The sequence below is a fragment of the Lithobates pipiens genome, unplaced genomic scaffold, assembly GCF_037356315.1.
Source record: "Lithobates pipiens isolate NorthernLeopardFrog02 unplaced genomic scaffold, aLitPip1_a1.2 Scaffold_3, whole genome shotgun sequence".
Classification (NCBI taxonomy): domain Eukaryota; kingdom Metazoa; phylum Chordata; class Amphibia; order Anura; family Ranidae; genus Lithobates; species Lithobates pipiens.
In genome coordinates, this window is record NW_027507790.1 from 147335076 (window position 1) to 147623433 (window position 288358).

Consider the following 288358-nt stretch of genomic DNA (forward strand, 5'->3'; position numbering starts at 1 on the left):
CCAGAGACTTCGGATCTATTATAGGAGATGACCAGAGACTGCGGATCTAATACAGGAGATGGCCAGAGACTGCGGATCTATTACAGGAGATGACCAGAGACTGCGGATCTAATACAGGAGATGACCAGAGACTGCGGATCTATTACAGGAGATGACCAGAGACTGCGGATATAAGACAGGAGATGACCAGAGACTGCGGATATAATACAGGAGATTACCAGAGACTGCAGATAGAATACAGGAGATGACCAGAGACTGCGGATATAATACAGGAGATGACCAGAGACTGCGGATATAATACAGGAGATGACCAGAGACTGCGGATATAATACAGGAGATGACCAGAGACTGCGGATATAATACAGGAGATGACCAGAGACTGCGGATCTAATACAGGAGATGACCAGAGACTGCGGATCTAATACAGGAGATGACCAGAGACTGCGGATCTAATACAGGAGATGACCAGAGACTGCGGATATCATACAGGAGATGACCAGAGACTGCGGATCTAATACAGGAGATGACCAGAGACTGCAAATCTAATAAAGGAGATGACCAGAGACTGCGGATCTAATACAGGAGATGACCAGAGACTGCGGATCTATTACAGGAGATGACCAGAGACTGCGGATCTATTACAGGAGATGACCAGAGACTGCAAATCTAATACAGGAGATGACCAGAGACTGCGGATATAATACAGGAGATGACCAGAGACTGTGGATCTAATACAGGAGAAGACCAGAGACTGCAAATCTAATACAGGAGATGACCAGAGACTGCGGATATAATACAGGAGATGACCAGAGACTGCGGATATAATACAGGAGATGACCAGAGACTGCGGATATAATACAGGCGATGACCAGAGACTGCGGATCTAATACAGGAGATGACCAGAGACTGCAAATCTAATAGGGGAGATGACCAGAGACTGCAAATCTAATAGGGGAGATGACCAGAGACTGCAAATCTAATACAGGAGATGACCAGAGACTGTGGATATAATACAGGAGATGACCAGAGACTGCAGATATAATATAGGAGATGACCAGAGACTGCGGATCTATTACAGGAGATGACCAGAGACTGTGGATCTAATACAAGAGATGACCAGAGACTGCGGATCTAATACAGGAGATGACCAGAGACTGCGGATATAATACAGGAGATGACCAGAGACTGCGGATATAATACAGGAGATGACCAGAGACTGCGGATATAATACAGGAGATGACCAGAGACTGCAAATCTAATACAGGAGATGACCAGAGACCAGGAGGTGATAAACTAAGTAACCATTTTTAAAATTTTCATAGCAGTGTACAGCTATACTGTTTATAAAATACAGGTTAGGGTTAATATAACAGTCATCAAGCAGTCTATGGGGAGAATGACCTACCTAGCCAGTCAGGCTCACCACCCACTCTCATTGATTCAGGGATAGGGCCTTCAGGGGTCCAGGTGCAGGGCCAGGGCCGTATTTAATATTGATTGGGCCCTGGGCAAAAATATTCTTAGGGCCCCCCTCCCCCCATGCAATTTCACTCTCCACCTTCTCTGAGACATACAATAAATAGCAGCTAGACTTAAAATCAGTTTACTGTATCAGATCAGGCAGCGATTGAGATTAGTTGCCAGAGGTTACAGCATATCATTACTGCTTACTGACTGGTTGCTAGAGGTTACAGCACTCCTTAAGGCTCACTGATTATTTGCTAGAGGTTACAGCACATGATTTCTGCTTGTTGATTGGCTGCTAGAGATTACTGTACAGTAATACTGTTCACTGGTTGCTACAGGATACAGCACATCATCTCCTCACTGCAGGGGGCATGATATACATATGAATACTGCCTTATTTACATATCAATGCCATTGGCTTCAGCTAATTACATATGCATGTCACTGCTATTTACATATGAATGTCGGTTATTTACATGTAAACACAGATCTGCAGGTGAGTCATCTGTACACAACAATAGGTCAGAGCTGGGCAGCAGCTATCAGGACACAGCACAGGACTAAAACCTCAAGGGACAAAGGAATGTAAACTGGCATAGTTGGCAAGTATGAGGCAGCTGCTTTGGGCCCCACAACAATGAGTGGGCCCAGGGCAGCTGCCCCTTTTGCCCTGCCTTAAAGACGGCCTTTTGCGGGGCCCTCAGGGGTCTGGAGGCAGAGCTTGGAAAGTTCCGGGGGCTGGACTCGCAAAGGTCCGGGGGCGGGACTCGCAAAGGTCCGGGGGCGGGACTCGCAAAGGTCCGGGGGCGGGACTCAAAGTCTGGAGGCGGGGCACAAAGGTCCGGAGGCGAGGCTCAAAGAGGTCCGAAGGCAGGGCTCAAAGAGGTTTAGAGGCGGGGCTCTCATCTCTCCTACTCCGATGTCAGCTCCAAGCCTCCGACCATACAGGCTGCATGGGCGGGGTCAGAGTGGCAGTGGAGCTCCCGGCCCTGCCCCCATCCCTGGCCGGGGAATACAGCAATTTATTTCTGCATTACCATGGCATGGTTGGGGCCCCAATTTGCAGTTAGCGCGGGCACAAGGGACAGCTGCTTTGGTGGGCCCGCCACAATGACAGTGCCCAGGGCAGTTGCCCCTTTTGCCCTGCGTTAAAGACGGCCCTGGATACATGTTCCAGCAAGCATGTTCTGGGACAATATATTTTGTTCACAGACCACTGGGTAACTCTGCTTGCAACTCATGAGAATGCAGGACAAGGCTCAGTACTGCAGCTTGTTTTGCTGCCACTTCTCCATACAGCTGGTGGTGACGAGAGATTTGTCAGCTCCACCCCCTCCTGCTTCTTCTCCTCCATGCCCTCCTCTGCTGAATTGTCCTAGAAACCACCAGTACCACCTAAGTGTTCAAGGGGCTATTAATGAGTCAGGCTAAAAGATGTTGATGTTATCTGGAAGAATTTTTTTGGTATAGGTTTCATGGGCACAATTAACACCTAAGGGTCAATCTTTCCGCACCTGTTTGACAGGTGCATATCATTTAAATTTTTGACAGCAAGGCCAATTCTTGCTTCCATCAAGAGTACCTCTATAAGGTTATGGTGTGAAGGCACCACAGACACCCAAAGCCCAATTTTTCTGCACCTGTTACTTCTATCCAAAGTCTTCGAAACAGACACCATCATTTATCCCAAAAATCTTGAATCTTGTTCTGAGTGCACTAAATTGTGGCCTCATCATACAGACTGGTTCCCCATGCCGTTGTTTATAAAAAAAAGAAAGCTTGCAGGGAAAATGTCATTTTTTTCCCCTTTATAAATGTCATTTTTGCTGCAGCAGGTTCTATACACAGTACAGATGTGCCACTTTAAAGGCAGACAGAGGGAACCCCCCAGGCACTATATTTAAAGCGGGAGTCCGCCGGGACTCCGCGTTTTTTTTTTTTTAAAAGCCAGCAGCTACAAATACTGCAGCTGCTGACTTTTAAAATAGTGACACTTACCTGTCCAGCGCGCCCGCGATGTCGGCACCCGAAGCCGATCTCTAGATCGTCTGTCGGGTGCTGCCGCCGCCATCTTGGGTATGGGAATCAGGAAATGGAGCCTTTCGGCTTCATTTCCCGGTTCCCTACTGCGCATGCGCGAGTCGTGCTGCACAATAAGGACGGTCCCCGCTGCCTCTGGGATCTGTGTGTTTCCCAGCAGGCAGCGGGGCACTTGTGGAAAGGGGCGGGCACTTGCGGAAAGGGGCGTAATCTACGCCCCTTTCCGCAGAGAGCTATCCCGGAAGTGGGTGCAGAATACCTGTACTGTACAGGTATCTGTACCCCCTCCCCCCTGAAAGGTGCCAATTGTGGCGCCGGAGGGGGGGAGGGTTCCGATGAGCGGAAGGTCCACTTTAGGGTGGACCTCCGCTTTAAAGGAAGTTTTCATATTTATTGTTTCACTTTAAGCATCAGTAAATCACTGTTCATTTAAAAATGTTTTTTACAAACTTTTTTCCATTGATACATGCCCCCCCAGGGCAGTACCCAGTCCCTTATACCCTTTGTATGCTCAATTACTTGCATCCAAGTTTTAAAGATGGGCACTTTTGTTTTTTGAAGTTCGGGTCCCATAGACTTCAATGGGTTTTCGTTATTCCCCTTCGAACTTTCAAGACGTTCGAGAGTTCTGCCGTGTACTGAACCGAGGGGGGGGGGGGGGGGGGTGTTCAGCCCCTCTTTAGCAGCAACATGCAAGGAAAAAGGCAGCAAGATTATATTGGTTTGGATAATATAAAATATGCAAAACACACTAGAAGCTAGAAGGCGATTTTAGTCGTGTATACGCATAGGCACCTTCGTTGCAAACAGTTTTTTTTTTTTTACCCAGGATGCTCATGGCAACAAGATCCTGAGTATAAACATCAGTAAATGATGATGTCCATCTGCAAGGGGCTTTATATTAAAGGTCAGTTGGAAGAAGAATGTCTCCTTTACATTGGTGGGCACAAAATTACACAGACAGCTGAAAAAAGATTGGTGCTATGCAGCTGGCTCTGCCAATTTTTTTTTTTGGACCCAGAACTATGCAGACACCTTTAAATGGGAGAGCAATTGGTCACACCTCAAGAAACCCATAGCAGCCTGTACAGGAGCCCTGGTTGACAATGACTGATGTAAATCTATAGGTATCACCTCCAACACCCCATGCTGGGAGGTGTAGTCCCACAACACAGCAAGTTATCTAAGAAGAGTTCCGAGCAGAGTGACTCAGCACTTCCATGTCAGCTCTTCTGCTCTTTGACTGTTGGAACACAAAGTGTTAAGGGAAGTGAGAACCCCTCCCCCAGCCAGTCACCCCGAGCACATCTCCTCTCCTCTCCTCATTTCTATCTGTAGCCCCGGAGCCTCCTTACCGCATTAATGGCGAAGAGCTTTGTAGACTCCAAACTGAGAGCCGGCAAAGTCACCGTGTTCGAGAAGGTGTCATGTCCGTTCTGTGTCCGGGCCAAGAGCATCATCAACAAGTACAAAATCAGAGGAGAGTGCCTGGAGTTCATCAATATCGCCGACATGGACAACGTGGGCAGCATACAGGACTACCTGTGCCAGCTGAGCGGAGAGAGGACGGTGAGAAGTACACCTACCTTCTGCCTACCTCACCACCACTGTCTACTATACACCTACCTTCTCCCTACATCGCCACCACTGTCTACTATACACCTACCTTCTCCCTACATCGCCACCACTGTCTACTATACACCTACCTTCTCCCTACATCGCCACCACTGTCTACTATACACCTACCTTCTCCCTACATCGCCACCACTGTCTACTATACACCTACCTTCTCCCTACATCGCCACCACTGTCTACTATACACCTACCTTCTCCCTACCTCGCCACCACTGTCTACTATACACCTACCTTCTCCCTACCTCGCCACCACTGTCTACTATACACCTACCTTCTCCCTACCTCGCCACCACTGTCTACTATACACCTACCTTCTCCCTACCTCACCACCACTGTCTACTATACACCTACCTTCTCCCTACATCACCACCACTGTCTACTATACACCTACCTTCTCCCTACATCACCACCACTGTCTACTATACACCTACCTTCTCCCTACATCACCACCTATACACCTACTTTCTCCCTACCTCCCCACCACTGTCACCTATACACCTACCTTCTCCCTACATCCCCACCACTGTCACCTATACACCTACCTTCTCCCTACATCCCCACCACTGTCACCTATACACCTACCTTCTCCCTACATCCCCGCCACTGTCACCTATACACCTACCTTCTCCCTACATCCCCGCCACTGTCACCACCTATACACCTACCTTCTCCCTACATCCCCACCACTGTCACCTATACACCTACCTTCTCCCTACATCCCCGCCACTGTCACCACCTATACACCTACCTTCTCCCTACATCCCCGCCACTGTCACCACCTATACACCTACCTTCTCCCTACATCCCCGCCACTGTCACCACCTATACACCTACCTTCTCCCTACATCCCCGCCACTGTCACCACCTATACACCTACCTTCTCCCTACATCCCCGCCACTGTCACCTATACACCTACCTTCTCCCTACATCCCCACCACTGTCACCTATACACCTACCTTCTCCCTACATCACCACCCATATACCTACCTTCTCCCTACCTCCCCACCACTGTCACCTATACACCTACCTTCTCCCTACATCACCACCTATACACCTACCTTCTCCCTACATCCCCACCACTGTCACCTATACACCTACCTTCTCCCTACATCCCCACCACTGTCACCTATACACCTACCTTCTCCCTACATCACCACCCATATACCTACCTTCTCCCTACATCCCCACCACTGTCACCTATACACCTAACTTCTCCCTACATCACCACCTATACACCTACCTTCTCCCTACATCCCCGCCACTGTCACCACCTATACACCTACCTTCTCCCTACATTCCCGCCACTGTCACCACCTATACACCTACCTTCTCCCTACATCCCCGCCACTGTCACCACCTATACACCTACCTTCTCCCTACCTCACCACCTATACACCTACCTTCTCCCTACCTCCCCGCCACTGTCACCACCTATACACCTACCTTCTCCCTACCTCCCCGCCACTGTCACCACCTATACACCTACCTTCTCCCTACCTCCCAGCCACTGTCACCACCTATACACCTACCTCCCCGCCACTGTCACCACCTATACACCAACCTTCTGCCTACGTCTCCGCCACTGTCACCTTGGGCTTGGTGATTGGGGGGGATTTAAATTGTATCAGGGCTGAAACAACTAATCGATTATGAAATTAACCGATTACTATTTTCATAATCTATTTATCAGCCAGTAACATAATGAGCCCAATTAAGCAAATAATCGCTACTGTAAATATTACTTTCACAGTTCTACAGTAAAAAATGAACCCCTTACAGTAGTGATTATCTGCTTTTTTTTTTTTGTACTATAACGGGCTAATTTTTATTTATTTATTTTTTCCCCGTTATGTTACGCACTATGGTTCATTTACATGGTTTCCTATGGGACACGTTCACATCTATGCTTTTTTTCAGCTGTTGCGTATTTGGAAATGGTCAGACCTTTTTTTTATTTATTTATTTTTTAACACAAAACAGTACTTTTTTGGTATAATATACATCAATGGAGAAGCCGCAGAAATGCATGTAATGCTTTTTTGCAGCAATTTGTGTTTTTTTTTAATCTACCCAACAACAAATTGGCCAAAAAAAATGCAAAAACACAAATCAAAGAAATATTACATGTGCAAAAATGAAAATGCACTGCAGAAACAGATCAAAAGCAAACTGCATAGGTGTGTACCGAGCCTTATGCTGGCCAATATGGATCGAAAACCACATACACTGTCTGAAAATTCCTTTGACCAAGAAGTTTTCTTTTTATTTCCAAATTTTCCCGTCACTGTGGTTGAAAAAGAACATCAATTTGACCCCACTAATGATTAGAAAATCAAATGAACTTTCTTAAAAATATATTTTTTTTTTAAGACATTTGATCTGAGTCTGATATTTACCAGATTCACCATTTAATAGTATATACATTATATCTCCTCTAATAGTATATACAGTATATCTCTTCTGTCTGTTATTCTCAGAGTAGATTAAATATTTTGCTCCCTAACCATATAGTTGGTTATTTATATTTACCACCGCATAGAGATATTTAAGAATAAATTTCCTTTTTTTTTTTTAAACTTTACATATTAACAAAATGATACACCACACTTTTTTTTTTTTTTAAAGTTATTAACCGATTAATCAAAACAATAATCGATTATGAAAATAATCGTTAGTTGCAGCCCTAAATTGTATGCATGTGTATTCTTAGTGTATTGTTGGGGTGCTCTGTGTATACTTGGTTTGTGCAGTAATCCAGCATTGAACATGCATCTCCTGGATTTAAATCCCTGGACTACAGACCGGTCACTGCTCTCTTTGCTTGTGCAGGATGATTGGTCTTTTGTCTGCATCCCTGTAATTCCATATAACAATAAATACCAATAAACTGCTGGATTTTTTTTCAGTGTAGACATCTAATCTGCCCCACCTTGTTATTGTAACGGTCATCTCACCATACATAAAACTGGCTACAAAGGCATCTGTGTTTTGTTTTTGTTTTTTTTATCAGCTGGTGAACTAATAATAAAAAAACAAAAATAAATAAATAAATGGATTCCTCCATCCACTTAGAATTCTCCCCACTGCACTATTGTATTCTGACAGCAGGGACTCCTTTGCTTTCAAAACACATTGATCAGCGCTGCAGCCAACTGGCTGCATGCACTGATCAAGTGAACATTTTCCAACATTGCCAACAGAGAGTAGCCGACCATTAAGCCCCATACACACTATCAGATTTTCTTCTTCCTTCAATCTTACCAAAACCATGTAGTAGAACGGCCTGCCTGATTGCATACAAATTGAAACTCCTAATAGTTTGACCTCATATTATATTATTCCTGTTGGAAAATCCGATCGTGTGTATGAAGCTTAACATTAAGGCCTGATTCACACCTATGCATTTTTAGTGCTTTTTGCATTTTGCAGACTTGCACTACAGAACGTGCTCCTTAGGAAACCATGCTAAATGGACTGTAGTGCAAATCTGCAAAATGCAAAAAGCACTAAAAATGCATAGGTGTGAATCCAGCCTTACACTTGCAGCAGATCGCATGTACGCCGTGTGATTGCTATGCAGGGAAACGCATCGCATCAGCGTGAACCAGGGCTTGGAGTACTGTAGACATTCGTTGTCTTCTTGTGTAGCAGTATGGTTTGACCTGCTCCCGGAAGTGAATTTTGTGTGCAGTGATATCAGATGAAAGGTCAGCCGGTTCGTTTGGAAATGTTTGACATTTCCTCTTTCTGAGTGCAGACAATACTCTTGCTGTGCTTATTCCCTCCCTGCAATGTGCCCAAAACCAGTTTTTCTGAACTTGATTTAGTTACATTTATTACCAGTATACCTCAGAGAACAGATATGCTTTCCAACAATCCGTTGTGTTTATAAATAACTCAGATATTTAAAAAATAAGCCTGTTGTTTAAAAATAACCCTATGTTTGTGTGTGGTGGGTGTTGTGTGTTTTTTTTTTTTTTTTTTTTTTTTTTTTTTTATTCAATACGTTTTTATTAAAAAAAATAATAGACATGGGGAGCTAAGCTAAGAAAACACTTAGGCCGCGTACACACGGGCGGACTGTTCGCCCAACCTTGTCCGCTGAACAGTGTTTGGGCGGACAGTCCGCTCGTGTGTGGGCTTTCAGCGGACAGTTTCAGCGGACAGTTGGACGGACAAAGTCTTTCGGAAATTCCGAAAAACTGTCCGCTGAAACTGTGTTTGAGCGAACAGTCCGCCCGTGTGTGGGCCTGTCCGCTGTACTTTCGAAATGAGCGGACTGTTCCCGCTCGGAAAGTCCGCCCATTTCGAGCGCGTGTACAGGTTGGCGGGGCCCGCGAAGGAGACGTCGCGGGCTCCGCCGCCTGGAATGGGCTTAAAGGGGAACCCCAACGCCGAAAAAAATCGGCGTGGGGGTTCCCCCAAAGTCCACACCAGACCCTTGTCCGAGCACGCTACCCGGCCGGCCAGGAAAGGGGGGCGAGCGAGCGCGCCCCCCCTCCTGAGCCGTACCAGGCCGCGTTCCCTCAACATGGGGGGTGCCTTGGGGAAGGGGGGGCCGCGCGGCCCCCCCACCCCAAAGCACCTTGTCCCCATGTTGATGAGGACAAGGGCCTCTTCCCGACAACCCTGGCCGTTGGTTGTCGGGGTCTGCGGGCGGGGGGCTTATCGGAATCCGGGAGCCCCCTTTAAGAAGGGGGCCCCCGGATACCGGCCCCCCACCCTATGTGAATGAGTATGGGGTACAATGTACCCCTACCCATTCACCTGTGAAATAAAGTACAAAAAAAAACACAACACAGGGAAAAAATATTTTATTGCACAGCTCCGGGGGGTCTTCCGTCTTCGGGGGTCTTCTCGCCGGACTCCTCCGCTATCTGTGTGTAGCTCTTTTACTAGCGGAGGAGTCCGGCTTTCTTCCTCCCCGCCGCCGGCCTCTTCTCCCGACTTCGGGGGTCTTGTCCCCCTCTTCGGTTCTTCTGCCGGGCCACCGCGCCTTCTTGTAGCTCTTTTACAGGCGGTGGCCCGGTCTTCTGTCGCCGCTGCCTTCCGTTCTTCTGTCGCCGCCTTCGGTTCTTCTGCCGGGCCACCGCGCCTTCTTGTAGCTCTTTTACAGGCGGTGGCCCGGTCTTCTGTCGCCGCTGTCGTCGTCGCCGCCGCCGCCGCCTTCCGTTCTCGTTCTTGTTCTTCTTCTTGTTCTTCTTCTTCTTCTCCTGGAGATGTTGACTCGACGAGCTCTCCGGCCGGAATGCCAGAGCCGCGCTGTGCGGTCACTTATATAGTGACAATGGGGCGGTGTCACATGGTATATGTCACATGGGTTGGTCACATGGTGACCCCGCCCCCTTACGATGTCATAGTCCCCATGTGACATCAACCCATGTGACCAACCCATGTGACATATACCATGTGACACCGCCCCATTGTCACTATATAAGTGACCGCACAGCGCGGCCCTGGCATTCCGGCCGGAGAGCTCGTCGAGTCAACATCTCCAGGAGAAGAAGAACAAGAAGAAGAACAAGAACGGAAGGCGGCGGCGGCGACGACAGCGGCGACAGAAGACCGGGCCACCGCCTGTAAAAGAGCTACAAGAAGGCGCGGTGGCCCGGCAGAAGAACCGAAGGCGGCGACAGAAGAACGGAAGGCAGCGGCGACAGAAGACCGGGCCACCGCCTGTAAAAGAGCTACAAGAAGGCGCGGTGGCCCGGCAGAAGAACCGAAGAGGGGGACAAGACCCCCGAAGTCGGGAGAAGAGGGCGGCGGCGGGGAGGAAGAAAGCCGGACTCCTCCGCTAGTAAAAGAGCTACACACAGATAGCGGAGGAGTCCGGCGAGAAGACCCCCGAAGACGGAAGACCCCCCGGAGCTGTGCAATAAAATATTTTTTCCCTGTGTTGTGTTTTTTTTTGTACTTTATTTCACAGGTGAATGGGTAAGGGTACATTGTACCCCATACTCATTCACATAGGGTGGGGGGCCGGTATCCGGGGGCCCCCTTCTTAAAGGGGGCTCCCGGATTCCGATAAGCCCCCCGCCCGCAGACCCCGACAACCAACGGCCAGGGTTGTCGGGAAGAGGCCCTTGTCCTCATCAACATGGGGACAAGGTGCTTTGGGGTGGGGGGGCCGCGCGGCCCCCCCTTCCCCAAGGCACCCCCCATGTTGAGGGCACGCGGCCTGGTACGGCTCAGGAGGGGGGGCGCGCTCGCTCGCCCCCCTTTCCTGGCCGGCCGGGTAGCGTGCTCGGACAAGGGTCTGGTGTGGACTTTGGGGGAACCCCCACGCCGATTTTTTTCGGCGTTGGGGTTCCCCTTTAAGCCCATTCCAGGCGGCGGAGCCCGCGACGTCTCCTTCGCGGGCCCCGCCTACCTGTACACGCGCTCGAAATGGGCGGATTTGCCTCCTCCTTACGTGGGCGAGTCCGTTCATTTCAAAAGTTGAGCGAACTGTTTGGCAAACAGTTTGCTGAAACAGTCCGCTCGTGTGTGGGCAAGTCCGCTCATGCAAATTTTGAGCGGACTGTTTGCCGAAACTGTTTGACGAACAAGGTTGGGCAAACAGTCCGCGCGTGTGTACGCGGCCTAATGCTGCATACACACAACCGGACTTTCCGGCAGACTAGGTCCGACAGTCTTCCCGATGGACTTTTTGGCGGATTTCCCAACGGACTTTCCGAATGAACGGACTTGGCCACACACAATCACACCAAAGTCTGATGGATTTGAATGTGATGACGTACGACTGAACTAGAATAAAGAAGTTCATAGCCAGTAGCCAAGAGCTGCCCTAGCGTCGGTTTTCGTCCATCCGGACTAGCATACAGACGAGCGGATTTCTCCATAGGAACTGGGTCTGGCGGAAACATTTTAAACATGTTCTATTTCTAAAGTCCGTCAGATTTTTGGACAGCAAAGGTCCGATGGAGCCCACACGCGATCGAATTGTCCAAAGGATTCATTCCGTCGGACCTTTGCTGTCAAAGTCCGGTCGTGAGTACGCGGTATTAGAGCTTTTTGAAGTAGTGGTTTAGTAGCATTTTTGCAGTAAAGTGGGGTGGGGGGGGGGGGGGCGGATCTTAAAAAATGCTATTGGTAACATTTAGGGAACATTTCTGCTGGGAAAATGCTCCAAGAAATTCTACAATGCTCCTAAATGCTGAAGCTCAAAAAATAGCCTAATGTAGTGTGCATGAACACATATAGGAAAAAATAACACTATTTGGCTTCTAGGAGCAGAAAAATAGCTAATAACAGCTTCTAGGAGCTTAACCACTTCAGTCCCGGAAGGATTTACCCCCTACCGGACCAGGCCATTTTTTGCGATAGAAAATAAAAATTTAAGGTCTGGGATGACCTCCCACACACACCTCCATCCCTAAAATACACAGGAAAAAAAAAAGGATAGCCCCGGGACTTTGAACGAGGTGGGAGATTTGGCACACGTTCACAGAAAATTGTAATAAAATCAATTTTTTGATAACAAAATGCTGTATAACCAAATGGGTACAGCAATAATTGTGTGTTGCCCGGCATAGTGGCCAAGTTAACAGCATAGGTAAAAACAAATGCCAATTCTTTACAGTTGATATACATCCATTAAACAATAATGATGTTTGTTGTAAGTTGCTAAACCAGTGCATATATATATATATATATATATATATATATATATATATATATATATATATACATATATATACACACATACACACATACACACATACACACACATACACACACACACACACATCATACAGAGTGGAAAAATTGGACATACATGAGTTGAAACAATACATAAACAATGATACACCCAGCAATATGAGCATGTGAAAATCATCGATGGTGGCCTATGCGTTTCATGAATCTGTGTTCGCTCTTCAGGGGCAGATGCATAGTTTTTATATCTGAAAAATAATAGTGGGTGTATGTTAATGAATGAGAGAATGGGGGGAAAAAAAAGTGGTGGGCAAGAGAGGTCAAAACAGAAGAGACCTCATACTTACCCAAACCATTGGGCTGGGTCACCGACCGCTGGTGTTGGGATTGACCTCGGAGCCTTAACATATTATTAAACCCTCCCTTGAGAAAATGATACCTTGTGTTGAAAAATTATACATTGCCATACCCTATGTTGATGCTTGTTTCCAGTCCCACGCTTGTGTGCCGCATCTGTGTCTAGCATAATCCACTTTGAAGTAGAATGTAACTCACATCTGAAGATAGGGGTGGCTCCATTGCTTTGCAGGTATTTCTGGAGCCACTCTATATGTGCACCCAGCTGTATCTTTCTTATTCTGTGTGGGTGTGCTTGGGCTCCGTGCATTAGACCTGCATGTGCAGTGTGGCCAGGGTCCTTCTCTTTGTGATTAGTTGGGTGCATGCATAGAGTGTGGCTATAGTATTATGCATGCTCAGGTGCCGGGGTGCATATATGTAGTGTGTCTGTGGTCCTGATTGTGGGCAGTGTCCATACTGAGGTGGGCTGAGGTTGTTACTTACCAGAACCCCATCTTGATCCAGCCATATTGCACGAGAACCTCAGCTGTCTGGGACTCTCCCTCCTGATTGGCTGAGACAGCAGCAGGCGTCTGATCTCATTCTTCCTGACTTGTTTCCATAGCAATGGTGGTGTTGGCGGAAGTTCCTGCCCCTTTGCTATAGTAACCTTTTGAAGAGGAGGACATCCCGAAAGGAAATAACGCAAGATCTCATTACTAGGTGATTACCATGGACTCCTGGGATAGATGATGACAATATCCTGGGTGTCCATGTAAATTGCCTAGGTGGCCACAGCCGTAACTGCTACAGAAAATGTGTGAAAAAAAAGTTATTGCATAGAAACAAAAAATGTATTGCCGTTTATCGCATTCAGGATGGGTAGACAGTAATTGGATTTTTAAAAAACGGGTAGCATACCGCTTGAATATCACTTTTTAAGCCTAGGTTCACACTGACTGCAGGATTGAAATCGTGTCAGTCCAACTTCGGGGAAATTTTAGAGACATCTGTGCGGGTTCCTGCACAGATGTCTATTGAAATCGCACCTTTAGTTGCCAAAAGTTGCGGCTCCGCACTGATTTGGACGGTTCTATTTCCGGCAATAGCCACCCATTTAAATTGCATCCATGTGAACCTAGGCTAAAGCAAACAGCGTTTAAGGCAGTACCCCATCTTAAAAGTGACCCTTCTCCATGCCGACATAATTAACTCCTTATAATCTGGGCCCAACTTCTGTAATACTTTGCATTGTACACTAAAGACAACAGTTCCTCCTCATACTTCATAACACTTTCTCTTCTGTTGTGCAGCTTTTCTGAGACGGTGCCACAGAATTTGCATTGGACTCCACCAGACCAGTTACCCATCACTTTATCCCAGTGACATTAATTCGTATATATTACGCTTGATTCTTAAGAAGCTCAATTTTATACATGCCCTGTGATTATTCTCTCTGAACGCCTCATCTTCTGTGACATACAGGCTGTGTCCCTAGGATATCCCAATCTGCGAATTGGACCTAGTATTGGGGTTCCAGTCCCTACAGAAGGAGCCCAGGCACACAAACTCCTTCACTATCGGGGCCCTCTGTAACCTCTGCCAAGTAGCACACTTCCCGCCCAGCTGGCTGCCTATACACTCAACACTAGTACTGTAGCCATTGGCAATAGCACATAGGCGTGCGTACGGGATGTGCCGGATGTGCCTGGGCACACCCTAATCACCCTGTGCTGTCTCCAGAGATTTGCCCCAAAATGCTGCATCCAAGAGAGTGTGTGGCCCACGCTGCATGTGAAACAGTTTCACAGGCAGCATTGACATCCCCACTGACTTTTTTTTTTTTTTTTTTTTTTTTTTTTTTGCCACATCAGCGAATCTTTACCTGAGACTATGAATCAACTTAACGTTCATTGTTGTCTCTTAGAATTAATCTTCACATCATTGTGGCTGTTTTCTTGTTGCTTACTTGTATAATTAAATGTAAAAACATTTATCCAACTTTTATTTCATATTTCTTAAAACAATTCTTATATCTTACTCCCAATATTTCACTGAATATTATATTAAAGTTATACTACCCCCCCCCCCCTCCCCTTTCCCCTTGTCAGTAGTGTCCCTGCTCCTGATATTCTGGTCTTTATGGTCTTAGTTGTGCGGAGAAACTCCAATCCCACTTAAATTGTTTCCAACCTCTCCATTTTTTTAGAAATATTACCCTTTCCTCTTCTTCTCTCAAACACAGGCTTTCCATATTATATATTTCTTCTACCGCATCTACCCACTCCCATGTTGTTGGGCACTCTACCTCTCGCCATTTTTTAGGGATCAGTTTTTTCGCAGCGTTTAATAGATGCGGGATGATTGTGTCTTGGTATTGTTTAACCCCAACCTCCGTGCCGTGAAAGAGTACTACCCAGGGGTCTGATTTCAATGCTGTTTGAGTTATTTCCTTAATCATTTGAAGGATCTTTTCCCAGTATAGTTTAATTTTAGCGCACTCCCACCAAATGTGTGTCATGGTACCTGTTTTCCCACAGCCCCGCCAGCACTCGGCGGTCCCGCCTAGCTGGAATTTAGATACCTTATCCGGGGTGTTATACCATCGGGAGATAAGTTTGTAGTTCATCTCAGCTGTTTTATTGTCCCTTGCCGAGCGGTGTGTCATTTTCAAAATTTTATTTATTGTTTCTTTACCTTTTTGTGATCCCAATTCCCTTTCCCATTTATTTATATATGGCGGCGTATCTTTCCAGCTGGTCCGCATCAATAGCCCATATAGCTTTGATATTATACCCTTTGTACTATCAGCCGTACAAAGTTGTTCCACCCCTGTCAAATCCTTTTCAGACCTAATCGGCTGGGGAAGTTTTTCTATGAAACGGGTCAGCTGGAGATATCGCCACCTATCCCTTCTCATAAATCCCATGTGCACTAACTCTTCATGTGAAAGAAGTTTCCCTTTTTTAATTATATCTTTTATTTGTGACCCCTCTAATCTTATCCAGTTCCCTCCTATCACCCCTCTACCCGGTGGGAAATATTCGTTATCTTTTAAGGTTATCAGTGGCGAATTATAGTGTCCATTTAATCTTTTATATTCCTTATCCCATATCTTCAGTGCAGTCTGTGTTAACTTATTTGTGTCTATATCTAGTACCCTGTATTTTGGGGGATTCCATATTATCTTATTTAATTGTGCTTTACTGTATGTATATTCTAAATTAACCCATCTTTTTTCCTCTTTTTTTTTCCCTTTTACCCATTCTACAATTCTTGATAAGACCACCGCCTGATAATAATATTGTAAATCAGGGACCGCTAATCCTCCCCTCCCTTTTTCTTGTTTTAATACTCCATAGGAGATCCTAGGTTTTTTGTTATTCCATATAAATTTGCTCATTATTGCTTTTAATTTTTGGAAATAGCTGGATGGGATTTCAACTGGCAACATCTGGAATTTATATACAATTTTTGGAAGAATAAACATTTTATACACGTTTATTCGACCTATCCACGAGATCGATCTATTACTTGCTCTTCTGAGTTCAGTTTTTATTTCATTCAATAAAGGGATATAATTTAGACGGTATATCTTATCCAGAGTGTTTGCCAATTTTACCCCCAGGTATTTCAGCTCTTTTGTCCATTTAAATTTACTTTGTTCTTGGATTAGTTGTACTTCCGTCGCACCTACATTTATATTAAGGATTTCAGATTTTGTTTGGTTAATTTTGAAGTTTGATAATTTCCCGTACTCATCCAGGGCCTTTGTTATCTTGGGCAGAGAATCTACTGGGTTACTTATATAAAACAACACGTCGTCTGCATATGCTGCAAGTTTATGTTCCTCTTGCTCAGCCTTAATTCCGCTTATTTCCGGGTTGTTTCTGATTGTCGCGAGTAGGGGTTCCAACGAAAGCACAAAAAGAAGAGGTGATAGTGGGCATCCCTGTCTGGTCCCATTTTCCATCTCAAAGGAAGAGGAGGGCAACCCGTTGATGTTTACAGTCGCTGTCGGGTGGTCATACATCGTTTTAATCCATCTGGCCATCCTAGGGCCTATGCCCATTTTGTCCATTGTCTGGAACATGAATCCCCAATCGACTCTATCAAAGGCCTTTTGGGCATCTATTGATAATAGTAGCGCCGGGGGTTCCGTCTTCTTCCTTTGAGATAGAATCAATAAAGTTCTCACTCCATTGTCCTTTCCCTCTCTCCCGGGGATAAACCCAGTCTGATCTGGATGTACTAGTATATTCATTACTTTTTTCATTCTATTTGCTAACACCTTAGCAAATAGTTTAGTATCCTCATTAAGGAGTGATATTGGTCTGTAACTTGCGCACTTGGTCTCGTCTTTTCCTTCTTTCCGTATGATCGTTATTGAGGCCGATAGCGCCTCTTTACTCATGGCGTACTCTGTCCCAATCCCGTTCATATATTTACAGAGTTTCGGTACTAGTATATTCTTAAACCTCTTGTAGTGACTAATTGTCAGACCGTCTGGTCCCGGGCTTTTCCCAGGAGCTGATTCCGCTAATACCTCGTTTATTTCTGCTTCCGTTATGGGGTTTTCTAAGTATTCTTTATCAATTTCACTGATCCTGGGGAGTCTCGCCTTATTTAAATATTTAACAGTTTCTTTTAGTTTACCTTCTTTATCTATCAAGTTGTTTTTTACCGCATATAATTTCCCGTAGTATGTTTTGAATGATTCGGCTATTTCTTTTGAAGCGTATACCATGTCCCCGGTTTCTGTTTGAATTTTCTCTATGTAGTTCGTAGCTTTTTTCTTTTGGAGCGTCCTGGCTAGATATTTAGTAGGTTTGTTTTCTTCTTGATACCTCACTTTATTGAGTTGATTAAAAAATTTTTTAGTTTCTTGTTCCATTAACCCACGTAGTTCTTCTCTCCTGGACGTTAATTTTTGATATAGCTTTTTATCTGTAAGCCCCCTTTTATGTTGTTGTTCAATTTTGAGGATTTCCTCTCTGAGTTTATTACCCCTCTCTATACGTTCTTTTTTTTTCTGCGAGCCTCGTGCAATCAAGATCCCCCGAATATACGCCTTATGGGCATCCCACAGGACCTGCCCAGAGATTCCTTCGGTCTCATTCATCAGAAAGTACTTCTCTAATTCCTTACTCACTACTTCCCCCCCCTCCTTATCAAGAATCAACGTGTCATTTAGTCGCCACCTAGAGAAACATTTACTTTGTCCGGGAATCTGCATTTTCATTTTTAAAGGCGCGTGATCTGACTGTGTTGTTATTTCTATACTTGTTTCTAGTACCATCTCTAGGGCTCTGTGTTCCACAAGAATATAATCAATCCTTGAGTACGACCCGTGTACTGGGGAGAAAAATGTGTAGTCCCTTATTTTGGGGTGTTGTGCCCTCCATACATCAACTAGTTGGTTTTTATTCAAGTTTTGAATTAACCTTTTTAATTGAGTGCTATTCCCTCCCAGTACCCGGGACGTACTGTCAAGTATGGGGTCTAGACAGAGATTCAGATCTCCCATTATAACTACATGGCCACTTTTAAATTCTTGTATTTTGGCCAGTATTCCCCTCAAGAAATTTATAGGGTTTTTATTTGGAGAGTAAATGTTAGCCAGTGTATACCTAATATTTCCTAATTTTCCTTTCAAAAATAGATATCTTCCTTCTGGGTCTGCTACTCTTCCTTCTACAGTGAATCGAATATCCTTACCGAATCCTATTGCTACTCCTCTTGCCCTTTTTGAGATCGTATCCCCATAGTACCATTTCGGGTGGTCTTTAGAGTAAAGCCTACTCCTTGACGTATGTGTTATATGTGTCTCCTGGAGAAAGATCACATCTGCCTCTAGTTGTTTTAATTCTACCAGGATTTTATGCCTCTTTTTTGCTGTGTTGAGCCCCCTAACATTATAAGATAGGAAGTTTAATTCCAGTTTCCTTTTATCCATATTCTCTGTCCTGACCATGTTTTCGTTTTTCTTTTCCTTCCCTCCTTTTTTCCCTCAGGGTTTCACTACTGACATCTTCTTCTCCTTCCTCCCTCCCCTTCCCCCTCTCCCCCATACCCCCCTCTCCCGCCCATCTCCCCATCCCCCTCCCCCCCCCCTGTTTTGGCCATTCTGCGGCCCTCGACTTATCAATTGGCCTCAAATCTCTGGCCATTTCTAAGTCTTAGTGCTCCGAGGTGGGGTTCGCCAGTTGCCTCCTTTCCCTCCCTACTTTGGTATATCTCCTCATAGGGATGGGAATGGGACTGCCCCACCCAACCGGTCCGACCACATACATCCCCCTACCTCTCCACCCCTCCCCCCCCCCCCCCCCGTCTCCCCCATGATCCCAGTCTCTTCCACTTCTAATTTATCATTTAAGTTGGGTGGCATTTTAAGGTGATTCCTCTGACTCGTCTGTCCAGCCGGGTAAACTTGGAGTTGGAATCTCCAGTTTTTCACAAAATTCTCTTAACTCTTCAGGGAAACTTAATTTAGCTGTTGTTCCATCTTTAAATGCCAACAGGCAAGCCGGGAAGCCCCATCTGTATCTAATGTTTCGTACTCTCATCTGTTCCAAGAGAGGTTTCAGGAGACGTCTTCTGGCTAGGGTCTCAAATGCTAGGTCCGGGAAGATTTGTATTTCTGTTTCCGCATACTTTAATGGGGGGTTTCCCCTTAATTTCCTCCAGATCTCCTCTTTATCTTCATAGTGTTCAAACCTTACGATAATATCGCGGAATCTTCCCCTTCCTGTTTCTTCCGATCCTATCCTCCCAACCCGATGCACCCTCTCTAACAAAGGGAGTACCCCCTCTGCATTGTCTAGTATGGGGCGAAATATATCTTTCAGAACCTCCCTTAAATCTTCTTTCTTGTTCTCTGGGACATTTCTTATTCTCAGATTTAGTCTTCTATTTCTATTTTCTTGGTCTTCGAGTCGGTAGAGAATTCTTCTCTGGTTCTGAGAAATTGATTTAACTTGCGTCTGTACTTTCTTTCACTTCTGTTCTTGATTCTCAGTTCTTTCTTCTACAGCTTCAACTCTCGCTAGCATATGACCAAGGTCACTTCTTAGGAGACTAATATCTGATCTTATAGAGTTCTCCAGTTTTTGGAGCATCTCCCTCATGAACCCTTTTGTTATTCCCAGGTCTTCCATCCTCTGATCCTCATTTTTACTTAGTTCTAATTCGCTTTCCGTTGTCAGTTCGTCTCTAGACTGATCCGGGGTCTCCCCTGCTGTTTTTTCCACTCCCCTTTTTCCTCCATGGTTTGTGGGTATCTTTTCCTTCCCTCCTCCTCTTGGGCTAGCTCCTTGGGTCATATATTGTTTTATGGTGCTTTCCGGGTTGGGATTTTTTGGGGTTTTAAGGCCCCCCTTAGTATTTTGCTTTGAGGCTCTGCTCATTTTGGTTTTTTTTGCTTCCCGTGGTCGTCGCCCCAGTTTGCTGGTCTTCTCACGTTCTCCTTCTATGGCTGGTGCTTTTTCTTCTGAGAAATCCCTCCAATCAGCCCCTTACAGTATCTACCAGGGTAGGATCCCTTGGTTATGGCTGAGCGGTTTTCCGCCCTAAGTTTGTCAGTCTGCTATAAGTGTTTCTCCCCCTTCTTTATGGTCGATCAAGGGCAGGTACTTTCAGTCCAAGCATTTATTCTTATTATCTCCTCTCTTTCTTCCTCCCTCCCTCCAACACAGGGAAAGGGGGTCCGGGAGAAAGAGGGAGAAGAAAGGGGTAACAAAAAAAAAAAAAAAGAGAAGACAGAAAGTAGAGAGAAAAAACCAGTGGCACCACAGTTAGCTTTATCTATTGAGCAATGACGTCTTCCGTCCCTATATCTTTAATAGACACCTGTAAGTCGCATGTCATAATTTCGTTATGCGTTAAATATGGGGTTTCTCCCCTTATTGTGCCTCTCCTGATATTTTACCTCTATATTAGCTGGTCATCGAATTCTATAGGGACGTGCGTACTATGTAAGGTTATGTTTACTCTTGAGAATTCTGCTGGGCTCCCAGGAAAGTATGCAGCTGCAAAATGGGATCGCTTTCCATGCGTGTACTGTCCTTCATGCAGTTTCCTACATGTTATGAATATATTACTCCACCGAGTTACATCACTGCTCATGCGTTTAGAAAATATGCGATTTTTGAGTAGCTAAGCAGGAGTGCCGTGGGGTTCTTTTCCAGGGGGTTACCTTATATTAACCATCTATCATTACATTTAAGGATCCGGATTGATTTTCTGAAAGCAGGCAGCTAAGGAGTTATTCGTTCATTCCATCTTGAGTGTCTTATATAATGCTTGTTTCATCCTCACTGGCCGCTTTCAGTCTGGTTAGTAATATTTCAGGCTATTTCTCTGGGCATTTCCCTCACTCCCACCTGGTATCTTATAATTTTTTTTTTTTTTTTGCAGAGAATCTCAGCGACGAGTATAGTATTAATCTGAATTATATATCCCAGGGTAAAAGTATGTCATCATTCATACTATCTCTTTACTTTTACTCCAGTTTTAATGACCATGATAGTTTAAACATATTCTTATTTAAGACAGATGAGTTTTGCAGACATAAGTATCACTTATCTTATCTCTTATACTCGTTTATCTTCCTTAGTTCATCCCTTAGTGCGTCCCAGCTTACAAAGAAAAACTGCTGTTATGTTGCATCAGAGAGGTGAAGGGAAAAGTCTAATATCCTGCTGACCACTTCAGCGCATTTATAGTGTTCATACAAATTTTTCTAACACAATGCAGCCTGGTATCTTTATATCTTATATTTGTTTATGTATAGTTCCAGCAACCAGCGCAAAGCTGGTCTGAATTGTCTATCCCAGAAAGAGAAACACCTCATCATTCATGTTGTCCCATCATTGTTATTACAGTCCTTTCTATTCCCCTGGCAGTTTAGACATACGGTCATTTAAGACAGCTATGACTTGCACCGGGATATAGTACTTAGCTTATCTGTTGCTCTCCGTGATCATGCTCTCCTTTTATCTTCGAAATCCCGAGAGGTTGGGGGGGAGGGCGGCAGAGAGGAGGCGAGGTGGCAGCTGTTATTTATGGCCGGTAGGGTAGACAGGTTCCGGAGCGGCGTCTTGCGGCGGTGTCTTTCATTACTGGAGCCTCTCACCTTCCAGCATTATTCCGCTCTGCATTTCTCTTCCACACGCCGCACGCCTTCTCCTGCTCAGCCTCCTCGTAACCCCTCCCTTCCGTCGGAGCGTTCCTACGTCATCCCCCTGACCCCTAGGGAGTGATTCGCATGGGCTTCCTCACCCACTGTGATTTTACACAGGGGTTGACATCCCCACTGACTTTTAACAGCTGGTCTCTCTCCCTGCATGCAATATCATTATCTGACAGTTTCGTACACCGAACATTCTCACGATCTCCTGAATGTGAAATTCCCCTATCTGTGCCAGTGCTGCTTATCAGTGCCAACCAATTCTGCTTATCAGTGCCAACCAATGCTGCTTATCAGTGCTAGTGCTGTAAATCAGTGCCAACCATTGCTGTCAATTGGTGCTGTCTATCAATGCCACCAATTAGTGTCCATCAGTGCTGCCAATCAATGCAGCCTATTATTGGCAATAAGTGCCTAGCAGGGGTGGTGGAAACCCCTGTACAGATAATTGCAATACAAATTACCTTCGAGTGCAAAAACTTTTTAGTTGGGAGGTTCACACCATTATAGCAGTTTGGAATTTTTTTTTTTTTTTTGTTAGAGTGTTACACTTAATTGTGTATGGTTTTAGTTACGGTTATAATGTGAATTATTGCACTTGAAGTTAATTTCCCACCACCCCTGCTCAGTCCATGTCTTTATGGACCTTGCTTTGTGCACTGGTGCGCAGTCATGTTGGAACAGGAAGGGGCCGTCCCCATACTGTTCCCACAAAGTTGGGAGCATGAAATTGTCCAAAATGTCTTGGTATGCAGATGCCTCAAGAGTTCCCTTCACTGGAACTAAGGGGCCAAGCCAAACCCCACACCATAATGCCCCCTCCACCAAATTATTTGGACCAGTGCACAAAGCAAGGTCCATAAAGACATGGATGAGCGTGTTTTGGGGTGGGGTCACTTGACTGACCTGCACCCGATAGAACATCTTTGGGATGAATTTGAGTGGAGACTGCGAGCCAGGCCGCCTTGTCCAATATCAGCGCCTGACCTCACAAATGCCCATGGCATTAAAGTTCATGTGCGTGTAAAGGCTGGTGTCCCAATACTTTTATACACACACACACACACACACACACAGCAATATCATTGCAAACAGCAGGTGAGTATAACCTCTTCTTCTTCTTTTTTTTTATTTATTTTTTTTATTAAAAAAAAAAATGCCTTTAGTTTTTGTTCACACTGAGGCAGTACGACTTACAGCATGACTGCCTCATGCGACCTGGACATAACCGTTGCGGCGACATGCAAAACGAATTCTCTATAGACGTCAATGCAAGTTGTCCCCAAAGTACAGGAACCTTTTTTGAAGTTTGAGCAACATGTGTCGCTCCGATTAGAATGGTTCCATTGTACAGAACGGGGCGTGACTTGTCAGGCGGCTAAGTCGTCTGACAAGTCGTCCCAGTGTGAACCGACCCTTAGCATCACTTTAAGTTCCTCTTTAATGTATATCAGTAAGCAGGTATAGCAGCTTGTGATTATCATTCTCCCCCCCCCCCCCCCCCCCCCCATAGACTATCCCTATGATCCTTCTAGCCCTGAGCTGAACAGTGCTGTTTAATTACAATATAGGTGAAATAAGATACTAGCATGCAAAGCATCTCTAGTTTATAAGTCATTACTGTTGGAACAATGTAGATACTGTAACAAGGAGACCCTGGGAGTGGTGCCTGGGATCTTTACTGCAAGGAATTGTCTAGTGTCCAAGAAAATTATGTTATAAAAAATACACACTGCATATATTTTAATAATACAGATATATTGAAAAAAAAATGAAAACATTTTTGCAAAGCAATATATTTTAAAATACACTTTACCAGACTGAGGAATCAGTTTCAGGGAGCCAGTGGCAGATTTTATTATTGGGGTCCTAGCCTTTTACCTGGAACTGTAAAGCTCTTCTCTAACTTTTTAAATTGAGGCCATTGATGACCTTTAGAAACTTCTGAAAGCTGGCATCTGTAAGCTGGATGACACAGGGGCAAATCTCTTGCAGCTGTGGGACCATTCAGAAAGCTCAGTGTATCTGGTACATGTGCAGTGGGGAGCCAGCTGTGAAACCCCAGGAAGCCACAGCTGGTTTCCAACATGCAGGATGGTGGCACTGGGGACTCAAAGATCAGCAAAAAAACACCCCGGGTGGAGGCAGCAAAATATAGGAAGACATAAGCCAGTGTTCTTAACGAGGACACCTAATGATATTTATTAATAAACATGAAATTTGCAGTGATACAAAGGAAAGTAGGGCACATCCCTAGAGGTTGATGTAAAAAACAGTCCACAACTGGGATAAATCAGGCTAAGTGCCCTACAGGGTTCTGGCTGGATCTCTGGACTGGTAAGTGTGTTTTTGTTCAAGTACAGGCATACCCCAATGGGACCAGAGCATGTATGTAAAACAAAAATTTACTTAAAGTAAAGCAATACCCTCCCCTTTCTTTTTTTTTTTCCCACTTCTCAATGCATGTAAATGCACTAGCTCTATGGGAAGTCTTGGACAGCTTGACATGGCACTGCTCCCGAACCCATAAGTGACGGACACCAAACTTGGAGACCCAGGACTATGATATGGTAGATTACCTGGGCAAGCTGGCTGACCTCAAAATTTGATATGTTGTAGTCTTGGAACCCCTCTCAGTGCTCCCAAAGTTTGATGTTCCTGTCACTTGTGGTTCGGGAGCAGTGCCATGTCAAGCTGACCAAGATTTTCCATATACACCAGTGTGTCCATATTTCTGAGTGTACGTAAAGTGAGGGTACGTAATGAGCAAAACTTCTCTTTTGGAAAATCACGATTTTTCTATGGGATCTCTAATGCTGCGTACACACGGGCGGACTGTATGGCGTACTTCGTCCATCATACAATCCGACGGACAGTCCGTCATACTTTCGACTGAACGGACTTGACCACACACGGATGCACAAACAGTCCGTCGAAAGCTTGCGCGATGACGTGTACAGCACGTACGACGGGACTAGAAATAGGAAGTCCAATACACAGCAAAGCACCCTTCCGCCGTGTAAATCCTTTCTGAGCATGTGCCATTCTTAGTCCGTCGAACTAGCCTACTGACGAGCGGATTGTCCGCTGAAACCAAAGTATGACGGACAGAATTTCGAAAAATCCGAAATACTTAGTACGCCAGACTGCACGCTGAAAAAGTCAGCTGAAGCCCACACACGAGCGGACTGTCCGCTGAAATGTGTTTCGACGGACTAAGTACGCCATACAGTCCGCCCGTGTGTACGCGGCATAACAGTGACCTTTTTAAAGTGATTTGTTACCCAGCATTCAAAATTCATCAGTGCTTCGGCAGCAAAATTGACAACAACAATCGCTCTATATACTTCTCTATGAAATGTTGCAGTCGCTGTGCTTGGCTGCAAATTGCCAAAAGATGAGCGATTTTGTAGTGGAGCACAACCCAATGCTGTAGAAAATCACCAGCAACAGATCAGCATTTTTGCATCATATACCATCATTGCTATTGGTAGCAGCGATTAATCACTCATGTCATCAGCCTAAGAATCTTGCACTATATTCCTGTGGCCAGGAGGAATTGTACTGTTTTCGCTGTCCCCTGAATTGACATTCAGTCTGTTGAAGCTGAGAATATTAAAACGCCCCCCCAAACACTTCTTGGGGAAATTTTATGAAAAGCTAGTGGGATACAAAAGAACTAAACAGAGCTGGGTAAATACACCGATGACGGTAAACGCACAGCTGCACTTGGAGATATATTCTTTTTGTAACATAATAATGTGTCAGACATGTATTTTTAGACCTAGCTGGTAATCTCCACCATTATACACTGTGCTGCACAGGGGAAGCTTTATTCAGGAAATGGTCATGTTTCGAAATTCATTCTTCTCTCCACGTTTAAATTGCTGTTTCTTTCAGGAAGAACAGCTGAGCTGAACATTCGTTCAGTAAGGAAAATGAATGTTTAACATTCCATATAATCTATATACCAGAGCATACTTGGCCAAGAAAAACGGGAATGGTTACATTTTCCAAAAAGTACAGTTTTTCTCAGGAAGTCATATCTGTTTTCTGTTTTCAATATTACTCTTTGGCAGAATATATTTTTAAAGCCCAACTACAGCCAAAACTTTTTTTTTTTTATTTTTTTTTTTTTTAGATAGGAAGAATTTGAATCTTTCTGTCTGTGTTCCTGTAACGGCGAAATCCTTCCAGTTTCTGCCCTGTAGATACCCTGTGAAACCTACAACACATGGGGGCACAGACGACAATAAAAACCTGTCAGAGGTTCTAACCTTCTGTATTGGACTAGGGACAGAAAGTAAAAGGAAATCCTTCCCAGCAGGGACATGGCAATAACAAAAAATCTGACGAGGTCTATCCATTCTCCACTCTATAAAACCAGTTTAACATTGGGGATTTAAAGCGGAGTTTCACCCAAGAATGGAACTTCCGCTTTAAGTGATGTTGACCTCCTGACAAGCCACATCTGGCATGTAATTTTTTTGAAGTGTGGGGGGGCGGAAACCCTCTTTTTAGAGGCATCCAGCTCCCACTTCCTCCTGTGCCTTCACAGCACCGGAAGGAATTTCACCTCTTCCCTTCCCCCTCCCTCTCTGCAATCTGCTGGGACGTGTCACAGGTCCCAGAAGATTGCCCAGCCATTCTCAGTGCAGCTCGCACATGTGCAGTGCATGCCCGGCTGTGAAGCGGGCGCCCACAGTTACAATACCGGCGCCACGGGGAGGAGCGGGGCTTCATTCACCTGCATCGCTGGACTGTGGGACAGGTGCATGTCTGATTATTAAAAGTAAGCAGCACTTTTTGTAGCTGCTGACTTTTAAATGGGTGGAACTCTGCTTTACCAGGAATGCATGGTCTTTTTTTTTTTTTTCTGAGAGATTCTGACCCTTACTTTAATACAGTAATAAAAGTAGCAAGCTTGTAAAAATAGGTGTATGTCAAGACAAAAAAAAAAATACCAACTACAGGTATCCCTGCCCTTTTTAATTGCTAACCTACAAATTGCAGTGGATATGAAGATATGGGTGTTTAGGTCATAAATAGCTTCCATATATACAGCGCATGAGATCCTAAAGAGGAGTAACCCTTACATAAAGCAAATTTTTGCATATAACATGGGGATTATCAGTTGGCATACAATATTGCTATACATGTTCAAGCTGGTCAACTGCATTAAAATGATCCCTCTCTAGTCAGTCCCTACTCTATCTTGCAGATTTGCTAACCTCTTATTTGCTAAAATAGCATATTCTTGAGAGTGAGGACCAGTGTGTGCCAATATGTAGCAAACACACTGTTGGAGATGAAATGAGCTCTAGACCAAGTCAAGCCCCTTCTTGTATCCATAACCCTTCCTTGTGTACAGGCAGAGAGTACAGGAAGTTATCGGCTTGCAAGATTTCATCAGGTCTTTTTTGCACTTATTGAACAGCTATACCAACCTTCAGTGGTATATATAACATATGAAAGGAATAGACTTCTTACACTGCAGATCCCTATATATCCTGGGCAGTAGGAGTGAAGAGGTGATTTTTATTAAACTGCTTGGGAAAGTTCTTCTTGGCACTGTGGGAGTTGGGGAGAGGGCACCTCTGTCTGGATATTCCCCCATTAGTGAGAGACAATGCCAGTGGAGCTCTGAGACTGGGTGTGAGGACACTCGGGGGGGCAGCGCTCCACATCACAGCACCTGCACCTCTGCCACAGGGGGACTGGAGCAGCCACTCGCCCTCTGCTTGCCACTGCTGATCACCAGAGGCAGAAGAGACCCCCCCTTCTTCTACAGCAAGAGGTCATCGCAGCATCCTGGGGACGGAAGAGAGGCGTTTCGCCCATTGCCGATCTTGCTAGCTAGTATTGAGCCACTGAGAGCAGAACACAAAGTGTTACCTAATCCATACCACACTTATTAAAGAGGAAGTAAGCCCTGATGAGTTTACTTCCTCTTTCATTCCCTGCAAAGGTAAAGCATAATGGACTACTATGCATCGCATAGTAGTCCATTATGTGTCACTTACCTGACACAGGAGCAAGCGATGTCACCGCTGTCCCCTGTAGTCCGGCGCATCCATCTTCTCGGTGGGTCTCGCTGCTTCGCCGCTGTCATTCGGTGAAGCCGCGATGTCACTCCCGTGCATTGGCACGGGAGCCGCCTCGCGCGGCATATTCGCCGCTGACAGTGCCGCACTCAGTGCGCCTGCGCGCTGCTGTCTACGGCGCATGCGCCTGTCTTTCGGAAAATATCTCCTAAACCGTGTAGGTTTAGGAGATATTTCTTGGATCTACAGGTAAGCCTTAATCTAGGCTTACCTGTAGGTCAAAGTGTGTTGTAAGGGTTTATAACCACTTTAAAAAGCTAGATTGCACTTATGCCTACCCAATACCAAATTATACTGAACTTTTTACTACATCTGAACCACATCTACCTTGCACCTATGCCATAACTATACTGTACCTATACTGCATGCAGGTTAACTGGGACTGTTGTTAAATTCAGCAATGCTCTTAAAGGGCCCCAACAATAGCTGGTAGAAAAATATCTCAAAGGACTGCCTCTCCCGTAATAATTATTCTGCAAGCCCCCTTTCACTACCTTCCTCCTTTTTCTTTTGGACAGTGCATACCCGGTTGGTCTAGGACTAGCATTGCTGCCATAAATGCGCTCTGACAGTATAGTTCCAGCACTTGGTAGATTCAATTTTACTACTGCTCACTGCTGCACTTGAGGTGGCCTTGCTGCTGTTTATGCTGACCTGGACGCCAAATGTCACCTTATGCTTAGTCCCTACTGTTAACACAATTTTGGCATACAAAGTGATTATTACTAATGTTAATCAATTTTATGCTTGCTTGCAGTGGTGACTGGTGCTCCATTTTCTTGGAAAGGGGGGTGGCTGGCCCCATTTTTTTTAAGCCAATTGGAGCCTCCGGCTCCAATCATGCTTCTAAAAAAAAATAAAATAAAAAAAAACATTGTAATCCGTGTGTCCAGCGCCCTGCATGTAGATTGGGGGGCGGCACCCTTCATGGACAGGCCGCCACTGATTGCTTAGTTACCAACCATATTGGGTGACCATATATTACATTTGCCTCTAGTACCTGGTTTGGTGACAGTTTTCTTTGATATAGCATTACTATTGAGTACTAAGTATTATGTTCAGTGATTTCTTGTGATATTGGAGTGGCTGAGGTTCTTGAGTAGGTCAAGGTAAAGAACAGAGGACCCATCCTAATCAGCAGCTCCTAGTTGGGTAGCACTACACTACATAAAGAAAACTAAATAAATGTTATTTCTTTTTAGGTACCTCGAATATTTATTGAGAAGGAATGCATTGGTGGTTGTTCTGACCTTGTACCTCTGGACAGCAGTGGGGAGCTGGAGAGAAGGCTGAAAAGTATTGGAGCCCTGGAGTAGTGATCTGTAAGTATGACCGCCTGCAACTGCATCTAACACATGGTAGCTATGGCCTAGTAACTCTGCTACAACTACAGTATCAGCAGGTGCTATACCCCACAGTCATTTAATCCAAGGGAAATACTAAGGAATTTACTGTATGCATTTGGCTATTCATTAACTGGAGCTGGTATTGCAATATATGCAAACCAAGAATCATTGTTGTCCTTTTATGCAAAAGTGTATCATAGTACCAAGTCATGGCAACAAAAACAATTTTCTTTTATTGTAGTTACACTGCTTTACATTGCTATGATATAGTGTATACCTTTTGCCATATACACAACAGAAGATGAAAACCGGGTGTCAATAGACAGTGGGAATAGACAGGGAAATATGCATTATAATACCCACTGTTTAGTAATAATAATACCAGCTTAAATAGTTTACAGACCTGTAGACTTTTAACGTGTACCTAGGCAGATATGAATACTTATTAGTATCAATGTGTTTGTGAATATTTGCTGTTCTTGTACTGAGCAAACCTGCTCACTAAGCTAACAGCTCTTCTGAGACATTGTAAATTTCCTAGAATACATCAGACACATGACAGAAAAGAACAATTGAAGGGTGGACATAGTGATTGCCTTGACGCTGCGCACATAAGAAACTAAAGCTGGCAAAATGCCAACAGAATTTCATTTGAAAGTTTCTATTTTTTTTGTAGTGATGAGAAAATTCTAAGGTGCAGAATGGAAAGTGAATGTGGTTTTTGTTTGTGAAAAATCATACGTTTTGTAATGCATGTGTGATGGGCACAAATAAAACATGTTTGACAATTAGCAGATCTGGATCAAATTTTTAAAGGGTTTTCAAATTTAAATTAGTTGACTTAATAATGACTGCATCAAAAATATGACTATTTTCATAATTTAGCCCATCCAGTCCAAGTGTTTGTCACCCGGGAGGCACAGATGCTGCCTATTGGTCTACGGCAGGCTGAAATACACTGCAGCTGGATGGGGTGTTGTACTTACTTTTGAAGTGATTTGTAAATGCTCACCTTGTAAAACAACACATTCCATTTAAAAAATGAAAGTGTGTATAAATATAAAAAAATAATTATGAATACATTTTTTTTTTTATATATATTATAAGTGATCACATTCCCTCTGTTCTCTGCTGCATAAGAGCTGGGAGGAGGAGAAGCAGCAGTACACTGATCCTCCCAGTAAATGGCTGTGCAGAGGGGGGGGGGGGGGGGAGTTGTCAGGACAAGTCTGATCATTGGAGGAGAGCACACTGAGTTCCCAGCACAGATGGAGAACTGACCACGGTGTGTTCTCCTGCTTAGTGTGGTCAGTTTTTTTTTAAATAGGAAAGCAGAGGGACTGGCAGGAACGCCAGGAATTTCACACGGGGAAGCAATAAAAAGGGAACAGGATACTTTCTCATACAAGAACATGGTATGGCAGGCACAGACTTGGAATATGAAATGTTGGGTTTACATACCCCCCTAGTCTAATGGCCGCCATTATCACCCCCAGGTCATTCTATCCACCCCCAGCTTGTCGCTGGACATTGAAAGGTGGAGCAACACAGTGATGATCCCTCTGCTTTCTCCTGCTGTCAGCATGCTTCTTGTCAGCACAGATCTGATTGGAACCTTCTGCGGCCACGTCCTCTCACACTCTAGGTATGCAAAAAGTTAATATCAAGTCACATTCTGGGACTTGTTACTTGCATTTAAAAAAAAAAAAATGAATGTATGCATACGTTTGTGTCTTTGTATTTACAGTAAGTTCAGCTTTAAATGAGGCCCTGCACCACAAAAAAATTACTCTCCAGCATTCTAGTACACTGCAAGCTTCTTGCCAATATTAAAAGAGAAGTAGAGCTAAAGCCAATAGTATTCTAAAGTCTGCTGTCAACTGATGTCACTTAGCCAGTCTAGACTCTGGAGGGATCCCAACTTTAATGTCAGGGTCCACCCAGATGCCTGCCTGGCACCTGGCGCAGCCTCTTGGTGCTCCAATGAGCGCTGGTAGGGCAGAGCTGAGTGCTGGTGACTGATAGTCACGGTCTCTCTGCTTATTGAAGACCGAGAATTAAGCGATCGGTGAACTTTGATCACTCAGTTCTCAGTCTTGGAGTCGGCAGGGGACTGATGCTGCTCCACCTATGTAGGTATGTGTATTGTTTGTTTTTTTTCGTTTTTTTTTTAAATCCCAAACTTCTCATTTAAGGAATGCTTTACTGTTGAGCTGATATTTCCATTTTAATTTTAGACCCGACTCTCAAAGAACCACTGGACACCACATATTCCTTTACTCTTTATGAAATTAGAACTGTTTATTAAACATTGCAACAAAAAGTTACAAAAACAATATTAACAGGTAAAAAATTAACATGGTGTGCTGTAGAAAAAGTCGATCATTGTTAAAAACCAGGCACATCGGAAGAATTAAATATTTTTTGACAAAGGTGTCATCCCTGGATTCATGTTTAAAGACCTTTTATAAAACGCACATGGATGGGGTGAAAAATAGTCCAGGAAGAGAACCTGTCTCTGTGATCGGTCTCCTGCAATTATAAAGTATTCTCTGCAGAGAACATTCGGTGGGACGCTGCATGCGTCACACCATGGCCTGCATTTTATGAATGGGACGTAACATACAGGCGCATTGTGGAGCAAACACTGGTATCTAGTGGTATCTGCTGCTATTAATGGACCTCACTTACCAACAGATATGATTATTGGATTACAATAGTGAAGACAGATCTTTAACTGGTAAGCCCAAATTCACACCTTTTTGTGTTTCGTATCATTTTGAATGGCGCTCCATTAGGCCTGCATTTTAGGGCACCACAAAATGAATGTGCTGCCCTGCTACAATGCATGGTAACATACCACAAAGGTCTGAATCCAGCAATAATCCAAAGGGGGACCTGTGAGGTAGGAACCATAGCCGCTGTCTTGTTTGGGACGTTGCACGATCCAGGGCTGCAAGCCTCATTTCATCACTAAGTGGGGTGTCACTAACCTGCAACAAGCATATTGTATTTGTTTCCATGTCATTTAAAAAAAAAAAAATATATAGCTCTGGGGCTTGTACCTTCAAAAATAGATTGGCACCACCTATGTTTGTTCTAAAAAGTCTACTTTAAATATATTTATTTTTTCTTAACTGGTCTGACCTATCTAATATTTGTCACCTGTTATTTTGTACCGCAGTTAATATACCGTAGTTGTATTGCATATTTCTATATTTGGTATATGATGTGGAAAGAAGTCTTTAACATACTAGTTTCAGTATATTCATTTGTTCCATTTTTGCAGACATTTTTCCACCAGAAAGAGAACTTCAGAACGAGACCACCTGCGGGTTTTACAGTATCATGAAGATGTGTTTGGAGTTTTGCAAAAATATTTAATAATAAACCTGTTACCATCTATGATGATTCTGTGGTCCATTCTTTTACATGAGCTGACTATCAATAAAACCGGAACCAAGAGATGCTGGAGACTATTGCTGATCTCCAGAAAACGCCAATTTCCTGTAACTTATGCTCACTATCACAGAGTTTAAGCGATTAATATATGTGCTTCAGTCCACAGCAATGGTTTTGTGTTCGGTCCAAAAAAATTGCCCCCGAGTTGCACAGTACTAGATTTCCATCAAGGAATCTCCTTCAGACAGAATGGGTAGACCTTTCCATTTAAACCTTGTACAAACTGTATATTTTTTATTTTTATTTATTTTTTTGAGAAAATTGCCCCTTTCTAACTCAGCCATCTCTGAATCTTTTTAAAGTTAAACAAGTGTTTCACCCATGCAGAGATAATAGGGTCACTTATAGCTGCCTCAGGGTTGGTTCTTGGTAAAGCAGGCCCTTCTGAGATATTATTTAATTTATTTATTACAGCTACTTGTATAGCACCGACAATTTTATACAGCGCTTTACATACACTCTATTGTCAAAGATATTAGAACGCCTGTCTCACATGAACTTTAACCACTTCAGTCCCAGAAGGACTTGGCCCCTTGATGACCAGGCCATTTTTTTACAATACGGCACGGCGTCGCTTTAACTGGCAATTGCGCGGTCGTGCGACGTACCCAAACAAAATTTATATCTTTTTTTTTTTCCTTACAAATTTCTTTTGGTGGTATTTGATCACCTCTGGGGTCTTTATTTTTGTGCGCTATAAACAAAAAAGAGCAACTATTTTTAAGAAAATGTTTTTTTATTTTATTGTTTTTTACTTTCTGCTATAATACACATTCTAAAAAATCTATTTATCATCAGTTTAGGCTGATTTAAAAAATATTCTACATAATTTTGGTAAAATCACAATGGGCATATTTTGAAAATGTTATGTCTACAAACTATGGGATAGATTTGGGAACTTGTTTTTATTTATTTTTTATTGTTTTTACTGGTAATGGCGGGGATTTGTGTTTTTGTTTGGGACCGTGACATTGCGGCAGACAAATCTGACCCAAATGACACTTTTTGGGGACCAGTGACATTATTACAATAATAATGCGCTGATCAATGTAAAAATGATACTGGCAGGGAAGGGGTTAGCACTAGGGGGTGATCAAGGGGTTAAGTTTGTTCCCTGGGTGTGCTCTAACTATAGGGGGGATGGGCTACCAGGGACATGACAGATCACTGTTCCAGATCACTGGCAACAGAAGATTTTTGACATGTCATCTGGCAGAATGGAAAATCGCCTTGGTTACATAGTAAGTGAAGTCGAAAAAAGACACAAGTCCAACCTATGTGTGTGATTATATGTCAGTATTGCATTGTATATCATCGTATGTTTACATAGGCAGGTCCCCATTCTGCCTCTGTACACCACGATCATGGGTCGCTGCACCCGCTATCTCCTGTGCAAAGACCGTTGTACACCTATGTAGGTTTGCGCAGGAGAGCCAACCTGCCACAGTATAGTGACGGTGGCTGATTGGCAAGTGGTTAATGGCATCTCAGTCCGTAGGGTTCAATATTGAGCTGGCCCACCCTTTGCAGCTATAACGACTTCAACTCTTCTAGGAAAGCTGTCCACAAGGTTTAGGAGTGTGTCTATGGAAATGTTTGACCATTCTTCCATTTGTGAGGCCAGGCATTGATGTTGGAAAAGAAGGCCTTGCTCGCAGTCTCCGCTCTAATTCATCCAAAGAGGTGTTTGATTGGGTTGAGGTCAGGGCTCAACACAACTCTGCATGGCAGTCAAGTTCCTCCACCCCAAACTCGCTCATCAGTGTCTTTTATGGACCTTGCTTTGTGCACTGGTCCAAATCATTTGGTGGAGGGGGGGGGGGGGGGGTGATTATGGTGTGGGGTTGTTTTTTCAGGGGTTGGCTTGGCCCCTTAGTTCCAGCGTTGGCACACCAAGACAATTTCGTTGAACAGTTTGGGGTTGTCCCCTTCCTGTTCCAACATGACTGCTCACCAGTGCTCAATATTGAACCCTACAGAGTAAGACTGGGGTACCATTAGAGTTCATGTGTATCTAAAGGCAGGTGTCCCACTACCTTTGACTATATACTGTACATTCACATGAGTTTCTGCCCTCAAGCAGCTTACAGTCTAAGGCCCCTAACTCACATTCACACATACTACAACCAATTTAGACCTTGTCCACTTGTCTAGTTTAGTGTGTAAAATATAACTTGGACCATGTTTCCTTACAATTCTCTTCATAGACTCCTATCATTTGAATTTGGCAGAGTGGTGTACACAGTCATGTCATTCCTTCACAGGATTCTGTAAATAAAGAATTAAAAGTGCCACCACAGCCGAGTGACTCATAGGGGCTCATTTACTAAAGGCAAATCCACTTTGCACTACAAGTACACTTTGAAGTTCAGTCACTGTAGATCTGAGGGGAAACTCTGCTCATTATTATCCAATCATGTGCAAGCAAATATGCGTTTTTTTTTTTTCCTTGCATGACCCCCTCAGATCTACAGCGACTGCACTTTCAAGTACACTTGTAATTCAAAGTGGATTTGCCTTTAGTAAATAACCCCCACAGTTCTTAATGCAGTGACATCACCACACTTCCTTGTAGTCCATGGATACTTCCTCCAGTACTGTAACAGATGGTACAGACCTGAAAGAATAGTCTGCAGTCTGAGTATTGTGCCTGTGATCCACTAATCACGTCTGCAATGTTTTACAAGTGCTAAAGCAAAAAAGATGAATACACTTTTTTTTTTTTTAAATAAATATGGTTGTATTTATTACTCTTGTAAAAGGTATAATAGCTTTTAGGTAAGTATCTTGAATGAGCAGTATTTACTTAGTAATAATGTATGGCTGGCATTGAATTAAAAATGGCTGTCAGATAATCTGACCACAGAGCAATCTTAAGTGCATGACAGTGCAAGTTGATTTTAATCAACTGAACTGTATTGATGCGAAACCAAATTATAACTGATGCAAATGGCGTTAAAAGTAACGGTGATAACTAACCCCAAAATAAATAAGGTCCTTGTGTGCACACTGTGCATGTGGTCCCAATAGTCAGTGGGTGTATGCGTTCCTAAAGAAGGGGGTACCCCCCCAGAAGTGACTACAGGTATCTTGTGCCTAATTGTCATTATTAGCAAGCTTTCAAAGGAGACCTTCTGTAAGCTGGTGCACCTGAAGTTGTCCCCTTAAGAATGTGTGGATGGCTGATGAGCTGCTAAGTAAATAGCAGTCTCTATTGCATTAACTGTGTGCCACAAAGGGATTAAGCTTTGTAGTTCTCGCCACTCCTGGCATTTAACAGGTCTGGTCCCATATGCTTGGTTGTCAGCTGTCCCAGAAGTCTCGAGCTGCACAATCAGGTCCTCACCAATGTAGGCACACAGGACATGGGTCTCCCCGTCTCTGGTCTCAAGATACTGTGGCTCAATCGCTCTCTACTCTCTGGGTGCTCTGGGCACAGCAGCAGGTCTGCGCACTCTGGTTTTCTGTGCTGCTCTCCTCCGTACTCCATAGTAGCCTCTCTGGTGGAAACTAGCAAGTCTAAACGGTCTGTCTGTATCCTCTGCTTTCACCTGGCAAAAAGACCCTGATCTCTCCAGAATTGCACAGGAAAAGACAACTTTTGCCTCCTCTCTGTGAGCATGGAATCCTGGGTAGGGAAGCCCACAGCTCCATCAGCCTCATACAGCGCTCCTTGTGGACTACAAAAGAAAATGGGGTTGGCTAGCTGCAAATTATCAAGTTTTTGGGTATAAACTTTGTTGGTGAACTTTGGTGTAAGTTTATAATTTAAGAAGATCTTCAGACAATCTCCTTATGCAATTCTGTAGCCAATAAATAGTACATACTGTAGCTCCTCCTGTTGGAATTGGTCAAACTCCAGTTTTAGCCGTGCACACTGTACTGGCACAGAATTTGAATGGTTGCTACTAAGCTAAGCTGGAGCCGGGAGTGGATGCACTACACACGTGCACAGATTAAACAGGGAATGAGGGAAAGAGGACCTCCAACAGCTGCAATGATAATGGGAGGACCTTCACCATTTCCAAAATGAGGAATTATGGTATGTACTATGTTTTGGATTCAGAACTGCATAGGGGGATTTTCTGAAAATCTTCATGAAATGGAAAATTCAGGAAAAAAAATCCAACAAGGGAATCAAGAAACATTCCCCTTTATATTAACGATAGGCTGAAAAAGTTGGGAAACATTTTCCATTTTGTTTAAATATCTTGTTATTTTCTAGGCAATTAAAAATAATTCTGCTTTCACAAAATGTAGGTCATTTTATTTTTTTTCTAAACAAACAGCATTAAGCACAAGATCAGCAGATACAATTTTATTATTTTTCATACAACCTAGTATAATTAATTGTACATCCCATAGTAACTAAAGGTAAGTGTTTAAACTCCATAGCAAAAATATATATATAAAAAGGATTTGACCTGAAGATCAGTAATAATTTAGTGCTTGGATGCATGACATGCTCTGTTCACAAAACAACACATCTGTTTTTCGGGGAGTGGATGTATCTTCTATATTCTGCAAGCTGATTCAAATAAAAGTTTGAAGGCCATCTGTGTTTTTCTACAAACTCCAGTTCTTCAGCTGAATGACAAAAGAAAAAAAATGCTGTCTCAGAATGTTTACAGGCAGAGGCAAGTCTAACATCAGGAAAGATGAACAAATGGAATTAGACATGGCTGCTTCTACCCAGGTAAATTAGGCATGACAAAAAGGTAAGAACTTTTATTCAATCGGGTTACCCAAAGAATGACTCGTCTGACAGTCCCTCGGCAGTTCCTTGTTTTTTTTTTTTTTTTTAGACTAAAACAAATCTGCATTCCATCATTGTAGACAGTACAGAGATCACCAGAGGAAAGCATATATTGGCTCAGTATTTTGATGGAGAAGGAACAATTTGCACTGGAAACCCTGCAGATAACCTTACCGTCTCTCACACTCTCCTTGGTAAAAGGGGGCATGTGAAGGGATCTGGAATGCATCTTGGCTCCTTCAGTCCTTTAGGACAGTGGTTCTCAACCTTAGTCCTCAAGTACCCCCAACAGGCCATGTTTTGGGAATTTCTCTTAGATAAAAAAGCTGTCCAAAATTCCAAGATAAAGGAAAATCTGCAAACATGGCCTGTTGGGGGTACTTGAGGACTGAGGTTGAGAAATATAGATCATGTATCCTCTTAAGGGGTTCACTGCGCAGTCTGCTCTTTGTGATTGGTGGGTTTTCCTTGGAAAAAAAGAACACCGTTGTGCATACTGTGGTGTGGCATAGTGTAGCGATGTCCTGGGGAGAAAGAAGTTGTCTTTGGGTGGGTAGTTGCTATGTATGTAGACATAATTAGGGCTCCCTATCCCTGAGTAGTATGGCACCATTGGCCTTGGTTTTCCAATGTCTCTCCTTCAAGGAATCGAGGCAAAGAGGGAGAGTTTTTGATCCTCTAAGCAGAGTAAATGGTTTCGAGAGATTGCTCCTGTTCGTGCTATAACACCTAAAGTGTAACATTAAAAGGTACCTGATGTCAGCACAACAGTTTATATTTTTTATAAACTCAAATGAATTGATTTAACTTCTTTTGCACCATAAAGATGGTATATCTAACAATAATAGGGGGAAGGTGTTGATGTACTAAAACTGGTGAGTGCAAAATCTGGTGCAGGGCTACATAGAAACCAATCAGCTTCAAGGATTTTTTATTTTTTTTGTCAAAGCTTAACTGAACAAGCTGAAGGTAGAAGCTGATTGGCTACCATGCACAGCTGCACCAGATTTTGCACTCACCAGTTTTAGTAAATCAACCCCAAAGGCTAACGAGAGAATTTGAAAATGCATAGCCACTCGGTCAAAGTCTGGGAATAAGTAGAATGGAGAGAACTTGGGAATAGTCAATCGAATCTTCTGACCTGCCAAAAGAAGTAATTGCAGCTGTGATTTGCAGTCTGGAGTCCAGTGCTTTTCTGTTCACCAATTTCAGGTGCAAATTTGTACCTAAATTCGCACCTGAATCGGACCCAGAAATGCACAGGACACTTTTCAAAACCGCATCGGGGGCCACCCGGCACATGTGTGAACCAGCTCACATTCAAATATTATAGGTATTGGATGTGGTTAAAAATGCATCCAATTTGCATATATGTAAATTCAGTGTTAGAGACAAAGAAAAAGCGGTCTTTTTTTCCTTAATTTTTCTGACCTAAAGGGGCACTAGTAAAGTGCTGATAAACCTGTAGATTAAAAAAGTTGGGATCATTGACAAAATAAGTATCCTGGGGGGGGGGGGGGGAGCAATGAGGAAAGCATGTGGCCCTAAAACATGGGGTATCTGCTGCTGTTGTGGAATGCTAATGGAGAGCAAAAAAGGGAAAGCCAGAGGGGTGCCAATAGCCTCATAGCGTAGTTATGTCTTTATTGTAAATATAAATGAAAAAAAATATAGGTAATGCACTTACAAAGGATGGGGAGATGAGGGTAGCAGGCATTGAGCATGCAATGAGTCTGTGGCCAGAGCATGGTTTACAGAGGAGAGCTAATCAGCTGTCACTGATGTGTAGATATATACTGGCTGGAAGCTGAAGAGAGCCGCTCCTGTCTGTACTACTGCTGGTATCCCTGTTTGGATCTCCTCTTTTCAGTGGCAGGGCGCAATGGATTGTGGGATACGAGTTTTGAGGAGAAGAACCTACTCTTCATTAGTCTATTTGACAGCTGCCTCTGGGATGGTTTTATACTGCTCACAATATGATTAACCCTTAAAAAAGAACTTTGTTAAAATAGTCAGGAACTGCTTTGTCAACCAGCAACGTCTCAAGATGGCCCAGATCGGCACCACTAAGGACTGTGGATGTTGGGACAGTCCAGGAATAACACAGCAGGTGATAAAGGACTGAAGAGGTCTTGGTGATGTTATTGAGGTAAGTACTCAAGTATGGAGGGTGTGCTGAATTCCTTTTAGCCAGGGAACCATTTTAATCAATCCTCCAAACAGTCAAGATATTGTTTCTAGTAGACAACCCATCACATCTGTGGAAAGCAGTTTTCAGTAAACAAGTAATCTTGCTGATGCAGAATACAGATACATATATTTGTGCAATGAAACACTGGACTGGGAGCATTGACAACATTGTGAGCGGTATAACATATATTGTCACTGGAAAGAGGAGATCCGAGAGGGGATACCAGCAGCAAGACAGACAGGAGCAGTTCTCTCCAGCATCCGGCCACAGTGTATATCAACACACCATTGGCAGCAAATAGTCTCTCTCCTGTAGACTGCACACTGGACGCAAACTCATTGCATGCTCAATGCTTGCTAATACCCTCCCCTTCCTTTGTGAGTACATTATCTATATTTGTATATTCTATATTTACAATAAAGACATGAATACTCTATGAGGCCATTGGCACCCATCTTGCTTTCCTTTTTTTGTCTTTCAGCATCCAGTCTCCCAGCCATTGTTTCAGGTGGCAGCACAACCCAATAGCTAGTTTAGTACACAGCTATTACCTCTATGATCTGGATTTAGTTCTTGTTTTTATTATTATTATTACCTTTATGCACTTGTCTTTCATGATACCCCTTTGGCGACAGCCATACGCAAATATGCGGCCTCTCGGTGCCTGGGCCTTGGCATCGAGAGGCTGCATATTTGCATGGATTGTGGTCAGTTCTGCTGTGCTGAGAGTGCGTGTCCTTCGCGCTCCTGTGACAGTTACTGGCACCTAACCGACAACCAATCATGACGATCACATGATCTTAATCTCTACCCCGTCTCCCGAAAACCCAAACCTATAAAAGGGTGTCTGCGTGAGGAGGTTAAGACTTGGTCCACCTAGTAATAATCCTCTAATGCTGAAGCTGGCTACTTGGAAACATCCAATGCAATAATTCTTTATTGGTTACATAGCAGGATACAGTAACAAACTAACGCATTTTGGCTGAAGCCTCAAGCCTCATCCTCACGGGCCAAATGTTTGGAGACATCAGCCGGTCCCACAATAAAACAGCTGACATTTAGCCTGTGTGTACATCAGCTTGTCCGACAGAAGCTGACCATTTAGACGAGCATGCTGGAAAACCAGCAACCGACGGACTCCCGATCAGCGCTCTCAGCCAATGGTGGAGAGCACTGATCAGAGTGTTCTGGTGGGAGGGCCATCACCCTATCAAAGCACAACAGCTCAGTGGGGGAGATCGCTGCACTAACTTTGCATAATTAGCACTGTGGCTCTGACCGAAGCTGATAGTTATTTTTTGGTTCAGCCCGCTGGGTTAAAGCAAAAAAACTCATAGTGTGTACCAGGCTTTACTCATAGCATGTTTGTACATACACAAAGCACTCACTAAAATAGGAATCCTCTTCGTTCAAACACATTAGGGAAACTGGTGTGGATAATTAAAAGCAATTAAACAGCTCAATTTATTATGTAATAAGACCAACACCTTTAACCAAAATGGAGATATTTAAACACAGAATTTCTTTGCTTTCTCAGTCATGGTGTCACCCTCTATGTGACATATCACATATCAAGAGGGTGACATGTGGAAATATTAAATACAAGTTGTAATTGTAAAAATAATTGCTGTACTAACTCAATAATGTTCCCCATCTAAGTTACATATCACAAATATATATAGATCAGCATCTCTAAACGAAAAACTCAACAATGGTGTTACTCTCTGTATGATATCACAAAAACTGGTCAGTGTTAAAATTCATTTGTCAACAATTTTTTACAGAATGGAAACATATTTGTTATATTTTATTTAAACGTTAAATACACCTAGTGCAAATGTGTCACAAAAGGTTACCCACTATTTTGGTATTGAATGTTTGTTACCATTTAATTGCTACACTTTCTCCACTAGTAGAAACTTTTTATATATGTTCCACATAAGCCCTCTGGTGGTCACACTTAGCCCTTGTACACACGGTCGGAGAATCCGTCGGAATGTGTCCTATCGGACCGTGTCGTCGGATAATCCGACTGTGTGTGGTATGCATCGGACTGATTCCGTCGGAATATCCGTCGGACCCAATTTTCCAACATGTTGGAAATATTTCCCGACCAACTGGGCCGATCGGACATACTCCGATCATGTGTAGCCTACTTCGACGGATAAGGTGCCACGCATGCTCACATTCAAATTCCGACACGGAAGTGCTCGTTCAGGTAAAACTACTGCTCGTAAGCGATATAGCACATTCGTCACGCTGCAATGTTAAAAATTCATTCATCAAGCACATTCTCTTGTTCTTTACAATGCTGCAAGAACGAACTTCTTTTGATGCTCATAGTCACACACACTTCTCCCGAACAGATTTCATTACTCTTTTTTAACCATTTCAGCAATACAATTTTAGTTTGCGTCACATCTACACAATTTTAGATTCGGTTTATTCTTTTTTGGATGCTTTTTTATTTTTAATTCCTAAAAATCTCCTTTAAAGACAGTTTGCTCATTTCTCCTTTTTTGGGGTGTTTTTTGTGTGTAAACTTACCACAACAATATTATTTTATTTTTTATCTTCGGTTTTTCTTTTTTAATCTACAGGAGGTTGTTTAGTGTTGGTACCCCTTGTTATTCATTTCACTTTGTATTTTTGAAATGTACCTGCCTGCTCACAAATAAACTGGCCTTTTGGAAGGAAAACACATTACACAAGTATTTCATCAAACAAAAAAAACCTTTATTTTGGTCGCTATAAAATAAAAATAGGAACGCAGCACTGGAGAAACTTCTTAACTTTGGTGCAGCCTTTGGCCCCCAGGGCAGACATGGACAAATTCTAATAGAAAAAATTGGTGGCCTGAGGAGTAGATATCTCAGGGAGAGAAGTCTGGTCCCGAAGTCCTAGAGAACAGGAAATTCAGATGCCATTTCTGTCCCCAGGATGTGGATCTTCAAGAGGCTGCATCTTCTGGCAGACCAGACTGAACCCAGGCCATCACTCTCTCGTCTTCCTTGGGCACTTCCCACCAGGCATCCTTCCAGGCTGTGGCTGGGCTCCTGTAGTTGGGGCAGGAGGAGGAGGGCGTTGGTCGACCTCCTGGCTGCCACTTGCCACAGCCTCCCCCCGACTGAGGTCTTCCTGTGTATGAAAAGGGGACATAGTTTTAGTTTTTTGATCATCAATCACACCATTTTGTGCTCCTGGCTTTTGCTAATTGAATGTTACCAAATAGAACAGACTATCATTCTGAGACCAGCATTTTTCTTTCCCGTCCCAATCATTTTTGGTCACTACTGTCTATTGAGATGTAAACCGCTTTGAGAAATCTCAACTTACTGATCAATAAGAACATCTAGTTAACATCATTAAATGTAACACAAGAAATATGTTCAACAATGCAATACCTGTCTCAAGCTGGGCCCCACCACATGTTGCTGCCTGGAAGGCCCAGGTTGGACATCAGAAGCCTCAGCTGGGGGTGAAGGATGCCTTGAAGGAAGCCTGGAGAGTGGTGGCCTGAGTGGTGGCCTGGGTACCCCTTGGTCTACCAGAAAATGCAGCCTGTCAAAGTGAACCATCCTGGGGTAATAAACAGCATCTGTATCTCCTGCGCTCAAGGACTCCAGGTGCTTCTTTCTCTCCCTGAGATATGTAAGCTTCATGGCCACAATTTTCCGATTCAGATAGGCCATGTCTGCCGTGGGGACCATGATCCGCACCAAAGAAAGCAGTTTCTCCAGTGCTGCGTTCCTCTTTGTTCTGTCAGTATAAAACTTGTTGTGGAACTGCCACAGGCAGGGCATCTCCATGTACAGTTCTATGAATAGCCCCAGAAAGTTTGCATTTGTGAAAGGATCCATATTGTCTGCAAGACACAACACAAGACAAACCCTCAAATACTAATAATGCCATTAAAAACCCTCCAAATCTTGTCCCAACATCGGCCTAGATAGAAGCAGTCTAGTCTAGTGAAGCATCAAGTTAAAAATTTTACCTTTGTTTCCACGTTCGTCACGTCCGCGCCTCACTCTCTTCCCAGATCGTACGGACGATACACGCGTGTTGCGTTTTATATACAGTGCGCATGCATGAAACTCCGCCCGCCCCTGACGTTCTTTCCAGACTATTCCCCGCCCCTTCGCTTCTGGCGCAGTGGGGAGAGCACATGGCGGAGAGAACGCAGGTGCGCACTAATAATAGTTCCACTAACGAGGAGGAGGGTGAGGAAAGCCCGAAGCCTGAAACGTCCCGATCCAGGAAGACAAGATTTAAGGCCTCAAATATGTCTTTTGGAGAGATGTTGGAGATGGTCGACATATTGAACAGGACCGACTATGATGGGAAGTATGGACCTTACCCAAACCCAAATATCAGAAAGGCCAAGATCATGAATAAAGTTGTGAAGAGTCTTCTGAAGAATTTTGGGGTACACCGATCCAAGGATCAACTGAGAAAACGCTGGTCTGACCTAAAACTGAGGGAGCACGAGCAGTACCTAAGGATCAAGCGTGTTCTTAAAAAAAGTAAGTAGTTGTCGTGTGTTCATATGATTATTCTTGCTTGCATACTGCTCCATGTGCTTTGATTTCATGTTGTGCATTTTAAAATGGCCACTTTCAAGTTCATGGTTTCGTTCGTTCGTATGAAGCATCGTTCTGCAGGGAAGTATTCCAGCTTAACAAAGTGTCCCCAATAATGTTTTCACCTTGTAACTCGGCCCAAAAACACAATTGTACAACACTTCCAAGCAATGTCTCATATTCCTATTTCTGCCCTCTGTGTGCTAATTAATCTTTGTTTACATTCTCATAGGGGAGAGAAGACTCGGCAAGTATGAGGACACCAGGGACCACACCCCACCCAAAGAAGGGCAACTTCCAAAAGCAGAAACAGAGGAGCAGGAGCAGGAGGAGGAGGAGGAAGGAGAGATCGTGGAGGTTGGACAAATTGTCACCACAACAGGTGAGTGTCGGAGAACACAGCTTCCGGTAAGCTCATCAATGTATATCACCATATTTGGATTACATGGTGTGTTTGTTTGCTTTGTTTTGTAGGTGATGTGGAAGAAGATTCCCGTTTTACCAGTGAAAGTGCCCAGATCTTGATCGGGGAGATAATGGGGTGCAATCGGGATTTGGAAATTATCCAACAAAACATCAATGATGTTAAAAATAAAATGAAGAACATCATTGTTGTTTTGGGGAGAGTGTGAAACAACAAAAACTAGATAGGGTTTTATTTTTGCTATTTTAAAAACAAAATGTTGTATTTATCAAAATTCCAAATTTGGAAGATACACAGAGTGTGTAAACATGCGCTATCTCCCATCATGGGGGATCAATGTACGTGTTTTGTGTAAAGTGGCTGAGATGAAGGGGTTGCAGCCCCAAAGCATGTACATTGATCCCCCATGATGGGAGATAGCACATGTTGACACACTGTGTGCATCTTCCAAATTTGTTTTTTTCAGGGGTGACACCCCATGTGATGAAGGCAATATCAGCCCAGTTTGTACATACTCATGTCTGATATTGTCTTCACTTTTCAAAGTTGAACTTTGTAAGTTCCTGTGTTCTGTATTTTACGGTTTGATACATGCCTGTTTACACAAAAACAACAAGGAAACAAAATTCTGATTAAACTCTGTTTTGGATACACAAAATCTCTTGGTTTGTTGTAAAAACCTTTTCAAAATGCACATGTGAATGTGCTTGTATTAAAAAGTTGAATACTTAACAATGTGTGGCTTCCTTTTTCATTGCGCATAAAATGTATTTGTAGTCAAATTTGAGTTTGTGCTGAGAAGGAGTGTGATTTACTAATTGTAACTCCACTTTGCACTCCAAGTGCAGTTTCCGGTGTACTTTTGCAGTGCACTTGTAGTGCATAGTGGATGTGCCTTTAGTAAAAAACACCCAGAGTGAGTTGTAAATTTGGACAATCATGCCATTTTCCTGCCATGGTGCTGAAAATGAGCATGATTTTGGTCAGAAATTCACTACATACATTAGTTAACAAAAACAAGGTGTGTGTGTAGCAGACCCACAACATTATTGGATTATCTGAAGAAGAGACTGTCCCCTCATCTCGCTCTGAACTTGGGTTTGCTCTGTTGGTGAAAAAGGCACAACTTAAAAAAAAATGGCAAAGTGGGAGGCGACACTCTGCCATTCCTGTGGCGTTGAAGGACACTGTGTAGTGAAACGAGAACAAAAATTTGTAATTTGACAAATCAACATTGCAAGCAGATTAGACACCCACATTTTTGGTCAAAATTCTTATAACATTTTGGGAACTGAGTATTTAAAGCCTAAAGTATAAGGTCCCCTTATGAGAGTCATCACCCCCCCATCCCCCCCATCTGATGGGCCCTTGCTAAAAAATGAGGGGGGATGTTTAGGACAGGTAACCCTCTCCACTTGATTGAGAGCTGAATGCCTAAATAATGTGTGATACTTTGTGAAGCCCCTCCTTAGTTATACTATTGGCAGCCCACCGGACAGGTAAGAAGTGTCATAATAACAAAATGGAAGCACGTTTTGACATTCTGCTATTACATAGCAAGAAAATTAATGTGTTAAAAAAATAAAAATAGCATTTGAAAGTATTGAGGCAGGCCCTTACACTACATGCTTTGGTGAATTCGTCCATAAATGTGATCATGAAAAAGGTAGGTATAGTGTGTATTGGGTTTGGTCAAGTCATCAGATAGAGGATTGCTATCAGCTGAGGTAGCAGTTGGGGAGAGGGGGGTTACTAATGAGTTTGACACAACTCCAAAAATAAAAAAAAGGTCACTTTGCATGAATTGAAGCACACACATCACATTTGTAGAGATTTTAGGGGGTGTTTAGGGGAAAGCAATACTATGGAGCTGCCAAAAGACATTGTTAAGTGACTAGACCAGTGATGGCGAACCTTTTTGAGCCCGAGTGCCCAAACCGCAACGCAAAACCAACTTATTTCTTTCAAAGTGCCAACACAGAATTAAACCTGCCAGCGGCTCTGTACAGAGGATGGGAATGATCATCCCTCTGAATAAATCCTAAGGGACCAAAAACCTACAATTCTAGCAGATTTGCTCAGAATGCAGGGATCAGCAATGCATTGTGCTCATAATGCACTGACCTACCTGACCATTACACTCACCTGACACATGCACTCACCTACCTGACCATTGCATTCACCTAACTGACCATAGCACTCACCTACCTGACCATTGCACTCACCTGCCTGACCATTACACTCACCTACCTGACACATTGCACTCACCTACCCGACACATTGCACTCACCTACCCGACACATTGCACTCACCTACCCGACACATTGCACTCACCTACCCGACACATGCATTCACCTACCGGACACATGCATTCACCTACCGGACACATGCATTCACCTACCTGACCATTGCACTCACCTCCCTGACACATGCACTCACCTCCCTGACACATGCACTCACCTCCCTGACACATGCACTCACCTCCCTGACCATTACACTCACCTACCCGACACATACATTCACCTACCCGACACATACATTCACCTACCTGACACATGCACTCACCGAATTAACACCTTTATTTTGCAAAATTTTGTAAAATCTGTAACTGTACAGAGCACAATGTCAGCATTGCCGTGAGTTGGTTTGTATTTGTTTTTTGTAGATCGGTACATACCGTTAAACAAGCAATAAACTTTAACAGTGAAAGGCTTACTTTAGAGATGTTTGGATGCAGGAAAATAATGGATCCACTCCACATTGATCTTACCTGTCTCCAGTCTCTCTGGCAGCTCATTCCCGCCCACAAGTCTCCTCTGATCCCAGCCGCATGTTCTCCCAGTCACGCCCAGCACGTCACCGCTGATTTGTTTGATGGTGAGTGCGGTGTGGATGAGACAGCCTCTATAATTGGATTAGCGTGCGCACGTCACCCCTGGGCACTTATTCTTTGTCACACCCACTCGCCTACAGAACTGTGGGAAATGTAGTTCGTGGTGCGGACGATTATGTTTTCACTGTGTGCTTTTCTCATTTAATGGCTCTCCTTTCATGGCGTGCCCACAGAGAGGGCACGGCGTGCCGGCAGCGGCACGCGTGCCATGAGTTCGCCATCACTGGACTAGACTATAGTTTTATGGGCCAAGAAGAGCATGGTGGGGAAGTTAGTGAGGCAAATATGCATGAGGACAAAGGGGCAGAGTATATGAATTAGAGCATATTGCAGTGATGGTAATTAGGGAATGAGGAAAGAAATGCAAGACATTAGCAATCATGAAATACATAGAATGTGATGTTTAAGGATAAAACTTAGCATAATATAGTCCTTCTGCAGGACCTGAATGATGGCAGAACAGGTCTCTGGAATAATGATCCCCAGAGCCTGGGGGGAGATGCCTGTAGAGAATTTGAGGTCCTGAAGACTTCTCCCTGTCGCCAAGTAGCGCAACGTGGCGATGAGCCTCTGCTCCGGAGTGATGGCTTGCCACATGCAGGTATCCTGCCTACTGATATAAGGGGTCAGCAAAGCCAGCAGACGGTGAAAAACAGGGTCCGTCATCCTGAGAAAATTCCTGAAATGATCAGGATTATTCTCGCGAATCTCACGGAGCAAAGGCATGTGCGAGAACTGGTGACGCTGGCGCAACCAATTCTTGGTCCACAAACGCCTCCCCTCCCTGTTCATGGACCGGGCTTGTGTCAAAGTAAGAACCCCAACACCAAGCCCCTGCACAGCACAAACTGTACGATGAGTACGTAGATGAAACATCGTTTGAAAATGGTCGGCTGGTCAGAACGGACACCAGAAAGCACAGAAAAACAGCAAGGCCTGAAAGAACGACCTGAATAGCAGAAGCAAGCAGACAATAAAAAATGCCTTTCAAAGCGTACTATACCAAGATATAGTCCACAATGATCAACAAATACTTAAAGGGGTTCTGCACTCATAATAAAACATTTGCCCATTCTGTTGCCTCTAGTTCATATATTTGATAATGCCACCTGTTTTTTTTTTTTTGATTCACCTACCTTTTGTAATCTGTAGTAGTTTATTTTCATCCCCTGCGGCGATGGGCGGTCTCTTGCGGGGATCAGCATAATTTCCTGCTGAAGCCCGCACTGTCTCCTGGGATCTCGTTCAGGTAATCCCAGGAGACATTGCGGCTAATGCACCCGACATCTCGCGAGATTTCGGGTGCTACAGCCGACATCTCGCGTGATTTCGGTTATAACAGCCGAGATCTCGCGAGATCTCGGCTGTAATAACCGAAATCACGCGAGATGTCGGCTGTAGCACCCGAAATCTCGCGAGATGTCGGGTGCATTAGCCGCAATGTCTCCTGGGATTACCTGAACGAGATCCCAGGAGACAGTGCGGGCTTCAGCAGGAAATGATGCTGATCCCCGCAAGAGACCGCCCATCGCCGCAGGGGATGAAAATAAACTACTACAGATTACAAAAGGTAGGTGAATCAAAAAAAAAAACAGGTGGCATTATCAAATATATGAACTAGAGGCAACAGAATGGGCAAATGTTTTATTATGAGTGCAGAACCCCTTTAATGACTGCACGCACTGATTATCAGATACGCAAACACAAGCACAAACTGAAGAGCAGTAGCGATCTGAATCACTAATGTGAAAAGCGCGAATCGTCTCTCCTCAAACTTCTACTAACACGAGATCAGCAGAAGGAGCCAAAAGGGTGCCGGACGTGGTACTGAAATTCCCTTTTCTAGTCCCGCCGTACACGGCTTACGTCACCACGTTCTTGGCAACCGCAAAATCAGACAACTTGGTCCGACCGTGTGTATGCAACAGTTTCGGACACAATCCGTCGGACAAAATCCGTCGGACAAAATCCGTCAGATTTGGTTGGCAGAATGTCCGACCGTGTGTACAGGGGCTTACACTTGTTTGCCCATCATTGCTCAGGGGTTTCCACCCTTAGCAATTTTCAGCTTTTGTTTTTTATCTGCTAATGAAGAGCATCCTGGTGAAAAATCTCACTCTATTTCTCGCTAATCGCCATAATACAGAGAGCTCTCTCTCTTGTGCAGCCAGTCTCCACAACCAAGATGCTGGTCCTCAACTATTTGTTTGCATTTCTTCCATAATATGTTATAAGTAAATTCTTATTTAAAGGATATATATTAAAAGTACCTGAAAGATCTTGGAAGTCCGTCTTCTGACTGAAGATTAAATAGTGTGCAGCAATAAAAGAGAGCAGCCAAGTGTACAGACTTTCAGAGTTATAAAACTACAATAAAAAGTAAAACAATAATTATTACAACATAAGGTAGTATGGTATAGTATATAGGCATATTTTTCAGTTACACATTGTAAGATGCATTAGTCATGTCCCATAGTGACTCTCTTGCCACCTCTTGTTTCTGGAGTTTGACTGCTTGGATTCCAACCCATAGAAGCAGGAGGCTATTTGATCTGTTGTACCCAAATATTAGTCATAATGCATTCTCGAAAGCATGTGATGAGCATAAACAAAGTCTTTCGACACTGTGTGAGATTTCAAAGATTAGGTACAACACTGATTGCACTGATCAACGTCAATTTTGTTACATGATCTCTAATGAAATGCACTGTCAGAGTGCAGGCAGAACCACAAGCAACTCAGATGAACAGCTAGGGTTTGCTCCAATCGCAATCGCAGATAAATTTCTGACATGCTACGTAACAGTATGTATTTTACAACTCTCCCTAACTATTTTAAGCAGTACTTTTTCTTGTTCAGTTTTTCATTGGTTTTCAGGTACAGGCAATGTCATATCACATACAATGAGTAGCTGTCAGGTCACCTTGAGGCGAGGTGACAGGTGCACACCGTAGGATCAGGAGTGCATCGCAAGGTTGTGGACCCTACGGCTGACTGCTGCAGACGGGGGACAGATCCCACTGGGGTTAGAGCGTAAGATTCCCTGGGGCACGGAGTCTAAGAGCCAGCAGGTGTTCACCAGCGCCTCTGGTGGTGAGGATGGATTTGGCTGCAACTGGCTCCAGGTCGCGACCCCCAGGGTCCCCCAGCTCACACCCCCAGTAGGCAACAGGAGGATAGGGATGGTGAGGGACAAAGCCAAGGTCAGGGCCACAAGCAGACAAGAATAGTCGGGGACACGCCAAAAGGTCAGGATCACAGGCAAGCAGGGATAGTCAAAACACGCCAAAGTCGGTAACGGAAACCAGTAGCAGAGCACACGGCAGGAAACAGGAAGCTAACACACAAAGGAATACACAATGGTTGATCAGCACTGAAGGCCTGCAGTGCACAGGTTAATATAGGGCTCCCTGATAGGGCCTGGGGTGGAGCCATGCTTAGAGGAGAGGTTATAAAAACCACCAGGTGGAAGTAGCTGGCCTCTTAGGCTGAAGACATGAGGGGAGGTAAGCAAACACAGGAAGATCACTGCATAACCATGACAGTACCCTCCCTCTTACGAGGCCTCCCCCGCCTGGGTCCAGGCTTAAAGGGAAACTCCAGATGGAACCTCCTTAACAGACAGGGAGCAAAGACCTCAGATGCAGTGATCCAAGACCTCTCCTCAGGACCCAACCCTTTCCAAAGTACAAGGTATTGAAGAATGCCTTTACGGAGCCGGGAATCCAAAACTTGACTAAACCTCTTATTTTAGATTATCCTCAGAGACCGAAACTGAGGTAGGGAGAGGACGAGAGGACTTGAGGACAAAAGGCTTTTTAGGAATGGGTAAGGGCATGAGAAGATCAGGAGTCTGAGCAGGGACCCCCACACCCTTAAAGATGAGCTGGGCATCCATAACAGGACCACCAGACTGGGCAGAGGTCAGTGGATCCCTGAGGTCATGTTGGTTAGAAAGTGACATGTCACAAGAGTCAAGCTGGGTAGCTGCAACACAAACAGAATGCAGAGAACCCTGAGAAAAAGATTGAAAACCCCTCCTGGTCGAATGAGGTATTCTATCCAAAGGATGGATTGAGCCTCTTAAACGGGTTTGAACGGACATAGTAGCAGTAGGGTGAGGCCAGGTCACCGAAGGTGCTAAACAAGAAGCAGGAAGCTCATTGGGCATGGGCTGGACTGGCATAACTGGTGCAGAGGTCGACTGAATAGTATTGTCAGGTGTAGCGACCACCTCAATTGCATCACAGGGCATAGCAACTGTGGAACTTGCAGACAAGTTAGTCTGGCTGTGCGTCCAAGGGAAATTAGGGACAGGCAAAGGTAAATGGTTATGCGAACTGGAGTGAATGATCGACTCAGGTTCATAGGTGGGCCCCTCATCCAGAGTACCACATGACCTAGAGAGTGCATCAGTCCGACTATTGCAGGACGCATCCCAGAGATCGCTATATACAGCGGGAAGAGCAGAAGATACTGGGATGGTGGTAACAGGAAATTTCTCCTTTGGGGTACCCTTGAGTAGGCAGGAAGAGGAACAGGAGGAACCCCAAGCCAGGATCTGTCCAGCAGACCAGTCAACGTGTGAAGAATGGAGTCGTAACCAAGGAAGACCTAATATGATAGGAGATGAAGCCTTAGGAAAGACAAGGAAGGATATCCACTCCTGGTGGAGTGTCCCTACTGACATCTTAACAGGAAGAGTCTGGAAGCGGATAGGGCCCCCTGGGAGAACAGTGCCATCAATCGCCAAGACCACCAATGGCGTTGTAAGGGGCAAAAGGGTAAGTCTCATGGAGGATGCAGTTTCCCAATCCATGAAATTGGCAGCGGCTCCGGAATCCAGATGTGCTGAGACCGAACGAAAGGAAGCACCGACATGAAGCAACACAGAAAGGAGAAGACGAGAAGGTGAAGTTGATATTTCAGGGTCTAATACTCCACCTTCCATATGTATTAGCCCTGAGCGTTTTTCTGGACGAAGAGAACAAGTATCACGGAAATTACCTTTGGCCCCACAATAGAGGCATAGGCCCAGAGTTCTGCGCCTAGCACGTTCTTCGGGAGATAACTTTGTCCGGCCCAACTGCATAGGTTCCTCAGCAGGCAGGGGGTGCTCCTCGGATCGAAGAGAAGGGACTGGGGGCTCAGGTTGCCTAAAGAACGGGCCGTGCTGGCGTCTTTTTTCCAGGGCCCTCTCCTGAAAGTGAATATCGATCTGGTTACACAAGGTGATGACACTGTCCAGATCAGCAGGAAGGGATCTTCCTGCTAATTCATCCTTCACTCTATCAGAGAGGCCATGTAAAAAGGTTGCAACTAGGGCCTCATTATTCCAGCTCAATTCAGCTGTGAGGATACGGAACTGAAGAGCATACTGTCCCACAGACGTGGACTCTTGACGGAGACGTAAAAGAGCGCTAGCCGCTGAGGAGACTTGACCCGGTTCCTCGAAGATATTCCGAAAAAGTTTCAAGAAATCAGACAGGCTAGAAACCACTGGATCATTCAGTTCCCACAGAGGGGCGGCCCAGGCTAACGCCTCGCTGGACAGGAGGGATATGATATATGCGACTTTTGCCCGATCGGACAGGAAGTTTTGGGGCAGAAGTTCAAAATGAATTGTGCACTGGCTAAGGAACCCCCTGCAAGCCTTGGAGTCCCCAGAGAAACGGACTGGAGCTGGTAGTTGTAATGAATGTGTGGCTGCGACTGATACGATAGGTGCAGCGGCAGATAGCGGTTGCGGTTGTTGAACCGGGGGTCCTAATGAGGCCTGAACCTGTTCAAAACGGGATGCCAAATCCTGAAGGAATCGCATCACCTGGGTCTGATGCGATTCTTGGGTCTCAAGTCTTCGAACTAAGCTCTGCAATGTATCAAAATCAAATAAGTGGTGCTGCGCTACCTTAAAAATAATAAATTAATCTAAAGTGCCTAGTGTTTACTATTAATTAAATACCAAATTGCATATAACTAGACAATAGTGTAAACCAGCTATCGTGACCATAAATAAGGCAATAGGTGAGTAAAGTGTCAGGTGCTAAAATGAAACATACAATATATAAGCGATATTAGAGTGTCCAGTGCTTCATAGGTTCAAAGTCGCATAAACCAGTGGAAATATATAGTGCAAACAAGCTCTTTCCTCGGTAAAAATTGACACAATAAACTAAAAACTGTATCAATAATGACACACACGTGAATCACACAGTGCAATTAGAACACATAAGTAAAGTAAAATAGCAGAGTCTCTTTAAAAAAATATAAAGTGACGCGTGATTCATAAGGTGCTTCTCCGGGTACAAGGTGCCAGGAAAACCAGTGTGTACAACCTCTTGTGCCTCTTCAGTGTTCCACACACATCAAGTGAAGTGGCCCCTTACCTTACTGCTGTAAGGTAAACAGCAGAAAGAAAAATCTCAAACAGTCCAGGCGGTGTGTCCCTACTCCCGGGACATAAATCTTATCCCCACGTCAGTTGTTGGAATAACAGGGTCTCGTAGGGAAAAGGAAAGGGAGGCTCCAATGGTGAAGTACATATATACTTTTATTAATAAAACCAAAATAATGGAGAGGTACTCACAAACAACAGATAGGTAATTCACATATCACAACACAGCCGAGCGTTCCGTTTGTGTCTCGGACGTCACTTCCGGTGTCCTGATTCCTCCTATTCCAAAAATAGGAATAGGAGGAATCAGGACACCGGAAGTGACGTCCGAGACACGAACGGAACGCTCGGCTGTGTTGTGATATGTGAATTACCTATCTGTTGTTTGTGAGTACCTCTCCATTATTTTGGTTTTATTAATAAAAGTATATATGTACTTCACCATTGGAGCCTCCCTTTCCTTTTCCCTACGAGACCCTGTTATTCCAACAACTGACGTGGGGATAAGATTTATGTCCCGGGAGTAGGGACACACCGCCTGGACTGTTTGAGATTTTTCTTTCTGCTGTTTACCTTACAGCAGTAAGGTAAGGGGCCACTTCACTTGATGTGTGTGGAACACTGAAGAGGCACAAGAGGTTGTACACACTGGTTTTCCTGGCACCTTGTACCCGGAGAAGCACCTTATGAATCACGCGTCACTTTATATTTTTTTAAAGAGACTCTGCTATTTTACTTTACTCATGTGTTCTAATTGCACTGTGTGATTCACGTGTGTGTCATTATTGATACAGTTTTTAGTTTATTGTGTCAATTTTTACTGAGGAAAGAGCTTGTTTGCACTATATATTTCCACTGGTTTATGCGACTTTGAACCTATGAAGCACTGGACACTCTAATATCGCTTATATATTGTATGTTTCATTTTAGCACCTGACACTTTACTCACCTATTGCCTTATTTATGGTCACGATAGCTGGTTTACACTATTGTCTAGTTATATGCAATTTGGTATTTAATTAATAGTAAACACTAGGCACTTTAGATTAATTTATTATTTTTAAGGTAGCGCAGCACCACTTATTTGATTTTGATACACGTCTTTCAGTGGTAGGGTCTATACCTCTGTCGGTGTTCTGCTGCAACCCGCCCTTAGCATTAATTTAGGTTTTATATGATAGCGCGGGGATACTCCAATTTTGTTTAAGCTCTGCAATGGATCATCTGCAGGAAGCGGCACGTCAGCCGGGTCCATGGCTGATCAAACTGTCAGGTCACCTTGAGGCGATGTGACAGATGCACACAGTAGGATCAGGAGTGCACCGCAAGGTTGTGGACCCTACGGCTGACTGCTGCAGATGGTTGACAGGTCCCACTGGGGTTAGAGCGTAAGATTCCCTGGGGCGTGGAGTCTAAGAGCCAGCAGGTGTTCACCAGCGCCTCTGGTGGTGAGGATGGACTTGGCTGCAACTGGCTCCAGGTCGCGACTCCCAGGGTCCCCCAGCTCACACCCACAGTAGGCAACAGGAGGATAGGGATGGTGAGGGACAAAGCCAAGGTCAGGGCCACAAGCAGACAAGAATAGTCGGGGACACGCCAAAAGGTCAGGATCACAGGCAAACAGGGATAGTCAAAACACGCCAAAGTCGGTAACGGAAACCAGTAGCAGAGCACACGGCAGGAAACAGGAAGCTAACACACAAAGGAATACACAATGGTTGATCAGGACTGAAGGCCTGCAGTGCACAGGTTAATATAGGGCTCCCTGATAGGGCCTGGGGTGGAGCCATGCTTAGAGGAGAGGTTATAAAAACCACCAGGTGGAAGTGGCTGGCCTCTTAGGCTGAAGACATGAGGGGAGGTAAGCAAACACAGGAAGATCACTGCATAACCATGACAGTAGCATGTCAGGAGCATTGCTCCCCGGGGGATCAGGGTAGAGGTGCTACTCCTTCAGGGGGTGGACTAAAAGCATACCCTTAAGCGCACTTTTTAGTGTGTGTTTGCACATGCATGTTTTTTGTTCACTTACGAGTTTTTTCTGTTTAGGTTTTTGCACCACCGCAGAAAAAAAAAAGAAAGAAAAAAAAAGAAAGAAAGAAAAAAAAGCATGCTTCCTAAGTTACAATAAAAATTGTAGTTCCTTCCAGGAGTACCCTTTCATTAGGAATGCACACCTACCTACTATTGGGGGCATATGCGTAGTGTGCACACACTGTGCAACAAACAGAACGGGTATTATTATGGTTAAAATGGACTTTACCAGTGTGATGGCCTGCATAGGGAGGGAGGAGGAGAGAGAGAGAAGGGAAAGGAAGAAAAAAAGGGGGGGGGGAGGGGGGTTTAGTGTACAGATCTGCTGTCTTAATCAAATCCCGCTGGAAGGTAATGAGAGGTCCATAGTCTCAGGATAGTTTGATACCTTTTAACCCGGCTTATGAAGTGTGCTTGGATCTTCTCATGCTAGAGGACATTGTTGATTCTAGACTTGGTGTCCCCCAAGGATGGGGAACATGATTGCCATGCTTTTGCCATTGTCTGTTTCACTGCACTAAAAATGTGCAGCAGCAGTTTAAAAGTAGGTTTGTTTATTTCCAGTGGCTTAATATGTTTGTTACCCTAAAAAAACAAAACAGATCTCGTTCCCTGAAAGCATGAATACAGCACTTGCTTGTGCTGTGTAATTTGGCCATTTCTACCATCTAAAATACCTACCTTGCTATACTCTCCCCCCTGTAAACTGACCATGGTTTATCATGGATGCTGAGCCCTGACACTGTGGTCAGTTTACGTGCCTCCATCATCCACAGCCCTGCTCTGTCTTTCTTTGTCCCCTCCCCCCCTGCCCGTCTGCTCTGTGTCAATGCCTGCCCCCTCTTCTCCTGCTGCTATCATAACTACCATGAAAACATCCCATCCCCTCTGTAACATAACTTTATTTGCCCCAGTGTCTGTGTTATATAAAAAAGCTGACAATCTGTACCAATATCAGACCAAACTTTTAACTTTTAATTTTTTGATTGAATAAGGAAGGGTTATAACCCCCGTCAATTATGTTTTTGTCATCTGGGCAGGTTCACCTTTACTTCCTGACCTGCAGCCAAACAGAAAGTAAGAGAAAATCCCTGCAAATGAAATGTATGTTACTAAACCCAGGACACTTCATTCACTATATCTGGTCTCTCACAGTACACAGAATATGCAAATGCAATTGTTTTGGTAAATATAAACTGCTAAATACTTCATCATAGCAGTCTTGTGACTCCTATCAGTGTCTGGTTAAAGCTTGTAGGAGGAGTTTTCATTCTATTCTGGCTATCCTATGAGGCTGCATGATCCCTGACCCTCTGTCTGGACAGTGCTGATTGACTCTGTTCTGATCACATGTACCTTCCCAAGAATAAAAAAAGCTCTCGACCAATGCACACCAAACTGAGCATGTGCAGAGTGACTCCAAAGGCTCTGTTCTATAAGGAGATGGTTTGGGGACTGTGGAAGAAGGGAAGGATCAGAGAAGACAGAATCAAATAGCCTTTTCACACAATGCAGAGGATTAACCCCTTATGTTGCACAGTGAGTATAACAAGCATGCTTTACTGCATATACAGACTGATTTTACTGTTTGGGGTTAGTAACACTTTGAGAGAATTCCCCCTAGATCATCAGAACTAGTATCCCCACTGGAACATTTCCCCTCTATTACAGTTCTGGGGACAACCTCAAATTTTTATTTTTTATTTTCCCTTTCAATGATAAATGGTAAACAGGACAAGTAGAGAGGGTGAATCTCCTTAACCCCCCTGGCGGTATTCCCGAGTCTGGCTCGGGGTGGAATTTTTATACCAAAAGCGGTAACCCCGAGCCAGACTCGGGACCGCATCTCTGAATCCAGGACGACGTTTACTTACCTTGTCCCCTGGATCCAGCGATGTCCCCGCGCTGTATGAGCGGCTCATCCTCCGCTCGATTCATCATGGAGCCGATCTCTGTTCCCTGCGAGCGTTGTGACGCACGGGGACGGAGAACGGCACCAAATTCAAAAAGTGAAACACACAGTATACATACAGTATAATGTAATCTTACAGATTACATTGCTTTATGTAATAATTTCACATCCCCTTTGTCCCTAGTGGTCTGCCCAGTGCCCTGTATGCAGTTTTATATTATAAAAACTGTTCTTTATGCATGGAAACTGGAGATTGTCCATAGCAACCAAAACTGTCCCTTTACATCAAAAATGATTTTAGACCAGCTAGAAAACAGCGATAATAAATTGCAATCACTCGCAGAATTGAGCGATAGCAATTTGTGGGGAGATCGGTCATCAAATATTGAAAAGTAATGACAGTGACAATTCTGCAACTGAGCAAATTTCAGTGTTTTTGATTTGATTACATTATTGAATAATTTTTTTATTATTGTTATATTATTATTTGGTACAATTATTTATAGTTATTTATTATATTATAATTTATGATTTCATTTTTCAAACTTTATCATACCCGGGATGTCTGCTAGACTCTGGTTTGGACAGATTTAAGTGAGTTATTCCTAAGAATTACAGGACTACAATATAAAACGCCAAATTTTCATGCAAAATAATTGTACCGCTTTTAGCACCTAAAATCCGAAATAATCGTACCGCCAGGGAGGTTAATGGTGGCACAGACAGCAAAAAAAACTGACAGGTGTTCTAATCCCTCTCCACTCTATCCAAAGCTAAAAAAAAGGTTTGAATTTAGTTATACTTTAACATCAGCCTAACCTTTGATGTCCTGGGGTGGAAGAGACAGATATACAAGTGGGGTGTTTGGGAGAATGGCAGTTTGTGGGCTCCTGGCGGAAACTTGTGGCGGTCTGAAAATAAGCTCTGTAAAGGTGAGTGGCATAGCACCTGGGGCTTGACTTAATGCAGGTAGATGGATGGACAAAATTGTAAGTGACTCTCTTTTTGCTGTGCCCTCTGTAATAATTGATTAGCTTTACCCCTATTGGACTTTGGTGATAGAGGCGTTTATGGGTAGTTCTTCTTTCTTTGTACCATGAATGGTAAGCTGGTTTAGTATATGACTCTAGTGCGACTAGTGAATGTGCTTGCCACCTAGTGGTCATGTATTATTATTACAGGTTGGTACATGCCCAAGAGTCTTTGATTCTGAGAGGATTATAGTTTATATGGCATGAACAGAGCCTTACTTTCTTATAGGGGTAAGCATACCATATGTATACTTTGAGGTTGATTGGGAGCTTATGCTTCAACAATTTTAAGCCTTTTACTATACTTTTAATTACGCTCAGTATATCAACCCTTGTTATCTGTGATGTAATATTCAACAAGTCGCTGTGACAAATCAACTGACGTGATTACATGGTACCAGGCCAACCAGGTACAACCATCTGTCTTATACTGTGTCCGGTTGGCACAGTGGATCACAGGTTTGCACTGCTGCGTAGCCCTTAGGGGGCACACAAACCATGCAAGTGGCAGGATGGCATATGACGTCCTCACAGGACAATGGTGCTCCCAGCCAGGTGTATATTTATAATAGGCGGGTGAGAGGTGGTTAATAAGCTTTTTTGTGTGGTTGATAAGTAGCAGTGGGTACACACATCATATATCAGCAGAAAATGCAAGAAATTCATTTTAACATATGCAACTAATTTATGTGTTTTTATACTGTATGGAATAACACTTGATGGTTTTATACAGTGCATTGTGTGTTCCTTTCTGTGCCAGTACATTTCCGACTTTTTTTTCTATTGATTAAAGGTAAGGGTTCTCATATACTTTAATCTATCTCAACTCCCAAACATGTCACTAAATCTAAATGTAATCGTTTAGCTGACTATACACTAGTATAATTTAGTTAAAAAAAAAATTGTTTTAAGAATATTCATTTAATTTTTGTTTAGTGTTGAGTGGGATCAAATTAATGTTCAGTGTATGTGTTTTCCGTTCATGAATGCCCATTCATTCCAAAATGAAATGTTAAAAAAAGAGTACTTTAAAATGACATTTGTAAAGTCATCAAATGGACTGAGAATTTTCTTATGAATATTAAATGTAATGTTCATTAAAGAAAAAAATAAAAGTGCAGCGCTTACCACTAGGTGAATTCTCATATGACTAAGTATAAATGAATAAACTTTTGTAAAAAAACAAAAATCAAAGATCTAAATGTTGGTGAATCCAAATATAGTGAAAATCAATAGTGAAAAGTATTTTCAAAAAATTAGTTGTCAAAATAAAAAACAACAATCATCTATAACTCAAATGTCCAGTGCATTTAAACATGTGAAAAAAAATCTCAAAAGTGTATAATAATGCTACACAGTGTAGGTAGTGTCCTATATAAGTGAACAAAAAAATGTAGTTAATCTTATTTGTTCAGAAAATAGTGCTTGACCACGTGGACCCTTTACAGCTACAAATCAGTAAGGAATGGAGGCTTACCAGATCACCAATTAGTATACACAAATACGAATACCCAAACGATTCGAAACGGACAGCCGGAAAACGACCCAGTCTCTCGGACGTTCCACAGTCACCGAATCGGCTCGAGTCCTCCCACAGGACGATCTGCACGGCCGCGTCGAATTTTCGATGTAGGAAGCCGAAAGTCAGCCCACACCTTCGAGTGTTTCGTAGTTCCCAAGTCCGTTCCGGTCCTTTCAGAAGTCTCGGGATATCGTATAACCATAAAAACAAAAATAAAAAAGTGCGCCCAATCGTGTAATAAAGTTTAAACACATAAAATGTATTATTCAACCGAATAATGTTAAGCGCTACAAATGACTCCACCGAGCCATACAAAAGTAGACGTAACGTATAAAATGAACAATTTGCTAGCAAAAAATAAAATAAAATGAACGAATGCTAAAGCACAAAGCTAAAGCTCACCCTTTGTGCTTTAGCATTCGTTCATTTTATTTTATTTTTTGCTAGAAAATTGTTCATTTTATACGTTACGTCTACTTTTGTATGGCTCGGTGGAGTCATTTGTAGCGCTTAACATTATTCGGTTGAATAATAAATTTTATGTGTTTAAACTTTATTACACGATTGGGCGCACTTTTTTATTTTTGTTTTTATGGTGATACGATATCCCGAGACTTCTGAAAGGACCGGAACGGACTTGGGAACTACGAAACACTCGAAGGTGTGGGCTGACTTTCGGCTTCCTACATCGAAAATTCTACGCGGCCGTGCAGATCGTCCTGTGAGAGGACTCGAGCCGATTCGGTGACTGTGGAACGTCCGAGAGACTGGGTCGTTTTCCGGCTGTCCGTTTCGAATCATTTGGGTATTCGTATTTGTGTATACTAATTGGTGATCTGGTAAGCCTTCATTCCTTACTGATTTGTAGCTGTGAAGGGTCCACGTGGTCAAGCACTATTTTCTGAACAAACAAGATTAACTACATTTTTTTGTTCACTTATATAGGACACTACCTACACTGTGTAGCATTATTATACACTTTTGAGATTTTTTTTCACATGTTTAAATGCACTGGACATTTGAGTTATAGATGATTGTTGTTTTTTATTTTGACAACTAATTTTTTGAAAATACTTTTCACTATTGATTTTCACTATATTTGGATTCACCAACATTTAGATCTTTGATTTTTGTTTTTTTACGAAAGTTTATTCATTTATACTTAGTCATATGAGAATTCACCTAGTGGTAAGCGCTGCACTTTTATTTTTTTCTATTTTGTTGTGCCCAGTATCCTGGTTATTGTGTTCAGCTGCTGTTTTTTTATTTAATTTTTAATTTTTTTTACTAAGGGCAGATTTTTTATAATTTTTCTTAATGTTCATTATTGTATTGCCAGCTTTAGCCTAAAACCTCAACCTACCTATTTTTATCCACTGGATTTAACCCAATCCAATCACTAATAGCAAAACTTAAACTCAGCCCTTAACAAAATCTCTAAAGCTAGTTCTAAAAACGAACCCACACCTTAACCGCTTCAGGCCCGGAAGATTTTACCCCCTTCCAGACCAGAGCACTTTTTACGATTCGGCACTGCGTCGCTTTAACTGAAAATTGTGCGATCCTGCAACATTTCTCCCAATCAAAATTGACTTCCTTTTTCTCCCCACAAATAGAGCTTTCTTTTGGTGGCATTTGATCACCTCTGCAGTTTTTATTTTTTGCGCTATAAACAAAAAAAAAAAAGGGACAATTTTGAAAATAATTCTATTTTTTTTTTACTTTTTGCTATAATAAATATCCCCCAAAAATATATAAAAAAAATATTTTTTTCCTCAGTTTAGGCTGATATGTATTCTTCTACATATTTTTGGTAAAAAAAAAAAGGAAAAAAAACACAATCGCAATAAGAGTATATTGATTGGTTTGCGCAAGTTATAGCGTGTACAAAATAGGGGATCGTTTTAATGGCGTTTTTATTATTAACTTTTTTTTACTAGTAATGGCGGCGATCTGTGATTTTTATTGGGACTGCGACATTACAGCAGACACGTCGGACAATTTTGACACATTTTTGGGACCATTGGCATTTTTACAGCGATCAGTGCTATAAAAATGCATTGATTACTGTAAAAATGTCACTGGCAAGGAAGGGGTTAACACTAGGGGGTGATCGAATGGGTTAACTGCGTACCCTGGGAGGTGATTCTAACTGAAGGGGGGAGGGGTCGGTGTAGGGGAAGAGATAGATTTCTGTTCATACCCTGCACTCACTTGTCCCCTCAGAGAACCGGAAACTGTGTTTACACACACAGATCCCAGTTCTCCATGTTCCCCTGAGAGATCGCAGGTGCCTGGTGGTGATCATGACCGCCGGGCACTCGCATCGGCTCCGTGAGTGAGCAGTGGGCGTGCGTGCCCCTAGTGGCCACAGGGAAAAGCGTAGTTACATAACGTCCTTTCGCCCAGCCTTGCCATTCTGCCGCAGTACAACTGCGGCGGCTGATCGGCAAGTGGTTAACCTGAACCCTAAAAGGCAACATAACCCTAGTTTATAAGCTAGATTGTTTTTTTTAGTAGCTATATCCACTAGAATCACTAGTGATTTGTTATTATAATCATATTAAAAACACATGATATAAGAAAAAACATGAACATATCTGGAAAAAACACTGCCACATGTATAAGAACAGATATAATGCTGATATATGAAAAATCGCATGGATGGTCTAGAAATTGGTTACAAAATAATCCTAGCAGGTCCCTTTTGGCTGAAGGCCACACATATGAGATCACAGTGTCAGCACCAATGAATCGCTACGCGTTTCACCGATAGCTTCTTCAGGAGATCCCACTGGCTCATAGCAAGAAAGAGGAGGAGCACCCAAACAACACAGAGGGCTCAGTCCATGAAGCAATCCACCATCATAGAACAAGAGAAAGGGGGAAAAGGGGATAGGAAAAAACAAACAAATAGAAAAATAGCAATAGATGGAGCAAGAAAACAGGTTCCAGACATTGTACAAACAAATATTGAAGAGCCTTAAACCAGATGTGTGGCAGCTTATGAAACCTATATAGAATAGAAATCACCAGAGGGAAAATGTTGTTTCTGAATCCATAGACCAGCATGTAAAGTGGCCTGTCACAGTCTGTCCAGCTGACTTCGACAAGATAAAAAGGGGGAGGGTAAGGGTGACTAGACACACTTGGTCCTTTATATGAAGATGTTTGGGCTACAGCGCCAGTCCTGCTCAGTGTCAGATGCACCACAATATTTAAAACATTTGAGACCATTTTTCTTTCCTATTTCGGGATCTTAGTGGCAACCTTTAAAGTCCTTTTTCTTTTTTTTTTCAATGAAAGGATTTTTTTGCAAGTTGAAAATGTAGCAAGTGTACAATCATAATAACATTTGTACATAGTAACGTTAGTGCATATGGTTTAGACATAGTAAATATAATGGTAGATGAGTATGTTACATCGGTAGAACTTTTTCTAATTTCAATTCCCCCAGCTTGGGGTGTTCTCTCCTCTGATCTAGACTCAGTGTAAAAACCATATGTAAAGTTAGATTTTTACCTAGAGAACAGTTTGAACATGTTAAAGTCCTTTTTACTCTTTGTTTCTTTTTCCTGTTTTTGTTCAATTATTATGTGGTGCCACACTCTGCCATACATGTCTCAGATTTCTTCCACTAGTGATTATTTACTAAGAGTAGTTTACACAGTAGGGAGCCCATTGATCCCTCTATTTACCTTTCAATCACAACTTTTAGAAATTAATTGGAACTGCAATTTTAGTGTGATTGGGCTACAAATATTGCTTGCGTAGCTTTTTCCAAACTCTAGTATAACAAAAATGGACTTGTGATATCCATGGACATAACCCACCACCCATCCAAGAACTTCAGTTTTATAGGGTTAAACAAATATTTGGCTGTATAGAATGACAGAGATCACAGTAAACCGCTTTTGTGCACCTCCACTACAAAAATAGTATTACAGTGGAAATTAAAAACTTTGTACAACGTAAAATTGGGAATGTTGCACCTAACAAAAAAACGGGAAGTAGAATTTTTTTTTTTTTTTTACTATAGTAATGTACTATGCAATTTAAAATCTAGGCCAAAAATAAATAAATAACTAGAACAAGGGATAGCTATGAAAAAAAATAAAAAATAAACACGAATGAGATGCATACAGTCTGAAAATTGTACCCAAACATACCAAAATGTAACATTTATTAAATATCAAATCTAGCAATGATTTAAACATACAAGACATACACATACCCTCAAAAAAGAATGAGAACTCTGAGGCTGTCGCTGCTTGGTCGTCTCGCAACGCTAAAAATGACCATTTTACCCAAACTTTTGTACCTTTTTGAGACTTTGCCCATCCCTGTCCCTGCCTCACTCTTTAAAAAACTCCAGGGTGACCTTCTAAACTTTTTCTGGAACTATAAGAGACACCGGATCAGCAAATCGGTTCTGTACGCCCCCCGTACCCAGGGCGGCCTAGCATTCCCCAATATAGCCAAATACTACTTGGCTGCCCAGTTGCGTCCTGTGGCCTCCTGGTGTACTCTCCACGCTTTTCATCGCTGGTCGCAGATTGAGAAACTGTGGTTAGCCCCATCCACCCGAACTCCATGCTTTGGAGCTCGGATATAACACATGGGGGGGCACACCTCCTGGGCCCCATGGCGTTGCTGCGCGCGCTTTGGCGGCGTGCGAAACTGTCGTATCCGCTTACTACTGCCTCCTCACCGGTGACCTCATTCCTGTTCACGCCAAATATCCCAGACAGCCTGACCTCGCAGATGTCACACTTTTGGATGGACAGGGATCTATTCCACTATGGCCGCCTGATAGACCCCAGAACTAGATTTTTGAAATCCTTCCAGGACTTACAGAACACCTTTAATCTACCCAAACAGGCCTTTTTCAGTTATCTGCAACTGCGGCACTATGCCCAATCGTTTGTGGCCAACCTTTGTTTTTCCCCTTTAACTGAATTTGAAAAAATATGTTTGGAGGGCTCTTCCCCACAGGGTATGATATCCCGCACCTACCAGCTTCTGATTGCATCCCCCTCACCGGACGGGCCGAGACATGCCTATATGGACAAGTGGGAGCAGGCCCTGGGTGAAACTATACCCCTAAACACCTGGCAGCGTATCTGGTCGCAGGCTTCCAGAAGCTCCATTTGCACGCTCTACAAGGAGAACCAATACAAGATCTTATTCCATTGGTATCAGACCCTGGATCTGCTCCACTCCATATACCCACTGACTGACTCCCGTTGCTGGCGCTGCCATAAAGATAGGGGAACGTTACTCCATATTTACTGGGCGTGCCCCCTACTTCACCCATACTGGCTGATGGTGCAGTCCTTGCTCCGATCTATCTTCGGCGCGGAGGTGCCCTTGGATCCCAAAATCTATCTGTTGGGTCTGCCACCCGTTTCCTTCACTAAAATGTCACAGAAACTATTGTCGCATGTATTAACCGCAGCCCACTGCCTGGTGGCCCTAAAATGGAAACAGACGGACCCCCCCTCCTTATCTGAACTGCATACCAGGATTAGAGATGTTAAGAGAATGGAATATCTGACGGCTTCCCTGAATAACACCCTTGATAAGCATGACGGAATCTGGGGGCCTTGGGTCCTATTCGAGACTCCCCCAGCCTACTGATGCACGGTTCTCTTCTCTTGGGGCTAATGCTGCCTGAGGTGGCTGTTTTTTGGGACAGCCCTGGGCTCTGGGGGCGGGAGGCTGCCTTAACCCTCTTACACCCTATCTCTATTCTTTCTCTCCTCTTCCTGACTTAGCTTTTCCCTTCTCTAATGCTCCTATTGCTATATGTTGAAGTGACCTCTCACAGGAGATCAGCTATTGCGGCCCTTTTATTCTATGGTAGCTTATTAGGATCTCAGGGGTCATAAACTTTACGAACGGCCACCTACTCTTACCCCTACTCGGGATGCTGGTTTAACTGACAATCTGATGTTGTGATTATTACTGTACTATGCATCATCCTGTGCTCTTTATTGGAAATGCTTTGTTCTCTTTTTTATTCCTTTTTTTGTTGATTCTCTCTTGTTTCTGTTCCCCTTTTGTTTTTCTGTTTGCAATTAATAAAACTGTCAGTTTTCAAAAAAAGAATGGTTAATAAAAGAAACAATATTTAAAAAAAGAATGAGAACTACAGCAGAGCCTTGCCAAAAAAAAAAATCATATATTTAACAACCATGGTGGCAGTGGAACAACAAGGAGATATTGTAAATTTGAATCCTTTCTTTTCTTAGCTATACCCAGTTTCTTGGAAAATGTTGTCATACATCTTAATGGTTTCCTGTGTCAAATAATAGTGCAGCCAGAAAGTTACAGCTTCAAAGTGCAAGATTGTGATTTTATTTCTCATATACATAATTGATTTGGACAGATCTGGAATATCTGAATTTAGAGTCTGTGTCACACACTAGTGAGATTTCCCCTCACTTCCTGTCTTAATGACCATTTAGAAATTTCAGGGAGTTTTCACAATGAAGACACAGTATAAAAACTAGACTTTTACTGATGCTAGAACAACAGAGATATTCAGTTTCCTTCCATACACCAAAGACATGTGAATTTGCTCCGCTCTAGTAAGTTTATGATTGTGAGTTAAATGATCTTAGATTGTGAGCTACTGATGTGAATGTGCAATGGGGGTTATTTACTAAAGCAAAATCCACTTTGCACTGAAAGTGCACTTGGAAGTAAAGTCACTGTAGAGCCGAGGGGGACATGCAAGGGGAATAAAAAACAGCATTTTAGCTTGCACATGATTGGATGATAAAATCAGCAGAGCTTCCACCTATTTCAGATCTACCCCTTAGATTCAGAGCGACTGCACTTCCAAGTGCACTTGCAGTGCAAAGTGGTTTTGCCTTTCGTAAATAACCCCCAATGTGTATTAAAGCACTGCATTATTTTTGGCGCTATATAAATGCCTGTAATAAATAATAAAAATAAGTTGCATTGAGACCCTCTTAATGAAATTGATTTATTATACCTGGCTTGTCATATACAGGATTACTGGCAGGAAGTATCGGACAATACCTTGGCTTTTTTAAGCAGACTGACCACACTTAGGCTTGACGATGACAGTTCCCTGCTTGGCATGCTCTGAAGCTGAGTGATGATAAAATGTTCACATGCATGTTGTAATCGAGACACCTGATACATCTCAGAGCAAATCATCAGGGACATGGCTTGTAGAATGCTGGCTGATAAAGGATGTAGAATGAGAGATCATCAGCACATTATACCAGAAATAGGACATAACTTGTACATCAAATGTCTGAGCCATTACTTGGTGAAACATGACCCTATCATAGAAACAATAATAGCGTACACGTGGTCTGCATATATTGATGTTGGCTAACATGGTATTGACATATGCAGCTCTAGTTTACATTTTTTTTTCTGATTTAAATTGTCTGAGCTAGTCTAGAAAAAATTGCAACTTTCAAAATACGAACTTTTGATTAACTTTTTACATTTTCAACTCCTTGGACCATAACTGGGTTGTCCATATTACATTTATAAATATCCCATATTCACAAGAAATGCGTGCCTTTTTGTTATAATGAAAGCTGTGTAACCCATTATGCAAGTTTTGCTTTATAGTTGGATGGTGGCTGTTTACAACTATACGGCTGCAAGACAAACTAGACAGTAGTAGAGTATGTTTTCAGTAGGTACATAAAAAAAAAAAAATCTATTTAACATTTATTCAAGCATCATTTTTGACAAAACGTTCAGTGTTACTTGCTTGTTGTTCTATATACAGACTGCACATACACACTCATACAGTGTATAAATATATTTATGTATATGCAGATTTGTAAATACTCCCTCTAGTGGTTATATGTATAGCTGGACACAAAATAGTTTTTTTCAAAAAAACAAAAACTACAGTATACTGCAGCTTACCAGTAAGTGGATATTGTGGCTGTACTAGGGCTTCTTTACACTTGCGGTCAGGGGGCAGTAAGCATGTTACCTCCCCCTGACCTCTGAAGGCAGATAAAATTGTGCTGCAACAAAGATACCTGTAATGAGCAGCACCACTGCCAAAGGCATCCATTCAAGTGAATGGGGCCACACCGCAATCTGAGCCAAATGATAGGTATGCGGTTGCGGCACAAGATTTGCATTAAAAAAAACCATTCGGCTGTAAAAAAAATAAAAAAATAAAAAAGGTATTCAGGAGGCAACAGTATCTACCACTCCTGTACCACTCTCTTAAAGTGATCCACTACATATCTCTCACCCCCTCCCCCAAACACGCCGGTCAGCACTCTCAGCCAGTGGCTGGTCGGCTGCTAGTTTTTCCAGCATGCACATCCAACAGAATCCAGCCAGCTGCTGTCGGACTGGCTGCCATATGCACAGGCTGAATGCCAGCTGGTTTTTATTGAATCAGCCAATGTTACCCAACATTCGGCCTGTATGTACGAGGCTTTTGTTTTTTTAAGGCTTTTTTCTATTTATTTTCACCTGCCACACACATCTTATCCATAAGCAGCTACCTCCAGTGTATCTATGAAGGGACGTATGGATGCCATCCAGGTTGGATTTTAACAAAATGTTTGTTCTTGATGTTAGATATGCTTTAAAGTGCAACCCCACATTGTGTCTCGCCAACTCTTTTCAACATTCCTAATCTTTATTGTAGCTCTTGCAAACACCCAAATTGATGCCCACACTTGGCCATGCATGCCTCCTTCTCCCCTCTGAAATTGCTCGAGCCTGCTGACCAGCCTTTCAAGCTCTGAGCTGCACAGTCTTGCACAATGCTGGGTGTGAGTTACCATGCAATATGAACCTGACAAACCAAGGTCCCACAGGGACCTCTGTTTATTAAAGGCTGATTGGCATGCTAAACATTCAGCCACCCATGCCTCTTCTCCCCTCTGAAAGTGCTCAGGTTGCTGCCCAGCACTGAGCACTGGCTTTGTGGGAGGACAGGAGGAGCATGCACTTGTGCTTCATACCTAGAGATGCACCAATGTTCATTGAGTCTGCAATGCAGGCTGGAGTTGCTGACAGTATTGTTTTAATAATAACTGTTCGCTTAAAGAGGGGTGCCACCTTAAACAAAAAATATTAAAAGTCAGCAGCTACAAATACTGCAGCTGCTGACTTTTAATAAATGGACACTTACCTGTCCGGGGTGCCCACGATTACGGCAGCAGATGACGAGAAATCGCTTGTCTCTTGGCTGCCCATGCCGCTATCCTCCATCAGGGAATCAGGAAGTGAAGCATTGCGTCTTCACTGCCCAGTTCCCTACTGTGCATGCGCTGCACGTCTTCACTGGTCCCCATTGTCTTGTGTCCTGGGAACTGTGTGTTTCCCAGAACACAACAGGGGGGGTGGGGCATCTGCGGCTAGCTGTGGCTATCTATTCCCAGAAGTGGGTGCAGATACCTGGAATATACAGGTATCTGCACCCTCCTCCCCCCCTGAAAGGTGCCAATTGTGGAGTAATCCGATGAGCGGAAGTTCCACTTTAAGGTGGAAATCCTCTTTAAGCTCACAAGCCAGGCACTTTAGGTCAAGTAAAACATGTCCCACCGCATGATCCACCCAAAAGTTGCTTGCTGTAAATAGACATTTTCTGACCTTTGGGATTCTTATATTAAGGCAGTCAGTGGTGCTCAATATTGTACATTGAGACATCCCTGTGCCACCAGTTCCTCGCTATTCTATATAGAAGAACAAAGCAATACATTGCACTACTGTCACTTGGATGATTTGCAGGTATTTTCATTAGGAGATATCCCCCTCTATTGCCAGCTGTAGACTTGTATAATGAGAGAGGAGCTGTTCAGTACAATCACTGGGCAGTACTACTGAGCAAGACACATATGTGATTTGCAAATAACTCGTACTTTTTCATACTATACATAAAAAAAAAGTTTAATAAATGGGAATCCTTGATAGGGTTGCCATATGTAGATTACATCCACATACCGCCTAACTTTTTGAGATGGGAATGAGGGACACCTATCAGCAAAAGTATACAGGCCTGGGACACACCCCTTGCCACGCCCCCTTAAAGGAGAACTGTACAAAAAAACAAGATTGGTTAAAGCAGCGTTCCATCCATTTTATACACTTCCTCTCTATGGTATCCCCTGTGAGCATCCTTTTCGCAATGGAAAGTCTTTTTTTTTTTAAGGAAATACCTTTAATTATCTTCTTTCTCCTCCACTTCCCTCAGTCCTCGCCTAGGCAATTACATCACAAGGGCTCCTGGAATAGCAGCATCATGTATCCCAGGAGTTCTTGCGAATCACCGAGTGACGAAATCTTGCGATGATTGATGGGAACATCCGCCAACGCCAGTATGGCAACGTGTTCAGACTCAGGAGGAAGGAGCGCCACATAGCGGCATTACTGTGCAGACGTGAGATCGGGAGGTGCAGGCTGGGTAGCCAGCTGCACCGACTCCTGGAAATAGATAGAAGAGGGCTTCAGATGCCCACAGTGGAGATGGACACTGTCAGCTTCCGCGATCCAGGTACTTTTATTAAATTCAAACATAACATGAATAACACTATCTATAGAGTGGAGTCGAATTGGGGGGGGGGGGGGACTGGAACTCTGCTTTAAACCCACAAGTGTTTTTTTTTTTTAACACTACTATTTCTTTATATTGGCTTTTGGAATTTACAAATGCAGCAATTTAGAAATCAGATGAAAGGTTTAGTGCTGGAAAACACTTTTTTAATAGATAAAGATTGTATTTTATATACAACTATATAAATCAGACCAAAATGAGGGACAAATGAGGAGGAATGAGGGGCAGAGGGATATTGTTCCAAATCAGGGACAATCCCTCAAAATCAGGAACAGTTGGGAGCTATGCATCCACATGTTTATGTAACAACATTTTAAAAAAGACTTCAAAAGGCTTGATAAACTATAATTTTTCCCCTACTTTTTCGGTCTGAGTAGGCACAAATCTGCACATTGGACTGATTCTCTCTGATGAGTGTCTATAAAGATATATATAGAGACTGAGAAGCTGCATAGCTGAGCAGAGGGCAGGAGGCAGCCTGTAAGTTCCCTGTGAAGGATTGACTTTCACCAGCTGGAACAGGCAGTAGGTGGCGCTGTGCTGTTGTGCCACCTGCTCTTCTCTCCTGCCCCAGCAATCACTTCCTGATTACAGGAGAGAGAGGAAAAAAAGCAATATAGTGAGCTGCACCACCCTGCACAGTGTCAGGTGCGAGTTGTAGCTGTGCAATATGAACCTAACAAACCAGGACTTTGGTTTATTAAAGGCTGATGGGCATGCTAAATTTTTTTAACCTGAAATATGAAAAAAAAAACAAATGGGAACTAGATCTTGCCATAGACAACACTTTCACTTTTCCACTGGAGATAAAAGGATTAAATGCTGCTTACCAGGGCAATATGAATCTTTGTAAATATACTCCAGAAAAGCAAGGAACGTGTCTTTGGACATGTCGTGAATAGGAATAACAATTTGATTTGCTTCAGAATAACTTCCACTGAACATGGCAGACATGACATCACAGCGAGCCACCAGCACTGCTCGATGTGCCGGGATCTTTGAGTCTAACATAAAAGATAAATACAGGTTATTGTTTAAATGTTCATATAAATCATACTATTATCCTCGAATACTATATACCCTGCCTCATATACATGATAATGTTTACTGGTATATCACAGTAAATAGTGCTGCGCTATCTTCCAAAGACAAAGGCAAAGTGCTAAATATATAATATATAAAAAAAAGTAAGCGCAATCAATAAGAATGTGTGTTCAATTAAATCAATAAGAATGTGTGTTCAATTAAATCATCCCAAGAAGAAAAAAATATCTAACCAAATAGTGGACAATCTATAATCTAGCCAAAACAGCATCCAAGTGCAATGTGCTAATTAAAAGGTTCTAAACAACAGGTGGAAAAAAAAAGGTGGGGGGGGGGTAAAATCCCTTGATTGGAAATTAATTATAAAAATATTGTAAATAAATAAAATAAAAAATATAATCTATAAGAAATAAGATATAAATTTAAAAAAAAGTTATTTATATCTTATTTCTTATAGATTATATTTTTATTTTATTTATTTACAATATTTTGATAATTAATTTCTAATCAAGGGATTTTACCCCCCCCCCCCCCCTTTTTTTCTGCCTGTTGTTTAGCACCTTTTAATTAGCACATTGCACTTTGATGCTGTTTTGGCTAGATTATAGATTGTCCACTATATGGTTGGATATTTTTTTCTTCTTGGGATTATTTAATCTAACACACATTCTTAAGCCTCATACACACGATTAGACTTTGTACAAACTTTCCCGTGGACTTTTGTACAAAGGGCGTAGTCCACAAGTTTGTATTGCATACACACGATCTGACTTTTTAGACAATAAACATGAACGTAGTGACGTTTCAACGTACTGATGACACTTCAAAAGAGCACGTTCAATTACTCCAGCGCCACCTTTGGTCAACTTATGTATTGTTATCTGATCTTTTGCATTGGTTCTGAGCATGCGTGTTTGTACCTTGTACAAAAGTCCGATGGTTTTGCGTACACATGATTGGACTTTGCTCCATCGGACTTATGTTGTCAAAAAGTTTGTCTGTTCGCACAGCCAACAAAAGTCAGATGAAAACAGAAAAAGTTTGTCCGATGGAGCATACACACAGTCGGATGTTGCTCCAAAACAGCTAATTTGCATGTTTGTTGTCAAAAAGTCAGATCGTGTGTACGGGCCTTTATTGATTGCACTCACCTTTTTTTTTAATATATTATATATTTAGCACTTTGCCTTTGTCTTTGGAAGATAGCGCAGCACTATTTACTTTGATACACTCATTTTTGGTTGGCTGGCCTGTTCTGAGTGCTTGAAGCTGTTTTTCTGATTTTTATTTAATTTATCTTTGGGTTGAATATTTTTTCCTATTCATTTCTTGCGCTTAAGTAAGTTTTTTCCTTTAATGTTTACTGGTACCTGTGTATTTATACCCGAAGCATGATCATGATGGATTTTTTAATCTTACAGTTAGAATATGAAGAGCATAAACCTGGATTTTTTTAGGCGTTTGAATCTTTCTCACAGAATAAACTTACAACCACATGGGTAGTTGCACCCCTTCTTGATACATGTGCATGTGCTTTATTATATTTCATTCTTTTTGTCCTCCTTGCACAGTGTATTAGTGCATTTACAAACAAAAGATTCCATTCTCTATTGGTATCTCCATATAGTGTCTAAATGTATTGACCTACAGTATATTGGGGGGGGGGGGGGTGCCTTTCTGGAGGGCTGTGAAGTTGTATGAGGCTGCTGTTTTTACCATTGTGTGTGGCTTTTAAGGGGATTGTACCACAATTCATTTTTAACATGATGATATAATAAAATGATTGCTTTTAGTTATTCATGTGGTTGTATGCTTATTCTATGAGAATAGATTCAACACCTAAAAAAATCTTGTTTTTGCTTTTGCTTTATTCTACACATTTTTTCTAAATGTGGTGTTGAATAATACAATTGAACCTGTTATTGATCTTTTTTAAGATGATTGCTATAGCTTCACTTTCTCCATTCATAGATCCTGCGTCATTCATTGAAGCTATAATACATCTTCTATAAAGGGTGGATCAGGCAGGGAAGGGCAGACATGATCAAGCGCTCTTCATGAGAGCTCCTGACAGCCCTTTAGTTGTAATAACCCCTGCAGCACCAGAAGATTAATATAAATGAGGGGGCAGGGGGCAAGGACGGAGGACAATTTCTCCTACAAGAAGAAGAATCATCACTAGGAATGCATCATACAAATTGTAGTTTATGCTCTTTGTGCTGATTTTCATGTTTTTGATTTTAGCTAAAGTTAGGCATTACAATGGCTCAAATTTTTACATAATTTCAAAATATTGGTGAATGGCATGGTCTCCTCTATATTTCCAGTAACTAGATGAGATGAATAATGTTTACGACATCCAAACTGGTTCAGAATCTAACAGAATCAGCCTGTGTGCTTACAGTATATGTATACAAGAAAACGAATGAAGCTACCACATCCATCATAACAAACTGCAAAATATAAAATTTTTATTTTTGGGTTTAGATGCGCTTATATTAGTGGACTTATTTCTATTATAAGAAATAAGTGGACTTCTAATTTCTATTTTATTCACCAGCTTAGTCAGCTTGCCTAAAGAAAATGGGTCTATGACCATCCACTTAATGCCTCTGATGCCTACAGAATCAGTGGTTACCCCATATTTATATATTTTTATATGTGAAGTCCTGTTAAAAGCCATGTTCATAAAAATGCGTTAGAATCAGCAGGATACAAGTTGGGATGCATGTCGTCAATCAAAATGTTTTTTTTTACCTAAATTACTTTACTTATTTAGAGTGCTTCCTATTAAAATTCCTTCCCATATTCTATGATCAATTCAAAACATGATATTTTCCTTTGTATGGCAAAATCTTAAACTTTGAATAAATAGAGTAACTCTTTTCCAGAAAAAACAATTGGAGGTCTGGCTGTTAAATAATTTTAATTTCAAATAATTCTGCTTATTACTCAGCATCTCAAATTGCACTACTTACAGGTTACCATAACTATTCAGATCCTCCTCTCTGAATTTCCATAGAGGCCACCCAGCTGGACCCTATATCTGTTGATACTATTCTTTGGATTCCTAAAAAATTTCGGAAGTCTATTGATAACCCCCATTGTCAAACATTCCTTATCAATATGAGATAAATACAAAAATTTGAGGAAACCTAATGTCCTGTTATGCTCCCCTATTACGAGTTATATATAAGGTTTCTTCCAAGGTTTCTGCCAGGATTCTATGAACCCCTCCAATTCAAATGGTGGACTTCTAAAATATTTATAAAGTAAAAGTATATGATATGATATCTTCCACTGGAGTATTGAAATTTTCCTCCATGAAATAAACACACAACTTACCTCAAGAAATTTCAAGGTACCTTTAAATTAAACATTTCGTAATCCAAACTATAGGATCATCTTCAAGTCTAAACACCCTCACTCTTTTTGAACATATCTGTAAACATGATCCTACTACTTCAGGGCTTCTCTTAATGATATGTTCATTTATGCTTGAAAAACAGACACCTCTATCTCATTCATACATGACTAAATGGGAAAGTGATCTTGGTGAACCTATAGCAGAAAAACATTGGATTCAAATTTGGTACACTACGTCCCACTTTTCTACCAACACAGCAGCAGTATAACTAAATTGCTCATGAAATGGTATTTAGTTCCCCAACGCTTAGCCAAATTTAAACCAACAGTCTCTGATAAATGCTTTAGGAGGTTGCTTGAGCACTGGTACCCTCTTACATATATGGTGGGATTGTCCTAGATTAAAGTCATTTTGGACTGATATATAACACATAATTTTTACCATGTTTGGAAAACAGCTTTCCAAGAACCCCCTAGAAGCCTTACTTAATGCAAAGATCTGCCCACTGGTGCAAAAATTAAAAGCCAGCAGCTGCACATACTGCAGCTGCTGACTTTTAATAATCGGACACTTACCTGTCCTGGAGTCCAGTGATGTTTCCATCAACTTTCGGGTGCTGCCACCTCCATTGCGAGTAAACTAACCTGGCAGTGCGCGAGGTTCCGCTCCTCTCTCCTACTGGCCTGGCGGCCGGGGAAGGAGGAGGGAGCCCCAGTGATGACGCAAATACCTGCAGTATCCTGTCCCCCCCCCCCCCCCCTGAAAGGTGCCAAATGTGGCACCGGATGGGGGAAGGAGTACAAAGAGAGGAAGTTTCACTTTTGGGCTTAAGGCTTGGTTCACACTGCTGTGGTGACCAGATCGGATGTGATTCGCACCACACTGCAGTGCAAATCACATCCGATCTCTGTGCGATGCGAGTTCAGCCATACAGATAGTATGGCTAAATTCGCATCGCATCCGGCCGAAACTCGCACAGGACCCTTTTTTCGGTCCGCAGCAGAATCGGATCGCATGGGTTTTCACACCATGCAATCCGATTCCTGTCCGAGTTTGCAGATCGCACTGCGATATGCGAACTGATCTGGGGGTGTCATTAACGTTTCACTGACACTCCCAGCAGTTCGCATAGGGCAGTGTGAACTGCCACCGGGAGGCATGCGATGCGGGAACCTGCAGCGGATTCGCAGCGCTCCCACATCGCTGCAATGTGAACCCAACCTTAATCTCAAACCAAAAAATTTCACAAATATTCAATTCTGCCTCTTAACATTCTTACTCACTGCTGCCAAACAAACTTTGACAAAAGCTTGGTGGTCTTCTGCACCGAATTCCTCATTAGTTAAAATTAAAATGAATTGGTATATTTCTATTAAAAAATTTGCTGCTATTCTTTGCGCTGATTTACACACAAATTTGAGAAAATATGATCCTCCTGGGTTACATCCTGCTTTGCTCAAAATTTTATACCTCTGGTGTACTCTTAAAAACGCTTGTACATATGCTGATCAATTTTTCTCATTCTGATATTTTCTTCCCATTCCCTCCCCCCTCATTTTTTTCTCTTCCTTTTTAACTGTTACTTTATTCCTATATACTGTTATTTATTGTATACATTGTTATAATTTATATTCTTAAAATTAATAAAAAATACTGTATTTATGGAAAAAAAAAGATTATCAGGATGCATGTAGTACTGAACTAGGTCATCTTACTACTGTCTGTTTTACATTGATATCGAGTGCCCCTCCTTGTTTTACATTGCACTTTATCATCACTGGTGATACAAAGAACAGATTGTGAGACAGAAAGAGAGAGATAGGGAGTAACTGTAGACCTTCCTATGCATCTACAGAATCACTCCATCTACTATCTGCAGAGGTGATACAAGATGTGTAAACTACCATGCTTCCCTGAAAATAAGCCTGGGTCTTATATTAATTTTGGCAAACAAAAATACAGTTGGGCTTATTTTCGGGGTAGGGCTTGCCATTTAATATGCTGTCTTCTTGCCCCCTCTCCCTCCCTGCCTGGCAGCACAGTGGTGTAGTGGTTAGCACTCTCACCTAGCAGTAAGAAGAGTCACTGGTTTAAATCCCAACCACGACACTACCTGCCTGGAGTTTGCATGTTCTCCCTGTGCCTGCGTGGGTTTCCACCGGGTACTCCGGTTTCCTCCCACAGTCCAAAGACATGCAGGTAGGTTAATAGGCTTCTGTTCAAAATTGGCCCTAGTATATGAATGGAGACCATGGATTGTGGGCTCCTTGAGGGTAGGGACCGACATGAGTGTGCAATGTACAGGGATGGGGACAATTGTAGACACTCACTCAGGTTGAACTGGATGGACAGGTGTCTTTATTCAACCTTTCTAACTATGAAACTATGAATCCCCAGTGTAAAGTGAAGTAAAAGTGGTTGTAAAATGCAAGAATCCTCTTTATTACAGTACAATATAATGAAAAAGGTGTGTGTTTCTGTAATCAATTGTGTTACATAACCTCTCATAGCGCCGCTCGGCGCTTCCATAGCTCACCGGAGCTCTCTTCCATGATCAGAGCATTGCAGAGGGAGGGGGGCCGAGATCCCCTGCTGACAGGCAGGAGAAAAGAAAATCAGCTAAGCGCCCCTCAGCACTTCCATAGCCCGCCGTGATTCAGCATTGCAGAGGGAGGTGGCAGAGATCCCTTGCTGACAAGCAGGAGAAGGGGAGATCAGCTGACCACCCCTTGGTGCTTCCATAACCTGCCACGATCCGAGCATTGCAGAGGAAGGGGGGGGGGCGAAATCCCCCGCTGACAGGAAGGAGAAGAGGAGGAGATCAGCTGAGCGCTGAGTGGTGCTGTATACCGAAGGTATTCGACTACAGATTTGATTACAGAAACACACACACTAGGGCTTATTTTCGGGGTAGGGCTTCTATTGCAGCCCTCCTGGAAAATCAGGGTAGGTCTTATTTTCAGGGAAACACGGTAAGTGCAATAGGCTCCCTAGCAAAACCAAACTAACCCGAAAAAAAAATCTTTAGGTGGTACTATACTATATACTTCTAAATACTATTTTTTTTTTATAGTACTTATATAGAGGTTACCAAGCTGTGTATGAATAATTTTATCCCAATGCAATTACAAACTACTTAAATGATTGTATATCCATAGTTGCATGGTCTACTCTGGCTGTAGTTACACTCTTCCTTATTAAAACCTCAGTCCTGAGGTTTGCAGTGTTCTGGGTTATTCCAGGAAAAAACATCTCCATTGCCCTATAGGGGTGTTACCTAATGCATATGAATTTAATCAGACCAGTGTTCCTTTGCAAGAATATATATCTTTCTAATATTTAAATACCACAAGGAAACCAACAATTCCCACTGCAGAGAAGAATATTTCCGGCCAACATGACTTCAGTAGAATTAACATGGGATATACTGCACATGGGGCTACACAGAATGTAGCACCTCCTGCAGAAGTTGCACAGTACCTTGTACTTGGAAGATCACATCCGCCAATAGTGGATTGTTAAAAAACTGTCCAAGAGACTCACACATCTGAAGTGGATTCTTACATTGTGGAAAAGATTCATCTGTTAAAGTTCTTACCTATAAAAAAGGAATATAGTACTCTTTTCATAACTCTGTAGAGTGGTGGCCATGCAGAGATAAATATAAATGTAGTTATAACTTAACAAAAAAATAAATAAAAAATATTACCCAAAGGGAAACAAAATATGGGTTGGGGTCAATTTATTTGTTTTCTGTTTTGTTTTGGGGTGTTTGTAAGATTTTAAATTGAGGATTCATATCTTTCTTTACTATATCTATACAATCTTTGTTTTACAAAACTTTAGCTTTTTTTGTGGATGTGACTTAACCATGCATGACTGTTGTTCTGCTGGCCAATGCAGAATCTAAGTGATTTTAGAATATGGGAAGGTGTTAAAGTTAATGTCCAGCTGCCCATCTATGCCATCACAAGTCAAACACAGAAGGAACCTAAATACAAGAGTTACAACTGCATCAACTTAATGCCATCTTCGGGATATCCAATGTAAAATTGCTGACTGATAATGTAAAGTGAATGTTCAGTAAAGATCTGCAGGCATTTCTTCATTCACTAGACCAAGATCTACTTTCCAGATATCGATCATGTTTCTCAGCAGTTATCAAAAAAAATCTGTCTGTTAAGGCCTCATGCCCACTGGATGTTTTTACAGCTGCTGTTTTGGGTGTCAGCCTTTTTTTTTTTAACTGCCTCTAAACTCCCCTGCATGTTATGCTATGTATTAATGCACACATAGGCTTTTAGCTTTTTTTGGCAGGAGAGTTTAGTGGCAGAAAAAAAAAAACCATCTGCCAGCACCTTCTGGAGCAGCAGCGTTTTGGCAGAAAAAATGCTTACAGCTTTTAAACTCTTAAAGCCGGTGCCCAGCATTTAGCAGAGTTTTTTCTCTTCTTTTTGTTCGAAGAGGCCTCCTTAACAACCTATGAATAGCTGGTTATTTACGAGCTGGCCCGTGTTCCCTCCAAAGCACCTTGTCCCCATGTTGATGGAAACAAGGGCCTCTTCCCCACAACCCTGTCCAGTGGTTGTGGGGGTCTGTGAGCAGGGGGCTTATTGAAATCTGGAAGTACTCTTTAACAAGAGGGCCCCCAGATCCTGGCCCTCCCTATATGAATATTTCCCCTGGTGTAGATCCATCCTCAATCACAACACCCGCCACCACCGCCAACCCGAAAAAAGAAAAAAAAAACTCTGCTCTATACGAAGGCTGTCTGACAACTCCGCCGTCTGATAGCTCTTGAATAACTAAGGGGCAGGGAGCACCCAGTGACGTGAGGTCATCGGGGGGCCCCCGCCTCTTAGTTACTTAAGAACTGTCAGACCATGGAGCTATTTAGTTTTTTTGGGTCTGCGGTGGAGGCGGGTGTCGTGATTGACAATAGTGCTACACCGGGGGGTTCATGTTTTTCATTTTTTTTTTAAATAAAGAAAAGTCTAAAACTGTCTTTTTTTACATTACACTTTTTTTGGGTGAATGAGTAGGGGTACATGTACTCATTCACATGGGGGACGGGATATGGGGACCCCGTTGTTAAAGGGGGCTTCCAGATTCCGATAAGCCCCCAGCGTGCAGAACCCCACAACTACTGGCCAGGGTTGTGGGGAAGAGGTCCCTGTCCCCATTAACAATGTTGAGAGCATGTGGCCTGGTATGGTTAAGGAGGGGGGAGGCGCTTGCTTGCCCCCCCTTTCCTGGCATGCTCGGTTAAGAGTCTGGTATGGATTTTTTGGGGGGGGCATGCCATTTTTTTTTAATTTTGACTTAAGGGTCTGGCATGGATTGGAGGGGACCCCATGGCATTTTAAAAAAAATTTTGGCGCGAGGTTCCCCTTAAATTTTTTCTGTTCAGGGTGCCCATGCCATTGTTTTTCACAATTTTTTATCACCGACAATTTTTTTTACATTCAGCTGTCACATGACTCATCTGTTAAGGACGCAGCAGCTGGCTTCCCAAACACTCCTTAGCAACCAACTATTCACTGGAGGCTAAACGATGCTAAACACTGAAAAAAATATGCTAAAATTTTAGTGTTTTTTGTCCAGCATTTCTAAAGCAGTTTTTAGCTTTCTAGTGTGCATGAAGCCTAAATGTTAAATAAACATAATTCAAGTTTCAAGAAATAAGACAGGTAATAATAATAGCATTAATAAAAAAATATATATTTTTAGAATTCAATTAGCGTATACTGTATGTAAAGCTAAAAAGGATAAGACTAGAACAATGTAATCATATTTACATTAAAAGCCATAAACAAAATAAATGTATGAAAATGCATTTTTTTTATCCTAACCCTCAAATTCCAAACATGGTTATATGTAGCTTGACAATATGCAGTGACAAACTAACAATTTTAATTGACAATATTTTAATAATTGATATTAACCACTTGCCCACTAGGCACTTAAACCCCCTTCCTGTCCAAACCAATTTTCAGCTTTCAGTGCTCTCACATTGTGAATGACAATTACTCAGTCATGGGACACTGTACCCTTTTTCACACAAATAGAGCTTTCTTTTGGTGATATTTAATCACCAATGAGTTTTTGTTTTTTTGCGCTATAAATGAAAAAAGACTTGTAAAAAAAATGCATTTTTCTTTGTTTCGGTTATAAAATGTTGCAAATTAGTAATTTGTCTTCATAAATTTTGGCGAAAATTTATACTGCTACATATCTTTGGTTAAAATAACCGGAATCGGTGTATTTTATTTGGTCCTCGTGAAAGTTATAGAGTCCAAAAGCTATAGTGCCAATCACTGAAAATTGATCACACCTGATCTGCTGATGGCCTATCTAATTGCTTGAGGACTCAGGAAAATACAAATACCCCCTAAATGACCCCTTTTTGGAAAGCACACCTTCCAATGTATTTAGTAAGAGGCATGGTGAGTTTTTTTAAGTTGTCATTTTTTCCCACAATTCTTTGCAAAAATTAAGATTTTTATTAAAAATTTTTTTTTACTAAATTGTCATAACAACAAGTTATTTCTCACACACAGCATATGCATACTTGCAACTACACCCCAAAATACATTCAGCTACTTCTCTTGAGTATGGTGATACCACATGTGTGAGACTTTTACACAGCCTGGCCACATACAGAGGCCCAACATGCAAGGAGCACCAGCAGGCATTCTAGGAGCATAAATTACACATCTAATTTCTTGACTACCTCTTACACTTTTGAAGGCCCTGGAGCACCAGGACAGTGGAAACACCCAACAAATTACCCCATTTTGGAAAGCAAACACCCCAACGTAAATTCCATGAGGCATTATGAGTCTTTTCCACAAGTTTTTGGAAAGAAAATGCTTTTTATGACAAAGTTGTCAATTTATAAGCTATTTCTAACACATAGCATGTACATAGCAAAAATGTAACCCCAAAATATATTCTGCTACTTGTCCTGAGCATGGCAATACCACATGTGTGAGACTTTAACAGAGCCTGGCCACATACAGAGGCCCAACATGCAGGGAGCACCATCAGGTGTTCTAGGGACATACATTTCAAATCTAATTTGACTACATATTACACTTTTGTGAGGCACTGTAGTGGCACTGATGGGCACTGTAGTGGAATGGATCTGGCACAGATGATAACTGATGTGGCATGGATGAGCAGTAATGTGGCATGTATGTGGCACAGATGAGTACTGATGTGGCATGGATGTGGCACGGATGGGCACTGATGTGGCATGGATGATCACTGATGTGGCATAGATGTGGCACTGATGAGCATTGATGTGGTATGGATGAACACTGATGTGAAATGGATATGGTGCGGATGAGCACTGATGTGGCATGGATGAGCACTGATGATCACTGATGTGGCACGGATGATCACTGATATGGCACGGATGAGCATGAATGAGCCATGGAGGAACATGAATGAACCATGGATGAGCATTAATGAGCCATGGATGGGGATGGATGAGCCATGGATGAGGATGGATGAGCCACGAATGAGGATGGATGGATGGATGAGCCGAGGATGGATGGATGAACCATGGATGAGCATGAATGAGGATGGATGAATGAGCCATGGATGGGCACAGATCAGCGCTGTGGGCACTTCAGATCAAGCCCACAGTGCTGCTGCACTGCCTCCCTACTCTCCATGCACACTGTACCGATCAGTGCGAGGAGAGGGGAGGAGCTGAACCAGACATGCTCCGGTTTGTTTACATCTGATCGTTCCGTCATTGGACAAAGTGATCACTTGGTAAAGGGCTTCTGTCATCGGCCCTTTACCCCGATCCATGTCGTGCCGGGTCTAGAAGACCTGACGGTCAAGGACATTACTGGGTGGTGCAGGAGGGATGTGGAAGCACAAATCTGGGAGGACGTCATTGTACACCCTCCCAGAGTTATCCAACCGCACTGTAGCCATCATTTGGCTATGGACCAGTCAGCAAACGGTTAAGTGAAGTGACAGCTGGACTACATAAGGTTTAATAGGACAGCTAAATATGACCATATCACAATTTTGAAAAAGTTTTTTTTTTAACCCCAATAACAATTTGATATATAATTTATTTTTATTTAAGTATACATAAATAAAACGAAATTAGACATAAACTAAATTTAAAATAATAAATAAAATGTATAAACTCCCATACGGATATGTACATATTCAAAGAATTTTTCAAGTCTGCCCTCTCCCTAATCCTAGTATGTAATGCATATACAATAATTTTAAATAAATGAATAGCTTTCTAATTATTATTTTTAGGTGCCGCCGCTTTGCCACCAAAGGTGTCCCCTCTACTGTGTGTGCGGGGGGGGGCCCAACTATATTGTCACCTCTTGCAAGTCCGTGGATCCAGGGGATGGGTTATTTACTCCCCCTTCTCTAAAGGGGTGTGGGCAGTGTCTGTGGTGAGTCCTGGGAAAGATCTGCAGGAAAAGGTTTTTTGCTTTTAAGGAAAGTCTCTGGTTTGAGCGAAAAAGACTTGTTGGTGAAAAGTGTAAATATTACAGGTTGTCTTAAAGGGAAAGCAACTCATATAAATCAATATAATGAAATGTTAAAATCTGTCCTTTTCGATATACTTGCAGAAATGTAAAAAGAACCCCCCTGAAGAAGACCGCAATAATTTTTTCCAAGGTTGAAATGCATTGGGGTATTGTGTATATCATATGGTCATATGAATTAAATGTTATGGAAATCTATTTGAATATAGTATAATCACTTTATAAAAAAGAATTGTAAATTATGTATGCACCTTCCTCTACCTGAAACTGTTCTGCACTTTGTATACTAGAGCTCTTATTTTAAATATATTTTGCACCCAATGATGTTTAACTTGTGTTTTGAATAATAAAATCAAGGAATTTTTACAAATTATTTTGTTTCTTATTGCTGCTAAACAACCACACAGGGAATTTATCTGACCTTTCAGTAAAAGGGGAGGCTGGGAGGGTGCTACACAGAAGTTTTTTTTACCTTCATGCATACAATCCATAAAGGTAAAAAACCTGCAGTCTTTAGAACTACTTTAAGGCCACACACTCTTTATGTCTGTAGGGAAATTTTTTTTAACCTTGGCAAGCTCGGTAGATTGGTTTAAAAAAGAGCCGAATGCATTCCTTAACAAATGAATGTATTCATTTCATTTCAGAATTATAACTGAAATCCTTTTGTTGTACAGAGCAGAGAGGAGTGTTACAAAAAGATCTACCCTTAGTATCAAATGCTCTAGATCAGGGATTCCAAACTCAATTTGATCTTGGAATGCATCAGCGGTCAAGAGTCCCTCACCCTCTCTTACATCTCAGTGCACTGCCTTTATGATGTGCTGCTGCCAGGAAGAAGCTGGGGTGAAAGCTAGGAAGCAGAAAGTACAGGGTCTGGAGGAGGACCAGAGGAGGGTTGGCGTCAGTTGAATACTGAGATCAGGAGAGGCAGAGATGAGGGGGTGCTGCAGCTGCACAGAGAGGCACAAGATCTGTAGGAGGAGTTCTGTACACCTCTCTGCTGCAAACTGCTGGGGGGGGGGGGGCATGTGTGAGATACACCACATTCTTTAATCATTTAATATGAAACTTTCTACTGCTTACTGATCACACAAATGTACTACGAGTGGCAGGTACTAGGTCTTGTAGGGCGTATTGAGTAAAACCATAGTTCCTACGACCATGTTATCAAGTAAGGGTTTGTGTTACACCAGGTACACGGTTGCATAGAACCATTGGGCTGCATCTGAAAGGTGATTTACATGGCTTCTCCAGCCAGTGATGTTCAGAGCTGTAACAATCTAATACATTTGTGGAACTGTGACATACAATCAGCAAACTTTTACTTTTATCCCCTTTTCTGGCTACCTCTAGACATCTGCCAGTAAATTTAGCAAAACTAAGGGATGAAATGAGAATAGTACTGTAGCCTTTTCAGTTAAATTGTACTGTATCTGAATATTATTTAGATATTATTTATTATTTATTTATTCTCTCACCTCCTCCTCCCATACTTGTCTCCAGGATTTCTCCCATCCTCTGGAACTCGCTACCTCTACCGATCCCGGCTATCCTCTATTCTTGCTTACTTCAGGCGATCCCTGAAAAGTCATCTCTTCAGCAAAGCCTTTCACGTCTCCTTAATCTTCTAAGGCCGCGTACACACGCGGGGACTGTTCGCTCAACTTTGTCCGTCAAACAGTTTCAGCAAACAGTCCGCTCAAAATTAGCATGGACGGACTTGCCCACACACGACGAACGAACAGTTTGCTGAAACCGTGCGCGATGACGTGAACGGCACGTACGACGGGACGGAAAATACGACGTCCTATACACTGCATTACAACTTTCGGCGTGTAAATCCTTTCTGAGCATGCGCGGAACTTAGTTTGACGAACAAGCCTACACACGAGGGGACTGTTCGCTGAAACCAAGTTTCAGCGGACAGTTTTTCGGAATTTCCGAAAAACTTTGTTCAGCAGACTGTTCGCTGAAACTGTCCGCTGAAAGCCCACACATGAGCGGACTGTCCGCTGAAACACTGTTCAGCGGACAAAGTTGGGCGAACAGTCCCCGCGTGTGTACGCGGCCTAACACTTCCATTAGCTTTCCCCACAGTTACAACCTGTTGTACCACCTACCCCACCCTATTAGATTGTAAACTCTTCTGAGCAGGGCCCTCATAATCCTCTTGTATTTTATTGTATTAGAACTATATTGTTTCCTTTTTATATTGTAAAGCGATGCATAGGCGCTATATTAATCCTGTATTATAATAATAATAATGTATCTGAATACTACTTAGACAGGCATGTTGCCTCTGATATTTTTATAGGAGAAACCATGTTACAAGACCATTAAAGTTAACAAAAATCTCCCCATAAGATTGTATGTGTACTTAACGTATGTTATTTACCTGTAAAAGGGCCAAAATCACAGATACTGCAACTGGGTTAGCAGCCCCAGCAGACTCAGAGTTGTCACCTCTCTGACTCTATGGTATTCTCTCCCCCTACTTTACCTTGCAACTCCATAAAGTTTATGTAAGGAGGTGAAGGGAGGGGTGGATATGCTGGGTCAGTATAGACAGCCATTCAACATGCATAGAAAAGTATAGGACTATGGCATGCAAGGGGGAGAAGAGACTGTGCTATGGAATAAAGAAGGAGGCAAAAGACCACAATAAGAAACACAATCATGTAGAGTAGATTACGGAGAAGATGGATTAGGGATGAGATCGATATGGTTTCATGTCACTTTAAGTTGGTGATGGGGTGTTTTTAAAGGTTGTAGCGAATGTAAATAATTGCCAAAATTTGTGAAACCTACACAAAAGAATATAATTTTTATGATTTCTAAGTACAGCCAGGTGTGTGTGTGTGTGTGTGTGTGTGTGTAGAATAGTCCCATGCCTCTTTGGAGGGCCAGAAGTGTTATAATAATTTTTTCCCCATCTTCCTTTTAGATGACGATGAGGGCAGAATGAGGACATCCTGTATACCCTTTTTCTACAAAAGTTAACTGCATGTACGTTCTTTGCTTCGCCCCTCACCGCCCCTATGCAGGAGTTTGCCAATGAAGGCCGAATGAGGACCTATACATGTCTTTTGTGAATTGCTACAATTAGGAAATAAACAATTATATACATTATATCACCAATTATACCCATTGTATATACTTAAAGAGGGCTTTAAATTTTTTTACAAAGTATTATGTGCATTCTTTCCTTCATGATACACTGTTGCTGTACAAGAGAATACCCTAATGATATGGTAAAAACTAGCGATTTCTTATCCAAACACTAGAAGACTGAGCAAGTAAAAAATGGAATATAATAGAGAAGCATTTCTATAAGAACATTTATTCTTCCAGATCTTTTTGGTGCCATCTCAATTTTAATGAAAAGAGGGAGCCATTGAAATGATCAGATCATACATACCAGGCTACGTTTTTTAAGCACACATTGTACTAAGTAACAGACATGTTCGACTTTTTCTTCATTTTTAAGTTTTTCTTTAATCTGTTGTTCCAGCAGTTCCCACTTAGATGCACCTTTATTAAGAAAATAAAGTATAAGATACTGCAAATCAGTTTGAAAAGTTGATTTGTTAATATTCAGATGACATGGTTTCTTTTTGCTATGTGCATTTGAACTTCAGCTAATCTGTGCTAGTTATAAAATGACTACAGCTAAAGACAGTGGCCATTGTGACAATGGACACTATAATGTGGCAGCTTCTCCCGACACTAGAGCTGCCCAATATACAATGACATCCATGCAGAGAGTGTCTAAAAACTGTCTTTCAGAAACAGGGGTACAGTGAAGAGGATTTCCCTACACACACCATGCATTAACACACATTGGGGGTTATTTACTAAAGGAAAATCCACTTTGCACTGCAAGTGTACTTGAAAGTAAAGTCCCTGTAGATCAGAGGGGTAGATCTGAAATGAGTGAAAGATCTGCTGATTATATCATCCAATCATGTGGAAGCTAAAGTGCTGTTTTTTTCCTTGCATGTTCCCTTCGGATCTACAGTGACTTTACTTCCAAGTGCAGTTGCAGTGCAAAGTGGATTTTTCCTTTAGTAAATAACCCCCCTTGTGTTAATGCAGCCCATTCATTTGAGCTACCCAACGCCCCACAACAGATCTGAAACCATGACACTGAGCACTGATACCCTGGTGTGTCCAGTATCAACACTAGTTTAGTGCATTGGGGTGCCATTCAAAATGGATGGCACCCCAACCAGGCCACATAGGCACAGTTACACAAATATGTGTCAAATCAAAGCATATTTGTGAGACTTTCATACTATATATATATATATATATATATATATATATATATATATATATATATATATATATATATATATAAATGTTATAGCTAGTACGACTATAGTTCATTTTAGGTGAGACACTCCTGGGGGGGGGGCACATGATACAGCTTTCTCCTTAGAATGCTAAAGGTACACCAGTTGATTATAATGAAGGCAGACCCTCCCATTCAGGAATTAATAATGAAAGGACATGATGAAACAAACAGCAATTTATTCAGAACATGTAGAAATCTGCAACAATGTTCTTTACCCACCCAAAAAGTGTCCCTTTCTCAACAGAAGTGAAGTTTCAAAGAAGAACTTTTTTTGATATACAAAACTTAATTCTGAATTATATTATCCTAGTGTAAATGTGATCCCAGGCTTATTTACTATAAATGCTATTTGCATGTGACATGGCTGTTATTACCTCTCTCAGGTCTTGCTTGTTTACAATATTTTACTGTAAAGCAACAGGTCACTTTAAGAATGCTGGCATGACAGGTAAGCCTGCAAAACTAGAGTTTCTTGATAAACAAGGTCATGTGTTTTTTGTTTTTTTAACGCAAACTATCAGAGCAGGTATTAAAAATTAGATGCATCTTCAGTGTTTAAGGTTAACTTCTGGGAAAAGCAAATATTGTCTAACTACAGGAGGCATGTGTATTCTTTTTTGAATCTACAGATCTTTGCAGTAAAATTAAATGCAACTTTGCCTCAGTCGCTGCTATAAAGACCAATCCCTGCTGCTCTCTTTCTTTGTGCAGGGTGACTGGTCTTGTCTTCACTTTTCTGCATGTGGCCTGTAGATGGCAGGGCCTTCAGGGCCCCTCCCATAGCTCTGCTCTCTTCAAAGGCACTGGGCAGCACAGTGATGATGTCACTGCTATTTTAATATCTCGGTTTTCAAAAGTATTTGGTGCACACAACGTAGATTTATATCTTGTGTGGTTTTTGAGGAATATATTTAAATTTATATATTTTATATACATTTATATTTAAAGTTTTTGTTACAAGAGTTCAGCTCTAAGCATACTCAGAGGGCACCAGTCTAAACTGACTCTATCATTTAAATAGTGTTCTCCTTCAAAAGTATAACACTAAGCCTCTCTTATTTTTTTTTTTTATATAAATTCCCATAGTGAAATACAGGATTCATTCGAAAGAGAGGACTGGTAAAGTGTGAAAGGAAACTATTGTATGTTCCAATAATGGCTGCTACTACTGGCTACTATTTAATCACATAGAGTATAATCTAAATACAGGTGTCTGATAACAGAATCCATACCTTTACCTTTAGTGGTATACTTTAGAACAGGGGTTTCCAAACTATGGCCCTCCAATTGTTCAGGAACTACAATATCCATCATGTATTGTCATGTCAGTGAATGTCAGAGTTTTACAATGCCTCATGGGATGTGTAGTTCCACAACAGCGGGAGGGCTGTCATTTAGAGATCCCTGCTTTAGACCACCGAACCATGTCAGAAATGAAAAAATACCTGCAACAGCTATTCTGTATTATTGTAGTGACAATATGAATACATAGGAGCTGTCCTGTGAAAACAGGAACACAAGTGAACATGTTATACAGTATCTTGCAAGAGTACACCCCTCACATTTTTGTAAGTATTTTATTATATTCATGTGACAACACAGAAGAAATTACACTTTGCTACAAAGTGCACAACTTGTATAACAGTGTACATTTTCTGTCCCCTCAAAATAACTCACACAGCCAATAATGTCTAAACCACTGGCAACAAAAGTGAGTACACCCCTAAGTAAAACTGTCAAAACTGGGCACAATTAGACATTTTCCCTCCCAGGTGTGATGTGACACGTTAGTGTCACAAGGTCTCAGGTGTGAATGGGGAGCAGGTGTATTAAATTTGGTGTTATCGCTCTCCCTCTCATACTGGTCACTGGAAAATGTAAGGAGTGTACTCACTTTTGTGAGATACTGTATACTCTAAGACCCCTTTCACACCAAGGGCGTTTTGCAGGCGCTATAGTGTTAGAAATAGTGCCTGCAATCCGCCCTATGAGCCCTTTCACATGAGGGCGTTTTCCCAGGCGCTATAGCGTTAGAAATAGCGCCTGAAATCTGCCCTAAGCACCATTGTCTGTAGTGTGAAAGTCTGAGGGCTTTCACACTACAGCGGTGCGCTGGCAGGACGTCAGGGAAAAGTCCTGCCAGTAGCTTCTTTGGAGCGGTGAAGGAGCGGGGTATTTACCGCTCCTCCACCGCTGCTCCCCATTGAAATCAATGGAGCAGCGCTGTATTACCGCCGGCAAAACGCCGCTAAATGGATGGCATCCCAACCAGGCCACATAGGCACAGTTACACAAATATGTGTCAAATCAAAGCATATTTGTGAGACTTTTATACTATACATATATATATGTAGGAAGGCCAGTATGGTGGCCTGAATTTATGGGAGGAGCCCGGGGGGTATTTAACCAGCCCGCTCGCCTGTGGTCTTTGTCGGTTTCCTGTGCACGGCACAACGTCACTAGGGCGACTCTTCGAAACTCGTTAGCGTCCGTGAGTTACCACTTCGTAGTTGTTAGAGGTCCTCGTTCCCGTTCGCAATTTATGTACTAACGCGTTGATTCGGCTGTCGCAGGTAGGGTTTTTTTCGGTTGACTTGTCATTTCATACATTGTAAATGTCTCGTCACTAAACCTCGATATCAAACTTACGAGTCATTCCTAAAACCCTACACACAGCCGCGACGTCTGTCTACTACTCGTTACGTTATCATACCAAACATTTCTTTGTTTTTTGTGTACCTCACACCGACGCAAAGACACAGCTTCGTTTAGGCGTGTCTCACTGTTTTATACTCCACAGACTAATCAATGTTTCTCGTGGATTTGATGGGCACTGGTCAGTGCCATGTCAAGGCCGAACCATTTCAAACCATGTCAGATCATTTTAAATCATTTCACTCTCACCTACCGCGCTCCGATTCGAATCCAGTCGCATCCACAATGCACCGATTCATCCCGGTGCGCCCCAGTTGTTTTTTCGGCCTCATTTCAGTACATGCTCCAGAGTCCCATTTGTTGAGTCCCCGACTCATGCCTCTGTCATGGTAAATCATTTCACTGTCACGTATCACGTTCCGATACGAATCCAGTCGCAGCTACGATGCACCAATTCGTCCGGCGTGCCCCAGGTATTTTTCGGCCTCATTTCAGTACATGCTCCAGAGTCCCGTTCGTTGTCAGTCGCAGGTTGCAGCGCACCGATTTGTGCCTCTGTCATGGGAAATCATTTCACTGTCACGTATCACGTTCCGATACGAATCCAGTTGCATCTACGATGCACCAATTCGTTCTGGCGTGCCCCAGGTATTTTTCGGCCTCATTTCAGTACATGCTCCAGAGTCCCGTTCGTGGTCCGTCGCAATCGCGGCACGACCGATTCGGGCCTCTGTCATGGCAAACTTTGTCACTCATTTCACTGTCACTCACCGCGCTCCGATTCGAATCTAGTCGCATCCGTGATGCACCGATTTGTTCCGATGTGCCCCAGTTGTTTACGGCCTCATTTCAGTACATGCTCCAGATTCAGGATTCATTGTCGGTTGCAGGTTTCGGTTCTTTGATTTATGTCTCTGTCATGGGAAATCATTTCACTGTCACGTATCACGCTTCGATACCAATCCAGTCGCATCGTGCGCTAATTCGTCTCGGCGCGCCCCAGGTATTTCAGCCACATTTCAGTACATGTTCCAGAGCATGCACGATTAACGGTCAGTCGCAACAGCGGCATGATCGATTCGTGCTTCTGTCATGGCAATCAAAATAATTTCACCGCCACGTACCGCACTCCGTTTCGAATCCAGTGGCATACGTGATGCACCGATTTGTTACGGTGTGCCCCAGTGCTTTAGCCTCATTTCAGTGCATGCTCCAGAGTCCGGTTCATCATCAGTCGCAGTCGCGGCACGACCGACTTATGCCTCTGTCATAACAGATATTTCATTAATTTGACCGTCATATACCGTGCCCCGATTCGAATCGGTCGCATCCGAGATGCACCGATTCATTCCGGTGTGCTCCAGTTGTTTTGTTCCCAATTGGCTCGGTCGCATTTCATTACATGCTCCACAGTTCAACTCGTCACTTATCGTCTGAAACGTCGTTTATCGCAGTCAGCCTATGTCACGGCAAACATTTCACTCATTCACTTCACACACTTGTTACTTGAGTCTAATCCACTCATACCAACAATACATTGGTTCGCACCCGTCATTTCAGCATTACAGGTATCGTTCGCATGTTGCCTGTCATTCCTCCAAGTCCGACACTCACTATAGATCGATCCTTCGTGCTTCGAAGTTCAGCCAAGGGTCTCGATTTGTTCGTTAAAACCTTCGCCTCACTGCTACTCCCCCTGTTAGTCACACAATCCAATGCATGTTGGTCTCCTTTCATACACCTTACGACCGGTTCCCATCAGGATTCGTTACATTTAGTTACAAAGATTCGTCTCAGTTTCATTTTCATACACGCTACAACCCGTTTCAATTCCAGTCGCCTCAGCGGCAAATCGATTCGTACCGAGTTCATTTCGTACTCTCCGCGGTCTGATCTATATTAGATTAAATTCATACACTTTGAAGGCGCATGCGCGGCAGCTCCATGGACGGTCGCATGTCCTGAGGGCTCCGTTCGCCCCGACCGTGATCCGCAGCCTTTGAGCCACACGGAGAAGAGATCATTACCGCAAACTCACCCGCTCGTCCCCGCGGATCAGCGCCACCCACTTAATGACCGTTAATCACGGCGAGACGCAGCTTATCCCGGCAGCTGACTCCGGAGTTCCAGGCCGCATCCGCCGCCATGATGGCGGACGCCGCTCCCGTCGCACAAGGCCTTCGTCTTCATCCGATGCCATCCATCGAGGATCAACTCACATCCGGCCCTAACTCCACGGATCCGAATCTTCAGTCTGTGAGTTACCAGCTGACATCACTTTCATCCCCAGCATCCACGGAATCATTGCTGGGGAGATTTAATGGGAGATCCCCACTCACTTCTATGGAGGACTATCTCTCCTCACCGGCGGCGCGTGGGGCTGCCCCATCTATCCAGACTAATCCCACTGATATCCCTGCCCTGCTAGAGACATTCTCCCAAATGCTATCCAGAGGCCTAGCTCAGAACGCATCCCATATTACCTCAATCATTCAAGCTGACCTACAGCAACTTGGGGCCAGGATTGAAGCAATAGAACTTAAAACTGACCAGACTGTTGCCAGAACCATACAAAATACTGACAGGATCTCTGAACTACAGGAGCAGCTGGACACCGCTTACTCTAAATTAGATGACCTTGAAAACAGGAATCGCCGATATAATTTTAGGCTCCGAGGCCTACCTGAATCTTTTAAAGAAACAGACGCGGTGGTACGCGCCTTTATTTCGTCACTATTACCTGATCTGCCTGACCATCGTCTAGAGTTGGATCGCGCTCACAGAGCACTTCAACCCCCTCGCCAAGATGGCCTACCCAGAGACATTGTGGTCAAACCCCACTTCTTTAAAACTAAGGAAGAAGTCATGCGCAAGGCCAGAGAAACTGAAAATCTATCCTTCCAGGGCCATCCAGTCCAAATCTTCTCGGATCTATCCCCATACACGATCCAGCTGCGGAGATCCGTGAAACCACTCCTGCAAATTTTAACACAAAACTCCATAGCTTATCGCTGGGCTTTCCCGTTCAGACTGCACTTCACTTATTCCAATAAACAATATGGCTTCTCCAACTTCACCGATGGTGAACGCCTGCTTCTTCAATTGGGCCTCATCTCTCACTCTCCTGCTGACCCTGCGGATCCCAAGTCCTCCAGTTCTGCGAAGAGGCCTCCCCCTGCAAGTCCCGACAAGCCCCTCTGGCAAAAGCAGAAGGCTAAACGTCCCAAGGATGGACGCCCAACTTGAAAGACTGTCTCTAAATGAGTCGACAATGATTACCTCTTTATGCTAATGACTCTTGGTTTTAGAATCCATGGTTACAGCGCGTATTTTACGCATTCTCCTTTTTCTCCCCCCTTTTTGTAAGGGTACATTCCTTCTCAGACGGGTGCGATTCGCACTACCACAGACTTCCTACATGACTCTTCTCCACGTGGCTTTCGATAGCTATCGCAAGCTTACGGCTCTCCCACTTATGATTGTTTTCCCATTCTTGTTCTACAGTTCTATTTTTATTTGCTTGGTTTTTCATAATTTTTTTTTTTTTTTTTTTTAAGCGGGTTTTCCGATGTCCCTCATTTCATTTGAAGGGGCATTGGGCCTTAGGTGGGTCTCGGTCGGGGTGGTTTGCACTGCGCCCCCACCGGTCTCCGAGTGACGGGCCTTCTCTTCCCCTCACTCAGAGGCTCCCACACTTTTCCCTTTTTGGGACTTTTTCCCGAGACTAGGCTTCTCGGGCCTTACATGCAGGGGACTGACGTGTGTCATTCTCCCCTGCAGATTGTTTCATGCATTGTATGTGTTTTATCTGTTTTTGTTCTTTCAAAGATATCCATAGCTTTAAGGTGGTTACGATGTCTTTTGCACTTTCTCTGCAGGATCAGTCAACTCCTTCCTTACCCCTTTTTTCCTCCCCTCTTCTCCCGGGTCTACCAGGGCTCCTCTAAGCTGACAGCCTCACTTCCTTTTGCTGAGGCCTTCCTACGTCTAGATGGTCCCTCTCTTCGCAAGGATATGGTAAGAGATCCCTATATAACATACTGGCTATTTCCTCTGACTCGCTATGCCTGATCAAGCAACTCCCCCTTCCTTCTGTATAGCAACACATAATGTGCAGGGGATGAACTCTCCCATCAAAAGGAGAAAACTATTTCAATTATACCAAGCCCAAAAGATAGATGTAATTCTCATGCAGGAAACTCACTTCAAATCCACGTATAATCCCTCCTTCCTACATAGTAGATTTCCCCTCTTCTTCCTGGCTAACGCCAAAAACAAAACTAAAGGGGTCGCAATATGCATATCTAAGTACCTTAGATTCACCGTAACAGACATATTTAGAGATAAGGAAGGTAGGTTTATTTTGGTTAAGGGATCCCTGGATGGAAATATCTACTCATTTGTGTCGTACTATGCTCCTAATAAGGGACAATCAGCTTTCTTTCACTCCATGATGTCCACGTTGGACCCTCTACTAGAGGGTAAGGTAATAATGGGGGGTGATACTAACATCCCATTTGACCAGTCCCTGGATAAAACAGGAAAGGGGTCAGCTCGCAACAGAAAACCTCCTAAACAGAGCACTAAGATAGCGGCTACCCTACACTCGAGAGGCTTAGTGGACATATGGAGAGAAAAGAACCCCACATGTAAAGACTTCACCCATTACTCAGCCCCCCACCAGGTACATGCCAGGATCGATCACATTTTTGTGCAATCACACACTATTCCATTGGCCATAAGATCGGAAATCAGGGACACATCATTATCTGACCATTCACTTGTACTACTTCACGTTCAGTCCACCCACAACCTCAGCAATAGATTCACGTGGCGTCTTAACGAGGGTCTCCTTAGTGACCCAGCTCATAGTGCAGACATCTCCACTGCCATAAAAGAATACTTCTCCCTTAATAAGGATCCCTTTACAGCCCCTGATGTTCTCTGGGCGGCACATAAAGCTGTGATCAGGGGGAGAATCATCCAAATCTCGTCCCAACTAAAAAGAGGGAGGAAGGCTCACGTAGATTCTCTATCCAAGGAATTCCGATTACTAAGCAAAGCTCATAAACGTACCCCCACTAGAGAATCCCTGGAAGCCCTGCAAGCAGCTAGGACTGCTCTCAATTTGGCTCTCACCACCGAGGCCGAGAAACACTTAAGATGGTCTGGGGCCAGGTTTTATTATCAGAAAGACAAGATGGGTTCTAAACTTGCAGCCAAATTATCCCCGAGGCCTCGTCCCTCGGCGTTCCCGAAAATTAGAGATCAGGACGGAATTCTAACACAGAATCCCCTCCGTATCATGTCATCCTTTCATAAATTCTACTCCTCCCTATATAAAGTTGATGAGGATAAACCACAACCCTCCGTGGATCAATTCCTGGATACTGTCTCCCTCCCGACATTGTCACCTGAACATGCAAACCTACTAGAAGACCCAATTACGGTTACTGAAGTCCTAGAGGTGATCAAACATCTTAAAAGTAATTCTGCCCCAGGTCCTGATGGCTTCTCTGTGGGATATTATAAGAAATTTGCCCCGGTCCTGGCCCCTTTTTTGGTCGATTTCTTCAACTCCATCCGGTCCGGCTCTCCCTTGGATAAAGCCCTGAACTTAGCCTATGTTTCTGTCATTCCTAAACCTGGCAAAGACGCATCCTTGGTGCAAAACTATCGCCCAATTTCGCTTATCAACAATGACCTAAAAATCTTAACTAAGGTGCTTTCTAATAAGATCTCTTCATTTATTTCACGATATATTCACAAGGATCAGGTGGGCTTTATCCCGGGGAGACAAGGTCCGGACCAAATCAGGCGAGCAGTAGATATCATCTCTATTCTTAACTCACATTGGGATGGCGGTCCCTCACAGGACGGCTTTTTGTTGTCCATTGACTTGCAAAAGGCCTTTGATACACTTACGTGGCCCTTTCTGTTTCGAGTCCTAGAGAAATGGGGCTTTGGTCCCCTTTTTCTGGGTACTCTCAAAGCCTTGTATTCTACCCCAAGTGCACAAGTCCGTCTACAAGGATGTTATTCAGAGACGTTCAACATCAAAAAAGGCACCAGACAGGGGTGCCCACTGTCACCCCTGCTATTTGCCATAGCCATAGAGACTCTAGCCATTGCCATTAGAGCTCACCCTGATATTAGAGGAGTCCGTTGTGGTCCACAAGAACACAAATGTGCTTTATTCGCGGATGATCTCCTCCTCTTTTTAACTTCCCCACTGATCTCCACACCTAATGTTTTTGCCCTCTTGGAAGCATTTGGACTAGCCTCGGGTCTACAAATGAACGCATCAAAATCCCTAGCTCTCAATGTCACCGTTCCCCTGCCTATAGTAAGTACACTACAGAATCATTTCCCTTTTACATGGTGCCGTGATTCCTTACCTTATCTAGGCATCCGACTAACATCTAATATGAACACTCTCTATTCGGCCAATTATCCTTCCGCCCTTGCAAAATTATCTGCAGATTTACTAACCTGGTCCCATCTCGGTCTCTCCTGGCTAGGTCGCATCTTTGCGGTCAAAATGACCCTCCTTCCCCGTATCCTGTATCTGTTTAGATCCCTTCCTCTCCCCGTAAAGAAAGCCCAACTCCAACCACTTCAATCTAAAATCCTTCAATTCATCTGGGGCTCCAAGGGTTGCAGAGGATCAAAACAATTATTGTATAGACTCAAAAAGCAAGGAGGCCTAGCGCTACCTAACATTTGGTGGTATTACCAAGCAGCTCAATTAACCCAGATCTCTATGGTTTATTCCCGGGGCCCCAAACCGGATTGGGTTGCTATTGAAAGACTGGCTGCCCCTCATTACACCATTGACTATCTCATCTGGGCTCCGCCTAGAAGCCGTCCCCCTATCATGTCTCCCACCCTCTCCCATTCGCTAGCCCTATGCGATCGGTTACATAAAAACCCTGCATTGATCTCCAAATTACGACCGTTAACGCATGTTTTTCACAATCCAGACTTCCCGCCGGGTATGAATATCCTAGCCTTTAGTTGGTGGCTCAATAAAGGGCTACTCAGGATTGGAAATTTTTTTAACGCCTCGGGCCCTGTCTCACTTTCTTTCTGCCTGAAAAAACTCGAGATGCCACTAGCTGAACGATTTCGATTCTCCCAACTAAACCATTTCTTGCACTCCAAATGGCCCGATAGACCAAATCCTCCTACTATCACGACATACGAGTCATGGTGTTCGGACATAGCGAGTCAGAGGGGAGGGATCTCTACGATTTATACAGCTCTAGCTTCTGTTAAGACCAAACCTTCCTATGCATTAGCCTGGGAAAATGATCTCAATATTTCGTGGGATAGTGACCTATGGTACTCCTGCTTCCAAAGATCTTTCACCGGGATCCTCAATGTATCCCTGATTGAAGCTAGCCTTAAACTTGTCACTAGGTGGTACAGGGTTCCCGCCCGACTGGCACAGATCTTTCCGGAGGTGTCTCCAATTTGTTTCCGTGGCTGCGGACATATAGGTTCATTGCTCCACACATGGTGGACTTGCCCACATATCAGGGGCCTTTGGAACAGGGTATTTGCCCTAATTCGCAAGTTGGTATCGCTTCCAGTTCCCCAAAATCCGGAAGTGGCATTGCTTAACCGCAAAGTGGACAAAGCCAATAAATCTTCTCAGAAACTTATATTCTTTATCCTTTTAGGCACCAAAATCACGATAGCAGCCCACTGGAAACAACATACAGTCCCATTCGGGGCGGTTAAACGAAAGATCTCCTGGATTATGGCGCAAGAGAAGTTGGTCAGTCGCATGCAGGACAAGGCCTCCTTCTTTGAGAAAGTGTGGGAACCCTGGGCCACATTCCACAAAATCCCCCTCGTTCAGGGGTTATAACTTGTATTTTTATAACTTGACTAATCCTTATGCTCAGAAACCCTGGTAGACCCCCCCACCCCCCCTTGATCCCCCCTCACCTTTCTCCTTCCCCCTCTCCTACTCCCCCCCCCCCTTTTTTTTTTGTTGTTTTGTTTTTTATTTTTGGATTACTCTAGGACGAGATTGGAGCGGACTGATCCCATTCTCTCCTTGATACCTGCTCAGTTAACTGTTCTATTTTCCCACCTGATAGTTTATAAGGCCTTACACTCCCTCATAGATGGTACAGGGTGTAATGGTTACTATAATTCTTGTTGGTTATAAGTGTTATGCACAGACTGCACCCGGCGCCGCTTTGGCTTTCCGGGCTTCCTTAAGGTACTCAGTCTTCCGTGCTACTAGTTTATTACTAATTTGTCCTTCATTATGTTTTAACTAGTCCAGTCTCTGTCAGCCTATCTAGGTCGGGGCGGGGTGGGGGGGTCTCCTACCACAGCAAGTACCCTTTTCGGGGTGGTGGGGGACCTTCTGTCACTCTTTCCTAGACCGCCCGAAATAGGGTGTAGGTGTGAGATGCACCCCTAATAACAGCACCAAGCAGTGACGACTTCGTATTTAAGTTACCGCTAACGGACAATCTTGCCTGAATAGCTGAGTCCCGCGCCCGTTAGATTCCCTCAAAGTTATTCTCCTTAGGGCGATCGGGTATCCTGATGTGTCTACATAGATCCTGACCGAAGCTTAATACATGTTTGGTTTTGTTAGCTTAGGATCTTGCAGTGTGTATTACCGATGTTTACCGATAACATGTGCCTTTTTCTTAACGTCCATTGTCAATGAACAACCATCTACTATAGTATTTCTTGATGATGTAAGGCTGACATGTCATGTTTTATTGTTCTTTCGGTTTGCATAAAATCAATAAAAATATTGAAAATAAATTCATACACTTTAAAACTGGTTCTTATCAGATTAATTTCATGCGATCGACTCATATAGGATTAGTTTCATTCTTACGACCGATTCATATCGAATTCATTCCATACACATCCAAGAAACAACTTCTTGCAAATCACTGCTAGCACGCACCCAAGCATACACTCCCTGCAATCATTGCAAACACATATCCAGGCACAGACTTCTTGCAATCGTTGCAAGCACGCATTTCCTGCAATCATTGCAAACACATATCCAGGCACAGACTTCTTGCAATCGTTGCAAGCACGCATTTAAGCATAGTCTTCTTGCAATCGTTGCAAGCACGCATTCAAGCATGGACTTCTTGCAGTCGTTGCAAGTACCCATTCAAGCATAGACCTCTTGCAATCATTGCAAGCACGCATTCGAGCATAGACCTCTTGCAATCGTTGCAAGCAGATATCCAGGCACAAACATATTGCAATCATTGCTAGCAGGCAGTTCTGGCTAGCTCAAATAGATTGCTTTAGGAAAAAGCCTGGATAGTTTCCTAAATGTACATAATATAACGGGGTACTTATATTTATAGGTAAAGTTGATCCAGGGAAAAATCCGATTGCCTCTCGAGGGATCAGGAAGGAATTTTTTCCCCTGCTGTAGCAAATTGGACTATGCTCTGCTGGGGTTTTTTGCCTTCCTCTGGATCAGCTGTGGGTGTAGAATTGGGTATGTTGGGTTGTGCGATACTTTATTTATTTGATTTGTGGTTGGACTGGATGGACTTCTGTCTTTTTCGACCTGGCTACCCATGTATCCTACCATAACTCCTTGCAATCGTTGCAAGCACGCATCCTGGCATAACTCCTTACAATCGTTGCAGGCACGCATCCTGGCATAACTCCTTACAATCATGGCAAGCACGCATCCTGGTGTAACTCCTTGCAATCGTTGCAGGCACGCATCCTAGCATAACATCTTGCAATCATTACAAGCACGCATCTTGGCATAACATCTTGCAATCGTTGCAAGCACGCATCCAAACACACGTTCAAGCACAACTCCCGCAGTCTTCGCAAGCACATGCGGTAACACGAATTTCTCACAGTCACTACGAACACATCTCCAGTGACAAACTCCCGTGCAATTGTCGCAAACACACGTTTAAACACAACTTTTGCAATCATGCCAAGGCACGCGACTTAGCATAAGTTCTTGCAATCATTCTTTTGCAAGCACATTCTCAGTGGCACACAAACTGGATACACGTCATTTTCAGCAGCACTTAATTGGCCACTTGTCTCCTGTGGCTTTTTCTTACAAGCCACTCACCGTTTCCTGTCTGTCATCTCTCCCTTAGGACAGTTGAGTTCAACTTTCGTCCTGCACCAGGATCGTGTTGACACACGCAACTGGCTTCTTCTTGTAACACGGTCAGGCTATTCCTAGCCAGCGTTCAGCATTTCTTATCCTTACAGGACCCGGAGAGCCATCTGTCTTTACGGCCCATACAGTAAGATCCCCACTACGAGGTATCCAGAGGCATCAGCCCATAGCCAACGGCAAACGCTCTCGCCCATCACAACTGCCGTCTTTAGGGGCATATAAAATCCTCGCACATTCCCCAGTCTAGTCATCCAAGCGCCCATCTACCTGGCCCTTTGTGGTTTTCCATGGCCTAGCCAATTTATCATTAGTAGCACTGGCAGCCAGGTTCTACACAGACACCACCTGATGAATGCTCAAATCTGCAATACGGGCCATTCCCCAGGGTCGATCTTTATGTCACGCCTCCTGATCTTCCTCTCACGGACACAGGACCCCTCTCAAATCCTTAATTTAGATGCCATGGCAATAGCAGACCTATCAATGTTGGAAGGTTCCTTACTGCATGGATTGGTATAGCGATGTTTACACCATCTACGATGCCCCTGTCACCCCTGGTAGTGACAGATGCCGCAGCCTCCACAGGCTTCGCTGTAATTTTTGGCCACCACTGGTTTACAGAACCATGGCATCAGGGATACTCCTAAACCCTGGGTTTACCTGGACTTCCTCCCTCTTCAAGCTATACCCGGTCATGACAGCCTCTCAACTCTGGGGTCATCTCAGGACAGGACAGGCCGTGGCTTTCACCACAGACAACTGGGCCGAGGTTGATCTTGTTGATGAAGCCAGGTCTGGACCGCTCTCGGTTATGTCCTTCCTGCGCAGACTGCTGCAGTTATCTTGGCGGCACCAGGTTAATGTCCATTGTATGTTCATTCCAGGCTGTCATCTTCTGGGACAGGTCTACTATCTTCACTAGTTCGCAATTTGGCCTTCTGCCCAGCCTGCTCATACAAACAGCCAGTTACTTAGCTTACTACAGGTTCTGATGGCCCAGCAAGTTCACCTTCAGCAATCCCACAGGCCAAGTTCTGCGTAGTCGTCACTTGGCTCGCTACCAACACCATTTCATCCTCCACCTTGCAGTGTCTAAAACCCAGCAATCTGGCTCCAGGATAGACGTCCATTTCTATAGAACAAACAGTACCTGGTGTCGAGTAACCATACTCGACCACCTACTGTCACTCCTACCGGAACGCGTAAACTCTAGTCCCCTGTTGCCTTTTCGTGCTAACACTTGTGTACCTGTTAGTTTTCCAAACACATGGGGTTCTTCTACGCAGCCTACACCTCGACCCCGGTCCATACCGTGGTCACTCTTTAGTATTGGAGCACCCTTGGCAGCATCTTGGCATGGGTCCCAAGTCACGTCATTGAGAGACTAAGCAGTTGGAACCCTGCCTACCTCGCCCAGTACATCCCTAATCCTCGGGTGGAAATGGCATAAGCATTCACCAAACTTGCTCAACTAATTAAGCTAAAACGAATAAAACTACACCCCTACCTGAGTGTTTTTGCCCCCTTAATTTGGTATACCGACCATCAGACCAGGGCACACTTCAGGTCCATTTCATGTTGTAAATCTTATGGTAAGTCTATTTGTTCATATCCGTATCGGCCATAGGGCTTCGACCATAAATATATATATATATATATATATATATATATATATATTCTCCTTAGAATGCTAAAGGTGCACCAGTTGATTATAATGAAGACAGACCCTCCCATTCAGGAATTAATCATGAAAGGACATGAGGAAACAAACAGCAATTTATTCAGAACATGTAGAAATCTGCAACAATGTTCTTTACCCACCCAAAAAGTGTCCCTTTCTCAACAGAAGTGAAGTTTCAAAGAAGAACTTTTTTTAATATACAAAACTTAATTCTGAATTATATTATCCTAGTGTAAATGTGATCCCAGGCTTATTTACTATAAATGCTATTTGCATGTGACATGGCTGTTATTACCTCTCTCTGGTCTTGCTTGTTTACCATATTTTACTGTAAAGCAACAGGTCACTTTAAGAATGGTGGCATGACAGGTAAGCCTGCAAAACTAGTTTCTTGATAAACAAGGTCATGTGTTTTTTGTTTTTTTAACGCAAACTATCAGAGCAGGTATTATAAATTAGATGCATCTTCAGTGTTTAAGGTTAACTTCTGGGAAAAGCAAATATTGTCTAACTACAAGAGGCATGTGTATTCTTTTTTGAATCTTCAGATCTTTGCAGTATAATTAAATGCAACTTTGCCTCAGTCGCTGCAATAAAGACCAATCCCTGCTGCTCTCTTTCTTTGTGCAGGGTGACTGGTCTTGTCTTCACTTTTCTGCATGTGGCCTGTAGATGGCAGGGCCTTCAGGGCCCCTCCCATAGCTCTGCTCTCTGCAAATGCACTGGGCAGCACAGTGATGATGTCACTGCTATTTTAATATCTCGGTTTTCAAAAGTATTTGGTGCACACAATGTAGATTTATATCTTGTGTGGTTTTTGAGGAATATATTTAAATTTATATATTTTATATACATTTATATTTAAAGTTTTTGTTACAAGAGTTCAGCTCTAAGCATACTCAGAGGGCACCAGTCTAAACTGACTCTATAATTTAAATAGTGTTCTCCTTCAAAAGTATAACACTAAGCCTCTCTTATTTTTTTTTTTAATATAAATTCCCATAGTGAAATACAGGATTCATTTGAAAAAGAGGACTGGTAAGGTGTGAAAGGAAACTATTGTATGTTCCAATAATGACTGCTACTATTGGCTAATATTTAATCACATAGAGTATAATCTAAATACAGGTGTCTGATAACAGAATCTCACTTTCTCACTTTTGTGAGATACTGTATACTCTAAGACCCATTTCACACCAAGGGCGTTTTGCAGGCGCTATAGTGTTAGAAATAGTGCCTGCAATCCGCCCTATGAGCCCTTTCACACAAGGGCGTTTTCCAGGCGCTATAGCGTTAGAAATAGCGCCTGAAATCCGCCCTAAAAAAGCTGCACCATTGTCTGTAGTGTGAAAGCCCGAGGGCTTTCATACTACAGCGGTGCACTGGCAGGACGTCAGGAAAAAGTCCTGCCAGTAGCTTCTTTGGAGCGGTGAAGGAGCGGGGTATTTACCGCTCCTCCACCGCTGCTCCCCATTGAAATCAATGGGGCAGCGCTGTAATACCGCCGGCAAAACGCCGCTATTGCGGCGTATTGCTGGCGGTTTTAACCCTTTCTTGGCCGCTAGCAGGGGGTAAAAGAGCCCCGCTAGCAGCTGAAATGCACCGCAATTCCGTCAGTAAAATGCCGCTAAAAATACTCTATGGGCGGTGTGGTGTGAAAGGGGTCTAACAGCTGCACCATTGTCTGTACTGTGAAAGCCCAAGGGCTTTCACACTGCAGCAGTGTGCTGGCAGGACGTCAGGAAAAGTCCTGCCAGCAGCTTCTTTGGAGCGGTGAAGGAGCGGGGTATTTACCGCTCCTCCACCGCTGCTCCCCATTGAAATCAATGGGGCAGCACTGTTATACCGCAGGCAAAACGCCGCTATTGCGGTGTATTGCCGGCGGTTTTAACCATTTCTCGGCTGCTAGCGGGGGTAAAAGCGTTCCGCTAGCGGCCGAAATGCGCCGCAAATCTGCCACAAATCCGGCGGTAAAACGCAGCTAAAAATAGCTGCGTTTTACTGCCCACGCTAAGGGGCGATGTGGTGTGAAAGGGGTCTAAAAATAGCAGCGTTTTACCGCAGACGCTATGGGCGGCGTGGTGTGAAAGGGGTCTAAGCTGGTTTAGCCTTAAACCATGGAATCTGTACAATGACACCTGTTTGTATAAATATATTTCTTAGTTTTAGCTCAACTGCTGCAGATTTCTAGAAATGTACTGGGCTATAATGACTAAGTAGGAGTTGAACCAAAAAACAAAAGTGACATTGCATAACTGGGCAAGCTTTGGTACATCTGGGGTCACATGAAGCTGATGGAGAAAATATCTCATCTGCATCTGGTGCATCTAAATTTCTACTAGGTCATAGAAACAAAACATAGCATGTAGGCTACATGTAATATAAAGGAAGTAACATTATGGAAAAAAAAAAAGAAAATGGCAATATAGATGTATTATTATAATTAATTATAATTATTATTATTATAGATGTATTACCTGAGTAAATGAAGTTAAGAATGCTGGGTAAGCACATTTGGAAGTCACAGTCTTTAACAATGACTCTGACCGAAGAATTGTGGGCAGTGCCTGCAGATTCTTCATACAGAGAGAATAGGAAATGTGCTGTCCCGTATATGCAGGGGTCAGAGATATTTCTGCAGGAGTTAGCGGCAAACAAGTGCGCAAAGACAGGACTGACACTGCACAGCACTACTCTGTGGGCTCCACACACTGGCCTTAAGTCCGCTGTACAGAAGATGACATCCGCACATTGGCAGCGAACCAGCAGATCCTGTATGTCAGATATATATCGCGAAGGTTCATGTTTCAAGACTGGCATCTTTTCTGTAATAAAAAAAAAATCCCAAAACATTAGACCTCTAGTTGTTGAACTTTTGCCACCAATGTATTATATGCTTGTTACATTTGACACAGCCTTTTGTGCCAAGCATAACTCTTCTATAGACATCAAAAGACAGTAATATCCGCAGGGACAATCAAGCTTTCCTCAGGCATTTATGCAAACTACCAGCTCCCTAAACGCAAACAAGCAAGCAATCTGACAACATTTTCCATCTGGTATTGATTAAGATTTTGGTAATGATTCATTCTCCCCAACAAGTTTTGGGCAGCAGTGTCTACTGGATAGATTTTGGAACGGTCTTCAATCAAGCCATTCATTTCGAATGGGCCGTTCAATACAGAACACTGCAACTTTTTTTTTTCCAGCAGATCTCCACCTGCAGGCACAAAAATACAAAACAGTGCCATACATTTATTTTCTGGCACTTTTTGTGTTTTCATCTATTACTTTACAGCCTGTTTTAAAATACCTGTTTACAAACCACAATAACCCAAGATGCATTCATTAGTAACAGCAGCAGCTCACCCAGAGGTGTGCACCCCAAAGCTCAAACACACACACGCATGTATGTATATATGTATGTATGTGTGTGCGTGTATATTATATATATATATACACACACACACACACACACACACACATATATATATATATATACACAGTACATATATACACACACACACACACACACACACACACACACATTCTATATAATAATATTATATATAATTAAAAAACAAATAAAAAGAAACAAAAACTACTGACACCTGTACACCGCTCTACAGACACATCCATGTTTTAGTGCATGTTTACTTTTATTTATAAGAGAGTGTGTGTGTGTGTGTGTGTGTGTGTGTGTGTGTATATATACACACACACACACACACACACACTCTTATAAATAAAAGTAAACATGCACTAAATCATGGATGTGTCTGTAGAGTGGTGTACAGGTGTCAGCAGTTTGTTTCTTTTTATTATTACATTTTTTTTCTTTTTACAAAATTATTTATTTTTTAAAATATTATTTTACAATTGTTTTAGGAGCCCGACTTTGGTGAAATACAGTATCAGGGGTCTAAACAGATGTCTCAGGTTTGAGACAGAGGAAGGGACTGTGGGCAGATTTCCCAGTCCCTTTCTCTCCAGTCCCAGCTTTATTGGTCCCTTCCCCCACTCTCCATCCTAAAACATTCCCCACAGCAGCTGGGGGGAGAGGAGAGGAGGGTGCCTACAGCACTGTGGGGTGGAGGATATGGGGGGGGGGGATCTGCACTACACAGGGTAATAAGAGCATGCCAGGCACATCCAACACACCCTGCGCATACGCCTATGCTGTTATCACATTAACAAGATGGCTGTATATAAAAATACTTTTCAACATTAAAGTTGGAAACGCAAAGCTCTTCCACATGTACCTTGCAATAGCAGTGTAGTGAAATGAATATCAGAAATTAGAGAGGGTAGGCTTTTAGGGGTATCTCATACAGATTGATTTACTTATTCATCCACAGAAAATCATGTACAGTAAAAAGAAATGGTATGGGATCTGAACTGCTGAGTACTGGAAGATGAATGGTGGTATGGGAGTATGGAGTGAATTCCTTATAATATTACCTGGTAGTAGAAGAGATGGAGGTTTAATCCAATTCTTTGTTTTCTTTCCAATTAAAGCTGACTTGCGGTGGATAGTCTTGTTTATGTAATATTCCAACTAAGAAAAAGAGAAAAAAAAACATATTGGTAATGTTATATCTTCTAGGATTTTCCATCCTCCTTCCAACCTACCCCATTTAACTAACAAAACTGAGTCCAGTCCAAAACAAGCAAAGTTGAACATAATGCAGACAATCATGGAGGAATGTTTTATATACAGTAGTCTCAATACGAAGCAGAAACTACGTGTACAATTAGCAAAATTGGAATGCTCATCCCACAGCCACGTCTGAGGGCAAGATACCTTCAGAAATGTGGAATGGACAGAAAGACCAATTGTATTCAGTGGAGGAAAGAGACAGTGACTGAGAGAAAGCCTACTTCTTATTAGTTGCTGTGAGTTTATAATTGTTGAGAACGGGGCATGTTTGGAGGCATGTTTCTTTAGATTTCAAGTGTTTAGCGAGTAGGCCTCGGAATCTAGTTTGTCTAGCACAGTGATGGCGAACCTTGGCACCCCAGATGTTTTGGAACTATATTTCCCATGATGCTCCACTACACATGCTGAGTGCATGATCATCATGGGAAATGTAGTTCCAAAACATCTGAGGTACCAAGGTTCGCCACCACTGGTCTAGCACATGGGAGGTAGTTGTGAGATTTACCAACATATTAGAAAACATATCAAAGTAAGCAATTTTGACCTTTACAAATATTGTTGAGGTAAACTTCAAACTCTGCAGACCGTCCTAGGCCCTATGCTGCTGTAAACTGTTTACCTAAATCAATGTGGACCATGCAGATGTACATTATCTGTGAAGCCCAAGAGGGTTAAGGCAGTGCTGGAAAATGTTGGCCACACAAAATACTGACACATTGGGCTCAATTTGGACTTTTTCCATCTAGGGGTGTACTCACTTTTGTTGCCAGCGGTTTAGACATTAATGGCTGTGTTTTGAGTTATTTTGAGGGGACAGCAAATTTACAATGTTATACAAGCTGCACATTCCCTACTTTACATTGTAGCAAAGTGTAATTTCTTCAGTGTTGTCACATGAAAGGATATAATAAAATATTTACAAAAATGTGAGGGTTGTACTCGCTTTTGTATGATACTGTATGTGCACTGTTTGTATATATTATCCAAAAGACAACTGGTTGCTGTTTCTTTTTCCTCCAGTCTTTAAAGGTTTACAAATGAAAGGACAGATTGGTTGGTTTCTAGAAGCAAGTATTTTACGCCCATATGTATCTGCACCTTCAATTGCCATCTGCAACAGTTGGCAGAAGTACAGAGGCAAGGAATGGATAGACCATGTGATTTCTCATCAAGTACCACTTAGACATAAAAATAAGATCTTGTTATAAACAATGCTCAAAGGAGTCACATTGAAGTAAATTGAAAAGTGGAATAACAGTGATCTTTTCTTTTATGTACTTGTTATCTTCTCTTTAACACTTTTTTTGTATATCAAACTAAATAATGAATTTCTTGCACCCTGACTTTGTGCATATGGCTCACTAAATAACAGATTATCCCAGCTCCCTCTAATAAGCGTGCCTTTAAGAATAATGATTACTGCACAAGGCTTCTCAAAAAAACACGTACATTATTTGGACACGGAGATGCATGAAGAAAACAAGCCCTTTCTTTTATTAAAGCTTAGCATATAACAGCACTGCTGACAGGGAAAATACTGTATATGTTTGATGAGGAAGGCTCAACAGAGAGCTCATTGTCTCTGAAAAGACTCCATGTTTTTAGTCTTGTACACTGTGTTTTGCCAGATAGAGAAGTTATTTCAGAGCAGTCAACTTGATGTTAGGCTGGCCATACACTGTAGTATTGTAGTGCTCTGGTGGTGCCCTCCATTTTGTCTATATAACATGGGTGCTCAGTTACAGAGTTACTACCAGACACATCTGGAAGTAAACAATTAAGATCATTCAAACAAACATGATCTTTAGAAGTCATTTAGGTGTGTGCAGCATCTTTAGCCAACCATAAACATGAGATTTCCAGGGTACTTTCTTTTGTCGCAGGGGTCTCAGCACAGCACTGCATGATATTAGGGCAGATACTGGCGAAGTGTTGGTGAAAAGAGAATCCCGGCGAGGTAAACATACACAGCTACATTTTCAGTTATTGTTAAGAGATGGTTACATTTATGCCGCATACACATGACCTGACTTTCCGGCAGACTAGGTCCGACGGAATCAGTCCGTCGGACAGTCCGATCGCGTGTGGGCTAATCCGATCATTTTCGTTATAAAAATGTGACGGACCTAGAAATAGAACATGTTTCAAATCTGTCCGACGGACTCAATTCCTATCGGGAAAACTGTTTGTCTGTATGCTGGTCCAGACTGACCAAATAAGACGCAAGGAAAGCTATTGGCTACTGGCTATTGAACTTCCTTTTTTAGTCCCGTCTTATGTCATCACGTTCAATTGACTTAGTCCGTTCGTGTGTGGCCAAGTCCATTCGTTCAGAAGTCTGTTGGAGCTCTGCTGAAAAGTCAGTCGGGAAGACCATCTGACCTAGTCTGCCGGAAAGTCTGGTCATGTGTACACGGCATAAGGCTTATGATTAGTGTGAGGATAAGAAGGTATGAGGGGTTACTATTGAATGTAAATATTCACCAGCACACAGAGGATCTTTCATTACGTTGAAACGTTTTTTGTTTTTTTTTAACTGAAGTAAGATCACATCACAAACAGTGTAGTGCAACGTTTCAGAGCCATGCGGGATCCCTTTGTCAGGCTGGGGGTTACTATTGGTTGTGGAGTAGGGAACTATTCTGTAGGCCCCTAGCGCTTGTACCACAGAGGCCCTAAACAAGAAGACTTGTCCACTGAGCACTTTTGGCTATAGCGTGGGCAGGAAGTGGTTAACACCCAATCATCTCATATCTACAAGCAATCTTTATGCCTTGTAAACATTGCAATAACGAGACATGCAACCAGTTTATGATAATCATAAAAGCATGTTGGGGGGGGGGGGGGGGGTATTGTTGTGTCAGTATCCCATCCATGTTCTGACTGCTTTTTTGAACTAGGAGCTCACCAAGGGAGCCAAAAAAATAATAAGCAGCCATGGCCTGAAAATTGCAAATAACATTAAATTCCCTAATGCAACACTTTGACCCAGCCTTTTTTGCTCACTACACTGAAATGGCCCCATTGTCCATGAGGCACTTAGCAATGTTCACAACTGCATTCCATGCACCTTTTCTTACAGCCTGTTTAAATCCAGTATAGTGTGTATATGACTTGACACAACTATTATTATCATACAGGTTTTATATAATGCCAACAGTTTGTGCAGCGCTTAACAACTATATCAGAAAACAGTATGATGTTATTCCTTATTTCTACCTTTTTCCTTAAAGGCAAAGAATGCCATTTGTCTATGCACAATGATGGCACAATTGTGAAGTGATGCACATTGAGCAGCTTCAAAGATTATTTAGTTAGCTAGGTAGCTATGTAATATGCTAGTCTATGGGTGATCTTGAGGATCACAAATGATGGATGGCAAATGAGGTTCAGTGTAGAAAAAATTAAAATAATGCATTTGGGTGGCAAAAATATGAATGCAATCTATATACTGGGGGGAGACCCTCTGGGGGAATCTAGGATGGAAAAGGACCTGGGGGTCCTAGTAGATGATAGGCTCAGCAATGGCATTCAATGCCAAGCTGCTGCTAACAAAGCAAACAGAAGATATCTCCAGAGATAAAACGATAATTCTCCCGCTTTACAAGACTTTGGTCCGGCCGCACCTAGAGTATGCTGTCCAGTTCTGGGCACCAGTCCTCAGGTGGGATGTGCTGGAAATGGAGCGAGTACAAAGAAGGGCGACAAAGCTGATAAAGGGTCTGGAGGGTATTAGTTATGAAGAAAGGTTGCGAGCACTGAACTTATTCTCTCTGGAGAAGAGACACTTGAGAGGGGATATGATTTCAATATACAAATACTGTACTGGTGACCCCACAATAGGGATAAAACTTTTTCACAGAAGGGAGTTTAACAAGACTCGTGGCCTCTGTCGGGCGATGATGCTGTTTACATACTTTGCACTGTAAATATTTGTGAGTACTGCTTTTTAAATCAAACCCTGCTTTTTTGGATGATTTTTGGCTATGGTCTGTGGTTTATTATTTTTGAGTGAGGCATATTCCAAAGTTGCTGACTGCTGTTGTGGAGATCGCTGGGTTTACATGCTATATTGACCTCATAATTTGGAGGTTTAAGCCAGACACAATTTTCCTTTAGGATTTACCTTCAACTATGTAATGCAAGGTCCTGCCTGATTGCATACAAATTGAAAGTGTTTAGGCCTGACCTCATATTATATGGCTTTGGTAGATCTAAAGGAAAGTTGTACAAGAAAATTGTATAGTGTGTAGCCAGCCTAACTAGCAAGTTGCACTGGTGGTAGTTCAGGACACACACGGAGCTGATGAGCTAATACTAATTTCACAACATCAGGTTGCTCCACACTTCATGAATTTGAATGGATTCTTTTTTTTCTTTAAGTTTTTGGCACTAGTTTGATATACATATTATGCATTTGAATGGATGTATTCATTTTTTTATGTAATGATATGCACAAAGGACTTTAAGAATTGTGCAAATCCTGTTTTATTATGTATGTGTAACACTGACCCCCGAAGGAGCAGCTGAATTTATTGGGCTTACCGTTACCTTCTTCACCTCGTATGCGTCTAGGGGTTTCCTAAGGTAGATGGCCCAAAAACTGCAGAGACTAATGATAGATCCACTAGTAGATCTAGTAGTTAACAACACAGTATCTCGGCATAGGATCAGGGAGTTTAGGTGAAAAATCCAGGTACTCTTAATGTTAAATTCAGTATGAAACAGTCTCTCACTTTGAATAAATCCAGAGAATAGCCATTCACACCTGGATCCTCACCCGAATTGGATAGTCCTTCTCTCACCAGGTATAGCAGCCAACAGGGTGCTTGAGTCAGGAACAAGTCTCTGCCAAAGACTTTGCTATCGAGTACGTGAGGGAAACTTGAAAGCGCGTAGGACACTCGTGTGGTACCAGTATCTTGCAGCTGGTCCGGCGATACCTCACGAGATTGGATTCACTTAGGTCCTTCAACTTGTCCAGGCTCTTGTTGAGAAGCCAACCCTTGCGTAGCCTTCTCCCGAAGAGTCCTCCCCTGGATAACTTCACAGTTGCTGGGCCACTCCACTAACCAAGACGGCACCGGACCTCCTCCGAATCCTCCTTTCAGTTTCCTCGCCTCGGGCTAGCCAGCCCCGAGACGTAAAGTCGGGTGGATCCGCACCCCAGGCCATGGATGTCCTGGGAGCTGGTCAGGAGGACCAGTACCATGCAGTCAGAACATACTTCTGGACCGGAACCCCGAAACACCTGACATCCGCACCTTAAAGTACCCCCTCCCAGGTGGCACAGCAAGAGCGACACTCCCACTGGGCTGGTTCCGAGAGAGAGTAACCTTAATGCACCCAACCAGACTGTGTTTCAATGCCTGCCAAAAGTGACAGCGCCCCCCAAGGCCAGGCAGAACACCCTGCAGTCCAGTCAGATTGATGCTGAGGTCAAAAATTTTGAACAATTAGACCCAAACCAAACTGCAGTTTTAAGGGTAACATTAAATTGCAAAAACATATAGCGCGTGCTCTTCAGGAGCCAGCGCTACATATGGATTTAATTATTGCACATGAGTACAGTACTACATTTATGAATTGAGTAGGAACACTTTTTAACAGGTCTCAGAGAGACAGCACACTTTTTCTGTTTATATTGTTTTAACTTCTGTATTTAGTTGGTTGCGGCAGTCTCATTGCTGACTGTGACACGTGGTGCAATAATTATTATTTTTTGGTTTACAATGATTCTCAATTATTATTATTATTATTATTCAGGATTTATATAGCGCCAACAGTTTGCGCAGCGCTTTACAATATGAGGGTAGACAGTACACTTACAATACAAATCAATACCGGAGGGATCAGAGGGCCCTGCTCGTTAGAGCTTACAATCTAGAAGGGAGGGTCAAGTTGAAATAAAAGGTAATAACTGTGGGGGGGATGAGCTGATGGAGAAAATGAAAATACAGTTAGGTGTGGGTGGGGTAGGCTTCTCTGAAGAGAAGTGTTTTCAGGGATCGTCTAAAAGCTAATAAAGTAGGAGATAGGCGGACAGATTGGGGTAGGGAATTACATAGGATTGGAGAGGCTTTAGTTAAATCCATAACTGTATTAAACTGTTTTTTAAGATCTGCGAGAATTCCTTTAGCCACGTAAGCAAATATTATTCTGACTTGCTTCTAAAAAATGAAAAAATGATTTTCATTTGCTTCCATGGCCACCCAATCCAGGGCTCTTCATCTAAACACCTGGGTTATAGATATGTAGTGCTGACATTTCTGCCTACTGATCCTATGTTAATGTTATTATAATGTAGGTCTATGGACAATTCTAAAGCTTAGTATTTGGCGCCATCTAGCAGCCAAATACAGATAGTGGACTTGGATGACTTTTATTTTCAGAGCATTGAACTAAATACAGGAAGTGACTGTTTATTTACTTTGATATTTGACCTAACTCTCAGAATGCCAAGTGACCTACCCATGGACACCCTCTCTTGCACTGCATGCTGGGTAGGACATAAAAGGACCCCGAGCGGCCATCTTAGGTCTCTTCTGAACGCACGGCCTACCTGTGAGGACCTGTGAGGGGGTCCAGAAGGAGCGCCCTACAGCCATTGCGGAGCGCAACTTAAACACACCGTGTGAGTGATCTGACAGTGTGAGAGACATAGTGACCGGATTGGGAAAGATCCAGAGACACTCGTCTGAGCATTAGAGGACCTGGTTCACCCAGCGGTGTGATGAAGCCGGCCGGCGTTGAAGCAAGCCACAGAGCACCGGACCAGAGCTACTATACACAGCTTCAGAACCAGCTGGTGAGCTGATTGCAGCCCACAGTTTCATTAGGCACTTGCATCTAGTCAGACTCATATACAGTGTTTGCTGGGACCTGTAGTCCTACAGAAGAAGTTCACAGAATCTGAAACACTCACTGGAACATTTACAGAAACAGTAACAGGACCACTCCTTAATCAATCCTAATTTCTTTACCCTTTGGATTACAATTTATAAGAAACCATCATAGCTAGCAGAAGACAAGAAGATTAAAGACTGAGTACTTTTAACGAAATCTCGCAACTAGCTATAAAGTAGGGGGAGCGCCCTTATAGTTACATTGTGTATAATTGTTGTTCAGTTTCATTGTCCTGTCATTTTATGTTAAGGTGACAGTACAATTATTGTAACCACCTGTCTATCACAATTTACAGTAAAGTATACTTTTGGTTAAGTACCTCAATTGTGTGGAGTATTGCTTTCACCCAGTAGGTGGAACCATTGGATACTCTGGTATAATACAGGTATATTGTGTATGTATTGTGTGTTGTGGGGTTATTTAATTTCATTACACACTCCACATCGCACCACAGCTGTCAAGGGGACTGAATCAAGTCAGTGGGGGTTCATTAGCAGAGTGCAGGCCCAAATCCATTTCAGCAGCTCCTTTGGGGGTCAGTGCTACAGATAAATAAAAAAAATCTTTTTTAAACCATTCTTGTAAATGCCTGATCTTTCACAATCTGTTCTGCTTATAATTGTATTAAAGCTCTATGAGCCTTGTTGAATAACTAGAGCATGTTACATTTTTATGCAGCACGACATAGCTAATTAGAGATATCACCTAAGCAATTATACATAACCTATTAGCCACATACACATAGGAATATTTTATAAAGCAGAACAAACCTATATTAGCCAACAGCAACCAGTCAGATTTCATCAGTTATTAATAGGGATGAGCCGAACACCCCCCGGTTCGGTTCGCACCAGAACTTGCGAACGACCCCCGCGTTCGGTACGAACGTTAGAACCCCATTGAAGTCTATGGGACTCGAACGTTCGAATTGGAAAGTGCTAATTTTAACGGCTAATATGCAAGATAGTGTCCTAAAAAGGGTTTGGGGACCTGCCTCCTGCCTCAGGGGACATGGGTCACTGCAAAAAAAAGTTTTAAAAACTGCCGTTTTGGCAGGAGCACTGATTTTAATGACGATTAAAGTGAAAAAAAAAAGTGAAATATTCCTTTAAATATGGTGCCTGGGGGTGTCTGTAGTATGCCTGTGAAGTGCCACGTGTTTCCCGTGTTTAGAACAGTCCCTGCACAAAATGACATTAAACGGAAATAACACCATTTAAAACTGCTTGCGGTTTTAATGTTATATCTGGTTCCTGCAATATGGTTGAAAATCATTGAGAAACATGGCATGGGTAGCCCTCCCTGCCCATTACCAGCCTATTTGGGTCTTGTACGCATATTAAGGGGAACCCCGTACCCATATTAAAAAAAGGAAATGCGTGTGGCCCCCAGGCCCTATATACTCAGAACAGCAGTATACAGGCGGTGCAAACAAGACAGGGACTGTGTAGGTTTGTTGTGTTAAGTTGAATCTGTTTGTCATTTTCAACCGGTACATTTTTAAAGTGTAGCTCCAGTCAAAAAAACTATCTTTAAGCTTTTTGGAAAACATAGGGAAGGGTTATCACCCCTGTATAACTTGTTTTGTCGTCCATCTTTTTTCATCTCACTTGCTGCTGTCTCCTTGCGTTTGCAAGTAGGAGATGTTTGTAAGTTGGATGTTTGAAAGTAGGGGCCTGCCCTATATTATAGCGGTATGTACTGGGTACAGAGCACGCAGACAGCACGCACTATCTCCTAACACTACTGACTGCAAGCTCTATTATTAACCACTTGTTAGCCCAATGTTTGCATAAAGTGATAGATGAAGTTATGCTGAGTAAATAGATATCAAACATGTCACTCTTCAAAATTGCACATGCCCGTGGAATGGCGCCAAACGTCGCTACTTAAAAAATCCCCATAGGCGACGCTTTAATTTTTTTTTTACTGGTTACATGTTTTGAGTTGCAGAGGAGGTCTAGGACTAGAATTATTGCTCTCGCTCTAACATTCTCGGCGATACCTCACATGTGTGGCACATGCGAGCACATGGGGACATGGGCGCTTTAATTTTTATTTTATTTTTTTATTGTTCATTTTACTTTATTTATTTTAGTTTGACATTTTTTCCCCCAAAAATATATTTTTGATCACTTTTATTCCTATTACAAGAAATGTAAACATCCCTTGTAATAGGAATATGGGGTGACAGGTCCTCTTTACAGTGAAATCTGGGGGGTCAATATGACCCCACATCTCACCTCTAGGCTGGGAAGCCTGAAATAAAAAATAAAAAAAAGATTCTGGCTTTGATCGTACTGGCGAGTTGGTAGAAGCACCGGAGGGCGGTGAGGAGTGGGGGGCGTCTATGGCTGGGTATTTCAGGGTATCACCGAGTATGGCTGGGTATCTCTGAGTATGGCTGGGTATGGCAATTTATGGCAGGGTATTACAGAGTATTGGCGGGGTACTACAGAGTAATAGCAGGGTACTGCAGAGTATTGGGGTGTACTACAGGGTAATGGCAGGGTACTGCAGAGTATTGGGGGTACTGCAGAGTAATGGCGGGTACTGCAGAGTAATGGCGGGTACTGCAGAGTATTGGGGGTACTGCAGAGTAATGGGGGTTACTGCAGAGTAATGGCAGGGTACTGCACTGCAGAGTAATGGCAGGGTACTGCAGAGTAATGGCAGGGTACTGCAGAGTAATGGCGGGTACTGCAGAGTATTGGGGGGGTTACTGCAGAGTAATGGGGGGTACTGCAGAGTAATGGGGGGTACTGCAGAGTAATGGCAGGGTACTGCACTGCAGAGTAATGGCGGGGTACTGCAGAGTAATGGCAGGGTACTGCAGAGTATGCACTGGTATTGCAGAGTATTGGCAGGGAATTGAGGGGTTAAATTCGGTGAGCAGCGATGTGGGCACTGCAGATGCAGCCCACATCGCTGCTGACACCGATCTCTTTCCCCTCTGTAAACATCCCTTGTAATAGGAATATGGGGTGACAGGTCCTCTTTACAGTGAAATCTGGGGGGTCAATATGACCCCACATCTCACCTCTAGGCTGGGAAGCCTGAAATAAAAAATAAAAAAAAGATTCTGGCTTTGATCGTACTGGCGAGTTGGTAGAAGCACCGGAGGGCGGTGAGGAGTGGGGGGCGTCTATGGCTGGGTATTTCAGGGTATCACCGAGTATGGCTGGGTATCTCTGAGTATGGCTGGGTATGGCAATTTATGGCAGGGTATTACAGAGTATTGGCGGGGTATTGGCGGGGTACTACAGAGTAATAGCAGGGTACTGCAGAGTATTGGGGTGTACTACAGGGTAATGGCAGGGTACTGCAGAGTATTGGGGGTACTGCAGAGTAATGGCGGGTACTGCAGAGTAATGGCGGGTACTGCAGAGTAATGGGGGTTACTGCAGAGTAATGGCAGGGTACTGCACTGCAGAGTAATGGCAGGGTACTGCAGAGTATTGGGGGTACTGCAGAGTAATGGCGGGTACTGCAGAGTAATGGCGGGTACTGCAGAGTAATGGGGGGTACTGCAGAGTATTGGGGGGTACTGCAGAGTAATGGGGGTTACTGCAGAGTAATGGGGGGTACTGCAGAGTAATGGCAGGGTACTGCACTGCAGAGTAATGGCAGGGTACTGCAGAGTATTGGGGGTACTGCAGAGTAATGGCGGGTACTGCAGAGTAATGGCGGGTACTGCAGAGTAATGGCGGGTACTGCAGAGTATTGGGGGGTACTGCAGAGTATTGGGGGGTACTGCAGAGTATTGGGGGGTACTGCAGAGTAATGGCAGGGTACTGCACTGCAGAGTAATGGCAGGGTACTGCAGAGTAATGGCGGGTACTGCAGAGTAATGGCGGGTACTGCAGAGTATTGGGGGGGTACTGCAGAGTAATGGGGGTTACTGCAGAGTAATGGGGGGTACTGCAGAGTAATGGCAGGGTACTGCACTGCAGAGTAATGGCGGGGTACTGCAGAGTAATGGCAGGGTACTGCAGAGTATGCACTGGTATTGCAGAGTATTGGCAGGGAATTGAGGGGTTAAATTCGGTGAGCAGCGATGTGGGCACTGCAGATGCAGCCCACATCGCTGCTGACACCGATCTCTTTCCCCTCTGCTGTACCGATCGGTACAGAGAGGGGAGGGAGGAACAGGCGTCATAACATGACGCCGGTTTGTTTCCAAGTGATCACTCCGTCATTTGACGGAGCAATCACGTGGTAAACGGCCGCTATGAGCGGCCGTTTACCGTGATCCGTGATGCGACCCGGCGGTCACGGATGCTCTCGAGTGCGCACACCTCGGGGCACGCGAGAGCAGAATTCTGGGAGCCCGTTAATTAACGGCCTCTCAGAGTTAAACAACCCCCCTGAAGCCGTTAATCGGCAATGGGCAGTTGTTAAGTGGTTAAAGCTAGATCACTAGCTATATAGGTGAGGTGAATATAGTGGTGTATACTGCAGTCAGGGCACAGACAACAACCACTACACAGCAGCAAGATAGGAAATCAGCCAAAAACGATTGGTGTGTACTGTGTTGAAGGTACACAGAACACCCACTGCTTCAGATGCTAAGTAACACACTACACGAGGCCGCCTCAAAGGCGGCCTTATATAGTGTGGGGCGTGCACTACACAGCCTGAGCTATGATTGGCCACAGGCAGGATGCCTGTGGCCAATCATGGCTCTCCCCGCTGCCGGCGCTGCGATTGGCCAAGCATGCGGGGTCACAGTGCATGCTTGGCCAATCATGGGGCAGCAATGCACTGCGCCACCGCAGTGCATTGTGGTCCACGCGTGCGTCACTCGAATTTTGACGCGAACGGCCCAAACGTTCGGAATTCGCCGAACGGCCGAACAGCCAATGTTCGAGTCGAACGTACGTTCGACTCGAACACAAAGCTCATCCCTAGTTATTAATAACAATGAAAGATGATTGCTAATAAGCTTATATGGGTCCATCAGCAATCAACTTTCATTGTTCTAAATTCTGACAGGTTGCTGTTGGCTAATACATGTTTGCTCTTTATTTGCAATCTATTTAAAAAAAAAAAAGTGTCCAATAGTCCGGAACACAGTAATATATGTATATATACACATACACATAGTATCTGACAAAAATGAGTACACCCCTCACATTTTTGTAAATATTTTATTATATCATTTTATGTGACAACACTGAAGAAATTACACTTTATTACAATGTAAAGTAGTGAGTGTACAGCTTGTATAACAGTGTAAATTTGCTGTCCCCTCAAAATAACACACACAGCCAAAAAATGTCTAAACCGCTAGCAACAAAAGTGAGTACACCCTTAAGTGAAAATGTCTAAATTGACCCAGTTAGCCATTTTCCCTCCTCGTTGTCATGTGACTCATTCGTGTTACAAGGTCTCAGGTGTGAATGGGGAGCAGGTGTGTTAAATTTGGTGTTATCACTCCCATTCTCTCATACCGGTCACTGGAATTTCAACATGGCGACTCGTGGCAAAGAACTCTGAGGATCTGAAAAAAAATAATTGCTGCTCTACATAAAGAAGGTCTAGGCTATAAGAAGATTGCCAAGACCCTCAAACTGAGCTGGAGTACGGTGGCCAAGACCATACAGCGGTTTAACAGGACAGGTTCCACTCAGAACAGGCCTCGCCAATGGTCGAGCAAAGATGTTGAGTGTACGTGTTCAGTGTCATATCCAGAGGTTGTCTTTGGGAAATAGACATATGAGTGCTGCAGAGGTTGAAAGGGTGGGGGGTCAGCCTGTCAGTGCAAAGACCATGCGCCACACCATACGCCACACACGGCATCAAATTGGCCTGCATGGCTGTTGTCCCAGAAGGAAATCTCTTCTAAAGATGATACACAAGAAAGCCTGCAAGCAGTTTGCTGAAGACAAGCAGACTAAGGATATGGATTCCTGGCACCATGTCCTGTGGTCTAATGAGACCAAGATAAACTTATTTGGTTCAGATGGTGTAAAGCGTGTGTGGCGGCAACCAGGTGAAGAGTACAAAGACAAGTGTGTCTTGCCTACAATCAAGCATGGTGGTGCCCCATTGTTTTCAATGGGCAGGGGCGCTTTAGGAGTGGTGAGTTCACCGCTCCCAATGCACTGCAAAGAAGCTGCTGGCAGGATTTTTTCTGACGCTCTGCCAGCACAGCGCCCCTGTGTGAAAGCACACACACACACACACACACACACACACACACACACACACACACACACTGCATATAACTGGTCCTCTCTGAAATGTTGCAAGAGTTTTAGCAAGAGCTGCATGGGCTTAAAGTAGAACTTCATTCTCCCAATCAATATTGACTATTTTATTCCTTGTGCTACTAGCATTAGTAAATAGAAAAGATAAGTATATCATATTTGCTTGTTTTACAGTTTTTTTTTTATATTTCTTCAGTTACTGCCTGGTGTCCAGGCCTAGGCAAATAATATTATACATCCCAGGAGTCTTCAGGAGGGGTGTGGGGTTCTCAGATAAGAACACCCTCCTGACTGCAAGCCTGAGATAAGGGGAGATGGACTCTGGGAAGTAAATTCTACATGAATCATCTGCCCTTACTCAAGATGACCATGACTAGAAATGCTAGGGGGGTGTTTCCAAAGTGACTTCTCAGCAAAATAAAGCATGGAGACAAGGATGGATGGGTGAGCTTGCTTGAATATTAAAAATGAATTAAATGGTGTTTTAGACTTATGGTGTTCAGACACAGTGTAGTTCTGCTTTAAAAACACATTGCCTATTTGCTATGGTATGTTAAGCCTGGCCACCAACCCAACAGTGGAGGAAAGCACTAGCCAATACAGCGGCACAAGATACTGCCATGAAGCGGTATAGTCATTAAATGGTGTTTGTCTCGGCAGATAGCACAGATGTACAGCTTTTGATTTGAATTCACATCAATTTACATGCCAAAGAGTCTTATGCCGCATACACGCGACATAAACGGGACTAAACAAGGAAGTTCAATAGCCAGTAGCCAATAGCTGCCCTTGCATCATATTTGGCCCGTCGGACTAGCACACAGACGAACAGTTTTCCCGATTTTTAGTCTGTCGGACTTGAGTCTGTCGGATAGATTTGAAACGCTTTATTTCTAGGTCCGTCGGACTTTGGGGAAAAAAAAAGTCCGCTGGAGCCCACACACGATCGAATTGTCAGACGGATTCCGGTCTGTCAGACCAAGTCTGCCGGAAAGTCCGACCGTGTGTACGCGGCATAAGAAGGACCCTCTGTTTTCTCTGTTTACCATTAGGTTCTCTGACATTTTTACAGAAGCAAACAGAGAGAATTCAGGAGTAATTACACAATCACCAATAGCTGTTAGTTAATAATTTCTAATGAGCACAATGAGCATGAAACTATGTTTTGGTAGGTAATGAAGTAGCCTAAAGGCTTATTCAGAATCACATTCATTAGCATTTAATCAAAGTCACCTACAGCGGTCCACAGGAAAACTAAGACGTTAACGTCGCCTATCTATTTTTTGTGGCACTGAGAAGAGACGTTTGACCCTAATGAGCGTGGGTTTCTCTAGAACTGGTATTTAATACGTTTTTCTGGTCAGTTATTAGCTCAAGTCTGGTGCAGGAAAATATCAGAGGGGTAGAAGACTACACATTATATACTAATACTATAGTAAAGTTACCTGCTTAAACTTGCAAAGATGAAACACATAAGAAATTCTAAATGAATTAAATGATTAAATATACGGTGTAAATCACAACAATCTGTGGTCATGAATGTGGAACAGTAATAGATCTCTGTGAGAGTTCAAAGAAAACCTGTACTGAGGCATCATGTACATTGACATTACTCACCTTTACGTCTAAAAGTTCTGATTGCCTGGCCGCCATTGCCATTTCAATATTTTTTGTGCTACTGATGTAGACATGCAAATCAGGAGATCTGACTTTGCTATGACTTCACCCAATCCTTGGCTGTTTAGGTTAGTGTTGAAGCCAAAGATAGACCAGAAAACTAGCACCTTAAACAGGAGACCAGCCATGACAACCTACATGTTTCTCAAAGTATAGATGTCATTTAAATAAAAATATTTTAGACCTGTTGGCCTCTCTTAGGTCTATGTCACACTAGTGAACCTGTGTCTTGTGTGACCTGTCACTAGTCTCTCACCAGCTCATATTTGTCACTCCCAAGTGGGCTGAATAAATGATCCTTCTCATCTTGGTGATCTAAATTCTGCAGGGATTTCGTTAGCAAGGGAATAATGCATCGCTCACCCACCCAGCGATGTGCTGGCAGCACAGGGAAACAGCATGCTGTCAGTATCATTTTTATTATTTCTTAAAGTGGATCTAAAGCTTATTTTTTTTAACCTTAATGTATTTCTTGCCTTAAAGCGGGATTCCACCCTAAAGTGGAACCTCCGCTGATCGGATCCCTCCCCCCCTCCGGTGTCACAATTGACACCTTTCAGGAGGGAGGGGGGTGGAGATACCTGTCAAAGACAGGTATTTTCACCCACTTCCGTGCATAGACTCCCGTGGGAGTCTACGCCATTTCCTGCCCTGCCACGCTGTCTGCTGGGACACACACGGGTCCCAGTGACAGTGCGGAGATTTCCTATTGCGCGGCGCGGCTCGCGCATGCGCAGTAGGGAACCGGGAAGTGAAGCCGATTTGCTTCACTTCCTGATTCCCTCACCTAGAATGGTGACTGCAGCAGCCGAGAGCCGAGCGATCGATTGGCCTCGGCTGCCGGCATCGCTGGAACCCGGGACAGGCGAGTGTCCATTTATTAAAAGTCAGCAGCTGTAGTATTTATAGCTGCTGGCTTTTAATATTTTTTTTTTTTGGTGGAATCCCTCTTTAAGGTAAAAAATGTTTAGGTAAAAGTATCCACCACTCCCCCCACACCTCATACCTACCTGAGTTCTCACTTGAATTCAGCATTGTGCCTATCTGTAGCAACTCACTCCTCTCACTTCTCCATCTCAAAGGCTTTACTGAGGCAGTGGGAGCCATTGGCTTCCACTGCTCTCAATCAAATCCTGTGAAGCGGGGGGCAGGTCCAAGCCATGCTGTCTGTGTCTATGAACAGAGGCAGTGAAGCTCCAGATCAAGCCCGCAGGTGTGCCATGATAGAAAGCAGCTTCCTACAGTGGCACACCAAAAAGAGGAGGTGCCTGGAGCACTGGCGGGGAACCCGAGAAGAGGAGGAGGTTTGGGGACGCTCTGTGCAATTCCATTACACATAGCAGGTAAGTATCAATTGGTTTGCTTTTTAACCACTGGGCACTTAAACACCCTTAATAACCAGACCAATTTTCAGCTTTTGGTGCTCTCACATTTTGAATGACAATTACTCAGTCATGCAACACTGGACCTATATGAAATTTTTGTCCTTTTTTTCACACAAATAGAGCTTTCTTTTGGTGGTATTTAATCACCGCTCGTTTTTTTATTTTTTGTGCTATAATAAAAATACCGAAAATTCAGTAAAAATTTTTATTTTTCTTTGTTTCTGTTCTAAAATTTAGCAGATTAGTAATTTTTTCTTCATAAATTTTGGCCAAAATTTATACTACTACATATCCTTGGTAAAAATAAGTACAAATTGGTGGATATTATTTGGTCTTTGTGAAAGTTATAGAGTCCACAAGCTATGGTGCCAATATCTGAAAATTTATCACACCTGAAGTACTCACGGCTTATTTCAATTCTTGAGACCCTAACAAGCCAGAAAAGTACAAATGACCCCTTTTTGGAAAGAAGACATTCCAATGTATTTAGTAAGAGGCATGATGAGTTTTTTGAAGTTGTCATTTTTTCCCACAATTCTTTGCAAAATCAAGATTTTTTTAACTTTTTTTTTTCACAAAATTGTCATATCAGTTTATTTCTCACACACAACATATGCATACCACAAATTATACCCCAAAACACATTCTGCTATTACTCCCGAGTACGGCGATACCACATGTGTGAGACTTTTACACAGTGTGGCCACATAAAGAGGCCCAACATGCAGGGAGCACCATCAGGCGTTCTGGAGCACCCAGGACAATTCTGACATTTCTCTCCTACATGTAAAAATCATCATTTATTTGCTAGAAAATTACATAGAATCCCAAAACATTATGTATGTTTTTTTAGAAAACACCCTGGAGAATACAATGGTGGTCATTTTTATCTCGCACGATATTTGCGTAGCAATTTTTCGAATGCTTTTTTTGGGAAAAAAAACTGTTTTGTGCTTAAAAAAAAACAACACAGTAAAGTTAGCCCAATTTTTGCATAATGTGAAAGATGAAGTTACGCTGAGTAAATAGATACCTAACATGTCACGCTTCAAAATTTCACACACTCGTGGAATGGCACCAAACGTCGCTACTTAAAAATCCCCATAGCCGTAAAAAAAATTTTTACTGGTTATATGTTTTGAGTTACAGAGGAGGTATAGGGCTAGAATTATTGCTCTGGCTCTAACGTTCGCAGCGATACCTCACATGTGTGGTTTGAACACCGTTTTCATATGTGAGCGGGACTTACGTATGCGTTCGCTTCTGCATGCGAGCACATGGGGACAGGGGCGCTTTAAAAAATTTAATTTTTTTTATTGTTCATTTTACTTTACTTTATTTTAGTTTGACATTTTTTTCCCCAAAAATATTTTTTTTTAGCACTTTTATTCCTATTACAAGGAATGCAAACATCCCTTGTAATAGGAATATGGCATGACAGGTCCTCTTTACAGTGAGATATGGGGTCAATAAGACCCCACATCTCACCTCTAGGCTGGAAAGCCTGAAATAAAAAAAATAAAAAAGATTCTGGCTTTGATCGTATTGGTGAGTCGGTAGAAGCACCAGAGGGCGGCGGGAGGGGGGGATGTCTATGGCTGGGTATTGCAGGGTATCACCTACTATGGCTGGGTATTTTGCAGGGTATCTCCAAGTATGGCTGGGTATCTCTGAGTATGGCAATTTATGGCAGGGTATTGCAGAGTATTGGCTGGAATTTTACTGCAGAGTATTGGCGGGTACTGCAGAGTATTGGAGGGTAGTGCAGAGTATTGGCGGGTGTTGCAGAGTATTGGCAGGTGTTGCAGAGTTTTGGCGGGTGTTGCAGAGTTTTGGCGGGTGTTGCAGAGTATTTGCAGGGTATTTGCAGAGTATTTGCTGGTACTGCAGAGTATTTGCAGGGTACTGCTGGTACTGCAGAGTATTGCTGGTACTGCTGGTACTGCTGGTACTGCTGGTACTGCAGAGTATTCCTGGTACTGCAGAGTATTGCAGGTGTGACATTGGGGTGATTAGCTCAATTGGTAGATGCATTTTTTAGTCCACATCAGTCAGGCGTGTATGGTTAAGGGCCTGGTAGCCCACGTTTATTAGAAGAAAACAAAATATTAGTCCATCCAGTAATCCCACGCAGGGGTCCAAGCTTAAATTAAATACAGCAAAATCAGAACGAAAATGCTAGCCCACCTGGCTACTCTTCAGCAGTACTGCTGCTATAGGTACTTGCCCCGTCCAACAAACTGCTTGGACGCACACAGCTTCCAACCCTTCGACACACAGCACACGGCTCCTTGGACGCACACAGCTTCAAGTCCTTCACACAGCTTTGGACATGCACAGCTTCAAGCAGCAAGCTGCTCACACACCACCATCCTACACAAATCCCCTCGTTATATGGGCTGTGTGCAGCTGGGCACACACCCTGCTCACTAGCCTCAAGACCCGGACACAGGGTTGGAGATCCCGTCCCACCCATAACTCTCAGGGATCTCCAAACTACAGAATCCCATCTGGAGCTAGCAAAACCTGGAGAAAACTGACAGAGCAGTTTTCTCCATTTAAACTCTACACTCTGTAGTCCTGCAGTCCGCAGATATGCAAACTCTGTGTCTCCTTTACCTCTAATTTCATAGGGACAGAGCCTCGCTCTGTCACACAGGGTATTGAGGGGTTAAATTTCGGTGAGCAGCGATGTGGGCACTGCAGGTGCAGCCCACAGCGCTGCTGACACCGATCTCTTCCCCCTCCGCTGTACCGATCGGTACAGAGAGGGGGAGGGAGGAACCGGCGTCATAACATGACGCCGGTTTGTTTACAAGTGATCACTCCGTCATTTGACGGAGCGATCACATGGTAAACGACCGCGATGAGCGGCCATTTACCGTGATCCCTGATGCGCCGGGTCCTGTGGACCCGGCGGTCATGGATGCTCTCGAGTGCACGCCCCAGGGGGCGCACGAGAGCGGAGTTCTGGGAGGACGTCATGTGACGGCCTCCCAGAGTTAAACAACCGCCCTGTAGCCGTCATTCGTCTATGGGCCGGTTGTTAAGTGGTTAAACAGAGCCACAGACTGAAAGGATGACACCTCCCCATCTGCTTAAAGTGGTTTGTAAAGTTCCCCTTTTTCTTAAATAAAAATAACAAACATGTTATACTTACCTGCTCTGTGCATGGATTTTGCCCAGAGCGGCCCCAATTCTCCTCTTCTGGAGTGCCCAGTTGGCGCTCCTGGCTCCTCCCCTTCATCAGGTGCCCCCACAGAGAGATGCATTTCATGGGGGCACCTGTGCAGGTGCGCTCCTGAGTCCCGCTGCTGCGTCTATTGACACAAACAGCAGGACTCATCCCCGCCACCCTACTCTAGTGTCACTGAATTTGATTGACAGCAGCGGGAGCCAATAGCACCTGCTGCTATCAATCTATCCAATGAGGACAGAGAAAGCGACTGGAGCCACTGGGCTCATGCATGTTGCTTAAACGGATGGGTTCAGGTAAGAAAAAGGGGGTCTCTGGGGGCAGCTGTAGCAAAGAAGGTTTTTCCCCTTAAAGCATGGAATGCATTAAGGTGAAAAATCATGAGACTTCACAACCTGTCCTGGCACTGACTACGAAGTAATTTCAAGCAAAATAGTGTTGAACACTAATTTTCCTCCACTGGTTCTTTACACATGTTTTACATGTGTAAAGAACACTACACTTTACTCTTCAGCCCGAAGGCATGGAGTGAAACTACTGTATACTTTGTGAGGCCTCCCACACCCATGGTCCAGGTGGGCCAGGTCCATTTCATAGACATGTGCTCTTCTGCACAGTGGGCCCTAATATAAGAATCCCTGCCTCTTAGCCCTTGTACACACGGTCGGAGAATCCGTCGGAATGTGTCCTATCGGACCGTGTTGTCGGATAATCCGACTGTGTGTGTGGTATGCATCGGACTGATTCCGTCGGAATATCCGTCGGACCCAATTTTCCAACTTGTTGGAAATATTTTCCGACCAACTGGTTTGATCGGACATACTCCGATCATGTGTAGAAAATTTTGATCGGACCAAGTGCCACGCATGCTCAGATCAAATTCCTACATCAAAGCTATTGGCTACTAGCCTGAACGTAGTCCCATCGTAAGGAAATTACGTCATCACGTTCTGAATGATCAGATTTTTCGACAACTTAGTCCGACCGTGTGTATGCAACAGTTTCAGACAAGATCCGACGGACAAAATCCGACGGATTTGGTTGGCAGAATGTGTGACCGTGTGTACAGGGGCTTAGAAGTATAGATCACACAGCTACCAATCCACCCCTCTCACAGAACCTCCCAGGCTAGTCTACTGAACTGGTCACTTTTTCCTTTTACCTCTTACTCTACACCACGCAGTAATTTAATGTGAAGGTTTACACTTCGTTCCCCATCCCTATATGTTGCAGGATTTCACTCTCACTTTGTGTTAACAGGAAACCAGATCAGATGGGTCACTTAACCTGTTGGCGTCGACAGCATCAATATATATGCGGCCTATCGGCGGGTGGGCCATGGCACAGAGTGGCCGCATATTGGTGTGCAATATTTCTAAAACAGATGTGCCGAGAGCGTGCGCCCCTCTTCACAGTCACCCATGGCTAATGAAAAGCTCCTTGCAATCGGGAGGTTTCCGATCATGTGACCACCGTGACAGAAAATCACAGAAGTCACATGACCATAAACTCCATCCTGCCCTCTCACATCCTAAACCCCTTAAGGACCGGGAGGCACTGGCGCCAAGGGTTTAACCAGGAACTTTGTTTACTGAGTAAATTACATAATGTACACTTCTTTATATGGTTTGTTTCAAGTATTCACATGGCAATGCAACAAGTGAACAGCAGTCCTCTTTAAAGGTTAGGCAGGATTTTTGGCTATGCTGTGGGGGCTCATACCTTTAGCTTGTAATATTTCCCAATCAATGGTACACGGCTTGCTAGGAATCCCATTTCAGGCTCCCACCAAGGAGTAACCCTACTTAGGTGCAATACTACATGCCTCTATCTACAGTATGGTTCTTTTCACTCCTAAGACCAATATCCACCTCTGGTCCAACCTCTACCTGCTTAAATACCCCTGCTACAGGGAGCTGCACAGGCCAAATGGCAGACACACCACAGTGCAATAACCCTAAAATACCAAGGCATTAGCCCATAAATGACAATCACAACTTAAATTTTAGGCACCTTCATATAGATGGAATGACACATACAAACAGCTAAGGGGTTTTTACTGCACATTTTAGCGAACCTGTTGCTAGGTGAGTTTTCACCAATGACAACATTACACAAGAACTAACAACAGCAGACATGTAAAAGTGAAGGTGAAGAAGTACGATTGAAAAGACCCTCTCCAAGAAAGCAGACAGTATTTTTAGACAAAGAAATTTTGATAAAATACAATAGGTGTATGTATTTTTACTGGAATCTTGGTGTGCATTTCTTCTAGATCTGTGCAGTAATCCACTGGAAAACTTTGTCTCTGTGTAGGAGCTTCCTGCAATGAAGACCGGTCACTGCTACTTGGTCTCCTTGTGCTCGGTGACTGGTCATGCCTTCACTCCTGTAGTGTTCTGCAGGAATCCTGTAGTATACAGGCTACATGCAGATCAGTGATAATGTAACCGCTACTCTTACAAGGTAATAACTGGGTTTACAAAGGCATTTGGTCAGGGCCACTGATAAGGCAGTACAGCCAGCCCTCCTGTACTGGGCCCAGGCCTCATTAGTTCAAAAGGGGGCCCAGGCACCTGTCAAGCAGAAGGGTCAGCAATACTGCCTTATTGCAGACACTTGTGACTCCTGCAGTGCTGCTGGCTTCTACTTTCCTTTTCTTCCTCTGGCTGCACTGCAGGAGTGATTGGTTCTAGTATCTTTACCCCCTTCCTCCTGCTGTCTGGGATCCCTGTGTGCTCCCTTCCCCCGTAGTGCTGCCATTTTCCCTCCTCTGAGTGCTGAGGGCACACAGGCAGGTTATTGTCGGGTAGGCTGTACGGGGCTCCATGATTTCTATCAGCAGCCCTGCATTCTTTAGCCTTTATTTATATCGAGAAATATATTCTGAAAAAAAATCAATGTGCCTGGAGTTCAACTTAAAACATTAAGGCAGTAAAAGGCGACTAGAAGACCTGAAGTCATTTTTGTAACATAAGGTCTGCAATAATATTGATATCCTTCCACAGAAAAGACAAACCCTTCCTTCATAAAATGGGCCCTTTGATGCTGTGTCATAAACACAAAGAATTATGATGCAGGGTACAGCCAAGCTCTGTGGACCCCCAAGCTGAAACTACTCTTGTCCAACAAAAGAAGACATGCACAAATCCTACACACACACACGACACATACAGTAAATGGGGGACTTTATGAAGAAAGGTTGCGAGCACTGAACTTATTCTTTCTGCAGAAGAGACGCTTGAGAGGGGATATAATTTCAATTTATAAATACCATACTGGTGACCCCACAGTAGGGATAAAACTTTTCCGCAGAAGGGAGTTTAATAAGACACATGGGCCAATCATTAAAATGAGAAGAAACTAGGTTTAAAATTAAACTAGGTAGAGGGTTCTTTACTGTAAGAGCGGCAAGGGTGTGGAATTCCCTTCCACAGGTGGTGGTCTCAGCGGGGAGCATCGATAGTTTCAATAAACTATACAATGTAATACTGACATATAATCACACACATAGGTTGGACTTGATGGACTTGTGTCTTTTTTCAACCTCACCTACTATGTAACTATGTATGTAACATGATTGGAGGATATGTACCGACTAAAGAAACCTGTTAAAAGGCACCTTTAGGGATTATATGTTAAGGTTTGGTTTTAGGTTTTTGTTAAGTGTAAGAAAGAGTTAAGTGCAAGAAAAATGCTTTAGTATAGGATTAAACTCTGGAAAAATATATACAAAATACCCCATGCAATCAAAACTAAATAGAAAAAAAATTAGCAGCTAGCACAACAAACAGATAAATTTGTTCTCAAGTGTAAAACGTGCATAAAACTCACCAGATTTATATGACAAAATCATGCATGAGTATACGGTAAGTGAAATATTGTGACATAAACCAAAAAAACAACATATAAACAACGCACTTATTTGATACAGCGGCACTCGCATGTGTCAAGTGAAGTGTATAAACAATACATTTTAACTCAAAAAATAGTGTGTCCATATACATTAGTGAAAAACTCCACCGTAGTGATCAAAGCTTTGAAAATCTTCAAATCCACCTAATATTAGAACATAATCTTGCGACCACCCATGTGAAAACACCACCACCGATGAGGATGTAAGCTTACCAGAAGATTCGGACTCAGAAAGAACATATGTTCTATGAGTCGATAAGGCTTTATGGTGTCCACTGACAGCTGGAATGTGACCTGTCAGTATCTTGTCCCAAAACTTTATGGATACTGCCACTCCACAAACAGGTAGTTGGTATCAATTTATACTCAGTTTACTGGGAGTGTTGCAACTGATAATGCTTCTGATAATTGCCTATATATGCTTAGCTATCCTTTAAATGTCCCACCTCCTTACTGAAAGTCGTATTGTTGGAAAGCCGCTGCAGATATGACTCTCAATGGTCAAGATGTTGAGATTAAACTCTGGCCTGCTTTTTTGATTTATAGAATCATATAGAGCACAGAATGTGCACAAAATGTAGTAAATGGTAGCAGCAATAGAACACCATCTGCCTAGGTCCACATTCAGCATATAAGTGACTGAGGCTTTTCTTGTGTGCGTTTTTAAGTGTGAAGGCTGTTTAGGAGCTTTCTTGGGCAGAAGTGCATTTTTCTGGCCCCAAAGACCTTTATTATGGGAGCGTCTGAAAAACGATGTCAACCTGATTTTTGCATGTTTTTTTTGTGTACTCTTATTAAACTACCTCTGCTTTAAAAGTAGTAGTGGCCTGTCCATACGGGACGCAGGGGCACCGCTCCCCTGATCCATGCACCCGGCCCCTAATCTACATGCAGGATGCATGACCCATGGATTCCAATGAGGTTTTTTTTAAGCACATGATTAGAACCTGAGGCTCTATTCGCTATTGTCTACCTGATTCTCCTCCTGGCCAATCAGGAAGCGGGTCTTTGATTGGCTGAGACGAGAAGCGATCCTTTTGGCCACCTAGGAGGAGGAGGAATGCATGGCAGAAGTCACCATGATGTCGAGGAGGAGGAGACACAGGGAAAGCGGGGCAGGTGGCTATGGGTGCATTGTTGGCCACCCCCAGGGCCGGCCCAAGACATTGTGCTGACTGGGCCCAAGGATGAAATGCTGCCCCCTCCCCCCAAAAAAAAATCAGGCCCACCAAAAGGCCCCCACATTCATTATTTTATATCATGATAACTATAATTAAATTCATCAGAAATCCAATTAAAATTGCCATAAATCTTTTCCCTATTTTGTAGATGCTATAACTTTTACGCAAACCAATCAATATACGCTTCTTGCGATTTTTTTTCCACCAAAATTATGTAGCAGAATACATATTGGCCTAAACTGATGAAGACTTTTTTCATAGCCATTATCTATATGAGGGGTTTCCACCACCCCTGCTAAGTTTCATTTTATACATTATGTCTTATTTTCAATTTGATGTGAATATGTGAAGTTGCTTATCAGAGAACAGTATTGTTGTAATATTGAAGCCTGTTGAGATTTCCATATATTAGAGGATTCCATCATTATTGTTAAGTTATTGATCATTAAGTTAGCGCTGCACTTTTTTTTTTGTGGTGTGGGAACACATAACAGTGCTTAGCAACAGGTCTTTGAATGACACTGTTATTTTACCTCCAGTCGTTTATTGGTAATAGTAGTGTGGTGATTACCTATTATACTAAAGATCTGCATGTGGAATTAATAAACGTCAACAGATTTCAGTTGTGCTCTACCAGGCCAGCCCCCCATGGACAATGTGCCTGGCTGCTGAGTTCATCGCCCTATCCCTGCACTCAGTGCACTGATTGGCAGAACTGACAGGCAGCAATGATTGGCACTGATAGACAGCACTGATTAACACTAATAGAAAGCACTGATTAGCAGCACTGGTTGGCAGCACTGATGGCTCTTGATTGGCACTGATAGGTGGCACTGGCAGCACTAATGGCACTGATAGGCAGCACTGATTGGCAGAATTTAGTGGCACTGATTGGCACTAATTGGCAGCACTGATAGTCAGCACTGATGTGCGCTGATAGGTGGCACTCATGGGCATTGATTGGCAGCACTAATGGGCACTGATAGGTGGCACTGGTTGGAAGCACTGGCACTGATTGGTGACACTGATTGGAACTGACAGGTGGCACTAATTGACACTGACAGGTGGCGCTGGCAGGTGGCACTGATTGGCCCCAACAGGTGGCACTGACAGAGGAGAGGGAGTTTCACACTGAGCCGATATTGATGCTCAGTGAAACTGTGTGTGACACTGTCCGCCCAGACCCCATCCCATTGGCTGGCGTTTGATAGCTGCTGGGTCCCGCCCACCCCCGACATCAACGTTCAGTTTTTACAGCGGTCTCTCTCTGCATTCAGTTACATTACATGACAGTTTCACACACTGAGTGGCTCTGTCAAGTGTCAATATCAGCTCAGTGTGATACTCACACTGTGTGATACTACTGCACACTCATTGGATGCAACATTTCACATCAGCCCTGGCAGATCTCGGGGGACAGCCAGCACGGGTGACCGAAAGGGTACAGCTTGTCACTGCCGTCCCCTCTTAAAATGCTGCCTGGGACCCATTGTAGGGCTGGCCCTGACCACCCCCACCCCCCCCAAAAGATATAACACCAGCTGCCACTGTTTAAAAGTAGCCCATGTACCTTCTGGAGCATTAGACATTGAGCTACAGTTGCCTGAATGTTCAAATGTGAGCAGGAGAGATTTAAAAGCACGGTGATTGGCTTGTAGAGTGTCTGAGTTTTAATTACAAAACACTCAGGTGTGAGAGGGAGCTAACTCATCTGACTACATTAAAATAGATTTAGGTTACTTGTAATGGATTGCCGCAGTTTATATGTTATTGCTCCCCTTTGCCTAGATTTTTAAAAATATTACTTAAAGGAGAAGTATGGGTTTGGTTTTTTTTTCCTATTCATACTTATCTAGGTGGATGCTGCATCTGTCCCCCGGCGTCTCTGCACTGAGAACCGAGCAATCGAACATCGTCGATGGCTTGGTTCTCTCAGCTCCCTGAGCGGAGAGCTGCTAACTGTCAATCAGCAGCTCTCCTTCTCTGCTCTTCCACGGTCATTAGAGCACTGAGCTGTGGAGGGATGGGGAGCAGCCGTCTCAGCGGTTTGCTGAGAGGTTAAGACTGCCATCAGTCCAGGCACCTGATGGATCCAGACTTTCGAAGTAGGGATGACGCAGTGCCTGGACTGAACTTGGTGATGTCAGCAGAAAGCGTACTTCAGACAGCTCTCTGCTGAAAATGGGTCACAGGAGTACAAAATGATACAAGCTTGTATGACTAATGTTAAAGCAGCAAATGCAAAATCTGCAAGATATAAATGACATAAATGTACTTTGTATGTACTTACCACTCCACCAAAGTATTTCACCACATAGAAGTAATTCAGAGCCAGCAGTTCTAGATAGGTTGCCCCTATGTCCTTGGCAAGCTGAAGCCCTTCATTAGTAGTGACAGAAATCTCTCTGTCCGAGTTGCACATAGGACAAGTACAGAATGGACCATCTAAAAAATAAATAGCATTTACTGACTCAATAACTATATACATACATTGGTCACCATGCATGAGATCATTGCTACATAAGTACATTTGACTGCTCACTGCTCCTTTTCATGTGTGGGGAACTGGGGATGTCTAAATCTTGCCATAATCAATATGATTTTGTCTGGGCAATTCACTAACATTTTTAAAAAATTGGATAATAATCGGGTCAGTTGTATTCTATATCGTTCAATAGTATGGGCACTATATTGCATGGTTTATTGGAAACTGGCCTACTCTAGTAATGCAGTGTTTTCTTGCACTTCAAGCATAAAAACATATAAACATGCATTATCAGAGTATGGCTTTGTGCCTCTTGGGAGAAGGGGTGTTTAGGCTTCTCTTCATAGCTGTACTACTACATGCATTTATGATTTATGATGTAATTGGAATGTTTGATTTATGTTATCTCCAGACTCCTGTGTAACATAAAAGAACACAACACTAACAATACAATCTTTGCAAATCCAGGATTGCATATTATGAATGTATATTGCTTCCTCCCTATACAAGTGAGCTAATCTGGAAATCTATAGAACAATATTATATTTCAGACCAATTGCTGATTTGGTTTACAGCCGAGAAAGATACAGAGCTAAATATTAACTTCCTTTACACTTTGGCCCAAAGAATCTCAGGTATTTATCTTGCCTTATACACTACACTAGATGAGAAATGATGTCAAAACAATAAAAGATGTATTTTCTGCCAACGTTAAGGTTTTACACAGGGTGCTTGCAGCTTAAAGGCCCACGTCCATGGGTGTTCTTTTATCAAAAATTGCGTTTGCCAGTTGAAAATGCCATGTTTGACCTGCTTTGCTTGCCATCTGTAGCACTAACCCCCGAAGGAACTGCTGGTTTCATTTGGGCTTACCGTTACCTTCTCCTCCTCGATTTGTGTGTTGGGGTGTCCCGTGGTAGATGGCCCAGTAACTTTAGAGACTGACGACAGGTCCGCATAAAGGGATTTTTATTTACAAAAACGTAGTCAACGAACAGTTTCTTAAAATAGGATCAGAGGGTTAGGAAGAAAGTTCAGGTACTCTTAGCCATTGTACACACGGTCGGACATTCCGACGGAAAATGTCAGATCGGACCGTGTCGTCAGATAATCCGACAGTGTGTGGGCTCCATCCATTTAGAGCTGGGCTCTAAAATTTTCCGACAACATGAACGATTTCATCGGACTTTGTCCGATTGTGTGTAGAGAATTCCGATCGGACAAAGTGCCATGCATGCTCAGATCAAATTCCTAGACCAAAGCTATTGGCTACTAGCCTGAACGTAGTCCTGTCCTAACTAAATAACGTCTTCACGTTACGTACGATCAGATTTTCCGACAACTTTGTCCGGCCGTGTGTATGCAACACAAGTTTCGGACAAAATCCGTCGGACAAAATCCATCGGACAAAATCCGACGGATTTTGTTGTCGTAATGTCCAACCATGTGTACAAGGGCTAAGTGTCAAAGTCAATAATGGAGGACTTGTTTACTTTGACTAAATCCAGAGAATAGCCATTCACAACTGGATGATCACTCAAGTTGTATAGTCCCTCTCTCACAAGGCCTAGCAGCCAACAAGGTGCTTAACTCAGGAACAAGTCTCTGCCACAGACTTTGTTGTAGAACATACAGGAATACGTTTCTGCCACAGACATTGTTGTAGAATATTCAGGAAACTAAAACTTGTGGAACACTCGTGTGATACCTGGATCTTTCAGCCAGCTTGGCGATACCCACGAGACTGGATTCACTTAGGTACTTCAGCCCCTCCAGGCTCTTGGTATGAAGGCAACCCGTACGTGGCCTTCTTCTGAAGAGTCCTCCCCTGGATAGCTACGAAGTTACTGGGCCTCTCCAACTACCAGAGACGGCACTGGACCACCTCAGAATCCTTCTTTCGTTTCCTTGCCTCGGGCTAGCCAGCCCTGAGACAATAAGTCGGGTGGATCCGCACCCGAGGCCATAGCCTTCCTGGGGGATGGTCAGGATGACCAGGACCATAGAGTCAGAACATACTTCTGGACCGGAACCCCGAACCGCGTGATATCCGCATCTTAAGTACCCTCTTCCAGGAAGCACAGCAAGAGTGACACTCCCACTGGGCGGACCCTGAGAGAAGGTAACCTTAAAGCACCCAACCAGACTGTGGTTTCATGCCTGCCAGAAGAGACAATGCCCCCTGTGGCCAGGCTGAACATCCTATAGTCCAGTCAGACTGATGCTGAGGTCCAAATTTGGAACAATTGTACCCAAACCAAACTGAAGTTTAGGTGTAACATTAACTTTGAAAACATATAGCGCATGCTCTTCAGGAGCCGGCGCTACACATTTAACACACCTCAATAGGACATGCTATGTCCAAAGAAAGTCAGTATAAAGTATGTCAAACGCTGCCTCTGAACTTCCATGTGTAGTTCTTAAAGCGGAGTTCCACCCATTTAAAAGTCAACAGCAACAAAAAGTGTAGCTGCTAAATTTTAATAAACAGACACTCACCTGTCCCACAGTCCAGTGATGTGGGCGTAGGAAGCCTCACTCCTCACCCCGTCCTCTCCGTGGCGCCAGCATTGTTACTGTGGGCGTCCGGCTGTGGCTTCATGCGCAAGCTGTGCTGTGTGTTGTAAATGGCAATCTTCTGGGACCTGTGACATGTCCCAGAAGATTGCAGGGAGGGAGGGGGAGAGGTGAACTTCCTTCTGGCGCCACTATATACCCAGATACCTCTAAAAAGACTTTAAAGGCACTAATGTATTGTCGTATTGAAAAAATATGCAATTAATTAAACATAGTATAACAGTAAAATATACTTGAATGGTTACAGTAACTGTACACAATCACCACACAGATAACATCGAAACTCCCTAAGTTTACCAGACGCGTTTCAGAGTATTGGATAACTCTTTCTTCAGGGGTCTATAAGAGGATTGATCGTGTCTCTACAATATAGTGGTTTGAGAAAAATACATTGTAAGTGTAATCGTTAAACAATTCTTCAATTAATATAGTATACTATCTTTACATTAAAGGTACTTTTTACACAACTCACATATATTGTAGTGGTGTTACAGATGAAAACATTCCACAAAAACTTTTTTTAAAACAAACATAGATAGGACTGTGTCTCTGGACCCTTCCATGCAAAGCAGCTACTGTTAATATTCTTAAGTACGGTAGTTTATATAGAATGATTACAAATCTGAATCTAGAAAAGTCCCAAGGGTCACAGATCAGCCAGAACCGCTGAAATCAGTCAGCAGGCATCGCTCTATGGGTACAAATAATTAAAACAATAAAAAATAAATAAAATAAAAAAAGAGTAAAAGGTATGACAAGGATGAGCAAGACTTAAGCCGCGTACACACGGGCGGATTGTATGGCCTACTTAGTCCGCCGAAACACATTTCAGCGGACAGTCCGCTGGTGTGTGGGCTTCAGCTGAGTTTTTCAGCGTGCAGTCTGGCGTACTAAGTATTTCGGAATTTCCGTAATACTGTCCGTCATACTTTGGTTTCAGCGGAAAATCCGCTCGTGAGTAGGCTACTTCGATGGACTAAGAATGGCGCATGCTCAGAAAGGATTTACACGGCGGAAGGTTGCATTGCTGTGTATTGGACTTCCTATTTCTAGTCCCGTCGTACGTGCTGTACACGTCATCGCGCAAGCTTTCGACGGACTGTTTGTGCATCCGTGTGTGGTCAAGTCCGTTCATTCGAAAGTAGGACGGACTGTCCGTCGGATTGTATGACGGACTAAGTAGGCCATACAATCCGCCCGTGTGTACGCGGCCTTAGTTTGTTTAATTTAGAAAAATATCAAAAGCTATTGGTATATATCAATGATGCCTACCTGTACCAACGTTTAGTATGCAGGGGTTTGTGGATATATATGGAAGGTATATACTAGAGCAGTGATGGCGAACCCATGGCACGCGTGCCGCTGCCGGCACGCTGAGCCCTCTCTGTGGGCACACCATGAAAGGAGAGCCATTAAATGAGAAAAGCACACAGTGAAAGCATAATCGTCCGCACCGCAAACTACATCTCCCACAGTTCTGTAGGCGAGTGGGCATGACAAAGAATAAGTGCCCAGGGGTGACGTGCGCACGCTAATCCAATCATAGAGGCTGTCTCATCCACACCGCACCCACCATCAAACAAATCAGCGGTGACGCGCTGGGCGTGACTGGGAGAACATGCGGCTGGGATCAGAGGAGACTTGTGGGTGGGAATGAGCTGCCGGAGAGACTGGAGACAGGTAAGATCAATGTGGAGTGGATCCATTATTTCCCTGCATCTAAACATTTCTAAAGTAAGCCTTTCACTGTTAAAGTTTATTGCTTGTTTAACGGTATGTAACAATCTACAAAAAACGAATACAAACCAACTCACGACAATGCTGACATTGTGCTCTGTACAGTTACCGATTCTACTCAATTTCGCAAAATAAAGGCGTTAATTCGGTGAGTGCATGTATCAGGTAGGTGAGTGCATGTGTCGGGTAGGTGAGTGCATGTGTCGGGTAGGTGAGTGCATGTGTCAGGGAGGTGAGTGCATGTGTCGGGGAGGTGAGTGTAATGGTCAGGTAGGTGAGTGCATGTGTCAGGTAGGTGAGGGTAATGGTCAGCTAGGTGAGTGCATGTGTCAGGTAGGTGAATGTATGTGTCAGGTAGGTGAGTGCAATGGTCAGGTAGGTGAGTGCATGTGTCAGGTAGGTGAGTGCATGTGTCAGGTAGGTGAGTGCATGTGTCAGGTAGGTGAGTGCATGTGTCAGGTAGGTGAGGGTAATGGTCAGGTAGGTGAGTGCATGTGTCAGGGAGGTGAGTATAATGGTCAGGCAGGTGAGTGCAATGGTCAGGTAGGTGAATGCATGTGTCAGGTAGGCAAGTGCAATGGTCAGGTAGGCAAGTGCAATGGTCAGGTAGGTGAGTGCATGTGTCAGGTAGGTGACTGTAATGGTCAGACAGGTGAGTGTAATGGTCAGGTAGATGAATGCATGTGTCAGGTAGGTGATTGTAATAGTCAGGTAGGTGAGTGCAGGTGTCAGGTAGGTGAATGTATGTGTCAGGTAGGTGAGTGCAATGGTCAGGTAGGTGAGTGTAATTGTCAGGTAGGTGAGTGCATGTGTCAGGTAGGTGAGTGTAATGGTCAGGCAGGTGAGTGCATGTGTCAGGCAGGTGAGTGCAAGTGTCAGGCAGGTGAGTGCAAGTGTCAGGCAGGTGAGTGCAAGTGTCAGGCAGGTGAGTGCAAGTGTCAGGCAGGTGAGTGCAATGATCAGGCAGGCAAGTGCAATGATCAGGCAGGCAAGTGCAATGGTCAGGTAGATGAGTGCATGTGTCAGGTAGGTGAGTATAATGGTCAGGTAGGTCAGTGCATTCTGAGCGAATCTGCTAGAATTGTAGGTTTTTGGTCCCTTAGGATTTATTCAGAGGGATGATCAGTCCCATCCTCTGTACAGAGCCGCTGGCAGGTTTAATTCTGTGTTGGCACTTTGAAAGAAATAAGTTGGTTTTGCGTTGCAGTTTGGGCACTCGGGCTCAAAAAGGTTCGCCATCACTGTACTAGAGGGATATTATGTATATAACAATAAATTAGCAGTCTGAATATACAATTAACCACTTGACCACTGGGCACTTAAACACCCTTAATAACCAGACCAATTTTCAGCTTTCGGTGCTCTCACATTTTGAATGACAATTACTCAGTCATGCAACACTGGACCTATATGAAATTTTTGTCCTTTTTTTCACACAAATGGAGCTTTCTTTTGGTGGTATTTAATCACCGCTGGGTTTTTTATTTTTTGTGCTATAAAAGAAAAAATACAGAAAATTCTGTAAAAAAATGAATTTTTCTTCATTTCTGTTATAAAATTTAGCAGATTAGTAATTTTTTCTTCATAAATTTTGGCCAAAATTTATACCACTACATATCTTTGGTAAAAATAAGTACAAATTGGTGGATATTATTTGGTCTTTGTGAAAGTTATAGAGTCCACAAGCTGTGGTGCCAATATCTGAAAATTGATCACACCTGAAGTACTGACGGCCTATTTCAATTCTTGAGACCCTAACATGCCAGAAAAGTACAAATACCCCCCAAATGACCCCTTTTTGGAAAGAAGACATTCCAAGGTATTTAATAAGAGGCATGATGAGTTTTTTTGAAGTTGTCATTTTTTCCCAGAATTCTTTGCAAAATCAAGATTTTTTTTACTTTTATTTTTTCACAAAATTGTCATATTATCAGTTTATTTCTCACACAGCATATGCATACCACAAATTACACCCCAAAACACATTCTGCTATTACTCCCGAGTACGGTGATACCACATGTGTGAGAGACTTTTACACAGTGCGGCCACATACAGAGGCCCAACATGCAGGGAGCGCCATCAGGCGTTCTGGAGCACCCAGGACAATTCTGACATTTCTCTCCTACATGTAAAAATCATCATTTATTTGCTAGAAAATTACATAGAACCCCAAAACATTATATATGTTTTTTTAGAAAACACCCTGGAGAATACAATGGTGGTCGTTGCAACTTTTTATCTCGCACGGTATTTGCGCAGCAATTTTTCGAATGCTTTTTTTTGGAAAAAAAACAGTTTTGTGCTTAAAAAAAAAAAAAAACAGTAAAGTTAGCCCAATTTTTGCATAATGTGAAAGATGAAGTTACACCGAGTAAATCGATACCTAACATGTCACTCTTCAAAATTGCACAGGCTCGTGGAATGGCGCCAAACGCCGCTACTTAAAAATCCCCATAGGCGACGATTTAATTTTTTTTTTACTGGTTATATGTTTTGAGTTACAGAGGAGGTCTAGGGCTAGAATTATTGCTCTCGCTCCAACGTATGCAGCGATACCTCACATGTGTGGTTTGAACACCGTTTTCATATGTGGGCGGGACTTACGTATGCGTTCGCTTCTGCATGCGAGCACATGGGGACAGGGGCGCTTTAAAAAAAAAAATATTTTATTGTTCATTTTACTTTATTTATTTTAGTTTGACATTTTTTTCCCCAAAAATAAATTTTTTGATCACTTTTATTCCTATTACAAGGAATGTAAACATCCCTTGTAATAGGAATATGGCATGACAGGTCCTCTTTACAGTGAGATGTGGGGTCAATAAGACCCCGCATCTCACCTCTAAGCTGGGAAGCCTGAAAAAAAAAAAAAAAAGGATTCTGGATTTGATAGTATTGGCGAGTCGGTAGAAGCACCGGAGGGCGGCGGGAGGGGGGGGGGGTGTCTATGGCTGGGTATTGCAGGGTATCACCGACTATGGCTGGGTATGGCTGGGTATATCAGAGTATGGCTGGGTATCTCAGAGTATGGCTTTGCAGAGTATTGCGTTGCAGAGCATTGCAGGATATTGGAGGGTGTTGCAGAGCATTGCAGAGTGTTGCACGGTATTGGCGGGTGTTGCAGAGCATTGCAGAGTGTTGCAGGGTATTGGTGGGTGTTGCAGAGCATTGCAGAGTGTTGCAGAGCATTGCAGAGTGTTGCAGGGTATTGGCGGGTGTTGCAGAGCGTTGCAGGGTATTGCAGAGTATTGCAGGGTATTGCAGGGTATTGCAGGGTATTGCAGAGTATTGCAGAGTATTGCAGGGTAATGCAGAGTAATGCAGGGTAATGCAGAGTAATGCAGGGTAATGCAGGGTAATGCAGGGTAATGGCAGGGTATTGCAGAGTAATGGCAGGGTGACGTCATATGACGGCCTCCCACAGTTAAGAAACCGCCCTGAAGCCGTCATTCGGCTATAGGGCGATTATTAAGTGGTTAATATATTGTATATCTAGATTTCCATTAAGAAATTTGATATTTTACTTTTATTACTAAATCACCTAATTATGTTAAAACTTGTGATATAGAGAATAAAGATATATACAAATATATATGAGTAGGGTAGACCAGAGTATTTATGCCTATAGTAAACAAGTTACTATATAGAAATTTTGAATTCAATTATTTATACCAATGCGATTAAAGATTTTTACTGCATTAATGTATTCAGAGTTTAGAAATCTGTAGAGATAAATGTCTCTACAGATTCCAATACTTATATTGAATATAGATCTACATATTACAGCATCGGTGCCTGGTATAACCCACACACAACGCATTATATATATATATATATATATATATATATATATATTTATGGTCCAGAGCCCTCTGACCGATACGGATAAGGATGACAAACAAGGTTAACATAAACTCGCTTACTTGAAATGGACCTGAAAGTGTGCCCTGGTCTAACGTACGGTATACCAAAATAAGGGGGCATACCCTAGATAGAGAAGTGGGTGATAAATGAAATGAATATGAAATGGAGTGAAATGAGTACTCTCATGAGGAGTATAATGCTTGAGAAATGCCCTGAAAAAGGGGATGGGTGGGTGGGTATCGCGCACCGGAACCGACGAGGAAGATAGGCGAACGGGCTGGTTATATACCCCACCGGGCTCCTCCCATAATTCCAGGCCACCATACTGGCCTTTCTATTTATGGTCCAGAGCCCTCTGACCGATACGGATAAGGATGACAAACAAGGTTAACATAAACTCGCTTACTTGAAATGGACCTGAAAGTGTGCCCTGGTCTAACGTACGGTATACCAAAATAAGGGAGCAAAAACATTCAGGTAGGGGTTGCATTTTATTGTTTCAAGTTTGTTACTGGGTGAGCTTGACAAAGGCCTGGGCCATCTCTACTTGCGGATTGGGTATGTAACGGGCGAAACAGGTGGACTTCCATCTACCCAACTTCTTGATAACATGGTCCGGGACCCCTTGGCGGGAGGCTGTCGAAGCTGTTCCGATACGAAATGAATGTCCGGAGTAGTGAGCAGGATTGAGGTGAAGGATGCCCAGGAGTATCCTGACATGTTCCATAAACCGGGCAGCGTTCAGAGGTTTAGTGTGAAATGGCAGAAGCGGGCCAGTTCGTGGTTGATCGGCCAGAAGGGTCAACAAGCGGGTGAGAATGGCGACCGGGCACCAGCGGTTGTTGGTCTTATAGAAGTGTATGTCTGTACCTGAGCCAAGCTGCTGCGTCTTGGAGACTGCTAAGTGTAAGACTAAATGGTCTTCGTACCTGACCAGGTGGTGCTTGCACAGCATGCGTGCTGTGGGGCTATTACAGGTAAACTCGCCTGGCCGTAAGAAGCCGTAGAAGGCCAGGTGTATGGCTGCTTGTAAGACGATACTAATGCGGAGACCGAAAGGTGAAGTGGCCAGAATATCTGACATGTTCCTAAAAACGTCTCCTGTGATAGGCAGCCGTTTGGTGCAGGCCATTGGCTGGCGCTTCTGAACGCCGCGCATAACAGCCCGAACGGCGTGGTAAGTGAATAAGGAGGGTTCGGTAGGGTCCTGGAGGGACGTGAAATGTTGTACCCCGGCCAGGTATAGCCGGATCGTATTAAAGGATAACGCCAACTCCGAGTGGCAGTAGGAAATGAAGGCCAGGACTTGCTTGACCCGGGAGGTCTCTGTGCTGTGATACGTCATGAAGCGGTTAAAGGCCCTCCAGGCTGATTGATAGGCCTTGCGGGTATTGCGTGAGAGGGAGTGATCGATGAGTTGGGTTGCTGCTAGGAGGTGTGGGGCTAATCCAGGGTCAGTTGAGACCAGTCCGGGATAGCTGCTGATGTTGGTCCGGCTCCGGGCACCTGATCGAAAAATGAAACAAAGTTAAAGCGGGAGAGGGCGTCCGCTGCCTGATTGAATTTACCGGGGATAAAGGAACAATGGACGTTGAACTGAAATAATAACGAGAGCTGGACCAGTCGACGTAGGAAGGACATAATCTCTAGAGACTTGGACCTGCCTTTATTAATGATCTCCGCAGTGTCCAGATTATCTGTTGAAAAGGTCACCGTTTGACCCGACCAACTGCGGCCCCATGAGTGTGCTGCAGCTACGATGGGGTATAACTCGAACAGGGAGGATGTCAGGGAGCTGCGAGCCAGAGGTGGCCAAAAATTGCCGCAAAGCCCGTGGAGGCCGCTGCGTCGGTCACCACCTGGGGTGAAAGGGAGGACACGGAGGGAATGAACAGGGACACGCCATTCCAAGACGATAGGAATTCCTCCCACATAGCAAGGTCTGCTATCGCCGCAGGATCCAGGCTGAGGACTTGCTCCGGGTCCTGTGAGAGGGACAGTAAGACCAATAGGCGTGACACAAATGCGCGACCCTGAGGGATGATGCGCATGGCGAAATTTAACATGCCGAGTAGGGACTGCAGCTGTCTCTTGGTGCAAGTTCTGGCGCGGGTGAAGTCCCTCAGGACCGTCCTGATGCGGGTCAGTTTATCCGGGGGGAGGCTGGCCTGCATAGTGTTGGTGTCTAGGCTGACCCCGAGAAAGGTGATGGTCTGCGTTGGACCATCCACCTTGTGCTCGGCAATGGGGACGTTGAGGTTACTGAAGACCACCCTTAACTTATCCAGATCTCCTGGAGGAGAGCCGGGTGGCTCGATCAGCAGGAAGTCATCCAGATAGTGTATGACTCCCTGACACTGGGCTACGTGCAGCAAGATCCATGCGAGAGTCTGTGCGAAAGTGTCGAAGAGCCAGGGGCTGCTCTTGGACCCGAATGTTAGTTTGGTGGCAAAATAGTACAGCTCCCTCCATTTGATGCCATGCCAGCACCAGAGAGATGGATGGATGGGAAGGAGCTTGAAGGCGTCCGAGATATCGGCCTTGGAGAGCCAGGTTCCTGTGCCTGTTTTGAGAATGGCCTGGATGGCCGTGTCTACGGATGCATACTTAAGGGAGAACTCCTCGGAGGGGATAAGGGAATTAAGACTGGGGACAGAAGAGGAATGAGGCGCTGACAAATCGTACACCAATCTGAGTTTATTAGAGAACTTGTCCTTGACAAGCCCAATAGGGCTGAATCGCCAGGTGTTGAATGGGGGCTGTGTGAAAGGGCCTATGATGAAGTCCCGGTCTAACTCTGACTGTAGTAGTTGGTCAATGGCTTGTTCATCCATAGCTGCTGACCGCAGGTTCTGGCATTCGTGCGTGAGGTGAGGGAGAGAGATAAGTCCAGTGTGAAAGCCTTGAGTGAAGCCCTGAACAAGGTAGACGGATAGTGAGGGGGTAGGATGACTGGTAAGGTAGACACTGAGCCAAGAGACGTTGACCCGGCTTAGTCAAGATTTCTTAATCTGTTTGACCTCACACATAAGCCTGGGATGAGCCCTATGACACTGCGTGCATACGTGGAGCAGCCTGCACTGACTAAAATTGCATGACCCGCTATTATAATTGTTGCAGATTGCTGCACCTCCCATGGTCTTGACCGGGCGCCCAAATTTATCCGTCTGCGGCAGGCGTGCCGGCGCCTGTGGGCCCTGAGCAGTACCTGAGGTAGACGGACCATCTAAGGGCGGGGCTGCCACTGAGCTAGCGCACCAAGTCGCGGTATGAGTAGCCGACTGGCAAATCGCACAGAGAGGAGACCGTAGCCCCGCGAAGTGGCGGCAGAATAGCTCGGTATCCATGACGTTCCAGTCAGTAGGCGTCTGGAATTGGAAGAGCCTGGCGGCCGCCTTAGCGGAAAAGGAGCGGTGGTAGTCGTAAAATGAAAAACCACCGTATTTATAACCCAGGTCTACTACCACATGGAGGTAGCGATCCAGCTCCTCCCTCCTGCCGGGGGAGGCTGAGCAGATGATGTCCCTCATCATGCTGAAGGCCAAGGTAAACTCGGTGACAGAAAGCTTCCTGTCCAGCCTGGGGTCTTTGGTTTTGAGGACCACTGACACGTCCCCCCATGTATAAGCCTTGTTCTCCACCAGCTCGTGAATGGAGATGAGAAGAGAAGCCAGATTGACGTCCTTGCCCTCTAGGATGTCCTTCCTGATGTTAGCTGATACCAGATGAGAAGGGTACACAATTGATGTACACCCGGTGATACCTGCGAGAGGGTTATTCACTGCCTGGGATGCTAGTACTAGAGGAGAAACAGATGGGCGGGTCTCGAGGAGGGCCACCCGATTCTGGACCTCTGACATTGAGGTCGTCAGGGACGATACCAAGGTATGAAGCTGCGAGATTGAAGAAGCGATAGAGCCCAGGGAGGCCTGCTGGGTACTAGCCTCAACCGCGGCTGGGGGAGGAAAGAGGAGCCCGAAAAGCTCGGCCTTTCTGGCTGTTGCCGGAAAGGGTACACCTCTGCGCCTTAGCTCAGCTGTCAGCCTAGGAATGGTCCATGCTCTGAGGGACCGTTGGCTGCCACTCTCTGAGACAAGAGACGGAGATAATGCGGCCGTGAGGTCCTCGCTGCCAGCCCGGGACATGGTGGCGAAATCCAGGCCTGGCGAACCTATTAGTCCTCGGGTTCGGGTTTTCTCCTAAACGGAACCTATGAGGGTGACATGGATTACAAGACTCGTTGGAGACTCCTGAAGAAAATACATGTTTTAACGAGAAGGATGCTTCCGCTCGTGAGCGTTTCCTCCCAGATGATTTTTTTTTTTCTCTTACCTAAGGAGGCACCGTCCGACCAGGTGCAGGGTGGACCTACTGAAAACTCGACTAACCTGAGGAGATGAAGGTGAAGTTTGTTTGAGATTTCTATACCTGAACAGAGATGGCTAGCTAAATAGTGACTTCATGGAGGTGAGATTTAGAAATGAGATGAAATGACATAAATGAAATGAAACAAACAAATGAAATGTTGCTCTTTTGAATAACATGCATATCATGACAGAGATGTGATTTGGTCGTGTTGCAGATGCAACTGACACCAAACTGAACTCTGGAGCAAGTATAAAATTTTGAAGCAATTTAATAGTGAAATGAGGCTGACGAGCAAGGCCCCCCGATAGGTATCCAAACATTGAAGAATCAACTGGACTCAAACCGGGAAGCGGTATGTGACCGTGAAATGAGTGAATCTGCCATGACAGAGGTCCGGATCGCCATGCCACAATCTTGCGACCGAGCACGAAACGGATTCTGGAGCATGTACTGAAATGAGGCCAGTCCTAGGGCACACCGAGACAAATTTGGTACACAGATGTGACTATTCGTACCGGAGCGTGATAGGTGAGATGAAATGAAAACCCATGACAAAGACAAGAATCAGAGGACGAGCCCATGAACGAAACAGATGAATCCTGTCTTTGGAGCATGTACTGAAATGAGGCGTAACAGCTGGGCACACCGGAACAAATCGGTGCATAAATAAATGCAACAGGATTCGAATCGGAGCGTGATAAGTGACAGAAATGATATGCCATGACAGAGACAAGACTCAACGACTGGACTGATGGTTACAACAAAGAATCCGTCTCTGGAGCATGTACTGAAATGAGGCGTAACAGCTGGGCACACCGGAACGAATCGGTGCATCAATGAATGCGACAGGATTCGAAACGGAGCGTAATAAGTGATAGAAATGGTATGCCATGACAGAGACTAGAATCAGGGACTGTGCCTGAACCTGCGAGTGACTCAGTCTCTGGAGCATGTACAGAAATGAGGCCGAACCCTGGGGCACTTCGAAGCGAATCGGTGCATCGGGGATGCGACAGGATTCGCACCGGAGCGCGGTAAGTGACAGAAATGATGAAATGATTAGAAATGGTAGAAATGATTCGATCTGACATAAAAGAGACTGAAATATTTTGAAATGACATGAAATGATAGACATAATTCGAACGGCATGAAATGATTGAAATGGCTTAATTACATGAAATGATTCGAATTTGGAACGGTCCGACCGGTTTACGGTTTGAAAACAACATGAAATTTGAAATGGTCCGGACTGCTTGATTTAACGTAACGAGCAGTCGGCTGTGATTTCGAAATGATTCGATCGATTCGAATATTGAGAAATGATTGGGGAGTCGTTCGGCTTAGAAATGACATGCCTACGAAACGAAGTGCCTGATGTGGCATGATCGACATGTCCTGAAAAGGTGATAACGACTTCCTTCGAAAGAAAGGGGTAGTGACATGAGGTAACGAGTACGAGTGCCACGGTTTTAAAACGTTCGTGAAATGAAAAGTGAGAGGTTCATGAGTTCAGGATATCGCGTTTAAGTGACATTGTAACACATGAAATGAAAAATGGGTGCCGAAGCCCTACCTGCGACAGCCGGCCCAGACGCGTTGTACGACAACGGCAATTTCTTTGAGTATTGCGACACTCGGACGGGAAAACACACGAACGCTGACGAAAGACAAGACGACTGACAACACGGACACGATCGGGACAACACGGGAACTCACGAACACAACAAACGCTTTAATTAAAGTCAATGGGACTTTGCTCCATTTTATCAAAAGTATGTCAAACACAAGAAAATGTCTGTCGACATAAGCCAAAAGAAAAAGCGTTTTCTTTAACATTTTTCTTTAGTTAGAAGTGAATAGTACTGATAACTAAATCCACCATAGGAACCTTAAAAAAAAGAGCCTGATGTGAAAAAGAAATTCCCCAAAATTATACATCTGCAAAAAAAAAAACACACAAAAAAACCCAGAGTACTTACCCACTGATCCTCCTGCCTCCACTGCCGAATGTTGCTTCATGCGGAGTAATCCCTCAAAGTCTGCTATCAAACCAACACATTTGGGAATGTCGATCTCCTGTGTCCCTCACAAGGCTCATTGTTTCCTCCTGCTGACCTCCACATCACTACAGAACATAATATTGATGTAGGAGGTCAATGGGAGAAACCAGTGAAGGTATGTGGGGCACAGGAGATTGAATGTCCTGGAAATGCTGGTTTCCCAGAAGATTTCAGGGGACGGTTCCTCAGTAAATAAGTTGTGTTTATCAGCACAGGCAGTAGGAAAGGTGAATATAGCTTCTTGAGGGTATTTATTTTGATGAAAGGGCCGCTTTAAGGACATTATTAGAACAAAAAAAAGCATAGATGGGGTATAAAGAGGTGAAACCACTGGGGTTGATTTACAAAAACTGGAGAGAGCAAAATCCAGTGCAGCTGTGGACAGGGCCGTCTTTGATATTGATTGGATCCCGGGCAAAACATTTCTTGGGGCCCCTCCCCCCAAGAAGTTTTGCTCTCCACCTGCTCTGAGACATACAATAAATAGCAGCTAGACTCAAAATCAGTGTATCAATCAATACAGTGTATCATTATCGCTCACTGACTGGTTGGTAGAGGTTACAGAACACATTACGGCTCACTGATTAGTTACTAGAGGTTACAGCACATGATTTCTGCTTGTTGATTGGTTGCTAGAGATTACTGTGGATATGACCTCAGGGGGCATGATATACATATAAAGTCCGCCAGCCGCCGCTATTTAAATATGAATGCAACCGCTATTTACATATGAATTGCTGTAATTTACATGTAAACACAGGGTCTGCAGGTGAGACATCTGTACACAACAATAAGGCAGAACTGGGCAGCATTAGTAGCAGCACTTCACACTGAGATATCGGGACACAGCACAGGACTAAAACCTCAAGGGAATTTAAACCAGGATAGTTGGCAAGTATGAGGGAGCTGCTTTGGGCCCCACAGCAATGACAGGGCCCAGGGCAGCTGCCCCTTTTGCCCAGCCTTAAAAACGGCCCTGGCTGTGCATGGTAGCCAAACAGCTTCTAACTTCAGTGTGTTCAATTAAGCTTTGACAAAAAAAACTGGAAGCGGATTGGTCTCTATGCAAAGCTGCACCAGATTTTGCACTCTTTAGTTTTAGTAAATCAATCCCACTATGCTTTGTTAGTGTTCAATTAAGAACGTTGGTATATAATCCCACTAACAAAAATCCCCACAACATTATGCCATGTAACCTGACAACATTGTCCTATATAATTTCCGAGCAAGTAGCAGGTTCCTGCTGTTTCAGCCAAGTCACATAACTCAATATGCACACACTATAAAAGTGATCTAGCCTAAAATATACAGCGTAGGTTACTAGTAAATCAAATATGTTCCAAGTAATAAAATACAATAAGAAACTCAGATGCACTCACCATTTTGTCTAGTACCAATGGCCAGAACCATAACAGGAACAAAACTATGGCTGAAGATTTGCTTTACCACCGGCACAAAATGATTCTTTATATTCAGAAATGAAGCCTTGTCATTGACGGAGAACTTGATTACAACAATATCTGTTTCTTGAAGTCTGTTCTGAGATCCCTGTGAGTCATTGTCAAATGCATCCTATAAAGACATCAATACCAAAAAGGTTCATGGTGAGTGACATTAATAAAATCATTGGAGTTCTGACAGGAACAAAAGGAACACTTTTAGTTCCAGATGAATTTAGCTTCTACTCCAGAGGCTTCTGTGGCTTTTTTAAGAGCTCATTCGTCATGTGAGCCAACATAGGTCTTAGCCCCTGTACACACGGTTGGAGATTTTGCCAACCAAATCCGTCGGATTTTGCCTGTCGGATTTAGTCCGACGGATTGTGTCCGAAACTGTTGCATACACACGGTCGGGCCAAGTTGGTGAAAAATCCGATCTTTCAGAACGTGATGACGTAATTTCGTTACGATGGGACTACATTCAGGCTAGTAGCCAATAGTTTTGATGTAGGAATTCGATCTGAGCATGCGTGGCACTTGGTCCGATCAAAATGCTCTACACATGATCGGATTAGGTCTGTCCGGCCCAGTTGGTCGGGAAATATTTCCAACATGTTGGAAAATTGGGTCGGACAGAGATTCGGACGGAATCAGTCCGATGCATACCACACACAGTCGGATTATCTGACGACGCGGTCCGATAAGACTCATTCCGACGGATTCTCCGACCATGTGTACAAGGGCTTAGGGAGAGAGCTGTTGGAGAGAATCCGACAAGGTGCATGTAACTATGCATAACCAATGCCTAGAATTATTCTTGTAGGCTGAGTTTACATTAGCTGGAAAAGCAGGAGTTTCATGAGCGTTTTGAAGCTCCACGAATGCCTGTCAAAATTGTGTGCTGTGCCCAAGTGCTGTTCACATGGTTGCGTTAGCGCCATGTTGCATTGGGGTTGATTTACTAAAGGCAAATCCACGCTGCATTCGCTGTAAATTTGAGGGGAAGTGACAATGGAAACTATAATGTGGCAGCTTCTACCGACACTAGAGCTGCCCAATATACAATGACATTAATGCAGAGAGTTGTAGACTCACGCCACCTGAACTACTCTATGTGGGCCACCAGGCCTTAGCTTTATCATTTCCTAGAATCGGCATGTCTAAAAACTGTCTTTCAGAAACAGGGGTACAGTGAAGAGGATTTTCCTACACACACCATGCATTAACACACATTGGGGGTTATTTACTAAAGGAAAATCCACTTTGCACTGCAAGTGTACTTGAAAGTAAAATCTCTGTAGATCCGAGGGGTAGATCTGAAATGAGTGGAAGCTCTGCTGATTTTATCACCCAATCATGTACAAGCAAAAATGCTGTTTTTTATTTTCCTTGCATGTCCCCCTCGGATCTGCAGTGACTGTACTTCCAAGTGCACCTGTAGTCCAAAGTGGATTTGCCTTTAGTAAATAATTCCCATTGTGTCACAATTGACCCAGCATGTGTCGTTTCCCAGGCTTTGCTGCTTCTCAAGCGCTTTCATTTATGAAAACACACTGCAAATGCAACACAAATGCCCATATGGTGTTTACAGCACTTTTTAGGTGTGTTTACAAAGTGATACTAGCCTTTAGGACTCATTTAACTACCTGACATCCATGCTATGGCTGAATGATGGCCACAGTGTGGATGTGAATTCCCGGGAGGCCGTCATATGACGGCCTCCCCTGTGCAAGGTCCCTGCGGAGCGTGCTCTGATCACAGAGTCACTGAGACTCGGGTGATCACCGATCTGAGTAAGGGGCCAGTCCCGGCCCCTTACCATGTGATCAGCTGTCAGCCAATGATAGCTGATCACGTGATGTAAACAAAAGATCAGGCTGACAGCAGAAGAGGAAAAAAAAAGCCGATCACCGGCTTATCTTAAAGGGACATCGGTCCCTAAGAGGAAGAGGTAATTATGCCTCATTTATACCGACCAACAGTGCCCACAAGTGCCACCTATCAATGCCCACGAGTGCAACCTATTGATGCCCACAAGTTCCACCTATCGATGCCCACAAGTGCCACCTATCAATGCCCACCAGTGGTGCCAATCAGTGCCACCTAGAAGTGATGCCTATCAGTGTAATCGATCAGTGTCCATCACTGCCAACCATCAGTGCCCATCACTGCCACCCATCAGTACCACCTATCGTGCCCATCAGTGCCGCCTCATCAGCGTACATCAATGACAGACAAAAATTACCCGTTATAAAATTTTAAAACAAAAAAATGTTTTTTTTTTTTTATTTGGTCTTTTTGATAAAAAATAAATAAAAATGCACAGGTGATCAAATACCACCAAAAGAAATCTCTATTTGGGGAAAAAAAATGATAAAAATGTAATTTGGGTACAGTGTTGTATGACCGCGCAATTGTCATTCAAAGTGCATCAGCGCTGAAATCTGAAAATTGGTCTGGATAGGAGGGGGTTTAAGTGCCCAGTAAGCAAGTGGTTAAACAGGCAAAGAAATTTGAGCAACCATTAACACACCTAAAGCATTAAGATGCATTAATGGTGTGTTTTTGATACTTTTTTTTATGGGTTTGTGTTGTGTAAAAAACGCTTGCCAGATGCCCCTCCTTGTTGTTTTTTTTTTATATACTATCTTGTGTAGTTCTGCTTTCTAAATGCATCTCAAACATGCTATAGGGGTGTTTGCGGCAAAACCTGGGAAACGATACATGTTGAATCAATTTTGACAAAATGCAACACTAAGGCAACCACGTGAACACTGAGCGCCACATTGCATAGAATGTTCACAGGCATTCGTGGACCTTCAAGAATGCTCATGAAACGCCTGCTTTTGAAGCTAGTGTACACTTAGCCTAAGTGACGCAGAAAGTATAGAAGCCAGACACAAACAGACACCTAGCACTTTCAGAAGGGAATTAAGAAAGGTAGACCACAATTTCTTTAAAACATAAAAAACTCCTTCAAGGTAAGCAAGCAAGTCCTATGACTTTAAGGACAACAAGGTGATTTTAAATAAGTTAAAGTGATACTAAACACACAATGTTTCATTTACATTGTCCCTTTTGTTTCTGTATATGGATGATGGCACTGTAATTATTTTAAATTAAAAAAAAAGTACCCTTTTCCTAATTGATATACAGTTGTCACATGACCTAGATCTTTTCCAGCCTGTCTGCAGGGAAACTTAAGCAGAAGGAGCTTCTAGTCCTCTGTTGTTAGTCATATGTTAAAAATAAAAAAACAGCCTTTGGAATACAGAGTAAAAATAAATTAATAATATCAATAAATTGTTTTAAATTGGCATACAAATATATATTTGAAATCAAATCTTTATTATTTTGTGGAAATACCATAGTGTGGGCGGATTTCTGCCAGTCACGCCCATCCTGTGTCTTAGAATAAGAGCGAGGTGAAGCCTCCATCAATCTACATATAATATCCTGCCCCCATTGTGTAAACTGGTTAGTGGGAATGGAGGAGGAAGGAGGGAGTAGGCTATCATTTACCACTGTGTATATGCCCACATGTGTCCCTCTATAGTCACATGGGCTGCTCAGATGTGATAGGGAAGAAATTCTCAGCATAGAAACACACTGAAAACTGAGCATGTGCAGAGTTGCCACCACAGCTGCAAAACCCCTAGCTGAACTGGGGACATGAACAGAAGGTGGAGATAAAGAGCACCAGGATCAACCAGGTTTTTTGCAGAATACAGAAAACAAATCTTATAGTGAATGAATGAGTATGAACAGCATATAATACAGCATTTATTGATAGTTTTGTATGGTGTGGGTATAGTGACACTTTAAGTCATTATGACATTATTTCAGTTCTGTCGTTAGAGGTATTTGAAAGTTCTGCATTTGTACCCTGGGGCATATCATTAATGAGTAATGAATGCGGGCTGACTTGTATTATGAAACACTTACCCAGTCGGAATATTCATACACCGCTACCTGGACGTGACCCAGAACAATGCCTTGGTAGACCTTGAGACCTGGGTTTTCCTGTGTGTAAGATTCATTGGCTCTATGGCCAAGATAAAACGAGACCAGGCTTGAATGGTCTTCATTGTCCTCTTTCCCAAGTGATAAAATCCCAATTGACCTTAAACAAATATAATTGTTATTTACTCATTTTATTTGAGCAGTTTAAATAAATAGATAACTAAGCTGATAAAACAAATATTATCACAGTGTTATGTGTTTGAAGTCTGGGCAAGTCAAACAAGCATATAATGAAAAAGCATATTTTAACATGATCAATAGAGCCAGAGGTAAGGGCAGCTGAACTTAAGATGCAAATTTAGAGCTTTCTTTTAAACACCAAGCTTGGCAATACCCCTGACTCTGTAAAAAATAAATAAAGGCGCTGCCATCTAATGCCGCGTACACACGAGCGGACTGTATGGCGTACTTAGTCCGTCATACAATCCGACGGACAGTCCGTCATACTTTCCACTGAACGGACTTGACCACACACGGATGCACAAACAGTCCGTCTAAAGCTTGCGCGATGACGTGTACAGCACGTACGACGGGACTAGAAATAGGAAGTCCAATACACAGCAAAGCACCCTTCCGCCGTGTAAATCCTTTCTGGGCATGCGCCATTCTTAGTCCGTCAAACTAGCATACTGACGAGCGGATTGTCCGCTGAAACCAAAGTACGACGGACAGAATTTCGAAAAATCCGAAATTCTTAGTACGCCGGACTGCACGCTGAAAAAGTCCGCTGAAGCCCACACACGAGCAGACTGTCCGCTGAAATGTGTTTCGACGGACTAAGTACGCCATACAGTCCGCCCATGTGTACGCGGCTTTAGCCATTGTACACACGGTCGGACATTCCGACGGAAAATGTCAGATCGGACTGTGTTGTCAGATAATCCGACAGTGTGTGGGCTCCATCCATTTAGAGCTGGGCTATAAAAACTTTCCGACAACATGAACGATTGGACTTTGTCCGATTGTGTACGCAGCATAAGTGTACGTATTTATTAAATGAACAATAAAAACAATTATGATTGCACTCACAGGATGGTAGAGAAATTGGGTATATCATCAGCCACACAGCCACCCTCCATCGGAGGAGACACAGCGGCTGTACTCATCCTGTTTGCAGTGGGATATACAGAGTCTACCAAGCCATCCCTGGACAATTGGCCCTCTGGAATAGCTGTACAGACTGATTGATGGTATGCCCAATTTGCAACCTGTGAGTGCAGTCTTATTTATTTTTAAAGTTCATTTAATAAATAGATACACTTAGGCTCGGTTCACACAGGGGCGACACGAATTCAGGACGACTTTGTGAGGCTCGGTTCACACAGGGGCGACACGACTTCAGGACGACTTTGTGAGGCAACTTGGAGACAACTTGAACACGACTTTTAGACACGACCTGGGGCGACTTACAAGTCGCCCCAGGCCAGGCGACTTTTGCCGTGGCCAATCTGAGAATGAGCTCTGAAGGGGGAACTTCACGCCAAATTTTTTTCAGAAAGAGGTTCCCCCTCCGAGAGCATACCAGGCCCTCAGGTCTGGTATGGATTCCAAGGGGAACCCCCTACGCTGAAAAAACAGCGTGGGGGTCCCCCCCAGATCCATACCAGACCCTTATCCGAGCACGCTACCCGGCTGGCCAGGAAAGGGGGTGGGGACGAGCGGGCGCCCCCCCCTCCTGAGCCGTACCAGGCTGCGTGCCCTCAACATGGGGGGGGTGCCTTGGGGGAGGGGGGGCGTGCGGCCCCCCCACCCCAAAGCACCTTGTCCCCATGTTGATGAGGACAAGGGCCTCTTCTCGACAACCCTGGCCGTTGGTTGTCTGGGTCTGCGGGCGGGGGGCTTATCGTAATCCGGGAGACCCCTTTAATAAGGGGGCCCCCGGATACCGGCCCCCCACCCTATGTGAATGAGTATGGGGTACAATGCACCCCTACCCATTCACCTGTAAAAGAAAGTACAAAAAAAAAACACAACACACAAGATAAAATAGTTTATTGCACAGCTCCGGGGGTCTTCCGTCTTCGGGGGTCTTCTCGCCGGACTCCTCCGCTATCTTCTTCTTGCTCTTTTACTAGCGGAGGAGCCCGGCTTTCTTCCTCGCCGCCGCCCTCTTCTTCCGACTTCGGGGGTCTTGTCCCCCTCTTCGGTTCTTCTGCCGGGCCTCAGCGCCTTCTTATAGCTCTTTTACAGGCGGTGGCCCGGTCTTCTGTCGTCGCCGCCGCCGCCGCCTTCCGTTCTTCTTCTTCTTCTTCATCTTCTTCTTCTTCTTCTTCTCCTGGAGATGTTGACTCAACGCTCTCTCCGGCCGCAATGCCAGGGGCGCGCTGCGCGGCGACTTATATAAGGCCAAGGGGCGGGGTCATCGGTTGATGTCACATGGGTTGATGTCACATGGGTTGATGTCACATGGCGACAGTCCCAGCATCCTCCGGGACTGTGACATCGTAAGGGGGCGGAGTCACCATGTGACATCAAACCATGTGACATCAACCGATTACCCCGCCCCTTGTCCCTATATAAGTCGCCGTGCAGCGCGCCCCTGGCATTGCGGCCGGAGAGAACGTTGAGTCAACATCTCCAGGAGAAGAAGAAGAAGAAGAAGAAGAAGAAGAAGAAGAACGGAAGGCGGCGCCGGCAGCGACGACAGAAGACCGGGCCACCGCCGGTAAAAGAGCTATAAGAAGGCGCGGTGGCCCGCCAGAAGAACCGAAGAGGGGGACAAGACCCCCGAAGTCGGAAGAAGAGGGCGGCGGCGAGGAAGAAAGCCGGGCTCCTCCGCTAGTAAAAGAGCTAGAAGAAGATAGCGAAGGAGTCCGGCGAGAAGACCCCCGGAGCTGTGCAATAAACTATTTTATCTTGTGTGTTGTGTTTTTTTTGTACTTTATTTTACAGGTGAATGGGTAGGGGTACATTGTACCCCATACTCATTCACATAGGGTGGGGGGCCAGTATCCGGGGGCCCCCTTATTAAAGGGGGCTCCCGGATTCCGATAAGCCCCCCGCCCGCAGACCCCGACAACCAACGGCCAGGGTTGTCGGGAAGAGGCCCTTGTCCTCATCAACATGGGGACAAGGTGCTTTGGGGTGGGGGGGCCACACGCCCCCCTCCCCCAAGGCACCCCCCCATGTTGAGGGCACGTGGCCTGGTACGGCTCAGGAGGGGGGGGCCGCCCGCTCGTCCCCACCCCCTTTCCTGGCCGGCCGGGTAGCGTGCTCGGATAAGGGTCTGGTATGGATCTGGGGGGGCCCCCACGCCGTTTTTTCGGCGTAGGGGGTTCCCCTTGGAATCCATACCAGACCTAAGGGCCTGGTATGCTCTCGGAGGGGGAACCCACGCCAAATTTTTTTCAGAAATTTGGTGTGGAGTTCCCCCTTCAGAGCTAATAATTCTGTCAAAGTCGCCTCTGTACATACAGAGATCCGACTTGGAGGCGACCTTCATTGAAATCAATGGGTACTGTAAGGAAGGCAACGAGACACTTAGTAAGTGATCCAAACGCCACCTAGGCAGGACTGTCAAAATGGGCCAGACACATGGTAAACCCCAGGAGGAATCTCAGAAATGTTATGCTGTTAAAGACATAATTACAATGTTGTATGGGAAGGATAAGGCACAGGGCACAAATAGGATTCTCAAGAAATTGGGGATGGATGGAGAAAATGGGCTAAGTGTAGAAGGTTGGGAAGAAATAAAGAAAGACAGACAGGGAGAGATATTGCAGAACGGATGGGTATCACAAATACAATGTTTAATTAAGGTTTCCAACAGGGCCAAAGAGGAGGGATGGGAGTATTGTCAGGAAAAGGGTGGATGGGATATGAAGGTCCGACGCAAAAGTCTTCCTTCTGCTCCCGGCGATAGGGTAAATACGGGAGATACTCCACCTCCTTATAACACTACCACACCAGGTAATGAAAGACCAAAACTTTATCCTTCCTTAAGAGGAAGAGGATGGGTATGCCGAGTATGCGGTATCCAGAACCCAGACTGGGCACAGGAATGTGTACATTGCGGCGCTCAAAGACCAGAGCCCGTAGCTCCAGTCCATAGTCGGACTAGGGTAATACAAGTAAATAATCCAGATGCGGGTCAAGCAGGACAGCCACCTACAGTGACCCGACAAGTCGTTCTGAGGACATGGACACCTTGGTCGGCTGACACTCTTATGGCATTAATACAGAATGCTCCTGATCCCGTAGCAAAACCTGCCGCATTCTGTAGATTCGTGACACAATTACTAGACACACATGAAGCAACTTGGCAAGATGGGGAAGATATATGTAGACATAAAATGACACTAACGATGTTTAATCAATTTATGAATGAAATTGCTCCACATAGACCACAAGGGGATCCAGCGGCAGATCCGCCAGGAGTACACCCTCGTCATATAGATTCTAGACCCCTGTTTATAGCTCAGTTACGAGAATTTTGCCAAGGGAAACAGCAGGAAAGGGGTTCGACAGCGCCCATAAAACAGGCCCCAGGTCAGACTGTTACAGAATTTTACCTCAACATGGAAAGCATGATGGCTGACGAAGGTCTAGATTTAGCCTTACCCGTCACCATTAGGGCTTTCAATCGACAGTTTATGGAAGGACTAGTACCCCAAATAGGTGACAAACTGAAGGCATGTACTCCCGAATGGAGAGCCATACGGGACAGAGGAACATTGTTGCAGAAAGCACAAGGCATAGAGGCTGATTTAGCAGAAACTAAACCCAGAAGGACACCGGGAGTTAACACTGTTGCCCGGGTCAATGAAGGAGGGAATTCCTCCCGTAAACCTCTTACCTGTTATTACTGCAACAAGGTGGGACATATAAAAAAAGACTGTAGGAAAAGGATAAAAGACGAACAGGAAGGAAACACGGACAGAGACACGAGGGACTACAGACAGAGGCGTACCAATGATAGGGACGATCCGACCGCATGACTTGCCCCAGTCCTAGCTGAATCAGAGAACAAAATGCTCCACATGTTGATGAAGGTGGAAGGTAAACATATTCCTTGTTTGGTTGACACAGGAGCGTCACGCAGTCTGTTGTCTGATTCAGTAGTCCCTCCACACATGACGTCCCGTGACACCATACCCATAAGTGGTTATGACGGTCTTCTGACTGATGCCCCGCTGACTAAACCTTAAAAAGGTAAAAATAGGGGGAATGGCTACCACCTGACACTTGTGTATTGTTGCAATATGTAGATGGCCTATTGTTATGTTGTCCGGATAACGATACTTGTTTAAAAGCCACTCTATCATTGTTACAATTCCTGGCTGAAAAAGGGTGCAAGGTGAATAGAACTAAGTTACAGGTATGTCAGAAAAAGGTTGTCTTTTTGGGCCACTGTATATCCCAGGGTACTCGACATCTCACTGAAGACCGAGTCCAGGCCATAAGACAAATGAATATCCCACGCAACTTTAAGCAACTTCGTATGTTTCTGGGAATGGTATCATATTGTAGACAATGGATACCACATGCCAGTTCTCTGATGCAGCCATTATATGATTGCTTGAAAATAGTACCCTATGTACTCACAGAAGCAGGTCATGAATCTTTTAGCACCTTAAAAAGGTTACTAATTTCGGCACCTGCGATCGGGATCCCTGATTATACCAAAACATTTCATTTGTACATTGCTGAAATCACGGGACACGCAACAGGGGTGTTGACACAACAACACATCAAACAAAGGCCGGTAGCATATTTCTCGGCGGCTCTCGATCCTGTCTCTAGAGGATCACCGTCCTGTGTACGAGCAGTTGCAGCAGTGTCAATTATCATTGACAAATCCTCAGAAATTGTCTTAGACAATCCTGTAGTGGTACATACCACACATGACATACACGCCATCTTATCACAGGTCCAACCAAAACACATATCAATGGCAAGGCAGCTGCGTCTACAATGCACTTTGCTCCTACCCCCCAATGTTACCTTTCAGCGATGCACTTCTTTTAACTTAGCACAGCTTTTACCATTACAGACAGATTTGACAGGGGGGAGTAATGATGATAATGATGTAGATACAGCACAAGATACTCAGGATTCTGACACACTTTCATTTCATGACATAACATCTGATGAACACGATTGTTTTCAACTTATGGAACAAGAAACCACGGGGTTCCCACATGTCACAGACACACCCATTGCAAATGCAGAACACACACTGTACATAGATGGTAGTAGATTTGCCGATGACAAAGGTAAATATCACACAGGTTATGCTGTGGTAACGGACACACAGGTAATTGAGGCAAAGTCACTACCAGCACACTTGTCGGCACAAGAAGCGGAACTAACCGCTCTAGAGAAAGCCCTAGAACACTTGGAGGGACAAGAAGGGAACATTTACACTGATTCCGCATACGCCTACGGTGTGGCACATGATTATGGCCACATATGGAAAGCTAGAGGTTACCTTACAGCAGCAGGCACACCTGTTAAACATGGTGAAGGAATCAAAAGAGTCCTGAACAATCTTCAAAAGGTTATAAGAGTAGCCATCATGAAGATAGCGGCACACACGAGCGCAAAAACAACTGAGGCAAAAGGAAACGCATTTGCAGATTTAACTGCAAAGAAGGCAGCTCTAGGGGAAGTAAGCCCTGAGACCTTAGCCACGGTACAGGTGAGTATGCCCGAAACCACATGGCAGCAGCTAATGGAACTACAGGAACAAGCAGGGGCTATTGAGAAGGACCGTTGGGTTAAAGAGGGAGCTGCACTAGGCCTTGACAATGTATGGAGAGAAGGAGACAAAATATGTCTACCCGGTTCTCTATACCCAGCAATGGCAGCGGCTGTTCACTTACCCACTCATGTCAGCTCCAATTCTATGTATAGGATTGTAAGCCAAGGATGGCTAGCCCCTGGATTCAGTAGTACTGCAAGGAACTACTGTGCTGCATGCCAAATCTGTCTGATTAATAACCCAGGACAGAGAGTGAAAACCCCACGTAAACATCAGTTCCGGGCCCAATATCCTTTTCAGAGACTGCAGATTGACTACATACAAATGCCTAAGAGCGGCCCCTTTGAATTTGTTCTCGTGTGCATCTGCCTATTTTTCAGGCTGGTCCGAAAGTTATCCTGTGAAATCAGCTACGGCAAAAGCCACCGCCAAGAAACTGATTACTGAGCTGATACCTAGGTTTGGTCTCCCAGAAACAATAGAATCAGATAGGGGGACACATTTCACGGGAGAAATAATGCAAAATGTGATGGCAATGTTAGGGGTTCAACAAAGTTTTCATACTCCTTACCACCCACAGAGTTCAGGATCAGTAGAAAGAGTAAATGGTACAATCAAGCTGAAAATACAAAAAGCTATGCAGGAGTTGAACAAACCATGGCCTGAGTGCCTAGCTTTAGCTTTGTTCTCTATTAGGTACACCCCAACAGGAAAAACAGGGTTATCCCCATATGAAATACTGTTTGGAAGTGCACCTAGATTAGGTTTATATTTTCCTCAAAGTATGCAATTACAATGTGATAGTTTAACTACGTATGTAATACAGTTGCAACAGCGTCTGACTAAAATCCACAAGAGTGTGTATTCTTCTCTTCCAGACCCTAATTCTGTCACAGGTACACACGATCTACAACCAGGAGACTATGTGTATGTAAAGAAACATACCAGAAAGACACTGGAACCAAGGTTTGAAGGTCCTTTCCAGGTGCTATTGATTACAGCAACCTCAGTGAAATTGGAAGGGAAACCTACCTGGATCCACGCTTCTCATTGTAAAAAGGAGCCAGTTGGCAAATGACAACATGTATCTTTTTATTGTTTCAGTAATTCTGGCTAATAGTTTGGTTACCTCACAGAATAAAATACACAAGGATGAAGGATTTTCTAAAAAAATGTTATTACTGAAGTTTAAATATGCTTATGCCCAGAAGTCAGGATATGAGAAATGTTGGATTTGTAGCAAATTACACCCCAGCACAGCAAGTATACCACTGATGGCAGTTCCTATAAACTATACTGACCTTGCTAACAGTAGCATTAACAATTAGAATTACATGAATTAGCAATTGAAAGTATGAGTGCAGCACTGACAGGACTCTGTGAAACTACTGAGGACTATGAGTGCTGTACTTGGATACATAATACCAGTATTGAGGTACCTGATTATTATGACATCATTGCACAACACCGTACGGAAGTAAAGAATTTACAAGAGAAGGCCCGAAATATTGGTCGCGACTGGGATCCGTTTGGTGGAACTTTTAGTTTCTCAGGGTTATTCTCTTGGGTTAAGAAGGCAGCAATGACGATTATAGTGGTGCTCTTATTCGTATTTTTCTTTTATGCATGCTTTAAGTTGTTTATGTGCTTTTGCAAGAAAGCCAAGGTAAATGATGCGGAAAAGATGGAACTTTTGTGAAGATAGGTAGATTTAGTTTCTTGACATCACCCATCTGTCAGAAAAGCCACTCTTCCTGAATTTTAGATGTTGGTACTGTCCAGGGGGATGGGTGTATACCCCTCTGACAACTCGCGGTCAGGGAGAGTACTCTGGATATAGGCTGACTAGAACTTGTTCAGGTGGACCCAGGGCAAGAGGGAGGGGTGATGTCAAAGGGGGAAATGTAAGGATTAAGGGGTGTCAAAACAAAATGGTTGACCTTATGTTTTACTAAATGCTTGTATTTTTCTATCCTTCTCTTAAAAATAAGGATTCGTCATCTTTAGTCACGTACGCATAAGGAGAGGCCGCATCAGCCCTAAAAAGCAGTCTACGCCCAGAAGATTGTCTTATCAGCTGATAACACCCGGAGAATTGTCTTTCCTTTGCAAAAATGTTGTTTTTTTTACATTTGCTGATGTTTGCCCTTTTCTGTCTATAAAAGATGTAATAAAGAAGCCTCAGAGCCACAGTCAGTCAGAGACAGTCAGAGTTAACGACGGACTTCTGAGCAGAAATACTGAATATCTCCGTGTCTCTTTGCTCGGATAAGAACTCTAACTAACAATTGGGAAACGGTAACATAACCTGACAAATAGGTGACTTGTTGAGGTCACACCTAACAGTACAAGTCGCCTACAAGTCGGATTGAAGTAGTACAGGAACTTCTTTTTGAAGTCGGAGCGACTTCAGTAGCGTGCATTAAGACAGCTCTCATTCACTTACATTGATTTTTAAATGTTGTCCGACCTGAGGCGACTAGGGGCGACCTGAAGTCGGATCTGAGTCGCCCCTGTGTGAACCGAGCCTTAGATGGTGGCACCTTTGTTTCCTCTTGTTTTTACAATTTATAGAGGAGATACAATATCCTAAGAAGAAGTGCAGCAGCCATAACTATTGTGGACTTAATTTGTACCTCATTTACCATATAGACTTAATGTTTTTTGTGGGAGTTCTTCCCACCCTCTGTTTGTGCTATTTAACTTTTTTTCTCTTAATACCCCTGACTCCAATGCCTTAATATTTTTAACTTTGTGAATATTGCCTGGCATCATTCACATCTATACAATGAGCAGACAACCCTGGCTCTAGTCTTTTTCATGCTTATCTTTGTGGAAGAATGGACAAATGAAAAGCCAATGTTCCCAATGAATGATTGTCAGGGTTATCTATTATAGGAAAGCATTTGTGTGCACCAGGTACTCATTGTTGCCAAATCTATTCATTTGTTGCAGACAAGCTGTCTTACATTTAATGTATTTCACATTGAAGTACACCTATCAGAAAAAAAGACATCCTCAATCCATTGTCCTTGTCTTGTTCTAGGCACCTTCCAGTGTCTATTATGCCGTGTACACACGACCGTACTTTGACGGACTAGGTCCGACATCTTCCTTATGTACAACTCTGGTTTGTCTTCTCTTCTTTATGTACAACTCTGATTGATCTCACTCCCGACTGCTGACAGTCTGTGATAGAAAAGCAAAAGCCCCTTAAGGACTAGGAACTCTCAGTTCCTTCGGAAAGTATCACAAACAATGTTGTAGGTTACATACAGGAGTAACTCCAACTCCACCGTAGACACTGATCCCAGTTCTACTGACTGCAGGAACTACTAGCTCACCTGGCTGCTTCTTCATTAGCCCACCTGTCGGCTACTAAAGATCTCTCAGGGCAAAGGAAAGATTTAAGCCCAACACTTCCAAAAAGGCTTGCTACATGCTACATTCTTTCCCTTTGCAAGTTCCTGACTGTGCTGTTGTACTCACACTGTCCTCCTTGCTCTCGCTGTTTCTTAGGATAAGATTCTCTTTCAAACTGTGATGCTGTCAGAATCCTCCCAATCAAGCCCAAGGCAGAGCACCCCCCCCCCCCCCACCCATGGCTGAGGTTCTCCTCAAGGGCCACTGAGAGTCTCCTCAGCACTTAATCTTCCTCCCAACTCCCCTGATAGCATGACTCATCCATATTTAAGGGCTGGCTTAGCCACTATGCCAGGCTCACTGCCTGGGGATAGGCCAAATTTCCCTAAGTGTGTAGATCAACCCTCCTGGCCTCCGCCCTCTAGTTTCCAGAAGGTCCTCCAACCTTCCAGTACCAGGGGGAGGCGCCAGAGACCTGCCTATATGAGTCATCCAGCCCTGAACTGCGGCAGACTCATTTTACCATGAGCCAAAATATAAATGATATAAATGGGTCTGGCTACTGACTGCTCAGGTGGTTAAAAAGGTTATGGGATATGCAGAGTGTGGTGGGTTGGTGATTTTTCTATCAATTATACCTTGTGCAAAGTCCCAGTTTAAGGAGAGAATTACATCTTACAACGTGTCTTTGCTTGATGCATTTTCCACTGAAATCATAGTACATCCCAACACATGCTTTAACCACTTCTGGACCACGCACTCCGATGTATGTCCTTACTTTGAGGATGGATATTGTTGTTATGGCAGCAGCTAGCTGCCATAACCCCAGTATTCCCATGTTTGGTCGGGGGTCCGGTACAAGATAAAAGTGGTCTTATCAGCGGATACGCCGCAAGATCACTTTTATCAGTGGCAGGAGAGGGGCCCCCCTCCCACCACGATCCGGTGCCCTCCGCCGCTTACTGGAGCCATCGGCAGCGACGGAGGCAATCGGATCCTTCCCGTGGCTGTGCATGGAGACGTGTGAGGGGAAGGTGGCCCTCGCCCATCTCTATGACACTGTAGGCGCGATTGGTAGAGCAAGAGCAATAATTCTAACCCTAGACCTCCTCTGTAGCGCAAAACATGGAACCAGTAGAATCTTTTAAATGTCACCTATGGAGATTTTTAAGGGTAAAGGGTTGTTGCCATTCCACGAGCGGGCACAATTTTGAAGCGTGACATGTTGGATATCAATTTACTTGGCATAACATTAACTTTCACAATATAAAAAAAAAATGGGCTAAGTTTACTGTTGTCCTTTTTTAATTCAAAAAAGTGTATTTTTAATTCAAAAAAGTGTATTTTTTAAAAAAAAAGTGTGCTTGTAAGACCGCTGCGCAAACACGGTGTGACAGAAAGTATTACAACGACTGCCATTTTATTCTCTAGGGGGTTAGGGAAAAAAATTATAATGTTCTAAGGGGTTCCAAGTAATTTTCTAGCAAAAAAAAAAACAACTGTTTTTAACGTGTAAACACCACATCTAAAAAAGAGGCTCGGTCCTTAAGTGGTTAAAATGTGCATCATGACGCACAATGATAACATCAATGACACATCATAACAAAAATAAATATACAATGACACATGCCAGTTTGTATTATTATGTATATTGATATCCAATACAAAGTGCATCACAAAACACTTTGAAAATGTTCAGCAACGCATGTGCTAACAAGCGTTAACATGCATTCTAATGCCATTTCATTGATTTTAATAGAAAATTAATTGGGGGGGGGGGGGGGACATAGATGTGATTCTAGCCTAAGGATTACAGGGATTAGAACACCTATTAGGTTTATATTGCCCTCTCTGCCCCCATTAGGGAGATTCACCCTCTCTATGTGTCCTGTTTGCAATTATGATTAAAAATGAAAGAAAATTCTAAAGATTGGATTGTCTCCAGAAAGGTAACAGAGGGAAAATATGCCAATGGGGACACTAGTTCTGGTGATCTGGGGGGCCACAAGGGATTCCCCATATTTGCAGGGGTTTTCTCTCACTTCCTGTTTTGGCTATGGGACAGGAAGTGAATGCAAATCTTCTCAGTTGGACACATATGATAAATAAACCTGACAGGGCTTATAACCCTTCTTACTCTATCCAAAATGGAAAAAAAATGTGACTATAGTTCTACCTTAAGACCTTCACACCAGCATTTATGAATATAAGAGTGTCTTTGACTGTCTATGGATTGCTTTTCATTTTAGAAATGAATGGGTATTCCTGCTAGGTATAGTTTGTTTCAATGCAAAGTCTTCCAGTGTCCCTGATCTTCTCCAACCATCCCCTTTCCACTTGTAACGTTTGGCCATCCAGCGTTCCAAAAATCTGACAGCAGAGTTGCAGGATATCATATCACACCTGCTGGACTGACCGCCCTGCTAGATCTATGAGTTTCCTCACAATAGCAGTAAATGGAGATTTCACAAGCTGCAGTTTGCTTGGGGAGGTAGATGAGATTCCTTATTCATGTTGAGCCACATCACTAGTCAGTTTACATGGTGGTCTCCTTATGCCACATATTCATTGTGAATGGTGATGTACTCCAAAACAATGTACAAGCGCCTGTAAATGACGCCAGCAATAAATTAAATCTGGAGATTATTGCTGCTGTCCTCAGAGTCTGAAAATGCTAGTTGCCTGGCTCTCATGCAGATTAATAAGCTTTTTACATTTTAAGTCACCAACCTAGAACATGCATTTAGATCATGAGTTATGATCGTACTGTGACATTTGCTGCATGCCTATTACATGTGAGCGACAATTTCCAGAAGTAGGTCAGCAATGGCAAATCACATATTTCAAAGTACAGACTTCCTTTAAATGCACTCTTCCATCCTCTCTACATGCTGCTATGATAGGCAAAGAGCAATTCCTATTTAAAACTAGATGGAGCTTATGTATCTCAGCATAGTATAGAACACGTCAATAAATCAGGGACATGCGGTGAGGTCAGTGGCTGGTGAGGCACTGGCTAGTATCAGAGCCAGATACACACAGGTTACATAGACCGCAAATGTTACAGTGAGAACAATAATTCTAGCACTAGACCTCCTCTCTAACTCTAAACATGTAACCTGTAAAAAAAATTAAAGCGTCACCCATGGAGATTTTTAAGTACTGAAGTTTGGCGCCATTCCACAAGTGTGCACAATTTTAAAGTGTGACATGTCAGGTATCTATTTACTCGATATAACAACATCTTTCATAGTATACAAAAAAAAAAAAATGCTGCGCAAATACTGTGTACCATAAAAAGTTGCAATGACCCCCATTTTATTCCCTTGGGCGTCCTCTAAAACAATATATATATAATGTTTGGGGGTTCTGAGTATTTTTCTAGCAAAAAAATGATTTTTACATTAGAAGGGACGTGTCAGAATTGGCCTGGGTGGCAAGGGGTTAATTACCATACACACTGCCTCCCCTGCACATCCCTGTAATAAAAGAGAACCAATTACAGGAAAATATTCTAAAGTAAGGGAGTTCCAATAACTTTAATGAAATGCACTACAGATAACTGCAATGAAATGCACTACAACTTTTTTTTTTAGATTGGATGGAGGAATTTGCTAGATTTCTTTTGTTATCAGGCTGAATGAAAGAAATCTTTGGGTGTATGGCCTGCCTAAAGCCTCGTACCCGCTCTTAGATTTTCGGACGTCCGAACGTCTGATTATTGTGGCGTGCTAGTCTCATGTCGAAAGTGAAGAGGTTACTCACAATACAACATTTTTCGGATGACAGAAAACATCAGAAGTGACGTCATGTGTTGAATAGTTATGTATGTATTTTTTCATTTCTGAGCATGCGTAGTCTTGCTCTTACGTTTTTTTTCCGTATAAAAAACGTACTAATGAAACGAAAATCAGACGTTGAGTTCACATCCAACAACATTTTTTATAGTCTGCACATCCAGCTTTGGCTGACGAAAATTCGGCTGTCAAAAGCACCATACTAACAATCCTAAAATCTTCAGACAGCTCGCCGTACAAATTTTTCCATCCGATTTTCATATCGTGTGTACGGCCCTTAAGATTCCTTTTGTTCACTGGCTAATTCACAGAATTTGCTTGCTAAAAGCATGCATGGACAAATCTGCAGTGCTGGTGTTTCATCACATATGGCGACCCATCACATTTGGCTACCTGCTGGAGTGCACATGCGCAACGCCGTCATATGCGTTCCTGTGGCAATCTGCACTTGCACAGAATTTTGTGGCCACACCCCTGAGTCCAGGTTCAATCCCCACTATCCAAGTGGACATAGAGTTATATTATAATTATGCAAAGCGTGGCGAGCGGCCCTGTGGCAAAGTCATCTTACAACAGTGTTGGAACGCATATGGCGGCGTCGCGCATGCGCACTCCAGCGGGTAGCAAAATGTGATGGGTAGCTGAATGTGACGTGACACTGGCTATTGTATTCCGACAGCTAACATCCATGGCTGTCAGAATGCCTGATCACTGCCTTCATCTGATTGGATACTGGCGCTGTTCGGACGAGAATTTTTTTACCCGGCTCCACTTGTTTAAAGTCTGAAAAACCTTGCCAAGCCAGGTGGTGCTGGCAGGGAACTCCATGGAATAAATTTTGGCAGATTCAATAGAAATTGGGTGAAATTTGCATGGCCAGCTTACCAACATGCCGTGTGTTATTTGCACATGGCAGGTGACTATAGAAGCCAATATATTTTTCTTTGGATGTTACCATTAGGAATGTTGTAGCATGTAGAATCACCAGCGTGCCCTTGTTTTCTTGTTGTCAGCTCTAACTACAGACCAGTATACAGCACACGTCATCATCCTAGTCAAACTTTTACCTCTTTTATAAAGTGGAATGTGCCAAGTGAAGGCTTTATAAAATGACACATTATAAAGAATGACACTTTTATTACTGCTCTCCAATTCTAATCTTCATGGAGAATAGCGTGCAATCACTGCTATAAAAATACAGCTAATCTGTCCAGGATTGAAACTTTTCAGCCGATCGCACCAGTGCACGGTACTATGTAGTAAACCCCTTTTATATACAATGTACTCCAAACTAAATTATTGAAATATAAATTTTCTACTTAATTAAAGTAGTCGTTGAGCCTTGTATTGTGTTAGTTATTGAATAATGCAGAAAGTTTGTAGTTTAAGTGATACAGCTTTCAGGCTAACTTAGGCCCCTTCATCAGGCTTTTTAAATTTGTAATGTATAGATCCCGATACAGGGATCTAGTTTATTTTGAAAGCTTGCATCTTTAATAAGGCAAGGGTATTACTTAAACTCCAAACGTTCTATTTCATTAGCTAAGGAAATATCTATTTTAGCTTTAACATGCTTGATTGCTACAGTTAAATCTAACGTTTCTAAAACTGGGGCACCCTTAGAATGATCCCATGATGATGAACCCCTCATTATCATCATGCACACAAAGATTCTTGCCATGCAGGGGAGAGGTCCACCCTGCCATTTGCTAAGCAGTATTGTCTGTGTGCCTCTCAGCTAGAACACATATACTAGTTTACCCCTAGATACCCCCTTAGATTGACTTACATTTCTGAGTGGCGGAGCTCCCAGCTCATCACATTGCTCAATGTACAGTCCTGGTTGCAGTAAAGTGAATAGGAGAGGCGATCACAAGTCCTGTGTGGGTTAATGTTCAGCCTGTTTTGCTCAGCCCTGATTGTAGCTGCTGCCCTCCCCAACCAGAAAATCCCAATACTAGCAGATCCCAATGCAGCACACACTGCCTGCTCAGTCAGCAAGAGCCCTGGACAGCTGTGTGTGGGCAGATGACATGAATGCTGCTAAACAGTCCCAGTACAATCGCCTTGTTGTATCATAGATGTGAAAAGCAGTACTGATTAGTATGCCAAGAGCTGTGCTGACAAAATCTTTAGCTGCTACAGAGGGGAGTGACTATCAGTGTGCTTCTACTTTCATTTGCAAGACTATTGAGAGCTGATATTTGATTGTATAATCTTCTTTACTCTGGCCATACACTTCAATTTTATTATCTGAACAATGCGCAATTCAAACAGCAATTGAAAACGCATCATTTTCTCTCCAATCCATTTAGATCAGATGCAAGCAAATGTGGCCCTACCCCCATAGGAGCTGCTGATTAGGATGTGTCCTCTGTTCTTTGCCTTCACCTTTTACAAAAACCTCAGCTCCTCTAAGGCATCAGGTTATACAAATACAGGTACGCGGGAGGTGGCCTCCCTCGGTACAGAAAAGGCCTTTGATACTATTGAATGGCTCTTTCTGTGGGAGGTCGACTCCCTTTCCCTCTCTCAGGCCTTGTTTGCCATAGCCATTGAGCCTATTATGGAAGGCCTACATACATGGGCGTCCGCAGAACTTTTTCCAAGGGGGGGCATCATTTTAGGGTCATTCATGCTCCGCCCCTTTTTGACAATCTCATGAAAATCTTTCCACTGGTAATACATATGTGTTATATAACAGATAATTCATCTTCACTTTGTATTGGAAGTTACTCTGGTGGCTGCGTACCATGCCCATATAGCCTAGAGAATGTACATCTTTTTACATTGCAATACATCTGTTGTGGCCATATTTTGATCTCATACTGTCACTGTATAGACTGTTTTCATAAAGATAAAAATATGGCAACAACAGATGTATTGCAATGTAAAAAGATGTACATTCTCTAGGCTATATGGGCATGGAAAAAATTTCATACCAGCCTCACAGCATTATTATACCAGCCCAACAGCATAACGTCATTATTTTCTTGTTCATGAAAGGGAAAACCATACATTTTACCAGTTAATAGTGGTAAGTGATCAATCATCAAGGGGGGCCCCAGGAACTCAGAACGTGGGGGGGGGCCACCTTCTGCAGAAAGAATACTCAAAGGTAAGGGGGATGGGTTACTACTATAAGGAGGAAACCCTTTATATCAGTGCCCCTTACATTATCGTATTCACTCCCCCTTACATCAGTGACCCCCCCCCCCCGACTGGCCTGGCGGTGCTTTCACTGACCTCCTCTCAGGTGCACTGTGCAGGGCTCAGTTAGTCGGCTCCAGCTTGCTGGCTCTGGTTTTATCCTATAGTCTCCTGTCCACAGTCCGCACAAGTCTGACCTCTCCCATGACCCCCATCCTGGCTGTGCTCCCACTCTTGACTCCTCTCCAGACTCCCTCAGAGACTGCAGACATGCTACAGGAGATGGTCAGAGACTGCAAACTTGATGCAAGAGCTCAATGCAGCCTCACCAGTGCCCATCAAATGCAGCCTCACTGTGCCCACCAATGCAGCCTCACTGTGTCCATCAAATGCAGCCTCACTGTGTCCATCAAATGCAGCTTTACTGTGCCGTGAATGCAGCCTCACTGTGTCCATCATTGCTGCCCCTCCTGTGCCCCATGTCCCAGTCTGCAGTCCCTGTCTGTGGGAAGGTGTGTTGTTGATGCTTGGTATGGTACCTTGCATGCCAGCAGGATATCCATGATGGCCAGCAGCAGGCAGGGTCTGTTCTCGTTTTGGATGGGGACTGTGCTCCTTCCAGAGGATCTGTCTGCTGTGAGATAGAGTGGTCCCTGGCCACCTGGACCTTCAGCTGTCCTCATTTTCCAGCCCCAGTCAGCCTGTCCTCTGGTCCTGGGGAAGTGGAGAGCACTGGGTGGGAGTTGGAGAGAAGGGGGAGCAAAGAGTACTGGCGGGGTTGGAGAACACATGGGTGGGGGCAAAGAGCGAGGTGGAGTGGAGATCACAGGGGTGGGGAGCAGAGAGTGCTGGGGGGGAACTTGAGAGCACTGGGGGGGCCAATAAGAACAGGGGTAGAGAGCACGGTAGGCTGAGAGCACTGGGGGGGCTAAGAGTGTGGGGTGGTGAAGAGCACTGGGGGGGGGGGAGAAAAACAGGGGTGGAGAGCACGGGGGCTGGAGAGTACTGGGGGGTACAAAGAGCAGGGGGGAGTGGAGAGCAATGGGGGGAGCTTGAGAGCACCAGTTGGGGCCAGAAAGAACAGGGGTGGAAAGCACGGGGGACTGGAGAGCACTATGGGGGGTGGAGAGCACTGGTAGAATTGGAGAGCACATGGGTGGGGGCAAAATGCAGGGGGAGTAGAGAGTACAGGGGTGGGGAGTGGAAAGTGCTGGGGGGAGCCAAAAAGAACAGGGGTGGAGAGCACGGAGGGTAGAGAGCACTGGTGGGGCTGGAGAACACCAGGGGGGCAGAAAGAACAGGGGTGGGGAGAATGGGGGGCTGAAGAGCACTGGGGTGGGGGCTGGAGAGTGATGGGGAGAGCTGAAGAGCACTGGGGGGGAGAAAGAACAGGGGGGAGATCACTGGGGGGAGTGGAGAGCATTGGGCGGAGAGCACTGGGGGGAAAGAACAGGGGGAGAGCACTGGGGGGGAGAGGAGAGCACTGGAGGGGAGGAGAGCACTGGGGGGGGGGGAAGAGAGCACTGGGGGGGAAGAGCACTGGGGGGGGAAGAGCACTGGGGGAGAGCAAGGGGGAAAGCACCAGAGGGAGTGGAGAGCACTGGGGGGAGGGAAGAACAGGGGGCAGAGCACTGGGGAGGAGAACAGGGGTAGAGCACGGAGGGGGGAGGACTGGGGGGAGTGGAAAGCACTGTGGAGGGGGAACGGGGGGAGCACTGGGCGGAGTGGAGAGCACTGGGATGGTGGCTAGAGAAGGATGGGGAGAGCTGGAGAGCAGGGGGGGGGCAGCAAGAACAAGGGAGGAGAAAACTGTGGGGGGGCAGGAGAGTGTGGTGGAGGAGAGTACTGGGGGGGGGACAAGGGGGAGAGCACTGGGGGGAGTGGAGAGCATTGTGGGGGGGCACTGGGGGGTGAACGGGGGGAGTGGAGATCACTGGAATGGTGGCTAGAGAAGGAGGGGGAGAGCAGGGGGAGAGCAGGGGGGGCAGCAAGAACAGGGGGGGAGAGAACGGGGGGGCAGGAGAGTGTGGTGGTGGAGGAGAGCACTGGGGGGGGGGGGGCAGGAGAGTGTGGTGGTGGAGGAGAGCACTGGGGGGGGCAGGAGAGTGTGGTGGGGGAGGAGAGCACTGGGGGGGGGCAGGAGAGTGTGGTGGGGGAAGAGAGCACTGGGGGGGCAGGAGAGTGTGGTGGAGGAGAGCACTGGGGGGGGGCAGGCAGGAGAGTGTGATGGTGGAGAGCACTGGGGGGGCAGGAGAGTGTGGTGGAGGAGAGCACTGGGGGGGGGGCAGGAGAGTGTGGTGGAGGAGAGCACTGGGGGGGGGCAGGAGAGTGTGGTGGTGGAGGAGAACACTGGGGGGGGGGCAGGAGAGTGTGGTGGAGGAGAGCACTGGGGGGGGGGCAGGGAGCACAAGGTGAACTGGGGACAGTAAAATAAGTTGGATAGGAGACCCCCTGCAGCCCCCACCCATCCTCCTATCCAGGCACTGTGGCACACAGGGCGGGCTGTACCTGCAGCATCTCCTCCTATGGATAAAAGTGCTGGCTGGCAGAGGAACGGCGGCGGTCGCTCTGTAACATGGCCCTGCCCCCCCAGACCGGCTCGTGTGATAGTAGAGAGAATCAACATTACGCCTACTATCAAACAAGCAGGTCGGGGGGGGGGGGGCCATGTTACAGAGTGGCTGCCGAACACAGAGGCAGCCCGCTCTGTGATCCAGAGGAGAGAGCGGAGGATGCAGCCGCCGGCGGACTCAGTAAAAAAAATGCAGCATGGTGGCGGCAACACCTTGGGGATTCCAGGGGGGCGCAATTGGCCCCCCTTGCCCCCTGCTGCGGACGCCCATGCCTACATACTTCCTTGCATATCAGGGGTCTACACATTGGCTAGCTGGGAGAGAGGGTAGCCCTGTTTGCAGAAAATATACTCCTCTTCCTTAACTATGCAGGTCCTTCCTTACAGGGTGCCCTTCAAGTTCTATACTTTTTTTTCCCCTGTTTATGCCCTGAAGGTCAACTGGACCAAATCCTTCCTGTCTCCTATTGACCCTGCCGCCCAAGCCACAGCCCCTCCTGACTTACATCTACAATGGGTTGACCAATTAAAATACCTTGGGGTGGTAATTTCCCACCAGGCCTCATATATTATGTCATATTAGTTCCTATACAACCCTCTGTGCGCATTTGTGTACTTGGGCCTGTTGAAACACATTATTCCCACTGCGGCTGAATGTACACTGGCCAACCTACTTCTTTTATGCCAGGAAAGCTATAGCTGCTGGTGCTGTGACTATACTTCCTGAGTGCATTTATGGAGGCTATGTGAGTTCTAGACCAACTGGGTATGCGCTGTCCAAAAGAAAAGGAGAATGGTGGAGAAGGAGGTAGAGGAACACAGGAGACTTGCAGAATAATTATTACAGGAGGGGCAGTCCTTTGATGTGTTCTTCTGCCAGCTAACGTTGGGGCCTTTTAAGAGATTTGGTGCATTTAACACAGTCACAGTTAAAGCGGTTCTTCACCCTAAAGGGGAAGTTCCGCTAATCTGATCCCTCCCCCCCTCCGGTGCCACAATCGGCACCTTTCAGGGGGGAGGGGGTGCAGTTACCTGGATAATCCAGGTATCTGCACCCACCCCGTCCACCGCCCCCGTTGTGTTCTGGGAAACACACAGTTCCCAGGACACAGCGTGGGACCAGAAGAGACGCGCAGCGTGACTCGCGCATGCGTAGTAGGGAACCGGGCACTTCCCGATTCCCTGACAGAGGATGGTGGCGGGGGCAGCAGCGAGACGAGTGATCGCTCGTCATCTGCCGCCGACATCGCTGGACCCTGGGACAGGTAAGTGTGATTTTATTAAAAGTCAGCAGCTGCAATATTAGTAGCTGCTGGCTTTTAATATTTTTTTTTTTAGGTGCAGAACCACTTTAACCTGCATGCAGTATAGATACAGCATAGGTATGGTACAGATGCAAGGTAGATGTGGTTCAGATGCAGTAAAGGTTTGGTAGAGTGCAGTCTAAGCTCCTGTACACACGGTCGGAGATTTCCACAACCAAATCCGTAGGATTTTGTCCGTCGGATCTTGTCTATTGCATACACACGGTCGGACAAAGTTGGCGAAAAATCTGATCTTTCAGAACGTGATGACGTAATTTTGTTACAATGGGACTACATTCAGGCTAGTAGCCAATAGCTTTGATGTAGGAATTTGATCTGAGCATGCGTGGCACTTGGTCTGATCAAAATTCTCTACACATGATCGGAGTATGTCCGACCGGCCCAGTTGGTCGGGAAATATTTCCAACATGTTGGAATATTGGGTCCGACGGATATTCCGACGGAATCAGTCCGATGCATACCACACACAGTCGGATTATCCGACGACATGGTCCGATAGGACACATTCCGACGGATTCTCTGACCGTGGATTGCTCCCAGCTAGCAATATCAGCTATGGGTGAATAGCCCCACTGAGGAAGTTCTGATGAACATAACATGTATGGGGAGGAGCTATGTAAGGATGACATCACCCGCTGCCATCCTTTAAACTAACAGCACACGGTCGTGCTACATGCCTGTATCGTTTTAATCAATGTGAGTAGTCCCCTTAGGACACAAATACATTTTAATGTTTGCACAGTGAGCACTTAGATCTCCTCTTTTTTCCATATACATACAGTCTGATGCCCCCATTGAGAATATCGATCTGAAGGAGAAATTCTAATTGATTTGTTTCTGCTACCTACCTTTTGTGCGGGACCTGCTTGCATGATTACCTGTTCAGGAGTCCATGCCTAGAGGGGAGCGCAGAACTTAGATCAAAGGTGGAGGGTCTGTCACCATTATTGAAATTGCTGATCTTCATTGGTGGAGTCATTTTTCTAAGACTTGTAGTTCACCAGCATCTTGGGCTATATACTATATTTATTGCTATATTGAGCTGCACTTCTTTTTCTTTTGAAAGGAACCTCTTGTCTAAGTTAATTTACTGTCCACTGATCAACAAAGCATTGTTAGGTTAAGCTTAGACATACACAGGGCCAGATTAACATAGGGGCTATTGGAGCTGCAGCTCCAGGCACCTTACCTAAAGGCCCCTTTCACACTGAGGCGCTTTGCAGGCGCTAGAGTGCTAAAAATACCGCCTGCAAAGCGCCTTCAAATAGCCGCTGCTGTATCTCCAGTGTGAAAGCCAGAGGGAGCGGTGCGCTTGCAGGATGCTGAAAAATGTCCTGCAAGCCGCATCTTTGGTACGCTGTAGGAGCGGTGTATTTAGCGCTCCTAAAACACCCCTTCCCATTGAAAAGAATGGGGCAGCGCTCCAAACCCGCCTGCAAAGCGGCAGGTTTTAACCCTTTTTCGGCCGCTAGCGGGGGTTAAAACTGCTAGTGGGCGAAAAGCGCTGCTAAAACGACGCGCCCAGTGCCTCAGTGTGAAAGTAGCCTAAGATAGGCCCATTTGCAGAAAAAAAAAACGACTTTGAGGGCCATGGCTCGGTGACCCCAAATTTGGGGGGGGGGGGGGTGATGTAGCTGAAGACCTACCTCACAACTGATCAAAATTTGGGGCTCCTATCATCTATAGTTCCAGAGATATGGGGCTCCTTGCACCGCCTGTCAAACACGCCTATTGATTTCAATGGGGCCACACTGCAACTGCAAGCCAAACAATTTAAAAATACCATTCAGCAATGTAAAAAAAAAAAAACAGTAGACAGCAGTATTACCTCATGAACGCCTGTCAGCTGCTGCTACACCACTCCTTGAAAAGCAATTCACCACAGATCACTTTTCGGAGGGCAGTAAGCAAATGTGAAAGAAACTTGAAACACATCATCCATTTCACACTCACCACCAACCAGGTCAGTCCCCGGCCACTTACCATGTTAGCCACCTCCTTTCAACTAATATCACAGGTGACCATTTCCCAACCTGCAGATGACAGACCCTACTCCAAAAGATATCACGCTCAGTTACTCCCCCCACCGCTGATTGATATCCCTCCATGACCATCTCACACCCCCCCCTTTTTTTTATTTATACCTTTTATTCACTTTTTTCATATATTTTGATATATCTTTACATTTTTCATTTCTCACACAATCACATCTGGTCACGTGTATTTCCACACATTTACATAATTTTTTCATTTTTTGTGACACATTATTATCTACCATTGAGTATTACCTTCTTTATTTTTATTTCAAAATGATATTCACCAATGTCTTATAAACGGTGTTTATTCATTCACTTAATTTTCATTTTGTTATCATGGGGGTTTCAATTATTTCCAATATTTGATTATTTTAATCACTTAACCAATCATTTCAATTATTCAATTGGAGATGGTACTTAATAAACTGTTTGTGCTGTGATTGTTTGCTATGAATAAGCACTACAGCTATTGCGAAACATCAGCAATTTTTCCTTGTTTGCTGTGTTTGTTGAGCTGTGATGTGATTTTCCAATAAAAGAAAGTGGTCTTCTGAAGAGTGCGGCAGTCCAGAGCTTGTTTTTCATCTGTTGCTAGTGGTAATAGCCAGCACCTGTGGCTTCCCATTGGAGGAGACAGTTTACAGCCTGCATGTGTGCTCCTGGATCGGTGAGATCCCTTCTCCTTCACACCCCCCTGCTGACAGACCTCTCTCCCCAACCTGTCCCCACACAACCTCTCACCTGCTGACCTGTGGATGGGGGAATCACTCCTGCAGTGTGCATTGTATTCTACTAGTAGGGAGCCTTCCCTACCCACAGAACACAATGATCAGTGTTGCTAACTATAGCTGGCAGCACTGATTGTTTTGGGAGAAAACCTGACAGGCTGGTTGTACTCAAGTAGATTAATAGATTGACTTATGTACAACCAGCTAGCCCATACATAGATCAACTATGGCTTGTCTCTGCTTAATTGGCTTAATTTCAATCCATGTATGGCCCGCTTAACCACTACATAGTCCCTAAACATCCTTCCTCAAACCTTCACATTTTTCCTTCCCAGATTCCTTCATCCTCCTCACTAGACATGTGCAATTCTTTTCTTAACGAATTTCGAAAATTGGCCGAATTTTGCATCTTTCGGACATTCGGATGCATCCGAATGTCCAAAGAAAAAAATAACGAATTTCAACTAATACGAAAGAAATTATAGTGGATATAACAGATAAATTCGGCATTATTCGATAATTCGTTAAAGATCTAATGAAACAAAAGGTCAACTCAAAGTAAATCTTACAGTCCAAACAGCTGATTAATTTTGTGCTGGAGGTTGGATTACTGGCAAAGTGCATTCCTGAGAACTGAGTGAGAAGGGTGCTGTATTGTACAGTATTTGAGCCGAGGAGAAGAGATATTGTCATTGTGTGTGTTAAAGAGGAAGTAAACCCTGATGGGTTTACTTCCTCTTTCATTCCCTGCAAAGGCAAAGCATAATGGACTACTATGCATCGCATAGTAGCCCATTATGTATCACTTACCTGACACAGGAGCCAGCGAAGTCGCCGATGTCCCCTGTAGTCCGCCGCATCCATCTTGCTGGTGGCGTCTCGCAGCTCCGCCGCTGTCATTCGGCGAAGCCGCGATGACGTCACTCCCGCGCATGCGCACGGGAGTCGACACGCGCGGCAGCTCCATTCTTGGAAATGCCGCGCTCAGTGCTCCTGTTTTCGGGCAAATATCTCCTAAACCATATAGGTTTAGGAGATATTGCTTGGACCTACAGGTAAGCCTTAATCTAGGCTTACCTGTAGGTCAAAGTGGTTTGTAAGGGTTTACAACCACTTTAATAGATTCAATAAACAAACGACTTTCCAAACTACGAATCATTATCACAAATATATATACATACATAAATACAAAATTTCAACGAATACGAAAGAAATTATAGCGGATATAACGAATGAATTTGACATGATTCGAGATTTAGTATAACGAATATGGACACTCTACGGAAATAACGAATTATCCGAAAACGAATTAACGTAACATAATGAATATAACCGAGTGAAATTATGTATTTTACAAATTAAAATGAACATTTTCCATTGTGCACAAGTCTACACATTCCTCTCTTGTAAATACTGCTCACTGTCATACTCCCCACATTCCTTTCCTGTACATACTACCCGCTGTAATACCTTCCACACTCCTCTCCTGTACATACTACCCACTGTCATATCCTCCACACTCCTCTCCTGTACATACTGCCACTGTCATACCCTCCACACTCCTCTCCTGTACATACTGCCCACTGTCATATCATCCACACTCTTCTCCTGTATATACTGCCCACTGTCTTACCCTCTACACTCTTCTCCTGTACATACTGCTCACTGCCATACCCTCCACATTCCTCTCCTGTACATACTGCCTACTGTCATATCATCCACACTCTTCTCCTGTAGATACTGCCCACTGTCTTACCCACCACACTCGTCTCCTCTACATACTGCTCACTGTTATACCCTCCACATTTCCCTCCTGTGCATACTGCCCACTGTCATACCCTCCATACTCCTCTCCTGTACATACTGCTCACTGTCATACCCTCCACACTCCTCTCCTGTACATACTGCCCATTGTCTTACCCTCCACACTTGTCTCCTTTACATACTGCTCACTGTCATACCCTCCACACTCCTCTCCTGTACATACTGCCCTCTGTGATACCCTCCACACTCCTCTCCTGTACATACCACCCACTGTGATACCCTCCACACTCTTCTGCTGTACATACTGCCCACTGTCATACCCTCTACTCTCCTCTCCTGTACATACTGCCCCATCATACCCTCCACACTACTCTCCTATACATACTGCCAACTGTCATACCTTCCACACTCCTCTCCTGTACATACTGCCAACTGTCTTTCTCTACACACTCCTCTCCTCTACATACTGCCCCTATCAACCCTCCACACACCTCTCCTGTACATACTACCCACATCATACTCTCCATACTCTTCTCCTGTACATAGCGCCCACTATCAACCCTCCACACTCTTCTCCTGTACTTAGTGTCCACTGTCAACCCTCCACACTCTTCTGCTGTGCATACTGCCCACTGATATACCCCCCACACTCCTCTCCTGTACAAAATGCCCACTGCTATACCCTCCACACTCCTCTCCTTTACATAGTGCCCACTGTTATACCCTCCACAGTCCTCTCCTGTACATAACCCCCACTGTCATATCTTCCACATTCCTCTCCTGTACATAGTGCCCGCTGTCATATCCTTCAAACTCCTCTTCCTCACCTGCACATACTTTCCACTTTTATACCATTCATATTCCTCCCCTATGCCTCTTACCCACATAAACAGTTATTTAAAGTTATATTGAATATTCTCAATGTTATCAGTTCTATAATGGGCACACATTTGTCAGTTCAACTAAAGGAAATCTTCTTAGTCCTCATATTTGTTCTGCCCATTATTAGTACAAATTTAATTTTGTGATTACTACTGTGATGTATAGAAGAACATAGGGGATGTCAGGTACTCTAAATATACCACTGGTAAAAAAGTGTCCCTGAAAATATTTTTAAAATGTTGGCAACTATGCACTTGGGCACTGCCCAAGGGCCCCTGAGTCAGTAGGGGTCCTCATGATGATAGGCTCCTGGGATCCTGTGATATTAAAGCGGTAGTAAACTTCACTGACATTACTACCAGTATTACTAGTACTAGTATTAAGACTACTACGGTACTACTTTTTAGAGGCCCTGAGATAGGTTATGCCATAATGTACTTGTATGCACAGCATACCTGTCAGACTGAGCCCAGCAGCTCTGCGCTGTGATCAATCTGGCATGTCCCGGCGCTTCCATCTTCACCTGGTCTTCCTTCCGGGTTCTGTGCCTTCGGTCACTTGCTTTGGCCGAGCTGCATTGCTGTCACTCCCACACATGCTCATGTGCATCCTCTCTCATGCCCCTCTCTCTCTCTCATCCTCCCTCCCTTACCCCTCACCCCTCTCTCATCCCCTTTCTCTCTCTTTCTCTCTCTCTCATCCTCCCTCTCGCTATTTAATTTAACCACCTCAATACAGGGCACTTACACACCCTTCCTGCCCAAGCCAATTTTCAGCTTTAAGCGCTGTCACTTTTTAAATCTACCGTGTACCCAAATAAAATTTTTATAATTTTGTTCCCACAAATAGAGCTTTCTTTTGGTGGTATTTGATTACCTCTGCGTTTTTAATTTTTTGCTAAACTAATAAAAAAAGACCCAAAATTTTTGGAAAAAAAACGTTTTTTTGTTTCTGTTAAACTTTGTAAATAAGTAAGTTTCCTCCTTCACTGATGGGCACTGATAAGCTGCACTGATGGGCACTGATAAGGCGGCACATGAAGTGGCACCAATGAGATAGCACTGATGAGGTGGCACTGATGGGCACTGACGATGGACACTGATGGCCACTGATAGGCGGAACTGGTGGGTGACACTGATATGCAGCACTAATGGGCATTGATAGGTGGCACTGATGGGCACTCAAAGGTGGCACTGATAGGCCATACTGATGGGCACTGAAAGGCTGCACTGGTGGGTTCTTATGGGTGGCACTGATAGATGGCACTGGTGGGCACTGATAGGCGGCACTGATGGGCACTGAAATGTGGCACTGATAGGTTGTGAAAGGTGGCACTGATAGACTGCACTGATAGGCATCACTGGTGGCATTGGCAGGCATTTTTAATTGCCACTAATTGGCAGCTGCCTGGGCACTGATTGGCATATCCCTGGTTGTCTAGAGTGGCATACCTGGTGGTCCAGTGTGGGGGCCATCTCTGGTGGTCCTGGTAGCATCCTGGTGGTCCTGGGAGGGCATCGGGAGGGGGTGCTGTGCGACGAAAAGACAATCAACGGCTCTTCCTGTTTACATCGTGATCAGCCATGCTTGAACACAGCTGATCACGTGTAAAGAGCTTCCGTCAGATGCTCTTTACCAAGATCTAAGTAACTATGTGTCAGACTGACACACCGCACCACCGATCACCACGATGCATGCCCCTGTGGGCGCATGGTGGCTGTTATCCTGCTGGACGTCATATGATGCCCAGTCAGGATAACTGAACCACCATCCAGCCATCATTCTGCTATAGGCCGAGTAGGAAGTGGTTAATTTGATTTGTTATTACAAAATTTTTTTGCATTTTTATTTTTTTTATTTTTTTTATAAAAAGCCCCACCAAAATCCTTAGCACCAGGCTCATGATGTTCTTAATCCGGCCCTCGACATAAGGCAAGCCTTGCCACTCTTCTGTAAAGTGGTCCACGATAGATAGCTTTTCAGAGACGTTTGACAGAAGGTGTGAAGGCAATATTTTGCCTCTTCACCGCCTTTTTTAACCATATAAATGCATTACATGCAGTTTCAGGGAGGTTGGGGAGGAGAGGAGGCCAGTGGATGAAGAAGAACCGGCAGTGCTTTTGTTTCAGTTTCTGGCAGCACTCAGTTTACAGCATTCCTTGTCAAGAGAAGTAATTGAATTGGTCGGCAATTCATGGGCCAATGCATGTTCCCAGGCTACATGTAATGTTAAAGTGGGGTGCCCCCTAAAAAAAATAAAAATAAAAGTCAGCAGCTACAAATACTGCAGCTGCTGACTTTTAATAATCGGACACTTACCTGTCCCAGGGTCCAGCGATGCGGGGGAACGAAGCCCCCCCTCCGCTCGCAGTGCCGGCATTCTTACTGTGGGCACCCGGCTGTGGCTTCACAGCCAGGCACCCACTGTGCATGGGTGATCGGCGCCGGGCACTGTGATAATGTAATGTTGTAATGTTGGTGCTTGTGTGAAATAGGCCATATTGCTCACTGGTGGGTAATGTACCTAGTTCCATCAATTAAAATGTATCTACAGCTAAAACTTTTTCTTTTCTAGTTAAGTAGGGGAAAGCTAGAACCTCAGTCAACTTTTTATGAGACACTTGTTCCAGTGACATGTGTCTCACAGGGTAATGTCCTCTCACTTCCTGTTCCCTGTCTGAGACAGCAAGTGAAGAGAAAAATCCCTAATGGGCCACAGGCAGCAAAAATATACAGATGTTTTAATCCATCCGTATGCTACCCAAAATAAATATTTGGCACTTCATACACTTTAAAGCTGAGATAAGAGCTAGAATAAGCAAATATTATCTAAAATAGAAGAAGCATTATTCTTACTTGACTCAAGGTTGGCCATACATAAACCACTTGCCGACCGCAATACGTATATATATATATATATATATATACGTTGCGGTTTGCAAGTGGTTTGCCAGGTATCAGCCATAACCCTGGTATCCTTTTTTTTGAGCCAGCTTTCTCATGAAGGCAGTCTGAGCGACTCATTAGCTACTGGATTTCTTTCTGAAGCGGAGGGAGGGGACGTTCCCCTTCACCAGAGCACCTGAGAAAAGATTCAATGGTGCGGCTGGCTGGTCACAGGCATTAAGAGACTAGATCATCTCTGATTGACTCTGTGGCCTTGGAGGACTGGAGCAACATCATGACATCACTTCCGGTCTAGGGCGGAAGTACATTTTTTTTTTTAAAGCAAAAGATCAAAAATAATTTTGCTTTTGCTTTTAAAAGTAAAGGAGAAATTTTGGGTCTTTTTGACCCCAGATCTCTCCATAAGGAGGACCTGTCATCCTTATTTCTATTACAAGGGATATTTACCTTCTTTGTAACATGAATAAAAGTTAGAAAAAAAATTAAAGGATAGTGTAAAAATTAAAAATAAAATAAATAAGAAAAAAAAAAGTCAAATTAAAGCACCCTTTCATGCTTGGGTGAAGAAGTGAATGCTTATGTAAGTCACGAGCGCATATGTAAACGGTGTTCGCACCACAAATGCGAGATATCACTGTAAATGTTAGAGTGAGAGCAATAATTCTAGCACTAGACCTGCTCTGTAACTCCAAACAGGTAACCTGTAAACATTTTTAAAGTGTCGCCTATGGAGGTTTTCAAGTACTGTAGTTTGTCGCCATTCTACGAGCATGTATAATTTTAAAGTGTGACATGTTAGGTATCTGTTTGCTTGGTGTAGCATCATCTTTCATATTTTACAAAAAATGGGGGTATATATTGTGATTTTTTTTTTTTTTAAATCATTAACCACTTCCCGACCAGCGCACGACGATGTACGTCGACAGAATGGCACGGGCAGGCATATTGGCGTACATGTACGTCCAATATTCGTTGCCGCCGTGCCATCGGGAGCGCGCCGCCGGCGGCGCGCTCCCGCGCTGGTCGGGACCCCCGTGAGTCCGGTCGCGGGACCCGCGGACTCGATCGCCGCGGGCATCCCCGCGATCGTCTCACGGAGCGGCCGAATGGAGGAAATGCTGTATAAACAACATTTTTACATTCTGCCTAGCAACTAGTGACGCTGATCTCTGCTCCATGTGATTGGAGCAGAGATCAGTGTACACTAAATGAAAGCCCAACCCCCCCACAGTTAGTAACACACCCCTAGGAACACTTAACCCCTACACTGCCACCCACTGGTTAACCCTTTCACTGCCAGTGTCATTTACACAGGAATCACTGCAACCAAAAATATGTAGAAGAATACGTATCGGCCTAAACTGAGGGAAAAAAATGTTTTTTTATATATTTTTGGGGGATATTTATTATTACAAAAAGTAAAAAATAATGCGTTTTTTTCAAAATTATCGCTCTATTTTTGTTTATAGCGCAAAAAATAAAAACCGCAGGGGTGATCAAATACCACCAAAAGAAAGCTCTATTTGTGGGAAAAAAAGGACGTTAATTTTGTTTGGGAGCCACGTCGCACGACCGCGCAATTGTCAGTTAAAGCGACGCAGTGCCGAATCGCAAAAAGTGGTCTGGTCTTTGACCAGCAAATTGGTCCGGTCTGAAAGTGGTTAAAGTGTATTTTTTCCCAAAAAATGACATTTGAAAAACCGCTGAGCAAATACTGTATGACATAAAAATGTGCAATGATTCGCATTTTATTCACTAGGATCTCTACTAAAAAAAATATATATATATAAATATATATATATATATATATATATATATATATATATATATATATATATATATATATATATACACACATATGATATAAAATGTTTGGAGGTTATAAGTAATTTTGTAGCAAAACATACTGGTTTAAACTTGTAAAAAAAGTTCCAGACAAGGCTTGGCCTTCAAGTGGTTATATGGTTGCATGCAAATTGAAAGTGTTTAGGTTTGATCTCATATTATATTGTTTTGGTAAATCTAAAGGAAAATTGTACAAGAAAATTGTATCATGTATGGCCAGCCGTGGTGTGATTTTTTTTGTATTTCTTCCAGATCTGTGCAGCAATCCAGCAGGATTATTGATCTTGTATCTGCCCCCTCCTTTAGTTTTCTGTAGAGTTTAACCGCTTCCCGACCACCTCCCCCCAACAAAGATATACTGCTGCAGAAGGGCACATACAGGAAGATTAACATACCTGTACGTTGCCCTTTAAGAGGCGGCTCGCCAGCCCGCCCGCCCGCCAGGGACTCCGTGACCATGATTGCGGACTCGAGGTCTGCGGGCATACCCGCGATCGTCTCACAGTGAGGAAGAACGGGAAGATGATCAGTGACGTGTCACACACAGCCCCTCCCCCCACAGTTAGAATCACTCCCTGGGACACACTTAACCCCTACATCGCCACCTAGTGGTTAACCCCATTCACTGCTAGTGATATTTTACAGTAATCAATCACATTTTTTAGCATTGATCGCTGTATTAATGCCAATGGTCCCAAAAATGTGTCAAAATTGTCCAATGTGTCCACCATAATGTTGCAGTCATGATAAAAATCGCTTATCGCTGCCATTACTAATAAAAATGCCATAAAACTATCCCCTATTTTGTAGACACTATAACTTTTGCGCAAACCAATCAATAAACGCTTATTGCTATTTTTTTACCAAAAATATGTATAAGAATATGTATTGGCCTAAACTGAGCAAAAAAAATAATTTTAAATATTTTTTGGGGATATTTATTACAGCAAAAAGTTAAAAATAATGTGTTTTTTTTCAAACTTGTCACAATTTTTTGTTTATAGCGCAAAAAAAAAAAATCGCAGAGGTGATCAAATACCACCAAAAGAAAGCTCTATTTGTGGAAAAAAGGACGTCAATTTTGTTTGGGAGCCACGTCGCATGACAATGCAAATGTCAGGTAAAACAATGCAGTGCCAAATCGCAAAAAGTGCTCTGGTCAGGAAGGGGGTAAATTCTTCCGGGGCTGAAGTGGTTAATGCGGAGTTCCACCCAAAAATGGAACTTCCGCTTTAAGAGAAGGTGACCCCCTGACATGCCACATTTGGCATGTAATTTTTTGGGGGGGGAGCAGATACCCTCTTTTCAGCTCACACTTTCTTCTGACGCATCCTCGGCGCCGGAAGGAAGATCACCTCTCCCCCCTACCTCTAGGCAATCATCTGCGACACGTCACTGGTCCCAGATGATTGTGCAGACAGTCATGGCGCACGGCGCAGCTCGTGCATGCACAGTGGGTGCCCGGCTGTAAAGTCACAGCCGGACGCCCACAGTTACAATGGTGGCGCTGCCGAGCAGAGGGGGAGACAAGTGAGGCTTCGATCCCCCACATTGTTGGACCCTGGGACAGGTAAGTGTCTGATTATTAAAAGTCAGCAGCTTCAGTATTTGTCGCTGCTGACTTTGAAGTGGAACTCCACTTTGAGCTATGTACATATTGATGATGTCACTGCTGCTTTTAAAAGGCATTGTCCTAGTTTGTGAAGGTATTTGGTGCACCCAAAGTAGATTTACACCAACCTGCCAAAAGATTATAACCCTGAGAGGTAAATATCATTGATTATATCATTACAATGGCATTTGGAAGTGGGTGGGATATATTAGGCAGCATGTGAACATGTTGCCCCTGACGCTGATGTTTTGAAAGTAAAATAATTGGCAAGCATAAGGATTTGAGCAACTTTGGCAACTTTGACAACAGCCAAATTGTAATCGCTAAATGGCTGGGTCAGAGCAACTCCAAAAATGCAGCTTTAGTGGGTCATTAGTGGTCTGGATCTACCAAAAGTGGACCAAGGAAGGAACACCAGTAACAGGGTCATGGGACACCAAGGCTCATTGATACATATGGGGAGTGAAGGATGGACTGTGTAGTCTGATCCAAAAGAAGAGCTCCTGTAGCTCAAATTTCTGAAAAAGTTAATGCTGGTTCTGATAGAAAGGTGTGAGAACACACGGGTTATCACAGTTTGTTATGTATGGGGCTGTGTAGACGCAGACCAGTCAGGGTGCTCATGCTGACCTGTGTCCACAGCAAAAAGCACCTACAATGGGTACATGAGCATCAAAACTGGACCACGGAGCAATGGAAGACGGTAGCCTGGTCTGATTAATCAAGTTTCTTATCCATTGTGTGGAAGGCTTGCTGTGTGCATGTGGCTTAACTAGGGAAAAGATGGCAGGAAGATGCACTACAGGAAAAAGGCAAGCCTTGCACACTGTAACTGGATCGCATAGTGCTGCAGTACCATGCGATCCGGGGCAGGGAAACGTACTGTATCATTAGAATTACATTGACACCCACTCCTAATACTTTTTGAATGTGGTGCCGGAAACATGCACTGAACACGGGCTTCTGGTGCAAACAGATCCCTTACACAAACTTGAAAATAAAAAAGGGTTACCTGCATTTTACTGTATTTACAGCCTTCCCTATTTACACCATTCTCAGTCTTGAACTGAGAAGTATTGCTGTTGGAACTTTACATAAAAACAAATTACAAAATAAAAGTGCTGCTCATGGCTATGGAATTCCTTATCTCTTTGTAAATATTGCTACATTCCAGATTAGAAAGCAGTCACTTTTTCTTGCTGTTAGGCCCTTGGAATACAAATGAAAAAACAATAAAATTCTAGACAGACTGCATCGGGCCCCATTCTCACTGCATGTCCTCTAAATGTCCCTTACTTTTCTTCTGCCGTTCATGCTAAGTTGACTTTTGAACTTAAATTGATATTAAACCCCAAAGCAAACATGTATTTTACTGTGTCTGTTGTTTTTTGAAAGAACAAGCTACCCTGTAGATGTAGTTGCAGGATTGAGACAAACCATTTTCTACTGACAGGGTTGCTTACAATGATCAGTGATTATTTATTTATGTAAAACCTTTATCCCAAAAGAGAATTTTTTTTTTTGCTGTAAAGCCATTTTTACACTGGCAGAGGCCACCAGTGGATCTGCCCACTCAGCAGGAAATCTCTCAACTGTTCGCCGCTGAGCAGGCGATAGACAGGTCCGTGTCTGCTCTGCTGATGCACAGAGGACCCGTACACAGCACACTGTTCTCCCTTTTTTTTCGTGTAGGTTTTGCTTTAGTGTCGATTCACACTGAGGCATTTTTAGGCTCTTTATTTAAATTATCCAACATACACAAAACGGTGGATCCATTTAGTTGTACATGTAGCGCCGGCTCCTGAAGAGCACATGTTTTGTCATTTAATTTTTCCTGGAACCGCAGTTTGGTTTTGGGTTTTATTACTCTAAATTTTGACCTTAGTACCAGTCTGGCTGGACTGCATGGTGTTCTACCTGACCATAGGTGGCGCTGTCATCCCTGGCAGGGTCAAGAATGCAGTCTAGTTGGGTGCATTAAGGGTTTACTCTCTCTCGGAACCAGCCCAGTGGGAGTGCCACTCTTGCTGTGCATTCTGGGAGAGGACACTTAAGGTGCTGACGTCACGTTCTTCGGGATTCCGGTCCAGAGGTGCTTTCTGGCTGTTTTGTCCTGGTCCTCTTGACCAGCCCCCAGGACTCTCATGGCCTGGATTGTGGATCCACCCGACTACAAGTTTCGGGGCTGGCTAGACGGAGGCAAAGAAACTGAAAGAAGGATTCAGAGGTGGTCCGGTGCCGTCTAGGTTTGTGGAGAGGCCCAGCAACTGTGAAGGTATCCAGGGGAGGACTCTTCCGGGAGAAGGCCACGCAAAGGTTGGCTTCTCAGCAAGAGCCTGGACAAGTTGAAGGACCCCAAGTGAATCTAGTCTTGTGTGGTATCACCGAACCGGCTGCAAGACACTGGTACCATACGAGGGTTTTCTGAGTTGTCTACACCTTTCAGTTCTGTTCAAGTGTTTTACACCAAGTCTGTGGCAGAGACTTTGACCAAGTGTTCTACAACAAGTCTGTGGCAGAGACTGTATCTGATTGAAACACCTTGTTGGCTGCTAGGCCTGGTGAGAGAAGGACTAAGGGTGAGGATCCAGTTGTGAATGGCTATTCTCTGGATGTGAGAGACTTTTCCTGTTTGACTTAGCACTAAGAGTACCTGGACTTTCCTACCTAAACCCTCTAACCCTATGTTGAGAGACTGTGTTCGTTAACTATTTTTGCAAATAAAAATCCCTCTAAGTGTATCTGCCGTCAGTCTCTACAGTTCTTGGGCCATCTACCTCGGGGAACCCCTAGACGCACACAAGGTCAAGAAAGTAACGTTCCGGAATGCCCATTAATCATGAAATCTATAAAACTTAAACTGTTAAGAGAGGAATCAACACTCTAGGTTTGATTAATCATTGCCACTATAAATGCTAGGATAAAGTAGTTTTCTTTATCACCAGTACAGTGAAAGAGTGACACTAAAAAGTGTAGAAGAGAACGAGGGTACAGTGGGGAAAGGGGAGAAAAAAAAACGGGTGGGTGGGGGGCAGGATGGGTGTAGCCGCCGGTTCTCTATGGGGTGGTCAGATGAAAACAGACCGCCTGTCCATTTACACCCAACTGCCACCTGATAGGATCCCCATCCATCTGTTTTTAGCGGCGTGTGTGTTTGAGCTTTGGGGTGCACACCCTAATGCAATAGGTTGCTCAGTCGCACACCTATGCTGATCACAATTGCTGGCTATAACCTGAAGCCCTGATCGAGCGGTGAAAATCCAACAGGGCAGTTGTACAGAACCTGATTGGTAGATCAACTTCTGTACAACCTCTCGGCCCATACCTGGATCAAAATTTGGCTGGTTCCTGTTAAACTAGCTGAATTTTGATCCATGTATGGCCAGTTTCAGTACTGAGCAGGCTGAACAACTAGGAGGACCCCTGTCTTACTGTACTGTTAATTATAAAGAAACACAAGGATTTAGCATGAACAGCTTATTTTATAGACTTTCCCTTCGCTTCCCTTTCTGGAACCTAGCAACAGATGTATTTTTAGAAATGTAACAGTTGTAAAAACAGCGAGAAGGGACAGTAAAAATATAATTAATCCTGCAAAAGCAAAAATAAATGTGAAACATTTATATTAGTAGTAACAGTACAAAATTACAAAGAAAAAAATTCAAAACTCAGCATTAATAGAGACGCATTGAGATCACTGAAAATCCTTTCAATTCTTTGTAAATACCTACAAAAAAACAAAAAAAACAAAAAAAAAACAACAGATAAAGGCCACAATTGCTTTTCCAGCTCCCTGCATATAGTGTTCCTAATTGATGAATCTGAAACACATTTTTTAAGCCATGATTGAATCACATTTTAAACGTAGTCACAAAATCAATGAAATGTGGCGCAGGTCACTGCCAGGAGAGACCTGTATCACATTTGCTCACACCCAGTATAGTTAAAGATGGAGGCACAAATGAAGAGCCGCTGGACAAGAGCAGCTTGAACGTGGTGTTTGTCTTTCATTTCAGTCGCCCTTTGACCAGCTTCCATACAAGGAATACATACATGGGCATTTATGCAGGTACACAACAAAGGTACTCTGATATGTAATATACTGATAATATACAGTACATATATGATAATATACATCATGTACTGTTTAGATCCCCTTACATCCCAAAAACAGAGTCACTATTAATAATTTTGGAGCTATGAAAACGTGGTATGCATTACAATGTTCCCTCACGTATCTGTCCAAACAAAGTAGGCAATACTCAGTTATTCTCAAATTTTAACAGTTTATTACAAATAATAATGGACAGTTATATAAAGGATCTTTTCCTGACTCCTGAATGTTTTCTTGTGCTGTAACTCTTTCACACAGACTCCCAATAGGCACTACAAATGGCACACATGAACACACATTATGGTCCACTGTTGTCACCAACCTGCCCTAAAAACATGCCATTGGACCATTACTAGATTGCCAGCTGTGGTCATCATGGGGCTGAATTTTCATTCTGGATACTTGGTATTTATTACTTGCAGGCAAGATATTTATTTTATACAATAGTTGTTTTTCACTTTATTTTGGCAAAATAGGTATATAGTTACTATATGACTGGCGTAGAGTCTCTAGGAATAAAGCACCCGATAACAGTAAAAACCCAAGAGGGTTTCTAATTTATCCCTATTATATCCTAAATTAAGAAAAAAAAACATTGCTGGACATAAGGCTTCATGCACATGGGATGTTTTTACAAATTCTCCTGAACTATTTAACTTGATAGATAGTAACCGACATTTAAAACATTAGAAGCGTTTAAAAAAAAATGATTTTTTTTCATTTTTTTTTCAAATAGTCAAAAATGAAAAACTTTGTAAACGAAACGTGGCTAAATCCGAGTTACCGCGTTTACAAGCTGTTACAGGCATTTAGCGTTTCAAATGCCTCTGAACATCCATCCCGAACGCATTTTTTTGTGTTCCAAAAAATGCTTCTAAACTCAACTGCCTAGAAATGGCTATAAACGACCCTGTGTGCATTTACAGATAAGATAACATAGAGGAGAGTTCAGGGGCAGCTGAAAAAAATGCCCAACTGCTCCTAAACATCTGTTTACCAGCAGCAGTGTACACAAAGACTAAGAAGTAAATAAAAAAGTTATCATATATCTTTTTAACCAGTTCCCAGCCGGCGCACACCGATGTACACTGGCAGAACGGCACGGCTGGAAAATGAGCGTACAGGTACGTCCCTTTAAATTTGCCGCCATGCCATCGCAATAATTACATTTGCATGTAATGTGTACTGTGGGAGACCAGATATAGTGAATGAAGGGTCCTGAGTTTAGGAAAATACTTTAATATGGAAGTGACATCTAGTTGCAATATAGCAGTATTATTTCTGATTTAGGTACTTCAGGAAAAATACTGCATAAATGCCACTAGATGGTGCTGACAACCTTAGGAATGAAATTTATTAAGAAAATGAAAGAGAAGATTTGTTGCATTTGTGTGAAGAGTGACCCATATGCCCTAAGCTTTACCTTCTTTCAGCACTAGTTGATCATCCTGTCCAGCGGTCAGATTTCTAGAGCACTGCACAGACATTCTCCCAAAAGTAAGACACTTGTCTTGCACAGAGCACAGCATTTTAATGGTTAAAAGCCGCTGTTCCTGGCTGCTGACTTTACTTTGGGGAAAACATTACATTTACAATCATCTCTTTAATATTTTATTAGGACAAACAAACAAAAAAAGAATGCTGTATGCTTTATCTGCTTCTTAGAAAATAAATTAATGATACATGAAAGTATTGCTCTGGTACCAGTAATGATTTGTAAACAGCAGTCATCAATTTACAAATGCATATTGCATTATTGCATGTTATTTGTTTCTTTACCTTATTTGCTCATTTTATTAATCAACATTTTTTTCCCAACTAAAAGTAAAATGCTGTATCCTGTAGGTAACAGTTAACAAGATCATTACACAGGATTATGCTCCTAGAAATACAGCTACCTGACTGGCATTTAAGGACCAATTTACCCAAAACCTATATTTCAGTTTTTAGTAGATACAGTACTGCAAAATTTACGTCTCTTGGGGACTGCTGCAGCTTTACAGAAATCGAATGATATGAAACAGGTTTAAGTGATATTAAAATGGTTCTAAAAGTAGAGTTTTTTTTGCATTAATGCATTAAAGTAAAAAAAAAACCTTCTGCATGACCCGCACCCCCCCCCCCAGCACCCCCTTATACTCATCTGAGCCCTATTTCGATTCAGACCTGTACACAAAATCAGTAGTTCTCTGGACTCTCTCTCTCCTCATTCGACAGAGAGACAGCAACAGAGCCATTGGCCAGTGAGGAAAAGGGGGGGGGAAGGCAAGCTTCACTCTGGAAGTCAATGGACATACAGACCTGGCTCGGGAGCAAGCATGGTAAGAGGCTTGTTATAATGGCACTCAGCAGAAGGGAGGGGGCCAGGAGTGTTTCTCTACACGGGAGGAGGAGGATCGGAGCTGATCTGTGCAAAACCATTGCACAGAGCAGGTAAGTATAACATGTTTGTTACTTCTAAAAATATAAAAAAAATCTGCTTTACAATCACTTTAAATGTTATTATAAATTTAGGTTCCATATCAATAATCTTAAAGTGTTTCTAAAGGAGTTAAAAAAAAATAAACATGTTTTTGGGTCCCCCACCTGCGGTACAATCACTTTATGACCCCTTTCACACTGGGGCATTTTTCAGGCGTTTTTCAGGCTCTTTAGCGTTAAAAAAAGCGCCTGTAAAGCGCTTGAAAGAAGCCTCATCTGCAATCCCAATGTGAAAGCCCAAGTGCTTTAACCACTTGCCGCCCGCCCTATAGGCAATTGACAGCGGCAAAGTGGTTTCATAATCCTGACCGGACGTCATATGACGTGATCAGGATTATGAGCCGCTGCGCGCCCCCAGGGGCGCGCATCGCGGCGATCGTTGTTGCGGGGTGTCAGTCTGACACCCGGCAACTACGATCTCGGTAAAGAGTCTCCGACGGAGACTCTTTACCATGTGATCAGCCGTGTCCAATCACGGCTGATCACAGTGTAAATGGGAAGAGCCGGTGATCGGCTTTCCCTCACTCGCGTCTGTCAGACGCGAGTAGAGGAGAGCCGATCGGCTGCTCCTCTGACAGGGGGGGTCTGTGCTGATCGATTATCAGCACAGCCCCCCCGAGGATGCCCACACTGGACCACCAGGGACGCCACCAGACCACCAGGGAAAAGGTAATAAAGGTCATAATCCTCCCTAGACCACCAGGGATGCCAGTCAGCACAATGGGTGCCAATCAGTGCCCATAATGGATGCCAATCAGTGCCCACAATGGGCATCACTGATTGGCATGCATTATTGTTTGGCACTGATTGGCATCCATTACTATAGTATAACACCAATGCCGCCTATGAGTGCCCACCTGTGCCGCCTATGAGTGCCCACCTGTGCCGCCTATCCATGCCCACCTGTGCCGCCTATCCATGCCCACCTGTGCCGCCCATCCGTGCCGCCCATCCGTGCCGCCCATCCGTGCCGCCCATCCGTGCCAGCTATCAGTGCCAATTTGTGCCACCTATCAGTGTCCGTCCGTGTCGCCCATCCGTGTCGCCCATCCGTGTCGCCCATCAGTGCCGCCTATCAGTGCCACTTCATTGGTGCCACATTGGTGCCCATCAGTGCCGCCTTATCAGTGCCCATCAGTGTAGCCCCATCAGTGCCCATCAGTGAAGGAGAAAACGTACTTATTTACAAAGTTTTGAAACTGAAACAAAAAAAAACATTTTTTTTTTCAAAATTTTCGGTATTTTTTTATTTGTAGCGCAAAAAATAAAACCGTAGAGGTGATCAAATACCACCAAAAGAAAGCTCTATTTGTGGTAAAAAATGATAAAAATTTCATTTGGGTACAGTGTAGCATGACCGCGCAATTGTCATTCAAAGTGCGACAGCGCTGAAAGCTCAAAATTGGTCTGGGCAGGAAGGTGTTTAAGTGCCCTGTATTGAAGTGGTTAAGAGCCCTTTCACAATGTTAGCGCCCGAAAAATGCTCGTAAAGCACCGCTTAAACTAGCAGCGCTTTACCAGCGTTTTTCAAGCGCTATTGGGGTGCTTTTAACCCCTGCTAGTGGCCAAATAAAGGGTTAAAAGCGCCCACAAAACACTGCTGCCAAAAGCGTTTTGCAGGCGCTTCCCATTGATTTCAATGCGCCTGAAAAACGCCCCAGTGTGAAAGGGATCTCAGTGTGAAAGCACTCACAGTGGGATTGCAGATGAGGCTTCTTTCAAGCGCTTTACATGCGCTTTTTTTAACGCTAAAGCGCCTGAAAAACGCCCTAGTGTGAAAGGGGTCTAAATGTAATTATAAATGTAAGTTCCATACCGATAATTTTAAAGTGTTTCTAAAGGATTTAAAAAAATAATAATAAACATATTTTTTGGTCCCCCGCCTACGGTTCAGGCTCATTCCTCTTGCCGAGTGCACCCAATAGCAGGCCTCTTGCTATAGGGCACTCAAGCAAGCTCGTTCCTGAGGCTCTCTGTGTCCATTCACACAGCCCCACCCCCTCTCTCTCCTCCTTGACTCACTGGCTGTGACTGACAGCAACCGGAGCCAATGGCTCCCACTGTGGTGTGAGCAAATGAGCAGACAGAGACCCAGGAGAGTGCTGCTCTCATTCACATTGCTGGATCGAGATGGAGACCAGGTGAGCATAAGATGGTTTTTTCCCCTTAATGCATAGAATATATTAGGGTAAAAAAAACTTGAGCCTTTAGAGCCTCTTTGATCAGTAAACTTAACCTGCTGTTTCCACGGTCTTCCTTTATATTAGTACGTTTTCCTTCTTTGAACCCCTTCTGCTGGTCTTCTCTCCTTAGTGCCCCCTATACAGTACTAATCTAATGGGGACATCTGTGTGTGCACACTCCCAGGCTTAGGACTGCATACTGGAGTCCTAGCACTGCCCGAGCACGCATGCACAGGCATTTCGCAATCAGAGAGGACAGGGCTGGGAAATTGGAAATGGGTATGCCTGGGAGAAGGAGCTGAAGAGCTGCTTTTTTTTGGATGTGATGGGTGGTCTGCTTATCCTCATGTCAGCTGCTCTAAAAGTGAAGAGCAGCGCATGCACATTAGGACAAAGCACGATGGGAAAACATGAAGTCCCGAAAGCTTGTTCACGGGTACAAGTGTTCTTCTATTGGCCAAAAGCTCATATACAGTACAAAAAAGCAAGGATCCTTGATAAACCAGATAATAATGGTTAGTGATATATGATGACAGGCATTCTATTTTTAATAAAGAATGATGGATGCTTGCTTCATGTAACTAATAGATGTACTTTAAAAAAGGGAGGCTTTCAAACCCCCTTAATAAATGGTAGGGGATATTGTGTTAATATCTTTTATGCTTAAAGCCCCTTTCTAAGCAAAATGAAAACCTCTTCCACCCCACCCTCATTCACACTGGTGCGACCTGTCATGCAATTTGACAGATCCAAATCGCATGACAAGTTGCACCCTATTGTCGGCATTGGAACTGTTTATATCAGTGCAACACTGACTAAGCAGGTGGCACACCGATTTTAAAAAGAAGTTCTTGCACTATTTTTGGCAATTTCAGGTGTGACTTGCATAGCCATCTGTATCTATATCAGAGCATCTCCTGGTGCTCATGAGACTCCTCGGCAGGGCCGGACTGGCCTACTGGGATACCGGGAGATTTCCCGGTAGGCCACCTACCCTGAGCCTGCTTTGCAGCTGCAGTGCTCCCCTTTCTCCTGCTCCTGTGTGTCACGGAGCTGGCTTTGTGTTCGGCGGCGGCGCTGTAACACGGTCCCGCCTCCCTAGACCAGCTCATGTGATAGTAGATAGAACCAGTGTTCTGCCTATCACACAAGCCGGTCTAGGGGGGCAGGACGTGTTACAGCGCCGCTGCCAAACACAGAGCCAGCTCCGTGACACACAGGAGGAGATGCCCACCCGTACAGCCCACCCTGTGTGCCTGGATAGGGGGTCGGCATATAGAGGAAATGAGCTTTCTGTATTCCTCCATGTAGCCGCTGAATGCTTGCAGGAGGGAGAGGAGGAGAATCAAGCATTCAACAGCTGCATTGATTAATATAGAAAGCTCATTATCTCTATATGCCGATCCCCTGCTACTCCTCCTATCCAATCCAACTTTTACTGCCCCCCCAGTTCTTCTTGTGCTCCCTGGCTCCCCCCCCCCCCAGTGTTCTCCTCCCCCACCACACTCTCCAGCCCTGCCCCACAGTTCTCTCAACCCCTGTTCTTTCTGACCCCCCCAGCTCTCCCCATCCTTCTTTAGCCACCACCCCAGTGCTCTCCACTCCCCCCAGTGCTCTCCAGCTCTCCCCATCACTCTCCAGCCCCCACCCCAGTGCTTTCCACTCCCCCCAGTGCTCTCTGGCCCCCGTGTTCTCCGCCCCTGTTCTTTTTGACTCCCCCTCCAGTGCTCTCTCAATCTCCCCCTCAGCACTCTCCGCTCCCCACCCCTGTACTCTCCATTCCCCCTGCATTTTGCCCACACCCATGTGCTCTCCAACCCCGCCAGTGCTCTCCGCCCCCCATAGTGCTCTCCAGTCCCCCATGCTTTCCACCCCTGTTCTTTCTGGCCCCCACTGGTGCTCTCAAGCTCCCCCATTGCTCTCCACTCCCCCCTGCTCTTTGTACCCCCAAGTGCTCTCCAGCCCTGTTTTTCTGCCCACCCAGTGCTCTCAAGCTCCCCCCCCGTGCTCTTTGCCACCCCACACTCTTAGCCCCCCCCCCCGTGCTCTTAGCCTCCCGTGCTCTCCACCCCTGTTCTTTTTGCCCCCCCCAGCGCTCTCAAGTTCCCCCCAGCACTCTCCACTCCCCACCCCTGTGATCTCCACTCCCAATGCTCTTTGCCCCCACCCATGTGCTCTCCAACCCTGCCAGTACTCTCTGCTTTCCCTTCTCTCCACCTCCCACCCAGTGCTCTCCACTTCCCCAGGACCAGAGGACAGGCTGACCAGGGCCGGAAAATGAGGACAGCTGAAGGTGCAGGTGGCCAGGGACTACTCCATTCCACAGCAAACAAATCCTCCGGAAGGAGCACTGTCCCCATCCAAAACAGACCCTGCCTGCTGCTGGCCATCATGGATATCCTGCTGGCATGCAAGGTACCATGCCGAACATCAACACACCTTCCCACAGACAGGGACTGCAGACTAGGACATGGGGCACAGGAGGGACTGCAATGGTGAGCACAGTATGGCTGTATTCATGGGCACAGTGTGGCTGCATTCATGGGCACAGTGAGATGCATTCATGGGCACAGTGAGACTGCATTCACGGCACAGTAAAGCTGCATTTGATGGGCACAGTGAGGCTGCATTCATGGGCACAGTGAGGCTGCATTTGATGGGCACTGGTGAGGCTGCATTTGATGAGCACATTGAGGCTGCATTGAGCTCTTGTATAATGTCTGCAGTCTCTGACCATCTCCTGTATCATGACTGAAGTCTCTGAGGGAGTCTGTAGAGGAGTCAAGAGTGGGAGCGCCGCCAGGATGGGGGTCATGGGAGAAGTCAGACATGTGTGGACTGTGAAGAGGAGACTATAATATAAAACCAGAGCCACCAAGCTGGAGCCGACTGACTGAATCCTGCATGGTGCACCTGAGAGAAGGTCAGTGACAGCACCGCCAGGCCAATCTGAAGGGGGGGTCACTGATCTAAGGGGGGGTGAGTAAGATAATGTAAGGGGCGCTGATATAAAGGGTAACCCACCCCCCTTACCTGAGTGTATTCTTTCTGCGGAAGGTGGTTCTGAGTTCCTGGGCCCCTCCTTGATGATTTACCACTTTTAACAGGAATTTGCTTATATATATATATATATATATATATATATATATATATATATATATATATATATATATATATATATATATATAAAATTATATATATACTGTATATATATATATATATATATATATATATATATATATATATATATATACATATATATATATAAAAAAGCTAATTCCAGTTAAAAGTGGTAAATCATTAAGGGGGGCCCCAGGAACTCAGAACCACCTTCCTCAGAAAGAATACCCTCAGGTAAGGGGGGTGGGTTACCCTTTATATCAGTGCCCCTTACATTATCTTACTCACCCCCCCTTACATCAGTGACCCCCCTTCAGATTGGCCTGGCAGTGCTGTCACTGACCTTCTCTCAGGTGCACCATGCAGGATTCAGTCAGTCGGCTCCAGCTTGGTGGCTCTGGTTTTATCTTATAGTCTCCTCTTCACAGTATATATATATATATATATATATATATATATATATATATATATATATATATATATATATATATATATATATATAATATGCGCTTCAAAAGTGCTTTAAAATGTATAGTTTTCCCTTTCAGGAACAAGAAAATAATGACGTTATGCTGTTGCGCTGGTATGACATTTTTTCCAGGGCTGGATTTTATTTCCAGTCTGGCCCTGCTCCTCTGCCGAGGAGTCATGTAAGCGGTGGGAGATGCTCTGATATAGGTACAGATCGACATATTTTTTATATAAAGCAGACACAGGGGCACATAACGTTATGGTACAGAGGGGATAGGAGGTTTTTATTGCAGTTATAATAGCAGCAGGAGGAGGGGAGGGGGCACTGTGCTGTTATTCATGCTTTAAGAGAACAGGACCTGTTTTTTGGGTAACGAACGCTGTAATAAAGCAGAAAAAAATGAAAAATGGCCTTGGTTGCCTAAACAGTGCTCTAACATTAAGAATCCAGGGTCCTGAGAAAAGAAAACATTTCACCAACAGTCACATGCAAGCTTTTAATGTGACCAAGGAAGACCCCTGTAACATATCCTCTGGCAGATGTTTTTGGCAATGCTGTTATTTCAAACGCACCAAAACTGAATGATGCTTGCACTAGGCATGACCCAAACAACAAATAGGTCCTGCAGAAAAATTATAAACATAACTAGAATACATTTTATGGTCCCCCTCTAGACCATAATAGAAATTATGAATTACCCCATAGCAAAAACATCTGATCTCTGAAGTACATCTTGAATGTGTGGATGGGGAAATCACATCAGTTTTTTTCATTTAACCCGCTGGTTGAACAAAACAGACCCATCTACGGCCAGTTATAGACATACAGTACAAGTTGTGTTACAAGCCTGTATGGACAGTGAACCATGCTACAGCCACCAAAGAGGAACAGAACTCTGGAAGTTTTGCCCAGAAAAGACAGACAGTGGGCAAATGACTAGATACTGGTGTTGTCTGTGGTCTACCTGCGGCTGTTCTTTGCCCGTTACTGACTTACTTGCCTTGTTCTGCACTGTCTTCTTGGTAGAGGCGGTGTCTTGCTTCCTCATGTCAGAGCTTGCAACAAGAACAATGAACAGTACAATAGTGACATCAGCAAACCTCACTCCAAATCTCCTTAGACTAGCAGTCAGAGGCAGCATCTTCTTCTTCATCTTCTTCTTCCTCCACTCTTCTCGTCCCGCATCTTGCTCCGGCTTCTTCTCCACGCCATCCGCACGATCCGCCTCTGTGGGAGTCTTCAGCAGTGTGACACTTCGCTTCTTCTGACAACTTCTTAAATAACGGAGGGCGAGGCCGCTTCCCTATGGCTTTTAACTTTTATTTGTATTGCGGACCAACAAATCATTGTAGCCGCAAGTAGTTTTAAATTACTTTTGTTTCCTTTAGAAATGTAATTTTGTGCAGGGACTCTTCTAAACATGGCAAACATGCGCCCCTTTACAGGCATACTATAGACACCCCCCAGGTATGAAATTTAAAGGAATATTACACTTTTATTGTTTCACTGTAAGCATTATTAAAATCACTGCTACCGAAAAAACTTTTAAAACTTTTTTTGCATTGATACATGTCCCCTGGGGCAGGACCCAGGTCCCCAAACACTTTTTATTACAATACCATGCATATAAGCCTTTAAAATAAGCACTTTTGATTATTCAGGTTTGTGTCCCATAGACTTTAACAGTGTTCGTGTGTTCGAATTAATTTTTTGCCTGTTCGCATGTTCTGGTGAGAACCAAACGGGGGGTGTTTGGCTCATCCCTAATGACCACTGAGTTAGAGGATAAAGCACAGGGGTAAAGGGTTCTTCCTTTTATATTCCATGAAAAAAGATGTTACTTCTGTTCATTATTCCAGTTTGTTCTGTGTGATCTAGTTGCTGCCCACTAAAACAACCTCCAAAGAACACGGGAGTTTTGTGAATTGTTCCATCTATACAACCATAGACAAGTTTACTGTAACAAAAAGAGACATTTCAAGCTGTTTGAAGAAACAATATGATGTTGTTGGATAATTGTAAACTACTTATGGCTTACGAAGTACTCATTACTCGATTGCCAAAAAGTAAATTATAGTTCTGTAGCCTACTATGCAAATTTCACTCACTAAAACGTTGCTTTGTATGGTCTTTTTTTCTACTGGAATAATAAGTATGCTTCATCTGTCAGAATTTTGACAAGTAAACAAAATTAGACCTAAATTGCAGCTACCACAGCACTCTGCAGCACAGGTGAAGGCCCACTTTCCAGAGATAATTACAAATTTTATAAAAGGTTCCTTCCAAAGGGCACATGTTATTTAGGGTAGACATTTCTGTGTCTATGTCTGTTTCTAGATTTCAAGTTTAAAGATTTTTTTTCATGGAAAACAATGTTGCTCTGCAAATTAATTTGATAATGTGGTCAAGCAGAAGAATGGTACCATAGTATGGTCAAAATACCTTTTCCTCAATTTAGCCAGTGCTAAGACAAGAATCGGGTGAATAATGCAATAAAATATTGTAATACGTCATGTTTCAGCTGACTGTTAATCAGATCAGTAATCAGATGGGTTCATCTTACTTTGCCCTACTGAATATCATAGAGTATTTTACTGGTATCGTCAACAGTAGAACTACCCCCTGGATTAAACGAACTAATACTACCCAAATATGAAATCGGTAATTGAAGCGTATGATTAATAGTGTAGCTTGTGATATTATTTTTATTATTTACATCAAGATTTGCTTTTAATGTTGTTGAAGAGCTGTACCTGGGTGAAAATATTACAGCTGGAGAGATATTATTTAGACTCCCCAATGGAGTGACCTAATTTCTTTGTTGCTGGTTTTGAATGTTTTTTTGGATATAACCCTGAAGCCAAACATCAAGGAATTCATTCCTTAGGACAAGACCGGAGACAGTTTACTTATTTTCTTTAAGTAGAACCTGTCAACAAAGATTGAGTATTTACGATGGAGGTTTTAACCACTTGCTTACTGGGCACTTAAACCCCCCTCCTGCCCAGACCAATCTTCAGCTTTCGTCGCTGACGGAATTTGAATGACAATTGCGCAGTCATACAACACTGTACCCAAATGAAATTTTTATCATTTTTTTTCCCACAAATAGAGCTGCCTTTTGGTGGTATTTAATCACAGCTGGGGTTTTTATTTTTTGCTAAACAAACAAAAAAAGATGGAAAATAAAAAAACAAAAAACAAAATCACGTTTAATCGTTTGTTATAACACTTTGCAAACAGGTAATTTTTCTGCTTCATTGATATGCGCTGATGAGGCGGCACTGGTGGGCACTGATAGGCTGCACTGGTGGGCACTAATAGGCTGCACTGGTGGGCACTGATACGCTGCACTGATGGGCAATAATAGGCACAGTTAAGGTGGCACTGATAGGCACAGATAAGGGGGCACTGATGGGGACAGATAAGTCGGTACTGATGGGCACTGATAAGGCAGCACTGATGGCCACTGATAAGATGGTACTGATGGACCCTGATGAGTGGCACGGATGGGTGGCATGGATGGGCACTGATAGGTACCACTGATAGATGGCACTGATGGGCACTGATAGATGGCACTGATAGGTGGCACTGATGGGCACTGGTAGGGGACACTGATGGGCAGCATTGTCCAGGCACTGATTGTGGGCACCGATAGGTGGTATTGTGGGCACTGACAGATGGCACTGTGGGCACTGACAGGTGGCGCTGGGGGGGCACTGACAGGTGGTGCTTGTGGGCGCTGGTAGACACTGGTAGGTGGCACTTGTAGGGGGCACAGGTGGGCACTGAGGATCTGGCGGCACATTGCAGTGATCGGGACTGATGTCCAGCTCACTGTCGCCGGTGATCGCTGATTACCGGCTGTGTTGACATCACGTGATCAGCTGTCATTGGCTGACAGCTGATCACGTGGTAAGGGTATAAAACGCGGTAAGGCTCGACCCCTTACTCCAGCCAGTCTCATAGACTCACTGATCACCGTGTTCATCCGATCCCCCATAGGGGAGAGTGGAAATCTGACAGGCCCTGTCATCCGCTGGCTTAGCGGGGATCAAGGGAGCGATCCCCACTGAGCAAGCGGATGTTCACGGATGGATCATCACGGATCCGTCCCGTGTGAAAGGGGCCTAACACTTCTATTTCTGAAAGCGTTCTTAAATTAAATTTTTTCACACCTGCCTAAAACTTTTTCACAGTACAGTATATATACTTTTTTCCTGTAAGTCAGACATATGTAAAAAAGCATTGAAACCGCACACTACTGGACCCTGGAGGGCAAAGCTGTCAGAAATTATTGGGTTTCAGCAGGATAGGGAATGTTTTTTTTGCAGTGTATTCGTGTTTCTTAAAGCGGAGGTCCGGCCCCCCACAAAAATGTAAAGTCAGCAGCTACAAATATTGCAGTTGCTGACTTTTAATATATGGACACTTACCTGTCCAGGGAGCCCGCGATGTCGGCACCTCAGATCAGCTGTGGGATGCAGCTGCCGCCATTGCTGGTAAGGGAACCCAACAGTGAAGCCTTTCGGCTTCACAGTAAGGTCCCTACTGTGCACGCAGGAAGCAGACTGCGCTTTATAATTGGTCCGGCGGCGGAGAAGGGAGGAAGGGGCCAAACCTCCGAGGGATAGGGCTGCGGCCCTATCTCCCAGAAGTTAGGACAGGTACCTGTCAAAAACAGGTACCTGTTCCCCCCTCCCCCCAAAAGGTGGCAAATGTGTAATCGGAAGGAGAGAGAAGACGGATAAGCAGAGGTTCCACTTGTGAGTGGAACACCGCTTTAAGTTGCGTACAGTGAAGTATTTGACAATTGTCCACATTAGTCATCTCTCCCCATATCAGTCCTGCTCTGGATGTGTGAGGACAGAATGGGTCAATCCATTGCTGGATACAGGGGGAGCACCCCCTGCTGGGGGGGGGGGGGGGCAGAGGATCAGGTATGTAACATTGTGGTTGATTTACTAAAACTGGAGCGTGCAATATCTGGTGCAGCTGTGCATGGCTTCTAACTTAAGCATTTTCAATTAAGCTTTGACAAAAAAAAAATGGAAGCTGATTGGATTCTATGCAGAGCTGCACCAGAGTTTGCACTTTCCCATTTTAGTAAATCAAACCCAGTGTTTTTCCTCTCCCCTAGATAAACTAGGGACAGCCCCACTGCAAGGGATACACATTTTATTTGCCTGTGCTTTAGCTTTATTCTATTGACTTTTCCAGGCTGAGATAATGTTCACAGTCTCCTGCAGGCAGGGTAAAACATTTCCTTAGTCTCCTCTCCCCTATAGTTACATAGTTAGTTAGGTTGAAGAAAGACACCAGTCCATCTAGTTCAACCAATAGAAAAAATAATAAATACAGAGAAAACCTCCATATATAGAACCCTATACTCACAGTTGACATGGAGGAAGGCCAAAAAAAACTGCTATAAAATTTGGTCCAATTACCTCTAGAGGGGGGAAATGTTCCTTCCTAATTCCCCAAAAGCAATCAGATCCTCCCTGGATCAACAAGATGTATTCTTATTACCTATAAATGCACAAAATATTGCTAGAAAGTAATAATCGGACTTTACTGGCATGAAGAGGAACGCACACATTAGTATATAAAAACATATAATGTTTTATTAAAAAAGAGTAAAATACAAACAGCCTCATGGCCAATAATAACAACTTGTACTTGTTGTACAATAGAGTATTCAACTGCGACTTGTTTTCCTAGTAGTAGACTGTATTGTGGAAATAAGTTCTCATGAGTTAACATGTTTCCCATTTCCGCTTCTTCAGGACAGATGAGAAACCTAACAGTGATAACCGAACACACAAAGAAAATGAATAAATATATTGCACATATATCAAAGATACATAAACATTTGCATTTTATAGCTGAGCTTGGTTCATGTGATAAACACTTTACATGCGTGTGTGTACTAAGTATGAAGGAAACTCCTGGGCAGGCAGGAAAACAGAATTCTGATCCTATTAAAAAACTTGAAAAAAAACGTGCTAATAAATATTCTGAATGAAATGTTTAAGCAGCAAACCTTCTGTGAGACATATACACAGTGAGTAAACATAAAATAGATAAAGAGAAACGAAGGGGGAGGTAACTAACCTCAACGGGACTTTTACCGGTATCAAACATTTCATATATTAACCAAAAAATCAGGTAGCAATCACTCAAAGAGATTTTTTTGAAGAGAGAAAAAATAGTTTTTTCAAAAAAAATTTATTATACAAAAAATATCAAATTTTTGTTAAAACAACACAATAAATACATAATTATATCCATACAATACATTCGGATCAGCAAAGATCAATAGTGAACTCAGTCAATGTAGTAAGATGCTCGACATGTTTCACTCATAAATGAGTTTCTTCAGGAGCTTTGGGTCTCATTGACAAGTGTAAAACTGCATGGATAAACACATACACAGAATGATGATTAAATAATACATGTGCCATTATTTACAATAAACTTATAGAAAAAGACAGACAATTTAATCTGATTGCTGCGATAAATATAAATATATATATGGATGAAATATAGAAGAGGGGGGCAATACATTAGGGTTGTTCAATAATCTAGGAGACTGAGGGATCATACACTCACCTACTGTGTGTTCACACACCTCAAAATGATCACGTATTGTAATAGAGTATGAAGATCCTCAATAAAAAATAGGAAAAATAGGAAGGGAGACATCCAGGCTGTGGAAGCTTGCAAGGAGGTGCTTCAAATAGCAGTTTACATATATACTATTGAAAAAAAAGGAGAAAGATTTCCAATATGAGTTAGGAAATCTTACATATAAGCTACAAAGAGTCGCTCTAATTTTGCAACTTCAGAAAGAAGCTGCATGGGTTAAAATTAGGTTTAAGTATTAAATTCAGAATCAATTACCTGATAAGATCCACACTAGAGAGCCTGAACCCGTATTTAGGGATCAGGAGCTACCATAGATAGATCACGATATCCAGGATAAACAGGGAAGATATCCTCCTAGCCACTTTCATACCGAGTAGGAATGGGCTTAATATTCCCATAGGGCTATCGAATCTGGTGTGCATACAGGGAAGAAACAGACCAGCAGACAATACCAAGGATTAGTTGCAATGTGTTGCTGAGTAAAGGTTCACTCTGGACACTGAACCTTTACTCAGCAACACATTGCAACTAATCCTTGGTATTGTCTGCTGGTCTGTTTCTTCCCTGTATGCACACCAGATTCGATAGCCCTATGGGAATATTAAGCCCATTCCTACTCGGTATGAAAGTGGCTAGGAGGATATCTTCCCTGTTTATCCTGGATATCGTGATCTATCTATGGTAGCTCCTGATCCCTAAATACGGGTTCAGGCTCTCTAGTGTGGATCTTATCAGGTAATTGATTCTGAATTTAATACTTAAACCTAATTTTAACCCATGCAGCTTCTTTCTGAAGTTGCAAAATTAGAGCGACTCTTTGTAGCTTATATGTAAGATTTCCTAACTCATATTGGAAATCTTTCTCCTTTTTTTTCAATAGTATATATGTAAACTGCTATTTGAAGCACCTCCTTGCAAGCTTCCACAGCCTGGATGTCTCCCTTCCTATTTTTCCTATTTTTTATTGAGGATCTTCATACTCTATTACAATACGTGATCATTTTGAGGTGTGTGAACACACAGTAGGTGAGTGTATGATCCCTCAGTCTCCTAGATTATTGAACAACCCTAATGTATTGCCCCCCTCTTCTATATTTCATCCATATATATATTTATATTTATCGCAGCAATCAGATTAAATTGTCTGTCTTTTTCTATAAGTTTATTGTAAATAATGGCACATGTATTATTTAATCATCATTCTGTGTATGTGTTTATCCATGCAGTTTTACACTTGTCAATGAGACCCAAAGCTCCTGAAGAAACTCGTTTATGAGTGAAACATGTCGAGCATCTTACTACATTGACTGAGTTCACTATTGATCTTTGCTGATCCGAATGTATTGTATGGATATAATTATGTATTTGGGAACAGGGGTGGTAGGTTGCGCTATGGAGCTTATATGTAAGTATAAATCAAATAAATTGAGATGAAAATAGGTAGGAGCTGCCTCTATTAGTATCCACCTGGTGGGGTGGAGAATGTTAGATTGGGGGTTGCTATGAATAGATCTGGCGCTATACCTATGTATGGAAGTGTGTCTCCAGGGACTTAATAGATTAAAGGTGTTATTATAACCTGATATATAGGTGACAATGTGCAATATGCTATTCCAATAAAAAATATATATAAGTGAGAATTGAAAAAAAAAAAAAAAAATATGAAAAAAAATATAGAATAAAATTATTTGTCACATTGATAGATATTTGCCAGCGTGCTGGCTGTGAAATAAAATTATGTGCAAAACCATAAATGAGTGATCACTACTTATCTGAAACGTATAAATATCCAAAGCATATAAAGTGCTGCTGCTAAGTTTGAGTTAATATATAATGACAAGTATGAAATATGAGCACAGGTTTACCAAACTATAAAAATTTAAAGTGCACAAATGTGACGGTAGAATGTGCATGCAATAATAAAATACACAATAAATATATGATAAATATCAATACATCAAATGGAACATGCCAAAAAGTGAAAAAAGTGAAAAAGTAAAATTGGAAATATTAGTCCAAGAGAATAAAAATGTATAAAAAATATATATATAAACGAATAAAAAGAATATATATGCAAAAGAGCAAGAAGTCTCTGGTGCAGTGCGATAAATGTGGTTTCTTCCGTGAATAAAGGAGGGGATGTGATAGATTCAAATCTATTCTTCATGCATTGTAGACACTTCTAGGTTGTACTCTCACCAGAAAAATAACCCCATCCGGGGAGGATCAGCCTTCACAGTATGAGCTACTGTGTCGCTCTCTGGCTTGCTTCCAGTGGACTGCTGGGGATCCCTCGTTATTTCCCGGTGGAGAGTGCCACAGTATGTATATGTTAAAAGAGAGGACCATCCATAGTGTGATACCGTATAAAACAATTTATTAATCAAATACTTAAAACTACTCACAATTTTTGATATAGGTAATGGCATAAAAGGTTTGCTGTATGAGAAGTAAGGAAGCTGCTGCGAGCGTTCCGTTCGGCTTCCACGCCGTTTGTGCTGAAAGTGTGTGTTCGATAAGCCACGCCCTACGCGTTTCGTCACTGGGACGTCATCTGGAGCGGCCATCTTTACACACCTTACGCTCTATATAGAGCACAATGCATCTACAGCGCATGCGCGGGCAAACGCCGCCATTTTGGATATGGGAAATGCCCTTATGTCGAATAAAGCGCTGCGGTGATTGTGTTCCTGCTACTATCCTTTGGTGTATTCTACAATTTAACCCACCGGAGGTTTTTTAGAGCCTCCTAATCATATATGTACATATTCATATATATATGTCTATTCTATATACTAAAACAAAAGTTATAATTACAGACTAATGAAATATGAATGTAAATATGAGAATACAGAAAATTGCAAATAAAAATAAAAATAAGAATAAGAATAAAAATGACATTATGCTATAAAAATGACATTATGCTATAAAAGTAGAGTACAGATGCCAATAATAAAAATTAATAGTAATAAAAATATAATAATAATAGAAAAATATAATAATAATAAAATTAAAACTTAAATGGATAATACTTCGATTTGGATTTAGTTATGTGATGCAAAGGGAAGGAAGTGTGTTGTGAATAAGAATGGTCATTCCTTAGCAGCATAAAATATATCTGGGCAAAAATTAGGATGCATGTGTATATTGAAGGGTTGGATTAGGATGAGGTGAATAAAATTTACTTAGTATAAGATGTTTGGACTTTCCGACTACTTAAGTTATATAAAACCCTATGTTCACATGTATGTGCACGCATATATGTATACATGTATATGCACATACACGTATGCATAAAGAGAGGAGTGTTTTCAAGGTTAGAAGTGCCCCTCCACAGTTGAATAATGGGTTGGGATGTTGTTTTGTCGAATAGATGGCATACGACCCTCTGTACTACAGGCTTCATTCGATCCGAATACGTCCTTTCTTTAATATTTGAATGATAGCTTGTGTTAAGTGGAACTTTCGGCCTAAGATGCTGTGGACTATATTCGATCACAAATTCGACACTAAGTAATATATTATACCTAGAGTTACATACGATCTGGATGAATTATTAAAAAATTAATTAAAAATTAATTAAAATTATAATTATAATTATAATTACAATTATAATTGTTGGAAATTTAAAAGTATTTAAAAGTATTTTGAATTAAAAATTAGTTATAAAACAATTCAAATCCAGGTCTATGTTCATTCCTGCTGGGTGTAGGCTTTCTAAATTGAAGATCCACCTTGTTTCATTCTGTGAAATCTTTTTAGTCATGTCTTCTCCTCTCCAGTGTCCCTTCACTTTGTCAATGGCATAAAAAATCATTTGATTGGGATCTTGGTTATGAAAATCTCTAAAATGCCTCGAGACACTATGTTTGTCATATCCTTTTTTAATGTTTTTGATGTGTTCACTGATTCTTATATGTAGTTCCCGTGTTGTTCTTCCTACATATTGTTTGCGGCACGGACATTCTATAACGTATGTCACATGCGTGCTTTTACAGGAAATCAGTTCTTTTATGAGGAATTCCCTTCCATTGGTAGCTGACATGAATTTGGTGGTTTTTCTTTGGGTTTTTTTGCTTTTGCGACATGGGAGACACTGTCCACATTTGAAGAAGCCTTTCAGGTGTTTACTAATTTTTATGTGTCGTGGGGGATCGATAGTGTTTTTGACTAATTTGTTTCTTAGGTTGGGGGCCTTCTTATAAATAAAAGCGGGGTTGTTGGGTAATATTTTCTTTAGCGTTTCATCTGTTTTTAGAATTGGCCAATGTTTCTTTATGATCTTTTCTATTTGTTTGTGATGTCTATTGAAACCGGTAAAAAAAGCCGTTTCTATATTTTTCTTGCTCCTAGAGGTCGTCTTGTCCTCTATTAGTTTTCTTCTTTCCGTTTTGTTTATAGTTTCTTTGAGGGCTCTGAGATAGGGTTCTTTGTATCCCTTCTGTGTGAATCTTCTAATTATAACCTCCGCTTGTGCTTCAAAATCCTCTCTTTTAGTACAATTTCTATATATTCTTAAGAGCTGTCCTTTGGGTATATTGCCTATCCATCTTGGATGGTGGCAACTTGATGTGGGTATGTACCCATTTCTGTCCGTAGCCTTAAAGTAAGTTTTTGTACCTAGTGATCCTTCTGACTTGAAAATTTGTAGATCTAGGTAGTCTATACTTTGTGTGTCCCATTTTTCTGTGAATGTGATGCCATAAATGTTATGGTTTATTTCTTCCAGAAAGGACCGTAATTCCTCTTGAGAGCCCCCCCAGACTATTAAGATGTCATCTATATACCTTCTGTACATTTTTAGATTCTCTCTGGGGGTTCCATAAATTTGCTCTTCTTCCCAGTGGTCCAGGAATAAATTTGCTACGCTGGGTGCGTATTTGGCCCCCATGGCAACTCCCTTGGTTTGGACATAATATTTGTCTTTGTACCAGAAGTGGTTATGTTTCATTGCCAAGTCTAATCCTTCCAATATGTAGTCTATTTGTTCTTGTTTTAAATCAGATCTTCTGTGGAGGGCCCATTCTACCGCATTAAGGCCGTCTTTCTGTTTAATGTTAGTGTATAGAGAATTGACATCAATAGTGACTAATAAATCCTTTTCATCTGTCTTGATGTTATCCAGTTCCTTCAATAATTGTCTGCTGTCTCTTAAATAAGATTTGCCTTTGGTTACTAATGGTTGTAAAAAACCATCCACATATGCTCCCAACCTCGAAAAAAGGGAGTCAATTCCACTTACTATGGGTCTCCCTGGGGGATGTGTTTGGCTCTTGTGGATTTTTGGGACATAGTAAATTACAGGAATTTTTGGTGCTTTTGGAATTAGGTATTGGGCTTCTTTTTTATTGAGAATCCCTTTATTTAGGCCTTTTTGGACGTAGCTGCTAAGTTTGTTCTTATATGTCGTTTTTGGATTTTTCTTCAATTGTTGGTACGTGTCTGGAATATTCAGAAGATTGGCCATTTCTTGTTCATAGTCTGTTTTGTTGAGTATGACCAGTCCACCTCCCTTGTCCGCTGGTCTTATAACTATATCTTTCTTTTTTTCCAGCTGTTTTATGGTCTTCCAAATTCCCTTCCTCTTGGAGGGTTTGATTGTTAGTTCCCTAATGTCTCTTTCAACCAATTTTTTGAAAACTTTAATTCCCTCGTTTTGCTGCTGATTGGGATTAAAAATTGAATTATTTCTCAACTCAGAGTGTTTAAAACTTGTTGCTTCCTTCCCTTTGTCTGAGTTTTTATTGTTGGCAAAAAATTTTTTTATGTTTAATTTCCTAATGAACTTTTGTAGGTCGATAAAGGTTTCGAATTTATCCAAATCTTTGTCCGGCGCATATTTTAAGCCTAAGTCAAGTATTTTGAGTTCCTCCTCGCAGAAAGTGGTCCCACTTAGATTGTATATACCTTCACCTAATATTCTCGCCTTCTTTTTCTTGAGGCCTCCTCTTTTGCCCCTCTTTCGTTTCCTTCTGCCCACCTTGGGGGTCTGTACTCTCTCCCTTGGTTCTCTCGGTAGCCCTGTTGTGTTACATGTTCTTCTCTCGTATTTCCTGGACCTGTCCACCTGGGATTCCATCCTCCGTATCTCCTCGGAGGTCTCTGATGATGGCTTCTTGTTGGGTACCGGAAAGGTCTCCAGCCATCTCTTGGTCCAAAAGGGGGGTTTCTCGGTGGTCTGTGTCCTTGCCCCCTGTGAAAAAAATCATTTTGGTACCTGCCATGAGAGGGGGTAGTTTGAGGGTATCTTCTGAGAGGGGAGTACCTGTTATAATGTCTTGGAATATTATAAGGATCCTGGTGTGGTTGAGGGACATATCTAGGAGTGTCCCATTCTCTTCTGTCCCGGTTTGTGTTCTGATTAGTTTCTGATCCTCTATAATTAGGTGTATAGGGTTCTGTTAGTCTGATTGCCCTATTGGGTGTTTGGGTGGGTTGTTGCCATTCTATATCTCCTCCATTTCCTTGGTCTTCATCTGGGTCATCACCCATGGAAATGTTGTTGTCCTCATCTGTATAAGTGGTGTCCATTTGCCACTTGTAGATTTGTTGATTTTTATAATCCAGTACACCCAATAGGGCAATCAGACTAACAGAACCCTATACACCTAATTATAGAGGATCAGAAACTAATCAGAACACAAACCGGGACAGAAGAGAATGGGACACTCCTAGATATGTCCCTCAACCACACCAGGATCCTTATAATATTCCAAGACATTATAACAGGTACTCCCCTCTCAGAAGATACCCTCAAACTACCCCCTCTCATGGCAGGTACCAAAATGATTTTTTTCACAGGGGGCAAGGACACAGACCACCGAGAAACCCCCCTTTTGGACCAAGAGATGGCTGGAGACCTTTCCGGTACCCAACAAGAAGCCATCATCAGAGACCTCCGAGGAGATACGGAGGATGGAATCCCAGGTGGACAGGTCCAGGAAATACGAGAGAAGAACATGTAACACAACAGGGCTACCGAGAGAACCAAGGGAGAGAGTACAGACCCCCAAGGTGGGCAGAAGGAAACGAAAGAGGGGCAAAAGAGGAGGCCTCAAGAAAAAGAAGGCGAGAATATTAGGTGAAGGTATATACAATCTAAGTGGGACCACTTTCTGCGAGGAGGAACTCAAAATACTTGACTTAGGCTTAAAATATGCGCCGGACAAAGATTTGGATAAATTCAAAACCTTTATCGACCTACAAAAGTTCATTAGGAAATTAAACATAAAAAAATTTTTTGCCAACAATAAAAACTCAGACAAAGGGAAGGAAGCAACAAGTTTTAAACACTCTGAGTTGAGAAATAATTCAATTTTTAATCCCAATCAGCAGCAAAACGAGGGAATTAAAGTTTTCAAAAAATTGGTTGAAAGAGACATTAGGGAACTAACAATCAAACCCTCCAAGAGGAAGGGAATTTGGAAGACCATAAAACAGCTGGAAAAAAAGAAAGATATAGTTATAAGACCAGCGGACAAGGGAGGTGGACTGGTCATACTCAACAAAACAGACTATGAACAAGAAATGGCCAATCTTCTGAATATTCCAGACACGTACCAACAATTGAAGAAAAATCCAAAAACGACATATAAGAACAAACTTAGCAGCTACGTCCAAAAAGGCCTAAATAAAGGGATTCTCAATAAAAAAGAAGCCCAATACCTAATTCCAAAAGCACCAAAAATTCCTGTAATTTACTATGTCCCAAAAATCCACAAGAGCCAAACACATCCCCCAGGGAGACCCATAGTAAGTGGAATTGACTCCCTTTTTTCGAGGTTGGGAGCATATGTGGATGGTTTTTTACAACCATTAGTAACCAAAGGCAAATCTTATTTAAGAGACAGCAGACAATTATTGAAGGAACTGGATAACATCAAGACAGATGAAAAGGATTTATTAGTCACTATTGATGTCAATTCTCTATACACTAACATTAAACAGAAAGACGGCCTTAATGCGGTAGAATGGGCCCTCCACAGAAGATCTGATTTAAAACAAGAACAAATAGACTACATATTGGAAGGATTAGACTTGGCAATGAAACATAACCACTTCTGGTACAAAGACAAATATTATGTCCAAACCAAGGGAGTTGCCATGGGGGCCAAATACGCACCCAGCGTAGCAAATTTATTCCTGGACCACTGGGAAGAAGAGCAAATTTATGGAACCCCCAGAGAGAATCTAAAAATGTACAGAAGGTATATAGATGACATCTTAATAGTCTGGGGGGGCTCTCAAGAGGAATTACGGTCCTTTCTGGAAGAAATAAACCATAACATTTATGGCATCACATTCACAGAAAAATGGGACACACAAAGTATAGACTACCTAGATCTACAAATTTTCAAGTCAGAAGGATCACTAGGTACAAAAACTTACTTTAAGGCTACGGACAGAAATGGGTACATACCCACATCAAGTTGCCACCATCCAAGATGGATAGGCAATATACCCAAAGGACAGCTCTTAAGAATATATAGAAATTGTACTAAAAGAGAGGATTTTGAAGCACAAGCGGAGGTTATAATTAGAAGATTCACACAGAAGGGATACAAAGAACCCTATCTCAGAGCCCTCAAAGAAACTATAAACAAAACGGAAAGAAGAAAACTAATAGAGGACAAGACGACCTCTAGGAGCAAGAAAAATATAGAAACGGCTTTTTTTACCGGTTTCAATAGACATCACAAACAAATAGAAAAGATCATAAAGAAACATTGGCCAATTCTAAAAACAGATGAAACGCTAAAGAAAATATTACCCAACAACCCCGCTTTTATTTATAAGAAGGCCCCCAACCTAAGAAACAAATTAGTCAAAAACACTATCGATCCCCCACGACACATAAAAATTAGTAAACACCTGAAAGGCTTCTTCAAATGTGGACAGTGTCTCCCATGTCGCAAAAGCAAAAAAACCCAAAGAAAAACCACCAAATTCATGTCAGCTACCAATGGAAGGGAATTCCTCATAAAAGAACTGATTTCCTGTAAAAGCACGCATGTGACATACGTTATAGAATGTCCGTGCCGCAAACAATATGTAGGAAGAACAACACGGGAACTACATATAAGAATCAGTGAACACATCAAAAACATTAAAAAAGGATATGACAAACATAGTGTCTCGAGGCATTTTAGAGATTTTCATAACCAAGATCCCAATCAAATGATTTTTTATGCCATTGACAAAGTGAAGGGACACTGGAGAGGAGAAGACATGACTAAAAAGATTTCACAGAATGAAACAAGGTGGATCTTTAATTTAGAAAGCCTACACCCAGCAGGAATGAACATAGACCTGGATTTGAATTGTTTTATAACTAATTTTTAATTCAAAATACTTTTAAATACTTTTAAATTTCCAACAATTATAATTGTAATTATAATTATAATTATAATTTTAATTAATTTTTAATTAATTTTTTAATAATTCATCCAGATCGTATGTAACTCTAGGTATAATATATTACTTAGTGTCGAATTTGTGATCGAATATAGTCCACAGCATCTTAGGCCGAAAGTTCCACTTAACACAAGCTATCATTCAAATATTAAAGAAAGGACGTATTCGGATCGAATGAAGCCTGTAGTACAGAGGGTCGTATGCCATCTATTCGACAAAACAACATCCCAACCCATTATTCAACTGTGGAGGGGCACTTCTAACCTTGAAAACACTCCTCTCTTTATGCATACGTGTATGTGCATATACATGTATACATATATGCGTGCACATACATGTGAACATAGGGTTTTATATAACTTAAGTAGTCGGAAAGTCCAAACATCTTATACTAAGTAAATTTTATTCACCTCATCCTAATCCAACCCTTCAATATACACATGCATCCTAATTTTTGCCCAGATATATTTTATGCTGCTAAGGAATGACCATTCTTATTCACAACACACTTCCTTCCCTTTGCATCACATAACTAAATCCAAATCGAAGTATTATCCATTTAAGTTTTAATTTTATTATTATTATATTTTTCTATTATTATTATATTTTTATTACTATTAATTTTTATTATTGGCATCTGTACTCTACTTTTATAGCATAATGTCATTTTTATAGCATAATGTCATTTTTATTCTTATTCTTATTTTTATTTTTATTTGCAATTTTCTGTATTCTCATATTTACATTCATATTTCATTAGTCTGTAATTATAACTTTTGTTTTAGTATATAGAATAGACATATATATATGAATATGTACATATATGATTAGGAGGCTCTAAAAAACCTCCGGTGGGTTAAATTGTAGAATACACCAAAGGATAGTAGCAGGAACACAATCACCGCAGCGCTTTATTCGACATAAGGGCATTTCCCATATCCAAAATGGCGGCGTTTGCCCGCGCATGCGCTGTAGATGCATTGTGCTCTATATAGAGCGTAAGGTGTGTAAAGATGGCCGCTCCAGATGACGTCCCAGTGACGAAACGTGTAGGGCGTGGCTTATCGAACACACACTTTCAGCACAAACGGCGTGGAAGCCGAACGGAACGCTCGCAGCAGCTTCCTTACTTCTCATACAGCAAACCTTTTATGCCATTACCTATATCAAAAATTGTGAGTAGTTTTAAGTATTTGATTAATAAATTGTTTTATACGGTATCACACTATGGATGGTCCTCTCTTTTAACATATACATACTGTGGCACTCTCCACCGGGAAATAACGAGGGATCCCCAGCAGTCCACTGGAAGCAAGCCAGAGAGCGACACAGTAGCTCATACTGTGAAGGCTGATCCTCCCCGGATGGGGTTATTTTTCTGGTGAGAGTACAACCTAGAAGTGTCCACAATGCATGAAGAATAGATTTGAATCTATCACATCCCCTCCTTTATTCACGGAAGAAACCACATTTATCGCACTGCACCAGAGACTTCTTGCTCTTTTGCATATATATTCTTTTTATTCGTTTATATATATATTTTTTATACATTTTTATTCTCTTGGACTAATATTTCCAATTTTACTTTTTCACTTTTTTCACTTTTTGGCATGTTCCATTTGATGTATTGATATTTATCATATATTTATTGTGTATTTTATTATTGCATGCACATTCTACCGTCACATTTGTGCACTTTAAATTTTTATAGTTTGGTAAACCTGTGCTCATATTTCATACTTGTCATTATATATTAACTCAAACTTAGCAGCAGCACTTTATATGCTTTGGATATTTATACGTTTCAGATAAGTAGTGATCACTCATTTATGGTTTTGCACATAATTTTATTTCACAGCCAGCACGCTGGCAAATATCTATCAATGTGACAAATAATTTTATTCTATATTTTTTTTTCATATTTTTTTTTTTTTTCAATTCTCACTTATATATATTTTTTATTGGAATAGCATATTGCACATTGTCACCTATATATCAGGTTATAATAACACCTTTAATCTATTAAGTCCCTGGAGACACACTTCCATACATAGGTATAGCGCCAGATCTATTCATAGCAACCCCCAATCTAACATTCTCCACCCCACCAGGTGGATACTAATAGAGGCAGCTCCTACCTATTTTCATCTCAATTTATTTGATTTATACTTACATATAAGCTCCATAGCGCAACCTACCACCCCTGTTCCCTTCTTTTATTTGGAGCCTTTTTGACTCCCAATAATAGGTTGCAGCAATGGACCTTTTTAAATATGTTGACAACAGAGCCATTAATTTAATGGAAATTTTTAACCAAGAACATGTAGCCAATAAACAGGATTTAGACAGTCTGTTCAAACAATTAAAGCACAATTTGGAAAAGCAACTAAGAGTATGGTGGGACATAGCCATCCTGGAGATGTACATCACAGCAAAAATCACCCCCAGGAGGCTAAGATGGGATATTTCCCCCAACGACGCTCTAAATGACAAACACCTAATGGAAGACTGGTTTAAATTTTTCAATGAAAGTGAAACTCTGCTACTACAAAAGATTGTACTGAGAAGACAAGTCAAACTCAAAAACATTGAAGTAGAGATTTCACATATTAAAGAACAACTATCACCATATAAAGAAACAACGGAATACAAGGAAAAAGAACAACATTTGCAAGAAGCAATTAGGAAATATGATAAGGATGTACAACAAAAAAAGCAGAAAAAATTCCGGAGGGATGTACTGGATTATAAAAATCAACAAATCTACAAGTGGCAAATGGACACCACTTATACAGATGAGGACAACAACATTTCCATGGGTGATGACCCAGATGAAGACCAAGGAAATGGAGGAGATATAGAATGGCAACAACCCACCCAAACACCCAATAGGGCAATCAGACTAACAGAACCCTATACACCTAATTATAGAGGATCAGAAACTAATCAGAACACAAACCGGGACAGAAGAGAATGGGACACTCCTAGATATGTCCCTCAACCACACCAGGATCCTTATAATATTCCAAGACATTATAACAGGTACTCCCCTCTCAGAAGATACCCTCAAACTACCCCCTCTCATGGCAGGTACCAAAATGATTTTTTTCACAGGGGGCAAGGACACAGACCACCGAGAAACCCCCCTTTTGGACCAAGAGATGGCTGGAGACCTTTCCGGTACCCAACAAGAAGCCATCATCAGAGACCTCCGAGGAGATACGGAGGATGGAATCCCAGGTGGACAGGTCCAGGAAATACGAGAGAAGAACATGTAACACAACAGGGCTACCGAGAGAACCAAGGGAGAGAGTACAGACCCCCAAGGTGGGCAGAAGGAAACGAAAGAGGGGCAAAAGAGGAGGCCTCAAGAAAAAGAAGGCGAGAATATTAGGTGAAGGTATATACAATCTAAGTGGGACCACTTTCTGCGAGGAGGAACTCAAAATACTTGACTTAGGCTTAAAATATGCGCCGGACAAAGATTTGGATAAATTCGAAACCTTTATCGACCTACAAAAGTTCATTAGGAAATTAAACATAAAAAAATTTTTTGCCAACAATAAAAACTCAGACAAAGGGAAGGAAGCAACAAGTTTTAAACACTCTGAGTTGAGAAATAATTCAATTTTTAATCCCAATCAGCAGCAAAACGAGGGAATTAAAGTTTTCAAAAAATTGGTTGAAAGAGACATTAGGGAACTAACAATCAAACCCTCCAAGAGGAAGGGAATTTGGAAGACCATAAAACAGCTGGAAAAAAAGAAAGATATAGTTATAAGACCAGCGGACAAGGGAGGTGGACTGGTCATACTCAACAAAACAGACTATGAACAAGAAATGGCCAATCTTCTGAATATTCCAGACACGTACCAACAATTGAAGAAAAATCCAAAAACGACATATAAGAACAAACTTAGCAGCTACGTCCAAAAAGGCCTAAATAAAGGGATTCTCAATAAAAAAGAAGCCCAATACCTAATTCCAAAAGCACCAAAAATTCCTGTAATTTACTATGTCCCAAAAATCCACAAGAGCCAAACACATCCCCCAGGGAGACCCATAGTAAGTGGAATTGACTCCCTTTTTTCGAGGTTGGGAGCATATGTGGATGGTTTTTTACAACCATTAGTAACCAAAGGCAAATCTTATTTAAGAGACAGCAGACAATTATTGAAGGAACTGGATAACATCAAGACAGATGAAAAGGATTTATTAGTCACTATTGATGTCAATTCTCTATACACTAACATTAAACAGAAAGACGGCCTTAATGCGGTAGAATGGGCCCTCCACAGAAGATCTGATTTAAAACAAGAACAAATAGACTACATATTGGAAAGATTAGACTTGGCAATGAAACATAACCACTTCTGGTACAAAGACAAATATTATGTCCAAACCAAGGGAGTTGCCATGGGGGCCAAATACGCACCCAGCGTAGCAAATTTATTCCTGGACCACTGGGAAGAAGAGCAAATTTATGGAACCCCCAGAGAGAATCTAAAAATGTACAGAAGGTATATAGATGACATCTTAATAGTCTGGGGGGGCTCTCAAGAGGAATTACGGTCCTTTCTGGAAGAAATAAACCATAACATTTATGGCATCACATTCACAGAAAAATGGGACACACAAAGTATAGACTACCTAGATCTACAAATTTTCAAGTCAGAAGGATCACTAGGTACAAAAACTTACTTTAAGGCTACGGACAGAAATGGGTACATACCCACATCAAGTTGCCACCATCCAAGATGGATAGGCAATATACCCAAAGGACAGCTCTTAAGAATATATAGAAATTGTACTAAAAGAGAGGATTTTGAAGCACAAGCGGAGGTTATAATTAGAAGATTCACACAGAAGGGATACAAAGAACCCTATCTCAGAGCCCTCAAAGAAACTATAAACAAAACGGAAAGAAGAAAACTAATAGAGGACAAGACGACCTCTAGGAGCAAGAAAAATATAGAAATGGCTTTTTTTACCGGTTTCAATAGACATCACAAACAAATAGAAAAGATCATAAAGAAACATTGGCCAATTCTAAAAACAGATGAAACGCTAAAGAAAATATTACCCAACAACCCCGCTTTTATTTATAAGAAGGCCCCCAACCTAAGAAACAAATTAGTCAAAAACACTATCGATCCCCCACGACACATAAAAATTAGTAAACACCTGAAAGGCTTCTTCAAATGTGGACAGTGTCTCCCATGTCGCAAAAGCAAAAAAACCCAAAGAAAAACCACCAAATTCATGTCAGCTACCAATGGAAGGGAATTCCTCATAAAAGAACTGATTTCCTGTAAAAGCACGCATGTGACATACGTTATAGAATGTCCGTGCCGCAAACAATATGTAGGAAGAACAACACGGGAACTACATATAAGAATCAGTGAACACATCAAAAACATTAAAAAAGGATATGACAAACATAGTGTCTCGAGGCATTTTAGAGATTTTCATAACCAAGATCCCAATCAAATGATTTTTTATGCCATTGACAAAGTGAAGGGACACTGGAGAGGAGAAGACATGACTAAAAAGATTTCACAGAATGAAACAAGGTGGATCTTTAATTTAGAAAGCCTACACCCAGCAGGAATGAACATAGACCTGGATTTGAATTGTTTTATAACTAATTTTTAATTCAAAATACTTTTAAATACTTTTAAATTTCCAACAATTATAATTGTAATTATAATTATAATTATAATTTTAATTAATTTTTAATTAATTTTTTAATAATTCATCCAGATCGTATGTAACTCTAGGTATAATATATTACTTAGTGTCGAATTTGTGATCGAATATAGTCCACAGCATCTTAGGCCGAAAGTTCCACTTAACACAAGCTATCATTCAAATATTAAAGAAAGGACGTATTCGGATCGAATGAAGCCTGTAGTACAGAGGGTCGTATGCCATCTATTCGACAAAACAACATCCCAACCCATTATTCAACTGTGGAGGGGCACTTCTAACCTTGAAAACACTCCTCTCTTTATGCATACGTGTATGTGCATATACATGTATACATATATGCGTGCACATACATGTGAACATAGGGTTTTATATAACTTAAGTAGTCGGAAAGTCCAAACATCTTATACTAAGTAAATTTTATTCACCTCATCCTAATCCAACCCTTCAATATACACATGCATCCTAATTTTTGCCCAGATATATTTTATGCTGCTAAGGAATGACCATTCTTATTCACAACACACTTCCTTCCCTTTGCATCACATAACTAAATCCAAATCGAAGTATTATCCATTTAAGTTTTAATTTTATTATTATTATATTTTTCTATTATTATTATATTTTTATTACTATTAATTTTTATTATTGGCATCTGTACTCTACTTTTATAGCATAATGTCATTTTTATAGCATAATGTCATTTTTATTCTTATTCTTATTTTTATTTTTATTTGCAATTTTCTGTATTCTCATATTTACATTCATATTTCATTAGTCTGTAATTATAACTTTTGTTTTAGTATATAGAATAGACATATATATATGAATATGTACATATATGATTAGGAGGCTCTAAAAAACCTCCGGTGGGTTAAATTGTAGAATACACCAAAGGATAGTAGCAGGAACACAATCACCGCAGCGCTTTATTCGACATAAGGGCATTTCCCATATCCAAAATGGCGGCGTTTGCCCGCGCATGCGCTGTAGATGCATTGTGCTCTATATAGAGCGTAAGGTGTGTAAAGATGGCCGCTCCAGATGACGTCCCAGTGACGAAACGTGTAGGGCGTGGCTTATCGAACACACACTTTCAGCACAAACGGCGTGGAAGCCGAACGGAACGCTCGCAGCAGCTTCCTTACTTCTCATACAGCAAACCTTTTATGCCATTACCTATATCAAAAATTGTGAGTAGTTTTAAGTATTTGATTAATAAATTGTTTTATACGGTATCACACTATGGATGGTCCTCTCTTTTAACATATACATACTGTGGCACTCTCCACCGGGAAATAACGAGGGATCCCCAGCAGTCCACTGGAAGCAAGCCAGAGAGCGACACAGTAGCTCATACTGTGAAGGCTGATCCTCCCCGGATGGGGTTATTTTTCTGGTGAGAGTACAACCTAGAAGTGTCCACAATGCATGAAGAATAGATTTGAATCTATCACATCCCCTCCTTTATTCACGGAAGAAACCACATTTATCGCACTGCACCAGAGACTTCTTGCTCTTTTGCATATATATTCTTTTTATTCGTTTATATATATATTTTTTATACATTTTTATTCTCTTGGACTAATATTTCCAATTTTACTTTTTCACTTTTTTCACTTTTTGGCATGTTCCATTTGATGTATTGATATTTATCATATATTTATTGTGTATTTTATTATTGCATGCACATTCTACCGTCACATTTGTGCACTTTAAATTTTTATAGTTTGGTAAACCTGTGCTCATATTTCATACTTGTCATTATATATTAACTCAAACTTAGCAGCAGCACTTTATATGCTTTGGATATTTATACGTTTCAGATAAGTAGTGATCACTCATTTATGGTTTTGCACATAATTTTATTTCACAGCCAGCACGCTGGCAAATATCTATCAATGTGACAAATAATTTTATTCTATATTTTTTTTCATATTTTTTTTTTTTTTTTTCAATTCTCACTTATATATATTTTTTATTGGAATAGCATATTGCACATTGTCACCTATATATCAGGTTATAATAACACCTTTAATCTATTAAGTCCCTGGAGACACACTTCCATACATAGGTATAGCGCCAGATCTATTCATAGCAACCCCCAATCTATAATTATGTATTTATTGTGTTGTTTTAACAAAAATTTGATATTTTTTGTATAATAAATTTTTTTTGAAAAAACTATTTTTTCTCTCTTCAAAAAAATCTCTTTGAGTGATTGCTACCTGATTTTTTGGTTAATATATGAAATGTTTGATACCGGTAAAAGTCCCGTTGAGGTTAGTTACCTCCCCCTTCGTTTCTCTATTTAAATTTGAATTTTGGGATGTGGTATCATCTTGTTTGGCTGGCTTCTCTTCATTTTTTAATTATAAAATAGATAAAGGTTGCACTATTCAATCATATATATACAAATGTAAAAATTAGACTATTAGAACGGTCCACAAGTGATGTGAAAATTAATCCTGATGTGAATCTCCACCATCCACCACCATAGAGATCTTAAATATCAGTGCCTCCACCAACAGCTGAAAGGCTCGCTTACCAGCTCCTATTGATCCCCCATTACAAGGGATTGTTAGCGCTTGTGGTTTTAGCCCAACCAAGGCCTTTCTCCAGGTCCAGATGGTCTCCCAACAAAATCACCCCTTGGCACCATAGAAGATGTGAAGATTTCTCACTCAGGTTCCAGGTGATCTCCTCCGTCCGGAGGAAACCCAAAGACTCGAGCCACAAACGCTAACGATCCCTTGTAATGAGGGATCAATAGGAGCTGGTAAGCAAGCCTTTCAGCTGTTTGGGGGATATTTAAGATCACTATGGTGGTGGATGGTGGAGATTGACATCATGATTTATTTTCACATCACTTGTGGACTGTTCTAATCATCTAATTTTACATTTGCATATATATGATTGAATAGCGTGACTTTTATCTATTTTAAAAATTCAGATCCTGTTTGCCACAACAAAGAAATAGCACCATGAGTGAAGCCAAAATCAATTGCCCCCATAAAACAACATTCTGATGTATCTACCTGTGTGCCCATTTAGGAGATATTAATTTTACCTAAAGGTAAGCTTTATGATAAGCTTACCTGTAGGTAAAAATTACAAATGAGCATTTACTACTGCTTTAATAAGGCAAAAAACCTTCTGTGCATAGGATCCCCTCAACATCCCCTCAAATACTTACCTGAGGACAATCTCAATCCAGCCCTCTGCATTAGAACAGTGGCTCTCTCCACCCTCTCTCCTCACTGAACAGAAGGGGGAGCCAATAGACTCTGCTGTTGTCAATTCCAGCCTGTAAGGAGAGAGCAGGAGGCAGGGCGAAGCCACACTGTGTGAGTCTAAGGTCACACACAGTGCAGCTCGGTATCAAGCCCGCACTAGTGACCCATAGCAAAGGGTTTGCAATGGGTGTACTCGACAAGTGGGAGGAGCCAGGAGCATCGGCGGGGGACCCCAGATGAGGAGAATCGGGGCTGCTCTGTGCAAAACCATTGCACAGAACAGGTAAGTATAACAAGTTAAAAAAAATACATTTATAATCACTTTAAAGGGAAAAAGTGTAAAAATATCATTTAAATAAACCAAATATAATAAAGATAAACATATAAAGTCACCCCTGTCCTACCTGCGCATATAAAAAAAATTTAATAGAATAAAATATGTCTGTCCTGAAATCTAACTAGATTTACACAAATTTACAGTATGGATAACCCATCTGGGTTATAAATACTGTATATATGTGTTCCACGAAATATCAAAAAATCGGAATCAACCCTCCACACAATGCTATAAACGGTTTAAACAAAGACAGGGATATTTGGTTCACATGCATTGTTGAGAAATACAGAAAACATAGAAAAGATTTATTAATTTTTTTGTCTTTTTTTTTTTTTTTTTTGAGAGAGAGAGAGAGAGAAAGAGACAATGGAGATCTTGTGATCCAGGTATGCAGACGATCAGGGAAGCTGTAGATCTTGCACCTGCAATAAAATTGATACGTTAATATTGTCTGAACGGATAATGCTGAAAACATATGATATGACACTTTTTCTAAGCATAGCTTTTCTCATTATTTTTAAATTATGATGTCGATCTTGGGACAGTAGTCCTCAGCAGCACAGAGTGTCCAACAGTTATGTTCTCTATAATATAAAATACATTCTGCTTCCTATGTAATTGGTGTCATAGGTGTGCAGACCAGGGAACTCCATTGCAGAGGCTCCCCTCACATCTGTAGCTATATGGCCATGAGGATCAGCAGAGAGTAGAAGCATCAAGATACTTCTGTGTTTTGTTTGCCCAATTGTTTGTGACTTGTGGCTCTGTTCACACCATGTTTTTTTTCTCAGTAATGTTAGTGCCATGCATGTTAAGTGTGCTGATGCCATTTGTTCTTTCTGAATGGCACCCCAACACACCTTCTGATGGAGGTGCATTGTAGCACAACAGCAAACTAACATGCATTGTGCTGTTTTGTGCAAAATGGTGCATGCAGGCACCATTTTGTGGCAGCACACCAGACATTATGGTGTTGTGCTTTAGGCACATTACTGTGCTGTATTGCATTGTGCTTCTACACACGTTCATATGAAGGTGCATTACTCCCTAACAAGCATATCTTTGTACCCAAGCAGTACAAAGACTGTGATAGCTCTGGGCAGTCCCGAGTCGAACTTGTTCTATATGGGTCCCCTATTTTGTAAATGTGGAGACCCTGGGTGAGGGTTAAGGCTGCCATTGCTCCTTTGGGACTGGTATCTAATGGATGCCATTTTATGCATGCGCGTGACATCACAGTGAGTGCAGTCCAGAGCTCCGTAGCGGAATGAGATTACACACCGGCAAAGACATGCCAGTGTGGACACCAATGGCCCTGCATGGTGGAACATTGTTTTCAGACATTGGCTCACTAAGGTAACTGATTGTGTACTACCTAACAACCATTGTGTTTGTATATATGGGGGACTTTTTTTTACCATGGGGCTCAGCTGAGCTGTCAACACAGTACAAGGTGGACAGGCTCCTTTTCTTAGTAGGTTTTGTGACACATAGGGGGGATTTGTTTGTAATTTGATGCCCCCTTTTTGGAAGATTTTGACGCTAGCAAATTACAGATAGTTATTTGCTTATTTCATGGCTACCTTATATTGGAACTCTGTCCACACTGAAGATTGAGCAGAATGTTTTGATGTAATATCTACCTGAAGCCCTTAAGGCCCATTGGCACATAAACTGTGCAACATTTTAGGCAAGTGTAAAAAAATGCTGGAAATTAGGAATGCATTAAGAAATAGAAGTGTTAATAGTTTATTTTTATCAGTTAACAAAATGGAAAGTAAATGAATAGAAGAGAAATTCAAATCAAATCAATATTTGGTGTGACCACTCTTTGCCTTCAAAACAGCATCAATTCTTCTAGGTACACTTGCACAAGGAAGGAAGTGTGAGTTGAAGGAACTCGGCAGGTAGGTTGTTACAAACATCTTGGAAAACTTACCACAGATCTTCTGTGGATGTAGGCTGCCTCAAATCCTTCTGTCTCGTCATGTAATCCCAGACTTGATGATGTTGAGATCAGGGTTCTGTGGGGGGCAAACCATCACTTCCAGGACTTCTTTTTGCTCTTTAGAAGAAAGATAGATCTTAATGATATTGGCTGTATGTTTGAGGTTGTTGTCCTGCTGCAGAATAAATTTGGGGCGAATCACATGCCTCATTAATGTTATGGCATAATGGATAAATATTTGTCTGTATTTCTCCGCATTGAGGACACCATTTCCAACTCTATTTGCAGAAATGCAGCCCCAATTTGCAAGGAACCTCCACCATGCATCAGTTGCATGCAGACACTCATTATTGTACTACTCTGCAGACCTTCACAAACAAACTTCCTCCTGCTACAGACAAAATATTTCAAACTTTGACTCATCAGTCCTGGGCACCTGTTACCATTTTTCTGCACCCCAGTTCCTTTGTTTTCATGCATAGTTGAGTCGGTTAGCCTTGTTTCCATGTCCTATGCAGGAAAACATAGGAACTGGGGTGCAGAAAAATGGTAGCAGGTGCTCTGGACTGATGAGTCATAATTTTAATATTTGACTGTAGCAGGAGGCAGTTTGTTGGTGAAGGTCTGGAGAGTGGTACAATAACGAGTGTCTGCAAAGCAACAGTGAAGCACGGTGGAGGTTCCTTGCAAGTTTGGGGAAGCATTTCTAAAAATTAAGTTGGAGATTTGGTCAGGACCAATGGTGTCCTCAGTGGCGGGAAATACAGACAGATACTTATTCATCATGCCATACCATCAGAGAGGTGTGTGATTGGCCCCAAATTTGTTCTACAGCAGGTCAATGACTCCAAACATACAACCAATGTCATTAAAGCCTCAGTTTTTCCTTCAGATTTACCAAAACCATATAGTATGAGGTCAAACCTTAGGAGTTTCAATTTGTATGCAATCAGGCAGGCCCTTCCACTATATGGTTTTGGTAAACCTGAAGGAAAAACTCAGCAGAAAAACTGATAGTGTGTGTGGGGCTTTAGAACCATCTTCAGATTAAAGAAGAATAAGGAGTCCTGGAAGTGAAGGTTTCAGCCACACAGAGTCCTGATCTCAAAATCATGGAGTATGTTTTGGATTACATGAAGAGACAGAAGGATTTGAGGCAGCCTACATCCACATACAATCTGTGGTTAGCTCTGCAAGGTTTTTGGAACAACCTACCTGCCCAGTTTCTTTAAAAACATTATGCAAGTGTCCCTAGAAGAACTGATGCTGTTTTGAAGGCAAAGGGTGGTCACACCCAATATGGATCTGATTTGGATTCCTCTTCTGTTCAATTGCTTTACATTTTGCTAATTGACAAAAATAACAATAGACATTTCTATTTCTGAAAGCATTCCTATTTACAGAAGTTTTTTTTCACAGCTGTCTAAAACGTTTGCACAGTAGTATAAAGCCCCATACACACACTCAGTTTTTCTGCTGAGTTTTTCCTTCAGATTTACCAAAACCATATAATATGAGGTCAAACCTTAGGAATTTCAATGTGTATGCAATCAGGCAGGCCCTTCTACTACATGGTTTTGGTAAATCTGAAGGAAAAAGTCAGCAGAAAATCTGATAGTGTGTATGGGGCTTTAATCTTTATCCAATATCTGGTAGAGACATCTCTGAGTGATTATTAGTCCTAATATTAGAGAAATTTTGTTGTATTTGTTATAATGGACATTAGGGATGAGCCGAACACCCCCCGGTTCGGTTCGCACCAGAACTTGCGAACGACCCCCGCGTTCGGTACGAACGTTAGAACCCCATTGAAGTCTATGGGACTCGAACGTTCGAATTGGAAAATGCTAATTTTAACGGCTAATATGCAAGGTAGTGTGCTAAAAAGGGTTTGGCGATCTGCCTCCTGCCTCAGGGGACATGGGTCACTGCAAAAAAAAGTTTTAAAAACTACCGTTTTGGCGGGAGCACTGATTTTAATGACGATTAAAGTGAAAAAAAAAAGTGAAGTATTCCTTTAAATATGGTGCCTGGGGGGTGTCTATAGTATGCCTGTGAAGTGCCACGTGTTTCCCGTGTTTAGAACAGTCCCTGCACAAAATGACATTAAACGGAAATAACACCATTTAAAACTGCTTGCGGTTTTAATGTTATATCTGGTTCCTGCAATATGGTTGAAAATCATTCAGAAAAATGGCATGGGTAGCCCTCCCTGCCCATTACCAGCCTATTTGGGTCTTGTACGCATATTAAGGGGAACCCCGTACCCATATTAAAAAAAGGAAATGCGTGTGGCCCCCAGGCCCTATATACTCAGAACAGCAGTATACAGGCGATGCAAACAAGACAGGGACTGTGTAGGTTTGTTGTGTTAAGTTGAATCTGTTTGTCATTTTCAACCGGTACATTTTTAAAGTGTAGCTCCAGTCAAAAAAAATATTTTTAAGCTTTTTGGAAAATATAGGGAAGGGTTATCACCCCTGTATAATTTGTTTTGTCGTCCATCTTTTTTCATCTCACTTGCTGCTGTCTCCTTGCGTTTGCAAGTAGGAGATGTTTGTAAGTTGGATGTTTGAAAGTAGGGGCCTGCCCTATATTATAGCGTTATGTACTGGGTACAGAGCACGCAGACAGCACGCACTATCTCCTAACACTACTGACTGCAAGCTCTATTATTAACCACTTGTTAGCCCAATGTTTGCATAAAGTGAAAGATGAAGTTATGCTGAGTAAATAGATATCAAACATGTCACTCTTCAAAATTGCACATGCCCGTGGAATGGCGCCAAACGTCGCTACTTAAAAAATCCCCATAGGCGACGCTTTAAATATTTTTTTACTGGTTACATGTTTTGAGTTGCAGAGGAGGTCTAGGACTAGAATTATTGCTCTCGCTCTAACATTCTCGGCGATACCTCACATGTGTGGCACATGCGAGCACATGGGGACATGGGCGCTTTAATTTTTATTTTATTTTTTTATTGTTCATTTTACTTTATTTTAGTTTGACATTTTTTTTCCCAAAAATATATTTTTGATCACTTTTATTCCTATTACAAGAAATGTAAACATCCCTTGTAATAGGAATATGGGGTGACAGGTCCTCTTTACAGTGAAATCTGGGGGGTCAATATGACCCCACATCTCACCTCTAGGCTGGGAAGCCTGAAATAAAAAATAAAAAAAAAGATTCTGGCTTTGATCGTACCGGCGAGTTGGTAGAAGCACCGGAGGGCGGTGAGGGGTGGGGGGCGTCTATGGCTGGGTACTTCAGGGTATCACCGAGTATGGCTGGGTATCTCTGAGTATGGCTGGGTATGGCAATTTATGGCAGGGTATTACAGAGTATTGGCGGGGTATTGGCGGGGTACTGCAGAGTAATAGCAGGGTACTGCACTGCAGAGTAATAGCAGGGTACTGCACTGCAGAGTAATGGCGGGGTACTGCACTGCAGAGTAATGGCGGGGTACTGCACTGCAGAGTAATGGCGGGGTACTGCACTGCAGAGTAATGGCGGGGTACTGCACTGCAGAGTATTGGGGGTACTGCAGAGTAATGGTGGGTACTGCAGAGTATTGGGGGGTACTGCAGAGTAATGGGGGTTACTGCAGAGTAATGGGGGGTACTGCAGAGTAATGGCAGGGTACTGCAGAGTATGCACTGGTATTGCAGAGTATTGGCAGGGAATTGAGGGGTTAAATTCGGTGAGCAGCGATGTGGGCACTGCAGATGCAGCCCACATCGCTGCTGACACCGATCTCTTTCCCCTCCGCTGTACCGATCGGTACAGAAAGGGGAGGGAGGAACAGGCGTCATAACATGACGCCGGTTTGTTTCCAAGTGATCACTCCGTCATTTGACGGAGCAATCACGTGGTAAACGGCCGCTATGAGCGGCCGTTTACCGTGATGCGCCGGGTCCTATGGACCCGGCGGTCACGGATGCTCTCGAGTGCGCACACCTCGGGGCACGCGAGAGCAGAATTCTGGGAGGCCGTTAATTAACGGCCTCTCTGAGTTAAACAACCGCCCTGAAGCCGTTAATCGGCAATGGGCAGTTGTTAAGTGGTTAAAGCTAGATCACTAGCTATATAGGTGAGGTGAATATAGTGGTGTATACTGCAGTCAGGGCACAGACAACAACCACTACACAGCAGCAAGATAGGAAATCAGCCAAAAACGATTGGTGTGTACTGTGTTGAAGGTACACAGAACACCCACTGCTTCAGATGCAAAGTAACACACTACAGGAGGCCGCCTTAAAGGCGGCCTTATATAGTGTGGGGCGTGCACTACACAGCCTGAGCTATGATTGGCCACAGGCATCCTGCCTGTGGCCAATCATGGCTCTCCTCGCTGCCGGCGCTGCGATTGGCCAAGCATGCGGGGTCACAGTGCATGCTTGGCCAATCATCGGACAGCAATGCACTGCGCCAACACAGTGCATTGTGGTCCGCGCGCGCGTCACTCGAATTTTGACGCGAACGGCCAAAACGTTCGGAATTCGCCGAACGGGCGAACAGCCAATGTTCGAGTCGAACTTACGTTCGACTCGAACACGAAGCTCATCCCTAATGGACATATTTTGGGACAGGTATCATTTACAAGCTGCTACTATCCCCATTATGAGGTCAGGTGAGCCTCAGCATTAAAGCATGTTTCCATAAACTACAGAACAGTTTGTATTTTAATACCATTGAAGAAAGGAAAGTTTTGCAGACTTTAGTTACGCTTTAAGGTCACCTGTGTTGAGACGATGGACATTAAAGTATCGACAGCTTTTTAAAGAGACACTATGGGGATGATTTACTAAAACTGGAGAGTGAAAAATCTGGTGCAGCTGTGTATGGTAGCCAATCGGCTTCTAACTTCATCTTCTTCAAATATATTGCACTCTCCAGTTTTAGTAAATCAACCCAAATAACCTCCCTGGCAGTAATCCCGAGTGTGGCTCTGGGTTAAATTTTCAGTACCATTAGCGGTAACCCCAGGATTGCATTGCAGGATCCTGGTGCAGGTTTCTTACCTTGTCCCCAGCCAGGATCCTGCGATGTCCCCTCGCAGTGTCTGTGGGCTGTGTTCTCCTCCCAATGCCTGTGTGTGCCGGGCTCCGTTCCCTGTGAGCTTCGCAATGCATGGGGGCGGAGCCCGGCAGAAAATTCAAAAATGACAAAATTCATAACACATACAGTACACTGTAATCTTACAGATTACATTACTGTATGAAATCATTTCACATCCATTTTGTCCCTAGTGCTTTGTCCAGGGCCCTGCATGCAGTTTTATATTATATATACTGTTCTTTCTGCCTGGAAACTTGAGATTGTCCATGGCAACCATAAAGTGTCCCTTTACATCAAAAGTGGTTTTAGACTAGCTAGAAAACAGCTATAATAAATTAGAACATTTGCAGAATTGAGCAATAGTGAATCGTGGGGAAATTAATTTTAATATAAAATGTATATTATTATTTTTTTATAATTATTTATAGTTATTTATTATATTATAATTTATGATTTTGTGTTTCAGACTTTATCATACCCGGGATGTCGACTAGACTCTTGTTTGGACAAATTTAAGTGTGTTATTCCTAAGAATTACAGGCCTACAATATAAAACGCCAAATTTCTATGCAAAACAATTGCACTGCTTTGAGACGCAAACATTTGACATAATCATGCCGCCAGGGAGGTTAAGACAAAACATCGATGGGTCCTTATTATTACTGTTATAATCTGGCCTACTGAAATAGCTGCTGTGATGCTAAATGGTTGAGTAGAGGAGCTTGTTACCTGGCATACACCCCCCTCCCAATCCCACCAGAGTCCCTTTTTATTCCTTTACTTCTTCTTTTCTTACCCTTGTATTTGTTGTGTGTCTGATTCTGTCTTTAAATAATGGGGTGAACCTCCACTATACACATTATTGAGATGTCATATTTTCAGGGGCACTGGAGTGGTGATGTTTTGATATCATTGGCTGTGTCTCTTTAACATATAATGGTCTTTTACACATGGAACTTTGCTTATGATGTATAGCTACATCTCATAAAATTTGAATATCATCAAAAAATTTAAAATTTCAGTACTTCAATTCCAAAATTGAAACTCATATATTGTATAGATTCATTACACACAGAGTGATATATTTCAAGCATTTCTTTCTTTTAATTTTGATGATTATGGCTTACAGGTAGTGAAAACCCAAAATTCGGTATCTTGGAAAACTAGAATATTACATAAGATCAATAAAAAAAGGTTTTTAATACAGAAATGTTGGCCTACTTAAAAGTATGCCCATGTACAATATAGTATGCACCAGTGGTGGCTGGCTCAATAGATTCGGGGGGGGGGGGGGGATGGGCGGCAAACAAAACCCCTCCTCCCTCGCTTGCAACACTGACACCCCCCCCCCCGTGCGAGAACTGGACGGGCAGGTAAGCCTTACCTTAGGAGATCACGAGGATTGAGGTAGAGGGGTAGGGCTGCTGCTAGCCGAGAGAAGAGCTGGGACTTTTCCTCCCAGCCGAACAGATGTTGCCTCTCCTCCCGGCCAAACAGAAAGTGGGTCCTGAGGCCTGATTGGCAAGGAGTCCTAAGACTAGCAGCCAATCGGGTCTCAGGATCCACTTCCTTATTGTCCAGGAGGAGAATCAGGAAGACAATAGCGAATACTAATTTTCTATTATCACACTATTATCACACAACTGGTTAGGCTCAGGGTGCAGTGCTCTGTGCCCCCGGGCAACCCTTTTTGAAGCCAATTAGAGCCTCAGGCTCTAATCCTGTGCTTCTAGATAAAAAAACTCCATTGGAATTCATGCGTCCAGAACCCTGCATGTAGATTAGGTGCCGGGCGCATGGATTAGGGGGGCAGTTCCCCTGCGCCCCTTATGGACGGGCCGCCACTTGTATTCACTCAATACTTGGTTAGGGCTCCTTTTGCATTAATTACTGCATCAATGCGGCGTGGCATGGATGTGATCAGCTTAAGTTACTGCTTAGGTGTGAAACCCAGGTTGCTTTTACAGCAGCTTTTAGCTCATCTACATTGTTGGGTTTGGTGTTTCTCATCTTCCTCTTGACAATACCCCACAGATTCTCTATGGGGTTTAGGTAAGGCGAGTTTGCTGGCCAATCAAGCAAAGTAATACCATGATCAATAAACCAGATATTGGTACTTATGGCAGTGTGGGTAGGTGCCAAATCCTGCTGGAAAATGAAATCAGCATCTCCAAAAAGCTGGTCAGCAGGGGGGAATCATGAATTGCTCTAGAATTTCCTGGTAGAGGGCTGCGCTGTCTTTGGACTTGATAAAACACAGTGGACCAGCAGATGACATGGCCCCCCCAAATCATCACGGACTGTGGAAAATTTTGCATTTCATTTGGAAATCAAGGTCCCTGAGTCTGAAGGAAGAGTGGAGAGTCAGAGAATCCAAGCATGAGGTCCAGTGTGAAGTTTCAACAGTCAGTGATTTGGGGAGCCATGTCATCTGCTGGTGTTGGTCCACTCTTTATCAAGTCCAAAGTCAGTGCAGCTCTCTACCATGAAATTCTAGAGCACTTCAGGCTTCCCCCTGCCAAAAGTACCAATACCTGGTTTAATGATCATGGTATCATTGCTTGATTGGCCAGCAAACTTGCCTGATCTAAACCCCATAGAGGAAAGAGAGACACCAGACCCAACAATGCAGATGAGCTAAACGTCACTATCAAAGCAACCTGGGCTTCCATAACACCTCAGCAGTGCCACAGGCTGATCGCCTCCATGCCACTGCATTGATGCAGTAATTCATGCAAAAGAAGCCCTGACCAAGTATTGAGTACATACTATACTGTATATGGACATATTTTTCAGTAAGACAACATTTCTGTATTAAAAATCCTTTTTTTATTGGTCTTATGTAATATTAAAATTTTCTGAGATACTGAATTTTGGGTTTTCACTAGCTGTAAGCCATAATCATCAAAATTAAAAGAAAAAAATGCTTGAAATATATCACTCGGTGTGTAACGCATCTATATAAAATATATGGGTTTCACTTTTCGTATTGAATTACTGAAATAAATATGTGTATGAAATGCCTAAATAATTTCATCTAATCTTTTTAATGCATTCTTCAAATGTACGGTGGACACTGTCATTTCTGTACCATTATTTTCATTAAGAGCAGCACTAAGTGCCAAAATTAAAGTGAGAAGAAAAGAGAAAAAAAAAAAGGGAAATGACAGAGCAAAATCATATTCCCGAGGACTCATATTCCTCAGAAGGGTGAACCAACACTCTAATGAATAAGCTCAATGACCATTGTTAATACAAATACAATATTTAATGGAAATGTGAAAAATGAAAAACCTCTGACAGGTGAAATGACACTCTGAAAAGTGAACAAATAACTAATATCCTTCTGAAGGGTTATACCAACACTCTAAAAGAGCCAGCTTAGTGACCACTAGAAATATAAGATCAGAATTCAATAACACAAAAGGTCCTCTGCAAAATGAACAAAACAATAGTCCTCTGAAGGGTAAGTTCAAAACTGTATAAGCAGGATATCTTGATAGGCTTACCAGAGCATGCCCCACCTCCACATGACAAGTCACTGACAGCTTTTGTGTAAAGCAAGATTGCCCCATTTACCCCGGTGCCGAGGAGCATCTTGCTTGACACTAGGGATGAGCCGAACACCCCCTGGTTCGGTTCGCACCAGAACTTTCGAACGGACCCCAAATTCGTACGAACGTTAGAACCCCATTGAAGTCTATGGGACTCAAACGTTCAAAATTAAAAGTGCTAATTTTAACGGCTAATATGCAAGATACTGTCCTAAAAAGGGTTTGGGGGCCTGGCTCCTGCCCCAGGGGACATGGGTCAATGCAAAAAAAAGTTTTAAAAATGGCCGTTTTGGCGGGAGCACTGATTTTAATGACGATTAAAGTGAAAAAAAAAGTGAAATATTCCTTTAAATATCATGCCTGGGGGGTGTCTGTAGTATGCCTCGTGTTTCCCGTGTTTAGAACAGTCCCTGCACAAAATGACATTTAACGGAAATAACGTCATTTAAACTGCTTGCGGTTTTAATGTTATATCTGGTTCCTGCAATATGGTTGAAAATCATTGAGAAAAATGGCATGGGTAGCCCTCCCTGCCCATTACCAGCCCCTTTGGGTCTTGTACGCATATTAAGGGGAACCCCGTACCCATATTAAAAATAGGAAATACGTGTGGCCCCCAGGCCCTATATACTCAGAACAGCAGTATACAGGCGGTGCAAACAAGACAGGGACTGTGTAGGTTTGTTGTGTTAAGTTGAATCTGTTTGTAATTTTCAACTGGTACATTTTTAAAGTGTAGCTCCAGTCAAAAAAACTATTTTTAAGCTTTTTGGAAAACATAAGGAAGGGTTATCACCCCTGTATAATTTGTTTTGCCGTCCGTCTTTTTCAGAGCATGCAGACAGCACGCACAATCTACTACTGCTGACTGCAAGCTCTATTTAAAACGAGCAAGATAGTTAGCTATATAGGTGGATATAGCGGTGTATACTGCGTTCAGAGCACGCAGACAGCATGCACAATCTCCTAACACTGACTGAAAGCTCTATTTAAACGAGCAAGATAGTTAGCTATATAGGTGGATATAGCGGTGTATACTGGGTTCAGAGCACGCAGACAGCACGCACAAGCTCCTACCGCTGACTGCAAGCTCTATTTAAAACGAGCAAGATAGTTAGCTATATAGGTGGATATAGCGTTGTATACTACGTTCAGAGCACGCAGACATCACGCACAATCTCCTAACACTGATTGAAAGCTCTATTTAAAACAAGCAAGATAGTTAGCTATATAGGTGGATATAGCAGTGTATACTGGGTTCAGAGCACGCAGACAGCACGCACAAGCTCCTACCGCTGACTGCAAGCTCTATTTAAAACGAGCAAGATAGTTTGCTATATAGGTGGATATAGCGGTGTATACTGGGTTCAGAGCACGCAGACAGCACGCACAATCTCCTAACACTGACTGCAAGCTCTATTATAAAAGATAGATATATCGCTAGCTATATAGGTGAATATATCGGTGTATACTGCGGTCAGGGCACGCAGACAACAACCACTACAGAAGAGCAAGAACGAAAAATCAGCCGATAACGATCGGTGTATACTGTGTTGAAGGTACACAGAACACCCACTAACTGCTACAGACGCCAACACACTACACAAGGCCGCCACGCTGGCGGCCTTATATAGTGTGGGGCGTGTACTACACAGCCTGAGCTATGATTGGCCACAGGCATCATGGCTCTCCTCGCTGCCGGCGCTGTGATTGGCCAAGCATGCGGGGTCACAGTGCATGCTTGGCCAATCATGAGCCAGCAATGCACTGCGCCATCGCAGTGCATTCTGGGCCGTGAGCGCCACACGAATTTGTCGCGAACGGCCCATAACGTTCGGAATTTGCCGAACGGGCGAACAGCCGATGTTCCAGTCGAACGCATGTTCAACTCGAACACGAAGCTCATCCCTACTTGACACAAAAGCTATCAGTGACTTGTCATGTGGAGATGGGACATGCTCTGGTAAGCCTATAAAGATATCCTGCTTATACAGTTTTGAACTCATCCTACAGAGGACTATTGTTTTGCATGGGGTTGACTTTTTTAGAGGACCTTTTGTGTTATTGAATACTGATCTCATATTTATAGTGGTTACTGAGCTGGCAATTTGGAGTGTTGGTTTCACCCTTCAGATGAATATTAGTTATTGCTTTACTTTTGATGGTTATTGGACTAACCCTTAAGAGTGTTGGCTCACCCTTCTGAGGAATATGAGTCATACTATATACCAGTGATGGTGAACCTTGGCACCCCAGATGTTTTGGAACTACATTTCCCATGGTGCTCAACTTCACTGCAGAGTGCATGAGCATCATGGGAAACGTAGTTCCAAAACATCTTGGGTGCCAAGGTTCACCATCACTGCTATATACTATTGATCTTGCTTGTCAGAGTGTCATTTCACCTTTCAGAAGGTTTTTTCTTTTTTCTTAGCGCTGCACTTAATCAGATATTGGTAAATTATATAATGTATCCTATACCTTGGTGCTGGAAGCTTTAATTGTTTAGTTTCATTTTTTGCGCAGCAGATTACATTTTCTATTTATTTCTGTACATTACTTAACCACTTCAGCCCCGGACCAATTTTCAGCCTAAGGACCAGAGGTCTTTTTACAATTTCGCACTGCACTGCTTTAACTGGTAATTGCGCGGTCATGCAATGTTGTACCCAAACGAAATTTGCGTCCTTTTCTTCCCACAAATAGAGCTTTCTTTTGATGGTATTTGATTGCCTCTGCGATTTTTATTTTTTGCGATATAAATGGAAAAAGACCGAAAATTTTGAGAAAAAAAAGATATTTTCTACTTTTTGTTATAAGAAAAATCAAATAAACTCAATTTTAGTCATACATTTAGGGCAAAATTTATTCAGCCACATGTCTTTAGTAAAAAATGTCAATAAGCATATATTTATTGGTTTGCGCAAAAGTTATAGCGTCTACAAACTAGAGTACTTTTTCTGGAATTTACACAGCTTTTAATTTACAACTGCCTATCTCATTTCTTGAGGTGCTAAAATGGCAGGGCAGTACAAACTCCCCCCCCAAATGACCCCATTTTGGAAAGTAGACACCCCAAGGAAATTGCTGAGGTTGACATGCTGACATGTTGAGTCCATTGAATATTTTTTTTTTGTCCCAAGTGATTGAATAATGACAAAAAAAAAAAAAAAAGTTTAGAAATAGTTGTCACTAAATGATATATTGCTCACACATGCCATAGTTATATGTGGAATTGCACCCCAAAATATATTCTGCTGCTTCTCCTGAGTATGGGGATACCACATATGTGGGACTTTTTGGGAGTCTAGCCGCGTACGGCACCCCGAAAACCAATCACTGCCTTCAGGATTTCTTAGGGTGCAAATTTTTGATTTCACTCCTCACTACCTATCACAGTTTCGAAGGCCATAAAATGCCAAAATAACACAAAACCCCCCCAAATGACCCCATTTTGGAAAGTAGACACCCCAAGCTATTTACTGAGAGGCATGTTGAGTCCATGAAATATTTTATGTTTTGCCACAAGTTGCAGGAATATAACAATTTTTTTTTTTTTGCACAAAGTTGTTACTAAATGTATATTGCTCACACATGCTATGGGCATAAGTCAAATTACACCCCAAAATAAATTCTGCTGCTTCTCCCGAGTACGAGGATACCACATGTGGGGGACTTTTTGGGAGCCTAGCCACGTATGGGACCCCGAAAACCAAGCACTGCCTTCCGGATTTAAATATAAAACGCTACCAAAAAAAACTGTTAGTGATCGCAGGGATCAGGCCTGACTCTGCGATCACTGCAGTTATGTGTTTAGTGTTATGTAAGTGACAGTGATCGATTGATACTGCACTTGGGTGGGCTGGGCGGAGGGGCAAAACGCAGGTGCTAGCAGGTATCTGGGCTGATCCCGCTAACAATGCGTTTTTTGGAACCCTAAGCTGCTAGTATAGATCTGATCAGATCAGATATTGAACTGTTCAGATTCTATACCACTACGGGAGGTTTATGCTTTGCGCGTGGGTGTTAGCGGTACTGGCACTAACCTAGCGCTGCATGGGGCGACGCAGACCCTGACCCTAAAACCTAATTGATATCACCCGCGGGTGATCAGGGGGTTAAACTTTTATTGGGTAATAAATGGTGGGTGCCCTGATGCTATAAAAAGCAAACTAACCAGAGCCACCCGTAACACTTATATGGTGACCACTGGTGAAAGGGTTAACTAGGGGCAATCAGGGGGTTCAAATTTTTATTAGGTGGTATATGGGGGTCCCTGGCGCTATATAAAAACCTGACGGGGAACCTAAATAACTAACTGGCTAATCAGCGTCACCAGTGACACTTATACTGTGATCGCTGGTGAAAGGGTTAATTAGGGGCAATCAGGGGGTTAAAACCATTATTGGGTAGTATATGGGGGTACCTAGCGCTATAAAAACCTGGCGGTGAACCTAAAAACATAACTAGCTACCTAGCGACACTAGTGACACTAATGCAGCGATCAGAAAAATGATCGCTTAGTGACACTGCCAAAAGGGGGTGAAAGGGTTAACCTTTCTGGAAGCCCCCTTTCCCCCCACATATCTGTCTACCCCATGATTAATGATTGAAACATTTTAAGTAAAGAATTAAAAAAAAAAAATTATTTGTCCCAGAGTGCCAATCAGTGATGAAGAACCCTGACACACTACAAAATATTACACACAGACACATAGACAGACATTCAGACATACAGACATGATGTAAATATATCAGATTTGTGAATGACAATCTGCAGACACAGAAAATTCAGGACCTGAGTAGAGAACAGAGAAGTCTGCCTGGCGTCCTGTTGCTATGGAAACGCCACCGAACAACAGGCAGAGGGGTCCATCAATTCTGGATCAGTTACCCCCCACATCATTGTACCCCCCATCAGGGCCGCTGATAAGGCAGTACAACCAGCCCTCCTGTACTGGGCCCAGACCTCATCAGTTCAAAAGGGAGGCCCGGGCACCAATCGAGCAGGCGGCCTAGCTGTGCTGCCTTATTGCTGATACTTGTGAATCTTATGCAGTGCTGCCGGCTTCTACGTTTCTTCCTCTGGTTGGACTGAAGGAGGATCAATTCTAGTATCTGTACCCCCTTCCCCCTGCTGCCTGGGACCCCTCTATGCCCCTTTCCTCTGCAGTGCTGGCATTTTCTCTCCTCTCTTGCTGGCAGCTGTTGAGGGCACCCAGTTATTTCAGGATGGTGTTCATTCTGAATTTACACACCAACCTACATGAACACAGAGAGCGATCAATACCTATCGCTCACTGAGGGAGTGCATATATTGCCTCAGTGCTGCTATTCACTTGAATAGGTTTTGTTCAATGGCGGGTATCATTTCTGCCATGGCTGTAAATCCCAGTATTGCGGGCATCGCATTTTAGCAAAAATATGATTTGATCATTTCGGAGGAGGGGGGCCCTGTCAGGTAGGCTGTAGGGGGTCCTGTGATTTCTATCAGCAGCCCTGCCCCCCATACATAACTGCCCCCCCCCATACATCCCTGAACCCCCCCCCCCTTACTTTACACTGCAGGGTTGTAGGGTCAGCGTGGGATCTGGGAGGATGAATGGGGAAGTTCTCTCCTCTCTGAAACCTGGGGGGTGGAGCAAACACCTAATGTCATTGGTTGTTAGGATACCAGTGCCCCTAGCAACCAGCGACAGCTAGGGGAGGAGTTTCAGAGCACTTCCTTTGGCTCTGTGATTGGGCTGGGGTAGAAGCAGGGAATGTGTACAGGGGCAGACAGGACAGGAGGACATCATTACCTATATGTGTGCAGTGTGTGAGGGGGGGGGGGGGGGCATCCCTCTTAGGGACTCCTGTACCCTGCACACATGGAGGACACCCCACTGATCAGACATTACACTTTCCTGCTGGAATGGCATTTCTGTCTCCATTAAGGTAGATGTGATGGTTCTGACGCTCAAATCCAGAGGCTGCCATCCTGGCGGTATTGGATGCCTATAGAAGAGAATCAACACAAAATGTGATTAATAATCACAATAAGATTAACAATAGCACTAATAATACTAATAAAAGTTGTATTAGTTGTTGATATCCTTATAAATCCGCAGTAATCCTCAGTAATCATCCGATCACATGGAGAGTAGCGTTGGAGCTGTCGCACGCTTTGAAAACCCCTCAGCAAGTGACAGTGGCAGGGACACCTGCAGTACTTCCAACTGTCACTTTTAATTGACAGCTCACCCAGCCAATGACAGGAAGTTTCAAAATAAAGAGTCTACTGGCATGATCTCTATGGAGGAATCAGATTAACAAAATGAGTGAAAGTTATTGATAATCTGTATCATATATGTTGCTCATTGATTCTGTTCATGTTTCCAATATATTCCCAGAAAGCTTCCTATTATTTTCTACTGTTTGAATTCCATTTAATAATGGAGACACTCTGTACTACATGACAGGCTGAATTCACACAGCAATCATACCCAGGATAAGGGAAGTGAAAGTTCTCATATAACTTAATAGAGAAATTGTCATTCAGTTATAAGTGGAGTTTGAAAACTGATCTCCATAGAAATGCTATAATCCCCGTTCTAATTAGTAACTGCTATGAAAATGACATTTGTGGTTGAATTTAAATAAATATATGACTACAAAACTGCACCTATTCAAATTACCCACTTCAACACTGGCCAACAAACACACCCCCTTCCTGGCCAGGCCAATTTTCTGCTTTCAGCGCTGGAGCAATTTGAATGACAATTACGCGGTCATGCAACACTACTCAAACTCATTTTGTTCACACAACTAGAGTTTTCTTTTGGTGGTGTTTATTCAACTTTTGTTTTTTTATTTTTTGCTAAATAAACGAAAGAAGACTGAAAAATTTGAAAAACAAACAACACATTTTTCTTAGTTTCTGTAATAAAATTTTTCAAATAAATATTTTTTTTTATACATTTTGCCCATTTCGTTAAAATAACCCAAATCAGTGTATATTATTTAGTCTGTGGGAAAGTCCACCAACTATGGTATATATCTGAAAATCGATCAAATTCTGATGTACTGATGGCTCTATCTAATTTCTTGAGGCTCAAAGATGTCAGGAGAGTACAGATATCCCCCAAATGACCCCTTTTTGGAATGTAGACAGTCCAAGGTATTTAGTAAGAGGCATGGCAAGTTTTTTGAAGTTATAATTTTTTTGTCATCATTTTTTGGAAAATGAAGAAATGTAAATTTTTTTTTTTTTTTTTTTTTTACATACAATGTCATCATATAACTGGTGTGGCAGTGATCAGGGACACTGATTGGTGACAGTATGTACAAAAACAAAAAAAAAAAAAAAAAAAAATTATTATTTTTTTATTTATTTTTTACTTTTTTTAAACTCTGGGGAAGTGATCAGTATTTTTTTTTTTACACATTATGTTTGCATATAAATGATTAATATTGCTATAAGCAAGCACTTCACTGAATGAAATTGATTCATTCAGTTTGTTTTGTTTGTAGCTGTGATTGGCTCAGTCTGTACCATGTGATCACTGTGACCAATTGCATTTATAAAAAAGGGGATGGCAGGGGGTAAGTATTGTTCTAGGAGGGGAAATTTGGGGGGGGGAGTGATTTATGTTGTGTTGGGGGGATGGGGGAAAGAAGATTTGTGTTAGGAAGGGGGATTTGGGGGGAATTTGTGCCGGGAGGGGGGATTTGGGGGAATTTGTGCTGGGAGGGGAGATTTGGGGGGAATTTGTGTTGGGGGGATTTTTTTCCCGGGAGGGGGGATTTGGGGGGAATTTGTGCTGGGGGGGTTGAAGTGGGGAGAGAAGATGTGAGGGGACATTTTAGCGGTAGAAGATTTGTGCTGGAAGGGATACATTTTTTGGGGGGGAAGCACTTGAGCTGGGGGATATGGGGGAGGGGGGCAAAGACTCACGCTGAGAGAGGGATTTCAGCAGGGGAGGGACTTGTGCCGACACATACATTGCGCTCAGAGATCTTCGGGGGGGGGGGGGGGGGGCGCAGCTTGGCATGTTCGCCCTGGGATCTAGATGAGCTTGTTTCTGCACTGTATGATGCTCATTCTCATCCTTCAACTCAATCAGAGTTACTGAACAGGTTTGCAGGAGTTCGGACTTTACTGTATTCCTCTATATTTCTGTCTTGGCAGCTTCTCTTTACTGGGGGGATTGTGTCTGGGTGAAAAGAAAGAGAACCCCTGAGAGTAGACTGTTGGATGGGTGACTCTGCCACCTTTGCACTAATATGTCTCCTGTGCATGACTTTCTTCTGTGTTACCAACCTCACGCAGCATTTTTTACTGACAAAACATGGAAAATTTACTGATGGACCACATTTTTTACTGACAACCTGAAAAATGACAGAACTCCTATTAACCAATTCATCCCCAGAAGGATTTACCTGCTTTCAGACCGGGCCATTTTTTTTTCGATGCGGCACTGCATTGCATTTTTTCCCAAATAGAGCTTTCTTTTGGTGGTATTTGATTACCTCTGCAGTTTTTATTTTGTGTGCTATAAACAAACAAAGAGTGACAATTTTGAAAGAAAAACATTTTTTTACGTTTTGCTATAATAAATATCCCCAAAATTTTTTTAAAAACAAAATTTCTTTATCATTTTAGGCCGATATGTACATATTTTTGGTAAAAAAATAGCAATAAGCATATATTGATTGGCTTGCGCAAAAATTACAGTGTCAACAAAATAGGGAATAGATTAATGCCATTTATATTATTACATTTGTTTTTTACTAGTAATATCGGCGATCAGAGGCGATTTTTATCGGGACTGCGACATTGCGGCGGACAGATTGGACACTGACCGATATTTAAACAGTATAAACACAATATGGAAACAGTGACAATACCCACAACCAGCAATTTGCCTGATTTACGTTTAAAAAGTAAATACAGCATGACAAGTTATCGGCCCCTGATATTTACACAGTTGTAAAAAATCACAGTTTACAAACTCTCTGTAAATTTACTAACAGTTGGCAACCCTGCTCCTGAAGCATGCCCCCAGTCTCCAATAACTCCTGCAGTATCTCGAGAAAATGTGTTGAGATATAATTCAGAATGTGGTATCACATCTAAATGTGAATAGCAAAGAAACAACGTGGAATGATATTGGACTTTAAATTGGTAGTCACCCAAAATGAAAGAAAAGGTGCAGTCAGTAGAATAAAAATCCAAAATGTATTATGACAACATAAAAAAAAAAACACTAAAATCATGAAATTGATTCAAGAAGGTAAGTACATATGGTGCACATATGGTGTACATATGGTATCGTTCCATGTGGGTATATACAATATAACCCGTAGGCAAGCCCATAAATATGGTAAACTTGTGACTTGGATTAAGGATAGTCTTCCATATTAGGACCCCAAAGAAAGTGAAAGTACCAAGGGATCACTACACGTTTCGCCTATAGCTTCCTCAGGCAATCCTATTGGTACCAAGTTTCAATGGGAAATATGAAATGCCCAACACACAACATGAAGAGGGAACAGGAGATAAGAGAAAGCAGCGCACGAATAGCCCCAGATCGAGAAGACATCCAAAATACTATAGCCAAAAAAGGGAACTTGCCCTAAGGTCAAGAAATATACCAATTACAGAAGGTTATTCGGGGGGAGGGAGGGCCTGTAGTGCGTGGAATTAAGTCATATATTTATATGTTCTGATGGAGCCAAGTAATCCTCGGTGGGTATGTCATCCCCATATCTCATCGATCCGCTTATACATACGCTTTCTGGAGTCAAATAACCCGCCAGCATGTCTTTGGAGTGTGGGAGGAAACCGGAGTACCCCGAGGAAACCCACACAGGCACAGGTAGAACAGGCAAACTCCATGCAAGTAATACCATGGTTTAGTGTCACTTTAATACATCATTTGTTTGATCATTTGCCAACCAGGCTTTTTTATGGCACTGTTTGTTTGTTTACAAGTTACAATTAATGCTAGGAAATTACTTAACTGCTTAAAACCCCCAAACATTATACATTTTCCTTTTAGCAGAGACTTTAGGGAATAAAATGGTGATCATTGCATCATTTTTTTATGTCACACGATATTTGCGCGACGGTTTTGCAATTTTTTGGGGAAAAATACACTTCAATGAATAAAAATCAAACAAAAAACCCCCACAATAGTTATCCCAAATTTTTTTCTTTGTATAATGTGAAAGGTGATAATGCGTAATTTACATATGCATTCACTTCTGCGCATGAGCACGGAGGGATGGGGATGCTTTCAATTTTTTTTTATTATTTATTTTACTCTTTATTTTTACACTGTCCCTTTATTTATTTATTTTTTTGTAACACTTTTATTCCAACAGTGAGGGAAAAAAAGTATTTGATCCCCCTGTTGATTTTGTACATTTGCCCACTGACAAAGAAATGATCAGTCTATAATATTAATGGTCGGTTTATTATAACAGTGAGAGACAGAATAACAACAAAAATATCCAGAAAAACGCAATTCAAAAAAGTTATACATTTATTTGCATTTTAATGAGTGAAATAAGCATTTGATGCGATCCTGCACGGTACAGCCTCCTTGCTGTATATGTTAAGTTATACGGTCGGCAAGCAGTTAAAGAAGAAGTTACATGAAAAATGGTTCAATCTTCAAACTGCTGAGGGGGTTCATTACTGTAGGAGTGGTAAGGATGTGGAACTCCTTTCACAGTTGGTGGTGTCCCTGTAGATAAATTCAAAAAACTTTTAGATGTACTTCTGAGCGAACACAGTGTACGGGGATATGGAAAGTGGTAGTGACAGAAACACACACACACACTCAGGGGTTGATTTACTAAAACTGGAGAGTGCAAAATCTGTTGCAGCTGTGAATAGAACGAGAACCGGGATCTCTGTGTGTAAATACAGAGATCCCAGTTCTCTGAAGGGAGAAGAGACAGATCATGTGTTCATACAAGGTATGAACACCGATCTATCTCTTCCCCTAGCAGGTCCCACCCCCCCTTCAGTTATAACACACACTAGGGAACACAATTAACCCCTTGATCGCCCCTAGTGTTAACACCTTCACTGCCAGTGTCATTTTTATAGTAATCAATGCATTTTTATAGCATTGATCGATGTATAAATGCGAATGGTCCCATAAATGTTGTCAAAATTATCCAATGTGTCTGCCATAATGTCGCATTCACAGTAAAAATCGCAGATCGCCACCATTACTAGTAAAAAAATAAAAATGCTATAAATTTATCCCGCTATAACTTTTGCGCAAACCAATCAATTTACGCTTATTGCGATTTTTGTTACCAAAAATATGTAGAAGAATATATATCAGCCTAAACTGAGAAAAAAATTTGCTTTTGATGGGGATATTTTTTATAGCATAAAGTACAAAATACTGAGTTTTTTTCAAAATTGTCGCTCTTTTTTGGTTTATAGCGCAAAAAATAAAAAACGCAGAGGTCATCAAAAGAAAGCTCTATTTGTGGGGAAAAAAGGATGTCCATTTTGTTTGGGTGCAGCGTTGCACGACTGCACAGTTGTCAGTTAAAGTGACGCAGTGCCATATCACAAAAACTGCTTTGGTCAGGAAGGGGGTAAAATCTTCTGGGGCTGAAGCGGTTAATTAAACAAGCTGAAGTTAGAAGTTAGGGTAATGGAAAAAAGCTGCGCTAAATTATATATATCTGATGTTATATATAACCCCCATTAATCGTGATGTATGCTAGCCGGCCGGCGACAGATTTTTACTGATGCTTGTTTTTACTTCAATTCTATTATTTATTAAATGTTGTCCCACAGATTCACACTATGGTTAGCCTCTTTTTCATCTCTATGAGCCTGTGACTGTTGTGTGCTCTGTGCGGCTGCTTCTGTCCCTGGTTTATCATTGATGCTTGGTCAAGGAGAGGTGACGCAAGTGATTGGGTAGTCGGAAGGTCTCTTGCTACATAGACCATACCAAGGTTGTCCATGGAGGTGTCGCTGTTGGGTTGATATCTACTCTACAGGCTATAACAAAGCTTGCCTCTGGTAAGCGTGACATCTATGTGGTGGTGGATCACGCGTTGGTGGTGTTTGTACACTCATAATCTTCAGTCACTTCTTACTCATTTGGACTTGATTGGACTTTATCATTTATATTTATTTATCAATTTCTATTTTTATTATCTATGAATTCATATTATGTACTGTCTGTCTTATGTCTTGTATTCATCTATGCACGATTAACTGGGGTAATATTTAACATCAGATATATATAATTTAGCGCAGCTTTTTTCCATTACCATATCTTGTATTGTGCATATCACACATTTTTAGAGCTGCAGCTGGGAAGGGTTATTCTGTACTGGTGATTTCATTTCATTTTTAGCGCGTTATTTTTTGTCTTTTTATTGAAGTTAGAAGTTGATTGGCTACCATGCACAGCTGCACCAGACTTTGTATTCTGCACTTTTAGCAAATAAACCCCTCTGTGTCTTTATTTAAAAAAAAGTTTCTCTATTGCAGTGCTGCTGATCTCTTCCAGCCTCTTGCAGCCACTTCCTGTCTCCATGCTCTTGCTGCACATAAACCTGCTTTCCCCTAGTGGCATGCTCAATGTGTACTGGTATGGCTGCTTATAGTTTTCCTGGGTAGACTCCTGGTATGTGCAGACTCCCTAGTATGTGCAGACTCCTGGCATGTGCATGTGCAGACTCCCAGGCATGTGCAGACTCCTGGCATGTGCAGACTCCCTAGTATGTGCAGACTCCTGTCATGTGCAGACTCCTGTCATGTGCAGACTCCCTAGTATGTGCAGACTCCCTGGCATGTGCAGACTCCCTGGCATGTGCAGACTCCCTGGCAAGTGCAGACTCCATGGTATTGGCAGACTCCCTGGTATGGGCAGACTCCTGGCATGTGCAGACTCCATGGTATATGCAGACTCCTTGGCATGTGCAGACTCCAGGGCATGTGCAGACTCCCTGGTATGTGCAGACTCCTTGGCATGTGCAGACACCAGGGCATGTGCAGATTTCCTCGTATGTGCAGACTTTTGCACATTTAGGAGATATATCCACTACCTATAGGTAGGCCTTTTTCTATAGGCTTACCTATAGTTAAAAGTCACTGTGGAGGGTTTCCAACCACTTGAAGGCATTATATTCTTGTCTACTGCACTGTTTAGCCCTGGCGGCAAATCAAATACCAGCTTACATTATACAGTTGTTACAGTCAGGATTTGGGTGAATTTCTACTCTGCTGCTGATCTCTTCCAGCCTCTTGCAGTCACTTCCTGTCTCCATGCTCTTGCTGCACATACTTGCTGTAAACCTGCTTTCCCCTAGTGGCATGCTCAATGTGTACTGGTATGGCTGCTTATAGTTTTCCTGGGTAGACTCCTGGTATGTGCAGACTCCCTAGTATGTGCAGACTCCTGGCATGTGCATGTGCAGACTCCCAGGCATGTGCAGACTCCTGGCATGTGCAGACTCCCTAGTATGTGCAGACTCCCTGGCATGTGCAGACTCCCTGGCATGTGCAGACTCCCTGGCATGTGCAGACTCCCTGGCATGTGCAGACTCCATGGTATTGGCAGACTCCTTGGCATGTGCAGACTCCAGGGCATGTGCAGACTCCCTGGTATGTGCAGACTCCCTGGTATGTGCAGACTCCCTGGTATGTGCAGACTCCCTGGTATGTGCAGACTCCTTGGCATGTGCAGACACCAGGGCATGTGCAGATTCCCTCGTATGTGCAGACTTTTGCACATTTAGGAGATATATCCACTACCTATAGGTAGGCCTTTTTCTATAGGCTTACCTATAGTTAAAAGTCACTGTGGAGGGTTTCCAACCACTTGAAGGCATTATATTCTTGTCTACTGCACTGTTTAGCCCTGGCGGCAAATCAAATACCAGCTTACATTATACAATTGTTACAGTCAGGATTTGGGTGAATTTCTACTCTTGGCTATTGAAACATAACTACTTTATGTTTGATTCATCCTATATTTTCTCCCTCATTGGCAAACTTGTATATGTATATATATATATGTACATGGGGTGGTGGGAGGATGTCTTTCTTTTCACACATAATAATCCTTTCAGGGTGCATATTGACTGGAACTGTTGCTACATAGATGACCTGGTTTTGGTGTGGACTGGCCCGGTCTCTATGGTAGATTCTTTCATTCAGTATTTAAATAACAACCATTTTAATTTAGAGTTTAGTCACAATTTCCACTCTGATAGTATTGATTATTTGGATATAACACCAGCATTGACAGTGGCGGGGTGACTACAATAACCTTTGGAAAACAATGCACTGGCAATTCACTTTTGCTGGCTACGAGTTGTCACCCTTCTCATACTATACATGCATTACCAGTGGGGGAGTTTGTGCGTGCCAAAAAGAATGGCCCTGATCATGAAGACAATGTAAAAGAATGCACTGTGGTTTCAGAAAGATTAACGAGGCGAGGATACAAGAAATATTTGATTAATAATGGCAGGATCAAGGTGGAGAATAGTGACAGAGATAGCATGCTAAAAAAGCAGAGAGCCCTAGTATTAAAAGACAGCCCAGCTACAGTAGGAATAAAATACACTTTGTTACCACTTATTCTAGACAGTTTAATCAAATTGTAGCAATTGTTTTATATGCAGCTAAAACATTATATGACATTTTGCAGCAGGGGTATAGCTATTCTATTAGAAGGGCCCCCACCTTGGGATCTATTTTATCTCCTAGCCTTTTTCATTCACATCATCCTTCATGCACATGACTGCGTACCAGGGGATCATTCCCTTGTGGCACGTGTAGACAATGCAGAAGACACAGAGACTAAAACTGTCACCTCTTTTTCTACAGGCAAAACATACACTCTTAAACATTTTATTAACTGTAGTTCCAAATCAGTGATCTATGTAGCGGAATGTATTGCCTGTCAGATACAGTATGTGGGGTGTACCATTGGTTATTTACGAACCAGGGTTTCAGAACATTACAATGACGCTGCTAATCCAAATGGCAAAAACATTTCAAATGTATCAAAACATTTTAAGACAGTGCATACACCTTTTCTTTCTTTGGTCTAAAGCAGTGGTCATCCCCTGTCCTCAGGGCCCACTAACAGGCCAGGTTTGCAAGAGAACTGAAATACATCACAGGTGATATTACTTGCTGCTCAGTGATTGCAGTATTCTAGTCTGCATCTCCCCAAGGTAATACATAAAACCTGGCCTGATAGTGGGCCCTGAGGACAGGGTTGATGACCACTGGTCTGGGACAAATCAAACAATCTACAAGAAAGGGGGGCACCCATCGCACCCTGCTCCAACGTGAGGTGTGGTGGATACACACATTAAATACCAGGATGTCATTGGGTATGAACAATAGGATGGACGTCAGGCTATTTTTGAAATAAGTCTTTGAAATATATTAATTTGTTTGTATTGCAATTGTTCCACTCCTGTATCAGTGGGACTTTAATGGTTAACATCTAGTTCTTCCAATCTTAACCCCCTGTCACATGTGACTTTTTGACCCAGGTTTTGATCATCTCCATCTGTAACCAATTAATGAGATGATTTTTTTAATCAAGCTAATACTGCCTCTCTCATTTCAGGAGGGCTGTTCCTTTAGATATACCTGTTTTTAATGTAATATTTTTATGCTTTTGATGAAGGCTTAGGCCAAAACGCATCAGTTTTGGATGATGTTATTGCTATAATGCTACAATAAAATTTTCTATGGAGAAGCTGTCGAGTTTCCGGCTTGTACATGTTATGGATTCTCTGTGAACTCAATTAGTCAGAGGACTGACCACTCTTTGCACTAACCACACTGTACAGCGGTAGAGCTTGGCTGAGTTTTCTTTTGCGACATTCTGATGTATCTACCTGTACATACCGATGCCTGTTTAGGAGATATTAATTTTACCTTCAGGTAAGCTTTATTATAAGCTTACCTGTAGGGAAAAATTACAAATGAGCGTTTACTACTGCTTTAATAAAGCAAAAAACCTTCTGTGCATAGGATCCCCTCTACATCCTCCCAAATACTTACCTGAGGACAATCTCAATCCAGCCCTCAGCCTTAGCACAGCGGCTCTCTCCAGCTTCTCTCCTCACTGAACAGAAGGGGGAGCCAATAGACCCTGCTGTTGTCAATCACAGCCTGTGAGGAGAGGAGGTGGGGCCGAGCCACACTGTGTAAGTCTAGGGACACACACAGTACAGCTTGGTATCAAGCCTGCACTAGTGACCCATAGCAAATGGTTTGCAATGGGTGTACTCGACAAGTGGGAGGAGCCAGGAGCATCGGCAGGGGACCCCAGATGAGGAGAATCAGGGCTGCTTGGCGCAGAACCATTACACAGAATAGGTAAGTATAAAAAATTAAAAAAATAGATTTGCAATCACTTTAAAGATAAAAAGTGTAAAAATAGAATTTAAATAAAACAAAAATAATAAAGAAAAAAACTGAAAGTCACCCCCGTCCACCTGCACATACACAAAAATGAAATAGAATAAAATATGTCTGTTATGAAATCTAACTAGATTTACACAAATATACATTATGTATTACCCACCTGGGTTATATATACTGTATATTTGTGTACCACGAAATACCAAAAAACCTGAACAACCCTCTGCACAATGCTATAAACTGTTTAAACATCTCTAGCAAACTTTGCACAAAGACAGGGATTTTTGGTTCACATGCATTGTAAAGAGAAGCACGGAATAAGGACTAACAGTACTAAGGAGTGCTGGGCATGACAGGGTGACTGAGGGACTCACAGGGTTAACATTTGTAGGTGGAGCTGTGGAAAGTTAGAATGAAGAAGTTGTTTGGAAAAGGGGAGGAGCCATATAAAAGGGAGGGGAGGACCCCAAGGGATCATTTGGAGCCTAGTGAGATACAGAGGAGGCAGTTTTTCTCTGCTCCTCTGCAATGGCTAACCTGGATGGGATTTTCGAGAGGCTGGGGCGGGGGCGGCGGAGGTGCGCGGTGCAGAGTGGTTGCAGGATTGAGTCGGGGACCTGGAGGACGCCGCGGAGGATGTCGGTGATGCAGGTGAGGCGCTGCTGCGCGCGCGGAGGTCTCGGCCTCCGGCGCGTTTTTCCCCAGGGCCTACACCTCGGCCACCTCGTGAATGTCGGAGCCCGGGGAGGACCGCTCGGTCCCCCCGGCGAAGAGGAAGGTGCCTGGCTCTCCCTGGTCCGGGCGGTCGCTGCGCCGCCGACCGGAGGGGGGCGGGGCCTCGCGGCAACATGGCGCCGGCTCCGGGCCGGCACCCTGAGAAGGGGGGGGAACGGGCGGGGGTCTCTGGGTCCAGCCACCGTGGGGGGGCAGCAGAAGGGGGGGATCCTCGGCCTGGGGGTTCCGGTATGGGGACTCATGCGGTGGGGGGGGCGGGGTGCGGCTCGGGGGGGTTCCAGCTCCCGGGATGGTGCGGGTGGGATGAAGAGAGCCTCCAAGGTGCCTGGCAGGGCTGGTCTTGGACGCCAGCATGCCAGGGGTGGTCAGGGGCCGCGGGAAATATGGGCTACGCCTGAACGCGCTGATCCTGAGGTCTGCGATTCGCCCAGGGGGATGGCGGTGTCCCCCCGGTGCGCACTGCGGAAGACGGGTCTGAGGGTGATCCCTTCGCAGGAGGAGGATGTTTCACCCACAGCGCAGAACACTAAGACTGTCGGGAAGGCCCCGGTGCGGCCAGGTAAGTCACGTGATCCTTTGGTTCTGACGGAAGCTTTGCGGGGTTTACTGGGGGTGGTGACAGGGGGTTCAGGGGCCCCAGTATCGCAGAGCGACAAGGAGATGGGGGTGGGGCGTGTCACCCCGGTGGGGCCCACGGGACAGCTGCAGGACCTTTTGGAGGGGCTGCGGGCCCTGGTGGGTAAGTTTGATGGGGGTGCAGGGGCACCGCAGGTGGGTCCCTGGATGGCTGCGGGCCCAGGGTCGGTGGGCAGGGGGTCCGGGGTCACCCCGGTGGTGGACCCCCCCGACCGCTGCGGCTTCTGGGGGGGTGGTGGACATGGGGCACAGGGGGCCCCCCGGTGGTACCCCCGGTGGTCGCAGAACCTGGGGCGCGGACAGATGTGGTTAGGATTGCGGATGCTGCCCGGTGCGAAGTCTGTTTGCTTTGTGGGCCTGTTGGGGGCGCACCTGAAGCAGGAGGTGCGGGATAAGATTGGCAAGGGTGAGTATGTGGAGATTTTCTCTTTGCTCCCCCTTGAGAAGTTTAACTTGGACAGGGTCAAGCCAGACAGTTCAAAGAAGGACGACGAGGAGAAGCGTAGGTATCGGCTGATTCCGCGCACTTTCTCAAATTGGCTTCAGGCGTTCGCTATCTTGGCTAGCGTGATAGGGGAGAAGAATCCCGAGCATTGCTTGGCGTTGTTTTGCTATATGGACGTGATTGGGGAGGCTTATCGGGTGTACGGGGGGGGGGGTGGCATGGCTGCGTTATGACGAGCAGTTCAGGCAGCGGAAGGCGCTGCGGTCGGAACTGCGCTGGGACCACAAGGACATCAGCCTCTGGATGAGGCTTATGTCTGCGGCTCGGACTCCTACTCCGTTTCCTTTAACGAGGGGGCTTGTAAATTCGGGGGAGCGTGCCGATTTAAGCACGAGTGCTCCGGCTGTGGCGGCGCCCACGCATTGTCCCGCTGTTTTAAGAAAGAAAAACGTGCCAGCGATGTTGCTCACAAAAGGGATGACGCCGGTGAACCTGAAAAGGATGCTTCCTTTCCTAAGTAAGTATCCAGATGGTGGGGTGGTGCGGGGGTTGATTTCGGGGTTTCGGGACGGTTTCAGGATTCCTTGTTCATTGACGGCGGTCTCGCCTGTGGCTCGGAACTTGAGATCAGCTTTGGAACACCCAGGGGCGGTGGACGACAAATTGGGCAAGGAGGTGGCGTTGGGTCAGATAGGGGGGCCTTTCAAGGTGCAACCGTGAGGTGACCTGGTGGTGTCCCCGCTGGGTGTAGTACCTAAGAAAGAGCCGGGGAAATTTGTTTGATTCATCACTTGTCCTTTCCTAAAGGGGGGTCGGTCAACGACTTCATCGACCCTGATGCGTGTACGGTCTCATACACGTCATTTGATGCGGCCGTAAGGTGGGTCAGGCGTTATGGGTACGGGGCTCTCATGGCCAAGGCTGATGTGGAGTCGGCGTTTCGACTGTTCCCGGTCCACCTGGACAGCTTCCGGCTGTTGGGGTGCCATTGGCGGGGCAAGTTCTATGTGGATAAGTGCCTGCCCATGGGCTCTTCCATTTCCTGCGCCTACTTTGAGGCGTTCAGCTCATTTTTGGAGTGGGTGGTGAGAGACGTTTCAGGCCTGGAGTCGGTCATCCACTACTTGGACGACTTTCTGTGCATGGGCCCGCCTGCCTCCAGTGTGTGTGCGATTCTTCTGTCTACGTTGCAGCACATTGCGGGCAGGTTCGGGGTACCGTTGGCGGGGGATAAGACGGAGGGACCAGTTACAGAATTGAGTTTTCTGGGGATAGTGATCGATTCGAGGGCAATGGAGTGTCGATTGCCCGAGAATAAATTATTTGATCTGCAACAGGAATTGGCGGCGATGCAGGGACGGCAGAAGGTCCAGTTGAGGGCCCTGCAGTCTTTGCTGGGCAAGCTCAATTTCGCTTGCCGGATCATCCCTATGGGGCGGGTTGTCGGCGGCCACGGCTGGGGTGAGTGTGCCTACCCATTTTGTGCATCTGCGGAAGGAACACAGGGAAGACTTGCGGGCGTGGCACGAATTTCTAGCCTCTTATAACGGGCGGGCAATGTGGATGTCGGGGCCGGTGAGCAATTTCGATGTGGAATTGGTCACTGACACAGCAGGGTCTGCGGGTTATGGGGCGTATTTTAGGGGACGGTGGAGTGCTGAACCTTGGCCGCGATCTTGGGAGGTGGCGGGTTTGTTGGGCAACCTGGTTCTGCTCGAACTGTTTCCGGTGGTGTTGGCGTTGGAGCTGTGGGGGGAGGATTTTCGTAATCTGAAGTTGCGCATTAATTGCGACAACATGGGGGTGGTTCAGGTCGTCAACCGTATGACGGCTTCATCACCCCCGGTCATTCGGCTGCTACGGCAGCTGGTGTTTCGGTGCTTACGGCTCAATGTCTACATTTATGCGGTGCACATACCTGGGGTGGAGAATTCTTTGGCTGACTCGCTCTCTCGTTTTCAGTGGGACAAGTTCCGGGAGCTGGCGCAGAGAGCGGAGGAGTCGGGGGCTCCTTGCCCCGGGTGGATTTGGGAGCTGCCCTTGGAGTCGCCGCAGGTTGGATTCAGAGGTCTTTGAGTGAGTCTACGTGGGTGGCCTATTCTAGGGTGTGGTCAGAATGGTTGACTTTGGTACGGGAGGTTGGAGCGGTTGGTCGGGGCTCCGACCAACGCTGGTTGGTGCTGTATTGGGTGGCTCGGAACATTGAAATGGGACTGGCGTCTGCGTCGATCAACCGGAAGTTGGCGGGGTTGGCATTTTTGTTTAAGCTGTGGGGAGAATCGGACGGGACTAAAGATTTTTGGGTGCGGCAAACTTTGAAGGGGTATAGGAGGGAACGGAAATGTCGGGATGCGCACAGGCCGGTGACGTTTGCTAACTTGGTGGCGATTTGTTCTCGGCTGGTGGAAGTTTGTTCTTCCGCTTACGAAGCGATTCTGTTCACAGCGGCTTTTTCTTTGACGTTTTATGGGGTGTTTAGGATTGGGAAGTTTGTGTGTCGGTCTAAGCGGGTTGCTGGGGGGTTGTTGGATCAGGATGTACAGGTGGCTGCTGATCGGGTGAGTATACGTTTGCGGAGGTCCAAGACTGACCAGCGGGGCAGGGGAGTGGTGGTTACACTGTTTGCCTTGCCGGGCTCGGCAGTGTGCCCTGTGGAGGCGGTAAGGGCTTTTCGGGCGGTGCAGCTGGAGGGGGCGGGGCCTTTCCTGCTGCATGCGGGGGGGCTCTTTTCTCGTGGGTTTGGATGACCAGGAGTACGCGTCGCACTCCTTCCGTATTGGGGCGGCCACTGAGGCTGCCCGATTTGGGCTGGATGAGGCAATTGTTCGCTGGATCGGACGTTGGGAATCTAAGAGGTTCCGTTCTTATGTCTGGCCGCAGTTGATCCTGGGGTGAGAAGGGGTCGCGGCTGGGAGTGTTTGCATAATGAGGTTGGGATTTACAGGTTATTATGGTGGGTTACCTTGGCTGGTTGTTATATGTTCTGTATTGTGTTTTTTCATTCCAGACGGAGGTTCCCCATGCGTTTGGATCCTAGGGCACTCGTACGTGTGCTGGAGGGCCCGGAGAGGTGATGCTCGGCCGGCAGGCAGGCAATTGGGAATTCCCCGGTGGGAGGCTAGGTTGATGTGGTTGGGATTCCCGGGCATGCGGTGGGAGCGTGTGATGAAGGAAGTTGAGCACTTTGCTATGAGGGACAGGCCCCCGGACGTGTTGGTCATTCACGCGGGGGGGCAACGACCTGGGCATACGGAAGGTGAAGGACATTTTAGCTGATATTAAGGCTGATGTTTTGCGCTTACGAGTCCGCTTTCCGGGTACCATCTTGGTTTGGTCGGACATGGTGCCCAGAACGGTGTGGAGGTGGGCTAGGTCCGTGGTAAGCATCGAGAAAACCAGGATAAGGGTAACGGTGAACAAGGTGGTTGGGAGGTTCGTTGTGCAGAACGGTGGGATTGTGGTGAGGCATCAGGAGTTGGAGGTCAATGTTGGGCTTTATCTGCGGAAGGATGGTGTTCACCTGTCTGACGTGGGTATAGACCTCTGGTCTTTGGGCTTGCAGGAGTGCATACAAAAGGCTCTTAGGGTGTGGGGTTGCCCTCAAGGTTGAGGTAGTCACCCTTTTGGGCTGTGGCGGTGTGTTCTGGTGGTTTATGGTGGTAGACGGTTACTCAGAAGGGATCTGAGGGTGTGGGGGCCTCATCGAAAGATCGGCCCCTCTGGGTATTCCTGAACGGTGGATGGAATATGGATATGTTCACTGGCGGAAGTTGTCTCCAACCGGTCACAGGTGGAGGCCTTTGGAAAAGTTGGTCAGGTGTACCGCAGTGAGTTGGTATTGGTTTAAGTGGGGTCACCGTCAGAGATCACCAGAATGGACATTTAATGTTGTTGATGTTAATAAAGTTATTTATATATATTTATATATTTTCATATATATACAAGTTATTGGAGTGAGTTTTAATTTATGTTTAATAAAGGCTGTTGTGGCCAGTTTACTCCAACTTATGGTGTGGTCTCCTTTCTAATGGGGGGAAGGTATTTGGTAAAAGGTAAAATAGAAGGGGAACATTCAGGTTACACTATTCAAGAGAAGCACGGAATAAGAACTAACAGTACTAAGGAGTGCTGGGCATGACAGGGTGACTGAGGGACTCACAGGGTTAACATTTTAGGTGGAGCTGTGGAAAGTTAGAATGAATAAGTTGCTTGGAAAAGGGGAGGGGCCATATAAAAGGGAGGGGAGGAGCCCAAGAGATCATTCGGAGCCTAGTGAGATACAGAGGAGGCAGTTTTTCCCACCCTCCCGCCCTAATGTTATGTGTTTATCTTGGTGTGCTGTTGTTGCTGTTTTTTTCTTCTTTTACAGGTTTCGTTGGCTGTCACGACAGCTGGAAGATCTTCCCAGTGGGAGCGGTGTGTTCTTGTGGTTTCTGGCGGTAGACGGTTACTCAGAAGGGATCTGAGGGTGTGGGGGGCTCATCGAAAGATCGGCCCCTCTGGGTATTCCTGAATGGTGGATGGAATACGGATATGTTCACTGGCGGAAGTTGTCTCCGACCGGTCACATGTGGAGGCCTTTGGAAAAGTTGGTCAGGTGTACCGCAGTGAGTTGGTATTGGTTTAAGTGGGGTCACCGTCAGAGATCATCAGAATGGACATTTAATGTTGTTGACATTAATAAAGTTATTTGTATATATTTATATATATTTATATATTTATATATTTTCATATATATACAAGTTATTGGAGTGAGTTTTAATTTATTTTTAATAAAGGCTGTTGTGGCCAGTTTACTCCAACTTATGGTGTGGTCTCGTTTCTAATGGGGGGAAGGTATTTGGTAAAAGGTAAAATAGAAGGGGAACATTCAGGCTACACTAGTCATGCACGCTTAAGCTGGCCAACTGCATCAAAGTAATCCCTTTCTGGCCAGACCTGCACTATATTATACTACCCTATACTACACTACACTACACAACACTAACTAATCTATTCTACTCTACACTACACTCTACACTACACTGTACTTACCTACACTACACAACTCTGGATTGTACACTACACTCTACCCTACATTCTACACTACGCTGTACTTACCTGCACTACACTCTACACTACGCAACACTGGATTCTACACTACACTCTACCCTACACTCTACACTACGTTGTACTTACCTACACTACACTATACTCCAGTACTCGGCTCTAATCTACACCACGTTACATTAATCTACACAACATGACTCTTTACTACATTATACTACTCTACTGTACTCTTTGGGTTGATTTATACTGAAATAGACTGTGCACTCTGCAAGCGCAGTTGCTCCAGAGCTTAGTAAATGAGGTGAAGCTTTACTTCACAAAGAATACAATGCATTTTTTCTTAAACGTGATTGGATGATAGAAGTTAGCAGAACTTCCCCTGATTTACTAAGCTCTGGAGAAACTGCACTTGCAAAGTACATAGTCTATTTGCTTTTAGTAAATCAACCCCCATATGTTTGAGAAATATGTGTGCAAATATCATGTGGCATAAAAAAATTCAATAACCACCACAGTATTCTCCAGGGCCTCTGCTTTCATAAAATATTTCATGTTTGGGGGTTCTAACTAACTGTCTAGCTAAAAATACAAATTTCTACATGTGTGTGAAAAATTTAAAAAATTGCCCTGGACAGCAAGTAGTTAAAAATATAAATCTGAAAAAATGTCCCTCATTGTAACTCCATTGTCAGTCACATCATCCAGTGAAGCAGTTGGATGTCCAGCAATGCAGGGGTGATGATGATCAGGGAATCTCTAGACCTTTTTCCCCAATCTATTCTTGCAATAACAATTCATAAATTAATAGAAACAGAGAAATGCATAAAATATAGAAATTTTATTTTTATTTTTTTGGAGAGAGACTGAGAGGAAATCTTGTCATCCAAGGAGGCAGGCGATCAGGGAAGCTGTAGATCTTATCATCCAATGTGCACCTGCAATAAAATTGATATTTGGTTAATATTGTCTGAACAGGTAATGGCGAAAACATATGATATGACACTTTTTCTAAATATGGGTTTTCCTATGCAGTCCCGCCCTTGTTCTATATGGGTCCCATTGCTCTCGTAGGACTGGTATCTAATGGGTGCCATTTTGTACATGCTCATGACATCACAGTGAGTGCAGTCCAGAGCTCCGGAACGGAATGACGTCACACACTGGAAAAGGGAGGCCAGTGCAGACACCACCGCTGGGGGCACATTTAAGGTGGGGGCACCTGGTGGGCGGAGACACATTACAACCAATTGAGCAGATGCCCCACATGGTGGAACATTGTTTTCAGACACTGGCTCACTAAGGTAACTGATTTTGTACTATCTAACAACCATTGTGTTTGTATATATGGGGACTTTTTTACCATGGGGCTCAGGTGAGCTGTCCCCACAGTCCAAGGTTGACAGGCTCCTTTTCTTGGTAGATTTTGTGACACATAGGGGGCTTTGTTTAAAAAATGTTTTATTTTTTTTGGAAGATTCTGACACTAGCAAATTACAGATATTTATTTGCTTATTTCATGGCTACCTTATATTGGAACTCTGTCTACACTGAAGATTGAGTGGGATGTTTTTTATGTAATATCTACCTGAAGCCCTTAAGGCCCATCGACACATAAACTGTGCAAAATTTTAGGCAAGTATGAAAAAGTGCTGGAAATTAGGAATGTATTAAGAAATAGAAGTGTTGATAGATTATTTTTATCAATGTACAAAATGGAAAGTAAATGAATAGAAGAGAAATCCAAATCAAATCAATATTTGGTGTGACCACCCTTTGCCTTCAAAATAGCATTGATTCTTCTAGGTACACTTGCACACAGTTTTTGAAGGAACAGCAGGTAGGTTGTTCCAAACATCTTGGATAACTAACCACAGATCTTCTGTGGCTGTAGGCTGCTTCAAATCCTACTGTCTCTTCATGTAATCCCAGACAGACTTGAAGATGTTGAGATCAGGACTCTGTGGGGGCCAAACCCTCAATTCCAGGACTTCTTGTTCCTCTTTACAATGAAGATAGTTCTTAATGACATTGGCTGGCATGGGCCTGTTGTTTTTTTTCTGAGGTTTACAACCTCTTTAAGAACCATCTTCAGAGTAAAGAAGAATAAGGAGTCCTGGAAGTGAAGGTTTCGGCCTCACAGAGTCCCGATCGCAACATCATGAAGTCTGTTTGGGATTACATGAAGAGACAGAAGGATTGGAGGCAGCATAAATTCACATAAGATAGGTGGTTAGTTCTCCAAGGTGTTTGGAATAACCTACCTACTGAGTTCCTTCAAAAACTGTGGGCAAGTGTACCTAGAAGAACTTATGCTGTTTTGAAGGCAAAGCGTGATCACACCAAATATTGATGTAATTTGGATTTCTCTTCCGTTCATTTGCTTTCCATTTTGCTAATTGACAAAAATCAACTATTAACATTTTTATTTCTGAAAGCATTCTTATTTAAAGCATTTTTTCACACCTGTCTAAAACTTTTGCACAGTAGTATAAATCTTTATCCAATACCTGGTACAGACATCTGAGTGATTATTAGTCCTAATATTAGGAGACATTTTGTTGTATGTGTTATAATGGACAAATTTTGGGATAAGTTTAATTTGCAAACTGCTACTATCCCCATTATGAGTTCTGGTGAGCCTCAGCATTAAAGCATATTTCCATAAACTACAGGCCAGTTTGTATTTTAATACCATTGAAGAGAGGAATGTATTGCAGACTTTAGTTCCGCTTTAAAGCTCACCAGTGTTCAGACGATTTTAAAAGACACTATGGGGATGATTTACTAAAACTGGAGAGTGCAAAATCTGGTGTAGATGTGCATGGTAGCCAATTAACTTCAGCTTCTTCAATTAAGCTTTGACAAAAAAAACTGGAAGTTGATTGGATTGCTATGGCGAGCTGCACCATATTTTGCACTCTCCAGTTTTAGTAAATCAACCCAATTAAGACAAGACATTGATTGGTCCTTATTATTACTGTTATAATCTGACCTACTGAAATGACTGCTGTGATGCTAAACGGTTGTGCAGAGGGGCTTGTTCCCTGAAATCCATGTGTCTGGTGCCCTAGGTGCCCGTTGCATGGATTGGGGGGCAGTGCCCCAGCGCCCCTATATGGACGGGCCACCACTTGTGTTCATTCAATACTTGCTCAGGGTTCCTTTTACATGAATTACTGCATCAATGCAGCATGGCATGGAGGAGATCAGCCTGTGGCACTGCTGAGGTGTTATGGAAGCCCAAGTTGCTTTGATTGCAGCTGTAGGCTTGTCTGCATTGTGGGGTTTGGTGTTTCTCATCTTCCTCTTGACAATACTCCACAGATTCTCTATGGGGTTTAGCTCAGGCGAGTTTGCTGGCCAATAAAGCACGGTGATTCCATGACCATTAAACCAGGTATTGGCACTTTTGGCAGTGTGGGCAAGTGCCAAGTTCTGCTGGAAAATTAAATCAGCATCTCCATAAAGCTGGTCAGCAGAGGGAAGCATGTGCAGTGTGAGCAAGTGCTCTAGAATTTCCTGGTAGAGGGCTGCGCTGACTTTGTACTTGATAAAACACAATGGACCAATACCAAAAGATGACATGGCTCCCCAAATCATCACTGACTGTGGAAAATGTTTCTTTTCATTTGGACCTATGGGCCTTTCGCGCCAAATTCGTGTGGCGCTTACGGCCCACAATGCACTGCGCCATCGCAGTGCATTGCTGGCTCATGATTGGCCAAGCATGCACTGTGACCCCGCATGCTTGGCCAATCACAGCGCCGGCAACGAGGAGAGCCATGATTGGCCACAGGCAGGATGCCTGTGGGCAATTATAGCTCAGGCTGTTTAGTACACGCCCCACACTATATAAGGCCGCCAGCGCGGCGGCCTTGTGTAGTGTTCCGGCGTCTTCAGGAGTTAGTGGGTGTTGTGTGCCTCCAGCACAGTATACACCTGTATCTACCTTTATTGCTGTTCTCTAATAGAGCCATCTGCAGGAGTTAGTGGGTGTTGTGTGCTTCCAGTGCAGTATACACCTGTATCTATCTTTATTGCTGTTCTCTAATAGAGCCATCTGCAGGAGTTAGTGGGTGTTGTGTGCTTCCAGCGCAGTATACACCTGTATCTACCCTTTATTGCTGGTGTTCTCTAATGCAGCCATCTGCAGGAGTTAGTGGGTGTTGTGTACCTCCAGCACAGTATACACTTGTATCTACCCTTTATTGCTGGTGTTCTATTATACAAGCATCTGCAGGAGTTAGTGGGTGTTGGGTGCCTCCAACACAATATACACTACCCAATTGCTGGTTTTCCCATCTCTCTGCAGGCCATTACCATGTCTGGAAGGCCAACAAGGAGAGGCAGACAGACATGAGCCAATAAAAGAGGGCAAGCAGGCTCTGTGTCTAGAGACAACAGTGCTGGTTGTGGATGCGGTGCATCGTCATCAGCACGTGGCCATGGGACATGCTTGTCCTTTTTTTCGGCAGCTGGACGTGTTGAGCCGCATCATGCCAAAGACTTGGTAGAGTGGATGACCAAGCCCTCTTCATCCTCCTCATCCTCTCGCACCCAGGCTCAGGGTACTAGCAAAGCAGCTGGAAACGCATCCTTTTCCCTCGACTGAATGTCATCATCAGTCACACCTTCCCTAGACCCACCATGTCCTCCTGAGGAGACCCCCCGAACTGTTTCAGCACAGTGTTGGGTACATGCTCCAGGAGGATGCCCAGTGTTTTGTAGGCTCTGATGATGATACTCAGCTAGAGGAAGGCAGTAGCGTGAGCGCAGAGAGAGGGGATGCTCAAGAAGGACAGCAGTCTGGCAGTCATGTTCCACAAGCTGCAACATACTGCCAGGTTTGCTCCAGTGATAAAGAGGGAGAGGATGATGAGGTCACTGACTCCACGTGGGTGCCTGGTAGGAGAGAGGAGGATGAGGAGGAGGAGGCACATCCCCAATGAGGCAGGATGCCCTCCGGGGGCCAGCTTAGGGGCAGCACACTGACTGAATCATATCGCAGAGCTTCGCCTGTGCAGGGAGCTGCCTCTGCGCGTTATTCTAAAAGTTCTTTGGTGTGGGCCTTTTATGAGACGAGTGCATCAGATTGCACCGCTGCTATTTGCAACATATGTCTCAAGCGTATCTCGCGTGGCCAAAACATCAGCCGCTTGGGCACCACATGCTTGACCAGACCTATGTTGGCCTACCATGAAGCTCGTTGGCAAGCGCACCTCAAAGACCCACACCAAAGAACAAAGCGGGCCTCTCCTTGCTCCTCATCAGCTGGGATCTCCAATCCCACTAGACCTTCAGTCCTCTCTGAAACCTGCACTGAGAGGAATGAAGGTGTAGAATTAGGTGTCACAGCCAAGTGCTTGCGGGCACTCTGCTAGCAGTACACCCACGTCCGATTGGAGAAGGCAAATTTCCCTGCCCCAGCTGCTGGACCGTAGAAAGAAGTTCACTCCCAGTCATCCACATGCCCGGGGTTGAATGCTAGCTTGGCTAAATTTCTAGCACTTCAACTGCTGCCTTTCCAGTTGGTAGACTCGGCCCCCTTCCGTGGGTTTGTACAATGTGCTGTTCCTCAGTGGCAGGTCCCCAAACGCTACTTTTCTCACGGAAGGCGATTCCGGCTCTCTACCGGCATGTGGAAGGCAATGTCCTTGCCTCTCTGGACAGGGCGGTCGGCGGTAAGGTGCATATTACCGGTGACTCATGGTCCAGCAGGCATGGACAGGGACGTTACCTGTCTTTCACTGCCCATTGCGTCACTCTTCTGGCAGCTGGGAAGGATGTAGGACAAGGTGCAGTAGTGTTGGAGGTTGTTACGCCACCACGCCTCCAAAATGCTACGACTGGTTGTGACACACCTCTCTCTTCCACCCCCTCCTCTTCTTCTTCCTCCATGGCCTCTTCCAGTGCTCTGTCCTCGGAACCAGCGGTGCTCCGTAGGTGTTCAAGGGGCTACAGAAGTACGCAGGCAAAAAGATGCCATGCCGTGCTTGCGCTGGTTTGTTTGGGGGACAGGAGCCACACTGGGGCAGATATTTTGTCAGCTCTGCAGGGGCAGGCCGAGAGGTGGTTGACGCCACGTCAGATTAAGGCAGGAATGGTGGTTTGCAACAATGGCACCAACCTCCTCTCCGCCCTCCAACAGGGACAACTGACCCATGTGCCTTGTGTGGCACACGTCCTTAACCTGGTGGTGCAGCGGTTCTTGGGCAGGTACCCGGGCTTACAGGATGTCCTGAAGCAGGCCAGGAAAGTCGGTGTGCATTTCCGCCGATCATTTAATGCCAGTGCTCGGCTGACTGAGCTCCAAAAGGAGTTGAACCTGCCCAAGAACCGCCTTATATGTGACATGCCCACCAGGTGGAACTCAACATTGGCCATGCTGCAGCTGCTGCACAAGCAGCAGAGGGCCATAAATGAGTACCCGTGCCACTACGGCACCAGGACAGGGTCAGGGGAGCTTGTTTTTTTCTCACCATGCCAGTGGGGCATGATCAGGGATGCATACACTGTCCTGTCACCATTTGAGGAGGCCACAAGGATGGTGAGCAGTGACAGTGCATGCATCAATGACACTGTACCTGTTGTACACCTGTTAGAGCATACGCTGCGTGGAATAATGGACAGGGCACTTGAGGCAAAACAGAGGCAGGAAGAGGAGGACTTCCTTGCCTCTCAAGGTCCCCTTTATCCAGACAGTGTTCCTGCTGTCCCACCCATCACATAGGAGGAGGAGGAGAAGGAGCATTGTGTCAGCATGAAGGTGGAGACTGGCACTCAGCATCAGCAGCAGTCTTGTAGGGATGAGGGAAACCCGTGGACTTGTAGGTGGCTGGGAGGAGGTGGCTGCGGATCATGTTGCCCTTAGTGACCCAGAGGACTCCGGACCGAAGGCCTCAGCTAACCTACGCTGCATGGCCTCCCTGATCCTGCAAAGCCTGCGGAAGGATTGTCGTATTCTTCGGTTCAAGGAGAGGGACCATTACTGGCTGGCCACTCTCCTTGATTCACGGTACAAGGGTAAGGTTTGAGGACCTTATCTTGCCATCGCAGAGGGAGCAGAGGATGAGACATCTCCGGGAGGCCTTGCAAAAAGGTCTGTGCAACGCGTTCCCAGAGACAAGGAGGTTACAAACTCCTGGTCCTGGACAACTTGTTGCTGAGGCTTTGGTCAGAAGGAGCCGTGGAGAAGGTGGCCATCTGACCGATGCGTTCAGACAATTTGATCGGTCTGAAGGTACGATCGGTTCCAGAAACCATCACCAGCGTCTGATTTACATGGTGCAGGAATACCTAGGGGCAAGGTCAGACTTGGACACCTGTCCCACCGAAAATCCTCTGGCTTACTGGGTCTTGAGGATGGATCACTGGCCAGAGCTTGCACAGTATGCAATTGAGATACTGGCCTGTCCTGCATCCAGCATTCTTTCTGAATGCACCTTTATTGCTGCTGGTGGCTTTGTAACCAATCATCGGTTGATCGACTGACCTTCATAAAGATGAATCAGTATTGGATCACCACCAGCTACCAAGCACCTGAAGCTGATGTAACCGAATAATTTTTTTTAAATATCACATCCCTTCAAGACTGCCTATGCTGATGCTGAGTGGCTATCCTGTTATGTTGACTGTCTATCCTCTTCCTCCTCCGCTGATATCTTGGAAGAACATTTTTGGTTCTGGGTGATGCCACCAGCCCAATTTTTCAGCCCCTGTTTAACAAGTTTTGATGCAATGCTTTGCAGCAGTGTTCATTCCTGCACTCCAAACAGAGTATATGGGAGAGGTTGCAGTGTGGTGGCACCAGCACCAGTGCCTAAGGCCCAATTTTCAGCCCCTGTTTAACAGGGGCGTGTAATTAAAATTTTTGATGCAATGCTTTGCAGCAGGGCTCATTCCTGCACTACAAATAGAGTATATGGGAGAGGTTGCAGTGTCGTGGCACCAGCACCAGTGCCTAAGGCCCAATTTTTCAGCCCCTGTTTAACAGGGGCGTGTAATTACAATTTTTGATGCAATGCTTTGCAGCAGGGCTCATTCCTGCACTAAAAATAGAGTATATGGGAGAGGTTGCAGTGTCGTGGCACCAGCACCAATGCCTAAGGCCCAATTTTTCATCCCCTGTTTAAGAGGGGCATGTAATTACAATTCTTGATATAATATTTCACAGCAGGGCCTGTTCCTTTGCCCACCGAGAGTAACTGTGAGGACTTATAATGTTGTGGCACCAGCACCACCACCACAACCACAAAAGGCCCAACTTTTCTACTACTGTTCAACAATGACATGTAATTACAATTCTTGATATAATCGTTCACAGTAGGGTGCTCCAGCGCCCACCAAGAGTCACTTTGAGGGCTTACAGTGTTGTGGCAACACTAACACCTTGTTCTGCCATTTCTACCCCTACTTTCAAACATCCAACTTACAAACGTCTCCTACTTGCAAACGGAAGGAGACAACAGGAAGTGAGATGAAAAAAGACGGACGGCAAAACAAATTATACAGGGGTGTTAACCCTTCCCTATGTTTTCCTAAAGGCTTAAAAATAGATTTTTTGACTCGAGCTGCACTTTAAAAATGTACCAGTTCAAAATTACAAACAGATTCTACTTAACACAACAAACCTATACAGTCCCTGTCTTGTTTGCACCGCCTGTATTCTGCTGTTCTAAGTATATAGGCCCTGGGGGCCCCACGCCTTTCCTTTTTTTAATATGGGTACGGGGTTCCCCTTAATATCTGTACAAGACCCAAAGGGGCTGGTAATTGCAGGGGGGGCTACCTATTCAATTTTTCTCAATGATTTTCATCCATATTGCCGGAACCAGATGTTACATTATAAACGCAAGCAGTTTTTAATGACTTTTTTCTGTTAAATGTCATTTTGCGCAGGGACTGTTCTAAACACGGGAAACACGTGGCACTTCACAGACATACTATAGACACCCCCCATGCACGATATTTAAAGGAATATTTCACTTTTTTTCACTTTAATTGTCATTAAAATCAGTGCTCCCGAAAAAACGTCCGCTTTTAACAACATTTTAGGCATTGACCCATGTCCCTGGGGTAGGAGCCAGGTCCCCAACCCCTTTTTAGGACAATAATAATAATATTTAGGGTTCTAAAGTTCGCACAAATTTTTGGTCCGTTCGAAAGTTCTGGTGCAAACCAAACCGGGGGGTGTTCAGCTCATCCCTGTTCACTACTATTGTTGTGGCTCACTGTTTTCAGTGAGTTTACTCTCACAGATTTTTTATCACAATATTTTCTTTGATATTTGTCTGGTGTGTATTGTCACTAGTATCTCACATTATTTAGCGCTGCAATTTTTGTTTTTTATAATTACCATAAGTAACTAATATACAAATAATTATTATATATTGTTTTTAAGGTAATTTACTATATTTTCAAAAACTGTACTAAAGCTGGTGGCTTAACGGTCAAATTACTGAAGTTTGAGGTTATAACATCAAACCAGTAGTTTCACAGTAAATAGATAAATAATAAATGATTATGGTATAACATATAGCGTAATAATATATGATTTAGCTTGATTAAACAGTACCCTTTCAGCAGGCAGCAAATTCTCATTCTCCCTCTTAACTGTTTGAGAAAACTGTGGGTAAATCTTATACCCATAAACCCATGCTTTTTTATTTTAGTTAAAAGGGCTGGGTTGGAAGGGATCAAGTGTCTTTTAGACACATGCCCCCTTCTATGCCACTGCGGAAAGAGGACAACCTCCAAATCAAGCATTTTTATTGGAAAGCTTGTTCCAATGGTGCTTTACCATTGGTGCAATGCTCCAAGCTGTCCATTAAGCTCAGTGCTTCTGACTAGGGATGAGCCCGACGTTCCAGTCGAACGTAAGTTTGACTTGAACATCAGGTGTTCGCCTGTTCGCCAAATAGCGAACAATTTGGGGTGTTTGCGGCAAATTCAAAAGCCACTGAACACCCTTTAAAAGTCTATGGGAGAAATCAAAAGTACTAATTTTAAATATGACGCTTACACTTATATGCATGGTATTGTCATAAAAAATTGTTTCGGGAGCAGTGATTTTAATAATGCTTAAAGTGAAACAATAAAAGTGAAATATTTCTTTACATTTCATACCTGGGGGTGTCTATAGTATACCTGTAAAGTGGTGCATTTTTACCCGCGTTTACAACAGTCCCTGCACAAAATGACATTTCTAAAGGAAAATAAGTAATTTAAATGTACTCGCGGCTATAATGAATTGTCGGTCCTGGCAATACACATAAAAGTTATTGAAAAAAATGGCATGGGATTCCCTCACAGTCCAGTACCAGGCCTGGTATGAATATTAAGAGGTACCCCCGAACCAACTGTAAAAAAAGAAATTGCATGGGGCCCCCCCAAATTCCATTCCAGGCCCTTCAGTTCTGGTATGGATATTAAGGGGAACCCCCGCCAAAATGTAAAAAAAAAATGGCGTAGGGGTCCCCCTCAAAATCAATACCAGACCCTTCAGGTCTGGTATGGATTTTAAGGGAAACTCCACGCCAAAATAAAAAAATAATGGCATGGGGGTCCCCCCAAAAACATGGCAGGCCACAGGGAAAGAGGGGGGGATGAGAGAGCACTCTGAGCCTGAACCGTACCAGGCCACATGTCCTAAACATGGGGAGGGTGCCAAAGCACCGTGTCCCCATGTTGATGGGGACAAGGGCCTAATTCCCACAACCCTTGTCTGGTGGTTGTGGGGGTTTGGGGGCGGGGGGCTTATCAGAATCTGGAAGCCCCCTTTAACAAGGGGACCCACAGATCCCGGCCTTCCCCCTGTGTGAAATGTTAATGGGGTACAAATGTACCCCTACCATTTCACAAAAGAAGTGTGAAAATGGTAAAAATGACACTTAAGGACCACCTCACGCCGATGTACGTTGGCAGAATGGCATGGCTGGGCACAGGCACGTACAGGTACGTTGCCTTTCCCATGATCGGTTCACAGAGCTGAAGAATGGGGAGAGGTAAGTGTAAACAAACCTCTCCCCGTGCTTCCTAGTGTGGCTGTCACTGATCGTCTGTTCCCTGTTATAGTGAAAGACGATCAGTGATGCCAAACCAATCAATAAAAGCTTATTGCGATTTTTTTTACCAAAAATATGTAGAAGAATACGTATCGGCCTAAACTGAGAAAAAAAAAATGTTTTTTTTATATATTTTTTGGGGACATTTATTATAGCAAAAAGTAAAAGATATTGCATTTTTTTCTAAATTGTCGCTCTATTTTTGTTTATAGCGCAAGAAATAAAAACCGCAGAAGTGATCAAATACCACCAAAAGAAAGCTCTATTTGTGGGGAAAAAAAGAACACCAATTTTGTTTGGGAGCCACGTTGCACGACCGCGCAATTGTCAGTTAAAGCAAAGCAGGGCCAAATCGTAAAAAGGGGCCTGGTCCTTTAGCTGGAAAATGGTCCAGGGCTTAAGTGGTTAAAAAAAAATCAAAAAATATGGCTCTTGAGGGGGACCAGCACGCCATTTGAAAAAAACATTTGGCGGGGGTTCCCCTTAATATCCATGCCAGACCTGAAGGGCCCAATATGGAATTTGGAGTGACCCCCACGCAATTTTTAAAAAAAAATTTGGTTCGGGGTTCCCCTTAATATTCATTACAGACCCAAAGGGCCTAGTAATGGACTGTGGGGGAATCCCATGGCATTTTTTGCAATTACTTTTATGTGTATTGCCGGGACCAACAATTCATTATAGCCTTGAGTACTTTTAAATTATGTTTTTTCCTTTAGAAATGTCATTTTGTGCAGGGACTGTTGTAAACACGGGAAACATGCGCCACTTTACAGGCATACTATAGACATCTCCCAGGTATGAAATTTAAAGGAATATTTCACTTTTATTGTTTCACTTTAAGCATTATTAAAATCACTGTTCCCAAAAAAGTCAGTTTTTAAGATATTTTTTTGCATTGATACATGTCCCCAAACACTTTTTATGACAATAACTTGCATATAAGCCTTTAAAATTAGCACTTTTGATTTTTCATGTTTGTCTCCAATAGACTTAAATGGTTTAACGTGTTCAAACAAATTTTTTGCCTGTGCACATGTTCTGCTGTGAACCAAACTGGGGGTGTTCGGCTCATCCCTACTTCTGAAAAGAACTGAGATGCACTGTGAGCTCATCCTCTCAGTCTGCTGCAAATAAAGTGTGTCAGCTTGTATTTAAACTGACCGCTCTGTATTAGACATGTGCACCGCCATTAAATTTGTTTCGTTTCGTTCCGTTTCGTATCAGCCGTTAATTCGTATTTCGTAATTCGTGTCTGAAATTCAATTTGGATTCGCACGAAATACTAATTTTCATTTGGTTCGTTTTGTAGCAATTACGAATGTTTGTTATGATGAATTTAAAAAGCAAAAAATACCTCTCTCAACATGGCAGTCATCGACTCATTATGCTCATTATGAGGGGCTCCCACCATCCCTGTGCTGTGCTGACTTCCTCCTGGGGCTGTACCCCTGCTGTGCTCATAATGAGGGTCTACCACCATCCCTGTGCTGTGCTGACTTCCTGGGTTTTTAACTTCATCATAACGAATAATCGTAATTATTATGACAATAATAAAACTATATTAACAAACATTCTTATTTTGTCGACTCTGAATCTCCCATCGACTACCAGTACCAGTCTCCCACTCCCATATTAAAAAAGGTAATTTTCACAACCCTCACTCAGCAGCAGCAGAAAACCTTTGATTGGTCAACAAAACACCAGTCACGTTTCCGTTGTAATGGAATTCGGATCCGAAATTCGTCAACGAAATTTTGTATTTCGTATACAATTTGGAAGCATAGAAATTCGTATTTCGAATTTTCGGAAATGTATACGAATTTTCGATTCGTACAAAACGAACCGCACATCTACTCTGTATGTAGCTCCTGATAGGCTGCACAAGAAGCCCCGCGTCTCCGGTACTATAGGTGGCAGGAGCCAGTGGTGGGGTATGACTTCAGCTACCTACCTACCTACCAAAATTTGGGTCTCTGTGACCCCAGGTTGTTAAGCTACAACCCTTGAAGCTCTATCTTTTTTTTTTTATGTTCATGGCTCTGCCTCCCCTGACTGTACGCCCCAGATGAGCTGAAGGCTGCTGAAAGCAACCTGAGCTTCCATAACATCTCCATGCCACCCCACATTGATGGAGCAATTCATGCAAAAGGAGCCCCAACCAAGTATTGAGTGCATACTATACTGTACATGGACATACTTTTCAGTAAGGCCGCGTACACACGCGCGGACTGTTCGCCCAACCTTGTCCGCTGAACAGTGTTTGGGCGGACAGTCCGCTCGTGTGTGGGGCTTCAGCGGACAGTTTCAGCGGACAGTTGGCCGAACAAGGTCTTACGGAAATTCCGAAAAACTGTCCGCTGAAACAAGGTTTCAGCGGACTGTTCGCTCGTGTGTAGGCTTGTTCGGCCAACTAAGTCTCGCGCATGCTCAGAAAGGATTTCCACGTCGGAAGGTTGCATTGCAGTGTATAGGACGTCGTATTTTTCGTCCCGTCGTACGTGCCGTTCAAGTCATCGCGCACGGTTTCAGCAAACTGTTCGTCCGTCGTGTGTGGCCATGTCCGTCCATGCTAAGTTTGAGCGGACTGTTCGCTCAAACTGTTGGACGGACAAAGTTGGGCCAACAGTCCGCGCGTGTGTACGCGGCCTAAGGCTTAGGCAACATTTCTGTATTAAAAACTTTTTTTTTATTGGTCTAATTTTCAGAGATACTGAACTTTGGGTTTTCACTAGCTGTAAGCCATAATCATCAAAATTAAAAGAAAGAAATGCTTGAAATATATCACTCGGTGTGTAACACATCTACAGTATCTCACAAAAGTGAGTACACCCCTCACATTTTTGTAAATATTTTATTATATCTTTTCATGTGACAACACTGAAGAAATGACTCTTTGCTACAATGTAAAGTAGTGAGTGTACAGCTTGTATTGTTAAGGAATTTAATGTACATAATGGTATAACAGTGTAAATTTGCTGTCCCCTCAAAATAACTCAACACAGCCATTAATGTCTAAACCGCTGGCAACAAAAGTGAGTACACCCCTAAGTGGAAATGTTCATATTGGGCCCAAAGTGTCAATATTTTGTGTGGCCACCATTATTTTACAGCACTGCCTTAACCCTCTTGGGCATGGAGTTCACCAGAACTTCACAGGTTGCCACTGGAGTCCTCTTCCACTCCTTCATGAAGACATGACGGAGCTAGTGGATGTTAGAGACCTTGCGCTCCTCCACCTTCCGTTTGAGGATGTCCCACAGATGCTCAATAGAATTTAGGTCTGGAGACATGCTTGGCCAGTCCATCACCTTTACCCTCTGCTTCTTTAGCAAGGCAGTGGTGATCTTGGATGCGTGCTTGGGGTCGTTATGTTGGAATACTGCCCTGTGACCCAGTCTCAGAAGGAAGAGGATCATGCTCTGCTTCAGTTTGTCACAGTACATGTTGGCATTCATGGTTCCCTCGATGAACTGTAGCTCACCAGTGCCGCAATCATGCAGCTCCAGACCATGACACTCCCACCACCATGCTTGACTGTAGGCAAAACACACTTGACTTTGTACTCCTCACCTGGTTGCTGCCACACATGCTTGACACCATCTGAGCCAAATAAGTTTATCTTGGTCTCATTAGACCACAGAACATGGTTCTAGTAATCCATGTCCTTAGTCTGCTTGTCTTCAGCAAACTGTTTGCAGGCTTTACTGTGAATCATCTTTAGAAGGGGCTTCCTTTTGGGACAACAGCCATGCAGACAAATTTGATGCAGTGTGCGGCGTATGGTCTGGGCACTGACAGGCTGACCCCCCCCCCCCCCCTTGAGGTCCCATGTTGAACTTACAGTGACCAGTATGAGAGAGTGAGAGTGATAACACCAAATTTAACACACCTGCTCCCCATTCACAGCTGAGACCCTGTAACACTAACAAGTCACATGACACTGGTAAGGGAAAATGGCTAATTGGGCCCAATTTGGACATTTTCACTTAGGGGTGTACTCACTTTTGTTGCCAGCGGTTTAGACATTATTGGCTGTATGTTGAGTTATTTTGAGGGAACAGAAAATGTAAAAAAAATGGAAAATGTAATTTCTTCAGTGTTGTCAGTGTTGTCATATGAAAACATATAATAAAATATTTACAAAAATGTGAGGGGTGTACATGCTGTATATAAAATATATGTGTTTCACTTTTTAAATTGACTTTACTTTTTGATGATATTCTAATTTTATGAGATGCACCTGTTTATATATATATATATATAAAATGCCTAAATTATTTAATCTAAATGTTTTAATGCGTTCTTCAAAAGTGAAATTGCACTCTGAAGAGCGAACTTATATTCCTTCCTGAGGACTCATATTCCTCAGAAGGGTGAACCAACACTCTAATGAATTAGCTCAATGACCATTGTGAGGCCCCTAATTAAGTCAATGATGGTGGCATTTAGGTGGAGCCAGCAGGTGCATCTAACCAACCCCTGCAAAACTCATTTAAACAAGCTACAAAAAATGCCCCCCCCCCCCCATATACAATTTTGCTCTCCATCTGCTCTGAGACATACAATAAATAGTAGCTAGACTTAATATCAGGTTACTGTATCAGATCAGGCAGTGATTGCGATTGGTTGCCAGAGGATACAGTGTATCATTGCTGCTCACTGACTGGTTTCTAGATGTTACAGCACACATTACGGCTCACTGATTAGTTGCTAAATGTTACAGCACATGATTTCTGCTTATTGATTGGTTGCTATAGATTACTGTACAGTAATACTGCTCACTGATTGGATGCTAGAGGTTAAAGCACATCATCTACTTACTGCAGGGGGCATGATGTACATATGAAGGCCGCCTTTATTTACATATCTATGCCGCTGGATGCAGCTATTTACATATGAATGCAGCCACTATTTACATATGATTGACTGTTATTTACATGTAAACACAGGGTCTGCAGGTGAGTCATATGTACAAAACAGTAGGGCAGAGCTGGGCATCATTGGTAGCAGCACTTCACAATGATATACCGGGACAGAGCACGGGACTAAAACTTCAAGGGACAAGGGAATTTAAACTGGGAGTTGGCAAGTATGAGGCAGCTGCTTTGTGCCCCACAACAATGACAGGGCCCAGGGCAGCTGCCCCTTTTGCCCTGCCTTAAAGATGGCCCTGGACCCAGATCAAGACATGGATCAATACATATGTGAATGGAGTGCCGGCCTATTACCCCAAAACCATCAGAGGGTCGCTAAGCAGTCAGGAAAGAATCATTTATACTTCACCAGGAAATAAGCAAACTGAAGGATATGAGATGGGGAAGCAATAAGCGACACACGTGTGCATACATCCCAACTTTTGCAGATCAGAAAGAGGTACATCTTTTAGCAGAAGTATATATCACACTGGGGTGGGGCTGTTGCAGGATGGGAAAAAAAATCCTGCAAGCAGCATCTTTGGGGCAGTGTGGGAGCGGTGTATACATCGATCCTACACTGCCCATTGGGATGAATGGTCAGCGCTGCCGAAGCACCTGTGAATCGCTTTGGCAGCGCTGCAACTTGTGCACTTTTAACCCTTTCTTTGGCCTGCTAGCTGGGGCTAAAATCGCCCCGCTAGTGGCCAAAAAACGCAGCTAAACTAGCAGCGCTTTACAGCTAATGCCAGCACAAGGCATAAAGTTTCTCCTTGTTCTCCTTGAAGAAGGAAGAAACCATAAACTCAGAAATGCATTGGTTTTGTGAGAAACCATACAATTATACTGTATAAATATATGCTGTACTATCTTGAACAGATGTTTAAACACTTTAAACACTTCACGTTTTTATACATTTATATTTTATATTTTTTTGTATTATTACTCTTCTAAATAAATCTTTCATAAATACTTATATACACTATTTAAATCCTTTGGATACATTTCCTGCCTTAAAAGTCCACCACACAGGGGACCCCTTTTCTTTTTCTTTAATGCGAGCACCGCCCCAGTGTGAAAGTACCTTTACTGTTTCTCTGCAGTTCTTTGAAATGGAAGGATTAAGCTCAAGCATATGAAAACATTAGTGAGATGAAAAACTAGAAACAAAACTCCAAAACTCCAAAACGAATACAGTAAAAACTTGGATTGCAAGTGTTTTACAAGACGAGCAAAATTTGGTTATCCATTTTAACTTGATAAACGAGCGAAGTCTTGTATTAGAGTAGCAACTGAGTAGAAGCCTGTGGTCACGCTGGGTACAATTGAAAGTAGTGTGACTACTTCTGTGACATTTGTAATGATTTTATATGGCTTCAGTGCTACTTCAGTGAGAGGGGCTGTCCATGTCACATTGAGGAACAGTGATGTTATGAACAGAAGTTTAATTAGCAAAGGGTTAATATTTAACTTCTTTCAGGCTCAGGTAGTGCTGATAAGGACACAGGCACGATTTACATTTTAGTCTATGGCATTAAAATCGTGCTGAAGTCCTGAAAAAGTAATACATGGACTACTTCTCAAATCGCAGGGCTCAAAATCGTATCTATTTAGACATTGCCATAGAAACATATTAGATGCTACTTCAGGTACGATTTGTAAATTGCATGTCGTACCTGAAATCGTATCGGTGTAACTGGGGGCTAAAAGAGAAGAGAGTCGCCTCTAAGTTTAGCAATATGGTTACTTTAATGAAGATACAACATTTAGCAAGTCACATGGTTGATGATTAACTGGTTGCTGACCGCCGGCCATCAAATGACAGCCAAGCGGCGGGGCTCTTGTGGCGGGAAGGCATCATATGACGTCCTCCCATTTAAACAGGGAATGCACGTGATCGTGCGCATCGCTGCGCCTTCGGTGGCGGCGTGTCACGGAGATACCACTCCCCACCGAGGGGGGTGAACAGCCATTGGGTATGGCTGTTTACCACGTAATCGGCCGTGATGAAGTCACGGCCAATCACAGATAGTTCCACCCCCACTGTGCACGGCGCATGCGCACGATCGTGAGCCCGTCGGTGGCGGCGTGTTCCCGGGAACACTGCTCATCACCGACACTGGTAAACAGCCATTGGCCAGCTGTTTAGCCATGTGATCGGCTGTGCTCCTTTCACAGCCGATCACTAAATGTAAACAAACCGTGGTAACGAGATGTTACCGGATTCTCCTCCTCAGACACCAATCGTGTGTGAGAAGAAGATTGCGGTAACATCTCGGTACCGCCTACTGTACACACCAATCACACTGATTGCCTCCCCAATAAAGAGGACTTGTCACCACCCATCATAGTACCTGTCACTCACAGTCCATCAAAGTACCTTTCACAGTCCATCAGATTACCTGAGTACCTTTCACAGTCCATCAGAGTACCCGAGTACCTGTCACAGTCCATCAGAGTACCCGAGTACCTGTCACAGTCCATCAGAGTACCCGAGTACCTGTCACAGTCCATCAGAGTACCCGAGTACCTGTCCCAGTCCATCTGTGTACCCGAGTACCTGTCCCAGTCCATCTGAGTAACTGAGTACTTGTCAGTCCATCTGAGTACCTGCGACAATCCATATGAGTACCTGAGAATCTGTCACAGTCCATCAGAGTACCCGAGTACCTTTCACAGTCCATCAGAGTACCCGAGTACCTTTCACAGTCCATCAGAGTACCCGAGTACCTTTCACAGTCCATCAGAGTACCCGAGTACCTGTCACAGTCCATCAGAGTACCCGAGTACCTGTCACAGTCCATCAGAGTACCCGAGTACCTGTCACAGTCCATCAGAGTACCCGAGTACCTTTCACAGTCCATCAGAGTACCCGAGTACCTGTCACAGTCCATCAGAGTACCCGAGTACCTGTCACAGTCAATCAGAGTACCCAAGTACCTGTCACAGTCCATCAGAGTACCCAAGTACCTGTCACAGTCCATCAGAGGACCCAAGTACCTGTCACAGTCCATAAGAGTAACCAAGTACCTGTCCCAGTCCATCTGTGTACCCGAGTACCTGTCCCAGTCCATCTGAGTAACTGAGTACTTGTCAGTCCATCTGAGTACCTGCGACAATCCATATGAGTACCTGAGAATCTGTCACAGTTCATCCGAGTACCCGAGTACCTATCACAGTCCATATGAGTACCTGAGTATCTATCACCTCCCTTCAAAGTACCCGAATACTAGTCACCAGGCCATCAGAGTACCTGTCCCCAGGCCATCAGAGTACCCAAATACCTGTCACAGTCCATCAGAGTACCCGAGTACCTGTCACCAGCCCATCAGAGTACCCGAGTACCTGTCACCAGCCCATCAGAGTACCACAGTACCTATCTGCAGTCCATCAGAGTACCCGAGTACCTATCTGCAGCCCATGCCTCATAGAATATACGTTGGGGTGTTTGCTTTCCAAAATTACCTAATTTTGTGGGTAATTCCACTCTCCTGGTGCTCCTGGACCTTCAAAAGTGTGATAGGTAGGAATGAAATGAGGTGTCTAATTTATGCTCCTAGAACGCCTGAAGGTACTACTTCAATGTTGGGTCTTTGTATGTGGTCAGGCTGTGTAAAAGTCTCACACATGTGGTATCGACATACTCGGGAAGAGTAGCAGAATGTGTTTCGGGGTGTAATTTTTGCTATATACATGCTATGTGTTAGAAATATCTTATAAATTGACAACTATGTGTAAAAAAAAAAAAATGCGTTTTCATTTTTTTTCCACATTTTCCAAAAACTTCTGGAAAAAAATTAACCATTCAAAAGACTCATGCCGCGTACACACGAGCGGACTGTATGGCATACTTAGTTCGTCATACAATCCGACGGACAGTCCGTCGTACTTTCCACTGAACGGACTTGACCACACACGGATACACAAACAGTCCGGCGAAAGCTTGCGCAATGACGTGTACAGCACGTACGACGGGACTAGAAATAGGAAGTCCAAGACACAGCAAAGCACCCTTCCGCCGTGTAAATCCTTTCTGGGCATGCGCCATTCTTAGTCCGTCGAACTAGCATACTGACGACCGTATTGTCCGCTGAAACCAAAGTACGACGGACAGAATTTCGAAAAAAAACGAAATACTTAGTACTCCGGACTGCACGCTGAAAAAGTCCGCTGAAGCCCACACACGAGCGGATTGTCCGCTGAAATGTGTTTCGACGGACTAAGTACGCCACACAATCCGCCCGTGTGTACGCGGTATCATTCTGCCTCATAGATTATATGTTGGGGTGTTTGCTTTCCAAAATGGGGTAATTTTGTGGGCAATTCCATTGTTCTGGTGCTCCAGGACCTTCAAGCTGGAGCTTGGGAGGCTGGCCTGGAAGGATCTAACCACAAGGGGCAGTTGGAGTGATTCAAGATGGAAAGACAGTGTAGAGAGCAAGGAGAGATAGTGAGTAGATCAGCACAGTGCAGGGACAGACAAGGGAAGAGACTGCCAGCTGTAGCAGTGTGCCAAGTCTTCATCTAACCTTGCCCTGGGAAATCTCAATCCTGTGATTAGTGGCCACAGGGAAGCAGAAGGAGATGTGATGTGCTGTTTCACTCCATATGTGCTACTTTTCAAGGGACTGAGAGTTCCTGCCTATAATGTGCTATTGCTGAACTGACAAAAAGCCTGCCAGTTCCCCCAGGAGCAAACCAGCAGAAGCTGTGCAAACAGGAACAAAGTTTGTGCAGGTGGAAGGAAGAAGAGGAGTCTGTAAATAAGGCATAAGTGTCCCTAAAGGTGAATTGTTGTCACACTGGGCATCTCAAAATCCCTCACCCCATCTAAGTTATCATCCCCTAATAAAACAACAAAAACAAGCCAAAGACTGATTTCTGTGTCCCAGATGAAAGAAGGAAATGCTGTGTGACTGGCTGCGCAGCAGTGGGAAACCCTGAAATCCGCAACTCCTACTGGAGTAGTGCTACATGTGTAATAGAGGAAGTGATCAACAGGTTCCGTCCCGGAAGATTTTACCCCCTTCCTGGCCAGAGCACTTTTTTTTTTTTTATTTGATCACCTCTGCAGTTTTTATTTTTTGCTCTATATACAAAAAAGAGCGATTTTTTTTTTAAAAATGCATTATTTTTTACTTTAATAAATATCCCCAAAAATATATAAAAAAAATCAAATTTTTTCCTCAGTTTAGGCCAATATGTATTCTTCTACATATTTTTGGTTTAAAAAAAAAAACGCAATACGCGTATATTGATTGGTTTGCGCAAAAAAGTTATAGCATCTACAAAATAGGGGATCGTTTTATGGCATTCTTATTATTATTTTTTTTTTTATTAGTAATGGCAGCGATCTGCGATTCTTATCGAGACTGCGGCCATTATGGCGGACACATCGGACATTTTTGACACTAATTTTTTACACTATTTTGGGACCATTGTCACTTATACAACGATCAGTGCTATAAAAATGCATTGATTACTGTGTAAATGACACTGACAGTGAAGGGTGATGAAGGGGTTAAGTGTGTCCTAGGGAGTGATTCTAACTGTGGGGGGGGATGGGAGCAGTGATTTCTGTCATGACACAAGCCAGAACGGGGAAATGCCTTATTTACATAAGCACTTCCCTGTTCTGAGGATCCGTGACACAATCGCCGGGAGACTGGCGGACATCAAGTCCACCAGTCCCATGGGCACAGTCACGCTGTATGCCGCACGTGCGCTCACCTACTATCCCCAAATCTTAAAGGGGACATACAGGTACACCAATTTGCCCACCGCTGCCATTGTGCCGACGTATATGTGTGTGCGGAGGTCGGCAACTGGTTAAAGACATGTGCACATTCTCTCTGTGCCTGCGTTGCTTTTTCTATGGGTACTCCAGTTTTCTCCCATGCTCCAAAGACATGCTGGTAGGTTAATTGGCTTCTGTCTAAATTGGCCCTAGTGTGTGTATGTATGAATGTGAGTTACTGATATTAGATTGTAAGCTTCTTGAGGGTAAGGACTGTTGTTAATGTACGATATACTGTATATGTAAATCCCTGCGTAAATTGTTGGGGATATATAAAAAACTGTAATAAATAAATGTGAATGTTTGGAGTCAAATTCTTTGCTTTACTAAAGGCCTCTAGTACTGCAGTTGCTTCTCCTCTTTTTAGTGTAACATAGCATTTGCCCACTAGATGGAGTACTTCTAGAATGATTAACATCAGGAAACATTGCGATTTGCTTTTATCATTTTGTCTGAATGCCTTTGTTTTAAAGATCTAAACCCAATCACAAAATTCTCATAGGTCTCTACATGTATTGTTTTGTAAACATTCAAATCTATATATGCTAATTTCTTAGTAGCACCTGCCAAACTGCATGACTACTACCCAATTACCACTCTTCAGGGTGCAGGGAACAAATTAGTCAGTGCAGCTCTTTCAGATCCTTTAATAGGCAATAAAGGCAGCACTAGAATATGAACAATTAGGGGAGAGACTTTACCATAAGCTGGAGTGTCCCTAGTCTAAATGAAGTGTATTCAGCTAAGCTGCAGCCAAATTGAGCTTTGTTAATGTTATCAAGGTTAGTTAGGCTTCCTCTAAGCCCAGGGAATTGTTTGCTTCGGCCTGCTACCGGGAAGTGTTCTCCAGAGGATACACTGAGAAGACACAATATTAGTGTTATGAATATTTAATCCAGCTTTGGCCAGGGTTTGTGTCAGTTATGTGGGCTGAAGAAGTGAATAAATATCTAGACAACCATTTCAACACAGAGGAACCCTTGCAATAACTTACTGGTCAGAAACCAGAAAGTTAAAACCTGGTTTCCCGGAAACCCCTGCAAAAATGACTATATCTACAACTCAGCGGCAGCTGATGCTCCAAATTTTTTTTGTGGGGGGGGGGGGGGAAATGAAAAATACTGAAAAAATAGAAACAGCAACGCCACTGTGCCCATCAAATGCAGCCACTGTGCCCCATTATATAAAGTCACTGTGTCCATCATATGCAGCCACTGTATCCATAAAATGCAGCCACTGTGCCCCATCAAATGCAGCCACTGTGCCCCAAATATTAATTTGCTTTTCTAACACACCTGAGGGCTCCGAGCATAATACTCTGTGCTCTAAGTCCACCTTTTTTGACGCCTATTAGACCCTAAGGGATAAATTCATGCTATGAATGAATCTATACATTCTACATATAGGGGGTGGTGAGAATTAGTGTGAAGAATACTTACATTTGTGGTCATTGGGAAGACTTACCACCTTACAGATAGCTGAAAAGATCAATGGTGTCAGTGGAGACTAAGGGCTCTTTCACACAGGGAGGATCCATGCTGATCCACCCCGTGGACATCCGCTTGCTCAGCAGGGATCGCTACATCGATCACCGCTGAGCAGGAAGATGACAAGACTGTCTCTGCACGCTGCGCAGGGATGGACCTGTCAGAGCTCCGCTCTCCCCTATGGGAGATCGGATGACGATGGACCGCAGAGTCTGTCGTCACCCAATCCCATCCGCAGACGGATGGAAAAGTAGGTTTTTCCCCTGTCACACTTTGTCAGATCGGAGCAGGTCGGATGTCAGCGGACATGTCACTGCTGACAACCGACGCTCCATAGAGGTCGCCTAAAAATCTCACAGGTGGACCTGCACGGATTGGTCATGTGAAAGAGGCCTTATTTGGGAGGCAGAACTTGCTTATTGCTCAAGCCCTAGCAACCTCTGGAGGAACCTTAGAGTACCATGGAACCCTGGTTGAGAAACTCTGATCTAGGGTGACCTTCTGAAAGAGTCCTCGTCTCCCAGGCTTTGTCTGGAGAGGATGTGTGCTTAGAAGGGTCCAATCATTAATTCCCAGGGTTGCAGCCTGAAGAAGAAAAAAAAAATCAGTGTAAGAAAGGGCCTGATGCTGGCTCTAAAAAAAAAAATCAGAAATGGCTGCGTATTAGAGCATCTTCAGTTTACTATGCAGGTTTGTCCATGAGATCTTAGTGGAAATTATTGCCAGATCAACTTGGCATGGAGACCTCACTATTCCCCTCTCGTAGTCACTGACAATATCCTGCAGTCTCTGATCATTTACAATTGAATGTGTACGGTCTCTGATCATCTATTGCAGCATGTCCACAGGTGGTGGGATCTACCTTGCAAGTGTGAACAGGACTAAGAACATTTGTCAGTAAAACTCTCCTCTTTCCCCCAGGCAACCCTCTTCCAACAAAAATTCCCCCTCCCACAGCTAAACCCTTCAGCAGTAAAAATCCTCTCTGAACCAGCAAACCCCCCTACTTCCCCTCTCCTGGGAGAGATTTCTTCAACTCTGTGCTGCTTCTGTATCGGAGGTCTAATTGAGCTGCTGGAAACAGTCCTGTACAGCCTACTACATATCCGTGGGAACATCCAGCATGGGTGCCGCACTAGAAGTGCTCCTACATGGCTGTACCTGGAGAGGAGCACTCCTCACTAGGCATGCCAAAGTTCAAATGACATCTCAGAATTGTAAAGTAATTGGTGTTAAGACTTCCCTGTCAGGCAATACGATCACAGGTCTAAATAGATAGCTGGTAGACCCAAACACATATGAATTACACAGGTTCTGAGGCTAATTTAATGCAGATAAGGCACCATGGGAGTTTCATTACCACCTTAACCACTTTCAGACCGGACCATTTTGCTGGTCAATGACCAGAGGTCTTTTTACAATTTGGCACTGCGCTGCTTTAACTGGTAATTGCGCGGTCATGCAATGTTGTACCCAAACAAAATTTGCGTCCTTTTCTTCCCACAAATAGAGCTTTCTTTTGATGGTATTTGATTGCCTCTGCGATTTTTATTTTTTGCGATATAAACGTAAAAAGACCGCAAATTTTGAAAAAAAATGATATTTTCTACTTTTTGTTATTAGAAAAATCCAATAAACTCAATTTTAGTCATACATTTAGGCCAAAATGTATTCAGCCACATGTCTTTGGTAAAAAAAAAAAAAGTCAATAACTGTATATTTATTGGTTTGCGCAAAAGTTGTCACATCTACAAACTAAGGTACGTTTTCTGGAATTTACGCAGCTTTTAGTTTACGACTGCCTATCTCATTTCTTGAGGTGCTAAAATGGCAGGGCAGTACAAAACCCCCCCAAATGACCCCATTTTGGAAAGTAGACCCCCTAAGGAAATTGATAAGTGGCATGTTGAGCCCATTGAATATTTTATTTTTTTGCCTCAAGCGATTGAATAATGACAAAGTTGTCACTAAATGATATATTGCTCACACATGCTATGGGCATATGTGAAATGACACCCCAAAATAAATTCTGCTGCTTCTCCTGAGTACGGGGATACCACATATGTGGGACTTTTTGGGAGTCTAGCCGCGTACGGGGCCCCGAAAACCAAGCACCGCCTTCAGGCTTTCTAAGGGCGTAAATTTTTGATTTCACTTCTCACTACCTATTACAGTTTTGAAGGCCATAAAATGCCAAGATGGCACAAAACCCCCACAAATGACCCCATTTTAGAAAGTAGACACCCCAAGCTATTTGCTGAGAGGCATGTTGAGTCCATGGAATATTTTATATTTTGCCACAAGTTGCGGGAAAATTACAAACTTTTTATTTTTATTTTATTTTTTCACAAAGTTGTCACTAAATGATATATTGCTCACGCATGCCATAGGCATATGTGAAATGACACCCCAAAATAAATTCTGCTGCTTCTCCTGAGTACGGGGATACCACATATGTGGGACTTTTTGGGAGCCTAGCCGCGTACGGGGCCCCGAAAACCAAGCACCGCCTTCAGGCTTTCTAAGGGCGTTACAGTTTTGAAGGCCATAAAATGCCAAGATGGCACAAACCCCCCCCCAAATGACCCCATTTTGGAAAGTAGACACCCCTAAATTTAGGGGTACACTAGTGAGACTAGGTAATAAATGGCGGGTGCCCTGAAACTATAAAAAAATAACTAACCAACCAGCGTCACCTGTAACAGTTATATGGTGATCACTGGTGAAAGGGTTAACTAGGGGGCAATCAGGGGGCTTTATGCGGTAGTATATGGGGGTCCCTGGCGCTATAAAAAGCTGCGGCGAACCTAAATACCTACCTGCCTAACTAGCGTCACCTGTGACACTAATACAGCGATCAGAAAAACGATCGCTTATAAGGCTGGGTTCACACTGGAGCGATGCGGGAACGCCACGAATCCGCGGCGGGTTCCCGCATCGCATGCCTCCCAGCGGCAGTTCACACTGCCCTATGCGAACTGCTGGGAGTGTCAGTGAAATGTTAATGACACCCCCAGATCAGTTCGCATATCGCAGTGCGATCTGCAAACTCGGATCACATGGTGTGAACACGCATGCGATCCGATTCTGCTACGGACCAAAAAAAGGGTCCCGTGCGAATTTGCGGCGGGTGCGACGCAAATTCAGCCATACTATCTGTATGGCTGAACTCGAATCGCACAGAGATCGGATGTGATTTGCACTGCAGTGCGGTGCGAATCACATCCGTTCTCATAAACCGCTGCAATGTGAACCCAGCCTTAGTGACACTGGCGACGGGGGGTGATCACGGGGTTAAACCTTTATTGGGGGGGTTAGGGGGGTACCTTAGAACTAAAGGGGGCTAACCCTAACTGCCCTAATAGTTATTACAGTCACAAATGACACCAATGCAAAAAAAAAAAAAAAATGCAATTGGTGTCACTGTGACTGGGGGGGCAGGGGTAATTGGGGGGGGGTGAAGGGGGGGTGTGAGTGTGCCTGGCATGTTCTACTGTGAAGTGTCGTGTTGGTGCAACTCACCGATCCTCTCTCCTCGGTGCCGGAACGAAAAATACCGACACGGAGGAGAGATTACATCACTTCCTCTCCTGTGTTTACATTACAGGAGAGGAAGTGATGTCACGGAGCATTTCCATTCGTCGGGAGCGATCGCGAGGGGGTGGCCATGAATGAATGGCCGTCCCCTCATCCCGGATCGCTCCCGAACGAATACCGACCGCCGCAGGCACCGGGGGGGGGGGGGCCCGATCGGGCCCCCCACCCGCGGGAATGCAGGAACGTACAGGTACGCCCATATGCCTGCCCGTGCCATTCTGTCGACGTACATCGTCGTGTGGCGGTTGGCAAGTGGTTAATCAGCCACAGAACCTGTGTAATTCATATGTGTTCGGTTTTAAAGGAATGAAGTGGCAACCCTGAAATAATACCCATTATATGTCCAACTTTAATCAATGTCAAAATCATAGGCTACATTTATACAGACAGCTGAGTGGCAGTAAAAAACAGGTGGTTGAGCCACGGTTTTAACACCCCCTAAAAATGATGCAATCTGTTGTGTTTGGCAAGTGGAACCACCGACAAACCTGACTCATTCAAGTACATGAGACCGAGCCGCAACAGTTATGCAACTGTGTGTAATGCAGGCAATTTTTGTGCAGTGCTGCGGGCTTTTAGTGGTTAAAAGAGGATTATTAGACACAAGTGTGTGTCTGTCCTCAAGGTGGGCTGAAAAAGATGTGTTTGGACTGTCATGCTGAGATCCTAGCTTATTTTTTTGCCATTTGATCCTAATCACCCACGCCAGATAACCTCAAAGTGTACAAGTACTAACAAAGCAAGCAGCCTCAGCCATAAAGAGTCACGTAGCTGACTTTTATCTAGTAGCATTCCATAGCCACTCAACATAGGCTTATAAACCAACACAATTATCTGCATCTCAATCATAGTTCCAGTAATTTAAGCAGAAGGAGCTAGTATGGGGCTTTCTATATACTTTGCATTCAGAAGTGGAGCTAATGATACAGGCTGCCTAGGAGATAACATGCATGCTTTCCATTGAACATAAATAAATATAATTATCGTGCAGTATTTAATTTCTGCTCTAAGGGAAAGCCACTTTAGGGTCCTCCTGTTTAGTATCAATAATTACTTTATAATCTCTTCATTATCCACATCAGAAAAACATTCTTTAAACATCAAAGGATGTTTTTATTGCGTTTGTGTGTTACTATTTTTTTTTAGACTACAAAAACAATTTATTTATGTTACATCTACTTGCATTAAAATACCAACTGCATCCAGGCCTACTACATACCTCTGGATCCTAAAACACATTTAAAGTAGTATTAAATCCAAAACCAAAAATTGTATATATTGCAGCTTACCAATCATTAGATGTGATGGATGCATTCCTTTTCTTTTTTTTTTAGTTTTTCCCCTCCGTTTTCACCTGGTGATCTGGCCAGTAACACGTCTCCTGCATTAGGGTGCCCCCACTCTGGATGACGGAGCGCAGGGGGCACCTTTGGAAATCAGCACTGTCAGTCTGTGGAAGGGGAGTGTTAAACGTACTAATAGATTTAAATACACTAACAAATTGAAACCAAACTTCGGTTCATGCTTTATAAACAGTTTCAACAAAAAAAAAAATCCTTTTTGGGATAAAGGTTTTATATAAATAAATAATAATGCCAGTGATAACAGGTTTGTCCCATCTCTGTAACTGATACATTCTAATGGAGAGCTTGCTCTTTTGAAAAACATCAGACTTACTAGCCAGATCACCAGGTGAAAACCTAAAAAAGAAAACGAATGCAGCCATCACATCTAAGAATTGGTAAGCTGCAACATAATGAAATGTTTGCGTTTCAGTTTAAAACCACTTTAACTAGGGGGTGATTTATAAACGAATGGATGGGTTTTGTCACTCATGGTAATAATTTATATACCAGTTGATATGTTTCTATACTTTAACTTATTGGCTTAGGACCAAGTAATTTGGTGTGTCTTCTCACCGCTCATACCATTGCCTACAGATAGAATATTAAAGTAGAACTACGGGCAACATTTTTTCCTTTATTTTGGATATAGCAAGTGAGGGTTATATAACCCCTGTCGGATTTTGTTCGCCATCAGTGTCCCGATGCAGAGATTTCCCTTCACTTCCTGTCCCATAGCCAACCAGGAAGTGAGAGTGCAATTTAAGGGAATTTCTTGGGGACCCCCAGGTAACCAGCACTAGCGTCCCCATTGGAATATTTTCCCCTCTATTACTTTTCTGGGGACAACCGCAAATT

The 288358-nt window shown here is 43.5% G+C and overlaps 2 protein-coding genes across 5 annotated transcripts; one reads left to right on the forward strand and one right to left on the reverse strand.

Annotated features, from left to right (window-relative positions):
* The first annotated feature begins 4782 nt into the window (after positions 1-4782).
* Positions 4783-33180, forward strand: GLRX (glutaredoxin). The gene is made up of 3 exons (XM_077462369.1): positions 4783-5076; positions 29632-29751; positions 33065-33180. Exons 1-2 carry the CDS (start codon positions 4870-4872, stop codon positions 29743-29745), a joined length of 321 nt encoding a protein of 106 aa, XP_077318495.1. The 5' UTR covers positions 4783-4869; the 3' UTR covers positions 29746-29751; positions 33065-33180.
* Positions 33181-37540: 4360 nt separating this feature from the next.
* RHOBTB3 (Rho related BTB domain containing 3) lies at positions 37541-170992 on the reverse strand. Of its 4 annotated transcripts, XM_077462364.1 has the most exons (13): positions 170697-170990; positions 154967-155144; positions 150962-151154; positions 134782-134936; positions 107821-107917; positions 105837-106184; positions 87926-88038; positions 79448-79565; positions 72387-72560; positions 68025-68191; positions 50352-50448; positions 43589-44049; positions 42899-43322 (listed from the first exon to the last, which is right to left on the reverse strand). In XM_077462364.1, exons 1-13 carry the CDS (start codon positions 170723-170725, stop codon positions 43179-43181), a joined length of 2274 nt encoding a protein of 757 aa, XP_077318490.1. In that variant the 5' UTR covers positions 170726-170990; the 3' UTR covers positions 42899-43178. The 4 variants fall into 4 exon arrangements, with proteins under 4 accessions (XP_077318492.1, XP_077318493.1, XP_077318490.1 ...); XM_077462366.1 differs by lacking the exons at positions 42899-43322; positions 43589-44049 and adding an exon at positions 37541-37824 and having other exon boundaries at positions 170697-170983; XM_077462365.1 differs by lacking the exon at positions 154967-155144 and having other exon boundaries at positions 170697-170992.
* Between the last annotated feature and the right edge of the window lie 117366 nt (positions 170993-288358).

Excerpts from the sequence above, each read along its gene's own strand:
- GLRX (XM_077462369.1), top strand. The coding sequence starts at position 4,870 with ATGGCGAAGAGCTTTGTAGACTCCAAACTGAGAGCCGGCAAAGTCACC. Across the intron at positions 5,077-29,631 it reads AGCTGAGCGGAGAGAGGACG|GTACCTCGAATATTTATTGA; the intron begins GTGAGAAGTACA and ends ATTTCTTTTTAG.
- RHOBTB3 (XM_077462364.1), bottom strand. The coding sequence starts at position 170,725 with ATGAGCTGGGAGCTCCGCCACTCAGAAAT. Across the intron at positions 79,566-87,925 it reads TGCTTAAAAAACGTAGCCTG|GTAAGAACTTTAACAGATGA; the intron begins GTATGTATGATC and ends CCTTTTTTATAG. Across the intron at positions 68,192-72,386 it reads CAAAGATTCATATTGCCCTG|CCAGCATTCTACAAGCCATG; the intron begins GTAAGCAGCATT and ends ATCCTTTATCAG.